Raw genomic sequence first — 288,358 nt, forward strand, 5'->3', positions numbered from 1 at the left:
AGAATTTTTTTAATTAAAGCATAGTTAGAAATTATCTGAATCTCTCATTAAACGTACACTGAATCGTTCCGTAGCTTATTTCTTCATTTTAGTGCATATTTTTAAGGTTTTTAGTGCATAGTTGCATAAATATTTTGGCAGCTTAAATTGCACTGAATCGTTCCATAGTCGGCCTATTTGTTAATTTTTAGTGCATATTTCAAAGGGTTTTCGTGCATAATGGCATATTTTGACAGCTTTTAGTGCATATGAATAATAGGTCTGCTCATGGAAAATTGTCGAGACTCATCTCGACAAAATTCCATCTCTCTCATCAATACAATCGACTCTAGGTAACCGTGCTGGTGGTACAGGGACATCATTTTGTTTTTACTTCAATTTTTATTGTACCTGAGTTTTTGAATGTACTTCACTCCCACCCCTTCTACTGATGAAGTTCAACCGTCCTCCACACAGATCCAAGACCGCATATACACTCATACTAGCCTTACGGTCACAGTAAACAGTACGTTCCAAAAAATATGTTCGCGTTTTCCAGTGACGAAAGAGCTTTCAATATTGAATCATTTTCGCACAGGTACTGTCGCCCATTTGCCTACGTCGTATCCCGGTTTCCCCCACCAGCTTTTATTCGCCAGCTAGTGGCTGGGCTGTCTTAGCTCTTTTCTGAGAACATTAATTTCTGTTAGAAATTGGACGTCTACGTAATATTATACAACTGTTCAAAATAACTCAAATAAAAGGGCCTCGTTAAGTAATTAACTGTCACGTGATTTCCCTCTTTTCTACGATCCTGCGGCATAACCACTTGGACGGACAGTAGATAGCATGTCTGAGTAAATTTATCTGTGCGGGCCGGGCAGAAGTGAAGATTGAATTTACAGTACGTAAGGTACTCTTTTATAGAGTAGGTGAAGAATTATTTCAACATGAGTTACTAGTTACGAAGGACGAAACTGGTAATGGGATTAGATACAATAGTCTATAGTGCGATAATATGCAAAAGAGAACTGAAGCCTGTATCGAAATGAACGGCCACCATTTTCTAAAATGTGTTTAAATATCCATATTATGACTATTTTTCAATTTAACTTCATTCTCTATATTGTACGCTAATGTGCTGTAGACAGTATAATACACACTACATAACGAATACGTCCGAATGGACAGCTCAGTTCGTGAGTAAAAACACTCATTGTTAATATTGTACTGTATTTTGATTAAACAAAAACCTAATGAAAATGATCAAACTCAAAAGCGCAATATTTCCTAGTTTACGTAAATGGATGAACTACATTTCTTACCACCTATACGTAGTAAAGTGATTTGTTTGTATATTACGCTAGTATCATCGAACTCCAGTCGTGGAAGGGGTAGCAAACGGCGTTGATCCAGAGGTATAGGCAAGTTAATATTAAAAATGTTAGTAAAATAAAATGATGTCCCTGTACAGCGTCGCCATGAAGAAAAAGAATTTATTGACATTCACAGCAGAGGAGAAATATGTCCACATGTTTCCTATTACAGCTGCAGCAAAAGACTAATAGGTAAGTCACACACAGAGTCCAGACAGATCTGGATAACTGCCAAGCAGACAACAAAATGGTTTGACAGAATGATTGATGAGATAGACGCGTTTATTAATTCTTAATACTTGACCGTGGAGTTTATCAAACGCAGCCAGACATATTAACCCCATGTCATTAGCTGCGATAGTACGGGGAAGTAAATGTCTTTCTTGTGCCATTTAAATCAAGGGTCATTGAATTTTTCGACGCATTTCACGGGACGATAGTCTGTCGCGTCACATTCAATGCAAATAAGAAGTACGCGAGGCTGGCATTCACAGCGGATGTTTGACCTTCTCTCTTCATACAGAAGCAGAAAAAAAATACGTCAAACCTATTACATCAACGCCTTTGCATTCCGCATAGGCAATGTGCCAAATCAATTCCTTCTGGAAGTAGCTCAGTGTTTGTGCTTTTTAATGGCGGGACCTTTGTGAACGAGCAGACACTGGGTCGGAGCTACACCACCAAATATCGGTATAAAAATATAAAATGAAAAATATCATCTCAAAGAATCTCGTATAGTTTGGAATAGAAAAAAGTCACAGGGGTTTTACAAGATTAAAATTACTTTTTGATCGTCAGCTGATGCTGTACATTTCACTCTTACGGTACTTGATCCACGCCCGTCATGTAGCGAAAACAAAATTACAAAATAAACTAATAGATAATGGGGTTTAAAAAGGACACGTCAGCACTATGACTATTTGCAACCTTCACAACTAATAAAATAATACAATAGTAACAACGAAACAAATTGATTTAACAATGAAGTCTTTGAGTTTTAAGATGTTTTTATTAAAAGTACCAGGTCTCTTGCACCCTTGCCTTTTACAAAAATATTTTAACAATGAATGCGATGGAGATTGTCATTTTTTTTATGAAAATGGAGTTTCGTTACCCGGTTGAAAGCACAAGTGAAAAGTGTGCAAAAAACAAACACAAATTCCACAATTTGGGACATCTGGCAGACATCTACGGCTGACCACTAGGATCCAGAATACAAAGCAGAGGTTAAATTAAAAATACAATATGATTGCGGAGAGAATACGGAACAATGACAAATTTTAAAATAAAGTACAATTTGATTTCGGAGAAACATGAGATGAAAATACATTGAAGAGTAATGAAATGAAGTAAAATATATATATATATATATATATATATATATATATATATATATATATATATATTACGTTTTCTATCAGATGCGTTTCCAATTCACTGCTGGCTAAAGCAGGGAGATGCATTGTCACCTCTACTTTTTAACTTTGCTCTAGAATATGCCATTAGGAAAGTGCAGGATAACAGGCAGGATTTGGAATTGAACGGGTTACATCAGCTTCTTGTCTATGCGGATGACGTGAATATGTTAGGAGAAAATCCACAAACGATTAGGGAAAACACGGAAATTCTACTTGAAGCAAGTAAAGCGATAGGGTTGGAAGTAAATCCCGAAAAGACTAAGTATATGATAATGTCTCGTGACCAGAATATTGTACGAAATGGAAATATAAAAATTGGAGATTTATCCTTCGAAGAGGTGGAAAAATTCAAATATCTTGGAGCAACAGTAACAAATATACTGTAAATGACACTCGGGAGGAAATTAAACGCAGAACAAATATGGGAAATGCGTGTTATTATTCGGTTGAGAAGCTTTTGCCATCTAGTCTGCTGTCAAAAAATTTGAAAGTTAGAATTTATAAAACAGTTATATTACCGGTTGTTCTGTATGGTTGTGAAGCTTGGACTCTCACTTTGAGAGAGGAACAGAGATTAAGGGTGTTTGAGAATAAGGTTCTTAAGAAAATATTTGGGGCTAAGAGGGATGAAGTATCAGGAGAATGGAGAAAGTTACACAACGCAGAGCTGCACGCATTGTATTCTTCACCTGACATAATTAGGAACATTAAATCCAGACGTTTGAGATGGGCAGGGCGTGTAGCACGTATGGGCGAATCCAGAAATGCATATGGAGTGTTAGTTGGGAGGCCGGAGGGAAAAAGACCTTTGGGGAGGCCGAGGCGTAGATAGTAGGATAATATTAAAATGGATTTGAGGGAGGTGGGATATGATGGTAGAGACTGGATTAATCTTGCTCAGGATAGGGAGACTGGATTAATCTTGCTCAGGATAGGGATCAATGGCGGGCTTATGTGAGGGCGGCAATGAACCTCCGGGTTCCTTAAAAACCAGTAAGTAGGTAAGTATATTACATAGTATTATACAAGTGATTGTGTAAAATGGATAATGAATCTCTCAATATCATTAGACAAATTTTGTTAATATCCTCATTAGAAAATTTAAGAGAAAGGAGAATGGTTTTGGTTAACTTAAATGAAGTTCCCCTAGCGCCTAAAAGAAGTCCTTTCACTTCCCAAGTATACTGGCATTTGATATGCTTTATTTGTGTAGAGCATTATTTGTAATAAAGGTCCGATGTTTGATTTTCATTTATCTCAATACTTTTATTTTATGTCATCTCCCTTTACGCAAACGCCACTGATTATTAAACTATAACAGCGCCAATAATAACAAAACAGAACAAGCTCGTTTATGTTAGCTGGAGACTGGTGCACACAAGCCAATCAGCAGACGAAATATAAAATGCAAACAAACGTCAAGGTAACCAGAGTATAACGTGGTTTTGTCCACAAAATGAACCGGCAACAACGGTACTACGTCACAATTCAGAAAACGTCGTCAGCAGTGAGGGAAGTCAGACGGTATGCGCCGGTATGGAATACCGCCACTGGTTTCTATGTCCAGAAAACATACCGTTAGTGAAAAGTGACATAAGTACCGTCACTGAAAAAATGTGATTCGTAAAAATTTGTTTATACATTTCTTCACAGCAAAGAGTACTATCTGTTTACTTCGTAAATCTAAACCACAGCCTTCTGGAACTGTATTCAACGTGTATTTAGACACGCTTATTTTATAAGTCAACCTCTGGAATACTTACAAGGGTAGTATTTCAGTATAGAAGGCTTTGGTGTGTAGCTTGTAGTAGCCATTGTTGCCAATTTAGTGACTATGTCATTTTTGTTGTTGTTGCACTTTTTATTAATAATTAAGTAAGTCACTTTGAAGCTTTAATATTATTTTAAATGATAGAACTCAATGGATATTGCACAATAATCTAGTAAATAGCTGAAATTATTTTATTAAGAATCGTGTTCTCGATTGGATGTTATTGTGATCCTACTTAGACTTTTAAGGAATTGGTTGTTTTATAAGTAGACTATTGTGAATATGATTGACAATGAAATGAATTTAATTATTACGTTGTTAATAATTATTTTTAATTTATTTCTTTAGTGAATATAGGCCTATACCATACAGGAGAAATAGTAGATATTTTACAGCGTGGTAGTATGGACTATTCTGAGTAAAAAAAAATTGAAGTAAGCTGAATTGGAGAGACACCTGCAAGTTTTATGAGTGAATACAGTACGTCTCTCGGAATATATGTTAAATGTAAGATTGTAAGGTACCCGTTGCTTATACTCCCGCTCCCATTTGCGCTGCATAGCCTCGACATTGCGAATTTTTTCTCTTCACTCGCGAATTTTTCATATTTAACTTAGGCCTACTTGTCAACTGCTGAGTGTTGCTCAATTGAGATTAAAGCCTAGTTCATTACGTATAGTTTGACATCACTGCGAATGTTCTATCGCTTCACATTCTCGAGTTACACTGCTTCGACTGCCGTGCGATCTTCAATTCGTGTCTCAACTTTCTCCCTCCCGCGTATCGATATATGTCACCCGCTCCAATTCAAGATCACGTTTACACTGACCTTTCGTCTGTCAATCACCGTTTACTTCAATGGAATATATCGTGTAGTTTAGAAATTATACGCGCGACAAAACTGGCCTGAAAATTTAGTAGTAATATTTATTAGTAGTAGTATTTATTTAACCTGGTAGAGATAAGGCCGTCAGGCCTTCTCTGCCCCTCTACCAGGAGATTCCAACTATAATATGAAGAATAAATTTAAAATTAGTATTAGATTTACAGTTACAGTTACAAATAAAATTACAATATTAAATTTACAATTATAATTACAATAAAAATCAAAGTACGAAAAGATTACCTGACTAATGAAAGCTAGATAATTTATCATAGAAAAACAAATAATATTTTATATTTACTGAATTACAAATTAAACCTGGAATTACAAAATTGTATAGTGATGAAATTACTGGATATTGAAATATTTTGTGATAGATTAAGGAAACTATTTACAAGAAATCAATTACTGACCATATGCCTAGTAAGTTTGCGTTTGAATTCAATTTTATTTCGACAGTCCCTGTTGATAGCAGGTAGCGAATTCCAGAGTCGGTCGACTCTGGAATGCATCCTAGTACTAGATCGATTTATTTATTTTATTGGGTTATTTTACGACGCTGTATCAATATCTAGGTTATTTAGCGTCTGAATGAAGTGAAGATGATAATGCCGGTGAAATGAGTCCGGGGTCCAACACCGAAAGTTACCCAGCATTTGCTCATATTGGGTTGAGGGAAAACCCCGGAAAAAACCTCAACCAGGTAACTTGCCCGACCGGGATTCGAACCCGGGCCACCTGGTTTCGCGACCAGACGCGCTGACCGTTACTCCACAGGTGTGGACTACTAGATCGAACTTATAGACGTATTCACGTAAAAATGTCATAGAAACATTATGTTTGTTCAATTGTAGTGTGGAAATACAGTACAGTCGTTTGAATGCTACGCATAGCAAGCCTATGTACAAGTGAATAAAAAAAAAGGTAAAGGTATCCCCGTAACATGCCATGAAGGCACTTGGGGGGCATGGAGGTAGAGCCCCATGCTTTCCATGACCTCGGCACTAGAATGAGGTGGTGTGGTCGGCACCACGCTCTGACCGCCTTTTACCCCCGGGAAAGACCCGGTACTCAATTTTATGTAGAAGTGAATAGTTGTAGTTATTCTGTGGAATGTATTTGGTGCCGGAAAGTAAAACCACGTGCTTACCTAGATACTCTACACCAGCGGTGGCGAAAATGTAATCGTGCGCCGAGCCACTGTATATACCTGTAACGTGCATAGCACCTATGGAGGGAAGCGGACACTCGAAGGGGAAGTGAAGCAACTGTCTGACTTATTAACAGATTTTCATTTTCCTTACGTCAAGCACTTAAATATAATTTTATACAGTACAAGGCTACAAACTAATGTTTAGTACGTGTAACGAAGAAAGAAATGAACAATAAATGAACAATATCACAACCTAAAATTAACTGTCTTCAGAATGTCTCTGCGACAAAGTTTCAAAATCAGGAATTATGTCACTTACTGCCAGTCGTAGTTGATCACGAAGGTATTTGTCTGTCAGTCGTGATCTAAATTTGGTTTTTACTATGTCAATTGTTGAAAATAATTTTTCACAAACGTAAGTTGTAGCGAACATGGCTTCAACAGAACGAAGCTTCGGATATTTATTTTTTGGCAAAGATTTGAAAGTTCAACATTTGTAAGTCCTTACATCTAGCTTTCATTTGACATCACATAGTAAATCAGTGAGTTCAAATTGAAGAGCTAACCGCATTATTCGTACATCCGCTGAAAAAGGGTCGACGTACAGAGATGATGATGATGATGATGATGATGATGATGATGATGATGATGATGATAACAACAATAGCACTTAACCTTTTAATGTTTCATCAGTAACATGTAGTATAATGCCGTTTTATGTTATACAACCGTTTTCCTCGTAATACTTGTGAACAAATCATACATTTAATATTCTCATCATATTGGCAGCAAAAAAATGCGTCCTCCCATCTTACTTGGAACTTTCGTACATGGTTTCGAGAGAGACATATGCCACTCGCAGGTCAGAGACAAATACAAATGGAACGGAGTTTGACTCCAGTGAGTGAGAGGGTTGGGGTTGGCGGAGGTTAGAAGCAAGCGAAATGCACTGCGAGCCACAATGTCTCGCGAGTCACGTTCTCGCCACGGCTGCTCTACACTATTTGCAGTATGCAACTGTTAAAGAAAAAAATGGTACCTCCTTTGGTCTAGTTCTTCTGTAAAATTACCTCTCTTTTTTATGGAGGAGGGACCCGAAAGCTCACATTGAATCCCGAGGATTGTGCTTACCACTCCTGTTCCGTGAATGATACTTTTAGTCGAACAGCCGCGCTCTTGTACAAGTACAGCACGCCGCACCGTGAATTTAACCCGGGCTATGATAGCCTATGGATGATTACGATATGTGAATTAATTAAGGCGAAATGAGTCCGAGGTGCAACGCCGAAAGTTACTCAACAATTCTCCTGAGGAAAAACACCGCAAAAAAATTCCAACCAAGTAGCTTGTCCCAACCAGGATTTGAGCCCTCGTTTCACGGTTAGATGTGCTAACCTTTACTCCACGGTGAACATACAGACGTACAATATCTATACTAATAATAAATCTGTAGTCGAAATTTTTTTGGTAATTTTCGATTTTCTAAAAATAATTGGTCTTAACATATATAATTAACCACCCTGAAACCGAAAATCGCATTTTTGAAATTTTTGTTTGTATGTCTGTATGTTTGTTACCTTTTCACGCGATAATGGCTGAACCGATTTATATGAAAATTGGAATATAAATTAAGTTCGTTGTAACTTAGATTTTAGGCTATATGGCATTCAAAATACTTTATTTAAAAGGGAGGGTTATAAGGGGGCCTGAATTAAATAAATCGAAATATCTCGCTTATTATTGATTTTTGTGAAAAAGTTACATAACAAAGGTTTCCTTAAAAATGATTTCCGATAAGTTTTATTCTTTACAAAATTTTGATAGGACTGATATTTAATGAGATGAATGAGTTTTAAAATTAAAACAACGCCATCTAAGACGGTGCAATGAAATAACAAATGACTTCGTCTATGAGGGGCCTTGGACAACAACAATCGAAAGCTATTAAACTTAGCCTACAGACAATGTTTCTGTGTTTGTATGAAGTAATATCGGAAGCTAAATTAACCGATTTGTATAATTAATTATTATTTCACCATTGGAAAGTGTAGTTCCTCTAGATGGACATATTGCTATAATGTTATTACAGTAACTTCTTAGTAAATCGAGGACAGGTAAGATTAAAACAGCTTCTTATGCACAGAAAACTTGATAGGCTATTTTGTACATTCGTTTCCTGTATTTCTTAAAATTATATTTATGTTCACTCATTTTATTCTCAGAGAATTAACGAACGAGAGTGTATTGATTTAGTATGCAGTAATAGTACGTTAGCTTAGCAATCCATTATTTTATAATTCAAATTTTAACTATGCTCAATCGAATCGTGTTAAAATACATAAAATAGACTATATGTGCAATAAATGCAATGTAAAAAAAATTGGGTAATGAGCCAAGCAGATTATGTTGCTCTGTTGTAAAGGTTGTTGCTTCTGAGATTCAAGAGCCCCCACAACAAATAAAAAACTTTCTTATCGGAGTACATCCGTTATCAACGCACTTTTTATATAATATAATATAATATAATATAATATAATATAATATAATATAATATAATATAATATATAAAAAGGTAAAGGTATCCCCGTAACATGCCATGAAGGCACTTGGGGGGCATGGAGGTAGAGCCCCATGCTTTCCACGACCTCGGCACTAGAATGAGGTGGTGTGGTCGGCACCACGCTCTGACCGCCTTTTACCCCCGGGAAAGACCCGATACTCAATTTTATAGGAGGCTGATTGAACCTCGGGGCCATTCTGAAAGTTTGGCAACGAGAAAAAAATCCTGTCACCACCTGGGATCGAACCCCGGACCTTTATTATATACTAATAATAAATATTTAACCGAAAATTTTCTGGTAATTTTCGCTTTTCCAAATATAATTGGTGTTAACATGAATAATCATTCATCCTGAGACCGAAAATCGCTTTTCTGAAATTTTTGTTTGTATGTCTGTCTGTCTGGATGTTTGTTACCTTTTCAGGCGATAATGGCTGAACGGATTTCGATGAAAATTGAAATATAAATTAAGTTCGTTGTAATTTAGATTTTAGGCTATATGGCATTCAAAATACATTTAACGGGGCTTGAATTAAATCGAAATATCTCGCTTATAATTGCTTTTTTGTGAAAAATGTTACATAACAAAAGTTTCTTTAAAAATGAATTCCGATAAGTTTTATTCTATGCAAAATTTGGTAGGTCTGATAGACTTTTAAAATAACAATACAATACGTTTTCACCGCCGCCTCAGATTGTAGCGTTGTTGTTCCTGCAGTAATTCCCATGTGCAAAATATAAAATTTTTGAGTAGTAAGAAAAAAACACATTTATTCATTCCATGGCAATGGTACATAGGAGATCGTGAATTCTTACATTTTCGAAAGAAAGAAATATAATTACATATCACTGTTTATGCTGTATCACTATTTAAGTTATTTGAAGGGTTCAGAACCATAGTGGGCGAAGCGCCATTTACTGAAGACGTAGAAAACAAGGGTTAAAAATTAAATTATTACCATAATTCAATGGGGCCATATAGCAAGTAATATCAAGTTTACACATTAAAACTAAATGATATGTCAATATTCATTAAACTATGGTTGCATGTAATAACAAATAAGAAACATGTTAAAGGAATTGTCATTGCACCAAATGAGTGCTCTCTGGACTAAAATGATCGCAATTTAATTATTTAAATGCAATTTAAATTAAGTAACATATTAAACTATTTATCCTTATAACAAACACGAATGTTCCCTGGATGAAACGTCCTATTTTAATTATGTAATTACTTTATATTTATTTCTAACAGGTGCAGCGGAGCGCACGGGTTCATTCATTCATTCATTCATTCATTCATTCATTCATTCATTCATTCATTCATTCATTCATTCATTTATTTTATTCCATAGATCTTACATGAGCAATGAAGCTTTAAGATGTGGAACATGTCAACATTTTACAATATTACAATTACAATTTTTACAAATTTTTATAGTTTTACAATTTAGTAATTTTCTACAATTTTTTACGGCTAGTTATAAAAGGTAAAAGTATCCCCGTAACATGCCATGAAGGCACTTGGGGGGCATGGAGGTAGAGCCCCATGCTTTCCATGACCTCGGCACTAGAATGAAGCGGTGTGGTCGGCACCACGCTCTGACCTCCTTTTACCCCCAGGAAAGACCCGGTACTCAATTTTATGGAAGGCTGAGTGGACCTTGGGGCCGTTCTGAAAGTTTGGCAACGAGAAAAAATCCTGTCACCACCTGCGATCGAACCCCGGACCTTCCAGTCCGTAGCCAGCTGCTCTACCAACTGAGCTACCCGGCAGCCACGGCTAATTATTAATATGTAAATTAAATCCATTTTTGGAACATAAGATAGCCATACAATTAAAACCGAATAACATATTTTCTTGCCTCAGAGAGGAACGAAAGTAATTAACAGTTACAAAAATCAAAGTGTTCTCATAAACGAAATGAGTCCCAGCTTTTTGTAGGCGTTTTAACTCCTACGGTATCCTATGTAACATTTTCACGAAGACATCAAAACACTTAGCATCACTGTTTGTTATCGTATTACTATGAAATAAAACAAATAGGCTATTATGCAACAGACAAGTAAAGAGTGCGTCAGAAAGAACGGATGGATTTCAAACTATCGATACGCAACGAGGAGACAGATATAGTGAGGGGGACCACGACTGTTGGGTCAGCCATAGAATGCAGTTTCAGTTGAGAACATGGTGTTGGTCTGGTGTACAACGTGCTTTCATCGTAGAGACATTTTTGAAAAATGAAGAGTCTGTGATCGCCACTCAGGACTCATTTCGACATCGGATGTCACGCTAGGATTCCAACTCGGAATACAATTTTGCGGGGGGTGGCTTCATTTCGTATCACAGGTTCAACATTAAAGAAGAAATCACCTGGACAAAATTCTATTGCACTGAGATTGTCCGAGGCTACGGTAAGATCTCGCGCCCTGCGACTTCTTTCTTTGGGACCATTTGAAGGCGTAAGTTTGTAAACATCGATCACATACACTGGACGAACTGAAGACAGCGATTCGTGAAGAAATCGTGGCAATTGCACCAGCTATGACTGTGAAAGTGATGGCGAATATCAGAAAACGCCTCGATGCCTGTATTGAAAGCCAAGGACATCATATGGATAATGTTGTTTTCCATAAATAAACTGCATGTATTGGTGAATATGTTGATAACAATAAATTTTTGATTTGATGAATCTTTACAATTTTCTTTCCCTGTTAAATCCATCCGTTCTTTGTGACGCACCCTGTATAATAATAATAATATTATTATTATTACCTTTACAATTCTTCAATTAGAACAAGCAGCCAGGGATTCCTCTCGCCACGAACACAACACGCGCCACCCACTGACTGGTTTGTACGTCCGCTCGACTTACCGGCGCTCCCTTCCGTCTTGGTGACGTTACGTACAGAGCATCGTGTGTAAGTAGAAATCAAATGGTTCCTCTGGACGTAAATACAGTCTAATGCTTCGTTATAATAATTTGCATGTTTCTATGTCACAGATATAGTCAACATAAAGCTATCCGTTGTGTACTGAATTAATCTTGCTTGTGTGAGGGCGGCAATGAACCTCTGGGTTCTCTAAACGCCATAAGTACCGGTAACATTCAAGTAACGATATGAAGCATTACTTTTCTGTACTGAAGGATCTTCTTGTATTTCTTACTAGCCGTACCCGTGCGCTCCGCTGCACCCGTTAGAAATAAATATAAAGTAATTACATAATTAAAATAGGACGTTTGATCAAGGTAACATTCGTGTTTGATAGAAGGATAAATCGTTTAATATGTTACTTAATTTAAATTGTATTTAAATAATTAAAATGCGATCATTTTGGTCCGGAGACACTCATTTGGTGCAATGACAATTCCTTTAACATGTTTCTTAATTTTTATTACATGCAACCATAGCTTAATGAAGATTGACATCATTTAGATTTAATGTGTATATTTTATTTTACTTGTTATAGGTTTCCATTGAATTATGGTAATTTTAACCCTTGTTTTCTACGTATTCACTATGATTGGCCCACTATGATTCTGAACCCTTCAAATAACTTAAATTATATTATATAATATTACATATTATATTATATTATATTATATTATATTATATTATATTATATTATATTATATTATATTATATTATATTATATTATATTATATTATATTATATTATATTATATTATATTATATTATATTATATCAGAAGTTACTGTAATAACATTACAGCATTATGTCCATCTAGAGAAACTACACTTTCCAATGGTGAAATAATAATTAATTATACAAATCGGTTAATTTAGCTTCCGATATTACTTCATACAAACACAGAAACATTCTCTGTAGGCTATCTTTCATAGCTTTCGATTGTTGCTGTCCAAGGCCCCTTATAGACGAAGTCATTTGTTTTTTAATTCATTACACGGCCTTAGATGGCAGTTATTTCAATTTTAAAACTCATTTATCTCATTAAATATCAGTCCTATCAAAATTTTTCAAGGAATAAAATTTATCTCAAATTATTTGTAAAGAAACTTTTGTTATGTAACATTTTTCACAAAAATCAATAACTGCGGTATTTCGATTTATTTAATTCAGGCTCCCTTATAACCCCCCTTTGAAATAATGTATTTTGAATGCCATATAGCCTAAAATCTAAGTTACAACGAACTTAATTTATATTCCAATTTTCATCGAAATCCGTTCAGCCATTATCGCGTGAAAAGGTAACAAACATACAGACAGACAGACAGTCAGACAGATAGACATACAAACAAAAATTTCAAAAATGCGATTTTCGGTTTCAGGGTGGTTAATTATATATGTTAGGACCAATTATTTTTGGAAAATCGAAAATTACCAGAAAAATTTCGGCTACAGATTTATTATTAGTAGGTATAGATAAGTAAAAGAACGCTACAGGCATAGTTCAAGCGGTAGCGTGTTTGCCTGCTGATCTGGAGATGCACTCGGCCGTGGGTTCGATTCAACCTCGGTTGGGTTTTGTCGTAAACTACATCTTGCTCCACACTAGATACGGGAGGTGGGGCCGTCTCGAGAAAATGCAACACTCATTGTCGTCGGGAACGGAAAGATAAGGTGGACATGGAGAACAAACGAAACACAAGAACAAACTGAATACAAGGAAAATGCAAGGAGAACAAGGGGAAAGCCACTGGTGTGGCTCAGTCGGTTAAGGCGCTTGCCTGCCGGTCTGAAGTTCCGTTCCGGCGCGGGTTCGATCCCAGCTTGGGCTGAATACCTGGTTGGGTTTTTTCCGAGGTTTTCCCAACCGTAATGTGCATGCAAGGTAATCTATGGCGAATCCTCGGCCTCATCTCGCCAAATATCATCTCATTATCATTAATTTCATCGACGCTAAATAACCTAGTAGTTGATACAGCGTCGTTAAATAACCAACTAAAATTAATACATATATATATATATATATATATATATATATATATATATATGGGGAATGCAAGCAGGAGAAAATAAGGGTACGTACACGTTGGAGCGACGATAAACGATCAAAGAAGCAGCGATGCTATATCAGGGAGAATTGAAGCATGCATTGGTATTGAGGTGTGCATATTGGAGTAACGATAAAAGCGAAGATACACGATAAAAGCGACGAAAAAGATAAGTTCCATTTTCTTCGCTCTTGTCGTTCATATGATCTCTGAATAAGATAATATTAATCCGTATAAATACCGGTGATTATCAATATATCCGAATATTAATCGATTTATTATTATTTCGGCTTATTAAATTAATTGCCGGTATTGTAGATATTGACAAATTGATCAGTTGTGTATTTATTCGACCTATGTTATGTGATCACAAGAACCAATCACAACACAACGAATTTGTACTATCTTTGTGATGAGAACTGGTTTAATTTTGTACGTATTTAAGTTATATTAACCTTGAACTTAGCAGCTGATACTTTCTATATATCTTCTCTCATTAAGTGGATGCATAGAATATCTTCTATTGATAAATCAAAATGTTCGCTTCCCGCGTCCTCGTCGCTCCGATATGAACACTTGATTCTTTGATAATACCAAAGCGTCGCTAGATCGTTTCTCTTATCGTTTATCGTTGCTCCAACGTGCACGTACCCTTATGAGAACATGAAGAGTGCAAGGAAAAGAGGAATACCGTACAAAGAGAACATGAGGATAACAAACGGGGACAGGAACAAGGGGAATACACGGAGAAGACATTGAAAACAAGAGGAGTACAAAGAGAATAACGGAAGAACCCCGAGAAATATATAATATATGTTCACTACTTTGGCTTTGTGCACTACAAATTTAACACTGACCCTTCCGATATTTGAACTCTGATCCACTTTCATTGTAAGCCAGGGTTATGTCAACTGACAACTCTGACACTTTATCTGTGCGTTCAGAAATCGTTTTTGTGCGAGAGAGGAGTATGAAAGACAGGGATGGAAGTTTCCGTGCGTGGAACCGCATTTCCAGAAACATCATTTGCTAAAATTTTAAAAGGACATAATTATGTATTTTAAATATTAATTATACAGGGTGGAAGTAATATAACTGTGTAGAATTTAACAACTTATTCCTTGGATGGAGTACAGAAAAAATTATAATAACATGTTAGTCCCAAATGAATACATTTCTCAGAAAAAAAGATTGAAAAGTGTGATCCCAAAACGCGTTAAGTCCATTTTTATGAGAGAACTGGCCTGGTTTCTATATCCACCGATCTTCTCAACTCAACGCAGAGTAACTTAAATAAAACCTAACCTAACTTAAACTAGATTAACCGAACACAACTTAAGCTAATCTAATCTAACTCATCTAACCTAACCCAACTTTATCTCAACTTAGACTAACCTAACCTAACTTCAACTAGATTAACCGAACACAACCTAAGCTAATCTAATATAACTCATCTAACCTAACCCAACTTAGACTAACCTAACCTAACTTCAACTAGATTAACCGAACACAACCTAAGCTAATCTAATCTAACCCATCTAACCTAACCCAACTTTATCTAACTCAACTTAGACTAACCTAACTTAACCTAACTTCAACTAGATTAACCGAACACAACCTAAGCTAATCTAATCTAACCCATCTAACCTAACCCAACTTAGACTAACCTAACCTAACTTCAACTAGATTAACCGAACACAACCTAAGCTAATCTAATCTAACCCATCTAACCTAACCCAACTTTATCTAACTCAACTTAGACTAACCTAACTTAACCTAACTTCAACTAGATTAACCGAACACAACCTAAGCTAATCTAATCTAACCCATCTAACCTAACCCAACTTTATCTAACTCAACTTAGACTAACCTAACCTAACCTAACTTCAACTAGATTAACCGAACACAACCTAAGCTAATCTAATCTAACCCATCTAACCTAACCCAACTTTATCTAACTCAACTTAGACTAACCTAACTTAACCTAACTTCAACTAGATTAACCGAACACAAGCTAAGCTAATCTAATCTAACCCATCTAACCTAACCCAACCTAACTTCAACTAGATTAACCGAACACAACCTTAGCTAAACTAATCTAACCCATCTAACCTAACCCAACTTTATCTAACTCAACTTAGACTAACCTAACTTAACCTAACTTCAACTAGATTAACCGAACACAACCTAAGCTAATCTAATCTAACTCATCTAACTCAACCCAACTTTATGTAACTCAACTTAGACTAACCTAACCTAACCTAACTTCAACTATATTAACCGAACACAACCTAAGCTAATCTAATCTAACCCATCTAACCTAACCCAACTTTATGTAACTCAACTTAGACTAACCTAACCTAACCTAACTTCAACTATATTAACCGAACACAACCTAAGCTAATCTAATCTAACCCATCTAACCTAACCCAACTTTATCTAACTCAACTTAGACTAACCTAACTTAACCTAACTTCAACTAGATTAACCGAACACAACCTAAGCTAATCTAATCTAACCCATCTAACCTAACCCAACTTTATCTAACTCAACTTAGACTAACCTAACATAACCTAACTTCAACTATATTAACCGAACACAACCTAAGCTAATCTAATCTAACTCATCTAACCTAACCCAACTTTATGTAACTCAACTTAGACTAACCTAACCTAACCTAACTTCAACTATATTAACCGAACACAACCTAAGCTAATCTAATCTAACCCATCTAACCTAACCCAACTTTATCTAACTCAACTTAGACTAACCTAACTTAACCTAACTTCAACTAGATTAACCGAACACAACCTAAGCTAATCTAATCTAACTCATCTAACTCAACCCAACTTTATGTAACTCAACTTAGACTAACCTAACCTAACCTAACTTCAACTATATTAACCGAACACAACCTAAGCTAATCTAATCTAACCCATCTAACCTAACCCACCTTTATCTAACTCAACTTAGACTAACCTAACCTAACCTAACTTCAACTATATTAACCGAACACAACCTAAGCTAATCTAATCTAACCCATCTAACCTAACCCACCTTTATCTAACTCAACTTAGACTAACCTAACCCAACCTAACTTCAACTAGATTAACCGAACACAACCTAAGCTAATCTAATCTAACCCATCTAACCTAACCCACCTTTATCTAACTCAACTTAGACTAACCTAACTTAACCTAACTTCAACTAGATTAACCGAACACAACCTAAGCTAATCTAATCTAACTCATCTAACTCAACCCAACTTTATGTAACTCAACTTAGACTAACCTAACCTAACCTAACTTCAACTATATTAACCGAACACAACCTAAGCTAATCTAATCTAACCCATCTAACCTAACCCAACTTTATCTAACTCAACTTAGACTAACCTAACCTAACCTAACTTCAACTAGATTAACCGAACACAACCTAAGCTAATCTAATCTAACCCATCTAACTTAACCTAACCTAACTTCAACTAGATTAACCGAACACAACCTAAGCTAATCTAATCTAACCCATCTAACCTAACCCAACTTTATCTAACTCAACTTAGACTAACCTAACTTAACCTAACTTCAACTAGATTAACCGAACACAACCTAAGCTAATCTAATCTAACCCATCTAACCTAACCCAACTTAGACTAACCTAACCTAACTCCAACTAGATTAACCGAACACAACCTAAGCTAAGCTAATCTAACCCATCTAACCTAACCCAACTTTATCTAACTCAACTTAGACTAACCTAACTTAACCTAACTTCAACTAGATTAACCGAACACAACCTAACCTAATCTAATCTAACTCATCTAACCTAACCCAACTTTATCTCAACTTAGACTAACCTAACCTAACTTCAACTAGATTAACCGAACACAACCTAAGCTAATCTAATCTAACCCATCTAACCTAACCCAACTTTATCTAACTCAACTTAGACTAACCTAACTTAACCTAACTTCAACTAGATTAACCGAACACAACCTAAGCTAATCTAATCTAACCCATCTAACCTAACCCAACCTAACTTCAACTAGATTAACCGAACACAACCTAAGCTAATCTAATCTAACCCATCTAACCTAACCCAACTTTATCTAACTCAACTTAGACTAACCTAACTTAACCTAACTTCAACTAGATTAACCGAACACAACCTAAGCTAATCTAATCTAACTCATCTAACTCAACCCAACTTTATGTAACTCAACTTAGACTAACCTAACCTAACCTAACTTCAACTATATTAACCGAACACAACCTAAGCTAATCTAATCTAACCCATCTAACCTAACCCAACTTTATGTAACTCAACTTAGACTAACCTAACCTAACCTAACTTCAACTATATTAACCGAACACAACCTAAGCTAATCTAATCTAACCCATCTAACCTAACCCAACTTTATCTAACTCAACTTAGACTAACCTAACTTAACCTAACTTCAACTAGATTAACCGAACACAACCTAAGCTAATCTAATCTAACCCATCTAACCTAACCCAACTTTATGTAACTCAACTTAGACTAACCTAACCTAACCTAACTTCAACTATATTAACCGAACACAACCTAAGCTAATCTAATCTAACCCATCTAACCTAACCCAACTTTATGTAACTCAACTTAGACTAACCTAACCTAACCTAACTTCAACTATATTAACCGAACACAACCTAAGCTAATCTAATCTAACCCATCTAACCTAACCCAACTTTATCTAACTCAACTTAGACTAACCTAACCTAACCTAACTTCAACTATATTAACCGAACACAACCTAAGCTAATCTAATCTAACCCATCTAACCTAACCCAACCTAACTTCAACTAGATTAACCGAACACAACTTAAGCTAATCTAATCTAACCCATCTAACCTAACCCAACTTTATCTAACTCAACTTAGACTAACCTAACTTAACCTAACTTCAACTAGATTAACCGAACACAACCTAAGCTAATCTAATCTAACTCATCTAACTCAACCCAACTTTATGTAACTCAACTTAGACTAACCTAACCTAACCTAACTTCAACTATATTAACCGAACACAACCTAAGCTAATCTAATCTAACCCATCTAACCTAACCCAACTTTATGTAACTCAACTTAGACTAACCTAACCTAACCTAACTTCAACTATATTAACCGAACACAACCTAAGCTAATCTAATCTAACCCATCTAACCTAACCCAACTTTATCTAACTCAACTTAGACTAACCTAACTTAACCTAACTTCAACTAGATTAACCGAACACAACCTAAGCTAATCTAATCTAACTCATCTAACTCAACCCAACTTTATGTAACTCAACTTAGACTAACCTAACCTAACCTAACTTCAACTATATTAACCGAACACAACCTAAGCTAATCTAATCTAACCCATCTAACCTAACCCAACTTTATCTAACTCAACTTAGACTAACCTAACCTAACCTAACTTCAACTATATTAACCGAACACAACCTAAGCTAATCTAATCTAACCCATCTAACCTAACCCAACCTAACTTCAACTAGATTAACCGAACACAACCTAAGCTAATCTAATCTAACCCATCTAACCTAACCCACCTTTATCTAACTCAACTTAGACTAACCTAACTTAACCTAACTTCAACTAGATTAACCGAACACAACCTAAGCTAATCTAATCTAACTCATCTAACTCAACCCAACTTTATGTAACTCAACTTAGACTAACCTAACCTAACCTAACTTCAACTATATTAACCGAACACAACCTAAGCTAATCTAATCTAACCCATCTAACCTAACCCAACTTTATCTAACTCAACTTAGACTAACCTAACCTAACCTAACTTCAACTAGATTAACCGAACACAACCTAAGCTAATCTAATCTAACCCATCTAACTTAACCTAACCTAACTTCAACTAGATTAACCGAACACAACCTAAGCTAATCTAATCTAACCCATCTAACCTAACCCAACTTTATCTAACTCAACTTAGACTAACCTAACTTAACCTAACTTCAACTAGATTAACCGAACACAACCTAAGCTAATCTAATCTAACCCATCTAACCTAACCCAACTTAGACTAACCTAACCTAACTTCAACTAGATTAACCGAACACAACCTAAGCTAATCTAATCTAACCCATCTAACCTAACCCAACTTTATCTAACTCAACTTAGACTAACCTAACTTAACCTAACTTCAACTAGATTAACCGAACACAACCTAACCTAATCTAATCTAACTCATCTAACCTAACCCAACTTTATCTCAACTTAGACTAACCTAACCTAACTTCAACTAGATTAACCGAACACAACCTAAGCTAATCTAATCTAACCCATCTAACCTAACCCAACTTTATCTAACTCAACTTAGACTAACCTAACTTAACCTAACTTCAACTAGATTAACCGAACACAACCTAAGCTAATCTAATCTAACCCATCTAACCTAACCCAACCTAACTTCAACTAGATTAACCGAACACAACCTAAGTTAATCTAATCTAACCCATCTAACCTAACCCAACTTTATCTAACTCAACTTAGACTAACCTAACTTAACCTAACTTCAACTATATTAACCGAACACAACCTAAGCTAATCTAATCTAACCCATCTAACCTAACCCAACTTTATCTAACTCAACTTAGACTAACCTAACCTAACCTAACTTCAACTAGATTAACCGAACACAACCTAAGCTAATCTAATCTAACCCATCTAACTTAACCCAACTTTATCTAACTCAACTTAGACTAACCTAACCTAACCTAACTTCAACTAGATTAACCGAACACAACCTAAGCTAATCTAATCTAACCCATCTAACCTAACCCAACTTTATCTAACTCAACTTAGACTAACCTAACCCAACCTAATCTAACTGAACCTATATTAACATAATTCAACTTAATCTAACTCAACTTAGACCCAACCTAACCAAACTTAACCTAACCTAGACTAACATTACCTACTTAACCTAGACTAACGTAACACAACCTAATCTAACTCAACGTAAACCAACCTAATCCAACCTAACCTACCTCAAAGCAGACTAACCTAATCCAACCTGACTCAAACTAGACTAACCTAACCCAACCTAATCTAACTTAACCTAACCCAACCTACCCAATCTAATCTAACTTAACCTAACCCAATCTAACCTAACTTAACCTAACCCAACCTACCTAATCTAACCTAAAATCCAGAGAGTGTGGGGTAGTCTAAAGCATAGCTGAATGGATGTCACACAGGGAGAAGTGGAGCACTTACCTGACGGTCTGAAGTTGCGCGCGGGTTCGATCCCCACTTGGGCTGATTACCACAACCATAAGGTGAATGGCAGGTAATCTATGGCGAATCCTCGGCCTCATCTCTCCAAATACTCTCTCGCTATCAGCAATATCATCGACGCTAAATAACCTCATAGTTGATACAGCGTCGTTAAATAACCAACTAAAAAAAAAGTGGAGAAATAGAGGGTAGGAAGAATATTGCTGAAGTAAATAAATACTAGTACGGTAATAAATAATGATAATATATTGGTATAGGACTATAAACACACAAAAAGCATTAACTTAAATTATATGTATACATAAATATAAATTTATACTGTTGTTATAAATATGATAATGATTGTTACACAGCCTAAATTCAGTAGAACCTTGTTAATGTTGTTCTAATCTGTCTATTGGAACAAGATTTCTCGAATGTCATGTGCAAAAACGTTTCACCTTCAAAGTGGCCTTATTTGCAATGAACATATAAAACAGACTTTCAGTTGAGAAGATCACTGGCGAACACTGATGAATTAAGTCACATAAATCGGAGGCAACAACACAACTTGAGTCTTCGCAAAGGACAGGAACACTTGTTCCAATGTAGTCTCGCTGATGGTGTAATCTTCCACAAACACAAAGTTCCGTTTTATGTGCTCCATCGTGTTAAACAGATGCTTCCATGGCGTGTTCGGGTTCGTCACGTGATAATGTAGCATTCCCTAAAAAAAACACATAATTATCTTTAGTAGTCTCTATTAGTAAGATGCCCATAAAAGTAAATAAACAGGTTAATGCACAGATGCTCTTAAAAATCTTTTTTATACAAAGTGAGCAAAACTTGGCTATACTGCTAAGGAGAATGTTCTCTATCAGTAGGCGTACCAACACAAGAAATGTACATGTACGTTTTCTTCATGCACATAACTGCAGTGTACTTTAGTTTTAATATACTAAGATTGGATAAAAAGTAAAGGCAACATTTCGATATTTCTGACATGGCTTTATTCACGGGGGTACAACATTTACGTACATCCTATATAGTCGCCCCCCTTATTTATTACCTTTTGCCAAATGTTTGGAAGGCGTCGTACACCATCAGTGCGTCCATCTTTGTTGATGTTCCGTATTGACCGCCCTAAAGCACGGATAAGTTCATCTCTGGTATTGTACCGGGTCCCTCGCAGTGGTTCTTTCACTTTGGTGAAAAGATCGTAATCGCATGGATCATATCGGGTGAGTACGGTGGATGTTCCAGTAGTCCGCGTTTGCCGTCTGCCTTGGAGGTACAGCGTGGTGCAGTATTACCCCATCAATGTCATACGCCACAATGAACATCACCTTCACAGCACTTTGTGTAGGGCGCACTTTCTTCGGACGAGAAGAACCTAGATGCTTCCATTCATTCGATTGACGTTTCAAGTTTGTTCGGTTCGTATGAGCGAGCCCAGGTTTCATCCATAGCGACGATTCGTCCAAGAAAGTCGTCATCTTTCCTTTGGTACCGGTCCAACAAGGCCTGTGCGACTGAATAGCGGTGCCATTGTTAAACCTCGGTAACCCAGAATGTCTTGCAGAATGTGGAGCACAATTTTGTGACATACTCCGACTTCAGCTGCTAACTCACGAGCAGTCCATCGGCGATCAGCATCCAACAGGGAAGCAAGGAGTTGAACTGTGTTGTCCTCCACGTGGGGTCGTCCTGTATGGAGGTTGTCCTGAACGGCATCCCTGCCTTCCCAGAACACTTTAACCCATCGTGCCACTGTGCGATATGGCAACGCTGCATCGGCATATGCTTCATGCAGTGCCTGAAAACATTCTTGTGCACTACGACCTCGTGCTACTTCAATTTTGACCCAGGAACGTTGCTCTAGTTTTGTAAACATGGTCTTAGGGCACTCCCACTATCCCTATGAAAGTGAACGTTCTACACACTGCAGTAGATTGACAGAGTACTGTCGCCACTGGCTGCACTAACTCATCTAACAGTCCTTGTTTATGTCCACACAGCTGGCAACTCTCGAATGCACCATCGTCACGTGACGGCAGTGTTGCCATTACTTTTTATCCAACGTATGTAATTGACAGCAATGATACTGTGTGGATGTATAGTGAAGTTCTGCTCATCCAGTGTAAGAATGAACGTTTCTTAAATGCTACAAAGATTCGTAACCTTCTGAGGAACAGAGAATTTGATATTTGGTGTCGTCATCCACAGAAAAGGAAAGGCGTAGTTTTATTTAAACAATATCCTGGTGCCAACAAATGGATTTGTAAACACGAAGGACTCTCCAACAGCGAATGGCGTAATGGCATTAAAATGGTTGGAAATGTTGCTGCAGTACGTGCTGTGCCGGGAAGATCTCAGGGCAACCGTTGTAGGCATTGCCACAACGAGGTTGAAACTCTTGCACACATCCTGGGATCCTGTCCGCACGGCGAAGGTCTGCGAAACGCTAGACACCACCAAGTACGATCAATTATAGCCACTGCCCTTAAAGATGCCGATTACAACATCTTTGAAGAAGTACATGGTCTCTCCATCACTGGCACTACACGGCGCATAGATATAATAGCTTTCAAGGAATCTACAAGATCTGGATTCATAATTGATACCACTTTGCGTTTCGAAACGGATGAGGAACAGCCAGCTGAAGTGGATAAGGAAAAAAAGAATATCTGCAATCCTATCATTCCATATTACCTCAAAAAATACCAGTTAAGAGAGCTTGAAGAAATCGGACTTCTGGTTGGAGCAAGAGTTACCGCTACTCTCTTCATGAAAGATGTGTTTAAGAGGCTTGGAATACCTACATCTATTATTCCGATTGTAACTTTAGCTGCATTGAAAGGATCAATTGCTCTCCTGAAGCATCACCTCTATTCGAAATCAAACTAAGTTCAGTAGCATTCTTTACTTTTTTTATAACACCTCTCTAAAAATAGCTATATTTCCACTAATCTCAAAAAATTATTTGCAGCTATGTACTTGCTGGAGTTTCATTGTTAAAACAAAATCAATGGTTCAATGAACTTGTAAAAATTTCTATGGTTAAGTACTCTTTGTCCCTTGTGGCAGCTCACGAATGGCGAGAAGATTTATAAATTTATTTTAGAAAAGTAAGTTATGTTCTGTCTTCTGATATTACAGGGCTCTTTACTTGCCACTGTTTGCCCTAACTCTAAGGTGTGGCTCATAGATGTCACTAGTGCCGAGAAACATAGACCATTTAACTGTCCAATTTTGTGAACATAGAAATAACACAGTGACCAGCCTCATGGGCTAGTGGTCAGAGCTTCTGACTATAGTTCATGAGGTCCCGGGCTCGATTCCCGGTTAGACCATAGGAATGTTTTCCTGTGTTCGTCCATGGTCTGGAAATTAGGTTAGGCTTAGGTTTAAGACATCTCCTGGCACTTCATAATCAGATAAGCCATTGCCAGGAGAGACCAGAAATGTCAAATAACAATCTGGTGACATTGGACAAAAAAAAAATTACGTAGTTATTCTAAATAATAGTTACTTACAAATGGCTTTTAAGGAACCCGAAGGTTCATTGCCACCCTCACATAAGCCTGCCATCGGTCCCTATCCTGTGCAAGATTAATCCAGTCTCTATTATCATATCCCATCTCCCTCAAATCCATTTTAATATTATCCATATTGAGAACACTGAGAGATAAGAAGTTTCAAGAAGGATACAGGTCAGCTCAATTTCTTGAAACGTGGAAGATTAGTCTTCAATATGTGATGGTAGAAATGTAAACATATTAGCACTGAAAGAGTGGACGGTTTCAAAGAACGTTGTGCTATGATCAATGAAATAATTAATTAAACAGAAATGAAAATCAAACTAGGAAGTATGATAAATTAATATTTGAGGAGAAAAATTCTCTCCAGCGCTGGGGATCGAACCCGGGTCCTTGGTTCTACGTACCAAGCGCTCTGACCACTGAGCTACGCCGAATTCAATCCACAACACCGGATCGAATCTTCCTCCTTCAGTGTTTCCCTTTGTGGCCTGACTCCAAGTTAGGCATATATGTTGACGTATATGTCCAATGTCAACTGCCATTATACTAGGAGCGCACTCAGTGGAGTGACTTATTTGGCCGGGATTCCGCAGTTATGATGCACTGCTGGCTATGAGAATATTATGGATTTATTAATTTGTCCTACAGAATAATCTCTGTAATGTTGACAATTAATATTTGAGGAGAAAAATTCGCTACGGCACTGGGGATCGAACCCGGGTCCTTGGTTCTACGTACCAAGTGCTCTGACCACTGAGCTACGCCGAATTCAATCCAAAACACCGGATCGAATCTTCTTCCTTCAGTGTTTCCCTTTGTGGCCTGACTCCAAGTTAGGCATATATGTTGACGTATATGTCCAATGTCAACTGCCATTATACTACGAGCGGACTCAGTGGAGTGACTTATTTGGCCGGGATTCCGCAGTTATGATGCGCTGCTGGCTATGAGAATATTAATTTGTCCTACAGAATAATCTCTGTAATGTTGACAATTAATATTTGAGGAAAAAAATTCGCTCCGGCACTGGGGATCGAACCCGGGTCCTTGGTTCTACGTAACAAGCGCTCTGACCACTGAGCTACGCCGAATTCAATCTACAGCACGTAGAACCAAGGACCCGGGTTCGATCCCCGGCGCCGGAGCGAATTTTTCTCCTCAAATATTAATTGTCAACATTACAGAGATTATTCTGTAGGACAAATTAATAAATTCATAATAGTATGATAAATACTAATGGAGTCAGAACTGGGAAATATTTTACTTACCTGGTGTTCATCTTTGAGGATACAGCCGGGGTTGAAGCTGTTTTCAATTTCATTCTTCAAACTGGACACAGCCTCCAAACTACTTCCGGCTTTCAATTTCACCACTACAGTAAAGCCTTGTCCATACTTCTGCTTGAGGTACTGGGTGCTCCCCATGCACATAAACTGTCCGCCCACCATGATGGCCAGCCTGTTACACAGTGCCTCACATTCCTCCATGCTGGAATTCAGAATATGTTATCAATACAGTAGAGCCTCTATTATCTGTGGTAATGAAGGGTGTGGGCTGAACGGTTAATCGAGAAAATCGGATAATCCGTACCATAGAAGACTTTCATAAGTTAAGTGTTGCATATTTGGCTGCAAAAGGGTATCTGTCGGATACAGGGGGGAGAGCCATTAATCCTTCCCATTGAAGGCTTTAAGGAACCAACCTGGACAAATACCCAATGTCCCATCCCTACCTTCCCGTGGTGCAGCTGTTAGTAAGCATAGTTTTACGAGCTGAACTAAAGGGTGGGGCTACTCATCCATTAGCACTGGTCAGCTTGATGAGTTAATGACTGAATTTTGTATAATTTTCCTCTATCCAATACCTAATTCCCTCTTTACCCTTTCCTATCCAGTCCTCTGACTGAACTCTTACTTTCTTCGACCCCAACGGCATTAGAGCATTCGAGGCCTAGGGATTCATTTCCCTTTCCTTCCTCTCCTTTCTACTTTTCTGTTCTTAGTGCTGACCTGCTATGGCACTAAAATCGTCCTCCAGTGCCTTAAGGAGGGAAAGCTGGTGATCAACAAGATCTCCCAGCTAGGTCCAATGGAACCATCCACCAACAGCAGGTGTGGTCCTCCAGACATTCTGGGGGTTGTGTGTGAATGAAGTAGCCACCAAAACGTTAAAATATGGTGTTCACTTAAATCGGCTACAACTTGCCATTTAACCAAGAAATGGATTCGGAACACCTCAAAATCTGTGCTTCAGTTGCTAGTCATGATAATATCTTTGAAAAATATTGGAGTGCAAGAGGTCAAATGACTTTATTGTCAAACGCCTGGCATTAGAAAACAACAACAACATATTTCAGTTTCATAATTTTCTCTGTGGTCATGTGTTTTAACACATTAGATACTGTATCAGAACTTTTAAGTATGATAACTCTGTTGGAAAGAGTGGGTGAAGAAAGAATGATGCTGAAACTGATCAGGAAGAGAAAAATGAATTGGCTGGATCACTGGCTGAGAAGAAACTGCCTATTGAAAGATTCACTGGAAGGAATGGTGCACAGGAGAAGATTTCGGGCCAGAAGAAGATATCGAATAATAAAAAGGCATTAAGTATAGATCATATGCGGAAACTAAGGGGAAGGCAGAAAATAAAAAAGACTGGAGAATGCTGGGTTTGCAGTGACAGAACACTATGAATGAATGAATGAATTAATGACGGGTTTCTAAGAGTCGAGGAAAAGTATAGGTCTCATGTTATAGATTGAAGTCATTTATACACTTTATCCTTAGGAATGCAGTTACGAGGGGGATCCAGGAAATAACGACCGTTTTGTTGTAATAATTAAAAAAATATATATTTATTTGAAAAAACAAAGTCCATTACATAACTGAAGCTTCCTTTACTTCTCTACATAATCACCACCTACATTTAAACATTTGTCGTATCTGTTCACTAGCTTTAGAATTCCCGTGTTATACTCCTCTGTCGCCAGTTCATTAAGCCAGGTGTTCACTGTCTTCTTCAACTCTTCATCACTTCCAAAACGCGTACCACCCAGAAAGTCTTTCAGCTTAGTGAAAAGGTGAAAATCGATAGGAGCAAGGTCTGGACTATAGGGCGGATGATCAAAGATTTCCCAACCGAATTGATCCAGTAATTCTCGAGTTGAAGCAGCAGTGTGCGGGCGGGCACAGATTTTGTGGTAGCCAAGATGTTGCGACACAATTTCACCAAGCAAAGAACGAGAAATGTCAGGAAAGCCAATATGCAATTCGTCGAGTGATGTGCGCCTGTCTTGCAAGATTCTGTCGTTCACTTTAGTCTTCTGTGATGAGTGATGGGCGTCCGGGTCGAGTTTCATCGTGGACATTTGTTCGCCCATTGTTGAACATTTCGCACCATTTTCTCACATTTCTTTCATTCATTACAGTATCACCATACACTTCTTTCAATTGCCGGTAAATTTCTGCAGGTTTCAAATGTCGGGCATTAAAAATTGAATCACACTCCTCACCTCACAGTCGACGGGATTATCAATCACGTCGTTCATTTTGAAGTAACACAAAATGCACAATGGCGACTTGTTGCAACCAGTACTCACAACATTATGAGAACACATGTTAAGGAAGCCAGTTGACCTTCAAACAAGGAAGGGGAGTCAGCTGCGGCGGGTATGCGTGAACGGTCGTTATTTCCTGGATCCCCCTCGTATATTGTCAGACTCCAAAGCAGCTATTCTATCAATCGTCTCTAAACACACACCTTCATCTCAAACAGCAGAAATAACTAAAATGCTCTCTCAATTAATATCACTCAATAAAAGAATTGTATTCCAATGGATACCATCCCACTGTGGAATCCTGGGAAACGAGAATGCAGATGCTTTAGCAAAGAAGGGCAGCACTGCTACTTACAGACCTGTTACTAAATCTACGTATTACTCTGTGAAGAGATTTATTAAATCTACATACTTAGACTTCAACAAACAAAATTTGATAACTCAATCCCAAGGGAAAAAATGGAACTCCCTGCATCATAATCCACAGTTAATTCCCGATTTACCACGAAAATCTTCTGTAGCTGCATTTAGATTGGCAACAGGCCATGATTGTTAGGCCAAACACCTGCATAGAATTGGAATATATCAGTCCCCTAACTGCCCATTGTGCAACTCAAACCAAGAAATGTATTCGGAACATCTCAAAATCTGTGCTTCATTGGCTGATCATGATAATATCTTTGAAAAAATATTGGAGTGCAAGAGGTCAAATGACTTTATTGTCAAACGCCTGGCATTAGAAAACAACACCAACACCAACAACAACAACAAAATAGAAGACATTAAGTATGGATCATATGCGGAGACTAAGAGGAAGGCAGAAAATAAAAAAGACTGGAGAATGCTGGGTTTGCAGTGACAGAACACTATGAATGAATGAATTAATGACGGGTTTCTAAGAATCGAGGAAAAGTATAGGTCTCATGTTATAGATTGAAGTCATTTATACACTTTATCCTTGTTTTTTATTAAATCTCGCACAGTTATAACTCCAATCTCGTATTCCGATGTGAGATGAACCACAGTTCTTCTTTTCCAAAACCACTCAATTATATGCACTTTCCTTCGATATTTAGCAGAAATGTATACTTTTGGCACTTTTGGAAGACGTTTTGCAGAGAAATTAAACTGGTCACTTAAACAGTAGATCATAATGTGTAAGGGAAATGGCTTGTAATATCACTTTCTATGAAAAAAAGTACGTACTAATGTATTGTGCAGTACTCAATATTTTTTCTGCAACAATAACAGGAGAGAATGACAGACGAATAATCCAACAATCGGTTAATAGGGTGACGGATAATCGGGGTTCTACTGTAATTATGGTCACAAAACTCAAGAGTCAAGAGTTGGGTGAAAGGAAGTTCCTAGTGTAATTAATGCATGATTATTCTATTAAACTAAGGAAGAGCCTTTTTTCTTATACACTTCACATAGTTACCGCAAAATTGGCTGCCGTTTCTACAGTAGTGATTTTAATTTCTAAAACCTGTTTAGCAGGGAAAATATTAAATAAACAACTTAAAAATAAATACAAGTGCATCCATCTGCGTTACAAAATATGTTCAAATCTGCTTCAATACATTTATGACATCTCCAAAGACTGTTTTGAAATACTTGAGTAATGTCGTCTTGCAAAATGTTCAAAATTACTTTGATATTTGCTTTCCCGTTTTGCACAATTTAAAGCTACAAAAATTTGCTGCAATATTCCATAATTCTAAACAATTAAGAAAATACACAATATCTTGCATTACACTATAGACAATTGAGTAATCACTTTAGCCTGTTTTCAAAGAATTAGAAAAAACACAATAGACTGCACTACACCACACACGAATGAATAATTCTTTCAATAGTTCACTAAAAACTGAGCTGAACAGCACATATGCAATGCCCAACAAAATGCCTTTGGATTTCAGCACATATAACAGGCGCACTGCGAGAGGCAACATTTCTGTATTTTTGTATTATACTGCATAGCAGATGCACATCTGATTGTATATCATTTTTCTGTCTTTGCTATGACAAATTGATCATTGACAAATAGGATGAGAGTATTTAATGTAAAGTCTCCTATTCTCTTACTAACAATATTTTGTGCGAGATCGTGCGTATTTGCTTGGTTTCCGCACAAAACCAATCCGCAGAAAATGTGAAATTACACATTCAGTATTCCCAACCTAACACACATAACAATTTCCCTCTTCTTACCGCATAAGTGACATATTGATTTTACTGCTTTAGGCTTTTAACATATTATTTTTAGAGACGTTCAGTATAGTAATAATTATAAATTGGAAACTTACCACTGCAATTTCACCTAAATTGCAATGTTAATTATTGTTTTTAAATATTTGCAAAAATTAAGTAAACTCTACAACTCCACTAAAGTTACTGCATTCGTGTTGCAAGTAACATTAAGGAAGCCGTGAAAAAATCAACAAGATTCCAGATGCCGATGTTATTACTGCAAAATGTTATATAAATAATATTGTTAAAATATTAAAATGAAAAATAAATCATTACATAACCTTACCGTTTGTTTTAAGTTCGCATTTATAGACTGGGGGAAAAAAAAGACAGACGTATATCATGGCCTGCTGGAGTATAGTAAACATAGAACAATTTAAAGCAACAATGTTGAAGATAGATATTTTTGTTTTGCAAATTTGCCGTCATTGAACAGAAACCAAGATGGAGATTTCATTGCAACTAATTAGAAATTCCTCTTTCAGGTATGTAATAAACGATCTTCGCACAAAATAATGTACGACACACGAGTGGTATGTTTTCTTTCAATTCTCGGAAATTAAAAAGCTGAACTACGTTTCGCTTTTTCAAACTTTTCCTCGAACATGAAAACTTCAACATACCGCTCTTGTAACGCATATTACTATTATTCAATTAAAATCTCTGTATCTAGTAGTTGAACAAGTAGGCAGACAGGCAGATCATTTCAAACACGTTACAAAGAACACATCACAGCCATAACAAAATTACAAAACACTTCCACATATGAGGAACACATCACAAATGCTAACCACACATACAGAGACATCAACACAGACATGGAAATTCTACACATCACCCAACCTAAAAGCCAGAAACTAAACACACTAGAACAATACGAAATATATAAAAACACAAAAAACACATCCAAATGAAATTCTCAACACACAACTCAATTTCAGAACACACACACTCTTTGACTCCACATTACACTACATAAACACACCCCCACAGGAAACAAAACAAAAGGCGCCAAGATCAGCAACAACCAGTTCTGATGATGGCCAATAGCAGGCCGAAACACGTTAACAAGGTAACATAAAATTTAACACGTGAAAGATATATAATACGTTTTCAAAAATGATGTAGTGTTAAAAGTTGTGTAATCAAGATGTATAATGAAGTAATTTATATCAATGGGAAACGTTTACTTGGTGAAAATAAAAGTAAAAGAAAATATCCATTGCTGAAACAAATTCTGCTGAAGTTTAGAGTCAATATGCAAGACATAACAATGGAAACTCTGTTTGTCGAACTGTTTAACATACCTGTGAGAGGTCAGAACAATAGATTGACCAGACTTCTGGACAGAAGACATCACGTTCCACAACTTCCGTCTGGACACGGGATCCACTCCGCTGGTTGGTTCATCCAAGAAGATGATTGGAGGGTTTCCTATCAGGGCCATGGCTGCGTTCAGTTTGCGTTTGTTTCCTCCACTGTACGTGCCACACTGTCTGTTCTCATACTCCGTAAGTCCTGTTCACATAGACATGAGTATGTTAGTATTCTGTTCTGTTCTTTAACTTTTTGTTAAATTTTAACTGCTTGTATACTTTGTGACCTGGTTGAGTGTAAGAGAAGGCCCTATGGCCTTAACTCTGCCAGTATAAATAAAGAATTATTATTATTATTATTATTATTATTATTATTATTATTATTATTATTATTATTACAAAATATTGTAGATAATCCAAAAATATAGTACTTATTTACTTACTGGCTTTTAAGGAACCCGTAGGTTGATTGCCGCCCTCACATAAACCCGCCAGCGGTCCCTATCCTCAGAAAGATTAATCCAGTCTCTACCATCATATCCTACCTCCCTCAAATCCATTTTAATATTATCTTCCCATCTACGTCTCGGCCTCCCCAAAGGTCTTTTTCCCTCCGGCCTCCCAACTAACACTCTATATGCATTTCTGGATTCGCCCATACGTGCTACATGTCCTGCCCATCTCAAACGTCTGGATTTTATGTTCCTAATTATGTCAGATGAAGAATACAATGCGTGCAGTTCTGCGTTGTGTAACTTTCTCCATTCTCCTGTAACTTCATCCCGCTTAGCCCCAAATATTTTCCTAAGAACCTTATTCTCAAACACCCTTAATCTCTGTTCCTCTCTCAAAGTGAGAGTCCAAATTTCACAACCATACAGAACAACCGGTAATATAACTGTTTTATAAATTCTAACTTTCAGACTTTTTGACAGAAGACTAGATGACAAAAGCTTCTCAACCGAATAATAACAGGCATTTCCCATATTTATTCTGCGTTTAATTTCCTCCCGAGTGTCATTTAGATTTGTTACTGTTGCTCAAAGATATTTGAATTTTTCCACCTCTTTGAAGGATAAATCTCCAATTTTTATAGTTCCATTTCGTACAAGACATAATCATATACTTAGTCTTTTTGGGATTTACTTCCAACCCTATCGCTCTACTTGCTTCAACAAGAATTTCCGCGTTTTCCCTAATTGTTTGTGGATTTTCTCCTAACATATTCATGTCATCCGCATAGACAAGAAGCTGATGTAACCTGTTCAATTCCAAACCCTCTGTGTTATCCTGATCTTTCCTAATGGCATATTCTAGAGCGAAGTTAAAAAGTAAAGGTGATAGTGCATCTCCCTGCTTTAGCCCGCAGTGAATTGGAAAAGCATCAGATAGAAAATGGCCTATACGGACTCTGCTGTAAGTTTCCCAAAAATATAGTATGTTATCAAAATAAAATTGAACAAATGAAAATTAATAATGAATCTTAAATTCAAACATTAGTAAAAGTTGATAAAAATAAGTGATAAAATACGGAAACTATACAATAGACACCTGGAGGGGATAAATAATCACAATTGGTGACATGTATTTATTTTTTAAGGTGACATGTATTTATTTAGCCTGACGAGTTACTCCGTTGGTTTGAATTGTAAATTATTTAAAAATAGCTTGTAAGAGGATCTTAGACTAGAAATGTTTAGTTTAAATGTAGTTCTGTTTATAAGTATGAAGAAGGGTGTAATTGTTTGTCTTATTTGAACTGTTGTATCAGTGAAGTTATGATTTTACAGTGCAGAATAGTTCCGATCAGTGATAATTTATAGTGTCAATTAAATGTGTTCTATAGTGTCAGTGAAATGTGTTCTAAAGTGTCAGTGAAATGTGTCATAGTGCCAGTACAGTGAGTGAGATGACTGTAAAGTGAAAGATTATTATCAGTATACCAATGTGAAACTTATGTAGGGCCTAAATATATGTGGGTTGAAATGTAAAATTAGGTTCATTTATTAATTAGGTTATTTTATATATTATTATTAATTGTAACTATTGTGTATAATTGTATTGTGTATTCTAATTGTATTGTGTATATAATTGTATTGTGTATCTAATTGTATTGTGTATCTAATTGTATTGTGTACTGTATAATTGTATTGTCTATTGTAGAATTGTATTGTATATTGTTTATACCAGTATTGTTTGTACCACTGCCACCGGGTGCTTGCCCACTTGCAGTGTAAATAAATAAATACATACATACATACATACATACATACAATTGTCGAGTATTCAGGGTGCGAATTCATGGGAGGGATGCCAGGGATCATTCCCGCTGGAGAATCTGGTATCTCCTGCTGAAAAGGTATTCATTTGTCCCCACTACCGTGAACATGAGAAAGAACCGAAGAAAGTACCTTTCACATGAAGGGAGGAGTAGAAGCATGACAGAACAGCAACAGGGCAAAATCGCTGAAGATGTTAAAAGCCTGGACATTGAGTGGGACTGCTGCAGTCCTCGCAAGAGAAGGGGTCCAAGCCCTTGCACTGTGCGAGTGACACTCTAGTAAACTGGCCCCAAATACAGAAGGCAATAGGTTAAATCCAAAGCTCTATTTCGAAGTTCTAATTTGGAAAAATACAGAAACTTTTGTGGGGAGGGAGATGTATGTCATGCCCCATTTATGTATATACCAGTACAGTAAAACCCCGATTATCCGACACCCTATTACCCGATTGAAGGATTATCCGACTATCTTTCTCTCACTTTTTTTTTTTTGCTACAGAAACACATTAAGTACTACTGTACGTTATATAAGTACGTATTTTTTCTAGAGAGTGTCAAGCCTTAACACTTATCCAGTTTGGTCTACTGTTACAGTTGCTGTACTGTACAACTTCTATATGAAATGTATTCCACGAGTGTCAAAAGAAAACATTTTGTGATAAATATCGAAACAAAAATGCAAATAATTGAGTGATTTGGGGAAAGAGAAACTGTGGCTCATCTCGCATCAGAATACGAGACTGATGTTACAACTGTGCGGGATTTAATACAAATTAAGGATGAAGTGTATAGAGTGTTGTATATTTTCAGTTTCCCAGTTTGTTGGTATGTACAAGAGGCCTACTTGACATTTTTTTTTACAAAGATTACAAAGATTTTTATTGCAGGCAAAAATTACATACAATAACAAAGATTATTAAATACTATTGCAATACTCGTATATGAATATTCTTTAAAATTCGAAATTGATTACCAATCTCGTAGTCAAATAACCTACAATTATTGTATAAATAAAAGGTAACTTGAATAATTTCGAGGGAAAAATTGTTCCGGACCCGGGACCTTTGGTTTAACGTACCAACGCTCTACCACTGAGCTACCCGGGAACTCTAACCGACACCGATCCAATTTTTCCCTCTATATCCACAGACCTCAAAGTGGGCTGACAACCGTCAAGCAACCAACTTCCAGTGCACACTAACTCCGTGTGACTTAAATTGTGGTTTTCTGTTAACGAACAGTGACGTGTATTATGCAAATCAAGATTTCAGGTATAACTCCCTGTAAAGTTGATTTGAATAATTTCGAGGGAAAAATTGTTAGTGTGCACTCGAAGTTGGTTGCTTGACGGTTGTCAGCCCACTTTGAGGTCTGTGGATATAGAGGGAAAAATTGGATCGGTGTCGGTTAGAGTTCCCGGGTAGCTCAGTGGTAGAGCGTTGGTACGTTAAACCAAAGGTCCCGGGTTCGATACCCGGCTCCGGAACAATTTTTCCCTCGAAATTATTCAAATCAACTTTACAGGGAGTTATACCTGAAATCTTGATTTGCAAAAGGTAACTTGATCACACCCGAAAAAGCAAGATGCTTGAAAATTAGATGCACTGAAGTTTATAGAGTATGTAAATCTACAACATGAGACATCTAGGCCTACTATTCCTATCTTTCCGCTGACAGCCATTACAAGGAGTTTCCTTGCCCCTTAAAAGCACATAGTTGACAACCGAACTTAAATAATAATCTTCTAATCCACTACCTAGCGTGTTAAACATAATACAACGGAGGAAATTACGAAACTTCAGCTCTTATTCACTTAATTTGCGAAAATACGCAAATATGCTACGGATTATCCGATTTTTTCGATTAACCGTTCAGTCCATTCCCTTCATTACCACGGATAATAGAGGTTCTGCTGTAATTCTAGAAAGTTCCTAAAGTGGAACAGCAAAGATCAGGCCCGATGCAGACTAGCGTTAAAAGGATGCTGTGACGCAGCGTCCCATTGATGCGCGGTTTAAAAGTACATTGTTCTAAGTGACCAATACACACTTGGTTCCCAGGACGCAACATCAGGTAAAGATAGACGGCGGTGATGCAGCGTTAATTATCTAGTTGCGGTTTCTGCTAGAACGTGGCATCACCACTGGCTGCTGCGTTCTGGCACTTCATTGTTGACTGTTTTTCAGTACACACGTGCGTCTATCAGCTATAGTATGGACAGCGAAATCGACGTAGAACAATGCATCATTATGACGCTACGTGTGGATGGGTGGACACAGGGACGCAGCATTAACCAAATAATTGGACGCGCGTCTTTATGACGCTAGTCTGCATCGGACCTCAGAGTGAGACAAGTGGCCAACAGGCTTGGAGCTCACATATTAAATTTTACTCGACCCAAATTTCCTTGCAAAGATGTGTTAACACGTACCTTTTAATTGTTTCTCCCTTGACATTAACATTTACAAGACATATTCAGATCTTGCAGAGTTTTAATTTTTTTTATCACTTACCCATTTGTGTTATCCACTTGTTGACTTCGTTGTTAACATCTACTGTAGAAACTCCACGAAGATTTGCAAAGAGTGCTAGCATTTCGCGACCTGTCAGAGCTTCATTTATGGCATCAAACTGTGGACAATAGCCAATCTGCGCAAGGAACTGAAAAAAGAAAAAAAAAATCACTAATAAACTGTAATGTTACAACTTTAAGATACTCATTTACTCTTGAATTTTAATTTTTCTTCAAAAAATTTTAATTTTTATTTTTATGTCATCTGAAAGCTTCAATTTTCTAGTTTAAAAAAATATATATATATATCAGTTTTATCTCTATGATGTTTGGTTAATTAATTAGCTGAGTTTATACTGATCGGAAACATCCATTCTTTAAACAGGATGTGCAGTTCTGCAAGTGTCAATCCATCACATTCCGTTATTTTATATATTTTTTGTGTAATAACCAGGGGCGGCTTTCGAAGAGGGGCTGCGGAGCTGCAGCACCCCCAGACATTTGTGGTTCTTGTCTCGTTTTATGTTGTGAAATACATTTATTATACAGTCTTTATTCAGCGGCTCGAATTTAAAAAAAAATTTCGCTCTCATGACATGCACGCAATCGTTAGTGAAGTCACTTCCTCCCCTGGTGCTGCCAGATCGAAACCAGAGACAAGGACTATAGGGTGAAGCCAGTTCCTCCCCTGGAGCTGCCAGTCTCGTCTCGGATGGTTTGCGCGTTAGTTTTACCCCTCCTCCCTGCTGCCCCTTGCCGTGAATCCAGAGTTTCCAGGCGCTGCAAAATTTGCAGCAGTTTGTCTGTAGCGCGCAGTTTTAAATACATTTTCTTTAATGTTGTGAGTATAACAAGTGCAACAATGTTTAATTCTGTACAATATTTACAGTCAATTCATTTCAGTACCTTAACAATTCAGGAGAAATGTGAAATTAAGTGCCCATCAGTTGAATCTCATAATGGAAAGAGCCTCTAAACAAAATACAAAGGCTCGCATATTTTTTTGATAATTTATCCAGTATCCCTGCTTTCTTCTCTCGATCTCCACACAGTCTGTATTAGATTAATGTGTTTCAAAGACAATTCCATCAACTGGGGCAACAAGATGGATTTAAAATAAGAACAGTAAATGTTGTTCATGAGAAGAAGGAGCCATTGCTAGAATGTTTTAAAACCATAATGGAATCTGAAACATCTGACATCACAATAAATGAGGCAAGCGCCCTGGTGCGTACTCTTGAATATCCTGAATTCAATTTCTGGCTCAGTTATTTTTTTCATTTATTGATGTATCATGTATTATATATTATACAACCAACTACAACATCGCCAGTTAGATATTTCTAAGGTTCAAATCTGCATATAAAAAATTAAATTATGGTTTATTTCACGACACTCGCAACTGCGGGGTTATATCAGGTCGCGGTCGCCGGTGTGCCGGAATTTTGTCCCGCAGGATTCTTTTAAATGCCAGTAAATCTACTAACATGAGCCTGTCTCATTTAAACACAACTTACAAGATAAGGCGCATGGAACTAATTTTTAAATAAAGTAAGTTGCTTGGTTTATTTTTGTATGCAGCCCCCCTTAATTCAATACCCACGAGCCGCCACTGGTAATAACATTTCGAACTTGGCCATAGAGTATGATGTATTATTTTTCATACAGTAAGGAGCTGTGTTCCAATTGTGTTTTATGGCAGTGAAACTTGGACTCTGTCGAAGAAAATGGAACAACAACTGATGACATGGGAAAGGAAAATTCTAAGGAAAATCTATGGTCCTAAATATGAGAATGCATGGGCACTGGAGAATTAGATATAATACAGAACTGAAAACTCAATATAAATCTCCAGATATTGTTGCTGAAATCAAAGCCCGTAGGTTGGAATGGTTAGGACATGTAATCAGGATGAATGATCAGAGAATACCAAAAAAGATTCTAAACACAAAACCAGAAGGCAGGCGCAATATTGGCAGACAGAAACTAAGATGGTTGGATGGAGTGGAGGACGATTTAAGGACTCTAGGCGTGAGAAGATGGAGGCAGAAGGCTCTGGTTGGACAGGAATGGACCAAGATCCTAAGGGAGGCCAAGGCTAGACTACAAGGACCGTAGTGCCAAAGAAGAAGAAGAAGAAGGAGCTGTGTTTTTGGTTTTACAATTTTTCATACCCTCAGGACGTATATTTTTCTCCATATTCAGTTTTACATAATTTTATAACATACTGTTAACATGAAGTGCACTTAGAATTGAGATATTTTCATCATTCTTACACCAAATTGAAGCTAATTAATGTAGCAAACTGCCGAACTATAAACAGCGTCCTACTGCTTAAGAAAGTTAATTTTAAAATTCCAAGACATTTAATTTTTATTTTTGTGTTTGAAATTTTCAAAAAAATAAAATGGCATTTTTCCTCAATGGGATAAGATAGAGATGAGCTTATTCTATGTTCTTTTAGGAGTACTAAGACAGTGAAAGACATTTTTTTGTAACATACAAACAGTGGACCAAGGACTAAAACAAAGAAATTTCAATTTTCTACTTGAAAAAATTGTCCCCCTTCCCCCTCAAATATCCTAAAAAATATTTGAGGGGTCTGTTTTATCTGAAAATTCTTAATTTTGTGTCAACTAATCAAGGAAAAAAGAGTTTTTAAAAATTAAATAAAAACTGCTAATTTTTCTTCCAAGAGTAAATAAGTATTAGGGAACTAAAATTTTTTAGTTTTTATCAGTGATTCATTCAGTTATTTTGATAACTGTATAAATTTCTCTTACCTTGCGTCTTTCATCCGTCAATCCATAAGGAGGAATCCATGCGTCTCCAGCAGAAGGTACTTCATCTCCAGTAAGCATCCTGAATGTGGTTGTTTTTCCTGCACCATTGACTCCAAGTAACCCAAAACATTCACCACGACCTACTCCAAAACTAACCCCCTTTACTGCAGCAAAGTTTCTCTTAAAAGTCTTGGCTAATTCATACACAAGCATGCTGTCGCCATCGTCTTGCTCAATGTATGCTGTAACAAGTAAATATTATCCCCGTAAAATCATTGACACAAAGTTTATAGTAGGTATATGAATTCAAATATCTAACAGCATTAAATCACATCACCATATTCTTAGTTAAAGAATAATCATTTCCACAATTTTCAGATATATTGAATAGTGAAAATCAGAGCACCAAATAAGTCAGAACAAGTTACTTGGTTGAGGTTTTCCCTCAACCCATTAAGAGCAAATGCTGGGTAACTAACCATGCTGGACTCTGGACTCATTTCACTGGCATTATCACCTTCATTTCATTCAAATGCTAAATAACCTGAGATGTTGATACAGCGTCGTAAAATAACCCACTAAAAAAGACCAGAGGACCTGAGATGTTGATACAGCGTTGTAAAATAACCCACTAAAAAGAAAGACCAGAGGAGTTGCTTATACTCTGTTGGACTTGTTATGTCGGGCTAATCCAGATGACTGATCAACAGAGTAGGTGACCCATCTTGTCTTATCTGTCAGTCCTGACGACGGAACCTGTATGTGATAGCTGTAGAAATGTTGGAAATGTCAAGTTCCAGGACACGGTGCAATTCTCAAAAGATTAACTCTGATGAAGAAATGAAATATTTAAAATACTGGTACCGAGAAAAATATCCTATTAAGATAAAAAAATGTTTAATTAAAGCAAATCATATGCTAAATTTATAATTTTTGCTAACTGCAATGTGATATTACATTTAAATAAAATAATTATCACCACCATATCATCATCACATAGGCCTTAATATATAACTTACACTCAGAAATCTGTATTCATTTCATAAAAGTTAAAAACAATTTTAAATATATCTCTCTTCAATGAGTCTTGGGCCAACATTTTTTTACCTGCAATATTTCTGTAATATAATAATTTGTATGAAAATCTGTCTGAATCCATTCCTAGCACGTGTTCTTTCAAATTAATTTTATATTGAGAGAAATTTCTCCGAATCAATAAGTACATAGGCATCCAAATTACCTTTTCACATTTTTTTTTTTTCTGTGACAAACCAATACTACTTACTTACTTACTGGCTTTTAAGGAACCCGGAGGTTCATTGCCACCCTTACATAAGCAAGCCATTGGTCCCTATCCTGAGAAAGATTAATCCAGTCTCTATCATCATATCCCACCTCCCTCAAATCCATTTTAATATTATCTTCCCATCTACGTCTCGGCCTCCCCAAAGGTATTTTCCCCTCTGGCCTCCCAACTAACACTTTATATTCATTTCTGCCCATACGTGCTACATGCCCTGCCCATCTCAAACGTCTGGATTTAATGTTCCTAATTATGTCAGGTAAAGTATACAATGCGTGCAGCTCTGCGTTGTGTAACTTTCTCCATTCTCCTGTAACTTCATCCCTTTTAGCCTCAAATATTTTCCTAAGAACCTTATTCTCAAAAACCCTCTCTCAAAGTAAGAGTCTAAGTTTCACAGCCATACAGAACAACCGGTAATATAACTGTTTTATAAATTCTAACTTTCAGATATTTTGACAGCAGACTAGATGATAAAAGCTTCTCAACCGAATAATAACACGCATTTCCCATATTTATTCTGCGTTTAATTTCCTCCCGAGTGTCATTTATATTTGTTACTGTTGCTCCAAGAGTGACAAACCAATAATATTTAAAAATTGTATAATGTCAACAGGGGCTGTTCTGGAAATTTGAAAAATTTTTTTCAAGATATTTGAGTGAAATATTGAAGGTGATCACAATGTATTTGGTTAAAAATTTCCTATTAAGATAAAAAATGTTTAATTAAAGCAAATCATAAGCTAAATTTATAATTTTTGCTAACTGCAATGTAATAGGCCTATCACATTTAAATAAAATAATTATCACCATCATCTCTGCTGTCGTCGTCGTCGTCACCATCATCATCATCATCATCATCATCATCATCATCATCATCACATAGGCCTTAATATATAACTTACACCCATAAATCTGTATTAGTTTCATAAAAGTTAAAAACAATTTTAAATATATCTCTTCAATGAATCTTGGGCCAACATTTTTTTACCTGCAATATTTCTGTAATATGATAATTTGTATGATAATCTGTCTGAATCCATTCCCAGTACGTGTTCTTTCAAATTAATTTTATATTGAGAGAAATCTCTCCGAATCTACAAGTACATCGGCATCCAAATTGCCTTTTCACATTTTTTTTTATTATTATTTCTTGCTGTGACAAACCAATAATATTTAAACATTGTATAATGTCAACAGGGGCCGTTCTGGAATTTGAAAATTTTTTTTCAAGATATTTCAGTGAAATATACTTTGAAGGTGATCACATTGTATTTGGTTAAAAATGTAGGTAAAAGTGTTTTTTTTAAACCAGTCTCATTCCTTATTGTCAGATCTCGTATAATATCTACAGCTGATGTCCACAACTGTGGAGTAACAGTTAGCGCGTCTGGCCGCAAAACTAGGTGGCCCGGGTTCAATTCCCGGTCAGGGCAAGTTATCTGTTTGAGGTTTTCTCCGGGGTTTTCCCTCAACCCTATATGCTGGGTAACATTCAGTGTTGGACCCTGGACTCATTTCATGGGCATTATCACTTTCATCTCATTCAAATGCTAAATAACCTAAGATGTTGATAAAGCGTCGTAAAATAACCTACTAAAAAAAAATCTACAGCTGATCAGTTGCAGGAAACAACTTACCTCTCAATTTATTACTCACACGGTCTTTTTCCATCCACACATCTTGCTCCAAAATTTCATTACTTGCTTGGGATCTGAAGATCGATTTCATAATTGCATTATTCACAAATGCGAACGCATTGTACTCAATCAGTAGTACCAGACCGAAATATAACACGGCATCTATTATCATATACAAAATTTCTTCACCAATTGCATTTTCATTAGCAGAGGTTGCAAAAGCCAAATAAGGTTTGTATTTTGCAGGACAAAAACCATCCCTGCAGCCAGGTTCTGAAATCAATAAGGTGACAATTTTGTACATAATGTAGCCTATACAAAGAGTCTCAAAATGGGAATTCTGTGCTTTAGAACAATAAAAGAATCATACAATTTATGTTGAAACTTTCGTACACTACTTTTAACACTTGAATATAAATAATTGATTAAATGGCGAAACCAAAAACTCAACACACTAGAACAATATGAAATATACAGACACACTAAACCACACCCCAATCAAATTCTCAACACACAGATCAATTTCACTATTTGACACAACTCTTCATCACACGAACGCACCCACACAACAGGCAGCGTAGTTGAGATAGCGCCGAGATCTAGTAGGCTCTGAGGATGGTGTCGAATAGCACCGAAACAGCTGTAAGCCGCACATGCTTACATAATTAACACGAGTAAGATCGCCATTTAATCAATTATTTACATACAATTTAGTTACTGACATGTTTCAGCACACTTCAATACAAGTATGACTTCCTTTCATTTCATGTATCGTATTCCACAAATCTTACATCCGTAGTTAATGTATTTTTTAGACGTGAAACAATTTTAAAGTCATACAAAAACACTTCGATGGGCCATTCTTAAAGATAGGTACAATTATGGACTCCTTCCATGGCTTTTACTACAGTAATAATAAAATTTAAATGAGAACTTACGACAGCATTCCTGCTCATCAGTTACACTGCAACTGTAAGTATTCTTCTTTAGTTTACATTCATAGTTGTTAAGAACCTGTTGCGAAAATCGTAGAAATCCGAATGACAGACTGAAATGTGGCAGCAATTGCAGAATGTATTTCAATCCATTACCGATGGCTTCATATTCTTTAGAGGATACCAATGCATATATAATGAAGGACAGGATTAAACCTAAAAAGAAAAACAAAATCAGTGAAAAGATGTGAAATAAAGCAAAAGCAAAATGTTATTATTACTCATTTATAAGTAAGGTAAATTATGAGTTCGGTAAGGAATTGTAAACTTTAACGCAAACTAAATGTAGTATGTATAAAATGTGATGGATGGATGGATGGATGGATGGATGGATGGATGGATGGATGGATGGATGGATGGATGGATGGATGGATGGATGGATGGATGGACGGACGGACGGATGGACGGATGGACAGATAGACAGATAGATAGACAGACAGACAGACAGACAGACAGACAGACAGACAGACAGACAGACAGACAGACAGACAGACAGACAGACAGATAGATAGATAGATAGATAGATAGATAGATAGATAGATAGATAGATAGATAGATAGATAGATAGATAGATAGATAGATAGATAGATAGACAGACAGATAGATAGATAGATAGATAGATAGATAGATAGATAGACAGATAGATAGACAGATAGAGACATAGACAGATAGAGACATAGACAGACAGACAGACAGACAGACAGATAGATAGATAGATAGCTAGATAGACAGATAGATAGATAGAATTTTATTGTCGAAGGCATAATATATGCATAGACATGGTCAAATATATACAATTACAATTTAATTTAAAATAAGTCAAATATAAAAAACATTATTCATTTCGAGGGCCCATGCGTGCATCCTCAAGATTGTAGGGACACAATTTTATTAATTTCGTTTTTATATAATTCCTAAATTCGAGAGAATTTTTTGTATATTTGATGTCATCAGGCAAACCATTGTAGATTTTGATACCAAAGACCATATAGGTTCTACTAGTGTTTGTAAGATGGTGTGCTGGAATAGTTAAACTCTTTTTGTTACGAGTATCCAGATGGTTCCAGATCCCCAAAAACAAATACCATGTGAAAGCCGTGACTCGACGTGTGCGAAATAATAAGACATTAATACATCGTGATTTATTATCGTCCTCAAAATTCTGACTTGATAACAAATGCTATTGAGTTTAGAAATTAAACTTGTGCAATGGGGTCTCCAAGACAAACAATCATCAAATGTAACGCCCAAGAATTTAGTAGTTTCCCATTTACATAAGTATTGATCTTGAATAGAAATATTGATGTCCTTCAAATTTCTCTTTTGAGAATTGTGAAAGTGAATATATCCGGTCTTATTAACATATAAGTGAAGCAGATTGCTATCAAACCATGTTTTGAGATCTTTTAACAGGTCGTAACAGGTATCACATAATACGTTTATGGAATACATAGTTTCGACAAATGTACAACATTACCAGTAAGTACCTACATAAAAAGTCAAACTTCTTAGACATCACCATAACCAAAACAAATAACAGACACGAATTCAAAATATATAGGAAACCCACTACAACCACAACACATATACACAATTCATCAAATCATCCCATATAACATAAACATGCAGCTTTCCGTACAATGACACACAGATTAATTAATATACCGATGAACAATGACAACTACACTGAAGAATTAAACACAATAAAATATATAGCACAAGACAATGGATACAACCCTAACATAATAGACACACTAATAAAAAAGGCAAAACAAAAACAGACCAAACCAACACAAACAGCACGCGAGAATAAATACATAACATTAACATATCACAATACCAATACCCACAAAATTGCAACTTCATTCAGAAAACTAAAGTACAAAATTGCATACAAAACAAATAATACAACACAGAAATACTTAAATAACCACGCTAAACATTCAAATATATATAATTCAACTGGAGTTTACAAATTAAAATGCAATAGTTGCCCACATTTTTACATAGGACAGACAGGAAGATCCTTTCATACAAGATACAACGAACATATTAAAGCTATAACCAAACCTTACATTACATCAAATTATGCAGATCACATTATCGACAATAATCATGACTACAATAATATAGAAACAGATATGGAAATTTTACACATCACACCAAAAAGTTCACAGTTAAATATCCTAGAACAATACGAAATATATAAGAATACAATAGCACACCCACAATACATACTTAATATGCAACTACAGTTCAATACGCACACATTGTTTGACGTCATAGTACGTCATAGCATACAGACAACCAACCCCCACCATAGGAGCAACACACCCCCACCCCTACCATCGACAACTGCACATCGCAGAGCCAAAATCAGCAGTGGTTCAAGAGACACTGAAGACGACGACAAATAGCGTCGAAACGGGCCGTCTGTCGAAGGTAAATATCTTTTTAACAATTTTAACACTTTTAACGTGTGACAGAGTAAATTTTATGTTTATAAAAAGTAAAATAATGGCGAAGACTTTTCTGTGAATTGTTTTTATAGCAGCTCCATGACACAAAATCAAACTGTTCCCGAATTGGCAAGATGATAGTTAAAAGGTACACACGTATGCGCACACACACAAATTTGCATTTCGTTTCTTTAATTCTTTGTTTATTTTAAGTTTAAGCAGTGCTTTTCTCGTACTGTTCTGTAACAATCAGAGCTTTTTAAAAATAAGTCATGAAAATGCTTATGTGAAAAGAAAACTGTTCCTAGTGTATGAATACATGGCACGAATAGGATATTTAATTCCCTCAATATTTGTTTTGCCTCTGAGTGGGGTTCTGACTGATATGTACAGTCTTAGACAAAAAAAAAAAATGACCGCTGCCATACGCTAAGTCCCCTTCGGAAGACTTTGTTTGATTCCGTGAGAGCTTAGATTTACACGTTAACAAATTTCTTATACAAGACTCCACTCTGTTTTTCTTCGTTTTGGTTGTTTGTTGCATTTTCTGTCTATTTATAGATCAAATGTTACAATTATTGTACCTACACAGATTTCACATTTCTGATAATCCTACTTGTCTGTGGTGTAATAATCATGATGAAGATCTGGAACACATTCTTCTATACTGTCCATCCATAAACCACAAAAGAAGTAAATTAAAATCATCAGTACCAGTTGCAGAAGACACAGCCCTGCAGTGTATATTGACTACACCCCAACTCTGGCTACTAGCAACAGGCATCTATAATGAACACCGATCGAAATACCCCTCATTTCTCGCGAAAAGCAACAACTGAATAGACTATAGTGGACTTTATGTTGTCAGCAAACAACTGGATACATTAAGAAGATTGATTGATTGATTGATTGATTGATTGATTGATTGATTGATTGATTGATTGATTGATCAAATTTTATAAGTAATCCATAACAAAGATATATTCAAGGGCTAAAATGGGTGCAAAATAAACATCCCTTCCTTAGTCGTGTGAACCAGGCGCTATCCAAAGTGGACTTAGACAAATTCACACTGCAGGATAGCTGTCACTTTTTGTATCTAAGGCTGTACATCTCACTTGACGATATGTATCAGAGAAAGAACAATTGTTTGCATACATCTGAAGTGTGATTAGTGTAATATATTACTAGTCAGCCATTTATGCAATGGAGGGGGAAAGGAACTGGCCACACTATCCCATTATCTTCTGGTTTATTTGCCTCATGAGTGATTCCTTATTGGTGTCATTTATGAGGTTCAAACCTATCTTCAGACAGTTCACTAAACAACAACAATATTATACAAATCTGGCTTTTCAAGTAGGTATAGCTCCCTGTAAAGCTGACTGGAATAATTTCAAGGGAAAAATTGTTCCGCAGCCAGACATCGAACTGGGACCACCAATGCTCTACCGACTAAGCTACCCAGGAACTCTACCAGATCCCGATTCAATTATTCTCTTTTTATCCACATACTTCATGCGGGTTGACAAGACGTCAGAGACCCAACACTGAGTGCACACTTTCTAATTTCTGTGTGACTTAAATTTGTGGTTTTATATTAACGAACAGTAATGTGTATTATACGTGAAAAGCCAGATTTGTATAACATACGTTATTGTTTGTTAGCAGAAAACTACAAATTTAAGTCACACAGGAAGTGTGCACTCAATGTTGGATCTCTGCCATCTTGTCAACCCACTTGAGGTATGTGAATAAATAGGGAATAATTGAGTCAAGGTCTGGTAGAGTTCCAGGGTAGTTCAATCGGTAGAATGTTGGCGCGCTCAGCGAAATGTCCCGGGTTCAATGCCTGGCTCCGGAACAATTTTTCTCTTGAAATTATTCAACAACAATATTTGTTTGCTAGGGGTCTGGATGGGGCTCCTTTGATTATTTTTAATACACATATTTTTTTGCAAGAAAACCGTCCATTTTATTGAAAACTGCGAAAGGATAAATCATTCCTTATTAGTTTCTCTAATGATAAGGATAAAAATCAAAATCATATGGACAGTACTTATCGAGTAAACAGTGTTAACATTTAAGGGAAAAATATTTTTTCTGAGAAAAGTATTCATTTAGGACTAAAATAGTATTATAATTTTTTTGTTGTTTTCTATTAAAAAAATAAGCTGTTAAAATTTGCACAATCATATTACTTCCAACCTGTATACTAGTAATGCCCTAACAGTAGGCTAACGTAAACCAAAGTCAATTAAAAATTAATTAAAAGGAACATTGATCTGTAAGCAGAATGATTTAAGAAGCAAAGTACATCTCAAATCGACCGAAATACAGAGAAAATTGACCTTGCAATTTTTAAATACAATGAAACTTTTTCTGTCCGTTGACAACTGTGATACAATGCTTTGTGTAAAGTTTGAGGCATCAGATCTTCATAGTGTTTAAATTGAAAATATTTAAATTTATCGTATTTTCATAAAATTAGCAACTTTAAACTGTTATGGCTCCGAAACCCTTTGACCCAATGATCAAAATCATGGTTTATTTTGATGCTGAAAAAGTAAAGTTTATATTGACATGTAAACAGTTTTTCTTACTTTTTATGGAAATGGAGAAATTTAGATTTTTCTTCATTAAGACGCCTTTGCCCACGAAAAAATATTTTTAAAATATATGGTTAGATTCTGCATTGAAAGTACAAATAAACACATATTTTTTACTGGTGCACCGTTGATAAGAAAATATTGAAAATATCAAATAAAGAAAATAAATAGTACGCGCGTGAACTAACCAGCTGACTGTGAGATGGGAGATAGCCGAGGGAAGCAAGGCCAGGAGACAAACACGTGATGTGTCGTCTAGCAGTCATGGCTGTGCTAGCTTTATCACAGGTTTTCATAAACACAGGAGTAAAATGACGCCCAACGCTCGCTTATCTTCAGCTCTCTGCCAGTGCGTGCGGTACTGCGCCGTTCAAGTCTAGGCGTGTGAAAATAATCTATTTAATACCCTCGAAACTTATTGCCGAGCCACTAAGCAAACAATGCCGAATCCCTCTTAACAATGCAAGGTTTTTTCTCAATATTTTTTTACATTTTTACAAATGTCCAAAAAGCCTAAAAGCAAGTAAAATCAGATTATCTGTCTCTCTGTGTACAATAAAAATAAGGATTACTTCTTAACATAACCTACCAAATGTCAGCTTCAAAATGAGGTCTCGTTCAATGTTCTGCAGTAAATGGTTCCAGAGTTCTGAGCGCTGAAAGAGGCTTGTTTTTATAAAATACGCTAAATTTGTCGCTCAATAATATGAAAACCGTTTCACTTTCGATAGTATATATTTGAAAATGCACTCCCCTCAGCACCTTGTATAAGTAAGGAAAAAATTAGAGTGTAAAAAATGCGAGGTTTTTTACTGATCGATTTCATATTCATTGGAATAGCCCGTATACAAGATGAAGTGATCTCATCAAGTACAAGCATTCGATTGGTGACGAAGAATTTAAGACATCTCCATTCATAAAGGCACTATCAATCAGATCGAAGAAAAGAGTCGATCAGAGCCCCAGGTTGTTAGTACTATAGTTCGTTCTATAATGTCTGACAGGGGAAGTAAACATTGCCGGCAGGAAGTGAGAGAAGGATAATCAATGGCAGAGATCTCATTCCACGCTTATCTTGAAGTTGGGCGGTCTGAAGCGTCCTACACCAGACACAGGCAAAATCTCTTTCAGGCTTGCCCATGACTGTTTACGTCCGTGAGCGGGCTTACGCTTCGTATCGTTCGCCCGCCTGCACAAAAAAATATTTTTAAAATATATGGTTAGATTCCGCATTGAAAGTACAAATAAACACATATTTTTTACTGGTGCACCATTGATAAGAAAATATTGAAAATATCAAATAAAGAAAATAAATAGTACGCGCGTGAAGTAACCAGCTGATTGTGAGGCGGGATTTAGCCAGACAAGCAAGGCCAGAAGACAAACACGTGATGTTTCGTCTAGTAGCGCATAGCTGGGCTAGCTTTATCACAAGTTTTCATAAATACAGGAGTAAAATGACGCCCAACGCTCGCTTATCTTCAGCTCTTGGCCAGTGCTTTCTGTACTGGGCCGTTCAAGTCCAGGCATGTGAAAATAATTTATTTAATACCCTCGAAACTTATTGCCGAGCCACTAAGCAAACAATGCCGAATCCTTCTTAATAATGCAAGTTTTTTTTCTCAACTTTTTTCACATTTTTACAAATGGGCAAAAAGCCTAAAAGTAAGTAAAATCAGATTATTTGTCTCTCTGTATATAATAAAAATAAGGATTACTTCTTAACATAACCTACCAAATGTCAGCTTCAAAATAAGCTCCCGTTCAATGTTCTGCAGTAAACGGTTCCAGAGTTGTGAGCACTGAAAGAGGCTTGTTTTTATAAAATCGCTAAATTTGTCGCTCAATAACAAGGAAACCGTTTGACTTCCAATAGTATATTTTTGAAAATGCACTGTCTTCAGCATCTTGTATAAATAGGGAAAAAATTAGAGTATTAAAAAAATGTGAGGTTTTTTACTGATCGATTTCATATGGAATAGCCTGTATGACTAACTCCGTAGTGAAGACAGTGAACTCCATATCTGTCAGCTCGAGCATGTCATGGAAAGAATACACATTTATGTTATTCTCTGTCCAGAAAAGCATTAATGAAATAATTTGTGATCTCTTCTGATAACTTTGTTTAATTTATTATCTATATAACATTTAATATCTAAAACTCACCGATCAACATGTTGAGTATAACAAGAAAGGCAAAGGCTCCTGAATATGTTTTTCTGAAATAACTGAAGAGGTATGCACATGGAATGCCTCCCAATCCATATGCAGCCAATATGAAATAATATACGACTGCAACAAACAAATACAAAACATAAACTGTAGTATTAACCCTTAAGTAGTTGCATGGGGTGTTGTATTGAATAACCCTGTACTTCTGAAATTTTCAGTACCTTTCTTGGAATTGGTAAGGCAACAATAACTGTAAACATGTTTGAAATCGGAATTTGCATATTCGAGATAGCAACGATTTAAGTGATGTGGGGTGACGAAGAGTTACAACAATGCTCCTACCGGTATTCTAAATATAGTCCTGTCGCTCTTATTTCTGGCGGCCAATCACATTTAAACGTGTGCGTCTTGTGATTTGTTGATGATGACGTTATGCATTTCGATAAATACTTACGAGGCGTGTTCTTAAAGTAAGTTCCATTTTCAATTATAGCTGTCGCATTGCTGCAATCGTTATTTTGCGCATGCGTGTTTTCTTCTTCAGTCCTCAGACAAGCTGTGCATGCAGTTTCAGAGGTTCAGTCCGTGTGTGTGGTTAGTTGTGATCAGTTGAAATGTTTAAAGTGATCGAGCACCCCGCCGACTGTGAGATGCGGTCTGTTATTCGTTTCTTGAATGCGAGAAACATCAAACCAGCTGACATTCATCATCAACTTTGTGAGATGTATGGTGATGATGTCATTAGTGATGGAATGGTCAGGAGATGGGTTAGAAAGTTCAACGAGGGCCGCATCTCTGTGCATGATGAGTAGCATACTGGTCGGCCATCTTTGATCAATGACGATTTGGTGCGTGCTGTCGATAAAAAAATTCATGAGGGCAGGAGGTTCACAATTTCTTCGCTTTCCTTGAATTTTCCACAAATGTTGCGGAGTGGTTCGCAGGCGGGTGAATTCTACAATGAGGGGATAGAAAGACTTGTGCCACGACTCGATAAATGCCTCAATAATGGTGGAGATTATGGTGAGAAGTAATTGAAGTGTGGGGAATACCCAATGCTACAAAAATGGTTTGTAAATATTTTCCCGTTTACTTTCTACACCCTTTTGGAACGTACTTTAAGAACACGCCTCGTAATATAATCTCCCGCCATTTTGGCTCTTTCATTGGCGTTCGCAGAAAGCAAACGAGGGCGTTATTTGCTGCTCAATTATTTAATAATAATAATAATAATAATAATAATAATAATAATAATAATAATAATAATAATATTTATTTATCAGAAACCAGTGTACAAGGCCTGGATATGACATCGTCAGGTTCGATAATATACACACACGCACACATACACTCACACATACACAAACAAACTTAGCACAAATAAATATAGACAAGTAATTATAAGCAAATAAACATACATAGTAAAATAAACAATCACTGAGAAATAAACAAAACAAACACTGAGAGATAAACAGAGTATGCTGTAGGTTAATACATTTATATAAGGACAAAAGGTATAATTAAAATACAAAGAGACAAATTAAAATATAAAGAAAGGATTACATTTCTAAAATACAATATTTACATCACACTCCATGAATTCATTCACTGAATAAAAAGGTCTGTTCAGCAACCATCTATGTATGTAGGACTTAAACCTATTTATTGGTAACTTTCTCGCCGCCAATGGTAACTTATTAAATATATTTATGCCATAAAAAAAGCAGGTATTTGAGCTCACACTCAATCTGCACATTGTGTAATCTAATTTATCTTTATTTCTAGTGTTGAAGGGATGCTGCTGAATTACAGTGCGTTTGATTTATTATCATAGGAGCTACGACATGATAATGTTTAACGGTGTGGCAAATAGATTCCTTGTCTGGTAGCTCTGCAACGAAAAAACAAAAATGGCGAACGATACTACCTACCTAGACTTTATAGAGCCTTCACTTCCTAAGGCGTAAGCAAAGAGGAGGAGTCATGCCAGGAATAACAGCGTCGCGACTATAGTGACAGTATCTAAACCGACAATACTTGTGTAACAAATAGGGGAGAGTTGGGTAGTATCGGACATCGGGTAATATTGACAGTGCGTTTCTTTCATCTACCACCGTATTGTAGTGCCTGAATTACATGGTTACGTTTCTGTATGCGACATCACAGAAACGTAACCATGTCATTCAGGTACTATCATGTGGTGGTAGATGAAAGAAACTCACTGTCCAATATTACCCGATGTCCGATACTACCCAACTCTCCCCTAATATCAATATATATTAAATAGTGACTGTGCGCACAGAAAATCAAGAAATTGGTCTAGAAAGGAAGACAAAAAATAAATTATGGTTAGGAGTATATAGATGCTCGAATATTATATGTGAACCAATATTGAAATATTACCGTTATTATACATTAACCCGGAAGAAGGCCCATAGCAGGGAAATGACTGCACTTTTTATTTTAAATCTGCACTACTTTAACGGCAGGAAACCTCTGACCTCCTCACTCTTTCATGTCCTTGATTAGTGCCTTGTTGACAATTTGAGCGCCTGAAATAATCAAAGTGGTGCTATATTTCGAACAGATGCTTGTTTTTTTACAGCGCGATGTTTTTGACCGCGTGTGCTGTCTCATGTTAGAACATGAAAATGCACTCTCTCATATCCCAGTAAGGCACATGTAGCACTGAACTGGCAACATTGTGATGGCATTACTTCCCCACTCCATCATAACCTTAATTAGAACATTGTTGACGTTTTGTGTACTTGCAACACTCACAACTATGCACTTATAATTACGTGCTCGTTCTTTCTGTGTTGTCTGACAATCTTCACATTATATAAATAACACCTTACTATTCTGAATAATTTCGAGGGAAAAATTGTTCCGGAGCAGGGTATCGAACCCGGGACCTTTGGTTTAACGTACCAACGCTCTACCACTGAGCTACTCGGGAACTCTAACCGACACCGATCCAATTTTTCCTTGGTACGTTAAACCAAAGGTCCCGGGTTCAATACCCGGCTCCGGAACAATTTTTCCCTCAAAATTATTCAAATCAACTTTACAGGGAGTTATACCTGAAATCTTGATTTGCATAATACACGTCACTGTTCGTTAACAGAAAACCACAATTTAAGTCACACGGAGTTAGTGTGCACTCGAAGTTGGTTGCTTGACGGTTGTCAGCCCACTTTGAGGTCTGTGGATATAGAGGGAAAAATTGGATCGGTGTCGGTTAGAGTTCCCGAGTAGCTCAGTGATAGAGCGTTGGTACGTTAAACCAAAGGTCCCGGGTTCGATACCCGGCTCCGGAACAATTTTTCCCTCGAAATTATTAAAATCAACTTTACAGGGAGTTATACCTGAAATCTTGATTTGCACCTTACTATTCTGTTTTGCATTTTATATGAAGAACGATTCTGAATTATTAATAAAATATTGATGTGTAACTTTATTAGTTCTGTTAACATTACTTCTGTAATATTTATTAGATTGGATTACCATATTAATTCATATTTTCTACATACTGGTAATATTGTAATATTCATTTCTGCAGAATTGTTCTTGTTGTGTTACTTTATTTTTATAAAACCACTATGATATTTCCCCCATTCGTATTAGAGATTTAATTCAACCATTGTATTGTTGCAATTTGGATTATAGAATTAAAGAAAAAATAAATACAGTAATTAACTCTTGAAACAGAAAAAATGTAATGCGAAACTATAATAAAATATTCCAATGTTGTATTATAAAAAAATCTTGTACTTACTTACTTACTGGCTTTTAAGAAACCCGGAGGTTCATTGCCGCCCTCACATAAGCCCGCCATTGGTCCCTATTCTGTGCAAGATTAATCCATTCTCTATCATCATATCCCACCTCCCTCAAATCCATTTTAATATTATCTTCCCATCTACATCTCGGCCTCCCTAAAGGTCTTTTTCCCTCCGGCCTCCCAACTAACACTCTCTATCTTGTAATGTTTAAAATAAAAGTAATATCACGAAACAAAATGCTCAAGCAAAAATCAGTAAGTTGAGCTTAATAACATATTTTCAGTAGCACGGTCTTTTTGACTACACGCACCTTCTCATGTTATAATGTATATGTGCCTTCTCTCGGGTTAATTGTAACATAATAATGGATATAATGTCGAAACTAGTCCATCAGGTAAAATAACGCCTTAATTTAAATATTAACACAGTGAAGTTGTTATTTAACGTAAATAACTTAATAGTTGAGCAGTGCTTATGTTAAGTGTTAAAAAAGTGTATATTCAAGAATGAAAAATTATGGGCTTATATATTATCAAGTTTGAAAAAAGCTAATAATAATAATTACCAAGTTCTTCAGGTCTGCTGAAGATATCCAGTGGGTCACCAAGAAACACTGCCAATAACATCAAAGCTGCTACGACTAAGTAACACAAGAAATCACATATGAAGCAAGTAGACCAATATGCTAGTGGTGACACCCCAGTCATCAGCTGCAACTGCTTGGCTTTGGTAACTCTTTCCAATAAAGGAAATCTCATGAAGTTGCCCGTCAAGAAGAGCAGACCAAAAGGCATTAGAGTCATCCACAACATCATGACTGCCAGGGTTAAAGAAACTGTTGCCCCAAAGTCCTGAAACACAGAAATGTTTTAATGTTACATTTACTACCAGTATTTAATTTTACCCATGTTGAATCTTTCGTACACTACTTTTAACACGTGAATATAAATAATTGATTAAATGACATTTTAATCTTGTCAATTGTGTAAGCATGTGCGGCTTACAGCTGTTTCGGTGCTTCTTCACACCATCCTCAGAGCCTACTAGATCTCGGCGTCATCTCGAACTTCTCTGCCTGTTATGTGGGTGTGTTTGCTTGTTGAAAGGTGTTGAAGAGTGGAGTCAAATAGTGTGTGTGTGTGTGTGTGTGTGTGTGTGTGTGTGTGTGTGTGTGTGTGTGTGTGTGTGTGTGTGTGTGTGTGTGTGTGTGTGTGTGTGTGTGTACTGAAATTGATCTGTGTGTTGAGAATTTGATTGGGGTGTGTTTTAGTGTGTTTGTATATTTCGTATTGTTCTAGTGTGTTGAGTTTTTGGTTCTTGGGTTGTATGTGTAGGATTTCCATGTCCGTATTTATGTTATTGTATGTATGGTTAGCATTGGTTATGTGATCAGCGTATGTAATAACATAAATACGGACATGGAAATCCTACACATACAATCCAAGAACCAAAAACTCAACATACTAGAACAATACGAAATATACAAACACACTAAAACACACCCCGATCAAATTCTCAACACATAGATCAATTTCAGTACACACACACTATTTGACTCCACTCTACAACACCTTTCAACAATCAAACACACCCACATAACAAGCAGAGAAGTTCGAGATGATGCCGTGATCTAGTAGGCTCTGAGGATGGTGCGTGAAGCACTGAAACAGCTGTAAGCCGGACAAATCTTACATAATTAACACTAGTAAGTCCACTAGTTAATCAATTAATTATATTCAAGTGTTAAAAGTAGTGTACGCAAGATTCAAAATGGGTTTAATGTTACATTTACTACCAGTATTTAATTTTATTTATTGTTGATATCTTCGTCCTCTGGTTTGATTATCAGTGGCGTAGCATCAATGCTAAAAAGCTCAGCTTCCCCAGTTAATAATAATTGCATAATAAACCTGCAGTCTATGGACATAATTATTTATTAATTTTAATAGAATTTATATTTACGCGTTAAATATTGTGATGCAGCAGGTCAGGATGATTTGTGATGCAGCAGTAAACAAGAAGCCTGCACACACCAGCTTCTAAGCAGACTGGTTTCTTACACTCATTCTTCTGTGTAACCCACCCCGCAGCTTTTTCATCCCTTTCTAACTAAACTACCCTGGTCGCAAGGCCCGCAGGAAGCTAGCTTTGACATTGATAATAAGTAGTTTCCGAGTTATCCCTTTTCGTCAGTTGTGTTCAGTTGAAGTGTTAGTGTGCATTGTGGCTGATATAATAAATAATGAGTGAAATAACAGTTTCTGACACCAATTTACTTGAATTTTTAGGACAATTCTATTATCAAGACTGACTTACGAACAAAAGTGTGATCTAAAATACAAATGACCGACTCCCTTGCTGTCAATGAAGGACACACTCAAAATACAGATGCTTATTTACGTAATAATACTAATACTGTATCATTCTATTGACCGTTAATATTGTGATTTATCTAAGTATGACAGGGAGTGAGCAAATGTTATACGTATACGTGTCTATTTGTTAAGAGATATGTGTAAACCGTGAAATCATATTTTACTACGTACCATTTGAGGTCATGCCTTATTGGTGTTACGAGGTTCCAACCAATCTTCAACTGCTGACTTGACATTGACTACTATTTATTTTAAGACTATATTTTTGTAATACGTTTTCTCATATTGCATGAAAGACAACTTGAGTTAGCTTCCCCTGCTCAAAATTTCATGCTACGCCACTGATTATGATGGTTTATGTAAGGTCCCGATAAGTAGGAATATAGAATATTAACGTGCACTTCCATAACATACACCACGAAAACGATATAGCCTACTGTAGATACCAATACTTCGCTACTTAACACAGCACGCACAACTTGAGGGAGTGTTTCGACATGACCTCATTAAAGTTCCTTGTCAGAAAGAATTTAGGCACAAGATGAAAAAAGATAAAACTTCGGTTTTTACATGTCACAATTGAAACATGATTCCGTGGAGCAGTAGTTCCGAAACTTCTGAAGACTTGACCCCACTTTTGAGCAAAACCTCTGTTTGAGACCTCTCATTACTCTCATTGGAAAAATACAAATCCCTGCAAAATTGCAAAGAACTATAATTTTTATTAAAAATCAGTGGATATCAAAGTACGATTTTAAACAGCAAAAATTCAAAATAATTAAGACAGTCAAAGATGGAGACTGAATCCATTTGAGACAGTTCTGTTCAACTGGTTGAAATTTTGAAATTAAAAAGAAAAGTATGAGGGAAAAACTCATTAAAATATGCAGCTACTGAGGGAATACTGAAGCTAGACCTTTTTTTCCGCAGGGCATAGACCAGTTTTGTGTCAAAAGAATACCTCGAATTTGCACAAGAAGCTCTAAGGTTTGTGATACTAACATTTTCAACCTCGTACTTATGCACATTAAATTTCTCGTCTATGATTGCCGTAGAAACAAAATCGCAAAATCGAGAAATCTCCTTGAACTTGAAGTGTATCAAATACGAGTCAGATTTGAGAAACTACTTTCTGAAAATCAACACACTTATCAGATTAATTACTTACATTTTACTTTATGACTACCGGTTCTGAATTTTTTTTTTTATTTTATGTTTAACATAACACACATGGCTTTTATAGATATCGTGAAAGCATTTGATAAAGTCAACAGGCCAAAACTATTTCAAATATTATAATCAAAGGTTACCCACAGCACATTATCAGAATAATCAAGAGTTTATATAATGCCTCAAGAATTACCGTAAATACTGGAAAACATTTAACTCGAGAAATTGAAACAAATATAGGCTTAAGACAAGGGTGTGGTTTATCACCGACACTGTTTAATATTTATGCTGACGAAATTGTTCGACAATGGAAAATTTTAGTAGATCCTGGAATTCTAATTGATAGAGGAATAAAAATTAATATTCTGGTATTTGCCGATGATATGATTGTAATACAAGATACTGAAACAAAACTACAAAAAGCAGTATATGAACTAAATAAAATATGCTAGAAGCATAACTTTAACACATCAAATACAAAAACAAAAGTAATTGCATTTCAAGGCAAAAATACTGTAAGATCTAAGATTGAAATAGATAATAAAGCAGTATAACAAGCAACAAATTTTAAGTAGGTACCTGGGATGTGATGTAAGTTACAAAAAGGGTAATGATATAAAAATAAAATTACAATCATTCCAGACAGTATGTGGCACAATTAATAGAACTTTGAAGAATAAAAGCAGAAAGGAAACAAAAATGAAATTCTACAATGTAATGGCAGTCTCTACTCTTTTATATGGAAGTGAAAGTTGGGTTACAACAAAACCTGAAGTTAGTAAAGTACAAGCGGCAGAGATGAGATTCTTGCAGAAAGTAAAAGGATGCATGAGATTAGATAGAATTAGAAATGAAGATATTAGGCAGGAACTAGGAATATACCCACTTATTGATAAAATAGACAATTACAGACAAGATTGGAAATTACATGTAGAGAGAATGGACGACTACAGACTTCCTAAGAAAGCAAAAAATTATAAACCAAAAGGATGAAGAAATCAGGGACGACTGATGAAAAGATAGAGCAACCTTTGAAGCCGGAACAGGCAATTGCCCAGACTATGAAGTGAAGAAGAAGAAGATGTTTAACATTGTTTATGTTTCTAAATAAATTATAAATGTAAGTTAATAAGCTGTTTTTTTTTGTTTGTTTTTTTTTTTTTGTAAATCATTTCGCGACAAGAACTTAGTATATAGCAGATTTAAGTGATTAATAACAGTGCAGTACTAGAGAACAGACTATAAAAATTGGTTAAATCATAACATCTTAAATTCAAGGTAAAGATCTAATAAATAGTTGTGGTACTGAATAGAGAAATGTGAAGGGCCACCACTACTTCTAAATGGGCTGTTGACAATAAATATAAACAAAAAAATAAATATCCCATCTAACTATCTATCGACCAAATGTAATGCTAAACCAATCATCGATATATTTTTAATTTTGTGTGCTAAGGGTACAGATTTAATGCACTGTTGGAAGTCATAGGGACAAGTTGCTATGATGGCACGTATAGTCGCGACGTTATTTCCGGCGTGACTCCTCCTCTTTGCTTACATCTTAGGAAGTGAAGGCTCTATAAAGTCTAGGTAGGTAGTATCGTTCGCCATTTTTGTTCTTTCGTTGCCGAGCTACCATACGAGGAATCTATTTGCCTCACCGTTAAACATTATCATGTCGTAGCTTCTATGATAATAAATCAAACGCACTGTAATTCAGCAAATAATTGAGCAGCAAATAACGTCTTTGTGTGCTTTCTGCGAACGCCAACGAAAGAGCCAAAATGGCGGGCGATATTAAGTATTTATCGAGCCTTAAGAAATGAATAACGTCTTCACCAGCAAATCACAAGACACACACGTTTAAATGTAGCCGACCTGCAACGCGATTGGCTGCCGGAAATAAGAGCAACGGGACTAACCGAAGCTTCATGCAAAATATTGCTACAATATGCTCAAGAAAAAAGATGTTCATCCCTTCTGGATGCATAAATAGTCATACTTTCTTACCACTTTTCGTTGCAAAGGATGATTTATGACTGTAACGCCCAATTCTGGACTTTTATCTTGCAGAACAGCATTAGACAGTAAGTTCAATGATATTGGAGCAGCGTGCAGAGCGACAGATGAATACATGGCATTTAAGACTTTGACTTTTTCCTGATATGGATAAGATATCGTTGTTAAGTTAAATTCAGCTCCAACGATGTATCTTGTAAGGTACGTGTTCAAGTCTTCTCCATAATGCACAAGGGCGTGAGTAAGTGATTGCTCTGTTATTTCTTCTGGATTGGAACCCAGTATTTTAATAACATTTGAATATACGATGCTCCATGTCTCTTGAATATTGTGTGGTGAGTACAGCACATTACTGCTGCCATACTCAGACAGGGACAGTACGCGTTCAGGTTCACTTGGGCTTCCACTGTCTGCACTAAGCACCACAGTCAGTACAGCCAACAGGATTGCAATCAAAGCCTGCAAGAAAACACAAACATAATGGTGAGAACTGGTAACGTAACAGATTTATAGATGATGCTAATAGAATAAACAGAGTTCTCAAAACCCTAGTAACAAACTTTATGAAAATGATTGATTAAATGGCAAACTTACTAGTGTTAATTATATAAGCATGTGTGGCTTACAGCTGTTTCGGTGTATACTGTACACCATCATCAGAGCCTACTAGATTCCGGTGTCATCTCGACATCGCTGCCTGTTGTAGGGGTGCGTTTGCGTGTTGAAAAGTGGAGTCAAATAGTGTGTGTTCTGAAATTGATCTGTGTGTTGAGAATTTGACTGGGGTGTGTTTTAGTGTGTCTGTATATTTCACATTGTTCTAGTGTGTTGAGTTTTTGGGTTGTATGTGTAGGATTTCCATATCTGTATTTATGTTATTGTATGTATGGTTAGCATTATAGTCGCGACGCTGTTATTTCCGGCGTGACTCTGCCTCTTTGCTTACGTCTTAGGAAGTCAAGGCTCTATAAAGTCTAGGTAGGTAGTATCGTTCGCCATTTTTGTTCTTTCGTTCCCGAGCTACCATACGAGGAATCTATTTGTCACACCGTTAAACATTATCATGTCGTAGCTCCTATGATAATAAATCAAACGCACTGTAATTCAGCAAATAATTGAGCAGCAAATAACGCCTTTGTGTGCTTTCTGCGAACGCCAACGAAAGAGCTAAAATGGCGGGCGATTATATTAAGTATTTATCGAGCCTTAACAAATGAATAACAGCTTCATAAGCGAATCACAAGACACACACGTTTAAATGTAGCCGACCTGCAACGCGATTGGCTGCCGGAAATTAGAGCGACGGGACTATAGTTATGTGTTCGACATATATATATATACATATATATATATATATATATATATATATATATATATATAGTGTAACTTTTACCTGAAGTGTGAAGGCTAGCCATTTCCTGTATATGAAAGTAATTCGCTTCATAAACAAGGCTTTTAACTGCTGTAGAATAAGAGCTGCACCAACAGATTTCTTGAATTGGAGGCCTAGAAGAATGAAATATGAATCAGTACACACATATTTCTTGGACAGTAGTTTCTAATTCATACCCTTCTTCTCAAACAATTGAAATAATTCAGATCTCTTCCAATCAATAATGCTCAACAAAACAATAATTTTCCAATGGATTCCGATGCTTTGGTCAAGGTAGTACAGCCATTTACATACCTGTTGCTAAATCTACATTTCATTCTGAGCTGCAAAAGGGTATCTGTCGGATACAGGGGGGAAAGCTATTAATCCTTCCCATTGAAGGCTTTAAGGAACCAACCTGGACAAATACCCAATGTCCCATCCCTACCTTCCCGTGGTGCAGCTGTTAGTAAGCATAATTTTACGAGCTGAACTAAAGGTAGGGGCTACTCATCCATTAGCACTGGTCAGCTTGATGAGTTAATGTCTGAATACCAATACCTAACATTTTCCAATACCTAATTCCCTCTTTACCCTTACCTATCCAGTCCTCTGACTGAACTCTTACTTTCTTCGACCCCAATGGCATTAGAGCATTCGAGGCCTAGGGGTTCATTTCCCTTTCCTTCCTCCTCTTTCTACTTTTCTGTTCCTAGTGCTGACCTGCTATGGCACTAAAATCGTCCTCCAGTGGCTTAAGGAGGGAAAGCTGGTGATCAACAAGATCTCCCAGCTAGGTCCAATGGACCCGTCGACCAACATCAGGTGTGGTCCTCCAGACATTCTGGGTTGTGTGTGAATGAAGTAACCACCAAAACGTTAAAATATGGTGTTCACTTAAATCGGCTACAACTTGCCATTTAACTGGGCCATGATTGTTTGGCCAAACACCTGCATAGAATTGGAATATATCAGTCCCCTAACTGCCCATTGTGCAACTCAAACCAAGAAATGGATTCGGAACACCTCAAAATCTGTGCTTCAGTGGCTGGTCATGATAATATCTTTGAAAAATATTAAAGTGCAAGAGGTCAAATGACTTTATTGTCAAACGCCTGGCATTAGAAAACAACAACAACATTTCATTCTGTAAAGCGACTCATTAAATGAACATACAAAAAAATTAATAATCAAAATTTTATATCCAAATCGCAAGGAAGGGAATTGAATATTTTGTATCAAAATCCACATGTGATTCCTGATTTACCAAGGAAATCTTCTGTAGCAGCATTGAGACTGGCCACAGGACATGATTGTGTGACCAAATATTTGCATGGAATTGGAATATATCAATCTTCTAATTACACGTTATGTGACTTACCGTACATGAAGAAATGGATTTAGATCATTTTAAAATCTGTACTTCAATAGCTCATCTTGAACTTATCTATGAGTCACCGGCATAGCTCAGTTGACTAAGTCACTTGCCTGCTGATCCGGAGTTGCGCTCAGGACTGGTTCAATCCCCGTTTGGGCTGATTACCTAGTTGGGTTTTTTCCGAGGTTTTCTCCAACCGTAAGACGAATATCAGGTAATCTATGGCGAATTCTCGGCCTCATCTCGCCAAATATCATCTCGTTATTACCAAACCCATTGACGCTAAATAAAGCCCGGTTCAGACGGTGCGTATTTCTGTGATGGATTCCAAGGTGGCTTCGCTGATGGGTCACCTGCGTGCTCACTAGCCGGAAGTAATGCGCTCTGGTGGCTCCGTGGATGGCTAGCTTGCTGGATTTCGAGGGTAGGTTCCTTGCTATTTTTCGTGATGGTTTGCTGGCTGGATCCAAAGATGATCATATAATATCACAACTGAAACCATGTCGCCATGTTCGTTGTTTTCCAACTAAACCTGTTTTTTTCTATATTCTTTAGTTTCTAAGAAACAACAATTAAATATCGGAATTTAGCTGTTTTACACTTATGGCATAATTACTTTATTGCGACATTTACTACTGTTAATGTAGGACTTTAGTTGTTTTCCACTAACAGTTTAGTTTCTTTCTGACCATGACTGTTGGCAACAGATGAAACAGCAGATGATTTTCCAATTTGAACTGTGAAAAGAGCCAGCTCCGTGTGAACAACTACCGTCACCGTAGCCAACATGGGAGCCAGCAAGTGAGCACGCAGGGTGGCCATCAGTGCAGCCACCTTGGAATCCATCACAGAAACTAGCACCGTCTGAACCAGGCTTTACCTAGTAGTTGATACAGCAAAAATACATATCTATAAAAATATTGGAGTGCGAGAGGACAAATGGCTTTGTTGCCAATCATCTGGCATTAAAGAACAACATATTTCTGGGCCATTGACATCTTCGTGCAAACTGTAGTTCTTATGTACCTCTCCTGCGAGGAAAGGAAAGTATCATCACAGCAGTTGACACTATATACAGGTCCATGTTGGTGTGACTGTGGCAAGAACTAGACTATATTGTGGATGTGTGCCGTCTCAGCCATGGTATACACATCGAACATTGTTGTTGTTGTTTTCTAATGCCAGGCATTTGACCTCTTGCACTCCAATATTTTTCAAAGATATTATCACGACCAGCCACCGAAGCACAGATTTTGAGGTGTTCCGAATCCATTTCTTGGTTTGAGTTGCACAATGGGCAGTTAGGGGACTGATATATTCCAATTCTATGCAGATGCTTGGCCAGTCATGGCCTGTTGCCAATCCAAATGCAGCTAAAGACGATTTTCGTGGTAAATCGGGAATTAACTGTGGATTATGATGCAGAGAGTTTCATTTTTTCCCGTGAGATTGTGTTATCAAATTTTGTTTGTTGAAGTCTAAGTATGTAGATTTAATAAATCTTTTCACAGAGTAATACGTAGATTTAGTAACAGGTCTGTAAGTAGCAGTGCTGCCCTTCTTTGCTAAAGCATCCGCATTCTCGTTTCCCAGGATTCCACAATGGGATGGTATCCATTGGAATACAATTCTTTTATTGAGTGATATTAATTGAGAGAGCATTTTAGTTATTTCTGCTGTTTGAGATGAAGGTGTGTGTTTAGAGATTATTGATAGAATAGCTGCTTTGGAGTCTGACAATATAACTGCATTCTTAAATTTATTGATGTGGCATAGAAGATTCCTGAGACTTTCACTTATTGCAACGATTTCTCCATCAATACTTGTTGTTCCATATCCAAGAGATCCATAAAGTGAGAAGAGACAGCACGTAACACCTGCAATGGCCCCTTGTTCTCTAGAGATCAAGGATCCGTTGGTGTATAAATGAAGCCAGTTTTGTGGAGGGTACCTAATATTAATTGTCTCTAAAGACAATTGTTTCATTATTTCAGTGCTTACTTCTGATTTCAGTATTTCTTCGTTAAATTTTGATTATATTATATATTTAATAGAGTTAAAGGGTTTGGTTTAATTTGTAAGTTTTCTTTTAAATTCGGGATATTGATTTTGTGTTTTAATTCTTGAACAATGGATATGAAACTTCTTTGAGTTTTCAATCTACAGATCTACTTCCTGGTAATCTGATAAGTTTTTCATATTGAATCAGTGCTTTTTCTTTTATTGTCATTTTGATGCTGTTAATATTAGTGAGGAATCTCATTGAACATTTTTTGGTGTCAAAAGAACTGTTTCAATTTCTTGTTCGTTCTGGACTGGTTTCATTAACGTAAGTTCAGTAGTTTACTTGCAATAAAGTTTTGTAACCCCTCAAATCTTTATGAAACATGGTGTATATTCTTGAATCCAAATGACCACAATTTATATTAATTAATTTTGAGTGAATGACTCGTAGTTATTGAATATGAATAAAAGAGTGCAATAGTTTAAAAGAAAAGACTGCACACGGACAAAATACATGCCTTAAGTGACTAAGAAAGTATACTGGGGTACTAATAAAATAAACAGCCTAAATATTAAGTGTAGCTCATACCTTCTTGGAAGCGAGTCTCTGTTCCATGCCCCACATTGTCCACGTTCCTCTGCCTGTTGAAATCCTCTTCAGCCTCTTTTCCCACTCTAAAACAAATTTACACGTATTTATTACAAGAGCAATAATAAATCACAATAATTCGCAGAATGACATGATTTTTATGCATAACAAGGAATAACTTATGGATGCTTTATATGTATGTTGAACAAATATTCACATAATAAATAAGTAGTATGAATATTGTTTTATTATATATTTCCAACTATCTTACTTACTTACTTACTTACTTACGGCTTTTAAGGAACCTGGAGGTTCATTGCCGCCCTCACATAAGCCCGCCATCAGTTCCTATCCTGTGCAAGATTAATCCAGTCGCTACCATCATATCGCACCTCCCTCAAATCCATTTTAATATTATCCTACCATCTACGTCTCGGCCTCCCCAAAGGTATTTTTCCTTCTGGCCTCCCAACTAACACTCTATATGCATTTCTGGATTCGCCCATACATGCTACATGTCCTGCCTATCTCAAACGTCTGGATTTATTATTCTTAATTATGTCAGGTGAAGAATACAATGCATGCAGTTCTGCGTTGTGTAACTTTCTTCATTCTTCTGTAAATTCATCCCTCTCAGCTCCAAATATTTTCCTAAGAATCTTATTCTCAAACACCTTTAACCCATGTTCCTCTCTCAAATTGAGAGTCCAAGTTTCACAACCATACAGAACAACTAATAATGTAAATGTTTTATAAATTCTAATTTTCAGGATTTTGAGAGCAGACTGGATGACAAAAGCTTCTCAACCGAATAATAAGAGGCATTTCCCATATTTATTCTGCATTTAATTTTATCCCGAGTATCATTTATATTTGTTACTGCTGCTCCAAGATATTTGAATTTTTCCACCTCTTTAAAAAACAAATTTCCAATTTTTATATTTTCATTTCTACTATGTTCTGGTCACGAGACATAATCATATACCGGTACTTTGTCTTTTCGGGATTTACTTCCAAATCTATCTCTTTACTTGCTTCAAGCAAAATTCCCGTGTTTTCCCTAATAGTTTGTGGATTTTCTCCTAACATATTCACGTCATCCACATAGACAAGAAGCTGATGTAACCTGTTCAATTCCAAACCCTCTCCGTTAACCTGCACTTTCCTAATGGCACATTCTAGAACAAAGTTAAAAAGTAAAGGTGATAGTGCATCTCCTTGCTTTAGCCCGCAGTGAATTGGAAAAGCATCAGATAGAAACTGGCCTATACAGACTCTACTGTACATTTCACTGAGACACATTTTAATTGATCGAAGTAGTTTCTTGGGAATACCAAATTCAATAAAGATACACAAACAAACAAATACAACCACACAGGCGTATACAAACTCAAATGTAACACCTGCAACAACTTGTACACAGGACAGACAGGCAGATCATTTCAAACACGTTACAAAGAACACATCACAGCCATAACAAAATGACAAAACACTTCCACATACGCAGAACACATTACAAATGCTAACCACACCCACAGAGACATCAACACAGACATGGAAATGCTACACATCCAACCAAAAAGCCAGAAACTAAACACACTAGAACAATATGAAATATACAGACACACGAAAACACACCCCAACGAAATTCTCAACACACGACTCAATTCCAGCACACACACACACTCCTTGACTCTACAATATATCACACGAACACACCCTCACAGGAAACAAAACAAGAGGAGCCAAGACCAACAACGACCAGTTCTGAAGATGACCCATAATAGGTCGAAACATGTAAACAAGGTACGTTAGAATTTAACACAAGAAAGTCTTATACATATTCCGAAGTGATACAGTGTTAAAAGTTGTGTAATCAAGATGTATAAATATATTTTATAAAACTTCTCTCTTAACCGAATCATATGCCTTTTTTTAAATCTATGAATAACTGATGTACTGTACCCTTATACTCCCATTTTTTCTCCAATATCTGTCGAATAAAAAATCTGATCAATAGTCGATCTATTACAGTATGTCTAAAACCACACTGATGATCCCCAATAATTTCATCTACAGACGTGGACAAATTATTAGACAAAATTAATTATATGTGTAACAAGGCTGTATTTATCAGCAGAAATAATGAACAAAAATTTATTTTGCACAGATATAATGAAGAGAAAATTGAGTCTAGAGGTTACTAATATTTTGTGAACATTCCCTTATTCTTTATTAACACGTTGATTTTGTCAGGGATGCTGGAAACCAAAGTTTGACACTTTCTTTGAATATCAGCATCATTTAGCCAGATATCAGACAGTGCTTAAATGAGTCCATGTTTTGTTGTAAGCCTCTTTTTGTTCACTTGCTTCTTCAGTATAAATCACAGATTTTCAATTTCGTTCATGTCCGGTCTTCTTGCAGGCCATGGGAGAACAGACTGTTGAATATCTTCTGCAGTATATAATTAAAACACCAGTAGTATCAACACAGCCAGACAAAACATACTTAACCATTGGAAAAATATACCAGAAGATGTAAAGAATCATATTTACAAGAATAGAGACTCTGTGAGTTACACTGATAGTTGATATGACGAATTATATTATTTTTCCAAGAAAAACGTTTCAGTCTAATAATTTATCCACGTCTGTAACTTACATATGGAGTTAATCTTCTCAAAATAATATTGGGCAAAATTTTGTACGATGTCAACAAAAGTGATATTCCTCGAAATTTTCCCCTTTTTAAAGATCTTATGTTTTATAAAACATTTATGGAAGTAGTACATTTTTTAATATTATAAATTTAGACAGGCCAATGGTGTACATGACCCCATAAGGTACATAAAATGTAGCTTTACGAGCCTCAGTTTATTTCTTGCTTATGTTCACGTGATAGTCTCACCTCAAGAACACTTCCTCGAGCGTAGTAATGCAAACTCCAATGCTGGAAATACCCAGCTTCTGTTTATCTCTCTCCAAGACATCAAACAAACTGGGGAAGTGATGAGTTTGCTCGGAGGGTAGCATGTAACTTAAGAGTGTGTTCATCTCTGTTTTAATCTTAGCATCAGGAATTGTCTGTTGGATTGCCTCAGTGATCCTGTTCACACTACAGCCTTCTTCTTTGAGTAGGTTCAATTGATAGCCAGTACCTGAAATTTTCAACACAGGTGCAACCACTGGATAGAATAATTAAAACCTAATATGATTAACTGGTTAGTCAATGAAACGTGACGTGCTTGCAATGCCAATATTGCTCTTCTTTGCTCACAAGTGCACAGAATGCTTAGTAAGAGCAGCTGAATTGTTCACCACCGGTTAATAATAATAATTTATTTATTTAATCTGACAGGATTAAGGCCATAAGGCCTTCTCTTCCATCATATCAGATAGCACCTATAAGTACAAAAAAGAAATACAAACACTGATGAAAATAATACAAATTAAGTTAAAGCCCTATAGAGGGTCAACAGGGTCAAAAGAACACTATAGAGCTCTCATCGAGCTAATACAAGAAAAAAGAAAGAAAACAGAGATAGCAATGATGATAGTGTTAACTGATAATAATAATAATAATAATGATAATAATAATAATAATAATAATAATAATAATAATAATAATAAATAAATTACATGGTTGTGAAACTTGGACTCTCACTTTGAGAGAGGAACATAGGTTAAGGGTGTTTGAGAATAAGGTTCTTAGGAAAATATTTGGGGCTAAGCGGGATGAAGTTACAGGAGAATGGAGAAAGTTACACAACGCAGAACTGCACGCATTGTATTCTTCACCTGACATAATTAGGAACATTAAATCCAGACGTTTGAGATGGGCAGGGCATGTAGCATGTATGGACGAATCCAGAAATGCATATAGAGTGTTAGTTGGGAGACCGGAGGGAAAAAGACCTTTAGGGAGGCCGAGACATAGATGGGAGGATAATATTAAAATGGATTTGAGGGAGGTGGGATATGATGATAGAGACTGGATTAATCTTGCACAGGATAGGGACCGATGGTGGGCTTATGTGAGGGTGGCAATGAACCTTCGGGTTCCTTAAAAGCCATTTGTAAGTAAGTAAATACATTGCATATTAATTGCCAATTTTACAACAGCATAGTTACAATATTTACTGTATGTCACGGGTTAAGCCGAAGTTGCGCAACCTGACAGGTGTTCAACAAGCAATTCCATGAACTAGAATGTGATTTTTTAATTTAAATTTGAATTTTGATATTGTCCGACAGTCTCTGACATGGTCAGGGAGAGAATTCCAGAGGCGTGGAATAGATATGCTGAAAGATGATGAGTAGAAGGATGTTCTGTGCAGAGGAATAGAGAGAAAGTACATGTTCCGGGTTCGAGGTAATAAAAGGTAAACAAAACGAGATGCTAGGTAAGAGGGTGTGGAGGTGTGGATGATTTTAAATAGTAATAAGAGAGAGTTGAAGAGTCTTCTTTCTTTAAGTGGACTCCAAGACAACAATTCTAGTGACGGTGTTACATGATCGAATTTTCTAATGTTACAAACGAAACGAACGCAGATATTGTGAACACGCTGTAGTCTGTGGGCAAGATCAGTATTTAGATTCGTGACTAGAGAATCGCAATAATCGAAGTGAGGCCTTAGCTTTAGCACTGACCGTGGCTGAGTATTTATATTAATTCAAATACTTGCAATTCTATAAATGTAATAGTATACTTACCATACAACTTTTTAAGGAACATAGATGTACCATAGCATTGCACTCGGCCGTGGTCCATAATAGCTATTCTATCTCCAAGAACATCAGCTTCTTCCATGTAATGTGTAGTGAGTAAAATAGTCCTCTCTCCTCTCATACTCTAAAGATGCAACAGAAATGAAGCAATATGCTAAACTAAACAAAAATAGTAACTTTTTCTCATAGTTCTGCTAATTTATGGACTACTGATAGGTACCAGTTGTAATTTCGGATTATTTTCCCGCCCCTCTGGGTTGTAAGGATTAGTAAAGTGCTCTTCATAACCTCTCCTACTGAAATCTCATCCTCATCTTCCCGGGTGCACAGCAGTATAGCTGTTCCATCAAAAATGCTGACCTGCCATGGCATGCATAAGCATCCCCTAAGTGGTGAAGAGGGGATATGGTCGGTGAAGATGTCTGACAATCCTTCCAGCTAGGTCAATGTTGCTGTACTACGTCCTGCTACATGCTATATTGACTTCAAGATCGCATTACTGTATGTATCGTCATTCACTATTTGGTACCATCAATCAGCTTTGACTCTAAGAGGCTAAGATTTTCCTATAAATAATCGTACATTCTTCAAGAATATCTGTTATAAATTTGAGTGCACTATTATAGTCTCAAAGATGGCTTAACTGTGAAATTTTCTCTTGTAAAAATTTCTCTCTCTCTCTCTCTCTCTCTCTCTCTCTCTCTCTATATATATATATATATATATATATATATATATATATATATATATAATGTTATGTTTTATTTAACGACGCTCGCAACTGCAGAGGTTATATCAGCGTCCCCGGATGTGCCGGAATTTTGTCCCGCAGGAGTTCTTTTACATGCCAGTAAATCTACTGACATGAGCCTGTCACATTTAAGCACACTTAAATGCCATTGACCTGGCCCGGGATCGAACCCGCAACCTTGGGCATAGAAGGCCAGCGCTATACCAACTTGCCAACCAGGTCGACTATATATATATATATATATATATATACAGAGTGTTTCAAAAATACGGGGCATAATTTCAGGTATGTATTTCCCACATGTAGACAATCAAAATAGTTCATTACAACATGTGTCCGGAAATGCTTCATTTCCCAGTTATGGCCTTCAGAACATTGAAATTCATCAGAACGTTTTTCTTTCCGCAGGTCATTGTCATTACAGAAGATGTTCAAAATGTCCATCTCCTGCTTGAATACAGACCTCACATCGATGTCTCATTGACCTGCAAACACGACCCCAAACTCCAGGAGTATTGCGTATGTCCTCAGAACATGCCACAATTCGATTCCGAAGGGATTCCAAATCAGGCACCAGAGATGAATAAACCAATGATTTTAAATGGCCCCACAAGTGGAAATCGAGAGGGTTCAGATCAGGTGAGCGTGGAGGCCAAGCAATTGGGCCACCTCTACCTATCCATCGATCAGGAAACCTTCGATCCAAGTACCGGCAAGCCGTACGACTGAAGTGTGCAGGAGCATCATCATGCAAGAAGTGAATGTGTTGGCGATTGATCAGTGGAGTGTCTTCTAAAACATGAGGTATGGTGTTTTCCAGGACGTTTCTGTACGCCTGCCCCGTAAGTCTGTTTACAAGTACATAGGGTGCAACTAATCGATCACCAATGATACTGGCCCACATGTTGAGGGAGAACCACTCCTGGTGATGAGATGGAACAGTTGCACGTGGGTTTTCATACGCCCATACATGCTGATTGTGGAAATTTGTTATGCCATCTCGTGTGAACTGTGCTTCATCTGTAAATAATACTAAGGCAGGAAAGTTCGGATTTACACCACACTGCTGCAAGAACCACTGACAGAACCTAACTCGTGCAGGGTAATCTGCTGGTGACAGGGCCTGTACACGTTTCAAATGATAAGGATACAATTGACACTCTTTCAACAGTCTCCAGACAGTCGTATGAGGAACATTGACTTGCAACGCTACCCTTCGTGTGCTGATAGAAGGAGTCATGTTCACAGCCTCCAGAATCTACTCCTGTACTTCTGGAGTTGTAGATCTTGGTTGTCCCCTTCCCAAACCAGGAGAGTTAAATTTTCCATACTTGCACAGACAGTAATGGAGGAAACTTGGTCTCTTCATATCCATGGGCCAGTTCGAAAGGAAAACAACTTAAAATTTAAAGTTTAGATAAACCGGCATTTTTTAAAGCTTCATGTTGGTATGGAAAATCCAAGGATCATTGAAATTACTCCAAATTCTGTTAATGATGTTTTATAAAGGCCTACTATAAGTTTCAAATTAGAGTGTTTTAATTGGATTTTTCATAGCAACATGGAGCTTTAAAATGCAGTTTCCTCTTCAGACCCCCAATACAAACATATAAATGAAGTTTTACTGTGTAATTTAATGTTATACAATGAGAAAGTAAATTTTTTAAAATATCTCTTCTACAATTATTGCAGATTGCCTTGCTCTCGTTGTTGTTGATAGCAACGACAGTGATTTGTTTTGTCATTGTTGCACTTTAAGAAAAATCACATCTATATTGTGTTCTGAGCTATTTAGTGATATTAATCACAAATTCTGTAGCCTTATTACTATACTTACCAATAAGAGGTCCCATATTTCTCTCCTTGCCTCTGGGTCCATTCCCGAAGTTGGTTCATCTAGCATTAAAACCTGAAATATCCATATAAGTTTTAACAGTATTCCAGCAGTAAATTCAAGAATCGACAAATGTATAGTTTCTATAACTGAAGGTGAGTATGTTGAAATAAATTTATATTACATCTTGATTATACACTTTTAACACTTAGTAGGCCTACTTGTTTACAACTGAGGGGCTTAGAACAAAAAGCAGGTAAGTGACATTATAAAAAAATGAGGTAAGTGCGTGTTGTGATAGCCCAAAAGGATGTTTCTTTGGGATAAAATCAGGTAAGAGATCACACTGTGCAGTGCTGCTATATGGGCATCATTTCACCAAACTAGTGTATAATATTCCATTGCATGTAGAACTTTAACTGCAATTTCCTCAAAACTAGGTTTCCGTCCTGCTCTTTCAATGAGAAAACGTACGAAAAGACAATTGGTGATTCGGACCACACGTAAGTCATTTATTTCGGAAACTAGTGCATTAACATTTTCGAGACAAAGGAATTAATAAAAACGTTCCCTATGAAAGATGTTTGTTTTGAAGAGCTCTATCAAATGGTACCATATTTTACCCCAACTCCCATTTGAAATTTTAAAGTAATACGCCACTGACCCTACTTCCTGATAAGCAGTGGCGTAGCGTCAATGTAAGCTAAAAAGCTTAGCTTCCCCAGTTAATAATGATTTCATAATAAACCTGCAGTTTATGGAGAAAATTATTTATCAATTTTAATAGAATTTATATTTACGCTTTAAATGTTGTGATGCGGCAGCTCAGGATGATTTGAGATGCAGCAGTAAACAAGAAGCCTGCACACACCAGCTTCCAAGCAGACTGGTTTCTTCTGTGTAATCCACCCCGCAGATTTTCCATCCCTTTCTAACTAAACTACCCTAGTTGCAAGGCTCGCAAGAAGCTAGCTTTAACATTTAAAATAAGTAGTTTCCGAGTTATCCCTTTTCGTCAGTTGTGTTCAGTTGAAGTGTTAGTGTGCATTGTGGCTGATATAATAAATAATGGCGAAATAACAGTTCCTGACACTAATTTACTTGAATTTTTTAGGACAATTGTATTATCAAGACTGACTTACGAATAAAAGTGTGATTTAAAAAACAAATGACCGACTCCTTTGCTGTCAATGAAGGACACAACCAAAAGACAGACGCATACTTACGTAATGATACTAATATTGTGATTTCTCTAAGTATGACAGGGAGTGAGCTAATGTTATACGTATAGGTGTCTATTTGTTAAGAGATATGTGTAAACCGTGAAATCATATGTTATTACGTCTCATTTCAGGTCATGCCTTATTGGTGTTACTTACGAGGTTCCAACCAATCTTCGACTGCTGACTTGAAATTGACTACTATTTAATTAAGACTGTATTTTTGTAATACGTTTTCTCATATTGCATGAGAGACAACTTTAGTTAGCTTCCCTTGCTCAAAATTTCATGCTATGCCACTGCTGATAAGGCTGAGTGATGAAATCACAAGTGAAAATTCACATGTGCTTTAGTAATAAATATTTTTGTCTCGAAAATTTTAATGCACTAGTTTCCGAAATAAATGACTGTTACGGGAGGTCTGAATCACCCTGTATACGGGTACTTTTGCTGAAAAAAAAAATCAGGAAGATAATATTTATAAATATCGGAAACAAGAATCAGTTTGCACATCTAAATTTTCCCTTCTCTCTCTCTCTCTCTTCCCAATTATTATTCATATAAATTTTATTTTGGAACTATAACAAGCTACTTAAGTCTGGGTATATTTTCAGAAAAGATAAAATGGAATTCTGAACAGTGACGAACACTTTTATAATTAATCCATGTTGAATCTTTCGTACACTCCTTTTAACACTTGAATATAAATAATTGATTAAATGGCGATCTTACTCGTGTTAATTATGTAAGCAAATTTCAGAACACACACATTATTTGACACAACTCTTCATCACACGAACGCACCCACACAAAGGTGAAGTTGAGATGGCACCGAGACACAAAAGGCTCTGAGTATGGTGTCAAGTAGCACCGAAACAGCTGTCATAATTAATACGCGTAAGATCGCCATTTAATCAATTATTTTATAATTAAATTAATATGACTTACTTTAGTGTGTCCAATTAATGCAATGCCCAATGAAAGTTTCCTTTTCATTCCTCCAGACAGAGTTGAGGACATACTATCTTGTTTATTAGCCAAATTCAATCTCTGAAGAAGTTCCAGTGCTTCTACTTCTGCTTCCTTTTTGGAACGACCTTTCAACTGTAAAAAAAAAAAAAAATCTTAATGAACTGATTATATTGCAAACTTCTTTACCGTGTTAATATTTAAGATTTACTTTGTTTGACTAGTTTCGAAGTCTTGTGTTTTATTGATTAGGTTTTCGACAATAATAATAATAATAATAATAATAATAATAATAATAATAATAATAGTAGTAGTAGTAGTAGTAGTAGTAGTAGTAGTAGTAGTAGTAATAATAATAATAATAATAATAATAATAATAGTAGTAGTAGTAGTAATAATAATAATAATAATAATAATAATAGTAGTAGTAGTAGTAGTAGTAGTAATAATAATAATAATAATAATAATAATAGTAGTAGTAGTAGTAGTAGTAGTAGTAGTAATAATAATAATAATAATAATAGTAGTAGTAGTAGTAGTAGTAGTAGTAGTAGTAATAATAATAATAATAATAATAATAATAATAATAATAATAGTAGTAGTAGTAGTAGTAGTAGTAGTAATAATAATAATAATAATAATAATAATAATAATAATAATAATAATAGTAGTAGTAGTAGTAGTAGTAGTAGTAGTAGTAGTAGTAGTAGTAATAGTTTTATTTTCCCTGGCAGAAAGGGCATCAGGCCTTCTCTTCCAATCAACCAGGATCAAAGGACATATAGGAAAATACATACCAGTATACAAGTATTAACTCAAAAAATAGTAATAAAAATGAAATAAAATAAAAAAAAGATTGAATACATATGAATATAATCACAGTGATGTATCTAAGGTCATTGTCATCAACATCGACATGCAAGTATTGGACCTCATTGGTCCGTTTACAGTCTCTAGCGATCTCTTTTCAGGAAGTCGACGACCTCTTTATGTATATGATTAGATTAAGTTAATTTGGGAAATCTAAGGTTGTTCAGTCTATCCACATGATATTTCCATTGAGTTCTATAACTATGAATGTATTGAAAAATTATTTCAACTTTCAGCTCCTGGTGAATATCTTTCTTTTCTTCGATGGTCTAAGAGTGTATATCCTGCCGTCCATCTCATGAAACGCATTTCAGCAGATGTCAATTGGCTCTCATCTATTTTACTAAGAGTTCATGCTTCACTACCATAAACTAAGACTAGAAAAACTAAAATTTTGTAGATATTAAGTCTGGTATGTCGTTCAACTTGTGATGGTTTGAATACTTGATTTATTACACCAGTCATTTTAATAATCTTTGAAATCTTTAGTGACATATCTTTCTCTTCTGGATATGATATTGTATAGTGTATCTAAGTTAACATATTAATTTAGTGAAAGAAATACTTACCATTGCGAAAAATAAGAGGTGCTCAAGGACAGTGAGATCTGTAAAAAGGAGATTGTGTTGTGGACAAAGTCTCAAACTTTCACGTACTTTGTCCAAGCTCTCATGTATGTCGTAGCCATCAATGTACACGGATCCACTGCTAGCAGAATACATACCTAAATAAAAATGGGCATAACAAGCATCAATTTCTACATGGTAAAAATGCACAACTATCCACAGCTGCCATTGACACCACTACTACTACCACCACTACTATTAAAAATACACTATAGTCGCGTCGCAGTTATTTCCGGCGTGACTCCTCCTCTTTGCTTACGCCTTAGGAATTTTTTTTTAGTCGGTTATTTAACGACGCTGTATCAACTACTAAGTTATTTAGCGTCGATGAGATTGGTGATAGCGAGATGATATTTGGCGAGATGAGGCCGAGGATTCGCCATAGATTACCTTGCATTCACATTACGGTTGGAGAAAACCTCGGAAAAAACCCAACCAGGTAATCAGCCCAAGCGGGGATCGAACCCGTGCCCGGACGCAACTTCAGATCGGCAGGCAAGCGCCTTAACCGACTGAGCCATGCCGGTGGCTCCTTAGGAAGTGAAGGCTCTATAAAGTCTAGGTAGGTAGTATCGTTCGCCATTCTTGTTCTTTCGTTGCCTAGCTACCAGACGAGGAATCTATTTGCTGCACCATTAAACATTATCATGTCGTAGCTCATATGATAATAAATCAAACGCACTGTAATTCAGCAAATAATTGAGTGGCAAATAACGTCCTTGTGTGCTTTCTGCAAACGCCAACGAAAGAGCCAAAATGGCGAGCGATTATATTAAGCATTTGTTGAACCTTAGGAAGTGCATTACGTCATCAACAGCGAATGAAAAGACGCACACTTTTAAATGTAGCCGACCTGCAACGTGATTGGCTGCCGGAAATAGGAGCGACAGTTTTTATCTCGAAAAGGAAGCAAAAACGAGCAAAATTTTATTAAACTTTTGTGTTTGAAATAGCTCAAAGAATAACCCCTTGAAATTAACGGCATTACTTACGGTTCACCCTGTATATATATAAAGTGTTATCACATATGTCGCTAGTGCTAAGAAGTGTATACCATTTAGTTCGTTAGAGAGTGCACAACAGGTGGTGGGCCTACATAGCACTCGTGATGATGATGATGATGATGATGATGATGATGATGATGGAGAATTGCTTGGATATCACAGAGTAACCGAGTACCTGGAAAACAGGAGCGTATTTTGCGGGCTACCAGGACTACCGGTGGTAGCCCAAGGAAATTACAAAAGAAAAAGTTTATAATATAACATAATGTAATAATTTTGTATTATTAGTTTTACCATAGTAATTAAAATTAAAGTAACTGTTAGATATATTTTGTGTAATAATAGGGTCAGCGGTAGCCCAAACCCTTTAACCAGTATACGCCACTGCTGGAAAAAAACCCCTGTGTTGCTTGGACCAAGGGCTTGCCCAATATATATAATTTGAACTGGTAATGGAAATTACGGGAAAACGGCTGAACGGATATTAATAAATGACCCCTCATTTTGAAGCCTGGGACCCAAAGTTTTTCAGAAAATAGTAGTTTTCAGTGAAATGTCAATTTTTCAACATAATTTTCCTATTTTCTAAAATTCATCTGTCGTCACTAACTAATTGCATTTCAGAATAAAACAAAACACATATACTACAGTAAACAATATTACACGAAGGCCATGATCTGCAAGAATGCTGACATATTTAGAGCTCAAATTAAATTCGTTATTAAAAACTTACTAAAGACTTACTAAAAATAATTTACAGATCTGATTCTGTGGTGTGTAATTTTCTAAGTACAGCTGTGTACAGGTATTGGATATTAAAAATTACAAAACTTGAGGTGATTTGATGACATTATTACCATTAGAAATAAAATATTATTATAGTTAATGCCATGATGTGACTATTTTTCATTAATTATACATATTAATGCTATATTGATGATATGAAAGTGAAACGTTTTGGGGTTACATAAATAGATGTAGAGAATATCTTAAATTAGATTTTGATTTCTATAATTTACTGAGTGGCGGCTATATAGTATATGTTACTGAAAACTATGAAACTTACATTATTAAAAATCTAATATTTTTATAGTTATTAATCGAGTGGGGTTGGGTCATTTTCATATATTTAATATCGGTGTGATATAGATATTTACATGCGTCATTCTCTTCAGTGTTGGCTCGTGAGAGCGCAAAAATTACAGTTCCTAAGGAAAGACCAAAAAGTATTACTTACTGATAAAATAAGAGGCCTACAAGATTTTGTATTCTCCCGATCATTTCAGCAAGATCTCTTAGCAGGATAAAATGATTTTACCCTCTACATTTCAAGGTAGTTTACGAAACATGCAGCAGCTATACCAAGATGCTATGTCTATTGTTCGAAAGCATAGCAAACCTGACTTTTTTTTTAACTCTCACCTACAATCCGCAATGACCTGAAATAGCTACAGTATTGCTTTACTCTCACATGAAAAACCGACTGATCGTCCTGACATCATTACTTGCGTTTTCACGTTCAAACTAAAAAAACTGAAGGTGTATAGGTTCAAGAAAAAGTATTTCGCATAAAAAAACATTAAGAGGGAATATGTTTCATTATTATGGAAGCAAATAACTTTCAGGATGTCTGGTATTCTTCATTGAAAATAAATCTGAAAAATGTTTATTTGAACGTCTAATGAACTTAGTTTGCAACATTTGCTGCACAAGCCACTAGTAAATTATAAATTCAGGGTAGAGTGAGATTTGAACCCTAGCTCCCTGGCTTACAAGCCCAATGCGCTAGCATTGAGTCACCGTGGTGATACTGGAAAGATACATGATGCACAGTATTTATAATCCATATAATAAAAATACAGTAACACACTGAAAAAGACATAAAATGATACCTATAGTTTCTTCTGTTAAATGAAACACTTAAAACTACAGGAAAAAACAGTACCAGTAATCTACTAGCCACTGAAAAACCATTTCTCCTTCCTTACCTGTCAGAATTGACATAGTTGTGGTCTTCCCAGCTCCATTGTGTCCAAGCAGTGCCGTTATTTCACCACGGTATATGTCTAATGTAACACCATCCACAGCCACCTTCTTATTCAACCCACCAAGAGATTGGAAAATTTTACGTAGGTTCTGTATTTTAATTCCAACATGTAAATTACTATGAGGTTGTTCAAATGTTTTCCTGACTTCTGTATGGTCATCTGTCGAAACTGTTGCTGCACTGACTTTTCTGCTGCACCAATAGGAAGGCTAGAAAGGAATAATTTGCTATTGTGAAAATGTAGCTTATTTCTTATTTGATCATTATATTTAATGTAAAAAAATATAAACATGCGTACAAATAATAATAATAATAATAATTTATTTATTTATTTATTTAGAATATTAACGTGCAAAAACAACACCACAAGGCCAATTACAGTTTTGCACGATACAAAACAGAACAAAACAACAAATGATGATGAGAATGAATGATAGAAAATGGCAATGAGATGAAATACAAACAATATAATGGTCTACATCAATCATTGAACAAATAATAATTATAAAATTATAAAATTAGTACAATGAGATAATTGAAATAATGGAATAGTCTACATTAATCAATTGATCAAATGCAAGAAATAAAATGGACAAATAATTATTAAAATAAGATCAGTGAGTTAAAAACTCAAAGATATACTACACATTAAATGGATCCAAGTTGAATCCATGCAAATTAGCATATTTAATGCATCTGCAGACCGGAGAGAGAGATTTAGAATTCTTATTATAAAACAATTTATGAAATAAATAATAATAATAATAATAATAATAATAATAATAATAATAATAATAATAATAATAATAATAATAATAGTAATAGTAATAGTAATAATAATAATAATAATAATAATAATAATAATAATAATAATAATAATAATAATAATAGTAGTAGTAATAATAATAATAATAGTAATATTTATTTATTTATTCTGGCGAAGTTAAGGCCATCAGGCCTTCTCTTCCACTTAGCCAGAAACAAAAGAAGCTGACAGAATTTTACAGACTAATATTTAAAGAACACTAATAAAAAATTTACATAGTCATACAAGCACAAGTCGAGTAAAATAATGCAAACATCTATACTAATAATAAATCTGTAGCCGAAATTTTTCTGGTAATTTTTTATTTTCCAAAAATAATTGGTCCTAACATATATAATTAACCGCCCTGAAATCGAAAATCGCTTTTTTGAAATTTTTGTTTGTAGGTCTGTCTGTCTGTCTGGATGTTTGTTACCTTTTCACGCGATAATGTCTGAACCGATTTATATGAAAATTGGAATATAAATAAAGTTCGTTGTAACTTAGAATTTAGGCCATATATGACATTCAAAATATTTTATTTAAAAGGGGAGTTATAAGGGGGTTTGAATTAAATAAATCGAAATATCTCCCTTATTATTAATTTTCATGAAAAATGTTACATAACAAAAGTGTCTTTAAAAATAATTTCCGATAAGTTTTATTCTATGCAAAATTTTGATAGGACTAATATTGAATGAGATAAATGAGTTCCAGAATTACAATAACAACGCCATCTAAGGCGGTGTAAAGAAATAAAAAACAAATGACTTCGTCTATAAGGGGCCTTGGACAACAACAATCGAAAGCTATGAAACATAGCCTACAGAGAATGTTTCTGTGTTTGTATGAAGTAATATTGGAAGCTAAATTAACCGATTTGTATAATTAATTATTATTTCACCATTGGAAAGTGTAGTTTCTCTAGATGGACATAATGCCATAATGTTATTACAGTAACTTCTGAGTGAATCGAGGTCAGGTAAGATTAAACTAGATTCTTATGCACAGAAAACTTAATAGGCTATTCTGTACATTCGTTTCCTGTATTTCCTAAAATAATTTTTATGACCAAATGAGTGGTCTCTGGATCAAAATGATCGCATTTTAATTTTTTTAATACAATTTAAATTAAGTAACATATCAAACGATTTATCCTTCTATCAAACACGAATGTTCCCTGGATCAAATGTCCTATTTTAATTATGTAATTACTTTATATTTATTTCTAACGGGTGCAGCGGAGTGCACGGGTACTAGTACTAAATAATAATTACAATATAATATAAGGCTAGGAGTTAGATTCAATGAGTATGCAAGCAGTGAACCATTATTATAAATTACAAGAATAACAATACGCATTAAAAAAAGCACACACACACACATACATTTAGAGTTTTGTGGAAATATGTTTTCACTATCCCCAATGAAAAACATAATTCTGATATCTCTCTACATACAGAGCGGAAGTGAAATAACCTTGCAGATTGAAAGAGACGATAGGGTACACGTAAATGAATAGAAAACCTGTATTACATTTGTGATTAAATGCACGGTTAATGAGAAAATTTAGTTTGAAGTTTCAGCAGTCTGGCAACATCGTCGCTAATACAGTCTACTCGTGATACAGATGTAAGAGGTCAACGAACTCAGTGTGTCTAGTTAGGTAAGCTGCTCTCTGCCGAGATGTTGCCACTTGCTCGCATCGTGCAATGGCTTGAATTTAGAGGTTTCTGAAATTAAATTTACACGAAAATCGTCCATACTATTGAAATATGTCAGGAGGATAAATTATTCTTTATTAGATTTCCTATCGATGTGGACAAAAATCACGATCCTACTCGCAATAGTTACCAAATAGAGATTGTTAAACATTTGGGAAAAAAAAATTTTTCTAAAAAAAATTATGAACTTTCCACCAATATGATATTATAGGTCTTTGTTAGCTATTCACTCTGAAAATATGCAAGGCTATTTCACTTTCACCCTGTATAACTAATGTCTATAGCATTTGATATTCTTTCAAAAATTAATTTTTACACATCTTTCTTATAAAGTTGTTGTTGTTGTTTTCTAATGCCAGGCATTTGACAATAAAGTCATTTGACCTCTTGCACTCCAATATTTTTCAAAGATATTATCATGACCAGCCACTGAAGCACAGATTTTGAGCTGTTCCGAATCCATTTCTTGGTTTGAGTTGCACAATGGACAGTTAGGGGACTGAAATATTCCAATTCTATGCAGGTGTTTGGCCAAACAATCATGGCCTGTTGCCAATCTAAATGCAGCTACAGACGATTTTCGTGGTAAATCGGGAAATTAACTGTGGATTTTGATGCAGAGAGTTCCATTTTTTCCCTTGGGATTGAGTTATCAAATTTTGTTTGTTGAAGTCTAAGTATGTAGATTTAATAAATCTTTTCACAGAGTAATACGTAGATTTAGTAACAGGTCTGTAAGTAGCAGTGCTGCCCTTCTTTGCTAAAGCATCCGCATTCTCGTTTCCCAGGATTCCACAATGGGATGGTATCCATTGGAATACAATTCTTTTATTGAGTGATGTTAATTGAGAGAGCATTTTAGTTATTTCTGCTGTTTGAGATGAAGGTGTGTGTTTAGAGACTATTGATAGAATAGCTGCTTTCTTATAAAGTAATTCGATTAAAAGAGGAATTAAGTGTAACCATGTCTGCATACATACACATAAAATAAGAAAATTAAATTTAAAACCTTATAAATTTACGATACAGATTCTATTAATAGGCAGTGAAATAACATGCATAAAATCACAGCCTCTTACATCACATATTCATTTATGAGGTCTTGCCACCCTCATTGAATATTATCACGACTACTATGAAGTAGTCAATGCGTATTATCACCTTTAATTCGAGAAAAATTCGTTCCGGCACTGGGAATCGAACCCGGGACTTCTCAGCTGTGCACGCTGCACATAGATAATACTGCCATCTAATGGTGATAGCTTCAGGTGCCTCATTGAAAAATGTAGGTCATTACTTCAATTTGTAACAAACTAAAGACTTTATAAACCTTGCCTGTATAGTGTGTAGTATAAGTTCTGTAAATAAGTCAAGCTATAATTCATTCTGAAACAAACATTCTTTTGAGACACGTTTCATTTTTTACTCAATTTCTTGTGCTATAAAAATTAAGTAGAAATTATTTTTGTAAACAACTATTCTGTGTGATCTCGTATTCTTATTCAGTTAATATTTCCTCCAAGGATAAAATGAATCAATGATACTGAGTGCGAACACACCTAGTATGTAAGGTGGACAATATGTCAAAATACTATTTTTTGGTGTCGAAGATACTGATAACATGTACATCTTGTAACAGACTTTTTGCGAGATCGTGCGTATTTGCTTGGTTTCCACACAAAAACAATCGGCAGAAAGTCTAAAATTCCACATTCAGTATTCCCAACCTAACACACATAACAATTTCCCTCTTCTTACCGCTTAAGTGACATATTGATTTTACTGCTTTAGGCTTTTAACATATTATTTTTAGAGACGTTCAATATAGTAATAATTATAAATTGGAAACTTACCACTGCAATTTCACCTAAATTGCACTGTTAATTATTGTTTTTAAATATTTGCAAAAATTAAGTAAACTCTACAACTCCACTAAAGTTACTGCATTTGTGATGCAAGTAACATTAAGGAAGCCGTGAAAAAATCAACAAGATTCCAGACTCATCATAGACTGGGGGAAAAAAAAGACAGACGTATATCACGGCCTACTGGAGTATAGTAAACACAGAAAACATTTTAAAGCAACAATGTTGAAGATAGATATTTTTGTTTTGCAAATTTGCCGTCATTGAACAGAAACCAAGATGGAGATTTCATTGCAACTAATTAGAAATTCCTCTTTCAGGTATGTAATAAACGATCTTCGCACAAAATAATGTACGATACACGAGCGGTATGTTTTCTTTCAATTCTCGGAAATTAAAAACGCTCAACTACGTTTCGCTTTTTCAAATATTTCCTCGAACATGAAAACTTCAACATACCGCTATTGTAACACATATTACTATTTAAGCATTACAATAACTTACTCCTACATTTCGCATGTAATAATATAGTATAGAGAGGAATAAATAAATAAACAAATAAATTAACAAGTAAACAAATAAGAAAATAAATAAGTAAATAAATAAATAAAAATAATAAATGAGTAAATAAATAAATAAATGAACAAACAAACAAATGAACAAACAAACAAGGAAGAAAAGAAACAAACACACAAATAAAGAAACAAACAAATAAAGAAACAAACAAACAAACAAAAATAAATACGTAAATTAGTAACTAAGTAAGTGAATGAACGAATAAATGAATAAATAAATAAATGAATGAATGAATGAATGAATGAATGAATGAATAAATAATTAAATTAATTAATTAATAAATGCATAAATAAATAAATAAATAAATGAATGAATGAATGAATAAATAAATAAATGAATCAATGAATAAATGAATCAATGAGTGAGTGAGTGAGTGCGTGAGTGAGTGAATGAATGAATGAATGAATGAATGAATGAATGAATGAATGAATGAATGAATGAATGAATGAATGAATGAATAAATAAATAAATAAAAGAAGATAAAAACAAGAAAGGGTGGGCAATAGGCTCCCAGAAGGCCAAAAGTTAAAATAGGTTGAATGACAAGGTAATGCAGATATTCTTACAGGTTCACATAACTTATTAGTTCCAATCACTTACATCTAATATTCTTTTCGTGGGGGAATACATGTACAAGAAACTGAATATTTGTAATTATCATGTTATTAACTTTCATCACTATAAAATATAACGGCATTAATAAAATAAGGTAAATAATTCGTACCATGACAAAGAAGTACCAAGGCTTGGCTAGCCCATATTTGCCAGGCATAACCGAATCAATATACCATGTCAAAATACTGTATACGACAATGTCCACAAAGAACATGATCCATATATATATCATGCCGATGTCATCTTCGGTACCAGTCGGTGATTTCAAAATATTACCCCAGCTGAGACCATAGCCTATAACAAACAAAACACCGTTGACAAAATAATGTAGTCTATTCTAATTATATCATTATTTGTTTATTTTTTACAAAAAGGCAATTATTAATGGAATCTAACGAGAAAGACAGATTTATGTAGTTTGGATATTTAAATGACCGCCAGAATCCCCTAAGTTAAGTGCTGTATGTATGACGCTTACCCAGGTATACAGATCACCAAACTTTTTTCTACATGATAAAGAATGTGGTAAGTTTAAATCGATTATTAATAGAAACAGAATTTCAGAAGAAACTAAATATGGAATATTAGTGACATCTAATCTACATTAATTAAGAAAAAAACTCCATTGTTTCTTCTACTGTAATCTAATCCTGCTTAAAGTAGATAACATACATCTTTCTGCATGAAGGTTCAGACTTACACTACAACACGGCATAAATGGGTGTATGAAATAAATGTAGTTTCATAGTTAATATTACTCCTTTATTACTATTCTATGAAAATGTCAGCTTTCAATGTACTTCAGAAAGATCATGATACATATGACAAAGGAGCGGATTCCTATGTAATTAAATATTATTTTTGCGTGTGATAAAACACAATTAACAAAGTTAAAAATTTCGAACATGAAGTTTCAAGTTTAAAAACCGAATTTTATTTCACATAAAAACACATATTTTCACAAAAAAATTATGTAAATACATATTTTCAGGATATCTGTTATAAACACATAAATCTTGGAGATTTTTACTTAGATCATTTTTTACAAGAACTTTTAAATATTTTAAAACTAAATCAATTATATCACTCAGAAGTACATTATTTTTTTAAGAATTCTTGGTTGCTTCGTGTTTCTAAGCGCTGTGTGGTGTATCCGTGATACATTTTTGTAATAGTATCGCCCCAAGTTCTGAGAACTGCTAGGCAGCATATCAATGCTATTATTAGAGAATAAATTAACATGGACAAGGAGGAGAGATCTTGCAACACATAATTAGGAATGTTTATTGTTGCTGAAGATGATTTCATTCCACGCTTTGTTTGTGAAACACAACAGATAAGAGCTCGGGTATGAACATTATTTAATTTAAACAAATCTCTCACCTCTCGCTCATGTCTATCAAGTAAGGCAATATATTTTGTCGTGATTCCCTGTTATCGGGCTTCGTCAATCAGTATCCTTCAAGATATACTGAAAGATGGTTGTTTAAAAAACGATTTGGCTTTCCTATTAGCAAATTGAAGCTTTTTGTGTGACACCATAAAAAAACTCGAAACATCCAAAAACCTGTTGTCTGAAACAGGGAGGTGCGTGCCGTGGAAATTACCAGGTTCAGAAGTACAAGTACTAAGGGACAAATTCCAGAATGTGTTTGGGAAAAACAGTGAATATAAAAAAAATGTGTAAAGTCGCTTAAGTATTGGAGGGTGTACCTTTAGGTGAAATTGACAGTGTTTGTTTTTGTAAATTTCCTCTCTTTAAATATGCACGTCTGACGTCCTGTGATGTGGAAAGATCGTTTTCACAGTATAAGTCGTTATTGAGAGATAATCGGCATGCATTTGTGATGGAGAATTTGGAGATGACCTTTGTTGTTCACTGCAATTCTCGGCCAACTACTAGCACTCAAGTGTGGTTGGTGAGTACCTAGTAACATTTTTTTTTTCAAGCTAAGTACGGTATTTTTGTCATATTTAAAAAAAAAAGTATTTTTTTATTTTTAGCAAATATTTTCGTACTTTTTAGCACATAAAAAATAAATATATTTAAATTTTTTAGCACATAAAAATCCGCTCCCTACATATGACAAACTTTTCAATCACATCAGAATCAAATTACTGATAGCTATCTGAAATGACTTGGTGCACTACAGCATGCTATTGAAAGTATTTGTCTCCAAATTCTAAGGACTCTACTATGCTCATATTAAATACTCATTTGTATTTTACATATTGATATTGTATTAGAATTTTATTACAACTTTCTTACAAATAGTTTTCAAGGAACCCCCAGGTTCATTGCCACCTTCACATAAGCCCACCATCGGTGCCTATCCTGTGCAAGAATAATCCACTCTCTATCATCATATCCCACCTCCCTCAAATCCATTTTAATATTACCCTCCCATCTACGTCTCGGCCTCCCCAAAGGTCTATTTCCCTCCGGTCTCCCAACTAACACTCTATATGCATTCCTGGATTCACCCATACGTGCTACATGCCCTGCCCATCTCTAACGTCTGGATTTAATGTTCCTAATTATGTCAGGTGAAGAATACTATGCATGCAGTTCTGCGTTGTGTAACTTTCTCCATTCTCCTGTAACTTCATCCCTTTTAGCCCCAAATATTTTCCTAAGAACCTTATTCTCAAACACCCTTAACCTCTGTTCCTCTCTCAAAGTGAGAGTCCAAGTTCCAATTTTATTACAGTTTTTATAGTTAGTATCAATAATGTTAATTTCCAAATTAGTACCAGTAGGAGTTTTCATGTTAATTAGTTAAATTCATCATCATCATCATCATCATCATCATCATCATCATCCTTGCATTATTGGGCCTAGTGGCCCATTATGGTCTCTTGCCAACGCTTGAACGGTCTGCCCAAGGATCTCTTGCCCACAGGACGGTAATTTAAAATTTGGCGTGGAATTCTAGAACGAGGCATTCTGATGACATGTTATCTCCAGTTTTGTCTGTATTTCTGTAGGTATTCCGTAATCGGTTCAATCTGCAGTTCTTTTTATAATGCCAAAATTTCTAATGTGATCCATTCTCGTGTATCCCGCTGTATGACGCATAAATCTCATTTCTGCCGCCGTTAATCTTTGTGAATCAATATTACGAATCGTCCAAGCTTCACTACCAAAACAGAGTATAGGTCTGGCCGATGTTTTATAAATTCTGGTGCGTGTGTGTTTTTGTACTAAGGTTGGTTTGAATATCTGATTAATTATCCCCATTGCTCTGTTGAATTTAATAATTTTCTCATTCAAATCCTTTTCTTCTTCATATGAAATTTGGTAACCGAGATAACTAAAATTTTTGACTTGTTCGATGATCTTATTATTGATGCATATTTTGCTACGGGCTGGTTCCTTTCCTAAAAAAGCCATCACTTTAGATTTGTCAGTTGAAATTTCCATAGTGAAACTTTCTGCCATTTGATTAAAGTTGTAAACCAAACGTTGTAAATTATCTTCTGAAGTTGCCATAAGCACAATATCATCAGCAAATAATAAAGTATCTATTTGGGACAAACGACTTATCGGTATACTTCCATGTGGTTTCAATCTCCATTCCTTAATAATGTGATTCATGTATATTATAAATAATAGAGGAGATAAACTACAACCCTGTCTCACTCCTTGATTTATTCGTTTCCATTCTGAATATTTGTTTTCAATCCTAACCTGTATATGATTATTATTATAAATATTGTAAATAGCTGTTATTAATTGATTTGGAATATCATCATGTGCTAAAATATTCAATAATTTGTTTCTATCTACTCTGTCGAAGGCTTTCTTCATATCAATAAATGCCAGGTGGGTTTCAATATTAAATTATCTATGATTTTCGATCAAAAGCTTCAATGTAAAATATCCATCTGTACATGATCTACCTTTTCGGAATCCATTTTGTCCTTCATCTAGTGTAGTGTCATAAAATTGGTTTAATTTAATTTTTAGTGATTTGGTATAAATTTTGTAGCCAGAATTGAGAAGGCTTATTCCTCTAAAGTTATCACTAGACTTCGTTGAATTGCCACACGCAGCATGCAATCAGGTTGCCGATGTACGGTAGTATAGAGGAGGTGAGCGACTGCCCAGTCTCGTAGTATAAGCAGTTCATGTTAAGAGTTGTGACCGGTCCAAATAGATAGAGCATCTACAGCTAATGTATACCTATGTAAGCACATGTTTTTGCATTACTGTGGTTGGAATAGTCAAAGCTTAACATCTGTTCAGTGCAGACAAGAATTCAATCAAACGTACTACAATGAGAGTGTTGCTGTTCAATATAATTGCCCCTGGAATACCCTTACCCCCACAGCCAGTCTCGACCTGTTGGGGAAAGTGGTTGGATGCTGTTCATTATTATTATTATTATTATTATTATTATTATTATTATTATTATTATTATCATGCAGAACATTACGGCAAAATAATGGAGGTAATTGAGGCATTGAATAACAAAGACAGTTCCTCTGTTGCCTTATGAACAGCTATTGGAAGATATTCTGTTCATTGATTCTAATTTTAAAATCGTGTCCAAAAGCATCATCCTATTAGAATCGTCTAAACTACAACTCTCAGAAGCCCTAAATATAGTGGATAAAGTATCACCAACTGTTATCCAAAATAACAATTCATTAATTTCAGAAAAAGTGAAATGTAAGTTGAGAAACATTATTGCTAAAAATTCTGTCTATTCACAACTTCGTATTATAAATGATGTACTATCAGATCACGACAAGACATCTGAAGTTGATGTACTAAAAAGTAGTGACTTTCCGTTCTTCAAATATGTATGTATTACATCGTGTGATGTTGAAATTACATTTTCCCAAAATAAAAACTGCAGATGCTCAAAATGTACGTAACTCTTCACTGCAATGCACATATTCAAGGATGATGTGAGTATATTACATTAAACTTTAAGAGTTAATATATCTCACTACAAAATAATTGTGTATTTTACATGTTTAGACATTTCCTACTTCAATGATCATTCATTATATTTCTTGAATGCAGGATACAGGTTTTATTGTAACCGCAGCATACTGCTCAGTGTTTACATTAGAGGCATAATCCATCCGTTGCACGTCTTCTTCTCATACAATCTATACCGCGTGCACAGTAAACCTTGCGATTCTCGTGGCAATTCCACGAAGTCTAGTTATCACAGTTGCTTATAACACCTTTTTTGTGTACCGGAATTACTATTGCTCTTTGCCAACTTTAAATTAAATTAAATTCTTATATTGTATTGTAATCTGGAGTAGAATTGAATTATTTATTATAATTATACTAAAATTCCGTATAGGTCAGTTTCTATCTGATCCTTTTCCAATTCACTGCGGGCTAAAGCAGGGAGATGCACTATCACCTTTACTTTTTAACTTCGCTTTAGAATATGCCATTAGGAAAGTTCAGGATAACAGGCAGGGTTTGGAATTGAACGGGCTACATCAGCTTCTTGTCTATGCAGATGACGTGAATATGTTAGGAGAAAATACACAAACGGTTAGGGAAAACACGGAAATTTTACTTGAAGCAAGTAAAGCGATCGGTTTGGAAGTAAATCCCGAAAAGACAAAGTATATGATTATGTCTCGTGACGGGAATATTGTACGAAATGGAAATATAAATATTGGAGATTTATCCTTCGAAGAGGTGGAAAAATTCAAATATCTTGGAGCAACAATAACAAATATAAATGACACTCGGGAGGAAATTAAACGCAGAATAAATATGGGAAATGCCTGTTATTATTCGGTTGAGAAGCTCTTATCATCCAGTCTGCTGTCCAAAAATCTGAAAGTTAGAATTTATAAAACAGTTATATTACCGGTTCTTCTATATGGCTGTGAAACTTGGACTCTCACTCTGAGAGAGGAACATAGGTTAAGGGTGTTTGAGAATAAGGTGCTTAGGAAAATATTTGGGTCTAAGCGGGATGAAGTTACAGGAGAATGGAGAAAGTTACACAACACAGAACTGCACGCATTGTATTCTTCACCTGACATAATTAGGAACATAAAATCGAGACGTTTGAGATGGGCAGGGCATGTAGCACGTATGGGCGAATCCAGAAATGCATATAGAGTGTTAGTTGGGAGACCGGAGGGAAAAAGACCTTTAGGGAGGCCGAGACGTAGATGGGAGGATAATATTAAAATGGATTTGAGGGAGGTGGGGTATGATGATAGAGACTGGCTTAATCTTGCACAGGATAGGGACCGATGGCGGGCTTATGTGAGGGCGGCAATGAACCTTCGGGTTCCTTAAAAGCCATTTGTAAGTAAGTAAGTAATTATACTAAAATAGACAATTAACTACTTACCTTGATTTTCCCATTTTAGAATAATCTGAAAAGCCCAACTGATTGCTGTGTTGGGCAAAATGGCTGTCAACATCTTAATACCAAAAGAAATGTCAGTTTCACTCACAACAAGGAATGATGTAGCGAAGTATGATACAAGCCACAACAATACACCCACAGACATGGCCAAGGTTGCTAGAATCACACAATATTCACAGAATTAAAGGAGCGAAAACGATACGCAAAATCTAATTAATTGTTATTATATCTTATAGCAACAAGTCTGCAAATAAATGTGTAACAATTCGCAACTCTTTTGTAGTGTAACTACAAATAATTTCAATCACATTTTTTTTTAACAAATTCAGTTCTATTAAGTGATGAACAATAACAGTGTCAGCAAGAAAGAAACTACCGGTATATGATCGTCTGAAAATCACTTGTTAAGGGCCACATTATAGGCATACAGTACTGCTTGTGAAATGAACGAACCAGAAGTGGCATATTCTTGCCATCAGTCAACACTCTGTTGCACCATAGTGGGTACTAGGGATTAAAGATTTTTACATTGTAAATAATTGATTAAATGGCGATCTCACTCGTGTTAATTGTGTAAGCATGTGTGGTTTACAGCTGTTTCGGTGCTTCTTCACACCATCCTCAGAGCCTACTAGATCTCGGCGTCATCTCGAACTTCGCTGCCTGTTTTGTGGATGCATTCGATTGTTGAAAAGTGTTGAAATGTGGTGTCAAATAGTGTGTGTGTAATATCTTTGAAAAATATTGGAGTGCAAGAGGTCAAATGACTTTATTGTCAAATGCCTGGCATTAGAAAACAACAACAACATAGTGTGTGTGTGTTCTGAAATTGATCTGTGTGTTGAGAATTTGATCAGAGTGTGTTTTAGTGTGTCTGTATATTTCATATTGTTCTAGTGTGTTGAGTTTCTGGTTGCACAATTAACACGAGTAAGATCGTCATTTAATCAATTATTTATATTCAAATGTTAAAAGTAGTGTACGAAAGATTCAACATGGATTTTACATTGTTTTAAAGGGCATAAAACTTGAAAAAATAAAAATGCTCATATCTTCCACAATTTTAATCATATCTGGCTAAAACTTGGAACTTTGAAATGACCTGAGTATTTAATGTGAATTGATTAAGATTTTTGGTTGATTATTTGCAAAGATATTAGAGTAGGTATTTATTTTTTAGTATGCTATGGTTTTCAGGTGTCGATATCTGGTCACAGAATTGTAATATTCATGCATAAAAACGGCCTGCTTTAGTACTTAAACTTTTATCTGCAGTAACTTATTGGTAAACATTTTTTATTGATTTTTTAAGTCTTTGGTTGATTCAGTTTTTGTTTTTAAATCATCCGAAGACTTAAAAAAAATACAAAAAATCAATCAAAATATTTAATAATAATAGTATGAGTGCGCACGAAAGTGCATTGGATTTAAATTATTACGGTTCTTTACTCTATTCTGTCACTGTTTTGGTTCTCTTTTTGCAATGCTGTAACCTAATCAAAATATTTACCAATAAGTTACTGGAGTTAAAAATCTAAGTACTAATGGAAAATGTATATAATTTAATAAGTAGTAACAGTGCTAAAGATTAAACAGGCGATGAACTGATAGCTGGTATACAAAGTGACATAAGACTTGCGTGGTCTGACAAGGTTTTGCTACACTGCCTCCATGGCTAAATTGTAAATTTATCACTAGTAAATGATACGTTTCATGAGAAATTCTAGCGAATTGTTATGATCCCTCCACTCGCTACAAAATGACATCCTGGTCTGTTAGACAGCTATTTAATGCAAAATATTTAATAACTGTTTTTGCCAGTTCCAGGCCCGGATGAGAAAGAGGATTAACAACCACCTAAAAAAAGTCCCAGGTACAGCTGACTCCAGCTCATTGTACCTTGTGACAGCAAAGATTTCATGGCGGGAACAGTGTGCTAGGAGATCTACAGAAGGGCGTGACTACTATCATAGAATAAAACTCACTATTAAACCTCTTTCATTTATTCCAATACTTTTGGCAATGTGCTCCATTTGATTGACAGATTCTTTCCGATATCTCCGAAAGTATGTATTGTGGAATTTTGCTTCCTATACTTAAATGAATCAATATAATATACTCCAGAGGTCTCCAAAAAGCATATCGTGCTCTTGATGCTGCCCGCAGAACACAGTGTGCTGTAGGACTAGAGAAGGGGAAGAGACACGTATCTCAACAGATGGGAGCGGTCAGTGTGGGATCGCTGCAACAGTCTGCTTAGGTTTACAAATAGTAACATCAAAAGAATAAGAAATATCATACGTTTGTATATTATTTTGACATACTATGAAGCTGGAGCCCCTTCTGCTGCTATTGACACAAGCCATTGCAAATTCAACCTCTTCTGTTCTATGGTGCCTTTCAGTGCCTGGAAAAGATCTTCTCCAGTTATATTTTGTAATTACATCTAGAAGACATTCAGACACAGTAAAACGTTCATTAACTCCTCGAATGAAAATGACTAGGTGAGCTTCGTCATTTCTATCTATGCTTTCGTCCAATGCAAGTGAGTAAGCTACAAACTGGTTAATTGTGGTTTCGACTTCAGATTCAATTACATTTACAATCTTGAAATTCCTTCTCTGAACTGTAATTGGAAACAATTTAATTTTCTTAAACTTTGACTTTGTTCTGGACACAGTATTTTAGTAGCGTTCTGTAAGCACGATTTTACAAATGATGCTTCTGTAAAGGGCTTCATTGATTTTCCAATATTCCAAGCTAGAGCATAGCTAGCAAGAAGCTTTTTTTTTTTTTGTTTAAGACTGAGAACACGTGTATGATTTGTGTTTGTATTTTCTTGTTTTATATTTATAAAAATATTTGTAGGCCTAAGCATTTCACCTAAAATTAAACAAAAAACTATAAGTATGTCATGCGGAACTGAGTGCAAACGTATTGTAATATACTGATTATTATGTATGACCAACAGTTATAGGCTACAGATAGCCCCAAAATAAATTATTTTCACATGTCCAACATGCTTGTAATTGTATGATATTCTTTGTGAAGAGTCGAGTATTGTCGTCGCATGTTGAATTTTAACACACCCTTAAGAATTTTCGAACAAATTAAGCATTTCACATTCTCCCCACTAACACAAAAAATTTCTCTTCCCTTTCATCCTTGAATGTACTACGTCCATGATTAAGAGACATTGTGAAACGGTGGAAAACTCCGACCAACAGAATGAAAATGGCAGTCCGCCACTGCTCTTCGTTAGCGCATAAACACTGAGTACAGTACAGGTGGGGATGGGTGGGGTGGAGCGCGCTCATTACGTACTGGCTTCGGTTCCAATCAGGGGCTTACTCGCGAGTACGGTTTTGGATACGTCTGATATACTCTATCCTACAGTGCTGTTATTGGACGGCATTTTTCGTACACCTTGTATATATAATAAGACACAGTTGAATTTACATTACATTTGTTAGTAATTAAATGTGAGATACAGGTATATATACTCACGCCTAGAGAAGAAGGAACTAATGGTGAATAAGAAAGTCACTCCTCCTGCTGTGTAGAAAATGAGGGTGAGCCACACAAGGAAAAAGTCAGAATTCGGAAATACTGCGATATTTCCAAATGCCACTTTAAGGAAAATTGTGATTAAAGTGACAGTTATTATGTTCACAATCATAGCATTCACCATCCATCCCAGCCACAGCATCCAATTCTTCAAACCCATCATCTTCATTAATTCCTGTTAAATAACAATTCCAGTCAATTGATAATGTTCAGACGTGGTGTAATGCAAGCAATATGTTTTAAATAAGATGCACATTAATTATTTTCTAAGTGTTACTCCACCAACTATGTATAAATAATCAATTCAAAAGGGAAATTCGATATATAAGCTTTCTAAACCAAAGATGAACCTAACCTTTATGTCATCTAATAAGTCACAAGTCACAAAAGAGACTTTAGTAATTGACTCACAATGGAAGAAACATTTTAGACATTGAAGATTCGACACCAAAGCTGTGACTGTATTGCATACAACTACCCTAACACACCTCGAAACTGAAAATATTTTGATGCAGTAACTGACCAAATTATAGAATAGTTATCACAATTTGAGGGCATGGTTTATTTCTTAGAAGTAAACAGTCCGAAATAATCAACTTTTTTTTAATAATTACAGGTTCTTAAATAATGAAGATCACACTAGAAGAAAAAAAGGAAGTCAATTTCGTAAAATTTTCTTGACTGCAGTTTGAAAAGTGACATATCAACCAGCTTTGGCCCTAAGCAGCTAAAATGTCCTACAAATAATCTTACATTCTTTAAGAATGAAAGCCTATGTTACAAATCTGAGTTGTACTATAGACTCAAAGATGGTTTAAATTTCTCTTGTGAAAAATTTACTACATTTGCTTAATTCTTTCTTCCCATGTAGTCTCCAAATGCTACCATATTTCTACTTCAGATGTTACTAAATATCATTTCAATTACATTTTCTCAGATCTCCATAAAAATGTATAAATAAAGTATTACTGTATTAATAAAATTATACCTCAAATAAAAAAAAACTTCATTAGACGAAATTTTGTGAGATTAAGGAAGGATCTACATAATAATTGACCGAGATAAAAAACTGGTCTCATTCTTGACCCCACTGTAAGGTTCGAAATTAATGAAGATCAACCAAAGCAGGTACATGAAGAGAAACACGCTATTTACCTTCCATGCTTTGTGGTGTTGAAGCTAAAATTATGAATTTTATTGTCTCGTAATTGATAAATTAAATTAAATTGTCACTGCTTTTGTTGGAATTAGTACTTAGTATTCAGTGAGCTTCAACCAGGACAAAATGGCATTATTTCGTAAATGGTTAATTTGCGGAATCATGTTTGCTTGAACTTTTTTGCTTCTTTTCGTTTTTACTTCTCATTCCTAAATTTATGACCACTTTGAAACACCCTGTATAGTTCGAATCTCATTTTAAATAACCAGTATATTTTCATATTTCTATCCAAGCTTCTTGAAATTTATTTACAAAATCAAAATTTTTACATACATAACTTATTACATGTAGTTCAAATATGGTGGTACTTTGACTGTAATGATTGACAGTACAGTAACAAAACTAACATCAACATACCTTTGCTCCAGTTTGCTTTTCTTCAACAATTCTCTTCAGAATAGATGGACAAAGCATTACAAAGCTGATGACCATGAATGATGGTAAGATTGCTGAGAAAACTTGAACGAGTAAGTCAATTTTATGTTCAGGATACGGAAACTTCTGGATTGCGAACTGCAAAGAAAACACATCACATGAAGTACATAAATAAAATTGATGTTAAGAAATATAGAGAAAACATACTGTAATGCTGTAAAAAATTCGATTTCGTAATTTTCACACAAATACACATTTTCAGCATCTTTAATAGTATAGTAGTATAGTATTTATTAGCTGTCGTTATAGCAAAAGCTAATGACATTGTCAAATTACACGTGTGAAATTATTGTGCAAAAATGAAAATTATTCTATTACAACACTAAACATAAAACAAAATGATCACAAATACTCCTTAGAGTTTACAATTGAGAGTCAAGATTATCAAAAATAGGCTAATATCTAGATGAAAATTGTAACACACTGATCACAAATATTATTTGATTTGCTCCGTTTATATACAATAAAACAAGAATTAACTTAACAATTTATGAGAATTTCCTAATATACTGTATTACAAAATAATAATAAAATTCAGAGAAAGAAACCTAAAAAATACCTACAGCTTGATTTTCTGATTCAAAATATTCTTGCACAGAATAGAATGGGTTTCTAAGAAGCCATGTTTTCACTTTGACTTTGAATATGTCAAGTGACACTTCCTATGCTTCCTGTGGTAACATGTTGAACATTCTACAGCCCAACATGTTAGGACTAATTTTAACTTTGGATAGTCTGCAAAATGGTATGTCCAGTTTTTCTTTATTCCGAGTATTATACTCATGTTTATCCATCCTACTGGTGAAGCCATAAAGATTTTTCTTGATGTAAAGAAGGAGTTGCAGAATATATTCATTAACAACTGGTAAGATGGACTTCTGTATGAACAGTGGTTTACAATGTGCTTTGCTTGGTACTTCTGTGATAATTCTTATTGCTTTCTTCTGAATCAGTAGGACTTCAATAAGTTTATTGTTGTTTCCCCACACCAGGATTCCATACTTCAATATGCTATGAAAAAAAGCAAAATAAACACTTCTTAGGTACTGCCCGGGTATTTTATCTCTAGTTACTCTTAAGAGGTACAGGACTCTGGACAGTCTCCGAGAGATGTATTCAATGTGGCAATCCCAGGTTAGTTTTGTATCAAGATGGATACCAAGTAATTTTACTGCCTTTTCTTCAGATCCTTCTTTTTTTTCAATGTCAAAATTAATTTTTGAGTCTTCTCCTCGTTTAAAATTAACTTATTTGCTCTGAACCATTCCGCTGCTTCCAAAACTGTATTTGAAGTTAGCTGACGCAGTTCTGCTGCACTAGTGGAACATGTTATGAAAGAAGTGTCATCTGCATATAATGTTGATTTGGTCATAATGTTGTAACTTAAATAATTTACAATATACTAAAAGTAGTGAACCCCTTTTCATTTTAGGCACGAACTGCCACTGCAAATATTAAAATTCTAGACTCACCTGAAAGCCTGATGAATTTATATGTTGTTCCTCCATGAATGCCTTATCCAACAACACCTGGAGTGTTAAAAAGTGAGAATAGTGATATTCATCTGTAAGATAAATGAATGAAATTATTTCTTTCACAAATATTGAGCAGCATATATTATGTAAATGAATAACGGAACAAGGAACACGGGCACCAGAAAAAAAGGCGAGGGGTGATAAAAAGAGAAACCAAGAGTCAGGAAGTGATAGGGAAGAAAGTAGTGAAAAGAATAAGGGTGCAAATGTAAGTGGAAATCTAGTATGTGAAAGTGAAAGCGTGGGGGGGGAAATAAAAGAGGAATAGAAGAAGAAATAAATAGAAAGAAAGACAGAGATAGAAATAAAGCAGAGACGAACAGTAAAGAAAGGTCAGAACCTGCGACAGCTGAGGATATAGCAGAGGTATTTGATATGTGTAAAAAAATGTGGGGATGTGATCAAAAAGTGCAAGTAAAGTGGATCTGTAAAAGATCGAGAAGTATAGGGGAGAGAGAAAGTGTATAAGCAGATGTGTAGAATAAAATATACAACGAACATATTAAAGCTATAACCAAACCTTACATTACATCAAATTATGCAGATCACATTATCGACAATAATCATGACTACAATAATATAGAAACAGATATGGAAATTTTACACGTCACACCAAAAAGTTTACAGTTAAATATCCTAGAACAATACGAAATATATAAGAACACAATAGCACACCCACATTACATACTTAATACGCAACTACAGTTCAATACGCACACATTGTTTAACATCATAATACGTCATAACATACAGACAGCCAACCCCCACCATAGGAACAACACACCCCCACCCCTACCATCGACAACTGCACATCGCAGAGCCAAAATCAGCAGTGGTTCAAGAGACACTGAAGACGACGACAAATAGCGTCGAAACGGGCCGTCTGTCGAAGGTAAATACCTTTTTAAACAATTTTAACACATTTAACGTGTGACAGAGTAAATTTTATGTTTTTTAACAAAGTGTTAACGTGAACTTTAATCAATAAAAAATATAAGTATTTATAGAAATTGAGAATAGTGACAATGGTTTAAGTGTAAACAGAATAGTGAGAAAGTGAAAGTGAGCGCAAATGAGAGAAAATAGTGAGAAAGGATTAAGAGAAGTGAACAAGTGACAGCATAAAATTAGTACTAACATTTGAACGTTGGAACAGTAAATGAATATAAGAGAAAGATAGGAGAAAAGGTCAAAGAACAAATAGGTCAAATAATTCAATATGATAATTTATAGAGAAAAATTGAAATTGAGATTTTAGTGAATAGTAGTTAGAGGAAAAAGGGGGTGTGAAAGTAGTATAGAATATTAGATATATTAGGATTAATGAATAAATAGAGAATAGCAAATGAAATGTAGGAGAAATACTGAAGGGGAGTTTGACCAAGTAACAAAAAAGGTACATAGTGTAATTGGGAGTATTTGTGTAGACGTGTACTGCAAATAATGTGTTATTGTAATAATATGTTAATGGTGGCACCGGATACAGAAATGTGAGGTACACCATTACATGTAAAGAAGTGCTGTGACGAAATATATCATATCATATCATATTATGTAAATGTTATGTACTGGTAAACAATAAAAATGACAATTATGTCACGATTATCAATAGGTTTCTGTAATTTCTGTATAACAATACTTTAGATTTTTTCAACGAATAACAGCTTAAATTAAAATAGTTATTTATGGTACTTGTGAGGTAAGTGTATCTTTATTGCATGAGTGCAAAGATTTAAGCACGAGGCGTCAGCCGAGTGCTTAAATTACACGAGCGCAATAAAGATCACGCTCACAAGCACCATACGTAATTTTATCCATGACCATAACGAAAAATTATGTTTTATAAAAGAAAATATGTTGAAAATAAGTCCTCATATAATCAGATATCATGGCATTGATTTTAAAATCGATACGTGTACTAGGTAGGTCATGATGTAGGAGGCCATGATTAGTGAAGAATGGTATCTAAGGCGTTGGATAAATAACAAATTATAATTAATTATATAATTGTAATATTTTTTTTTCATTTTAAACGTGTATTTTCATCTTTTTGAAGTTTAAGGGATTATTCAGAAGTGTTCACGGGACTAATGTGATTAAAATAATTTCACATTTTACTTCTGTAAACTTAAGAGGAATATTAAAACGTAATTAATCATCGTATCTGTTTAGTTCAGTAGACTAAGGCGTGTTGTTATTAAATCCTATTAAACCTATTAAACGCAACTTCGCAGATTCAAGTCTTCTCGCATCCCAAAAGGTAAAAGGCAAATTATTACAACATATAAAAAAATATATATATTTATTAGATATGGATGCAATGCACAAATTACGATGTAGAGATAGAGAAAGGAGGAGTAGATTGAATGTATGGAGATTTAAGAAATGGCAATAAAGAAGTAGAGGTAGTGACATCTAGTAACTTCTCGAGTAATAGTTGAATGGAAAAGTATAGGTGTGTGCCTGGGTACTAGGAAAATACTAATGAACTGTGAGATAAAGTCTTTATTTCACTAGTGAAATAAAGTAATGTTGAATAAAAGCCTACTTTACAAACGCAAAAGTATTTAATAAACGCATGTTTTTTGTTAAGGTCATGGATAAATATATTTAAAAAGCAACTTTCATATTTTTTTCACTGCATGAATTATTGATATCCTATGATTATATTGTAGCAACAAATTAACAAATTAAGGACTAGTAAAAAATTCAACAATGCTGGATGAATATTTCTGTCTGTATTACTTATCGATTTTAACACCTTGTGTTGTACTAGTATATTGTAAGACTCTTCTGTATATATTCCAACTAGACTGTGACTATAATTAAGATTTTTAGTACCGGTAGTATTACTATTAAGATTTTTTTACATGTTCCATATTCTAGCTGTGAAGTGATGTACGAATACTCAATAAAACTGTCACACAGACTACTTTGTAGCAGAGGAGAGAAGAACTGACTACTTACCAAATACCGGTAAGTTAATGCAAGCCTGTCTCATGTGAAGAGTTCATATTATTAAAGAGTAACCAGATAATGCCAGAACCTTCCCAGATTTTAATACCATGAGTCACGGATACATAGGGCTTAGGCCTACTTACCATAATACTGCACAGACATGAAGTCTGAAAACAACTTCGCAGTAGAAAATGTCCCTGGAATCCGTATTTTGTATTTCAAATGTATTGGTATTAAATCATCCTGTGGGGGCAGATCTTGAAATACAATTGCGTAAGTGCCACGGCTGGTAATATGATCTACTTCATTATTATAAAAGGACATCAATTCATCTTCAGTCTCAAACTCCTTCATTTCTAAAAAGAGGCAATGAAGAATTAATTAATGAAACAGATTTACAACACTTTTCTTTTATCAACTGCAGGAATGTTAAAACTTAAAAATCACTATGCTATGAGGATTAAGCAGAACCAATCCCTGACAGTAGAGATCAATGCTGCCAAATTTTACAGGCAAGCCTGTTCGTAAAGCATATTATGGTGCTCTAAATTTATGATGGCAATCGAAAGTGACTTCTTTAACAGTAGTTTGAAAGTTTGCTAGAAAACTTATAATACCAAATATACTAACATAATCCATTTTGAATCTTGCGTACACTATTTTTAACACTTGAATATAATTAATTGATTAACTAGCGGACTTACTCGTGTTAATTATGTAAGATTTGTGCGGCTTACAGCTGTTTCAGTGCTTCACGCACCATCCTCAGAGCCTACTAGATCTCGGCGTCATCTCGAACTTCTCTGCCTGTTGTGTGGGTGTGTTTGATTGTTGAAAGGTGTTGAAGAGTGGAGTCAAATAGTGTGTATGTACTGAAATTGATCTGTGTGTTGAGAATTTGATCGGGATGTGTTTTAGTGTGCCTGTATATTTCGTATTGTCAGCATCAAAATGAAAATAGAAGAAAAAGCACTGATTCAATATGAAAAACTTATTAGATTACCGGGAAACAATTGGCATTCATACAGTCCTCTCTGTAGATTGAAAACTCAAAAAAGTTTCATATCCATTGTTCAAGAATTAAAACAGAAAATCAATATCCCGAATTTAAAAGAAAACCTACAAATTAAACCAAACCCTTTAACTCTATTAAATATGGAATATAATCTAAATTTAACAGAAGAAATACTGAAATCAGAAGTAAACGCTGAAATACTAAAACAATTGTCTTTAGAGACAATTAATATTAGATACCTTCCACAAACCTGGCTTCATTTATACACTGACGGATCCTTGATCTCCAGAGAACAAGGTGCCGGTGCAGGTGTTACGTGCTGTCTCTTCTCACTTTATAGATCTCTTGGATATGGAACAACAAGTTTTGATGGAGAAATCATTGCAATAAGTGAAAGTCTCAGGAATCTTCTATGCCACATCAGTAAATTTAAAAATGCAGTTATATTGTCAGACTCCAAAGCAGCTATTCTATCAATCGTCTCTAAACACACACCTTCATCTCAAACAGCAGAAATAACTAAATACTCTCTCAATTAATATCACTCAATAAAAGAATTGTATTCCAATGGATACCATCCCATTGTGGAATCCTGGGAAACAAGAATGCGGATGCTTTAGCAAAGAAGGGCAGCACTGCTACTTACAGACCTGTTACTAAATCTACGTATTACTCTGTGAAAAGATTTATTAAATCTACATACTTAGACTTCAACAAACAAAATTTGATAAAACAATCCCAAGGGAAAAAATGGAACTCTCTGTATCAAAATCCACAGTTAATTCCCGATTTACCACGAAAATCGTCTGTAGCTGCATTTAGATTGGCAACAGGCCATGATTGTTTGGCCAAGCACCTGCATAGAATTGGAATATATCAGTCCCCTAACTGTCCATTGTGCAACTCAAAGCAAGAAAAGGATTCGGAACACCTCAAAATCTGTGCTTCAGTGGCTGGTCATGATAATATCTTTGAAAAATATTGGAGTGCAAGAGGTCAAATGACTTTATTGTCAAACGCCTGGCACTAGAAAACAACAACAACAACAACATGTTTCGTATTGTTCTAGTGTGTTGAGTTTTTGGTTCTTGGGTTGTATGTGTAGGATTTCCATGTCCGCATTTATGTTATTGTATGTATGGTGTTTCGTTGGTGTGTGTAATGATTTCTTCAAGTTCTGTATGGTGAGTGATGTGTGCTAGATGTAGATATGTTTTGTATGTGTTTGTGTTATGTTTTTTTTTCATGTAATGTAGGCGTTTGATGTTGTTCTGTATGTGTAGTTTCTGTGCTTGGGTTTTAGTTTTTTGAGCTATGTGTGATGTGTTTTTATGTCTATTTGTGCGTATTTGAAGAAATCATTACACACACCAACGAAACACAATACATACAATAACATAAATACGGACATGGAAATCCTACACATACAACCCAAGAACCAAAAACTCAACACACTAGAACAATACGAAATATACAAACACACTAAAACACACCCTGATCAAATTCTCAACACACAGATCAATTTCAGTACACACACACTATTTGACTCCACTCTTCAACATCTTTCAACAATCAAACACACCCACACAACAGGCAGAGAAGTTCGAGATGACGCCGAGATCTAGTAGGCTCTGAGGATGGTGCGTGAAGCACTGAAACAGCTGTAAGCCGCACAAATCTTACATAATTAACACTAGTAAGTCCACTAGTTAATCAATTAACTAACATAATAGTAAAAATAGTACATAACGATTAATTTTTGGTCCTACAGAATATATCTGTTATGGTAACAATGGTTATTAGAGGAGATTCTTCGCCCACAGTGCATAGTACTGTGGAAGCCCGGCTGCCAAGTCACTCAATTGAGTGCGCTCCTTGTATAATGGCAGTTGACTTAATTAAAATATGTCAACATATATGTCGAACTTAGAGTCAGGCCATAAAGGGAAAAACACTAGAGGAGAGGGATTCGATCCGGTGCTGTGGATTTAACTTCGGCGTAGCTCAGTGGTTAGAGCACTTGGTACGTAGAACCAAGGGCCCGGGTTCGATCCCTGGCACCAGAGTGAATTTTTCTCCTCTAATAACCATTGTAAAAATAGTAATAGTACCGTAATAATAATAATAATAATAATAATAATAATAATAATAATAAAAAATAATAATAATAATAATAATAATAATAATAATAATAATAATAATAATAATAATAATAAAGAATACAGAGCATTCAGAAGATTTGAAATAATTATTCTTTGGGAAATGCCTGCAATAATGAGGAAATGTCTGCTTATTCTTCCTATCAAGGATTGATGTAACGTGACATTTCCAAACCATGTTAGTCTTCTTTCAATTTCTAAAATCTGTTATGTTTTCCTCCCATATCAAAGCAAGATGTTTAAAATATTCATAATTTTTTAATGTTCTATATCACATATTAACTGTTCTTCCATATGCAGTGTCAAATATTACCAGCATTCGGTTTTGTTTAAACAAGTTTACTATGCACTATTTGAAAGTGTTATTAGATATGGATTACTTTTATATGGAAATAGTTCTGACCTTTCAGACATTACTGCAGAAAAAGGCAGTTCGTATTATAACAATGTCACCGCACAGACTATCATGTAGATCTCTTTTCAAAAATGAAAAGATTATGACAGCCTACAATCTATATATTTTTGAACTTTTAATGTATGTAAACAAGAATATTAATAATTATGCAAGTATAGTAGATCTGCATCACTATGAAACCAGAAATAATGATCAATTAAATGTACCACATGTCAAGTTGCAAAAAACACAATCAAGCTATGTAATTACTGCAATAAAAGTATATAACAAGATACCAACAAATATAAAGGCACTTAATGAAACACAATTTAAATTTCAGATTAAGAGATGGCTACAAAATAATCCCTTTTATAATATGAATGAATTTTTTGAAAATGATGTAGTATTTTAGTTAAATTTTATTATTTTTTACTCTTTCAATATTTTAAATATTGATACATTGTTTTTTATATTATTACATTGACGAGGCCTCTTGTATTCTTGTACCTTCAGGCAAATAAAGAATATGAATATGAATATGAGTATGTTGAAATTTATCCTGCAATTCCCACTTTCCACATTCTTCTACCAATTTCCTATCATGTGTAATATATCATGTTTATCCTGTACAATCACTACCTATACCTGATTGTGCGCAAATAATTAATCTTCCATTAAATTTGTCAATACATATTTTAAATAATGATGGGGATAAGCAACAACCTTGTAAAAGTCCTTTAGAAATGTAAAATTGTTCTGACAGAGTTCCATCTTATCTAAGTTGTGAGTATATTAATTTTAAAAAATGTATAAGTTTATCAATTACACCCACTTGTTACAATAAGTTTCATAATAACATTCTTGATATACTGTACCTCTGTGCAGCTTCATTCATTTTTGGTCTTTTAGTATTTATTATTATTATTAAGTAAAATTTAGAGGAAGGCAGAAAATAGCGAAGACTGGAGAATGCTAGGTTTGCAATGAAAGATCTGCCCTTGAACACTATGAATGAATTAAGTAAAATTTAAGTGTATTACCTTCATAAGAATAGTTTTATAATATTGCAGTATACTGAAGTCTGGAGGAATCCAATTCAAAGTACTTACCACATTTCATGACCTTGTTAACTTCTGTTACTAACTTAGTCGTGAAATCTGTAGGTGGTGCATAAAGCAGATAGTTTTTGGAGGTAAATATATTTAATAATGTCCATTCATCAGTAATTTCAAAATATTGTATGTCTACTACTCTATCGAAACCGACCATCTCTGACCTCACCACAGCCGCCAATATAAAAAGTATTATGGGAAGCACAACTTCTATAGTTGTCAAAATATAATGTCTTAAGCGAAGGATGACATTCTTCCACATAATCAGAAAAAACTTTGTTAACACCATCTTGATCTTCTTTCTGTCAATTATATGTTGTATATCCGAGAAATAAAAGAGGAACACAACTGAGAACTTCGGTATATATGGGCTAACAATATACGTAGGTGATTTTTATCTGTTTTTCTCAGATGTTCTCATGACGTAAGTTCCATGTTTAAGAATTCACTGTTCAGATTTAAAATACTATCGTCAATCGATACAACTGATATTTCCCAGTTACATGCACAGTTACTGATAAGCAACTAAGCTTAAGTACACTGATATAAATGTCTTGAATATTTTATCTATACTGATAAATTGTTGGCCATTCAAGATTGTAACTATGACAAAGATCATAACATATATATACCAGTAGACCTACTTCTACATAGTGAAATAAAACACCTAAAGTATTATATGAGGACTGATCAATCAATCTTCTTAATGTATCCAGCTGTTTGGTGACAACATAAAGTTCACTATAATCCACTGTAGTCTATTCAGTTGTTGTTTTTCACGAGAAATGAGGGGTATTTTGATCGGTGTTCATTATAGATGCCAGTTGCTAGTAGCCAGAGGTGGGATATAGTCAATATATACTGCAGGGCTGTGTCTTCTGCAACTGGTACTGATGATTTTAATTTACTTCTTTTGTAGTTTATGGATGGACAGTATAGAAGAATGTGTTCCAGATCTTCGTCATGATTATTACACCACAGACAAGTAGGATTATCAGAAATGTGAAATCGGTGTAGGTACAATTGAGTGACTGGCTCTTGTTACAAATGTTTGAACATGTCTGGGCAAGTTTTTGTACATTTCAAGGTCATTTGGTTTCTTTTGTACAGATTGTAAAATTTTTCCTTCGTCAGAAGAGAGCCAATTGTTGATCCATAGGTTTTTAAAATGAGACTTTACTGAAGCAAAAGCACTGGATAGAGATATCACTTGAAGAGGTATTGGTTGCAAATATGTTGCCTGTTTTGCAATATTATCCACTTTCTCGTTTCCAGGTATACCACAATGACTCGGTATCCATTGAAATGTTATTTCCTTTTGGAGTTCTTTTAGTTCACTTAGTTGTTTCTGAATTGGAATAATTCTATGTGCATATAGGTTTGGTACATATTTAATTATATTAAATATAGCCCCCTTGGAGTCGGTAAGTATGCAAATAGATTTTTCAGAAATTTGAGTAACACACTGAAGAGCAGCATCAATAGCTAGCAATTCAGTGTCAAGACTTGAGGAGGATGAACATGGTATGAAATAACTTTCTTGATATTTTGGAATATAATACCCTGCTCCTGATGTCCTATTATTAGGATTTAGAGATCCATCTGTATAAATTTGAAGGTGATCCTTATATGTACTGCAGAGTAGTTCCATGGAATCTAACTTAAGAATGTATGGAGGATCATTTTTGGAATGATTTCCTGGAATTAGTATGCTAAGTTCTGGAATCACCCATTTCCATGGAGGAATTTCGTTCACAACTGGAGTTTTAGCAATGAGTGTGTCTGTGATATAGATTGGTATTTCTTCTTTTTTTATTTTATAGAAATTACACAGGATATCATCTAACAGTTTGAAGAACATCTGAGATCTGGATGAGGCTTGCAATTTTAAATGTATTTTTAGATCCTTTTGTAATATATATGTCTGAGTGGTTGAATATTACATTCAATTTCTAGGGCAACAGTTGACGTGGTTTTTGGTACTCATAGGCATAATCTTAAGGCTGAGTTTTGAAGAACAGAAATTGAGGACTGATAAATATATAAGTTCTCTTAATTCAAAGAAGACCAACTAAACCTAAATCGTTATAACTATGTACTTGACAGTTTTATTTGTGTCAGCAACCTTTCTCATGAAAAAATTGGAGGAAACTGCGCTATAGCCTTCCAAATCAATCAGAATGTACAATTTTCTACTTGCTGCTACACGGAATTCTGCTGTGTTGTCGAGTTGCTACCTGCTGTATTACACTGTACTATTATTACGTGCGTAATTTATGTCTTAGTGTTACAAACAATTTGTAGCACTGCTGTAAAATGTAACGAAAAAAGTTGTTGTTGTTGTCTAGTGCCTTGCATTTGGCAATGAAGCCATAAGCAGTCGTGCTTTCCAATACTTTTGAACTGTAGTTTCTTCTGATCTTAATGCTTCACAGGTCTTCAAGTGGTCTTCATTCTTTTCTGCTGGATCGTTACACAGGACACATATGGGTGAAGCTGAGATACCTATTCTGTAGAGATGACTTGCTAGATAGTCATGATTTGTCAATAGTCTGAAGGCTGCAACTGCTGTTTTCCTTGGTCTCTGGGGGATTATATCTGGGTTGGAAAGTAGTGTAATCCATTTTTTGTCTTTAGCATTTGATTCTATTTCTTCTAGGTATGAATGAGAAAATTTTGTAGTGATCAAGCGTTTTATTGAGGAATATGAGAAATTAAATTTAGACTTTTATTTTATTGTTGTGCCTTTCTTTGCAAGTGTGTCTGCGGTTTCATTCTCCATGACTCCACAGTGTGCTGGAATCCATTGGAGATGGACAATCTTATTACCGTAACTTTTTGGAGTTGTGTTAACATTTTGTAGCATTCTCTTATTTTTGTTGACTTCTTTGTAGCATTTGAACATATTCCCTGAATTGCAGCTTTAGAATCTGAAAGAATTACTGTCTTGTTATATTTATTTAAGGGAAGATTTAATAATTGTCGGAGAGCAATGTGTATAGCCTCTATTTCACCATCATAATCTGTTGTGTCTCTGCCAACAGAATGATAAAAGGAAAAATGTGTACATGTAACTCCAGCTCCAGTAAGGTTTTCTGTGGTTGATCCATCAGTATATATGTGTAGCCATTCTTCTGTAGGGTATCTAGTATTGATCGTTTCCAGTGCTAGAAGTTTTTGTATTTCTTTTGGTGTGTCTGATTTACTTATTTCCTCTGTTAATTCCAAACTGAAGGTAGGTTGCAATAATTCCAATGGATTTTCTCTTATAAGTAAAAAAGTCATTTAAACACACTTAAACGCCATCGACCTCTGGGCCAAGATCGAACCCGCAACCTCGTGCACAGAAGGCCAGCACTCTACCGACAGCGCCATCCAGGCCGACTTCAGGGAATAATAACTCATACAGTGAGAATCCCACTACTTCAGAACCAGAGCAGGAAGTCAATGGCCGAGAGTGGCACGAGACAGAGAAGTATGGAGGCAGCTGGCACCAAACTTGAATCAACAAGCACCAGATAGGACAGAAAGTCAACGACAGTGAGTGTAACTCGTCTGAAGTGATATGAGGAAGTGTGGGAGATGAGTATGGTAGAAATGATCGAAGAGGGAAGTCAGGAACAGTGAAACGAAGAAATATCAGTAATATGACCAAGCTCCCAAGGACTCGCTCACCTTAGGAGTCTACTTATGAGCAATTCCCTGTGACAACAGGAGGCCCTTGCCCTTACGGGATGTGTACAGGCTAAATTTATTATTATATTATTATTATTATACTGCTCCTTCTGGCAATGTAGCGTCTCTCACTACCAACATTTTGCAAAACTGACAAGTGCATAGCCAGTGGCTTCGGTATAGAATAGTTGGTCTTGTTTCAAATAAATTAAATACTTCCCCCACCCCAATAACCCACGGTATTTTCTAAATCTATTTATTTGGATGATTTTAATTCTTCACAAAAAATTTATTTCTTCACCATTATTATTAACTTAGTGGGTATCTGGCAAAATCTCGTATCAGGTGCCAGTTAAGAGGGATTCTATTGTTAGTAACTTATTCTTTTCTTATATAAACTGGTACTATACTTACTTTTTTTTAACACTGTGATGCTTCCTTTTCATAATACAACAGCCTAAATTGTACTCCTAGTATTGTGCGTCAATTGTATTATAATTCTGTTGTTGCTACCATTCTTTTTTCCTAATATGTTGTCAGTATTTGTTTATGAAACTTCTTTTCGCTCATTACTTTAATGCCAGATTTGATTGTCTCTCATTTCTTACGTTCAATGTTACGTTTTTCTTTTATACAGGTTAAAAATTTCAGTTTGCTTTGTTGTATCCATTCTTAATTATAAGAACATACTTTGAGCACCTACAAGCATAGAACTTTTTCCTAGAGTTTTGCAATGTGGGATTCAATTGAGTATAAATATTTCTTCTTCTTGTATTAATACAAATTTCAGGTTCACACACAATTAAAGTTATCCATTTTTCCAATATATATATATATATATATATATATATATATATAGTTTCCTACTGTAACTCCGCTTCTCTTTGGGCATTATAGTTATAATATTTATATACACATAAATAATATTTTCCAAACTTAATACCAGTACCTGTTTTTATTATAAGTAAGTACGATAGGTGTTCATGTAAGGAAAAACACAAATTCATTTTACGAAAATAAACAGGTATCTGAGATTTTTTATTTTGCAAATTAAATAGCTTTGCTTTATCAATTTTTTTTTTGTATGGGTATACAGGGTGATTCACGAGGAAAGGTAAAAAATTTAGGATGTGAATTCTGAAGTCATTCTGAGTCAAAAAGTTCATATGAATATAGGTCCGTTTTCGAATGGTTGCGGAGATATGGCTCTTTGATTTCACAAAAACTTCTGAGATTGCATTACACTAACTCGCATTGAGACAGATAGCGGACAAATTTAAAGTTTATATTCACGTATGCATACATACCTAATATTCTAGATGTTTGGGTCGATGTTTTTGCACATTTTCAAAGGTACCTCCTTCTGCTTCATTGCACTGTTGTGCTCAGGCATGAATCGCGCTCATCGCTTGAGAGAGTTGCACATAACTGTTCTTTATGTTATATCCAAAATACGGTCGATTAGCACCTCTCTCATTTCCCCCTTCCTTTGCTATACGAAGTCTTTCACCCAACCCCATAGACAGTAAATACTCTTCGATATGGTACCCTTCTGTTCGTAAAGCGTCGTTCATATTCAGCGACGGCATGCAAGGAACTTCCATCGGACAAACCATAAACATACACAATATCGGCGTATTCAGTAGTCGAAAATTTATAAGGCATCTTGAAAAACACAACTTAACACTTCCGATAACTGTACCTGTATAACTACTGTACTGTAGGTAGCTGACTGAACTGCTGTGAATTGATGATAGTGTAGGTTATTCGTGTTATCTACGGGTTCTGTGTCATTACATCAGACAAGGGCAGACGATTGGACATTTGTAATGCCACCCAGTTTTTTTCTCTTATCTACATCGCTCACAATGCAGATTCCAATGTTACGTCATTCGTTGCGACCTTGACCTTGTCTCATGTCTCGTCTCACGTCAGCAGCATATGGTAACGTCTGATTCACATTGGGGTGAGACGTTTTACCAAAAAATTGCATCTAGCTCCGCCATCGTTCACATGAACTTTTTCACTCAAAATGGCCTAAGATATCTTATCCTAAATTTTTTACCTTTCCTCGTGAATCACCCTGTAGGTATGGTACCCCTCTCTACTATGAACGCACTCGTGAATTGGTGAAAGAATTTAATCAGTCGCAATACTGTAGTTTTTCATAGCAATCTGTTGAAAAACTGATCATAATGCTTTTATTTCTTGAATATCAAGATAAACATTTATACCTCGAAAGGCACCAATTAAAAAAATTAAAGAAAAAATTACAACTTACAAGAACACCACACATCTTAATGCAATTCATATGTTGTTCCTAAAATACTTAAAAAGCTGCACATGCATTGAATGTTTTAAACTACTAAAAAGAACCAATCACAATTCATTCTTGCATTTTAAAAAGAACCAATATTAACTCTTTGTTTTAAAATTTAAACATGAGAATGCATCCAACATTACGATTGTATATTACCAAAGTTGGCAATTGAAAACGTAATGCGTACATTATACAGCAATGTTTTTCCCTACATATTACTGTCAAAAATTTGGGTGCATACATTATGCGTTGACATCTATTACACGAGTAAATACGGTGAATTACTTGAAATTAAATCATACGGCAAAAATACACTTCTTTTGATTTACGAAATTGATCTTATGGTTGTGGAACACATTGTGTGCATAGCAATTTTGGAAAAAGATTCCAAAACGTCATCTGGTGTGTTTTGGATAAAAAAATAGCCCTGAAAACAATATTGTCTGCTTCCATTTGATTTTAGGATAAAGGGATAGAAAAATAAATAATTTTATAGACTTGTGGATGTTAAAAATAAATAAAATTAAATTTGAAACAATAAATAATAACTAATTTACTATTCTGAGGATTTTTTAAAATAAGGAAATGAAGAGAAAGGCATAAAATAGGAAAGATTGGAGAAAGCTGGGTTTGCAGTGAGAGACCTGCCCTTGGGCAGAACACTGAATGAATGAATGAATGAATGAATGTTTTCTGTGGAACCGAAGTTTCTTAATATGTTCATTCAATCAATTTTCAGTTAAACAAGCCAGAACAAAGATTCATAATGCTATAATTGAAAAGTAAATAAAATGCTGTGTTTATTTATTTTTATAAAAACATTCTGCGGAGAATTTAATAAAATAAATATAATAAGTTTTAAACTATTATTTGAAGAAACTACAAGTAATATACAATAAATAGACTAATTAATACTGATAAGTAAGGTATGTCTATTATATTAGGACATTATGTACTACATTTCCTACTGCAATTCTAAATGATGTTCTACTGTCATATAATCAGTTCTAAAACTTACACATAAAAATAAAAAAAAAACACAAATAATAAATCTTACTTTCTTTCAACTACTATATGGAGAAAATATAACAAGCATAATAAATATATTTTTATATTGTTATCACAGTTGCTTTAAATTCATACTGAATATTGTCACTACAACCATTTAAAACAGCATTAGCTGATTTAAACAAATATAAATAATTACCTTTCAGTTTATGGACATAAATGTACAAAGACAATGGAATATGAACAGTTTTGCTTATGTAAAATACTTTGTGATCGTTTTTATAACCAAACATGACAATGAAATGCATTTTTAAACTTCAAACATAACCATTCCAGCAACATAAATTGTATTAATATAAATTATTTCCAATAAATTTGTAAACTGTATGGGTAGGTACTTAAAAACTGATAATTTTGGGAAACATATACTGACGAAAATTTCTACTCAAGTATAATAAAATGTAGTAATTTCGTGCCTTAGAAATATTATTCCATTCTTGCTGCAAGAAATATAAATATTGGATAATAAAATGTGGTCTTCTTTTCTATATGCAATATTTCCAATACAAGATTACATTTTTACTTAAGTTTTTTATGATTTGTCCAGTAATATTTCATGTAAAGAAAGAATTCAGTGAGGAGCTATAAATATGCGGTATAGAACATTTAAACGAGAACAATTTTGGACACTAATATGGAATTTAAATTATGGAATCCTTATATTTTAAGTAAACCATAAATTCATCAATAGTCTACAAAAAATAGTTTTCATAAAACCTCATTTCTATAAGTACTTATTTAACAATGACCTGCATGATAATGTGCTGTTAAGGTGTTTTTTGATCAAATGCATTTCTTGATCATTTTACTGTACATGTTAGAAATATCTAATACTATATAATAGAGAGATTTCTATAATAATGACTCTTTTGTTGTTCTTAGAACATACATAAATACTTAACAGACAGTTTCACCTTCATAACACTGTCTGTTGTTGCATCTTTGCAAAAGACAAGAATACTTGTTCCAGCGTTGTCTCACTGATTGTGTAATCCTCTACTTCTTCGAAGTCATGTTTAATGCGCTCCATTGAGAGGAACAGATGCTTCCACGGTGTATTGGGATTAGTCACGTGGTAATGAAGAAGTCCCTGTGGAAATCATTAAAATATTTTTAAATTACATGTCCATATATACGAGGGGGGTCCAGGAAATAACGACCGTTCGCGCATACCTGCCGCGCAGCTGACTCCCCTTCCTTGTTTGAAGGTCAACTGGCTTCCTTAACTTGTGTTCTCATAATGTTGTGAGTACTGGTTGCAACAAGTCGCCATTGTGCATTTTGTGTTACTTCAAAATGAACGACGTGATTGATAATCCCGCCGACTGTGAGGTGAGGAGTGTGATTCGATTTTTGAATGCCCGACATTGAAACCTGCAGAAATTTACCGGCAATTGAAAGAAGTGTATGGTGATACTGTAATGAATAAAAGAAATGTGAGAAAATGGTGCGAATTGTTCAACAATGGGCGAACAAATGTCCACGATGAACCTCGACCCGGACGCCCATCACTCATCACAGAAGACCTGAAGACTAAAGTGAACAACAGAATCTTGCAAGACAGGCGCACATCACTCGACGAATTGCATATTGCCTTTCCTGACATCTCTCGTTCTTTGCTTGGTGAAATTGTGTCGCAACATCTTGGCTACCACAAAATCTGTGCACAATGGGTTCCACTGCAACTGAGTGACCAACACAAAACTCAGAGAATGGCCTCAGCATTGACATTCTTGATGCGATATCACACAGATGGAGACGCTTTTCTTGATCAAATTGTGACTGGTGATGAGACCTGGGTGTCTCACAACACCCCAGAGACCAAGCGCCAATCACATCAGTGGCATCATCTCTCATCACCCAAGAAACCGAGAAAATTCAAACAGACTCTCTCAACACAAAAAGTCATGGCTACTGTCTTTTGGGATCGCAAAGGTGTTCTTTTGCTGGATTTCATGCCAAAAGGCAAATCGTTATTGTGAGATTTTACGAAAACTACGGCGAGCCATCCAAAACAAGAGGAGAGAAATGCTTTCGAGAGGAGTTGTGCTTCTTCACGACAACGCCTGCCCGCACACTGCTGCTTCAACTCGAGAATTGCTGGATCAATTCGGTTAGGAAATCTTTGATCATCCGCCCTATAGTCCAGACCTTGCTCCTAGCGATTCTCACCTTTTCACTAAGCTGAAAGACTTTCTGGGTGGTACGCGTTTTGGAAGTGATGAAGAGTTGAAGAAGACAGTGAACACCTGGCTTAATGAACTGGCGGCAGAGGAGTATAATACGGGAATTCTAAAGCTAGTGAACAGATACGACAAATGTTTAAATGTAGGTGGTGATTATGTAGAGAAGTAAAGGAAGCTTCAGTTATGTAACAGACTTTGTTTTTTCAAATAAATATTTTTTTTTTAATTATTACAACAAAACGGTCGTTATTTCCTGGATCCCCTTCGTAGCTACTTAACTTATTCGTGTAATACAATGAATCCCAGCAAATTTTTCTGGTGTTTCTCCCTCTACCACCGCTGCTTCCATCTGCGAACTCAAGGCACTTACTGGATTACAACTCATGTACTATGGTATATTAACAGTATTCGGTACTCACCCTCCACACAGTAGCTGCTGGAAGTGGTGCTCATCTTCTGTGATGCATAATTTATAGAACTTTTTCATTAAAACTATTTGCTAAACCAGTATTGTTTTCCTACACAGAACTGGGCGGCTAGGGAATTTACGTCTGAAGTTGTCCATTTGTTCTGCCACGATTTCTTTTTCAGTATGTAATTTTCAAAATATGTACTTGTTCATGCACTGAACATGTATTTCAAAACACAACACAACTGCATTTATTCTTAGCTGAATCACTGCGTGCCTTTACTGCAAGCTCTCAAGGACAAACTGCAGACTGGCACAGCTAATTTTGGGGGACAAGAATTCACCAACCATGCAGCTTTCACGTGGTAATCTCTATCTGTCATTCCCTCATTTGCTGTCTCTTGAAATGTAAATAAAAACAACCAATGCCTGAAGTATAATATAAACCAGTCACGAGTGATTTTCTTTTAGTTGGTTATTTTACGACACTTTATCAACTGCTACGGCTACCTAGTGTCTATGTGATATGAAGGTGATAATGCTAGCAAGATGAGTCCAAGGTCCAAAGCTAAAAGTTACTCAGCAATTGCTCTCGGAGGGAAAATCCTGGAAAAACTTGTCCCAACCAGGATTTGAACCTGGGCCTGCTAGTTTCACGGTCAGACGTGCTAACCGTTACTCCATAGGAGCGATAAAATAAGCCAAATATTAGGGGATTCACCAGTGAAAATAGTCGAATCATTATCATTAGTGGTTGTTCATCATAAAACATGGATTTACAATTTTGAAAACGTATGTATGGAAAAAGAAATCATATAGCAGAATAAGAAACAACTTTAGACGTAATTTCATGACCACCTAGTTCCATGTCGGAAATCAATACTATATTTAGTGAAAAGATTTAATGAAACAGGTTCTGTGAATGATGTGATGTGAATTAAGCATCACAGAAGATGAGAAACACTTCCAGCAACTACTATGAGGAGGGTGATTACCAAAATGTTATTAATATAACATAGTACGTAAGTTTTAATTCGACAAAGTGCTATGGGTTCACAGATGCAAGTAGAGACCTGCTGATCAGACAGAAACATCAGGGACACTGTAGAATGTTTATTGCGTCAGAAACATAAATATTAACCTTAAATGTTCGATCTGCATGAATCAATGTTAATCTCTTTATGAATGTTTTTATGAAAGGTTCTTTCTTCGACAGTTGGTTTGTTATTAAGATTTATTTTCTGCTTGTTTTGTTTGTCAAAGACTTCTGCTGCCTCATTTTACAATGCTAACCCATAGAGACATCTGTTTGCAAAGCAGGGAATTAAGACCAGAAATGGCTGGTGATAAAGAACTATCCACAGCCATATTAATTAAAACAGAATTTTCTTACATAACTGTAAATCTATGGTATGGGAAACCAGACATATTAAAGCCCTCAATTAAGTTTAAAGCTATAAACTTCGAATTTAATGGCAAGCATGGTTACCACAGAACATGACATTGAAGAGGTTAATCTGCTTGTCTGCAAGTTTAATCTAAGGCACACAAGCAGATATAAAGAAATAGGTAACTGTACTAAATAATATTTCAGGAGATGCTTCTTCTTTTTTTTTTTTTCAAGCTCATAAAAATATTGAAAAAATCAACTCATACACGGGAGCAGAGATTGAACAATCAGAAAACAAGATAGGCAGACAATGATAGTTCGAAAAATAAATTTCATGCGTGAATCAAGTTTGTACCAAAAAAAAAAAGGAATGATGCATCAATAGAAAATATTTTGTGTGTTTTGTTTACCTGATGTTCATCCTTGAGAACACATCCAGGGTTGAAGCTACTTTCAATTTCATTTTTCAAAGTGTTCACGAAGTCACAGTTAGTTCCAACTGCTCTCAGCTTCACCATCACGGTGAATCCTTGTCCAAACTTCTGTTTGAGGTACTGGATGCCTCCCATGCACGTGAACTGACCACTGACCATGATGGCCAGTCTGTTACACAGTGCCTCACACTCTTCCATACTGCAAAATAAGGAGGAGAAATATATAAACCTACAAGAAATGGATGTCAAAAACAATATTAATTTCTAGAATAAGGTTACCAAACGTACCCATTTTCCAGGGACAGTCCCTGCAATTTGCTTTTTGTCCCTGGATCTAATAATTTATTCCCAGATATCCACAGATTTTAGTGTTATAGTCGTGTGGCTGTTATTTCCGGTGTGACTCCTCCCCTTTGCTTACGTCTTAGGAAGTGAAGGCTCTATAAAGTCTAGGTAGGTAGTATCGTTCGCCATTTTTGTTCTTCCATTGCCCAGCTACCAGATGAGGAATCTATTTGCTTCACCGTTAAACATTATCATGTCGTAGATCCTATGATAATAAATCAAATGCACTGTAATTGAGCAAATAATTGAGCGGCAAATAACGTCCTCGTGTGATTTCTGCAAACGCCAACGAAAGAGTCAAAATGGTGGGCGATTATATTAAGTATTTATCGAGCCTTAGGAAATCCATTACATCATCAATAGCGAATGACAAGACGCACACGTTTAAATGTAGTCGACCTGCAACGTGATTGGCTGCCGGAAATAAGAGCGATGGAACTATAATTATTAATATGGTTCAATGATCCTTGCACATTGCTGTGGATGGATTTTGTTAATGCAATGTTGCCACTTTTTATGATGCCATAATCAAAACTGAAGCTGAGGACGTAACTTCTGTCATATCTTCCATACTGTTATCAAGGTCAACAGAAAAATTGAACTCCAGGTATGACAGAAATTTATTCAGTCATCAATTAAGCAACTTTTGGCATCCATAGAAGACGATGGTTTTTATTGCACAACAGAATTTCTCAGTGTTTCTTGTGAGTTTTATGAAAATGTTGTTTAATATCCCAGTGCCTGGGTTATTCATCCACAAGATAAGATATCTATGGAATAGATAGTGTTGAGATATTCTCCAGAGAGAGAAAGATTTGAGGAGACAGTGTCACATTATTTTTTTTCATGTAGATGGACTTGACCTGGATGAAGATAATTTATTTGACGGCATTTCTTACTTGAAGAAATATGTGACTCTAGAAAATGGAGAAAATGCTACTATTTGTTCAAAATGGAGCTAAATGTTAAATTTTTATCTAAGAAAATGATTCTCTGTGCACAACTCCACAAGCTGATTGAACTATTTCTGTGTTTTCCTGGAAGGAATGCTTCAGTGAAAAGAATTTTTTTCAAGGAACATTATGTGGACATATAACAAATCCGGAATGAGTTTAGAAACTGTTTAAGCCATGCTTGCTATCTCAACCAATTTCAACATGATCTGACAGCAATTGGCTGCAAAATAGGTATATAGAGAAGACCTGCTTAAAAAAATTCACTCTTCTGAAAATACCAGCAGTTTAAGTATATATTAGGAAAGTAAAATTAGTACTGTTAGTGTGTAAATAGAGTGAGAATTTTAATATAAGTGGATGGCAAACAACAAACGTTAAAAGTAATTTTTTCATATGTTGATATCTGTCCCTGAAAACTGGGAAAAAATATCTGGTAACCTTTTCCAACAAACAAATTGCGTCACGTTTCATACAATTATAACAATTTACTTTCAATTATTATTTCTATCAACAAGGAAAAGTGGACTTCTTCTTCTTCTTCTTTAACAAGACAATCTACAAAAAGTTTGAATACAGTGAGGTATAAAATTTTGACCCATTGGATGTTCAATCTACAGGGATTCTAGAAGCAGCCCAGAACCAAGTATGAACTTGTATAAACTAAAGACTAAGGCCAGGTGCACACAGAATCAGATGCGGCATGATGGTCGCGAGCAGACACAAGGAGACACAGAGAGACAACATCGAATGACTGCTAGAATATTATGGTATTATGGTATGGTAGTTGACATTGGACATATACATCAACATATATGCCTAACTTGGAGTCAGGCCAAAAGGGAAACATTCAAGGAGGAGGGTTAGGTCCGGTGCTGTGGATTGAATTAGGCGTAGCTCAGTGGTCAGAGCACTTGGTATATAGAACCAAGGACCCGGGTTCGATCCCCGGCGCCGGAGCGAATTTTTCTCCTCGAATGTTAATTAAATATTAATTGACTGCTAGAATTTCGTCGCGAGGAGACTGTCTGATAGCTGCAGTGTACTGCGCATGCGTTAGTAGTGGCTATGATTGCGTGCTTTCACTGTCTACAAATACTATATTGTTGTGTAATGCACATTATTCATAATGGAGCTCGATGCGGATAAATTAGTTGTTCAGTACATTTACGTTCTGTAAAATCTTTGTAACAATATCGCGACAATAATGTGATTTCTAAAAATATGTGAGAAATTGCAAATGAGATGAAAGCACCAGGTGGATAATAATATTGATAATAATAATTTGTAGTAGGCCTACTTCTATGCTCTATACTTTCATTCATTATTGATTTAATACACTATTTTTCTTTATTGTGAGTCGTGGAAGTAGTCATAAACATATAAAATGACGTTTGTAGTATTTAATTTTAAGATTCTTTCAATTCTATTGATTTTTAGGTGTATTATGCGTCCTTAGGAAATAATAACCAAAAATATAATGGAATTTCTCATATAGACAGTCCTCTTTCATTGACGCCATTTTCTAGCCTAGGCCAGTTTTTTAAACCCACACAGCCAGCAAATCAGTTGTCGCGAGGCATTGTAAAGCAAAATGTCGCATCTCGCCTCGCCACGTCGCATCTGATTCTGTGTGCACCCGGCCTAAGACTGGTTTGTTCCTCAGGAACCAAGAAGTAGTTCCCAAAGTATTTCAGCCTCGTTTCGTCCAATTCAGGACACTAGGAGCAGAAGTTCCTTCTTTCTTGTAACATTGCCTACACAGGAACAACATTTGTAATTGTCTTCTTAACAAAAGTCGCCTGTCAGAATACCTGCCATCAAACTTATATTCCTTCTACTCGCTGATGAAAGGAATTTACTGAAATCAGGCAGCAGTTCCTCAATGAGGAATTTACCCTGTATCATAGTAGGTGCTTCAGTACAAATCTTTTTTGTGTGTGTTTTGAGGAGGGCCCCACAGGCAATCACTGCAGCCCCAAACGGGTTTATTGTGCTTAGCACTTCTTTATGTGGGAATAGTTGAGTTCGAAAGCCCTATTTCTTGTAAATATCATTCATGACTTAACTATACAGTACAATCCATCGATTCAGCCATCCAAAGAAGGGGATTCAATGACCTTTTATTAGGCTTAGTATGTTGTTGTTTTCTAATGCCAGGCGTTTGACAATAAAGTCATTTGACCTCTTGCACTCCAATATTTTTCAAAGATATTATCATGGTGAGCCAATGAAGCACAGATTTTGAGGTGTTTCGAATCCATTTCTTGGTTTGAGTTGCACAATGGGCAGTTAGGGGACTGATATATTCCAATTCTATGCAGGTGTTTGGCCAAACAATCATGGCCTGTTGCCAATCTAAATGCAGCTACAGACGATTTTCGTGGTAAATCGGAAATTAACTGTGGATTATGATGCAGAGAGTTCCATTTTTTCCCTTGGGATTGTGTTATCAAATTTTGTTTGTTGAAGTCTAAGTATGTAGATTTAATAAATCTTTTCACAGAGTAATATGTAGATTTAGTAACAGGTCTGTAAGTAGCAGTGCTGCCCTTCTTTGCTAAAGCATCCGCATTCTCGTTTCCCAGGATTCCACAATGGGATGGTATCCATTGGAATGCAATTCTTTTATTGAGTGATATTAATTGAGAGAGCATTTTAGTTATTTCTGCTGTTTAAGATGAAGGTGTGTGTTTAGAGACTATTGATACTAGCCTTAGTATAAATGGTGGAATCCGAGCAGTTAAAGAAAGATTTTCGTAAGAAATCCTAAAGGATCTGCATGTTGACTTGATAGCCAGAAGGCCTAATCCAAGACAGTCAATGATGATGATATGCCCCACTAAGATAACCCACTTTTGATGCGAAATAAAGCCCAAGCATGTTCCCCATTACATAATGAAACATATTAAACCGTGTCTTACCTGTGAGATGTGAGCACGATAGACTGGCCAGACTTCTGTATAGAAGTCAACACATTCCATAAATTCCGTCTGGCCACGGGGTCGACTCCGCTGGTTGGTTCATCCAAGAAAATGACTGAAGGGTCTCCTATCAGAGCCATGGCCGTGCTCAACTTTCGTTTGTTTCCTCCACTGTATGTACCACACCGTCTGTTCTCATATTCCGTAAGTCCTGTAAAGAGATGTCAAACAATTAATCAGTTTATGGAATATAAATGATTGAGTAGCCGAAAAGTCACACTCTTGTACAAGTACAGCACGAACTTAACCCGGGCTATGGTATGGATGATGATGATGATATGAGCCGTTCAGAGCAGAAGTGGTGTAAGTCAAAATTGGATAATGAGGTTTAAAGTAAATATTCTGTAAAATACAGCGCAAAGTAGCAATTAATATGTATTTCGTGCTATCCACTGACTACTAATACTTACTTACAAATGGCTTTTAAGGAACCCGAAGGTTCATTGCCGCCCTCACATAAGCCCGCCATCGGTCCCTATCCTGAGCAAGATTAATCCAGTCTCTATCATCATATCCCACCTCCCTCAAATCCATTTTAATATTATCCTCCCATCTACGTCTCGGCCTCCCCAAAGATCTTTTTCCCTCCGGTCTCCCAACTAACACTCTATATGCATTTCTGGATTCGCCCATACGTGCTACATGCCCTGCCCATCTCAAACGTCTGGATTTAATGTTCCTAATTATGTCAAGTGAAGAATACAATGCGTGCAGTTCTGCGTTGTGTAACTTTCTCCATTCTCCTGTAACTTCATCCCGCTTAGCCCCAAATATTTTCCTAAGCACCTTATTCTCAAACACCCTTAACCTATGTTCCTCTCTCAAAGTGAGAGTCCAAGTTTCACAACCATACAGAACAACCGGTAATATAACTGTTTTATAAATACTAACTTTCAGATTTTTTGACAGCAGACTGGATGATAAAAGCTTCTCAACCGAATAATAACACGCATTTCCCATATTTATTCTGCGTTTAATTTCCTCCCGAGTGTCATTTATATTTGTTACTGTTGCTCCAAGATATTTGAATTTTTCCATCCCTTCGAAGGATAAATCTCCAATTTTTATATTTCCATTTCGTACAACATTCTGGTCACGAGACATAATCATATACTTTGTCTTTTCGGGATTTACTGACTACTGACTACTAATAGCTTAAATAAATTGAATATTAATTGCTACTTTGTGCTATATTGTACAGAATGTTTACTTTAACCCTCATTCTGTAATTCAGTGGCTGACCACGATAACATCTTTGAAAAGTACTGGAGTGCAAGAGGTCAAATGACTTTATTGTCAAACGCCTGGCATTAGAAAACAACAAGAACAACTTTAACCCTCATTACTCATTTTTGACTTACACCACTTCTGCTCTCAATGGCTCATATGTGTATTAATGATATCGAAATGAGTCCGAAGTCCAACGCCGAAAGTTACCCAGCAATTGTGCTTCAATTGGTTGATGAAAAACCCTGGAAAAAACCACAATCAGATAATTTGTCCCAACCAGGATTTGAACCTGAGCTCGCTCATTTCACGGTCAGATGTGCTAACCATTACCCCACAGCAGTGGAATAGTCATTACTTAAAACAATCCTTACAAATATAAAATTCAAATAATGAATATGATTCGCCACTCACCCATCTTCCTAATCCACTTGTCAATTTCACTCTCAACTGCAACTGGAGAGACACCGCGGAGCTTGGCAAAGAGTCGCAGCATCTCACGGCCTGTCAGAGCCTCGTTGATAGCATCGAACTGCGGGCAGTATCCGATCTCGGACAGGAACTGAAAACCAAGACGTTCCTCGTTCTCATCGCATTCAGTTATAAGACAAACTAAAATTCTACGTCCATCTTTAAGTCTGAACTGAAAGATATGACGGGACTGCTGTTATAATGTATATTTCTTACCTTGTGCCTTTCACTTTTGAGTTTGTAATGGTTAATGCGTGCATCTCCCGAAGTGGGTATTTCATCTCCAGTCAGCATCCTGAATGTGGTTGTTTTTCCTGCTCCATTGACACCAAGCAAACCAAAGCATTCCCCGGAATACACACCAAAACTGACGCCCTTTACTGCTGTAAAATTTTTCTTAAATTTCTTCACCAAATTATGGACTAGCATGATATCATCACCATTCTCAAGTGTTCCAGCTGCAAATATAAGCACATACAAAGAATAATAATAATAATAATAATAATAATAATAATAATAATAATCAACCACCATAAAATTAGGTGGAGCAGAAGAAGATGTGAAAAGACATATTCGGCTAGCAAATGGAGCATTTGCACAGCTATATCCCATATGGCGGAATAACAACATCTCATTGAAGACAAAGCTCAGACTGTTTAACACAAATGTAAAATCAGTCCTCCTCTATGGTTGTGAAACATGGAAAATTACGGATGTAATAAATAAAAAGATACAGACGTTCGTCAACAGATGTCTGAGACGCATTCTAAATATAAGATGGCCGAAATAATAGCAAATAAAGAATTGTGGAGAAGAACTAACCAATCATAAATATGTTACCAAATAAAACAAAGAAAATGGAATTGGATAGGCCACACGCTGAGAAAGCCAGATGGAGCTATTGAGAAGACTGCAATTGATTGGAATCCACAAGGAGTAAGGAAGAGAGGACGGCCTAGTAAAACATGGAAATGATCAATAGAGGAGGAAGTAGAGAGATGTGGGAAAAGCTGGAAAGAGGTGAAACGGATGGCTGGCGACAGAGTACGCTGGAGGAACTTTACCACTGCCCTATGTTCCACCCAGGAAGAACAGGATATAAGAAGAAGAAGACCATAAAATTAAAATATCTAAAAGCAAAACAAAGATAATGGCATTTAAAGGGGAAGATCTAGTTAGAAGCAAAATAGTAATTGATAATGAAATTTTAGAGTAAGTAACTATTAGGGATGGTTATACAGGGCTTCCATTCCAAAATTTCCAAGTCTAAATTGCTAATTATTTCAATTGAATTTAATTTAAACAAAAAATACGCCAATTTAGTTATGGAGGGGTAAGTTCAAAACCAGTGTTAATTGCATTTTAGATTTCATCTCCTCAATAACCCCCATTCCTCTTTGAAATTTCAAACGGCATCTTTTATTTTGATAATTAATTTGAACGAGTATTCAATTGTCTATACATTCTCATTAGTTTTACAACTTTGTTTTCTATTGTCACTTGATTATTGTCAGTTGGTTGCAGTATAAAAACTCAATTTATTTTGGGTAATTTTCTAAATTTAATCAGTTACGTAAATGTATTAAATTGAATGTTCAAAATGTCCTCCATTGCTGGCTAGACAATAATACAGCCTATTTTGGAACTCCTCTACATAACACTGTCATAGTATCAAAACCATATATGAATAACGTAAATCAAAACTTCGGCTTTTATTATCCTTTATCTTATTTTAAATTTTTAAGGAATAGGTTTATAATACACACCCATAATACTCCTTAATATTCGTTTGTTTTACTACCTGAAATAACTTGTAATGAACAATAGTCTTTGTATAATTTCGAAGGAAAAATTGTTCCAGGGCCGGGTATCGAACCCAGGACCTTTGGTTAAATGTACCAACGCTCTACCAACTGAGCTACCCGGGAACACCGATCCAATTTTTTCCTCTATATCCACAAAGTGGGCTGACAACCGTCAAGCAACCAACATTGAGTGCACACTAACTCGGGTCGGGTAGTTCCCGGGTAGCTCAGTTGGTAGAGCGTTGGTACGTTTAACCAAAGGTCCCGGGCTCGATACCCGGCCACGGAACAATTTTTCCTTCGAAATTATTCAAATCAACTTTACAGGGAGTTATACTTGAAAGCTTGATTTGAATAATTTCAAGGAAAAATTGTTCCGGGGCCAGGTATCGAACCCAGGATCCTTCGCTTAGTGCGCGAACGCTCTTCCGACTGAGCTGCCCCAGGAACTATACACGACACCATCACAATTTTTCCTTGTATCCACACGACTCAAATGAGCTGACTAAACGCCAGAACTCAACTATGAGTGCACACAATACTGTGTGACTTAAATTGTGGCTTTCTGTTAACGTACCTCCAGTAACGAATGTATTATACAAATCTGGCTTTCAGGTAGTAGCTCCCTGTAAAGCAGGTTTGAATAATTTCTGTACTTGTACTAATTTTGTACTTGATTTGAATAGTCTTTGTAGTTTTATTCTCTTCAACTCTAATCAACAATATCCACCCTATTCAATATAACAAATAATCTTATATTTCAGGGGAAGGGCAGTCAGGCAGTCAGACATGTCAAAAACCACTTTTTGGTATGAAGGTGCTGAAAATGTGTATTTCTATGATAATTCGAAATAGATTTTTTGTAGCATTACAATAATTATTTTATGCTCGACCATGCCGAAATGTAGTAATTATACACCTGGTAGCAGACCTTTAATGCATGTCATTAAAGTACACCTACTCATTAAAGGTCAGGCCTTTCAGCCAATGACGACTCAGGTTACAACTGTTCAGCCAATGACAGGTCAGCTTTCTACCGTTATAAAACCGCAAGTATTGATTATTCTCGGATATGCAATCGAAAGAGAATTAGCGAAAAGTCACGGAGGCTGGAAATCCAATACTGTCACAGAAGGTTATGTTCTGTTACTATAATAATTAGCGTTAATTGTAAATAATATTCAAATAAATTCAATTTGTCATCTCGTTTTTCAATGTCTAATTTCATTTCAATGTTATTTCTGTAGGTTCTTATGGCCTAGCAAGGTCAATGTGAACATCTGTTCCTCGGAAAAAATCAATACTCGCGTCTGCGCACATCTCACAACATACGGAACATTGCTCCAGGTCAGATACAATAAAATTAATAATATCAAGTTAGAAATATGGTCGAGCATAAAAAGTCGTATGAAACTCGCCTATAATGGTAATTAAGAAGCTCGTATGAAAATTATGAAACTCACTTGTGCTCGTTTCATAAATATCCATACTCACTTCTTAATTACCTTCATTATAGGCTCGTTGCATAATGTACTACCGGTATTATTATACTGTTCAATAAGGAACTGTTCAATAAAGAAGTAAAAAGATAAATAACTGCTTACATTGTTACAAACCTTTAACATGCAATAGTATAAAAAAGAAGGTCATTCTATAACTTCATTTTCCTCTATTAGGCCATATGATATTAAAACTTAAAGTGTACAAACCTCTGAGTTTGTTATTGACTCGTTCAGTTTCCTTCAGCACATCTTCTTCTAGAAACTGCTCCTCAAATTCAGTTCCATAAGTTTTTTTCAGGAAAATATCATGAAGTTTCTCAAACACATTGTACTCTATCAGCATGACCACTCCAAAATAGAGCACGGCATTTATTCCCATATACAATAACTGCTCCCCAAGTCCATTTGGATTATCATCACTTGCAAATTCAAGGTAGGATCTATAAAATGCTGGGCAACGACCATCTTTGCAGTCAGGTTCTGAAAAGATTAAAGAAATTCTAGTCATGAGTTCTGCCATGCAGTTGAATTGCTTCGTTTAATAAAATTAGCTCCTATAAAAGTAACTGGTAATGCACCAGTAAAAGTAATATTATTTACATTATGTTGTTGTTTTCTAATGCCAGGCATTTGACAATAAAGTCATTTGACCTCTTGCACTCCAAAATTTTTCAAAGATATTGTCATGGTTAGCCACTGACGCACAGATTTTTAGATGTTCTGAATCCATTTCTTGATTTGCGTTGCACAATGGACAGTTAGGAGACTGATATATTCCAATTCTATGCAGATGCTTGGCCAAACAGTCATGGCCTGTTGTCAATCTAAATGCAGCTACAGACGATTTGCGTGGTAAATCGGGAATCAAGAGAGCGTATTGAAGGTTTAGAGTCCAATGCTAGTAGGTGCGGTATCATAATTTCTTCGGCGTATACTTACGTAATTTGTTGAGTAATTTTTATAATATTTTACTGGTAGCTTCCTCATTTTGTGTAAGAAATGAATACGCACAAAAACCATTTTTGTTAAAAGTGTGGCTTTGGACTATCTCATTCTCACCCTTTCAATTATATTGTGACAGTCGGGAGTCGATCGCGTCCCACAGAGGTCGGGGGCGCACGAGAAAACGAGCGATGCAGCAAAGAAGGTTGCGGCCGCTCGGGTCTGGAGGGAACAGACATAAGAGGGGGCACGAGGTGGTAGTGCGGACGTGACGAAGGGTGAGGGGGAAGTAAAGCAGCTGGTGACTGAGGGGAGAAATCCAGAGAAGTCTGGATAGGCGCCATCTTCTCGGCATCTGCAGATAGATCGCGAAATCGTAATTTCTCGAAACTATGGTTTAGTAATAAATACCGGACGCGAGGAGAAGAGAGTTGTCAGTTTTTGGAGCAAGCCAGTCAGTATAGCAATGAAGCCAGCTTCGAGACCGGAGTTCGACTTGTGTGTGTCCGTAACTGGGGGAGCGTCCTGGAGAGTGCGGCGAATCCAGAGTCTTTGGTTCGTTGTGAAGTGGACTGCAGTTGGGGGACCTGAGTTCGAAGTTCAGTGGACTGTCTCTGGAAGACTTGGGTTCGATATACTGTGAACTTGAGTGAATGAGCTAGAAGAACTAGCCAAGGCAAACGAACTGTGAACTGAGAACTGACAGTTCTGTTTTGTAAATAGTGAAGTTTCTTCTATTTCTTTTAATGCTGGATTTTTTTCCAATTCTTGTTTCACTCTTTGTTCAAAATCCAATTGCATTCTATTATCATACAAAATATGAATATAAGACCTTCAATAAGTTTATTCATGATAGTAGAAGAGAAACAATTCTGTATAGTGATGATTATATAGATGATGATATAAATATTAATCGATTTATTTTATTAGTTCTTTGTGAACAGTAGTTAATATTAACAGTTCATTGTTGTTCTCAATCATCATCATCATCCTTCACGAATTAGGCCTCTGTAGACCTGTTTCGGCCAAATCTAGCAGTCTTCTTAAAGATCTTCCTGGTCGACGATGTCCTCTAGGTTTATACTGCATCATAATTGTTCTCAATAATCCAAGTAAATTGTCATTGTCGTGTAGAGTGCAATAACGAATACTGTGTTACTGTGTGGAGTGGAAATCCCACTATTGACGGAAGTGTTTACATTCAAATGTAAACTTCATCTTACGATGTTGGATGACGTATATACGTCCGTTGATGTGACATATTAATGAATATTTAAATACTTATATAGTCACAATCATGCCTAGTATGAAAGAAAAATTTCACAAATTTCAAGCCTTTGGCGTGAAACGAACTCGATAGCTCAGTTGGTAGAGCGCCTGACCGGAGTACAGGAAGTCGCAGGTTCGAATCCCGCTGTGAAATTTTTCTTTCATACTAGGCATGATTGTGACTATATAAGTATTTAAATATTCATTGTTTATATTCAATTACAGAAAGTAATTATTGTTGTTTTAACTAGAAGTTACATTCTTGTTTGAAATTAAAGTTACAATATTATTATTTTCAGCTATCTTGTAAAATGCCAATATATGTATAGTTCATTTTGTAAGTCATTGTAATCTTTAATTTTTGTTATTATGCGCAGATTTAATATACTGTTACTGTCGTAATTTATAATTTTAAGATTTTATGTAGATTTAAGATTTTGACAATATTAGACACTTGTATGCAAGTCTACTGACAACTAATAAATGAATACTGAATACAACTCGCAGAAATAATGTACGGAAAATCACTATATATATATTTTTTTAATCCAATGCCACCAGGTTGTCTTTTCGACATTTCTTGTCTTCTCTCCTGGCCGTGGCTTAGCTGTAACTCACTTCTGAGGTTGGGGCGCCTGGAAGGCGGAGTTACACTACCCCGATGATGTGATAGGATGACTATATACAAACAGCAGACAATAGCCGAAAACTACTCTCTCAGTATAAATAATGCTCAAAACATGTACCTCCGTGAAATTCTCGAAATCGAATTATGCAGGAACACAGAAATTTCCGTTAAAACTTCCCTACTAAGAATAATTCAACATTAGACGCTTAAATCAACTAATCAGTCAAGTCTTCATGTTGATAAAGCTATTCGTTTTTATGATGAGAATTTTTTAAGTTTTCTGTAATATGTATTCTATGGCAGTATTACTATAGTCAGGCTGAAAGTGTTAATATTCCAATTTAAATGTACTTAAATATTTGCTCTTACAGGTAGAGATAAAAATGTTGGAACTCACTACAACAAGGATCATTTCCAAGTAGCTTGCAGTCCACTTTTGCAATTGTGCAAACGTTGTTTCTGAAGACCTGGTCGGAGAAACGCATGAAAGCAAATGTGACGCAGAAATGAGGAATAAACTCAAAGATGAACTTCAGTCCTTTTCCAACATTTTCATAGTCTTCAGCCATTAGCATGGCGTACACCACTATCGCAAAGATCATGCCTACAAAAGAAAAACAGTTGCATTGTAACATAAATGAAGATACACAGGAAAAACGAACAATGTCACAATTCCTTTAAGGGTGATGTCGTTACCTAATTCACTGTATTACTATAAACTTTAGTGTTATTTTTACCAAAAGTGGTAAAGGAGAATTAAAACCACTGATACAGTCATCATTTCCTTCATTTCAAGCAGAAACACCAATAAATTTTGCAGTAATATACTGAAACAGATCATTATGTCACCCTTAATGGAAATGTGACATTGTTCGTTTTTTCGGTGTACCCTTCAAATGGGAGTAACCATATAAATATGTTAATGAAGGGATCATGGAAAAATTACGGCCAATTTCAAGACATTATACTGTATCGTTGAAACGGAGCTTTTGGGCTAAGATGCCATGGTCTACTGGTGCAGATGTTACCAGACGTTTCGTCTACTACTGCGGCAGACATCTTCAGTGGTTAGGTATCCCCGGTCGAAGTCTTCTGCTCGGGATACCTGTAGCAACTGATAACCTGACTGGTTGCTTGTCCTTATTTATAGAGCCGGGGATTGGCCTTGGTGTCCCGTTGTCGCGGCGGTCCGCACCCATCGGATCTCTGAAGATGTCTGCCGCAGTAGTAGACGAAACGTCTGGTAACATCTGCACCAGTAGACCACGGCATCTTAGCCCGAAAGCTCCATTTCAACTAGACACCGGCCGTGAAAGCCTGCATGCTAAGATTATACTGTATCAGCATAAAGCTCAGTAAAAAATGAAATGGTTTAAATATTTCTATCTAAAAAGGAAATTGTTAACAAGCTTATGTCGAAACTTCCCCTCTAACTACGTACCGGTACATTGTTAGATCTCAATAGCAGACACACAGGATGAACCATAAGTGATGTCACTAATTTCAGAGGGTTATTCTTTGAGATATTTCAAACAAAAACGTTTAATACAATTTTTCTCGTTTCAGCTTCCTTTTTGAGATAAAAATTGTTTTATATGAAAAATTTCATAGCACATTTTGGGAAAGCCTTTGACTGAATTCCCAATATGCTTAGTCAATTTAAGAGAGTGGTGTATTATGATAATATATGATTGAAAGAATTTTAGTTTTGTCCTTTAAATGTGCAGAAATTTAATCCAAACAAACGTACCTAAAATTGTAAAATTCCTTTGTAGAATGAAAAGTTACATTTGTTGGATCATATTTCTACACATTTATTGGACAAAACTAAATTTCTTTCAGTCGTTTATTAGCTATCATAAAGGTACGGTCACGCGTCACTACTTTTGCAGCGATGCAGTACAAAAAACTGCGCAACTCTTGTACTGCGACGTGTGAACAACGGTGCAACCCCAAAAGTAGCGGCTGCCGAACCTGCTGCCCGCTACTTTTCCATGCTGCGCGCAGCTTAAAAGAAGCGACATGTGAACAGGGTTCTCAGGGTTGCAGCCGCAGCATTTTTGATATCGGTTTTGTTCAAACTTTTGATGCGGTTGCGACCAGTGTTGCCACCCAAATGTGCCAATGATACTTTTATTGTTTGGATGTATTTTAATGTTAGATGTGATGAAAATAAATTATTTGTAACAGTTATTAAATGCACAACACAGTCTGAGCATATTTGCTGATGATATAATTCACTTTTCTAATTTTCTGTAGCGTAGTTTCAAACAGGAGGGTTGCCAACATTGATTACGTGAATATGCTGTTGGTTATCATTTAAGTATATAGGCGTTTTTAAAAGCTTTATAGTAAAAATAATGCCAATTTCTGAATACTAGTTAGGACAGAAAAGCAAATAATAGATAAGGAAGCTTTCGCATGAGTTTCTTAATAATACGAACATAACCACAAAATGTATATTGAGAAATCAACACGGAGATGGAAACCTGCAGCATGACTGCGGCTGCAAAAGTAGCGCCTTGTGTGCGAACAGACTCACAACCTCCAGTTGCAACTTTTGCTGCACTCGGGTTGCGCAGCACGAAAAGTAGCGTGTAGCGTGCTACTTTTGGCTTACGTGTGAACACGACACGCAACTTTTGCAGCTGCAGTACAAAAGTTGCACAGCAAAAGTAGCGACGTGTGACCGTACCTTAATACACTTCTCTCTTAAATTGACTGAGCATATTGGGAATTCAATCAATGGCTTTCCTGATACATGCTATGAAATGTTTCATACAAAACAATTTTTATCTCAAAAAGGAAGCAAAAAGGAGCAAAATTGTATGAAAATTCTTTGTTTGAAATAACTCAAACAATCATATACCTACTTGGAGGATTTAATGAAAAATTGTTTTCAGGACATGGGAAAAGTGATTGAAGGAAAAAGAATAAAGTCCATAAGATTTGCTGATGATATGGCGTTGTTAGAAGAAGAGGAGATGTTACTAAGGGACATGCTACTGGAGCTAAATGACAGCTGTGAGCAGTATGGGATGAAGATAAATGCAAAGAAGAAGTAGACTATGATTATTGGAGATCGAGACGTAGATGGAAGGATAACATTAAAATGGATTTGAGGGAGGTGGGATATGACGCTAGGGACTGGATTAATCTTGCTCAGGATAGGGACCGACGAAGGGCTTATGTGAGGGCGGCAATGAACTTGTGAATTTTCTAAAAGCCATTTTTTTGTTTTGTATTATCACATAACACGTAAGTCACTTACCAAGCAACATATCCACCATACTGAGAATAGAATTTGCCCCTGCATTTGATTTTCTGAAATAGCTGAACAAATAGGAAAAGGGAATTCCAGATAATCCATACATCAGCACTATTAAGAAAAACACACCTGAAAAACAGAAGTGCATATTTAAAGGATTAATTCTAGAACACAAAATTATTAAAAAAAAAAAAAAAAAAGACAATTTTTATATGTAGTACCGGTACTATGAAAAGACAAAATATTGAAGTGTACAGACATAATGAATCATAATCAATTAAACTATTTAATCATTTAAGGGAAGCTGTACACCGAATTTTGACAAAAAAATAAATTTTTGTTTTTTTTTATTGTTTTTCTGTGGTTCAATATGTGTAAAATGATAATACGATTTTATTTGTTCTAATTGTCGCTCTTAACCCTACCTTCCGCAAAAATATTGTAGTAATTCTTAATGCAAAAAATATTACCAATGAAAATTTTTTTTGCCAACCACTCAATGGAATTTTAAATTTATTTAGCCGATTTTATACATAAAAATATGTTACATATGCCTCATTTTTCCTACATTTGTAGTTTTTATCACTTGTGAGAAAAGTGCTCCCAAAATTGAGAAATTTAACATTGCATGATTTGGAAACTTTGACATCATTTTTCGGCACTCTCTTATTTTTGTGACATTGGTGCACTTTTCTCAGAAAGTATTGTACCCAGAAGGCTGAAATTAATACACAATATCAATGTGATGGCATGTTGCACAGTAGATTAAAAAATTAAGATTATTTCTACCTTCAGCAAAAATAAAAAATAATTTGTAATAGTTCTTAATGCAAAATATGTTATCAATGAATTTTTTTTTGTCAACTACTCAGTGAAATTTTAAATTTATTTAGCCGGTTGTACACATAAAAGTATGTTACATATGCCCAATTTTTTTCTACATTTGTATCTTATATAACTTCTGAGAAAAGTGCACCTAAAATTGAGGAATTTAACATTGTAAGATATGGAAGTAGTCCCGCACCGTGGTCTAAGGCATCCTGCCTGGGACTTGCATTATGAAATGCGCGCTGGTTCGAGTTCTCATGGGAGAAGAAATTTTCCCATGAAATTTCGGCCAGTGTATGGGACTGGTGCCCACCCAGCATCGTGATGCACTTGGGGAGCTACGATAGGTAGTGAAATCCGGTTACGCAAACCAGCTATAATGGCTGGGGGGCTCATTGTGCTAACCACACGATACCTCCATTCTGCTTGGGTGATCGTCCACCTCTGCTTGGCATGTGGCCGTGAGGCCAGCAGCCGACTGGTCGGTCTTGGCCCTTCGTGGGCTGTAGCACCACGGATTATTATTATTATTATTATTATTATTATTATTATTATTATTATTATTATTATTATTATTATTATTATTATTATTATTATGCATCTGTAGTTTGGAACTCTATTACTAGTTCTGATACGGCAAAACTGGAAAATATTTGAAGGAAATTTATTTCATTATGTTCGTACAGATTCCTGCCTAATAACTCTGAGTATAATTATGATCAAAAATGGGAGCGCTTTAAATGTCGAAGCCTGTATGCCAGACGTCATGATCTCGATTACTTATTCTTATGCAAGGTTCTTAAAGGTGACATTAATTGTCAATCTTTCTTAAACAGTGTCAGCCTTCGTATTCCTATGAAGGACATGAGACATCACAAACTCTTCTATATTAGAAATTCTAAATCTTCCTCGCCGGTCTCCAGATGTATTAAACATGCTAACTTACATGTAGGCGATTTCGATCCATTCAATGTATAGAAGTATTAGAATATGGCAATGTCTTTGCTAATATTATTGCCATAATCCTTATACACAAATTGGTAGTACGAATCAACTCCTTTCCCTAATATTTTATAGTTTTAATTATTGTAATCTATGTTCTTTATTTTATTGTTAACACAAGTATTTAATTGTACCATAGTTGTTCATTTTAATGTATTAATTGTATCACTGTGCTGGACTTTTATTGGCCAATGGCTGTTGTCCAGCACATAAATATCAATAAATAAATTATTATTATTATTATTATTATTATTATTATTATTATTATTATTATTATTATTATTATTATTATTATCATCATCATATCCCTCACGTATTAGACCCTACAGGATCTGTTACGGTCTCATGCCAGCGCTTTCGTGGTCTCCCCAATTTCCTCTTTCCTCTTGGTACATAAGTAAGAATCTGTTTAGGCCATCTAGTGCGATCCATCCTTTCGACATGTTTTTTCCACTGAAGTCGATATTGTTGAACAAAATTAACTATAGGATCCATTTTGAGTTCCTGCAATATGTCCACATTTTTACAGTGTTCCAGCAAAGAGCATCCCGCTGTTCGTCTCATGAACCTCATTTCCGCTGTCGTCAGCCTTTGCTCATCAGCTTTTCTGATTGTCCATGCCTCGCTACCGTAAGTGAGGACCGGTCGAGCTAGTGTTTTATATTATTATTATTATTATTATTATTATTAGTATTATTATTAAGATATGGAAGTACAGTCTCCTCTTAATTTTAACTACTTCTAAATACAAGATTTTACGTGTCTGAGCTTTTTGTTCCAAATCCCCCCCCCACCTCATTCAATTTTAATTGTAATTATACCTCACTTTCGAAAAGCCCTGTATAATTGTGAATAGGTACTGTACAAATTGATCTTAAAACATACCCAATTCTTCATTCCTGGAGAAGGCATCATATGGATCAGCAAGGAAGACTGCTAACACCATGATGGATATTGCAACTAAGTAGTAGAAGCAGTCCCATATGAAACAAGTGAACCAGTATAAAAATGGAGAGACGCCGGTCATCAGCTGCACCTGCTTGGCTTTGGAGACTCTCTCTGTTATGGGAAATCTAATGAAGCCCCCTATTATGAAGAGCAGGCCATAAGGCAACAGAGTTCCCCATAAGGCCATAACAGTAATATTTGGTCCTCTCAGCAATGCATTTGATCCAGCTGTCTGCAACACAATATAACATATTTATCATATTATACGTCATTCTGCTTCATACAATAAGTAAGCCTACATTATAGTTAGATTTATTCATCGTTGGCTTATTCGGAAATAATAACAAAACTTTTTTTTGGTGATTATCATGAATCCTGTTCCAAGGTTGGGACATCCATAAAAGAGAAAAATAATAAATAGAGGTATGTATATAAAAAAAGTCGTATTTTGTCACTTGCTGTTTGCACAGCATGACAGTTTACACTACTGACGAACTCAGGTAGACCTACAAATAACAAATATCGAAAGGAAACAATAGAATAATTTGTGTAATTGATTAACTAGCGGACTTACTCGTGTTAATTCTGTAAGTCTGTGCGGCTTACAGCTGTTTCGGTGCTTCATCACACCATCCTCAGAGCCTACTAGATCTCGGTGTCATCTCGAACTTCTCTTCCTGTTGTGTGGGTGCGTTTGATTGTTGAAAAGTGGAGTCAAATAGTGTGTGTGTACTGATATTGATCTGTGTTGAGAATTTGATCGAGGTGTGTTTATATATTTCGTATTGTTCTAGTGTGTTAAGTTTTTGGTTCTTGGGTTGTATATGTAGGATTTCCATGTCCGCATTTATGTTATTGTATGTATGGTTAGCATTGGTTATGTGATCAGCATATGTAGATGTATTGTGTCCTCTGGTTATTGCTTTAATGTGTTCTTTGTAGCGTGTTTGGAATGATCTGCCTGTCTGTCCAATGTAGAACTGAGGATGGTGTGATGAAGCACCGAAAAAGGTATAAGCCGCACAGACTTACATAATTAACACGAGTAAGTCCGCTAGTTAATCAATTACTTATATTCAAGTGTTAAAAGTAGTGTACGCAAGATTCAAAATGGAGAATAATTTGATTACATGAAACTATCGAGTTGTCCACAAAGACAATTGAATCCTCCTTTCAAGGCATTGATTGACTGAATTCATTCATCTCAGTTTAAAAATATGGAAACCTAATGAAAACTGTAGACTACATTATTCAATACTTCCATTTTAATCCAAAGATAGTGTGCAAATGAATAAACATACGCTATTTGGAAATCCAATAGTGTGCAGTCAATTAATGCTCGTAGACTGCCTGTTATATATAATAGTTCATGCTGTACATGTATACAAAAATTGATATATACAGTGAACAATAAGTATGGAATATTGCTAATAACTTCTTAAATTTTAGTTTTACAAAATAAGTTTTATACAAAAGCTATTGGAGATAAACCATACAATGTGTTACCAGTGTACGAAGAAAGTTAGTTATTCAAACATAGAGAGTATGACAGAAAACTTTATACGGCACCCTATATTAAAATGTACATATTCCGAATCTCCATTAAATTTTACGTATGAATTGTAGAAATTTTACCCATTCACCCGTTTCATGTCTTTTAACTATATTAAACTTGTTTCGTGGACTTCAAACTTGAGGCAAATAAATATATAAAATCATGTTGAGTAGGCCATAAAAGTAAACAAAACACTATCACTAACCATACTTTATGACAGATGCTCAAAATGAAAATCATTCACAACCACCAAACAAAATCCCTGTCTATCACGGAAACAGTCCATTGTCTTTCTCACAGTTACATGACTGATTTTTTCCATTTCATATCTACAATGGACTGTTTTCGTAGTAGACTGGAACATTGTTTGGGTGTGAATGGTTCTCATTTTGAGCATCTGTTGTTAAGTTTGATTAGTGATAGTGTTTTGTTTAGTTTTATGGCCTACAGTTATTAGCAACATTACATACTTATTGTTCATCTTGTATATTATGTCAGTTTTAAGCTACTGTATTTATTATGAGGTTAATAACAAAACTGAATAAAAAATTAAATTAGGTATCCCTTCATTTCAGTTATATTACATCAGTTGAAACGATGTTGGGTATCTCGTACAGATGAGCATCTTTCAGCTCTATACACTGTGTACTTACTTACTGGCGTTAAAGGAACCCGCAGGTTCATTGCCGCCCTCACATAAGCCCGCCATTGGTCCCTATCCTGAACAAGATTAATTCATTCTCTATCACCATATCCCACCTCCCTCAAATCCATTTTAATATTATCTTCCCATCTACGTCTCGGCCTCCCCAAAGGTCTTTTTCCCTCCGGCCTCCCAACTAACACTCTATATGCATTTCTGGATTCGCCCGTACGTGCTACATGCCCTGCCCATCTCAAACGTCTGGATTTAATGCTCCTAATTATGTCAGGTGAAGAATACAATGCGTGCAGTTCTGCGTTGTGTAACTTTCTCCATTCTCCTGTAACTTCATCCCTCTTAGCCCCAAATATTTTCCTGAGAACCTTATTCTCAAACACCCTTAACCTATGTTCTTCTCTCAAAGTGAGAGTCCAAGTTTCACAACCATAAAGAACAACCGGTAATATAACTGTTTTATAAATTCTAACTTTCAGATTTTTTGACAGCAGACTGGATGATAAAAGCTTCTCAACGGAATAATAACAGGCATTTCCCATATTTATTCTGTGTTTAATTTCCTCCCGAGTATCATTTATATTTGTTATTGTTGCTCCAAGATATTTGAACTTATCCACCTCTTCAAAAGATAAATTTCCAATTTTTATATTTCCATTTCGTACAATATTCTCGTCATGAGACATAATCATATACTTTGTCTTTTCAGGATTTACTTCCAAACCTATCTCTTTACTTGCTTCAAGTAAAATCCCCATGTTTTCCCTGATCGTTTGTGGATTTTCTCCTAACATATTCACGTCATCCGCATAGACAAGCAGCTGATGTAACCCGTTCAATTCCAAACCCTGCCTGTTATCCTGGACTTTCCTAATGGCATAGTCTAGAGCAAAGTTAAAAAGTAAAGGTGATAGTGCATCTCCTTGCTTTAGCCCACAGTGAATTGTAAACGCATCTGACAGAAACTGACCTATACGAACTCTGTTGTACATTTCACTGAGACACATTTTAATTAATCGAACTAGTTTCTTGGGAATACCAAATTCAATAAGAATATCATATAAAACTTCTCTCTTAACCGAGTCATATGCCGTTTTGAAATCTATGAATAACTGATGTACTGTACCCTTATATTCTCATTTTTTCTCCATTATCTGTCGAAGACAAAATATCTGATCAATAGTTGACCTATTACGCCTAAAACCATACTGATGATCCCCAATAATTTCATCTACATATGGAGTTAATCTTCTTAAAATTTTTCAAATTTTCTATCGCAATTTCGACTTCAGAAAGCGTGGTTTCAAGTATAAATGGTTCAGCAGTTTGTACTTCATTTTCGTCCCGATCATTTCTATTTGGCCTATGTATACTTAGTAGTTGCCCAAAATAGTTTTTCCATCTGTTCAGGATTGAATGAGTTATACACTGTGTACTGGAATTAATAATTATAAGGCACTGTAATGTCCTCATAGTATTGTCTTTTTTGCCACTCTCAGAGGAGGGAAAGAAAATATAGTCTGAAATCATCACCCAATGCTACAGCTCTACTACTGCTACACTTCAAACTTTACAGATATCTCAATTCTGTCAGTTGTAAGAAATCTTACCTCTTTATTCTCGAAAGGATGATTGGTAACTGTAATGGATTTTCCCGGAGCAAGAGCGCTAAGTACAGCATTGGACAGCATATTGATAGAAGTTGGAGCACCATGATAAGCAGCGGAGGAATGTAATGCATTCAGCACAGGTGCTATTGCGTTTGAAGTGAATTCTGCTGCGATTATGTATTTGGAACGGTAGCTGGCAAGGTCAGCATTTCCACGCTGCATGAGAGCTTCTGTGATATTGTTCCCAGTTCCGGTAACGTCATTCGCATTGGAACCAGCTTCTTTAACGAGCTCCACATATTTGTCACTCCAATCTTTGTGATCACCATTTGACGTGTATAACACTTCACTGGCACCATAATCTTTCAACGAGAAAGTGAGGGCAGGTTCTGATTCGTCTACACTGTCATCACTGAGAACTAATGTAAGGACAACCAACACAATGGCGACCAAAGTCTGTAAAAAAAAAAAAACACAAACACATACTTTATAATGTAATCATGTTTCTGGATATGCTGGTTCTGAAAGTAAATGAGAAGGCATGACAAACCAATACGCTCTCATTGTGTAGTATTGCTTCAACTTTATGAATATCAATGGCTAAGGAGTGATATCTCGTATCTATAAAAATGTTCATTTAGTTTAACTACATTATTATGTTAACAAAATTGGACAGTTAACTGATATTTTGTTCTCGAGTAGAAGATCATGCAAAGCAGAAACATATTTCAAAATAATTTGAAGGGAAAAATTGTTCCGGGGCCGGGTATCGATCCCAGGACCTCTGGTTGAACGTACCAGCGCTCTACCAACTGAGCTACCCGAGAACTCCACCTGACACCGTCTCAACTTTTCCCTTTATATCCACACAACTCGCGTGGGCTGACGAAATGCGAGAGACCCACATCGAGTGCACACACTCTCTGTGTGACTTGGAATTGTGGTTTTCTGTTAACGTACACAGTGACGTATATATTATGCAAATCTAGTCTTTCAGGTAAAGCTCCCTGTAAAGCAGATTTGAATAACTTCAAGGGAAAAATTGTTCCGGGGCCGGGTATCGATCAAATGAAATTATTCAAATCTGCTTTACAGGGAGCTTTACCTGAAAGACTAGATTTGCATAATATTTAAAAATGTTCTCTATTTTCAGAAAAATTATTTTTTTTTTAACTTTTCTTTTATTTACCTGTAAATTTACAGATACGAGGTATCACTTCCTAGTAATCCATATCAGATTTATATTACTTGGATGAATGAATAATACTCAACACATATTTGCCTATCTTGTTCCACAAGTAACTCCATCAATATTAATATCATTTATAATATGTTTTGAAATAATTAGGAACATAATTTGACACACACAGTTATTTCGCGTTCAGAAATATATTTTTTACTGATGTTACAAACAAAATAATTGACTTTGTCAGACAAATTTCTATGATGCAGATGCACATAATACCATACCACATAACTAACTTTTCTTATTTAATTAATGTGTTAGCGCAATTGAAAAATGTTTAAATAAATAGCCAAACATTGGCTGCGTTCAGCCAGGACAGCGCTAATTCAGCTATTCATTTTTGCTGAGTTCCAGCAGCTGTGAGGTCCTGAACGACCATTGCAAAATATCCGCTGTGTTTACAAAGAAACACGCTGCTATTGTTCCTTCTACTCCGGAATATATGATACCATTGGCTGCGTTCAGCCGGGACGCGCTAATTCAGCTATTCATTTTTGCTGAGTTCCAGCAGCTGTGAGGTCCTGAACGACCATTGCAAAATATCCGCTGTGTTTACAAAGAAACACGCTGCTATTGTTCCCTCTACTCTGGAATATATGATACCATTGGCTGCGTTCAGCCGGGACGCGCTAATTCAGCTATTCATTTTTGCTGAGTTCCAGCAGCTGTGAGGTCCTGAACGACCATTGCAAAATATCCGCTGTGTTTACAAAGAAACACGCTGCTATTGTTCCCTCTACTCCGGAATATATGATACCATTGGCTGCGTTCAGCCGGGACAGTGCTAATTCAGCTATTCATTTTTGCTGAGTTCCAGCAGCTGTGAGGTCCTGAACGACCATTGCAAAATATCCGCTGTGTTTACAAAGAAACACGCTGCTATTGTTCCCTCTACTCCGGAATATATGATACCATTGGCTGCGTTCAGCCGGGACAGCGCTAATTCAGCTATTCAATTTTGCTGAGTTCCAGCAGCTGTGAGGTCCTGAACGACCATTGCAAAATATCCACTGTGTTTACAAAGAAACACGCTGCTATTGTTCCCTCTACTCCGGAATATATGATACCATTGGTTGTTGCCTACCCCCTCCACTTTCGCTGGCTAGCAGCAGCCTTGCAGGGAAAAAAATTTTGCTACAAAAATGGCGCCTGCTATTTCAGCGCTGTCGGCCAGCAAGCCGTTCAGTGCTGTCGCTACTTCAGCGCTACCTCAGCGCTGTCCCGGCTGAACGCAGCTATTGATAGTAAAACATATTGATAGTATCATTGAATCGAAGATAATTTATAATATAGAAATATGGGAAAATGGTTTATTCCGATTATATATTAATAGAATAAAAGTCAAATTTTGTAAAATAAAAAAAATATTTAGGAGTTACTTGGAATTTATCAAACATAGGGCTATTTATGAAATGGGTATGGATAGTAACATGGGGACTATTTTAGTGAAAATGGTAGTTGACATTATATTACAGAGAAATGGGACAATAATGTTGAAAAAAAATGCATACAAATGTACTTCATCTTACAATGTTTGGTGACTTATACGCGTCCGTTGATGTCACATATTAACGAATTTAAATGTTATTATAGTCACAATCATGCCATGGTATGAAAGAAAAATTTCACAACCTCGAGCGGGAATCGAACCTGCGACTTCCTGTTCTCCGGTCAGGTGCTCTACCATTGAGCTATCGAGTTCGTCTCACGCCATGCCAAACATCGTAAGATGAAGATTACATTTGTAAAGTTTCTTTCAACCCATAAGCAGTGCTGACTAGATCAGACGCTATGGACAGTACTCTATAACAGAGTCGCCAGTATGAAAGGATGATTCCGAGCGTTTGGCGTGAGACGAACTCGATAGCTCAGTGGTAGAGCGCCTGACCGGAGAACAGGAAGTCGCAGGTTCGATTCCCGCTCGAGGTTGTGAAATTTTTCTTTCATACCATGGCATGATTGTGACTATAATAACATTTAAATTCAAAAATGCATACAATTTTTGTGCTCGACAAAATGAATTCCAATTGGCTAAAAGATTTAGAATATAATGTTAATAGATTAGGTCTAAATTGGGTATAGCAAAAAATTAAGGAAATGAAAATAACTTTAGCATGCATGCAATATGATATATAAGGGGAGCAATGAGATAGCTACACAAGAACATTACAGAGACATAAATTCTTACCAGCAGTGTGGAAGCCACCCAATTCCTGTAGTTATGAATAATTCGCTTTGTGAACAAAGCTGATATTTGTTGCCTCAATAGAACTGATCCTGTACTCTTCTTGAATACCAGAGCTGAAACATAATGCACATTTCTCTAAGATTATTAGACAGCTGGTGGTGAATTATGATCAATTATTTTAATTCATTTAAAATATTATTAGTTTAATAGCCTACATTAATTGATATTCTACTTTACATTCACTACTATATCTCTAATAAAAAAAGGTAAAGGTATCCCCGTAACATGCCATGAAGGCACTTGGGAGGCATGGAGGTAGAGCCCCATGATTTCCATGACCTCGGCATTAGAATGAGATGGTGTGGTCGGCACCACGCTCTGGCCGCCTTTTACCTCCGGGAAAGACCAGGTACTCTCTAATATTACAGGTAGCTGATCTGTCTATGTTAACACATCAAATGAATAAATGATTTCTTTCAACTGCTAGCAAACGAAGAATTAGCCTTCAAGGAATTGTGTACCGGTATTTTTAAGATGAATAAAGTAAATATTTCTCCGTTTCATATAGACATATATATAGTCCCTATATTGAGCAAGATTAATCCATACTCTACCATCATATTCCACCTGCCTCAAATCCATTTTTATGTTATGGGAATATAATGCATTTCACATTCCATTTAATAAAGAGTTGAGTGTAAATCACTAAATGTTATTGAGTTGATATTATATAATAAATTGCCTGAAGATATTAAGAATATAAATAAGGTTTCTCATTTTAAAACTAAACTAAAAAAGTTTTTAACTGAAAAAGGTTTCTATTCCGTTGATGAATATTTCAACTAAATTAATAACTATTGACTTTTCCTATGCAATGTATTTTGTCAATTGGAATAATGAAAAGTAAGTACATGTAAGTAAGTAAGTAGCAGTAAATATCAAAACGAAAAAATGTAATTTAAATACAAATATTACAGACAAGATTTTAGTGGGTAAGCATTAATGTTTGGCAAATAAAGAAAGTGATATGCCTTTCAGAGAATTTTTATTGTGAAACATTTAGTGAAAAAGAAAGATTACAAGAAAGTGAAGCAACGTTTTAGATAAAACTATCTGGAGTTTCTTCATAATCGTACGTCTATAAACTTATTCATAAGTGGAGATCTATAGGATTTGTACGTAATAAAAAAAGATAAGATAAGATAGGATATTTATTAGCCTAAAGAATTACAATGAATTCATGGCATCATCAGAAAGAATATTGTAAACAAAAACTTACGGATGAAAGGGTTAATGACATCTGAACAGTTCTTTATCCGAAGGTGAGAGAAATGTTTGGAAGAGGAGGGTAGGCCTAATATCATGCTTCAATTTTTTATTATTTATTTATTTCCTATATCCCTTTTTATTTTGAATTTTATTTTTTTTTTATTCAGCTTCCTCCAAGTGAAGGCTGCCTAGAAGACAAAGCTTACCAAAAAATTGTTGTTTTTTGAGTAAATGGTAGGTACACAATTATAATGAAATTATTGATTTAATAAAAATTTCGATTCATTCATTTAATAAAATATTCTATATATTATATGGAATAAGCACCTGTAAAATAGAACAGCTTACGGCAAACTCCACTTTTCGTTGGATCTCCCTGTGAAATAGGCTGCTCCAAAGAAATTATGTGAACCTATTATTCTATCTACGAGCAATAAATTTATGCGATTATAGCCAATGTAAGTGATAACTAACAACCCTTGTGGTTCAGTGCTGTTAGTTTATTACATATACCCGCATCAATTAGGAATATAATTTATTTATTTATTTATTTATTTATTTATTTATTTATTTATTTAATAGATTTATTTCTCCTTGCAGAGTTAAGGCCATAAAGCCATCTCTTCCACTCAACCAGTATAAGAAAAATAGCAAATATGAAAATGACAGAAATACAGGAATATACAATTAATAATAATAATAATAATAATAATAATAATAATAATAATAATAATAATAATAATAATAAGAAGAAGAAGAAGAAGAAGAAGAAGAAGAAGAAGAGCAAAATGAAGGCAAGTTTAGTTACATGTAATTCTAAGAATCAAACAATTACAGCAATGTGAATCGAAGTAATTGTTAAAATAATAGAAAAAAATATATACATTAAAAATAAATATCATATATTAGAAAAATTATATTTTAGGAAAGATCACAATCTAAGCAGTCTATCTGACAACCAGCTTTAAAAAGTAGTCAATGTCTGACAGCCCCTTAAGATATGAGGTAACAAGTTCCAGTGACAAGCTATTGAAACGGTGAATGATGAAGAGTATCATGAAGTGTTATGATGAGGTATACTCAATATGCCAGTGAGTATTAGAGTGAAGAGTATTAGAATAATTCTGTGGTGTATTTGAAGTACCTTCAGTATTATAAATGAATTTTGAGACTTCTTCATTAATTATTTCTCCGTTAATATGGTTGCCATTCGCTTCTTCAGCTTCTTTTCCTACTCTGAAATACAGAAAATGAGATTTTTAATTTAACAATTAAAATATACGTACAAAATTTTAATATTGCTTTTTTAAACAAAAATAGACTTGAAGTAAATCAGGATTTGTTTGTTTTTAATTGTGTTTTTGCTGAAATAATTTGTTTAAGAATCAAAGTCCAGATTCGTTACTTTACCAGTTCTTTTTTAATAGATGTTTGTAGATGGCGGGGACATGTATGTACCAACAGCTTCAACATATTATATTATGATTCATTTTACTAGAAAGTTTGAAAATGACACATCCATATTTACATCAAGTTTTCAAATAGCAATATTCTACAAAATTATTTGATTCTAGTTTTCTGTCATTTCTGGCACAAACTTTTAAAGAAAACAGGTAAAGTTGGTCACTGATGAACTCAAAGTTATTTAAATTAAATAAATAATGACATCATTGTGTTAATATTTTAAATTATTGTGTTATTTTACCTAGATTAGGATTCAGAAGAATTAAGAAGATGATGGAAATAACATCGAAACTAGTCAATCATGTAACATAACACAATAACATAAAATGTTAACAAAGTGAAGTTGTTATTCACTTTATTTTAATATAATTTAATAGTTGATCAGTGATTATATAAATGTTAAAAGTGTGTATTCAAGAATGAAGAATAAAGTTGGTCTTGAAATAAAACAATGTAAAATCCAAAATACTAACACATTCACGCACCCAAGGGCCCCCACAGGGGGTAGCCAGTGGTAGCAATGTGTTCGATACATGTTTTCTCAAATCCTTGGCAAACAATTGAACAAAAGTGAGTGCTTTAAACTATGAATTCGTGCGCAAGGTAATTTAGATTTCAGAACTGGCTATTTTTCATGTTCATTTTTCTCTCTCCTCGTCCATCCATTTACTCTCATTTTAATTGAAGAAATAAGAAATTGAGTAATGCAAAGCAAGTAAAATATTTCTTCTCTGTTCCAAATCCGTTCACAGACACACTAAATTAAGTTGTGTAAAACTATTAGTATTATGCGACCAATATTACTCTAGGGCAGTAAAATTTGGGTTGTGACTATAGAATCAAAAAATAAAGTCAACTGTTTTGAAAGGAAAATTTTAAGAAGAATGCTTGGGTCCATTAATGATAATGGAACTTGGAGATGACATACAAGAGAGAAATATTTGCCATATATAAAAAACCTGAGCTGGCCATAGTAATTAAATTAAGAAGATTACAATGAGTTGGGCATGTGTACATAAAGGATCATGAAGAAATGCCCAAGAAAATAATGCTATTTGGCAAAAACCAGTAGGTACCATTTTTGTTAGTATTTAGTAGGTTGTACATCTTACTGACTTCAAACTGTTCATGTCTTACCTCAGAAACACTTCCTCCAGGGTAGTGATGGAGACTCCAATGCTTGAAATACCCAGTCTTTGTTTGTCCCTTTCCAAGACATCGAACAAGTCTGGATAGTTATGAGTCTGTTCAGCCGGCAGCATGTAGCTTAGAACTGTTCCCATGTCTGTTTTAACTTTAGCATCGGAAATTATTTGCTGCACAGTCTCTGTTACTCTAGGAACATGACATCCTTCGTCTTTCAGCAGATTCAACTGATAGCCCGTACCTAAATAATTTAACGAGACCAGTTTTAAAACAACGAAAAAATATTTTTTAATACAAGCTATGACCTATGTAACATAAATATGTTATTTTTGAACTATTATTGAATGAAATTTCAAATACATACACCAAAAGTAGTAAAAGGTTATGTATGTAGGTTCTGTCATATGAGTTAAAAGGGATTTTTTACACTTTTGTTAGATTTGATAATTACAAGTTCACACAAAAATTATGTAAACTATATTTCAGATAGCACCATCCGATATTGAAAGGCTAAGATATTATTACTTTTAAATATGCACAGTGTACTTATTAACTGCAGACGGAAATAACATAAAATCTAAACCGTACATAAGACAAGATTCATCCCGTATTTCGTCAAAGCTGCTACCAACTAAGCAGCAATCTGTTTTACTTATTGGTAAAAAGACAAGTGAACATATTATGAAAAAAACTGATGTTATATAGGATGTCTCTAAATTAGATCGATAAACTTTCGGATCTGATAGATAACATTTTAAAAATAATCTTTTATTAAAGAGCAAATGGGTAGCAGTGTATTAGGTTGAGACTGCTAATTTAGCATTACAGTAAGAGTTTTTCCTTTACTTTTTTTGTTTTTGTCTTTCTGTATTTTTGTGTCAAAGGAATACCTGTAGCATAAATGATTTGTTTAGTACATTAATTGAGGGGCTTAGAACAAAAAGCAGGTAAGTGACGGAAACCTAGTTTTGAGGAAATTACAGTTAAAGTTCTACATGCAATGGAATATTATACACTAGTCTGGTGAAATGATGCCCATATAGCAGCACTGCACAGTGTGATCACGTACCTGATTTTATCCCAAAGAAACATCCTTTTGGGCTATCACAACACGCACTTATCTAATTTTTTTTTAATAATGTCACTTACCTGCTTTTTGTTCTAAGCCCCTCAATTAATAACTGATTACCTCAGTTTCGTCCAGTAAAATATCCCAATTAATGACATTTAAAATCTTGCTGCAATTGTTTCAGATCGCAGCCCACTTGTTTCTCAACAAAAAATATTTTAAAAAGGTTTATTGGTATAATTTAGAAACACCCTGTATACGATACTTTCATCAATTATGGAGAATTTAAGAAATTTCTAGAAATAAATTTATGATTTACCTATTAGTGACAAGAGGTTTCCTAACATGACGTAAAGATAGAAGTTTGGAGTGTGATTACTAGAAAGATTCAATTATACTCACCATACAACTTCTTCAGGAACAATGAAGTACCATAGCATTGCACTCGTCCGTGGTCCATAATAGCTATCCTGTCTCCAAGAACATCAGCTTCTTCCATAAAATGTGTAGTGATTAAGATGGTCCTTTCTCCTCTCATACTCTGTTATATGATTTAGGAACAAGAGTAAAAGAAAAGTTACGAGAAAAATCACACTGACAAACTGAAAGATACTATAGAATAACACTTGAATGTTCATGTTAGTGAAATATTGTGTTAATTCACATGCATTTGCGACATATGAACAATAAGATAATTTTTAACCTTAGGAACTACACTCACTAACAGAAAAAGCGAAACACTTCAATTTTCTTACTTTTCATTGTAAGTTATAATTAATTATTAAAATGTACTATTTCACTAATATGAACGATACAAATTAAATAAAACAATAATCATTTAATTACCAACAAGAGATCCCACATTTCTCTCCTGGCTTCTGGATCCAATCCTGAGGTAGGTTCATCTAACATCAAGACCTAGAACATCCAACAGATAATTATATTATCATTATTATCATCATCATCATTATCATTAACATATTTCTTTAACTATCTGCACTAGGATCATGCAAAAAATTCATTGTAATTCTAACCCCATCTTCTTTTATTTCCGCAATGTCAATGGGCATCGTTCCATTTAAAAAACATAAACATGTTGGTAGAAAAATATTTTGTGAACATTGTTGGAATATCTGTATGGCCTACATTTGTGAGCCCCTTTCTGTATTTTCATTCTGTAAAAACAACACATCAATTGCACATCTCGTTGTGGAAATATTCGCGGTGGTAGTTTTAAATGATTCACCCGGAATGTAAATTTAATACTTGTCAGTAAAAAATATAAATTATGTCCAAATAATGTATATGAAATACATTTGTTATGTAAAGCTTTCATTGTACAGTACAATGCAATTGTCTTGAAAGTGTTTCCTTCATCCTCCATGGAAATTAAGTTCTGCCAAATGTCAAAATATAATTTTAATTAATAATTCAAGACTGACAAAATCGAGTTCCAGAGTTAAACTCCGATACTTTCTCGGACTAGCTTTAGCCTCTATCAAATGTTGCAAATGGAAATAAGCATGTATTTTCAGATACCAGTACTTTAAATTTAAATATATTACATTCGAAATATATTACTATTAGGCTACTAAAGTCGAGTAATGTTTCATTATCAAATGATTATTATATTAATAATATCTATATAACAATAATATAAGGCCGTGTCTCAAAGCTACATTTTCAGCTGAAGTGAACTAGAATGTTGACTAAATAGCCGGATGTGACGTCACAAGTCATGAGCCAAAGCTACATAGTGCATAGCAATCAAGTCCGTAGTAGCTAGTCAACGAAAATGCTTGCTTGATTGTTGACTTGTTCACTAAACAAACATGGATACCTTATCAGCAATTGGGGTTATGAAATCTGAAAATGCTTTGGAAGTGAAATAATGTAAATATAATGTAGAATAAAACGTTAACTTTGAACATTAACATTGTTAGTACCTTCTGTACAATGTTTTAAACAGTACTGTAATATATTAGGCCCTTATCATTTCCACATAACTCGTAATGAAACTGCATTAGGACACTGCCTTCTTAATTTAGTGCTGCACTGTTATGTCATGGTTTTTAGAAAAATAATCTATGAAGAAGGCCATGTTTCAAGCATACATGTCCAAAGCTCCCTAGTGTGTAGTTTACAAGTCACCTAGTAGTTAGTCACTAGTGTGTAGTATGGACTTGAGCTTTGAGACACAGCCTAAGTAATTGATTAACTAGCGGACTTACTCGTGTTAATTATGTAAGTTTATAATAATAATAATAATAATAATAATAATAATAATAATAATAATAATAATAATAATAATAATAATATTTATTTGTCAGAAACCAGTGTACAAGGCCTGGATATGACATCGTCAGGTTCGGTTGTGAGGCTTACAGCTGTTTCGGTGCTTCATCACCATCCTCAGAGCCTACTAGATCTCGGCGTCATCTCAAACTTCTCTGCCTGTTATGTGGGTGCGTTTGATTGTTGAAAGGTGTTGAAAGGTGGAATCAAATAGTGTGTGTGCTGAAATTGATCTGTGTGTTGAGAATTTGATCGAGGTGTGTTTTAGTGTGTTTGTATATTTCGTATTGCTCTAGTGTGTTGAGTTTTTGGTTCTTGGGTTGTATGTGTAGGATTTCCATGTCCGCATTTATGTTACTGTATGTATGGTTAGCATTGGTTATGTGATCGGCGTATGTAGATGTATTGTGTCCTCTGGTAATTAACACGAGTAAGTCCGCTTGTTGATCAATTACTTATATTCAAGTGTTAAAAGTAGTGTACGCAAGATTCAAAATGGAACACACACAAACGTACGCGTGTATACGTGTATATATGAAAGCCGTCCAAAAAGTAAGTTTTCTTTGGACAATGTACAGAAAGAAAACACAATTTCATGAAAAGATTTATTGGAACAGAGACAGAAATTATTGAGCTATTTTTCAAGATATTCCCCACCAGAACTGAAAAATTTGTTATGTTGTGGGATCAACTTTTGTATCCCTGTTTCGTAGAAGTCTCTCGCTTGGGATCAGTACCAATGTGTGACAGCTGTCTGCACCTCTCTGTTGATCCCCAGTATAACAAATGTTTCAATTCCGGTGGGGAATATGTTGAAAATAGCTCAACAATTACTGTACTTGTTCCAACAAATCTTTCCAGGAATTATGTACCGGTATTCTTTTTGTAAATGGCCCAAGGGAAACTTGCTTTCTGGACGCACCTCGTGTAATGCAACAAACGAAGTAGTAAGCACTTACTTTGGTGTGTCCAATCAAAGCTATGCCCAAAGACAGTTTTCTTTTCATTCCACCAGACAAAGTTGAACACATTTGATTGGCTTTTGTACTCAGGTTAAGCCTGTCAATCAGAGCTTCAGCCTCTAGTGTTGCTGTAGACTTAGAACAACCTTTCAACTGCAACCAAAGAATTAAAACATGTTTGTTGATGGTTTATTGTCTCCAGTGTCTCCAGACATGATTACATAAGAACCAGTTAATGTTACTCTGGCAATGTCAAAATACATTTCATAAATTGGTCGCATGGGTGTTATAGAAAAAGACATAAGACAGAAATGTGTGGTCCCACAAGGATCTATATTAGGGCCTCTTCTTTTTCTAATTTTTATAAATGACCTTGGCCCCATAATAAAAGGAATAGGTTATCCTATACTATTTGCAGATGACACAAGTATCATAATTACAGACAAGAACTTTGCCACATTCAAATATAAAACACAAATAATTCTCTTTAAAATTTATGACTGGTTTACAACCAATAAACATTAATAAAACTAACATAATTCAATTTTAAACCACTTCAAATTTAATCTCTGAAACATTGGACACAACTATCAACAATATACCTCTACTAGAAACATCAACAACCAAATTTCTTGGTTTGCATATTAATAATACAATAAATTGGAAAAATCATATCAAAGAAATACCCCCCAAACTTAGCTCAGCATGCTTCGTGATTAGGTCGTTACAACAATTTATAAACAGCAGTATCTTAAAGACTATATATTTTGCCTATTTTCATTCCATTATGTCCTACGGAATAATATTTTGGCGAGATTCTGCAGATAGTAAAAATATATTCTTAATACAAAAAAGAGCCATTAGAATAATAGTTGGAGCAAAGGCTAGAGAATCATGTAGATTATTTAAAAAAAAAATGAGAGATTCTAACCTTAACAAATCAATACATATACTCTATAATAAATTTCCTCTTATGTAATAAAGAAAATTTTCCAACTAACTCAGCCATACATAGTATAAATACCCGCAGAAAGAATGATTTTCATACGCCATCATCAAATTTATCATGCTATCAAAGGGGAATACGTTACATGGCGATAAAAATGTTCAATAGTCTTCCTGAAGACATTAAGAATCATAGCCAAAACCCTGCATTATTTAAGGTAAAACTAAAAAATTACTTAATATCTCACACTTTCTATTCTGTACATGAATTCTTGACATTTCACAGTACTGTGTAAATATTTTAATACTATTAAATGGTAAACATATTACATTGTATAAAATATTATTGTTATTAAGGTATTAATTCTATACAAATTTCATATTTGCATTTTATATGTATTGCATTTATATTTAAACGTAAGAATTGTACATGTTTCTATTCTATGCTATAAAGCAAATGTAAGAATATTATGGAACGAATAAATCTATCTATCTTAAGATGTGGCAACTATATAATGTCACAGAGCATTGGAATGATGTAATATCACAAAAGAGACCACTTACCATTGCAAAGAAAATGAGATGTTCTATGACAGTGAGGTTTGTAAATAGTAAGTTATGTTGTGGACATAAGCCCAGATTCTCTCGCACTTTTTCCAAGTTGTGATGGATGTCATAACCATTGATGGTCACAGAGCCACTTGTAGGTGAAAACATTCCTGTCGGAGATACAAAAAAATCGCGGTGAACAGGTTCAATAAAAGGAAAGGCATTACAACCAGAGCCATATTTAGGAGGTGGCAAACTGGGCACTTGATCAAGGCGGCAAAGAAAACTCGTACAAAAACTTGCGTTAAATGGAACATAACTCTGGTACAGAGTAATTTATGTAACCTCATCATTTATATTTATAATTTCAGTTACGCAAAAAAAAAACTGTATTATTTTTAGACAAGCACAAGAAGTCAAAATTGAAATAAATTCTGTATACCATTTATTTGGAAAGAGGTGACTTTTTTGTCCAGAGGCGTAAGAAGCCCTAAATACAAAACATAATGATCTTCAATTTATTAAAAAGCTAAGCCACTGAAAAACAAAACCTGTAACAGTTTAGTACAATGTTCAAACTGATGATAGTTACAATACTTTAAGTTAAAATGTATTATTAAGGGAGACGTCTACAAATTCTTAATATTTGAAGCATTGAAATTATATTTTTTATCGTAACTAGGGAATCTATTTCTAGTTCCGTACCTATTTTGTTTGCTACATCCTAGACGTATGTTATTCAGATATCTCTAAGTTTCATGTACACAGTACCTCCCTATTAAAATTCTATAGAACTTAAAATGCCTAAATTAACTATAAAGTCCTATAAATGCCTAAAATCTATGTTTATGCCTGAAAAGCGCCTTTTTAGTATTTTGCGCATATTTAAAATAAAAATGCCGGTACTAAAAGCGAAAAAATTACTAAGATAACTACAAAAATTCTAATAAAAATATTTAAAAAATATCTTACAAACAAACACTGATCTGAAAGTTCGTCCTGTATTGATCTTAGAAGAGGAGAGAAGATTTTACCTAATTCCCTGGAACTGAAATTAGTTTGGAAAAGTCCATCTACCATAAAAGGGGTGGTAGAATGTTCATGTTAGGCGAGAGCTTACAATTTAGTTTTCACGTCAATGCACCTCTGTTATGCGAAATGAAACTGACACATTAACAATCAGTCTCTTTCATTGATAGAATTTGAGTGTTCAGTTCAGTAGCACTCATTGTCAGCACCAGTTCTTTGTACTTAAATTTAATCTAAAATGGAATATTTACTAAAATTAAAATTATTAATTGCTAATTTTATATACACTCTTAATAAAAATCCTAAACTGAATTTTATGAAGTTCTAAATCTCTCTTTTTTAGCACCTAGAAATATGTTCCCTAATCATAACAATACATTGCAAGATTAAATTATTATTGACCTGAAGTGTTTCCTATCAGAAAGAACGCGCTGAAACTCTGCCATAAATGTTGCTCATGAAAGACGAATGTATGATATTACACCAGCAGGAAGATGATGATGACGATGATGATGATGATGATGATGATGATTAACGGTAAAATGGTGAAATGTCAGTAAAGAAAGGCGTTACTCAGTGAAAACCTAGAGATGAATCTCTAGCATATCTGTTAATGATACACCTGCATAGAAAATTTAAATGATGATGATGATGATGATGATGATTAACGGTAAAATGGTGAAATGTCAGTAAAGAAAGGCGTTACTCAGTGAAAACCTAGAGATGAATCTCTAGCATATCTGTTAATGATACACCTGCATAGAAAATTTAAAACAACTATAAATTATCACTAAAATAAAGAAATAAATACAATTTTGAATAAATGTAAATTGCAAACATTAAATTTTAACAGCTCTATTTTTGGTATGATTTGAACGCACACGCATGTGTGTCTTTCTCTCTAACACCAAACTGTCTCTATGAATTTCTCTTTCAAATAGTTAAACAACCCAAAACGTTTTTTGCAGCTGTTCTGTTACTCACTGATTCACTTATTTCTAAATTCTCACCTGTAACAATAGACATAGTCGTGGTTTTCCCAGCACCGTTATGTCCAAGGAGAGCTGTAATTTCCCCATTATAAATATCTAGCGTAACCCCGTCCACTGCCACCTTCTTGTTAGTTCCACCGAGTGACTGATATACTTTTCGAAGATTTTCTATCTTGATTCCGACAGTCAGATTACTTGGAGCAGCTTCAAACTTACTGTCATGTCCAGTGTTGTCATCTGAAGATGCGGTAGTGTCAGTAACTTTTTTATTTAGCCAATATTGTACCTGGAATAGATTTGACACAATAAATCTTTAAGAAAATATATCAAATAATGCATTAAATAAATAACAGGCAACTATTCGGAACAAATCTATACTTTTAAAAACAGCAGTAATATATAAATGTGGACAGGAACACTTCTTGAGCAAGGAGGATGTTTCATCAAGGTGCAAATATAAAAATAATTTTTGTTTTTTTCGTAATGTAGTCTACTGAGCTTGCCTCTGAACGCAAGTATCTGTAATTCAGTTTCAGCTTGCTCTGACAGGGAAAGTAAAACTGAGTGTCATATTTCACAATAAATGTGTAGCATATGACAGAACGGTACAAAAATTGAAGTTATTAAAGCAAAATTCTCAACACCTTCATATCGCCTACCTACTTTTCCTACTTTCAGGTGCAGATGGCTCTGCTGGTAAAGTCTCAATGGCACTCTCTAGTATCTTAAACTGATTGTTGTTGTTGGTCTAATGCCTAGGCACTTGGCAATGAAGACATTCGCCGTCTTGCACTCCAGTATTTTTGTACCATGTCATCTTCCTGTAGCAATGCTGTGCATCTTTTGATGTGTTTCATATTCATGTCTTCATTTGCATCACACAATACACAGGCGGATGTACGAGAAATTCCTATCCTGTGCAGGTGGCATGCCAAACAATCATGACCTGTTATCAACCTGAACATCATAACTCCATATTTACGTGGTCCTTGGAGCATTATCTGGGAGTTAGTCAATTATATTTCCCAGGTTTTATTTTTCAGTCCATCCGAATTTTGTTGTTTTTGGCGGATTTGAATTTACTTTTGATTAGCTGTTTTACAGAAGGAAATGAAAATGCATTATTAATTACATGGTTGTAAAAGTTCAGTGCCCTTTTCAGCCAAAAAGTCTGTTGTTTCATTTCCCTTTACATCGCAAAGGGATCCACTGTAAACTATTTTTTTTCTGTAGTTTAGCTAGGTAACAGATCGACCTTACAATCCTGAATTTTAGCCCCTTTTGTAGACTGTTGTAAATTATAGCCTGTATGCTGCCCTTGAATCTGATAATATGACAGCATTTTGGAATTTATTTAATCTATATAAGAGGTTTTGCAAAGACATATAAATAGCAGTAACTTCTCCTTCAAAATTTGTTGTATATTCTCCTACAGAATGACAAAATGAAAAGAGAGGATACATGTTGTTGTTGTTTTCTAATGCCAGGCATTTGACAATAAAGTCCTTTGACCTCTTGCACTCCAATATTTTTCAAAGATATTATCATGACTAGCCACTGAAGCACAGATTTTGAGGTGTTCCGAATCCATTTCTTGGTTTGAGTTGCAGTTAGGGGACTGATATATTCCAATCCTATGTAGGTGTTTGCCCAAACAATCATGGCCTGTTGCTAATCTAAATGCAGCTACAGACGATTTTCGTGGTAAATCGGGATACATTCCTTCAGCTTTTGCTCCTCTTCAATGTGATATAAAGTATCTTAAAATAGGAACACTGTAAAAATGATACACCACTCATAATTCTTGCCAATCATCGTATCATTGCGAATAATTAAATCCAGCTTACATGAGTTCCCACATCAAAAAATGGAATTTATGTCTTATCATATTAGCACAATTCCAAAATGGTACTAATTGGCGGTGATTCAACTTTGTGGGGACTAGAAGGGTCCAGGGGAAAAACCTGTTAAGTCCAAAATTGTCAATTTTTTGTTTTGAATGCCATGTAATACCTCAAGCTGTAGAGATTTCTGTGGTCTAATTGTACAGAGTAAAAACTTGATTAAGCCAGAAATATTTGAAGAATGATACCTCAGAGACAATAGAATGTAATGGACCTTGAAACTTTTAACTTGCTCTCCTGTAAAAACAGTAAAATGTGACTTAGCAGGTTTTCCCCCTGGACCCTTCTTTGCGACGCCACTATCATAAGTCTACAAGTATTGTCTGACATACATTTCACCATCTTCAAATACCTTTCATTTAAGTTTAATAATTTTTTCAGTCAATATGTTTCATCATATTTTTCTCTTCACTTAGGCCTACATAATAAATGTGCAATTTTTTGTTGTTAATATTTATGACAAATTAAAAATGAATTTATATTTGTTGTTGCTGTTATCTAATGCCGGGCTTTGGCAACGAAGCCATTAGCGTTCTTGCTCTCCAATATTTCTCTGTGGTGGATCCATCAGGTAGAACTTCACAGGTTTGTAGATGATATTCAGTCATTTCTTCTTCTTTGTTGCATAGAGGGCAGTTTGGATTTGTGGATTTAACCTAATGAATTTATAATTAAAATCCATGTTTTAGACTAATTGAGGACCGTTTTTGCAAAACTTGCTAACTGCAAAATTTGCAAAATTGAGATTTTGGTGGATTCGTTAACATAAAGCAGGCCTCTACATGATGTTAAAGTTATCTTAGCAAAATTGAATTATTTCTCTTCATTGTAGTGTGTCAAAGTTTGATGGTTGCACCTATAACCTACTTGTCTCCATTCAGTTTTTTGTGTCTCCTGTAAAATTTAGTTTTTTCAGTTAGCAAGTTTTGCAAAAATGGTCCTCAATTTAATATGCTAATGAAATATATTGTTTTTCGTACCATGAAAATGAAGTACCAAGGTTTCGCAACTCCATATTTTCCTGGCATAATAGAATCAAAATACCATGTGATGATGCCGTATATGATCATATCCACAATTAACATCACCCACAAAAGACCAATGGTGAGGTCATTTTCCATGCCATTTGGGGAACTGAAAACATTATCCCAGCTAAGGCCCGGACCTGAAACAAATGACAGTGAACACTGAAGAAAACAGTACAGTTGGATATATATATATATTAAATGCTGGTTCTTTTATTTATGTTCTAGATATTCTTGTAGGTAATATTTGATGAGCAATAAAATAGAGAATGCCAAACATCACATGTCCCGAATATTACGAACATGCATGAAACGAAACTCACATAAATACTTTGTTTACATAAATAAAAGACAAAATAAAATAATTGTACATAGCTGCAGATTTACACATTTTAATTATTTACATTTGTTTAGAGCTGTATGTTTCATATGAAAATATTATAAAATTGCAGTACCAGTATCTGATATTTTCTTATGCAAATGCAAAGTTTTCAGAATAGCTAACTTCTTTATTTCTATTTATAGTGATTTACTATTCACTACACTCTTTTATCTGAAAAAGTCTAACTTCTCAATATTCTACCGCTTGTCATCGAAATTTGTGTTGCAAAATTGTGTACTGTATTAAATATACTAACCTTTGGTTTCCCATGACACAAGCACACGGAAAATCCAACTAATTGCCGTATTTGGTAGAAGGGCAGTTAACATCTTGACACCCAAAGGCAGAGAGCTCCCAGTAGCAACAACATATGTCATGGCCGAGTGTGACAGTGTCCACAGGAATACACCCATGCTCATGGCCAAAGTTGCTGAAAGGATTAAAATGATTTAATTTTTCAGATGCATTAAAAACTGTAATTCAATAATTAAAGCATGACTTTCATATCATCAGAATCTAACTTGGTAGTAGCAATGGTAGTACCTGGCTAATAATAATAATAATAATAATAATAATAATAATAATAATAATAATGATGATGATGATAATGATGACAGTGACAATGATAATGATAATAATAATGATGATAATGATAATAATAATAATAATAATGATAATGATGATAATAATAATAATAATAATAATAATAATAATAATAATAATAATAATGATGTTAATGATAATAATAATAATACAATGGAACTTTATCATCATTACCGGTGCTTCATTCTACAAAACTGTGATGGTTATTGAAATGACGATAATAGAATCATTTAAATTTATGTTGTAATGACAATTCAACATAAAAATAAAACCTAATCACATATAAATTTCTTCCTTTTAGGTTATAACACTGAACAAAATTATGTAGCTATTACAAGCAATATTAACTCTTAACACCATCACTTTCATTTAATTTAATAAAAATTATTAAATTTGTTACATTTCCCATAGGATTTTAAGGGAAAAGCTTAATAGATGCTGTAAAATTTAATAAACGGCAAAATGTGTGTTTCAAACAGAAGCATACCAGTATTTGTTTACTGATTATTACAATACTGTACTGAAATTAGCTGCTGTCATGCTTTAAGATACCTATATACAAGAACAATGAACCTACGAACTAGAACACTCGGAAATGTGACTAGAGGCTCGAGATTGTGCTAATGTTAGTTAACCAGGAGAAATGTACGGGTACATAATCTGGCAAAAACGACAATTAGTACAAATGACGGTAGTCAAAGGTGGTGAAAATAAATCTCCATTGTATAAGAGTAACAATGCAGTATAGTTCAAGAACTAATTTGATTTTTTATTGCTAGTGTTCTTATTATAAATTCAAAGCTTGCATTTTAGCTTGTTAGTAAAATAGGCAAGTAATACTTAGGCCTATAGTGTCTGTAGATATGATTAAATAAGGTTTTTTTGTGAAATTTTACCAGTCTGGCTGAGTTAAAATCTATTTCCGAGGGGAAGAAATTTATTATTCACAATGATAAAATGGTATTATCCGAAAATCGCTTGTAGAGAAAATTCATATTGTTTCCACTTTCTAGATACTAGGGTTAGCCAAGAGAGCTATGTACATATGAAAATGAGCACCTACATTATACATTAATAAATCGAATATAATATTAAGGTTTTCTGTGTGACATATGACTTCTAGATTTACTTGCCTCCTGGAAAATGTCGAACTTCGTATATTATAATTAAAAAAATACATTGCCCTCGGCTGGACTATGAACCTGCGATATTTAGTGAAAGAATATTGAACACTGCATTTGTATACTGTATAAGGTCAATGACAGAACTAAATTACTAGCCACTTTTTTTTTTTGTTTGCCAATATGTCTTACATTAGTTACACCAGAAAAATAATCAATAATATTATCTCTTCATAAATTAAAAATATGCGGATAAGTTACTGCCTGTAAATCATTGGAAACATATGTTTTAGAGTATCGGTACATCACATAGCTTCAATCAATAAAACACAGCATTAAAAGTTAAGTAAGTATATCTTATCTTATCTTATCTACTAGTAATATGTCACACGTAAATGAAATATTGATTTGGATGAAAATTAATTTCCAACACAGTTCAGGAAGAATTATTATTATTAATGAAGAAAAATTCGCTCTGGCATCGAGGATCGAACCCGGATCCTAGTTCTACACACTGGGTGCCCTAACCACTGACATATGCCGAAGTTCAACCTACTGCACTGGAACGAATCTTTCTCTTTTGTTCTTTTTCCTTAGTGGCCTTACTTCATGTTCGATTTATATATTGGCGTATATTGTCCTGGGTTCGATCCTCGGCGCCAGAGCGAATTTTTCTCCATTAGTAACAAATGGTAACTGTTACGCAAAATAAGTTACATAACAAAAGCTTAAATTGTAAATACTTACGTTTCGAGAAGACTGAACTTATGGCAAAGCAGAAGATTAATCCAGATGCAGAGTAGAGTAAAAATGTAAACCACACTAGAAAGAAGTCTCCATGATCAAGTATTGCATAATCACCAAACGGTACTGTAAGCAGAATGGTGATGATGGTGATTGTGATTATGTTCACAATTATAGCGTTCACAAACCATCCGAGATACAACATCCACGTTTTAAGTCCCATCATTTTCATTAGTTCCTGTTGACAAAAGTAAGACAAGAATTAATAGGCCTATAAGAGAGTCAAGATGCCTGACTTTTTATTGTTACGATTCCAAACAACACAGAAACACTATGGAAAATATATTGAAGTATCAAGATGCTGCAGAAGTAACTTTGAGATTTTTAGGTGTACATGCATTGTCAGTATCTCCGCAAAAGGAGAAGTAATTTTGGGCATAACGTCTGTATGTCTGTGTATAACAGTTTCTACTAACCTACTAAATACAGTAAAACCTAGATAAGACACGCCCGCTTATTACGCTATCCCATGTACTACGCTTTTTTTTGTCCGGTCCCTGCACATTTCATATATAACACCTTTATGAAATACCCCGTTTGTTGCGCTCAAGTCCCGCATAATACACTGTTTTTCTGGAATATTTTCGATGTAATTTTCAGCAATGTACTGTAACAGCAATGAAACATCTTGGTCATTGAACTCACTGGTGCCATTAACCTGAAAAGTATTGGTATTCGACCCTTTACCTGCACATTTAAACCTTCATACTTCATACCTTAGTATACCCCACCCTCTTGTTATGCTCTCTTATTCGACTCCTTAACTGCGCGCTTAAAGCCTACATACAGTTACAATACCTCACCCTCTTGCTAACCCTCTCTCTCAAACAACATTCCGCACTCGGCCGTAATAAAATTCTGGAAATTTTTGCTGGGCAGTTTGTTGTCCTTTTGTGTATTGAACTGTCTGTGAATGTCATTACAATGAGTGTTAAACAAAAAGCCCTTTCTATGTCGGAAAAATTGGAAATCTTACAAAAGCACGATGAGAACAGTACTCTTACTCAGAAACAACTCTCTGATGCATTAGGAATCCCATCATCGACATTAAGAACGATAATAAAAAATCGTGACTCAATCACTACAGCTGCGATGTCGGGAGGATGTAATCGCAGAAACTGAAGTGTGGTAAACATGAGGACTTGGAGAACACACACATGGCAAACAACTATAAATGGCTTTTTTTTTTTCGAAAGAATTAAGTACAGTATATATTGTAAATGTCTTTGACGTACAGTACGGTAATTACATAATGCAGTAATACTGCATTACCTTTCATGAATCATGTATTTCAATAAAGAAAAATGCTAATAAATACTGTATATAAGTCAAAATTAGTATACCCGCCTAATTCGCGGTCCCAGTTAATATGCGTTTTACACTCGGTCCCTTGAACAGTGTTTTATCGGGTTTTACTGTAGATTTTGTTCGTATTTAATATCCACAAATCATATCTGGAAATATAAAATGTAAGTTTTCAGGAAATGTTAATGCGTATTTATTTTAAAATTTAAATCAACAACACACGATGCTGGATGGGCAACAGTCCCATACACTGGACGAATTTTCATGAGAAAATTTATTTCCCCGTTAAGACCCGAATCAGTTATCATTTTGCATGCTGCCTTAGAATGTGCAGCTACAGAGCGAATTCCTTTGCTTTATAGTTCAGAAAAATAAACTATAAACGGGAATTGTGTAACACACTTAATGAAAAGGTACTGATATACGTTATCTTGAAGCTACAAGTACCTATTTTAAAATTACATTTCAAAGATGGTGGTGATATGTTGTCAGAGGCAACATAAAACAATTTACTGTGATTATTTTGCTGTTAACGAAGATGACGGTAATGCTAATGGTAATTATGATAACAATAATAACTACAGTAATTCAAAATACAAGATTGGATAAAAAGTAATGGCAACAGTTCGATATTTCTGACATGGCTTTATTCACAGGGTACAACATTTACATACCTTCTATATAGTCGCCCCCTTATTTATTACCTTTTACCAAATGTTTGGAAGGCATTCATCTTTGTTGATGTTCCGTATTGACCGCCCTAAAGAATGGATAAGTTCATCTCTGGTATTGTACCGTGTCCCTCTCATTGGTTCTTTCACTTTGGTGAAAAGATCGTAATCGCATGGATCATATTGGGTGAGTAGGTTGAATGTTCCAGTAGTCCGCGTTTTCCGTCTGCCTTGGAGGTACAGTGTGGTGCAGTATTACCCCATCAATGTCATATGCCACAATGAACATCACCTTCACAGCACTTTGTGTAGGGCGCACTTTCTTCGGACGGGAAGAACCTGGATGCTTCCATCCATTTGATTGACGTTTCAAGTTCGGTTGGTTCGTATGAGCGAGCCCAAGTTTCGTCCATAGCGACGATTCGTCCAAGAAAGTCTTCATCTTTCCTTTGTTATCGGTCCAACAAGGCCTGTGCGGCTGCATAGCAGTGCCATTGTTAAACCTCGGAAATTTCATGGGGTATCCAACGCCCTGTAATTTTGCGGTAACCCAGAATGTCTTGCAGAATGTGGAGCACAGTTTTGTGACATACTCCAACTTCCGCTGCTAACTCACGGGCAGTCCATCGGCGATCAGCATCCAACAGGGAAGCAAGGAGTTGAACTGTGTTGTCCTCCACGTGGGGTCGTCCTGTACGGAGGTTGTCCTGAACGGCATCCCAGCCTTCCTGGAACGCTTTAACCCATCGTGCCACTGTGCAATATGGCAACCTGCACCGGCATATGCTTCATGCAGTCCCTGAAAATATTCTTGTGCACTACGACCTCGTGTCACTTCAATTTTGATCCAGGAACGTTGCTCTAGTTTTGTAAACGTGGTCTTAGAGCGCTCGCATTATCCCTATGAAAGTGAACGTTCTACACACTGCAGTAGATTGACAGAGTACTGTCGCCGCTGGCTGCACTAACTCATCTAACAGTCCTTGTTCATGTCCACACAGCTGGCAACTCTCGAACGCACCATCGTCACATGACAGCAGTGTTGCCATTACTTTTTATCCAGCCTATGCATAATATTTAATGAACTCAGATATTTCACTCATTTAATTATAAAACACATACCTTCACTCCAGTTTCTTTTTCTTCCACGATTCTCTTTAGAATAGAAGGACACAACATTGCATAACTGAGAACCATGAACAATGGTAAAATTATGGAAAACACGGTCGTGGAGTCATCACTGAAATATTTAGGAAAAGGAAACTTCTGAGCTGCATACTGTAACAAACAATCTATATTAGTAAAGACTTCATAAACATTATAGTCCCTAAATTACTTCTGTGTAAAGCAATCTCATGCTTTTTGAATTTCTGTACAGTATCAGACCTTAGTGTATGGCAGAGTACGAATTAGTAAGGGAATGAAAAGATGAAAAAAATGTCATGCTTGATGTGTTAACTGGTTCGTTGGTTGCTAATGCTCGGCATATTGGAGTTCTTCCATTTACCTTCTTGCTTCCCAGTATCATAATGACGGAACTTTAGCTGTTAAATTTTTACCGGTAGAGTTCTAGAGGTGTCATATCCATTATAGTATTATCTTCTTTAGAAAGTAAAGAATTAGGAGTAGGAATAATATTTATTTTGTACAGATGTGCAGCCAAACAATCATGTCCCGTATATGACCGAAAAAGACGTGTTAACTTGTGTGAATATAGAATTACATTCATGTTGACACGAAGGGAAATGTGTAAGCAATCACAAAATATTTTCTCCTAACTTCTTCTTATGAAAAATAGTTATGAACAACGAAAAGTTGCACATGAGTTAGCATACACAAAATGGTGGCAATCTACATTGAATAAAACATAATTGCAGATATTTTATGCTCATGGATCTGGATTTAATTAATAAATAATATAGTCCCATCTGTAAAGACAATTACCTATATAATTATTCATTCTATAATTAATGATGTCCCAAATTATGAAAAAGTAGGCCAATGTAGTAGGCTATATATCTACATATTTAAGCTCTTTTAAAACAAAGAATGTTAAAAGAATTATGTACGTATATCATGTTCATGCAGACACATTCAATTTTTAATGAAGTAGGAGTGAATTGATTTAAGTGTATTAATTTTAATACAATTAATAGAAGATTTGAACTTCTTTCTTATGCTTTCAAAATTATTCTAAATTAAGATGTTAGTATGTCATGATTTATACGCGAATAAAAGCTTTATACAATTTTATTAAAATTTCAAGACAATATTCTACAAGAATTTAAATAATATTGTTGTTAATTAAGATGTATAATATAGTGAGATATGAAAATGACGCATATTACGCAGTAATTTATAAAGATTATTCTTGAAATGTAGAAGACTTAAAAAAAAAGTAACATGTCAGATGGAAGAAGGTTTCAGTCAAATAGTAAAAGAAATCAATATCTTATTTTGTTAATGTGTCAGTTGAAAATGTGGTGGGGGAGAATAATAATAATAATAATAATAATAATAATAATAATAATAATAATAATAATAATAATAATAATAATAAAGTGGAGAATTTTTACTCTATATCAAAACATCGTAATATATTTAATTTGAAATCAGTAAAATAGAGGCAGGAAACAGTTCATTCATATTTCTTAAAATTCTGATAGTTAACAAAATACAAATTAGTACATTTATTACTGATTTACTAACCTCAAATTCACTTGTATTGATATTATGTAATTCCATGAATGCTGTGTCTACTAGGAGCTGCATACTTAAGAAAGGTGAGTATGAATATGGATCTAAAAAGAAAAAAATATATATACATGTATAATCACACATATGGTACATTATATACATTCGTAAATTTTATTTTTAAACTTAGTTTATTACAAAACAACTTCCTGAACATACAGAGTGCCAAAAGGCCAAAGTAAAGTTGTTGTTGTTGTTATTGTTTTCTAATGCCAGGCGTTTGACAATACAGTCATTTGACCTCTTGCACTCCAATATTTTTCAAAGATATTATCATGGCCAGCCACTGAAGCACAGATTTTGAGGTGTTCCGAATTCATTTCTTGGTTTGAGTTGCACAATGGGCAGTTAGGGGACTGATATATTCCAATTCTATGCAGGTGTTTAGCCAAACAATCATGGCCTGTTGCCAATCTAAATGCAGCTACAGACGATTTTCGTGGTAAATCGGGAATTAACTGTGGATTTTGATGCCCAATATTAATGGTAATAAAAACTAACAAATGTAATCTACATCTTACGATGTTTGGTGACGTATATACGTATTTAAAAATTAATATAAAAAGATATTTTAGAAAATAAGTTACAAAAAAAGTAATAATAAAAATTGTAATTCAAATAAAATTCAGTCTTTCCCTGTAAACTGTTGTATAAGAAATAATTATTTTTCAAGGAAATGTCATTTTATTTCTTGTGTTTATTTTATGTTTCAATGAAGATAGATAAGTTTAACTGGCATTTTTTAATCTGTTAGATAAATATTTCTACAATTTCACTCAATATAAAAAAGGAAAACATTATCTAGTATCCTGGATGATAAGTTTACTATAGCAATCTTGATAGTGAATTATATCTAATGTTTGTTTCCAAAGTTGATCTGGTTATATCTTAACCACTCTCGAAAGTGTATAATTTCTATTGAACAGCTATCTTAGAAAACCTCGACATTATATTAATATAGCCTAGGCTATTCTATACGGATAAAAAGGACTGTAAGGATCATGTGTCAACAGTATCTCAATAACTATATAAGTTTCTTTATACAGAGTCTTTATCTCATTTAACAATATTTTATCTACTTTATGAGATAAGATTGCAAATAATTTTCTGTCTACTCTATCAAAAGTCTTTTCATAATCTATTAATAATATTAAGGTTTCTTGATTATGCTTTTCTTTTTTCCTAATTTCTGTTAGTTGTTTCAATATAAAAATGTATCTACTGATGACTGATTACGTCTGAAACAACATCATTTTTTTTTTTGTTTATATAATTTTGGGGCTTCTTTACCGTCTCAAGAGCCTCAATGTCCAATCAAAACACAGTCCTACACAGATTACAAATAACATATGTACCAACTTTATCACATTCATGTATTTGAAACAGATGTCAATTGCTAAAGTACAGTATAATTTTTGTAACATAATTGATTATTTAACCGAAATTGAATTTTGTCAATAAACTACATTAGGAGTTTTCGTAAGTATTCTGTATCCGGGAATGCATTGCAATGGGGAATCAAGCATGAATGGATAAGGTGATTGCTGTTAAATTTGGGAAGAAAACTCTCTGAAGCACTGAGTGTCGAAAAATTCTCTATTTTGTGATGAATTTACTGAAGGAGGAAGATTCGATTCGGTGCTGTGGATTGAATTCGGTGTAGCTCTGTGGTCAGAGCGCTTGGTACATAGAACCAAGAACCCGGGTTCGATCCCCGGCACCGGAGCGAATTTTTCTCCTCAAATATTAATTGTCAACATTACCGAGATTATTCTGTAGGGCAAATTAATAAAGCCATAATATTCAAAATAAAAAAGAGAAAGCTATTTCATTTGATTTCTAATATATAATATGTCTTTGTTTGGAAATTTATAACAGTACTAAGTCTTAAATCTAAAATCAATATTGATGGTTTGCTGAACTTAGCACAGTTTTGTAACTTATGTGCTTAGGTTCAGCACTTTTCATTTAAATTTCATTTTCTTACCAAAAGTAGATCCTGATCCAAATTCAGGAAATAATTCTGACGTATAGAATTTGCTTCCTGAGATACGAATTTTGTATCTCAACTCTGCTGGTAGACCTCCTGATAGATTTTCAAATAAAACAGCAGCAACCCTAGTGTTGGCATTAAGAGTGTTGTAATAACGATGCAGTGAGTCTTCATTCTCAAATGCTCTGCTGGATTCTGAAATTACAAAAATAAATAAATAGATAAATAATAATTGCTTAATTTTACAAAAAAAACTTAATAGTCTATTACAGTATAATATAGAGTACCTCTATTATGGTGTAATATAGTGTACCTAACAGAGAATTCCTACAATAAGTACAATCACAACAGTCTAACCTAGAAAGACTTGCATCGTTTCATCTAGTCCTCCTTTCAGTGGCTTCATATGCTTTGAAATCCTGAAATAGGTTATTTATGTGAAACATGTAAAATATCGTCCCATAAAAAAGTAGCTATTTAAAATTTAAAATTACATGTGCTTGGGAGTTGCCCACAGGGAGAAGTACTCAGAATAAAACGTCACGACATCATATGTTCTAATATCGCAGATGCACTTCGATCCAAAAATCTAGACGTTCACGAGGAAGTTCATTGTATTGCTGATGGCGGAAGCAATCGTAGGATCGATATCATAGCTATAAATAGCAATAAACTGACAGCCGAAATAATTGATCCTACGATCAGATTTGAAATCTCAGCCACTCAACGATCTGAAGTGAACGAAGAGAAAAATAAAATCTACGAGCCCACGATTGAATCAGCGAAATACAACATTGAAAAAATCACAGTTACCGGTCTCTTCTTCGTAGCGAGAGGCACCATTACGAAAGCCTTTGTAAAGTGGAGGGGAAAATACAAGCTGACGAGAGATCTTCAAGATGCCATCGTCACCACCATTATAAAATTTTCTGTAGCGATATTTCGTCAGCATCTTTATGGTGTACATTCAATTTAAATTATATTTGGTTCTATTTTTTTTTCTTATGTCTTAATCAATTTTGTCTGACACCTGTTTATATAACTTTTCATTTTAAATTTTATTGTGAGCTATTTTGTGTCGCAGGGTCAGACCAATAAATTAAATACAAAAATTAATAGAAATTTAGCTTTGCAATATTTCGTTGTAAGTCGTTAACTTCAATCCAAAACAGAATTGTTAAAATATATTCTCATTATAAGTTAGGGTTTCATACATCCTGGAAAGTGAGATTTTCCTGAATTTTAGCTCAAGGAAGATGTCCCGCCTGAATTTTTAATTTCTTGAAAATTCCTGAATTTTTTAACGTTGCTCAGAATTTTTGTAAGTTTAAAAAAATTTAACTCCCTTATTGGAGACTACTTAAAGAAGAGCTGAAGTTGTCTTTTGGTCCAACTCTTGGATACCGGCAACAAATTAGCTTAACAACAGCGATTGTGTGAATGCCAAAGTCATCCACTTTAAACCGCTTTCCAGCAAATATGTCACTCCTAATTCTATGTTAATCCAAACTGGAACCTTTTCTGGCTAGTTTTGTTACAGTCTCTTTAATAGTCCTTAGATTTGACCTATACAGTACCTAGAAAGTCATGGTTATTCATTTTTTAACAATATTCAGCCAATACTTATCAGCAGGGAAAGGATTTATATGTAAATACATATTTACTTATAAAGCTAATATAATTTATATTTTGCATTATCTTTATGTTTCACAATGTGTAGGGTTGAAAAATCCTACTTTTATTTTCCATATTTTTCCATATTTTAGAGTTTAGTACATATTTTCGTTAATTTCCATATATTTTCCATATTTCATATAAAACAGTCCATATTATATTAGGTTTAACAATAAAACAAAACAAAATTCCATTAACTTTTAAAAATACATTTCAACAATAGAGATTTAAACACATGTTCAGTAATCCCTTTAACATCAGAGTTATTTGAAAATTAGCAGTCCTATCAACAATGGGAAAGTAAGTTACAAAACTGTATTAATTTAATTTAAAATTTTTAACAGACTTCAGTTGTGCAGCTCAACAGTTAAATGCCAGTCAGAGTACACATAGGTTCAGTTTTGTAAATCATACTATAAAGACGGTAAATATGCCAAAAGTACGTCATTCAGTCAATTTAAAATCAAAACTAACAAGTTACATTTCAGAATTTAAAGAAGATGGTTTATCAACTGACAATAAAATATTATTTTGTAATTTGTGTCAGTGTGCAGTATCATCTACACAAAAGTTCCTGGTGCAACAACACATTACAACTAGTAAACATCAGGCCAACAAACAACTAAATTCCAAGCAGAGACAATTGTTTTTAACACAACCAACAACATCGAATGTAAGATCTGAGTTTAACATCGACCTGTGCCGTTCTCTCATCTCTGCTGATATTCCTCTCTACAAACTAAAGAATAAGGTCTTCAGGGAATTCCTTGAAAAATATTCTCAACATACAATCCCGGATGAGTCAACACTTAGGAAGACGTATGCTCCATCCATCTACGATGAGACAATACAGAAGATAAGAGATGAAATTAAAGATAGTTCAATTTGGGTTTCCATTGATGAGACTCCCGACAAAGAAGGTAGACTTGTTGGTAATGTAGTTATCGGTTTGTTAAGTGAACAATATTCTGAACGAATTCTTTTACATTGTGATGTTCTAGAAAAGTGCAATAACAAAACTATAGTTAAACTGTTCAACGAAGCTATGGGTATCCTGTGGCCAAAGGGTATTATGTACGATAATGTGTTATTCTTTATTAGCGATGCTGCCCCTTATATGGTCAAAGCTGGACAAGCATTATCTGTTGTATATCCTAAATTGACTCATTTTACTTGTGTGGCGCATGCATTTCATCGTGTGGCAGAAGTGGTCAGAGACAATTTCCCTAAAGTAGATTTGTTGATTTCATCAGTGAAAAAAGTATTTCTCAAAGCTCCCAGTAGAGTTAACGTGTTGAAAGAAATGTACCCTGAAATTCCATTGCCACCAAAGCCAATTTTAACTAGATGGGGTACATGGCTAGAAGCAGTTGAATATTATGCCGAACATATAGACTCTATTAACAATGTTCTCCTTGCATTGGACTCTGAAGATGCAGTCTCAATTGATACTGCGAAAACAGTTACCTGTGACATAAGTGTGAAGAATGACTTAGCTCACATTCAGCATACATTTTCATGCATCATAAAAACGCTCAAAAGTCTCCAAAATAGGCACCTTTCACTATCTGAAAGTTTTGAAATTATAAATAGTACTGTGGAACAACTGAATCGTGGTAGAGGTAAAGTTGCAGATGCAGTAAGAGCTAAGGTGGACACTGTACTTTCAAAAAACCCTGGATATGAAGAACTACAAAAGGTTGTTGCTGTGATGAGTGGTGAATCAACAGTGAAGATTAACTTGGACTTATCCCCAGCAGACATTGTGAAATTGAATTATGTACCAGTTACTTCTTGTGACGTCGAACGCTCTTTTAGTCAGTATAAATCTATCCTCAGAGACAATAGAAGAAGATTCACTTTTCAGCACTTGAAAGAAATGTTTGTAACCTATTGTTATGGTAACAGACAATAAAAATTGTGTTTTGTTGAAACTACATTGGAAGATAAGGTACGTCCATTATATTTTTTGTTTAGTTTGATTAAAATGTACCAATATTTAACGTACATAGTCATTTTTTTATAATTTTAAGTCCATATTTAATTCCATATTTTGGTAAAAATCCATATTTAATTCCATATTTTGGTAAAAATAACTACATATATATTTACATATTTCATATATTTTTAGTCCATATAAATCCGTTCCCTGCTTATCAGATTAGGATTTTTTTTTAATAGAACATCTTTATTCAGGAGACAATCATGAAATGCAACACATTTCATGTTACCAATTAAATTTCCAACTTCTTTACTGTGTTAATCTTTAGGATTTACCTTGCTTGACTAGTTTGGAAGTCTTGTGCTTCACTGTCCAGAGCCTAGTGGACAATGAAGCACAAGACTTCGAAATTAGTCAAGCAAGGTAAATCCTAAAGATTAACACAGTAAAGAAGTTGGAAATTTAATCAGTGATATGTAAGTGTTAAAAGTGTATATAGAAAAATGAAAAAAAGACACTTCATGTTTTTTAAATTATATTGTAACATTAAAACTGCATTTACAGAGATCTCTTTAAGCCTATTCTTTTGAACAGTCTCTTAGCTATTCATTAAGGAAAACATTCCGGTATTATGCCTGGTAAATAAAGATAAAACTGAGCCAGTTTCAGTAATAAAAAATGAAACATTAATGTACATGTAAACAATCTGTTTAAAACTTTCTTAGTTGAAACGTTTCAACTAAAAAGTTTTAAGTTTTAAACAAGTGTTAACGTGAACAAGAAACAATGAAACAATTTGTAACTATACAAAAACAATCCAAATTAATGTTATTTTGTTGTGCTACAGTGAAACTTCCCAATAGAGGACACCACTGGGGAAAAATTTAATGTCCGTTATTGAGAAGTGTCCGCTATTTAGAAAATCGTTACTATGTATAGAGTACATTTAAATTTCTCTTACATATTCAACACTATAATTTACAGTATAGTACAGTAGACAGTGAGATTGTTTACAGTATTCATCCCGAGAGAAATCGTACCAGTAAATGTTTTGTAAATGAAATAAACATCAGTCACTGTACCACTTCACCTCACACAAAGAAATCTAGAATTGCATTCTCAGTGTATGATTTTAAAATAACATCCTTGTTTTTCAAAATTTCACTAACCTGAGTTTTTCCCACATTAAACTTTGTGGCCAGCTCACGAACACTTAATTTCTCTTTCTCAATGTGCTTTACAATATCCACTTTCTCTTTTAGTGACAAACATTTACGTTTTTGTGACATTCTTAATGTGACTACTTCCGAACACTCAACTTGACAAACTAAGAAAGTACGGACTGCTCATGTACAGTATCACAACTAACAACTGTGCAGCTTACCTTCAATAAAGTACAAGAACGTTCAAATGCACGATAATGATTGTTGCAAAGAATTCCGTTTAATTTACAACTGTCTTTTTCTTTTTTTCTTTCACGCTGTCCGTTATTTGGAAGTTTTAATTGCTGTTGGGAGATACATTTCAGCGTCCGCGTCCGTTATTGAGAATGTCCGCTATTTGGAAGAGTTTTATCATAAGGGCCAATGTTATTTTGCAGGGGAATTTTAAAATGTCCGCTATTGAGAGGAGTCCGCTATTGGGAAGTGTCCGTTAAGGGAAGTTTCACTGTATTAATACGATATCCCCAAAAACTGCAATTAATTATTAGTAAATACGGGACATCTGGTAACCCTAACCACCACTAAGCTGAACAATGTCATTAAATTATCCTCTTTTCATGTGCTTTAGTTCATGGAAGTCGCGGATTTTTAGCCGCCCAAATCAACACGAGTCATACATGCTTAAGAAATGTTGCCAAGTTGTAATGTTAAGACTCAGTCGGTGCTAGTTATGGAAACTTAAATATTACATACGTGCAGACGAAATATTTAGATGGTGAGAGGATGAACTAAGTGGCGTGAAACGCATTATAGTAGTAGTTTAATGCAAAGATAGTAGTTTATGTAAAAGTATTCCAATGTAATGGATTTATTACTGTAAAGCGGCGTTTTTCAGCCTTTCTCAACATGTGGCACAATAAAGTAATTTAAAATTCCGCAACACAGTCATATAATCTAAATCATTGATTCCCAATCGGGGGGGGGGGGGGAAATTTTGAGGATTTTAAGAGGGAATGAGAACTATACAATACAAATTGAGATAAATGTATAAGGTATGTAAAAAGGTAAAAAAAGGTAAAGGCATCCCCGTAACATGCCATGAAGGCACTTGGGGGGCATGGAGGTAGAGCCCCACGCTTTCCATAACCTCGGCACCACGCTCTGACCCGGTACTCAATTTTATAGAAGGCTGAGTGAACCTTGGGGCCATTCTGAAAGTTTGGCAACGAGAAAAAATCCTGTCACCACTTGGGATCGAACCCCGGACCTTCCAGTCCGTAGCCAGCTGCTCTACCAACTGAGCTACCCGGCCACCCCCGTATAAGGTATGTATTAATTTATAAAATAAAATATTTTCAATTTTATATGCATTATTTTTGAGTCTGCACAGAGGGGAATGAGAATGTGATCAATGGTGAAAGGGCGCATGGGGCAATAAGAGTTGAGCAGCACCAAAACAAAATACATGCTATTCACAAATATAACTAATACTGTTTTTATTTGAAGTGTATGATAGAAATGTGAAATTTAATGCTACAAAATTTTTACAATACAATATTAACGTAATAATTATGATATTATGGATGTTTTTCTTTTAATTAATTGTTATTCACGAAATATTAAAAAAATATATATATATATTTATTACATGTTTTGCCGAGGTGTTTGATGTACGGTATATTTTTTATAAGGGCAAGTAAAATTTAATATTTTTAAGTTTGGTACAATATTCTAACTTTACTGATCTAGCAACCTTACCTGTATGTCAGTCATTCTCCTCTCTGCCGCTCGCGAACCTACACTGTGCTTATTGAATGTTGACTTGGGCACTTGGGTGAAACGAGCGTTGAGGGACTTCCGCCGATTTTTTTTTTCTTTTAATTTATTTATTTAATTAATTAATAATAATAATTAATTAATAATTTATTTATTTAATCTGGCAGAGCTAAGGCCAGTAGGCCTTCTCTTCCGCCCAGCCAGACTCTAATTCTAATTAAATACATTTGCTTACATAGTTATTACATTAATATCTAGATCATAAAACAACATGAAAGTAAATGATGAAAATTGGATAACTAATGTTAGTGTGACAATAATAAACACTGGTAAGAAATAGTTATAATAATAATGATAATAATAATAATAATGGTAATTATAATAGTAATAATAATAATAATAATAATAATAATAATAATAATAATAATAATAATGAGATAATTTATATATTTATCTGTGATATATATAACCATTAAACACTGAGAAACCTGAAACAGCTATTATTGTTGACAATAATTGTTAGAAAAATATCTCGTTAACCTATTCTTAAATTGATTTGATGTCTGACAGTCCCTGACATTACTCGGTAGGGAATTCCAAAGTCGAGGAACAGCCACAGTGAAAGAGGATGAATATGAGGATGTTCGGTGGGAGGGAATGGATAATATTGAGGAGTGTTGTGATCGTGTGTCTAGGTTATGATGGGTGGATAAATTTTGAAAACGAGACGCAAGATAGACAGGAGTGGAGAAATGTAATATGTGAAAGAGAAGGGAAAGAGTGGATTTTCCTACGATCTTGTAGACGGAACCAGGACAACATTTCGAGGGATGGTGTTACGTGATCAGCCCGGCGAATATTGCAGACGAAACGGACGCACATATTATGAACACGTTGTAGTCTCTGCGCCGAAGTAACGCTTAGGTCAGTAAGCAGAATATCACAGTAATCGAAGTGGGGCATCACGAGTGTTTGCACTAACATTTTTTTCATGGAGAGGGGTAGAAAATTCTTCAATCGTCTAAACGAGTGGATTAATGAAAATACCTTTTTGCAGGTTTCTGCAACTTGAATGTTCCAATTTAAACTTTTATCCATATAAATACCTAGATTCTTTACTGATTCACTGAACGGAATTTCGGTGCCGTGTATTTTAATCGGGGACAAATTTGGTATGGTAATAGTGCTTAACAAACGTGAATGGCCCACAATGATTGACTGTGATTTTTCTGGATTTAGTTTAAGTCGGAATTTCCGTTTTTAGCAAGACTTCTGACTTCTGTTGCATTCAAATAATTATAAAATACGATAATTTGGTCCAGGGAGCATCCGTTTTTGGTGCAAAGATAATTCATTTGGCGTGTTTCTTAAATGAAATTAACCTAAGTGGGTCGGTGTCTATTGGAAGTCCCTCAACGCTCGTTTAACCTTGAATTGTGTTCGCTGGAAGTTGACTCACTGTCTTTACTACTCTTTTCACTTTTATTTTTATATTTTCTTCTACAACACCTTTACTATTTTCATTTTCTCGTGGCACACAGGTTGGAAAAAAAATTATGGTTTATTTAATGACGCTCGCGACTTAAGAGGTTATATCAGCGTCACCGGTGTGCCGGAATTTTGTCCCGCAGTTCTTTTACATGTCAGTAAATCTACTGATATGAGCCTGTCGCATTTAAACACACTTAAATGTCATCGACCTCAGCCGGGATCGAACCCGCAACCTCGAGCATAGAAGGCCGGCGCCATGCTAGAAAAGGCTGCGGTAAAGTAATAAATAATTACATATTCTAACACATTTTAATTTTATGAGCACAACTGTACTTACTATTTGCTGCTTCTGATATGGAGTTCATTAATGCACTAGCAATTGTATTATTTGGTGCATACAGAATTTCCATGTCTGAATAATAACTGATGTAATTAATCAATTCACTTTGATCTACGCGTGGATAGTAACGTTCTGGAACCTCCTCACTCAGAGCAGAGGACGACAATGAGCGAATCACGGCAGCCAGAATGAACAGAGCAAGAGGTATCAAAATTTCAAATGTTGTTACAATCCAGTGCCTTTTTCGAAGTAAAAAGTTCTTCCACATCACAAGAACAAACTTTCTTAACAACATGATTTCTGTACCGGTATTTTTCACTAACGCGACAACCTCCTGTATTCCTGTTCACTACCAGTACGTAACTGACAGGAATTTCTGCCATTGTGACATTTTATAGCAAATTTTTATCTATCATTCGTAACTGACGGCACATGACGCCAAATGAATCATCTATCCAAATTACGTAGGTACAGGCGAAGCAAACAGCTTCACCTGATAGTACAGTCTATTGACGCTTTTACTGATTAGCTACGTTAAGACTCCACCTTATCGTGGTCACGCGACTTACAGTGTTTATCCGAAGTGGCTAGAGACGCGCATTGTGAGCATGACTCATATACGGTACTAGAGTTCTTGGTTTTTCGCATTGGCGAAACCGTTACATCCGTTTGGTATTATAATTTTCCAGAGTTATAGATTAATAATTTAGTACGTTTCAATTTGCGACGAAATACGTAAAGTGTTTGAAAATGCGATATGATTTTGTTTTTGCGAAATAAATGAGAGATTATATAAAAAAAAGGTTAATAAAAAATCATTAAAAAATGTTCATTTTAATAAATTTGTGTTTTTCTACCGAAAAATTGCGTTTGATTTTTTCATTGACGAGAATTCTGTGAACACAAGGTTGTCAAACAGTGCTGAGTATCGATATGTGTACAGGTAGGAACATGTGTGCTTTGCTGAAACTTCAAGTTTTTGTCAAATATTGCAATCAAAATTTATAATTTAATTACTATGCTAGAGGGATCGTTTTAGCCATATGTACAAGGTCCACTGCTGTGGACTAACACACACACACACACACACACACACATACACACACACGGCTTTCATTCATATCGATATACATAAAATTATTTAGGGCCAAATTAAAGAAGTATCTAATTTCTCACGCCTTCTATTCTGTAGGTGAATTCATGACATTCAATAACACTTCATGAAATTGATACTAAAACTCTGTGTTGTACTAGTAGACTATATTGTAAATCTCGTCTGTATATACTTCATCTAGGCTGTGACTATGAATTAAGATTTTATAATAGTATTAAGTTTTTTGACTTGTTCCATATTCTAGCTGTAAGCATGTATGAATACCATGGAATGTTAATAAATACAATACAATATAAAACTTCCCAGTCCAAATAACTAATTATTAAAATTGAATTCAATTTAAACAAAAACACGGGGCAAGTCTGAAACTAGGCTTAACAATGCATTTTAGATTTCACCCCCCCCCCACCCCCAGTGGGGTGCTATGCATAAACATTTCGCTAGCCCACTCTACGAGTGTGCTAAACTAGCCCCGGCTATCGACTGATTACTTGTACAGGATTCATATCATATCATATCACTAACACTGGTTTATGAATGCGAAAAACGTTAGTTCGCTGATCATCCATCAGAAGCTGGCGCTAAGAATGTCTATGAATATGTCCCTAAATTTTTGTACTTCAGTGGCTGACCATGACAATATCTTTGAAAAGTATTGGAGTGCAAGAGGTCAAATGACTTTATTGTCAAACGCCTGGCATTAGAAAACAACAACATATTTTTATACTTAAATATGAAAGAGCATTCAGTTGTTTATACACCTCATTCATTTGTTTTCGCATCTTTTGTTTTACACTGTCGCCTGGCAATCTGTATTTTTGTTATTATCAATTGATTGTAGGATGAAGACAGCTTATTTTCTGTAATTTCCTAAATTTAATCAAGAAGGATGATTTATGTTCTCTCTTGAAGGATATACAACATTTTAAAATAATTTAATATACAAACACAACTATTACATGAAATGCTCAGTAAGTTTTTGTAGCTTTATTCTCTTTATTCTCCTAAGAAACCATGTCTACACGTAAATAGATTGATCTCTTTCCTATGGCGATCTGCTCACTTAAGTTGGGTCTTGCAGCTAGTGCTAAATAGACGACTGTGATCACCTAATAGCAAATAGATACCGTACTAGGAAATTTTATGTATTTTTCTGGAATTAATGATCTTTTGTTTAGTCATCTTCAATTATTTATAATTGTGTTATTTCTTTTATGCTCGACCATGCCGAAATGTAGTAATTATACACTTGGTAGCAATCCTTCAATGCATGTCATTAAAGTACACCTACTCATTAAAGTACAGTTGTTTTCAGCCAATGACAACTCAGCTTACAGGTGTTCAGCCAATGACAAGTCAGCTTTGTACCGTCATAAAACCGCAAGTATCGATTATTCTCGGATATGCAATCGAAAGAGAATTAGCGAAAAGTCACGGAGGCTGGAAATCCAATACTGTCGCAGAAGGTTATGTTCTGTTACTATAATAATTAGCGTTAATTGTAAATAATATTCAAATAAATTCAATTTGTCATCTCGTTTTTCAATGTCGAATTCAATAATCAAGGTTTTACCAAGTTTAACGGGATTACATCAAGGTCAATGACATTATTGCTCCTCGGAAAAAATCAATACTTTCGCATCTGCGCACATCTCACAATTCACGACCTAGAACAAGGTCACTTCCGATCTTGTCAGTTACAAATAAAATGTATACATCTCAATAATTTCAAGTTAGAAATATGGTCGAGCATAAAAAGTCGTATGAAACTCGCCTATAATGATAATTAAGAAGCTCATATGAAAATTATGAAACGAGCGCTCGTTGCATAATGTACTATTTCTTTTCCTTCTCTATTGTTTTTTTTTTTTCATTATAATTGTGTACCTACCATTTACTCAAAAAAAAAAAAACAACAATTTTATGGTAAGCTTTGTCTTCTAGGCAGCCTTCACTTGGAGGAAGCTGGATAAAATTCAAAATAAAAAACAACAATAACAAAAATATAGACGATAGGAAACAATAATTAACAGGAGACACACAGAAATATAACAACTGTATGTAACCAATTAAAAATATGACGAACAGTCTACAGACACCACATGAAAGGACAGATTACAGAAGTACAATAGCTGTTCCCCTCACCCCCAGAGAAAGAATTACCAAATTTATCATAACATGCATGTTCAAGATACAGTACTTCCGAATCTTGCACAAGCCATCTGCCTGTTTATCTTTTGAAACTTCTAAAACCTGAAAAGGAATAAAGAAAAAGTATGAAGTCAGAAGCTTAAACTTACATAGGTACCTACATAATTTTAGTAGTTTTTAGCGAGGTAACAGTCGATTCAGTCATTCTAAAAGCCTGCTTCACCTTGCCTATGAATGTGTTACTATGTACATAATGGATATTTGAGCAGCATTTAGCGTGTTTACAATATTTTAAATCCTTTAGTCAACAAATGTACCCACTTCCTTGTACTTGATAGAATGAATTTTGCAAACAACCTTGTCTCACGGTGTGTGAAAATATAGATTCTTATTTTGATATATTTTTAATTCAATAAAATGCCTACTTCATAGTTTATTTCCACATATAATTCCATTTTATCGTCATAATATAAATTCTACTACTACAGAAAAGGGATACATCAGTAAATGGAAATCATGTCTTAAAAATGTGTTACTGGTAGGCATTACTTCACATAGTAGTCAGTTGCACAATACAAGGAAAGTCTATTCGGACGAATATAAGCTCAGAAGCTATCTGTGACCTCCAAAACTTTTCCTTATGGCAATGCAGTAAGACAAGTACGAAATAAAGCTGTTTAGTTTGCAACTCAAAGTATGATCCAGTCAGGAATAAATGAGGACACTTTTCAGCAGCAGTAACAGCAGTAATAGTACCAGTAGTAGTAGTAGTAGCAGTACCAGTAGTATCAGTAGCAATAATAGTGCATCAGTATCAGTAGTAATAACAGTAGTAGTAGTAGTAGTAGTAGTAGCCAGTAGTATTAATAGTAGTAGCAGTAGCAACAGTACCACTACTAGTTGTAGTAATAGCAGTAGCATCAGAGTCAGTAGTAATAATAGCAGTAGTAGCAGCCAGTAGTAGTAGTAGTAGTAGTAGTAGTAGTAGTAGTAGTAGCCAGTAGTATTAATAGTAGTAGCAGTAGCAACAGTACCACTACTAGTTGTAGTAATAGCAGTAGTATCAGTCAGTAGTAATAATAGCAGTAGTAGCAGCCAGTAGTAGTAGTAGTAGTAGTAGTAGTAGTAGTAGTAGCAGTCACATCAGTAGTTGTGGTAATAAGAGTAGTAGTATCAGTAGTAATAACAGTAGTAGTAGTAGTAGTAGTAGTAGTAGTAGTAGTAGTAGTAGTAGCCCAGTAGTATTAATAGTAGTAGCAGTAGCAACAGTACCACTACTAGTTGTAGTAATAGCAGTAGTATCAGAGTCAGTAGTAATAATAGCAGTAGTAGCAGCCAGTAGTAGTAGTAGTAGCAGTAGTAGTAAGTCACATCAGTAGTTGTGGTAATAGAAGTAGTAGTATCAGTATCAGTAGTAATAATAGCAGTAGTAGTAGCCAGTAATATCAGTAGTAGCAACAGTAGCACCAGTAGTTATAGTAACAGCAGTAGTAGTATCAGAGTAAGTAGTAATAATAGCAGTAGTAGCAGCCAGTAGTAGTAATAATAGCAGTAGCAGTAACAGCAGTAATAGTAGTAGTAGTAGTAGTAGTAGTAGTAGCAGCAGTACCAGTAGTAGCCAGTAGTATTAATAGTAGTAGCAGTAGCAACAGTACCACTAGTTGTAGTAATAGCAGGAGTATCAGAGTCAGTAGTAATAATAGCAGTAGTAGCAGCCAGTAGTAGTAGTAGTAGTAGTAGCAGTAGTAGTAAGTCACATCAGCAGTTGTGGTAATAGAAGTAGTAGTATTAGTATCAGTAGTAATAATAGCAGTAGTAGTGGCCAGTAATATCAGTAGTAGCAACAGTAGCACCAGTAGTTGTAGTAATAGCAGTAGTATCAGAGTAAGTAGTAATAATAGCAGTAGTAGCAGCCAGCAGTAGTAGTAATAGTAGTAGTAGTAGTAGTAGTAGTAGTAGTAGTAGTAGTAGTAGTAGTAGTAGCAGCAGCAGTAGCAGTAAGTCACATCAGTAGTTGTGGCAATAGAAGTAGTAGTATCAGTATCGGTAGTAATAATAGTAGTAGTAGCCAGTAATATCAGTAGTAGCAACAGTAGCACCAGTAGTTGCAGTAATAGTAGTATCAGTATCAGTAGTAATAACAGCAGCAGTAGTATCAGTAGTAACAGCAACAGTACCACCAGTAGTTGTAGTAATAATAGCAGTAGTAGTAGTAACAGTAATAACAGAGTAGCAGCAGCAACAATAGCACCAGTAGTTGTAGCAGTAGCAGCACCAGTAGTGACTTTTCAAAGTGAAATTTGTTATTTCATTATGAAAAATACAATAAAAAGATGAATCTATAGAATCGACAAAACTCCATCTACATTTAAAAATTAAACACAAAGAGTATTTGAACCAAATGATTTTTTTAAAAACAAGTTAAAAAATGAGAAAAAAAGTCAAATACTACTTGAAAAAGCTGTGCGTTCAAATCACATCAGGGTCACAACATGTAATGAAATAAACCACTACTTGACGTGAATAATAATTATTAAAAATTACTTTTTTGATCAAACAAAATACAACACTTAAAAATCGTTCTTAGGAGTAACACATATAAAACAAAAGATGTAAGGATGTCCCCACAACGGTTATAATAATGAAAAATCTGATCTTGCTTGATGTCAGGAGTCTACTAGAGTGAAGTTTACAAGACCTCATACTATTGCAGAAAATATAATTTCACCTGCTGCAAAAGCAATGGTCACTACAATGTTAAATTGAGGCTAAATCATTAATATAAACTAGAAACATTAATTTCACCATATCTAGAGGATTTTTTTTTTATTATTTATCACATGTATGATTTCTGCTACAGTAGTGGGAATAAATTTGAGACCTGGAAATTTCTGTTAATGCATCAGTTAAATAACCAATTGCAAGTCTTCTGCACAATCTGCACTGAAGTTAAATTCAAAATCTTGAAAAATTAAATAACTAAGCCAAGCTGAAAGTTAGAATTTACAAAACAGTTATATTACCGGTTGTTCTGTATGGTTGTGAAACTTGCACTCTCACTTTGAGAAAGGAACAGAGATTAAGGGTGTTTGAGAATAAGGTGCTTAGGAAAATATTTGGGGCTAAGAGGAATGAAGTTACAGGAGAATGGAGAAAGTCACACAATGCAGAATTGCACGCACTGTTTTCTTCACCTGACATAATTAGGAACATTAAATCCAGACATCTGAGATGGGCAGAGCATGTAGCACGTATGGGTGAATCCATAAATGCATTTAGGGCTGGTTTCACCAACACATGTTAAAAATTACTTAACTATAAGTTAAGTAACGAATGATTAGAACTTTAACAATTTGTTACAAATTTCCTTTTCACGAAAGGCTGTTAAAGATTTGTTAGTTATCGCGTAGTTAAGTAAGAATTTGTGTGAATCTAGAAGGCAGTGATCATCTTTCCAGTTTCTGAACGTTGCCTATTTCACGCTTGGCGACTGGCGTTGGTGTTTTGTTTTCCTCTTCCGATTTCATCGAAGGAAATTCAAAATACGTTTGCTTTCTTTGTGTAGAAGTTCAGTTTTAAAAGTTTGCAGTATGATGGAGAATGAAAAGTGTAATAAACGTGTTCGTGGCAGCAATTTCACGGAAAACGAAAAGCAAATTCTTGTAGATATAATACACAAACATAGAAATGTAGTAGAAAAAAAAAACCGATGGCGTTACCGTTAAGGAGAAGGAGAAAGTTTGGCTGCAGATATCGTGGTCTCAATGATGCTATAGTAGAAGAGATCCTATGAACTATTCTGCACACTGTTGCTTTTGATACTTCGGCAGTGTCTCCCACAATTAATTGAAAGGATCCTGTCGCATAAAATCGCAAAGCAATCAGAAATTGTTGCATAGGAGAGAGTGGAAAGTTCCTCTTTGTTAAATGATCTAAGCTATCAATTTCATGGAGCACTTTTTCTACAACAGTTTTTGATAATCTGTATCTTTCCAGAAACTTTTCATTTGACATACTTTCAAAATCATTCTTTCTAGTAATCACTCTCTCACCTTCAGCTTCTACAGCATTAAGATAATCCAGATATAGCAGATGTGCATTCAGACGATTGGCCGCCATTTTCAACTTAAACAAACATTAAGCAGTTTAACAGCTCATGAATGGACTGTTAAGTTTTGAAGGAAATTTAACATATGTTACGCCTAACGAAGCTTGATGAAAAGCTTTAAATGTTAAATTGTCTGTTAAACCACTTTAACATATGTTAAACAGTTAACATTTGTTGGTGAAACTAGCCCATAGTGTGTTAGTTGGAAGACCTGAGCGAAAAAGACCTTTGGGGAGGCTGAGACGTAGATGGGAGGATATTAAAATGGATATGATGGTAGAGACTGGATTACTCTTGCTCAGGATAGGGACTGATGGCGGGCTTATGTGAGGGTGGCAATGAACCTGCGGGTTCTTTAAAAGCGATAAGTAAGCAATAGTAATAATATTTTCAGACTGATATAAGCTGTGGAATTATAACATTCATCAAGGACAAAGGACATGGCAGGAAGCAACACTTTTAATGATGAATTAGAGATAATCCATGAAGAATACACTTCCACAAAGCAAAGCGAGGAAGATTTTATCTGGTATTGGATTTGTTGATGGAAACTGACGACGAAATAAACGCAATTGTAAACTAGGTATTGTACATCTTACTTTATTACACATTCACCTTTAACATAGTACATATTATTACATGGCTTAGTTCACAAACATTGTATACATGTTATTAAAAATAGCTTCAGTATATATAAATAATAATCCTTCCTGTAATGATGTTCCCTACTGCTAACTAGAGCAAATATCACAGAACATTTTATTTTCAGTCATCAATCTACAGGAAAGGTGCAAAACTAGCCACTACTTTAAGAGTTTAAAAAAGAGAATGAGGAAGAAATTAGAGTGTATAACTACCAGTCACAAAGCAGAACGAAAATTGCTCATGTCCTGCATGAGAATGGTGCGAAATAAAATGTAAAAACTTACAAAACAATCAGTGTACTTCAGAGTATTTTTAAATACAATATAATTGAATTCAGTATATTTCTATATCTACTTTTTACTTATCCACTTTCTCTGAAAGACATTTCTTCAATGTGAAACTATCAAAGCACATGGCAATATCTATCAACTTGTTGACAAGGCCTGTACATCTCTAACACATTAAGGATTACACAATTGAGTTTAACTGTACACGTTATGTATATCACTGTAATAAAGACAATTCGTAAAATGGTGTATTCTGTAAGTTCAGTAGCATAGTACTGTTTCATACTGGTTAGAAAAAATGGTTGTACACTTATACATGATTCTTTCAATTGATTTTAAGCAGGTAACATATACCGATGTGCAGTTCTCTTTTACGTATTTCCACCCAGATTAGTGTGTTCTGAAATCCTATACTTAACACATTTCCATTTTATCAATTGATTTTATATTATATTTATAGTGTAATGAAAGTTGAATTTTTAATGCCATGACAGGCTGAAACAAACAGAGATTAAAATATTCGTATTTTAGAGCTCATGAAAGATAAAACTGAAAAAGGAGTGAAATCCTTGAGTTATCTCTCTAAAGATGCACGCTAAATTGTAAGAGAAACAATTCAAATTCAATTACTTATTGTAATAAAGTATTTAAATATGGACGCCAAAGTGTATTTTTTAATTTCTGTGTGATAAGTGACATAAGTGAAATAAAATATTGTGGCAACCATGATGGAAAGTTCTCGCTGCCTCGGGAGTCGAGCACGCATCCGGCAGAAGGGAGGGCGCGCTGGGGTGCGGCAAAGGAAGTTGCACACGCATCTAGTGCATGGAAAAGCTACGGGACGCGGACTTCGGCAGGCGCTGGGCTGTGCGAGGTGAAGGGGGGAACAAAACATCCCGAACAGATGGTTCTGGAAAGTGATGAGAGCCGATTGGGTGGAAGATACTCGATGCAGTACATTCTAAAACTATGATTTAGTAATAAATAGAAGACGCGAAGAAGAGCCAAGGCCAGTTCAGTTTAGTTTGGACAGCGAGTTCAGTTTGTGAATCAGCAGCACCCAGGAGTCTAGGGTTCGACACGCGAGTGAACTTGAGCAGCGTCCAGGCGGAAGCAACGCATCCGGGAACCTTGGGTTCGTCAAGCAGTGAACTTTATCTGAAAGTCTTGAGTTCGAAATTCAGTGGACTGTCTCTGGAAGTCTGGGGTTCGATATACTGTGAACTTGAGTGAATGAGCTAGAAGAACTAGCCAAGGCAAACGAACTGTGAACTGAGAACTGACAGTTTTGTTTTGTAAATAGTGCTTTGTGAACATTAGTTGAGATTAGGGGTACATTGTTATTCTTAATAATCCACGTGAATTGTCATTGTTGTCTGTGGAGTGCTATAATGAATACTGTGTTGCTGTGTGGAGTGAAATACCCATTTTTGAAGGGAGTGCTTAAATTCAGAAATAGAAAGCCATTATTGTTGTGAATAAAAGTAACATTATTGTGTTGAAATAAAAGTCACAATATTCAAGCTTCTGAGGAATTGATATATTTGAGACTTGTGAAATGAGAGAGAAAAATACCACTGAAGTTAATAGGATTTTCTTTTAAATTGTACTTCAAAACTCAATTAATTTATGCAATATTAAAATTCACTTTCAGTGTCTTTTAAAAGTGAATAAATGCTTAAATGTTTCGTACTCTGTTTTGGTTATTTTCTTACCTGTCTTCAGCAACTAGAGAGATTTCAGTAATTTAAATTAAATTTCACAGCTCTGTTCAACAAATATCTTCAACTTGAAGGCATCCTGCTCATGTGAAGATGAGATAAACTACAACACTCTGGAGTCATTTAGTGTGATCGTTTAAAAATATGACCTTTTCAGGTCTTCACTCAGATCAATTTCATATTGTAAGTTATTGAATGTTGTAGTGTGCAAACTGAAGAAAGAAGTGCAGTAGTGCAGAAATCTGAGTGCTCTTTACTGGGAGGCAAGAAGCAAAATGGGTTAAATGATATCAAAAGCGCCACTGGAAAACAACAGTTACTGAATGTAATGAGCATTAAGAGATGAACTGTGCGAAATTTCTATTCCATATATTTTTTAAGCTAGAAACTTAATTTACTGTATACAGCAACCTCTTCTTAATAGTATTAATGCGCCAAAGTTTGAATAATATCTATCAGTTTAATAGTTTTTGAGTTGTTAAAATAATAGTAATAAAAAGTTGTTAAAATAATAGTAATAAAAAAATCGACTTTATCAAATACATGTACTGTCACAAAATATGGTAGGCCTGAAAAAAATTGTACAGCATTTTTGAAATGCATATAATTTCACAGCAGTCATAATTTGAATTCTGATTAAAAAAAAAATTTAATTCAGTCAGTTTTTTTTTTTTTTTTTGTGTCTAGATAGCACTGTATATTAGTAAAAAAAATAGTATATTACATTTTTTTAAATTTTGAAATATTTATCTGAAGAAAGGCTCTCTACTTTTGTTAACCAAACTATTAAGAATACCGTAAAGTGGGGTGACTTTGAACAGTAATTTAGCGCCCTTCTAAATTAAATGCTGTACCCTATTTCGAAAAAACTGAACTAATTTATTGACAACTTAAACAGTTTTTTCGCAATTGGGTACAGAATTTCATTTAGAAAGGAGCTAAATTACTGTTCAAAGTCACCTCAGCGTTCAAAGTCACCCAACTTTACGGTATGCATTAAAATTTTCAACTTCCTAATATGAAATTTGTTGGAGCCTACAGTATCTGAATGTGGGTAAATGCAGTAAAAATGAAAGTGCGGAAAATGACTTTAAAAATGTTGATTTTTCCATGAGGAAAATCTTTTGTGAAATATAACTGAAGCATGAATTTGGAGGACAATTATGTTGATCAAATTTGGCCAACATACAAATGAAAGGTCACTGATTAGATAGATATATTTTTTGGGGGATTGGAGGGGGAACGAAAATGTATTTTTTTTTTTCTAGAAAAATGACCAAAATTTTATCCATCTCCTCCTCAAGTCAAAGAAGCAGAATAGTACCTTGCAGGGAAGATTCACAATACAAGCCATAGAAAAAGTTCTTTATTTAATTTCTTCCGCAATGAATAACAAGAAGGGACATGCCTTCGTTGATTATGTGACCATGCTGAAGTATTTGATTATAGTAAGAAAATTAGAAGATGAAAACCAACACAGGAATTTAACATAAAACAGGAAACAGGACTGCACACAAAGAATTAAATTTAACAAAGATGGTATGACCATGAATTTTTTTTAAATTTAAACTGGTTATTTAAGGACACTGTAGCAAGTGCCAGGTTTTATAGTGCCAATGGAATTGCTAACTGCGAGATAAGACCGAAGATTCGCCATCAGATTATCTGACAATCGTCTTACAATTGGGGAAAACCTATAATCTTTTCGCTGTTAGAATAATCCTAATGTACATACAAGCACGTGGCTGTCATACCCATAATTGGCTCCTAGTCAAAACACTCACACAACACAGGAAAATATAGTTCCGTATTTGATGACCATAATCTTATGTTTATTTTAAAAGAAAATTTGAATTTTAGTTGATAAATATAATAAAAAATAATGCTTGACTCGTACGAACAACCTCATGTAAAAGAAAAGGTACTTTCAGATTTGTCATTTTCTATGAAGGCGAATGAATACAAAGAGTAATATCAATGTAGTCTGTTCCTGTAACATATTGGTCTCACTTGAGCTTGATCTTGTTGTCCATGTAGGCAAGTGGTAGTATGGATTCGGGATCCTCAGTGTGTGATTAAATTTACGAGAGGTGTAATACCTTTGTCTGAAAGTGATTGATCTTACACGAAAGTTTATAATAATTTAATTAATTGGAAAGTAACTGTTTCATATGCAAACGAATGCATAGTAGCGACGAGTAACAGAAAATGTTTCACATGAATCAGAATGTACAACAGTGGGTGGGATCACATACTGAGAAACAGTGGCGTGACTTTGCGACCAATCAGGCTTTAATTGAGTCACGTGCTATTGTTTACAGTAGGATTGTTCTAACAGTGAAAAGATTATAGGAAAAACCCCAACTAGCTAATCAAACGAAATTCAACCAGTGGCGTAGCGTCAATGTAAGCTAAGAAGCTTAGCTTCCCCAGTTAATAATAATTTCATAATAAACCTGCAGTTTATGGAGAAAATTATTTATTAATTTTAATAGAATTTATATTTATGCGTTAAAAATTGTGATGCGGCAGCTCAGGATGATTTGTGATGCAGCAATAAACAAGAAGCCTGCACACACCAGCTTCAAAGCAGACCGGTTTCTTCTATGTAATCCACCCCGCAGATTTTCCATCCCTTTCTAACTAAGCTACCCTAGTCGCAAGGCTCGCAAGAAGCTAGCTTTAACATTTAAAATAAGTAGTTTCCGAGTTATCCCTTTTTGTCAGTTGTTTTTAGTTGAAGTGTTAGTGTGCATTGTGGCTGATATAATAAATAATGAGCGAAATAACAGTTCCTGACACTAATTTACTTGAATTTTTTTTAGGACAATTGTATTATCAAAACTGACTTACAAACAAAAGTGTGATTTAAAAAACAAATGACCGACTCCCTTGCTGTGAATGAAGGACACAACCAAAAGACAGACGCATACTTACGTAATAATACTAATATTGTGATTTCTCTAAGTATGACAGGGAGTGAGCTAATGTTACACGTATACGTGTCTATTTGTTAAGAGATATGTGTAAACCGTGAAATCATATTTTACTACGTATCATTTGAGGTCATGCCTTATTGGTGTTACTTACGATGTTCTAACCAATCTTCGACTGCTGACTTGAAATTGACTACTATTTATTTTAAGACTGTATTTTTGTAATACGTTTTCTCATATTGCATGAAAGACAACTTGAGTTAGCTTCCCCTACTCAAAATTTCATGCTACGCCACTGAATTCAACCTCAGCTAACAATTTCCACTTGCTACTCCAGAGGTCTGATGATGGATGTGGTGGTTATGGTGACAGTAGTAACAATAACAACAATACTAACAAACATAAATGGCTATATTAACAAAAAAATAATTTCAAGTTACATCACTTACAGTGCACACAAATTTTTGACACTGAAGAAAAAAGAAAAAAGCAGTACATGAAAGTTTTGCACACAGAGACTAATAAATACTATATGGAACATTGTTCAGTATGAGAAAACCTCAGCAATAAAGATAAATAAAAAAAATAAAACAAGCAATGTATCACATAAATAAATACAGAGTTGAATGGCAAGAATAAATCATTTGTATGCATAGAGCATATCTACCTCATCAACCCCTGAATAACCAACCAAGAGTAAGTTAGATGACCTTTGGTGAGTGCATCAAAATGCTGCTGATAACAAACTGTACCAGATCGCAGGTCTAATTCACGCAAGGATGATGATGATGATGATGATGATGATAACGACAAAATAATCATAGGTTCGTTCCAACAAGCGGTTCATGGATCAGTTCATGTACGGTTCCTGTACCATCTTATGCGCAGGCGCTAGTTGAGCGTCTGCTGTGGGATTGAAACTGGACTGGACGCTGCTGGAACAATTTATGTACTAAATCCAGAGATGCTATAACTGTGATCATCTTTGCTAAGAACGGGATGCTTATTATTATTATCATTTCGCAGCTAATTCTAATGGCAGAAAATAGAATTTCGGTCATTTTCTATTAAAAGATGACAAAAAGTATGGAAGGCAAGAATTCCGCTAATTCAATGTCGTGTACTGGGGGACTCTCATCTAAAAATAGTTCTTTTTTTAATTATTAATTTATGTACGTTATTTATTATACTTCAAAGCTGCATGTTGAAATTGTAATTAACTATTTCAATACCCAAATAATTTCCATTCCCTGTCTTTTTGGCGAAAATTTAAATTAAATCTCTAGTTTTATTATTCGTCTGTACTGTCACTTTTCATCTTAACCTCATTGATGTGAACAGTCGATCATGTCTTTCTTCAGTATCTAGGAGACGTTGGTGAGCTTATGCGCATGTGCGTCTCGCGTACTCTTCCGTACATGCCTCAATCCGCAGACTATTCCTGACCGTTCCGAACCCGTGTCAAAAGCTTGTTGGAACGCCCAACTGCAGTACATGTTTCCGGTTCAGGACTGGTTTGGACTGTGTTGGAACGCTTTTTCTGTACTGCGCATGCTCATGATGGTTATGGACGGTTCCTGACTGTTGTTGGAATGAACCTCATATGTGGCTTCTTTGATTAGTAGAACTAAAATTGTATAATTAATACTATATCCAGGGATCCCATTCATCTCAGTTTTCCTGGAACAGTTCCGGTTTTTAACGAAGAGTCTCGGGGTGTCCTGATAAATTGTACCCAAGATGCAAAATGTCCCAGTTTTTTCGTTATTTCATAATTACTCAATTTAAACGACACACAGCGTAAACATGGAAAAAATTTACATATCAATCTTCATTCAAGATAGTATAAATCGATTCTGAGGGCAATGGCTTAACAGTATAACAGTTAACTAGAGACTCTTGCATGTGCTTGCTCTCTATTCTATATTTCTGGCTAGCTAGAAATTGTGAAGTTCTTGTCAAAGTGTAACATGGGAGAATCAGACTATTTTGATGAGTTCACCTTTGTAGAGTCGTTTGCAGGAGATACAACAAACATTGGAACAATGATTTACGTTCAGTGGAGGAAAGTTGGTTATAGATATCCAAACTAATGAATGATGAACAAATCAGGTGTGAAGATATAAAAACTATTTTTAGTTTTTGCTTGACAATATTAAGCTCACATACTTCAGTGGAAAGGATTTTCTCAATGTTGTCTCGTATGAGGACTGATATTAGGAACAGGTTATTTAAAACTGGTAACTGTTAAATCTCTGCTATTAGTTGAAACTCATTTAAAGGAAATAACATGTCCAGACTTTTTTGTTGTAGTGTGTTAAGACATTAAACTCCTGGAGCACATCAATTCCTCAGAAAAATATCAGAAACCTGATGAAGAAGCAAGAAGACCTACTAGAATTTCACACAGTAAAATGTCATTATAACGAACGCCAGTATAACGAAATATTCAATATTACGAAATGATTTTCTTTTCCTTGCCTTCTTCTGATATAATTTTTTCAATTTAACGGATTTCGTTTTCACGAAAAAATCAGTGTAATGAAATAAAAATGTCACTCCTTTGCCAAAAAAATCTACCTTTTTAACGAAAAATATTTTAAATATAGAGTACAAATTGTTAGGAAGTAGGAACATATTTTACATCATAATAATATTGCAAATGCATAGTGGCCACGTGGTCATAAAATATCTAGCTAATGTAATGTTTACTATGATGCAGATGTCTCAGAATTTTGTGTTAATTTCTTCATCAAGTAGTTACTTTGTTCTCCGCATTTAGTTTCCTCCTACCAATCACAGCTCAATAATCTTGCAAAATGGCACCTCTTGTCCAACAGAGTGCTTCATAAAACTTGAATTTTGTACTTTTCCTATGCCTTTCTCTAAACTTTTTCTTTTCAAATGCAATGCAAGTTTGGCATTTTATTTTATTTAAGAATATTTTCCAGGTCTACATGTAAAATATGCGGAATTTATGGCGTAAATAGAGGTATATGAATAAGCTTTTTTTTTTAAGGAAAAAACGAAGTAATTTCAAAGGTCCCTATGATTTCGTTATACTGGCATTTTACTGTAATAAGATAAGCTTAAAATGAGCAGTTGTAATAAATTCTCTTCTGTAAAATAAAACTTAAATTCAACTCTGAGATTGTAACAGGCCATAGGGTCTAATATTATTCAAGGGAAGAGGAAGAAAAAAGAAGAAAATAAAACAAGTTACCCTACAATATTTGTATATCACGTGATTTGTACATTCTAAGACTATATATTAAATAAAAACTTACTGTAGAAGAGGTGTCTCGGTTTTTTGATTTCATAAAATGGGATCCCTAAATATATCTGCAGAACTCATGAGATTCATCAAATGATTTTTCATTGTTTAATAAATTGGCAATATCAATTTAGTAGTGTTGCAAAATTACTTATTGTTCAGCAGTTCTCCTACCTCATGCTTCATGTCGTGTTCATCATTTATCAGCAGGGTGACCAGATATTCCAGTTTTACCAGGACAATCCCAGTTTTAGATCTTTGTCCCAGTGTCCCGAGAAACTTTCTTGAGATGCAAAAATGTCTTGGTTTTTTAAATCTATCACTCGCTTATTATAAGAGTAGCTGTGTTTGCGCCAAACTGACACTAAAAAGCCACCTTCTTGATTAGTAAGACCAAGACTGACTTAAAATATTCACATTTCAGCCAAAATGTTGGCTATCCTATTTCTCACAATCGTACTGATGAGAATGTAATCAACGAAATTTGTGACATAGTTACCAGTCTGGTTATTTGGTGCTTTGTCTTGGTAGCATGTGCTTTTTATTTACAGTGTATTTGTGAGTATAATAACTTACTGTGAGTTTTCATTAATATGCCAAATAAAGTATTCATTGACTGAAGATTTTCCGTACATTCAGAAATTAAAATGGGAAGACAAGAGTAGTGTGTACACTGCATAACTCAAAATTTTCAATATAACATAGTGGGAGGACAGACATTAATGGCTACATCAACAAAAAGAAGCATAAAAACACAACTTTATCACCATCGTCTAATAAACTATCATCTTTTTCATGCCAAAGGTCGCAGGTAAAGAAGAATTAAAATTTGCAGCAGAAGAAGGCACTTTTACTTAACTGCAGTTTTCGTTCGATGGACTGCTCTTCTTCCAATTTTAGGAAATTTTTTATGCAAAGCTGTTACACATTAAATGTGAGAAAATTTTAGTGACTGTGCTGGCTCATTTTGCAATGAAAGCTATTATGAAGGAACTAGAAGTATCTAGGTTCATCTCCAATCAAAAACATTTGAAAACTGATCTTGTCTTTACGAGATATATATTTTTTTCCTAATACAGGAATTAAAGTAAAAATAATTGAATTTAGTTTGTATGGCTAATTTCATTGGCAATTTAATCACATAAGGAAGTCCCGGTTTTTTTTATTTTCAAAATCTGGTCACCCTGAATATTAGTTGAAAGAAATGTGAAAAATTCAGAGGAAAATCAATCAGATCAATTTAAATTTGGTGGTACAGTAGAACCCCGATTATCCGTCATCCTATTAACCGATTGGCGGATTATCCGACTGTCTATTTCTCGCTCTTTTTTTCTTCAGAAATAAATAACTTATATGAAATACTGTTTTGTACACCATATTAGTAAGTTATACGTATGTTTTTGCTAGAGAATGTTCTTACAAGCCTTTATCGTTACACAGCATTGTCTACTGTTCCAAATGTAGTTTTATAATACAACTTGTATATAAAATGTCTTCCATGGGTGTTAACAGAAAACATGTTGTGCTAAGTATCGAAAAAAAAAATGGAAATAATTGAATGTTTTGAGAAAGAGAAATTGACTCATCTCACATCATAATACGAGACTGGAGTTATAACTGCGCGATTTAATAAAAAAAAAAACAAGGATAAAGTGTAAAAAAATCTACAACATGACACCTCCTTTATTCCTATCTTCCTGAGACAGTCATTACAAAGGCTTCCTTGTCCCTTAAAAACCCATCATTTACAACCAGACTTAAATTGATGAACTTCTGATCCACTACCTAGCGAGTTAAATACAAGACCATGGAGGAAATTACAAAATCTTTTATGGTACGGATTATCCGATTTTTTCGATTAACTGTTCAGTCCACCCCCTTCATTACCACGGATAATAGAGGTTCTACTGTACTGTGAAGTCATTATCATCTTATTTCTTAAATAGAGATAAAAAAGAATTAAGTAAAAAATAAGGTGTCTGAAAAGTCTGGCAGATATATCTATGATGACATCAGCAGAGTACAAAAAGATTTCTAAAGAAATTCTACAACTTTACTTCTGACCTTAATGCAAGGCATGCCAAGACGTTCATCTCTGCCTGCATCTAAGCAGTCTAAAAACATTTTGTTCATACTTTCAATAACACAACACTAAATGAAGGTATAAACTCAAACAATACGTTGTGATGTAAGAATAATATTCTGCAACCACCACCATTAATGGCAATTACTAATTACTTCCCTCATATCTTGAAACATGTGCAAAACATTATAGACAATTAAGCATTTTTTAAATATGCTTTCTTAGCAAATGAAACTATATATCAAATATAATGTCTCAAAATATAAAATGTATCACAATCAGGACAGTGGTCGAGACAGAGGCATAGCTGTACTTATTCTGGGTGGTATGAAAAAGAGGTATTGTTAAAAATACAAGTGACACTGAAATAGGCACTCTCAACACTATGCTAATACACCTGCACACCCAAGATTATATAATAAGAGAAAGCTTGTTTTATAATTAGACATACAACTAACACTTTATCTTTGGTCACATTAGGCTGCATTAAGTAGAATATAAAATTTGTAATTTAGACCAATGCGTTAAGCATCAGGGTTGCCATTTAAAAGAGAAAACAAGAGGTACAAGTAAAATATTGTGACAACAGTATATTTTATACATATATAAACTCTATTCAACAAGCACATTTAATATTATACTCTACATGCTTCACGATCTTCATAGTCAAGCTTATATCAACAGCTGCTCGTTTATCAACTCATTAACATCAACTGTTAGACAATCATTAAATTCAGAAAGTCGTTACATTATAATTCGGTTTACAATTGCAACACTGGCATGTTTGGTGATCATATAAGAGTATTTGCTTCTTGTTGTAGAATAATTCACAATTTTAATTAAATCAATAAAAGTAAAATGATAACATTAATATGGCCTAATGGCATACGACAGTTTATGATTTGCAGCCAAGTACATTGTTAGTACTTAATGGCATATTTTTGTTACAATTAATATGAATCGTCAAGTAAAAATATAATGCCACCAGTAATTTATGTTAACGCTGAGATTATATTATTACCACACTTTCATCCACTAAAACAGATTTCCTTCTGTAATATACGTCCTTCATCATCTCTGTAATACTACATTCCATCACAAGACAAACTGAAATAAGGTGCTATATGAAAATACTACATACCACCTTCATTCACTAAGAAAACTCAAATGTTACAAAACCCCTTCATCCACTAATGCCTTCAATTCAAAAGCATGAAAAAGAATCATAGTTTTACTAGCAATTGACAGTAAAGCAAAAGTTACATTTTAAAACCATGTTCAGCATCACTTTGTAAAATAATTCACAGCTGTCTAATATTAATAGATCTTAATAATTATGAAGGTATTATCTATATTATATAATATGTCTTTTTATTGGAATGTATATTAAATATGCGATGGGATTATTCAATATCTTAAGTATATAATAGACTGCTCATACATAACATCATTAAAACCATAAAAAGTAACCAAGAAACAATTGGGACAAAAGTAAAATAAATAATGTTAGTATTACACTAATAAAAGTATACCACACTAAAAAAACGACACACACAAACAACAACATTTAATAACATTAATAATAATTCTTTGTTCGTTATAATTCACCTGTATTTTTATGTGAAGATATATTGTTTTACACCTAATTTGAAAGGGGTAATTCAAGATCAAGTTATGAAAACTGTGTTGTCTCATTCTATACTACTCTCATGTTCACACACAAATCAGGCTACCCTTTTAGCATTGTTTTTAGATTTGTCCTTTGTAGAGAAAGCATCGTAAATTCTATTTCCCTCTGTCGAGACTTTTGCGTGACAAGTAGTACATATTTCATCGCTATTTTGAACACTTCTACTTTAATTATCACGACAAATTTCTTATATATAGTATTGTTCACAAGTTTCTGGAGAAGGAGGGAAGTTTTCGAAACGAAAAAATTATAAATGACAAAAAATCTGTCATCATTTGAAAATATTCTAACTTAATAAAATTGTTGTTATTACTAAACCATAAAATTTATCATTCTCTAGAAGCTGATGCCAAATAAAACATACAAATTAGAACCATAACGAATTTGTTTCATACACACACTGGGCACACACGAATGACCCATGCCTTATGAATTAATGCTTTTCTATGCCTACTGAAACCACTGTTAACACAATAACACGTTTCTTAAGAAAATCTTAGTCAGTGATAGTAGTTCACTACAATTATGTGAACATGAATATGTACCAAACAATTTGCTATGCGAAAAGTAATTCTAGATGCCAGTTTTCCAACTAATAAATATACGAAAACTAAAGCAGAAATTTCTGTAATCGTATCATTTGTCTTGATGTTCACTTTAATACTTGTTATAAAATCTGAAACTTTAAAAAATTTAAAACTTTAGAAGTGTTAAAATTGTTAAAAAAGTAAAATACCTTGTATGATGGACAGTACAGTTTCGATACTGGTATCATGTCTTATCAGTGGTGAAGAAATGGTGCCATCCATCAATATTCAAAGTATATCACCTTTTCAACAATTTTAACACTTGAATGAAGGTGGTATGTAGTGTTCTTTCACATAGCACCATATTTCAGTTTGTCTTGTCATAGAATACAGAAATACAAAGAGAATGAAAGACATATATTACAGATGCAAGTCTTTTTATTGTATAAAAGTATGGTAATGATTCATGATTCATCGAATGTGTGAGAAGATGGTGACAAAGGGGAAAGAAATGTACCTTGTCTTTATAGACCTGGAAAAAGCATATGATTCTGTACGTCTCTCTCAGCCCTGGAATGCATTATTGGATATGGCAGTTGAAAAACCATTAATACTGCTCATTCAAAAGATATAGTGAATGTTAAGTTGCAGTGAAGGTGGAAGAATTTAGAATGACAAAGAAATTGAGACAGGGCTGTGGGACATCTCCAAATTTATTTAAAATATATGTACAGAATGGGCTAAATCTTGCCATGCTGTGGGTGTTCTAATGAAGGACAAAAATGTGTACTCTGTTATTTGCTGAGAAACAGGTGTTAATAGAGCAGGATAGAGAATAAACGTGACGACAGAATATCTAGTGGTTGATGAAGATGGACAGGATGGACATAGCTGGAGTGGGGAAAATAAGATCTGTGGATGACTTCAAATGTCTTGGTTCTATTATTGATAAATCTGGTATTTGTAAAACAAAGATGTAGAGGAATGTATCCGTCAAACAAGAACTGCAATTCGAGCTCTTAATGGTGTCCTTTAGAGTTGGAAAATCCACCAGACAAGAAAGATGATTTTGAAGACCACTGTTGAAAGTATTTTAACATACAGAGAAGGATGGTAAGAGTGAAAGACAAAAGACAAAAACTATGTTCAGTGGAAATGGATGGATTGTGAAGAAGTTACCGAGTTTTTAGGTTACAAGGAATTAGAAATAATGTAATAAGAGAAAAAGTGAATTTAAAAAAGGAATCGGTAACTGAAAGACTAGAAGGCAGATCATTGCAATGATAGTCACATTCAAAGGGGACCAGAAGAAAGATGGCCAAAGCAGATCTTGTCATGGTCACCACAAGGACACAAGAAAAGACAAAGACCATGCATTACCTGGAGAGGAGGAATTGCCAGGGCATTGCAACAGTGGAACCTTCATGAGGGCTAATGAAGTGACAGAAAACTCTGATGTCAAACAATAAAAGGTGAACCCTGACAAGGAGAGAAACATTTAAAATGAAAAAAATATTTAAAAAATGTAAAGTTTTAAGTTTTTTAAAACGTTTTATATAATCCATTGTTGTATAATGAAAATATATTTGTAAATTGCAACATACACTGCTTTTATAAAAGAAATTAATTTATAAACGGGATATTTCAATACATATGAATGCTTAAATGGTGCTGCTTCGAGTATTCTGATTTTACCTCTTATGTGAATTTCAAAATAAATGTTCATATTACTGTCATTATTTTACTGTTGTTGTTGATGATGATAAAATATTTATAGTAAATTCAAGTTTCATACTTCTTGACTTTTTACAAATCTAATTTAACTGAATATTTTTGACATACCCTTATTTTTCGAGTAATTATTATTTGAACAGAAATATGTTTCTTCTTTCCTGCCAAGATTAAACTCATAGTCTTCTACATTATTTCAATGAATTGTACAGTCTTACTGATGACTCAGTTTCTACTCTATTATCTCAAGGACTCGAGTCTAAATACTGGAAATAAATGCTGATCATTAAAAACTATGTGCTATATAAAACTTCAGCAGGTTAATATTTAATATTAAGTTACATGTGATTAAGACAATATAAGTTATTTCTCAGAAAATGTCAACAGGATGTTACAAATATATCAATTTATGAAATAATGGCAGCCCTGATGATATAAGAGGCACTCACATGTAACATAGACGCCTTAAGCAGCAGCATCTCCAGACACGGGAGACTGTACCTTGGCAAAAGACAGAAATACCTGTTCCAGTGTCGTCTCACTTATTGTATAATCTTCCACCACATTAAAGTCAGCTTTAATCTTCTCCATAGTTGTGAATAAGTGCTTCCAAGGGGTTCTTGGATCTGTGACGTGGTAATGTAGTAATCCCTGTGTATAAAAAGAAGGTAAGTTAGTGTTATCTCTTCCAACAGAAGTGACGATGGAATTCAAAGAATGATAAAAGACTCTTTAAGACCTGTAGAATAAACACTTTCATGAACAGCAATTATATTGTACAGTCAATTCACAAGCCTGCTGCCATGAGCCTATCATAACAGGCTTTCTGGTGTATTGGCTCTGAAGTTATCTTGGAAGCTGTAAGAGACGCACTCCTCATATGAGTCTAATAAAATACATTTGCTTTGTGCAGTTGAAGAGTTAGTTATGCCTACTATCAAGATTATTCATATTTAAGGAGAGGGAAGTTATAAGATCTGTGGTTGGTTACCTGTTGTAATGAAGAAGTGAAAGACAAATGCCCAACTGTAAATAATATTAAGGCGAAATTGACAGTTTAAATTTTTTAGCCATAAATGTGTAACAGTTTTGGTTAATTTAATCTATATAAGGCAAATTGAAGGATCCGTGAAGCAATTAAGGCAACATCTTCGGTACCGTGAATTTAAAACCTGGTGTGCATACCCCCAGAAGGGAAAAGGAGTTGTATTGTTTGAAGAAGTACCTGCAGCCAACTCGTGGATCATCAAGCATGAAGGATTATCAAGTTCTGAGAGGAGAGAAATGCTAAAAATGACTGCGATGGTGGCACCAGTACATTCTCTCCCTGGTCGCTCTACAGGCACAACCCACTGTAGGCAATGCAGTGAATATGAAACTTTACCACATGTGCTTGGGAGTTGCCCACAGGGAGAAGTACTCAGAATAAAACGTCACAACATCATACATTCTATGATCGCAGATGCACTTCGATCCAAAAATCAAGACATTCACGAGGAAGTTCATTGTATTGCTGATGGTGGAAGCAATCGTAGGATCGATATCATAGCTATAAATAGAAATAAACAGACAGTCGAAATAATTGATCCTACAATCAGATTTGAAATCTCAGCCACTCAACCATCTGAAGTGAACGAAGAGAAAAAGAAAATCTACGAGCCCAAGATTCAGTACCTATCGGCGAAATACAACATAGAAAAATCAGTTACCGGTCTCTTCTTCGGAGCGAGAGGCACCATTCCGAAAGCCTTTGTAAAGTGGAGGGAAAAATACAAGCTGACGAGAGATCTTCAAGATGCCATCGTCACCACCATAATAAAATTTTCTGTAGTGATATTTCGTCAGAATCTTTATGGTGTACATTCAATTTAAATTATATTAGGTTCTATTTTTTTTTCTTATGTCTAATCAATTTTGTCTGAAACCTGTTTATATAATTTTTCATTTTACATTTTTATTGTGAGCTATTCTGTGTCACAGGGCAAACCCAAAATATTGGGTCAGACCAATAAATTAAATTTCGCAATCTTCAGTGTACTTCCGTGAAAATCTCGAAATATCAAGATAATTCCTCTTTACTCGTATTAAGTTTTTAAAGAGAGAGATAGAGAGAGAGCGAAAAAAAATACATTTTGAAGTTACTTACTTGATGTTCATCTTTAAGAACGCATCCCAATCTAAAGTGTCCTTCAATTTCATCTTTCAATTTATGTACAATCTCCTCATCAGTTCCTACTGCTTTCAATTTCACCATCACGGTGAATCCTTGGCCGAACTTCTGTTTCAAGTACTGGATGCCTCCCATGCACATAAACTGTCCACTGACCATGATGGCCAGCCTGTTGCACAGTGCCTCACACTCTTCCATGCTGCAAGGATACAAGAAACACGTTAGAAATTCTGAAGAACATGTTTAACACAAAAGAGAAAAAACACTGAAGAAGATTATGTACAGGTAGAAGCCACTAAAAGAGAAGGGAGGACGAAGGTGAACCTGACGTCTAACAGCTCAATGAGACTGAAGAAGCAGAAGTACAGAGTGGATTAAAAGTCGCTTTTCCCAAACACTTCCTTACATTTAAGTACATTCAATTTACAGTTGACTACACATTCCTTTACAGATTTTGTTCAAAATGGAGGCCCTGTTTCTCGATACAAAATTCACAACATTTAGACACTGATTTACAGATGGCAGAACATAACTCACGATTTTCATCAATTTTCAAGACTGACTGTTTGATCATCTGTCGCAACTGATGCAGATTCTGCAGTTTTTGAGCAAAAACGTCATTTTTCAGATTACTCCTCAGCAAGAAATCACATTTTGTCAGGTCTTTCACGAAAGACCTCTGGAAGGGAAAAATGTAACCATTTTTTTAATGTAAGAGGGGAAAATTACGCGAGGAAGAAAATTACGAAAATAAAATACGGCATTCTTGTCCACTGCTGTGGAGTAACGGTTAGCGTATCTGAATGTGAAACGAGTGGGCCCAGGTTCAAATTCTAGTTGGGTTTTTTCCGAGGTTTTCTCTTAACCAACTGAAGTAGAATTGCTATAGTCGCGACGCTGTTATTTCCGGTGTGACTCCTCCTCTTTGCTTACGTCTTAGGAAGTGAAGGCTCTATAAAGTCTAGGTAGGTAGTATCGTTTGCCATTTTTGTTCTTTCATTGCCGAGCTACCAGATGAGGGATCTATTTGCCACACCGTTAAACATTATCATGTTGTAGCTCCTATGATAATAAATCAAATGCACTGTAATTCAGCAAATTGAGCGGAAAATAACGTCCTCGTGTGCTTTCTGTAAATGCCAACGAAAGAGCCAAAATGGCGAGCGATTATATTAAGTATTTATCGAGCCTTAGGAAATGCATAACATCATCATCAGAGAATCACAAGATACACACGTTTAAATGTAGCCAACCTGCAACGTGATTGGCTGCCGGAAATTAGAGCAACGTTTAAATGTAGCCAACCTGCAACATGATTGGCTGCCGGAAATTAGAGCAACGGGACTATAGATAACTTTCGGCATTGGACCTCAGGCTCATTTCGCCATCATTTCTTCAAAAACCATTGTCATAATTACCACAGCCCAGAGTAAGTCCATGGTGAAGCGTGCTGTATTCATACTGTTCAGCAACAATTATCATTCACAAAGTAGGAGTAGTAAGCATAAAAAGCCTCAGGTTAAGGTGCAAGCCTTTTGGTCTCTCTTTCGTAGAAAAAAGGAAGGTATTCTTTGTGAATGCTACTTCACTACTGCTGCCTTGTTCTTTGTGAACATTGCTTTCAAGTGTTTGTAATTATATTTGTCAATTTCCTAACTGCCTCCTTTAACAGGGACGTCGAGTCAGAAAAGAACACATATCTGTATTAAGGTAAGGTCACACGTCGCTACTTTTGCAGCGCTGCAGTACAAAAAACTGCGCAACTTTCGTACTGCGACGTGTGAACAACGGTGCATCCCAAAAAGTAGCGGCTGCCGAACCTGCTGCCCGCTACTTTTCCATGCTGCGCGCAGCTTAAAAGTAGCGACGTGTGAACAGGGTTCTCAGGGTTGCAGCTGCAGCATTTTTGATATCGGTTTTGTTGAAACGTTTGCTGCGGTTGCGATCAGTGTTGCCACCCAAATGTGCCAATGATACTTTTATTGTTTGGATATATTTTAATGTTAAATTATTTGTAACAGTTATTAAATGCACAACACAGTCTGAGCATATTTGCTGACGATATAATTCATTTTTCTAATTTTCTGTAGTGTAGTTTCAAACAGGAGGGTTGCCAACATTGATTACGTGAATATGCTGTTGGTTATCATTTAAGTATATAGGCGTTTTTAAAAGCTTTACAGTAAAAATAATGCCAATTTCTGAATACTAGTTAGGACAGAAAAGCAAATAATAGATAAATAAGCTTTCGCATAAGTTTATTAATAATGCTAACATAACCACAAAATGTATATTGAGAAATCAACACGGAGATAGAAACCTGCAGCATGACTGCGGCTGCAAAAGTAGCGTCTTGTGTGTGAACAGACTCGCAACCTCCAGATGCAACTTTTGCTGTACTCGAGTTGCGCAGCACGAAAAGTAGCGTGCAGCGCGATACTTTTGGCTTAGGTGTGAACATGACACGCAACTTTTGGAGCTGCAGTACAAAAGTTGCGCTGCAAAAGTAGCGAAATGTGACCGTACCTTTACTCATATAGGTACACATTTTAAAGGTATACATACCTGTGTGATGTTAGCACAACTGACTGGCCAGATTTTTGAATAGATGTTAGAACACTCCACAAATTCCGTCTGGCCACGGGGTCAACTCCACTGGTTGGTTCATCCAAGAAGACGATTGGTGGATCACCTATCAGAGCCATGGCTGTACTCAACTTGCGTTTGTTCCCTCCACTGTATGTTCCACACTTCCTGTTTTCATACTCTCGAAGTCCTATATAAATAGATTATAAATTGATGATAACCTTATGCATTACAATATGATAAGAAAAGTCGTAGTATAAACTACAACAATCACTACAATAATACCATTAAAACTTTTTTCACGCTACTGTTAAAATTAATTACTATTCTTCTCAATAATGTTCCCTCTCTCTTTCAAACTAATTTGTCCTATATTCTGCAACTAATAATGTCTTGTCTTCGCCTTTCTACGACACAAAACGTAGATAAATACAAATTTCCTACAAGATAAAAACCTGCTGTTAGAAGATACGATTCATACTAGCACTATCATTACTATTACCAATGCACTCTATTACAGAACTAACAGATTAACAGACATTAACGATGTGTCCAGAAATTCGTTAGCAACTCACCCATCAGAGAGATCCATTTGTTGACTTCGTAATCAACATTAATTTGTGAAACTCCACGAAGAAGAGCGAAGAGCTTTAGCATTTCTCGACCAGTCAGAGCTTCATTGATTGCATCAAATTGTGGACAATACCCAATTTGTGCCAGAAACTGTAAAACATAAGATGAAACATGAAAATACACAGCGCAACGGGTGAACCTTAGGAGTGATGCTAATTATGTATGTATATTTGTGCGAGATCGTGCGTATTTGCTTGCTTTCCGCACAAAACCAATCCGCAGTAAGTGTGAAATACCACATTCAGTATTCCCAACGTAACACACATAACAATTTCCCTCTTCTTACTGCATAAGCGTCATATTCATTTTACTGCTTTAGGCTCTTAACATATTATTTTTAGAGACTTTTAATATAGTAATAATTATAAATTGGAAACTTACCACTGCAATTTCACCTAAATTGCACTGTTAATTATTGTTTTTAAATATTTGCAAAAATTAAGTAAACTCTACAACTCCACTAAAGTTACTGCATTTGTGATGCAAGTAACATTAAGGAAGCCGTGAAAAAATCAACAATATTCCAGACTCATCATAGACTGGGGGAAAAAAAAGACAGACGTATATCACGGCCTGCTGCAGTATAGTAAACACAGAAAACATTTTATAGGAACAATGTTGAAGATAGATATATTTGTTTTCCAAAGTTGCCGTCAGTGAACAGAAACCAAGATGGAGTTTCATTGCAACTAATTAGAAATTCCTCTTTCAGGTATGTAATAAACGATCTTCGCACAAAATAATGTACGATACACGAGCGGTATGGTTGTTTTCATGTTCTCGGAAATTAAAAAAGCTCAACTACGTTTCGCTTTTTCAATCTTTTCCTCGAACATGAAAACGTCAACATACCGCTCTTGTAATGCATATTACTATTACGCGTCTAAATATACAGTGTATATATACAAGATGTCAACTAATTTATGGAATAACTTTGAAATATTGATAGAGAACCTAAAAACAAGCAAAAATGTTCACATATACCAGGTAGTGACTTGTAACACACACCATAGGGATTTTAATGCTAAAATTTATATTTCGTTATATTAGCTTCCCTAATTATTTTAGAAGAAAATGTCATTAAAGTTTTTTGTAGAGAAAAAAATTCTGCATCCATTTGTTTTATTAAATTAATATTTTGGTTATGAGTATGTTTGGGATTATTTAAAATTAAAAAGTAATTCTAACCACTTTAATGAAAACTTAAATACAGTAGTCATGGATAACTGATATTTGTGTTTAAAACAAAATAGTTTAGAATCCAATCAGTTATGATAAAATTTAAAGGGGAAACGAATCTAACATCAATGTAAATTCATTTTTTATAGATTATCAATGAAAATATCAATGTTTACATTAATGGTAAATTAGTAAATCACAATAAATTTCAAATAGACCTCCATTTGCTGCTAATCAATAACCAAGTTTATTATAAAACTCTCATCTGATATTTGCTAGCTGCATGTTTGATGTGTTACATTTCAGTACGTTGATAATATCTTTGAAAAATATTGGAGTGCAAGAGGTCAAATAACTTTATTGTCAAACGCCTGGCATTAGAAAACAACAACAACATTTCAGTACATATATAGGGTGAACTGCAAGTAATGTCATTAATTTCAGGTGGTTATTCTTTGAGATATTTCAAACAAAAAAGTTTAATATAATTTTGTTTTTGTTTCCTTTTTGAGATAAATATTGTTTTATATTAAACATTTCATAGCATATTTCGGGAAAGCCATTATTTGAATTCCTAATATGTTCAGTCAATTTAAAAGAGCATTGTATTATGATAATAAATTACTGAAAGAATTTTAGTTTTGTCCTTTAAATCTACAACAATCTGATCCTAATAAATGTCACTTTTCGTTCTGCAAATGAATTTTTCGATGTTTCATCTGTCCGGATCATATTTATGCACATTTCAAGAACAAAACTGAAATTATTTCAATAATTTATTATCATAATACACTTACTTACAACTTACTTACAAATGGCTTTTAAGGAACCCAAAGGTTCATTGCCACCCTCACATAAGCCCGCCATCGGTTCCTATCCTGTGCAAGATTAATCCAGTCTCTATCATCACACCCCACCTCCCTCAAATCCATTTCAATATTATCCTCCCATCTACGTCTCGGCCTCCCTAAAGGTCTTTTTCCCTCCAGTCTCCCAACTAACACTCTATATGCATTTCTGGATTCGCCCATACGTGCTACATGCCCTGCCCATCTCAAACGTCTGGATTTTAAGTTCCTAATCATGTTAGGTGAAGAATACAATGCGTGCAGTTCTGTGTTGTGTAACTTTCTCCATTCTCCTGTAGCTTCATCCCGCTTAGCCCCAAATATTTTCCTAAGCACCTTATTCGCAAACATCCTTAACCTATGTTCCTCTCTCAGAGTGAGAGTCCAAGTTTCACAACCATACAGAAGAACCGGTAATATAACTGTTTTATAAATTCTAACTTTCAGATTTTTGGACAGCAGACTGGATGATAAGAGCTTCTCAACCGAATAATAACACGCATTTCCCATATTTATTCTGCGTTTAATTTCCTCCCGAGTATCATTTATATTTGTTACTGTTGCTCCAAGGTATTTGAATTTTTCCACCTCTTCGAAGGATAAATCTCCAATTTTTATATTTCCATTTCGTACAATATTCTGGTCACGAGACATAATCATATGCTTCGTCTTTTCGGGATTTACTTCCAAACCGATCGCTTTACTTGTTTCAAGTAAAATTTCCGTGTTTTCCCTAATCGTTTGTATCATAATACACTGTTCTCTTAAATTGACTGAACAAATATGGGGAATTCAAACGATGGCTTTCCCAAAACACACTACAAAATATTTCATATAAAACCATTTTTATTTCGGAAAGAATGCAAAAAGGAGCAAAATTGTATTAAATTTTATTTCCAATATATCAAAGAATAACCCCCTGAAATTAATTACATTACTTACAGTTCACCCTGTACATTTGTATTTCGCGATTGAGTTTTTTTATCAAACAAGATGTCAACACAGCTCAGAAAAACTGATTTTTATTACTACGTCAGCGTTACTGAATGAATGACTACCTAATACAAAAGTATATGCCAATGGTGATACTATACACATAATTTATCCAAAGAATACCTTCGAATGGATGATGCTTACCTTGTTTCTATTCGTGCTAAGATAATACTGATTGATCACTGCATCCCCAGCAGTGGGAATTTCATCCCCTGTTAACATCATGAATGTAGTCGTCTTGCCAGCGCCATTCACACCAAGTAGGCCAAAACATTCTCCAGATGCTACGCCGAAACTAACACCTTTCACTGCCACGAAGTTCCTCGTGTATCTTTTTACCAAGTTATGAACCAACATGATGTCATCGTCATTCTGTTGAATTGATGCTGTTGGGATATAAAGATATCAATCTGTTATACATATATACAGTGAAACTTCATTTCGTCAGTTTATAAGCAAAACACATTAAGTCAAAAATATTGCTTCTGAGAAGAAGGCGTATATAATGTATAATATAGATGATAAAATAATATAATAAATTCCTGAATTTACATATTTAGGAAATTTATTTGCAGAACACAAAACTGATCTCGATGTTAAATTACAAAAACACAACAAAATGGAGTCATTAGAAGACATTTTGGTAAAAAGATGACAGGAGCTATAAAATTAAGATTACATAACGTTGCGTCAAAAGCAGCACTCAGTTATGGCAGCGAAATTTGGATTTTAAACAAACGAAATTCACAGAAACAGCTCAAATACGTTTTTCAAGATCCCTGTTGGGTATAATGAAATTGGACCATCAAAGAAGTATAGATATCCGAAAAAAATTGCGAGTTCCTTGTATAATCACAGAAATTCAACACTATCAACAGCAGTAGAAGAATCATATACAAAGAATGTGGAAGGAGAGACTTCCAAAATTAACTTTCGCATATAGACCAATAGGACAGAGATCAAAGAAGACCGAGATATCAGTGGAGGGATCAAGGCCATCTTTCTTAGAATACCGTCATCTAAGTGACGGAGTTCATGATGATGATGTCTATAATTCTGGACTGCTTGCTTGTAAGGAATAAACCATGCCTTCAAATTGTGATAACTGTCCTATAATTTGTTCAGTTATATCAAAATAATTTCTTCCCTCTTCCTTCTGCATGACAAGTCATGAGGTGTGAGTTTGCTGAGAGAGAGGGAGAGGGAGAGGGGGAAGGGGGCGGGGAGGGGGAAAAAGAGAGGGAGGGATGGAGCGTGCGTGCATGTGTGTGCGTGCGCTCACGCAAATTTTTCTGCGAAATTTATTAATTAATCACAGCTTTATGAAAATACATAGAAAAGAAACTTCATTATCCAACAAAAAATTAATTCTTATCTAGAAAAATGTATCTTGAATTTAAACGTTTTTACAGAATTTCTTATGTTGGGTAAGTCCATGGTCCAGGCAAGACAGTGATTTCCTCCAGGTACTCCGGTTCCCCTGTGACATCTCAAAAATTCTCCATCAACACCTTTCATTACTACTGTAATGTGGAGCCATAGCCTGTAGACCACTCGACAGTCTCTGACAACCAAGTGGACTATGCTTCTCGGCACTAGTGAAATCTATGTGCTCCCATACAGCAAGTTAAGGCCCTGATAGAGATGCTTGCAAACACATTTCCCTTACATAAGCGTCACTATACTAAACATGATGTTCATTGATGCTACGAAATGCTATAAATTATCGGATAAATCGTGAAACCGCGAACGCCAGTAGGGGAAGTTATCCCCACCCTCGCCGCTCGGCACCTCGCTCACCTGCTCTCGCTCTCTCTCTGTCTCTCTCTACTATCTGTCCCGCTTCGGTGGATCACTGCCTACTGCCTCGCACGTATTTCATATTTTACAACACAATACGTTTTTTCCTCGAACTAACACGTACTAATACACAATACAATCAAATTACACATTAGACAACAACACATCACAACCAAATGGGCACAAATTAGGGCGCATTAGACAACAGCCACATGTAATGTGGGTTTTTCATAAAACAACAATCACCTGTTAACTTTGCACTGTCCTCGAAGTAACACAATAGTCACGAGAGCCTCGTCTGCTGTAATCCATGCTTCTCACAGTACCTTATAGTATGCACCTTCAAATTCTCCCTGCACAATTTGAGGAAGAAGTACACGTCTTCAGTACGGCTCATCACGACACGTGGTTCTGTCTGTACACGAAGCTGGACACGGACACAATGAAGTTTTACCAGCGCGCGTTAACACTTATGCCACCCCCACAGTCAACCCCTACCAAGCTAAATTCACAAGCCCGCCACTTTCTACCCACGCTATTCGGTCACTGTCCCCCGTGCCATTCCATCATTGTCTCCCACTATGAATCCTTGCAACAATCATATTTCTGCAATACGTTACGGCAGTTCCCTTGAACATAAATAGATTCATTTTCCCTTCTACCATCAACTAGCCTCGGTAGCCGAGAGGTCTAAAGCGTGACCAAAAAGCATGCGAGCGTTTCGTTAGGAACATACCCGGATCGAATCCTACCCACTGCGAAGTCATAAGAAAAAAAAAGAGAGAGACATGAAGCAAGGAACAGAGAAGGAGAGGCTGGAGAGAGAGGAGCACAGGGTGGCAGGACGAAGTTCATGTTTTGCTTCGTAGATGCCACAATCACTCTTTTTGTTCCACTTTCCTCCGCTAGATGTCACCCCCACCCTAAACCCCATTTCCACTCTTTCCCACTAGAGTGTGTTGGGAGCTAGTAGGGGAAAAGTGGAAAGGGGTCGTGGGCGGAGCTTAGCGTTCGCTGTTTTACGATTTTACCAAACTATCACCTCTATTTAACAGGTTAAAACATCATCAAAGCAAATTGTTTATCTGCACCTTCTACAGACAGCACTGCACAAATATTTACACATGGAAGCTAAATTATATAGATAATAACATGCAATTACCTTTCATTTGGCCATCAACTCTATCTTCCTCTTTCATTACGTCATCATCAAGCGTATGTCTCTGTACTTGATTACTGATTATCTTCCACAAAACTTCTCTTATAATGTAGTCATACAGTTTAGCAATGACACCATATTCCACCAACATAATGAGAATGAAGTATAATACAGAATCTGCTGCCATATACAAAAGTTCCTCACCAACAGCATTTGTATTTATATTATCTGCAATTGCTATGTATGGTTGATATATGGGAGGACAATCACCATCTTTACAGACCGGTGCTGGAAATCAAAATCATAAATGTCATATATCAGTCGAATCTAAATACTATAATGTAAGGCAAATATATACAGTATATAAAAAAAAAAAAAAACTAAAGAAAAGAATAATCATACAGAGAAATGCTTAATGCTACCATTTCACTTTTACTAGAATTTAACTTCAAATACGAAAGTTGTTTCATATTATAAAAATATAACCTTGCCAATACGAACCCCATTAGTCTGAAATTTCAGTTACTCTGAACTAGAAAAACTTAACGGAAATATTAGCAAACCTTACAACATTGCGATCAAGTTTTGAAAAGTTACTCGTGATTTTAAATGTCCCATGGCATTCAAGTCAAAACTTTTTCAAGAAATAAATAATCAGCCACAACACTGTTTAAGTATTACAGAGATGTTAAATTACAATAAAAAGAAATACACAGCATAGTGAGGGAATATAAACACGAAGCAGTACACTGGACAAAAGAAGTTTGGATAATCTAAGCATTTACTAATCTGAACAGGTTTGGGCCCCCCAATTAGTTCGTATTAGCGAGATTTTAAAGTAACAGTAATTTTGCAAATCAAGCTTCCAGGTATAACTCCCTGTAAAGTTAATTTGAATAATTTCGAGGGAAAAATTGTTCCGGGACCAGGTATCGAACCCGGGACCTTTGGTTAAACGTACCAATGCTCTCCCACTGAGCTACCCGGGAACTCTACCCGACACCGATCCAATTTTTCCCTCTATATCCACAGACCTCAAAGTGGGCTGACAACTGTCAAGCAACCAACATTGAGTGCACACTAACTCTGTGTGACTTAAATTGTGGTTTTCTGTTACGTACAATGACGTGTATTATGCAAATCAAGCTTCCAGGTATAACTCCCTGTAAAGTTAATTTGAATAATTTCGAGGGAAAAATTGGTCGGGTAGAGATCGGTGTCGGGTAGAGTTCCCGGGTAGCTCAGTGGGAGAGAGTTGGTACGTTTAACCAAAGGTCCCGGGTTCGATACCCGGCCCCGGAACAATTTTTCCCTCGAAATTAGCAGTAATTTTATTTCTCCAATACTTTGCAAACAAATAACATGAATTCCTGTCATCATTACATTCAGAAAGTTAATGAATTTCAATTATTTTTTACTCAGGAGCTGTTAACTATATGCACATAAATTAAAATGGTTCATGATTAGTTTTTAATTAAAAAAAACACTGTTGTAAAGTAGGCCTACTATTAAACTACAGTACTAAGCAAATCGGATTATCTGTCATTTTCAGTTAACCATCAAGCCCTTCCCATCCATTGTAACAGATACAGTGGAGTCCCTCCGTTGAAATCTTCTGTTATGGAAACTTCTAATTTGGAAAGCTAGCTGACTCCGCCCACTACAGGAACACCACTCAATTTGCTTTACTCATGCTCGACGTTGACATCAAAAGATATAGTAAAGAAGAAAGAAAATTTTCATTATACATTAAAATACAAACTTAAACAAGAATTATTTTAGCATCTAAATATATACACATACAAATATAAAGAGAAGATTTTTTTAGTAACACATGCAAATGTAAGGAGTCAATAATTTACAGTGGTAACTCCTCTAAATAAAATAATTGTTTTAATATTAACGACAAAAATATTTTTTAAGTCATTTAAGCTGATACCCTTTCATAATACATTTACTCAGACAAAAAATTAAGTTAAAACTTGTAGGAAATCTGCTGCGTGGTCCCTCTAATGCTTAAAGACACCTACATCATCCTCAGTAATACGTAGTATTAAAACAGTAAATAGTGTTTGTACTCACCCAGTTGCTTACACCATGTCCTCTGTCCATAAGTCACTGAGTTCAGCAGTGGTTGCATCGGCCAGATAAAGGCAAGCACTTGAGACCAATAAAGATACAGTCACACGTCACTACTTTTGCAGCGCTGCAGTACAAAAAACTGCACAACTCTCGTACTGCGACGTGTGAACAACGGAGCAACCCGAAAAGTAGCGGCTGCCTAACCTGCTGCCCGCTATTTTTTCAAGCTGCGCGCAGCTGAAAAGTAGTGACGTGTGAACAGGGTTCTCAGGGTTGCAGCCGCAGCATTTTTGATATCGGTTACGTTGAAACTTTTGCTGCGGTTGCAACCAGTGTTGCCACCCAAATGTGCCAATCATACTTTTATTGTTTGGATATATTTTAATGTTAGATGTGATGAAAATAAATTATTTGTAACAGTTTTTAAATACACAACACAGTCTAAGCATATCTGCTGACGATATAATTCATGTTTTTTAATTTTCCGTATCGTGGTTTCAAACAGGAGGGTTGCCAACATTGATTACGTGAATATGCTGTTGGTTATCATTTAAGTATATAGGCGTTTTTAAAAGCTTTATAGTAAAAATAATGCCAATTTCTGAATATTAGTTAGTACAGAAAAGCAAATAATAGATAAGTGAGCTTTCGCATGAGTTTCTTAATAATGTGAACATAACCACAAAATGTATATTGAAAAGTAAACACGGAGATGGAATGGAAACCTGCAGCATGACTGTGGCTGCAAAAGTAGCGCCTTGTGTGTGAACAGACTTGCAGCCTCCAGTTGCAACTTTTGCAACACTCGGGTTGCGCAGCATGAAAAGTAGCGTGCAGCGCGCTACTTTTGGCTTATGTGTGAACATGACACGCAATTTTTGCAGCTGCAGTACAAAAGTTGAGCAGAAAAAGTAGCGATGTGTGACCGTACCTTAATGTCGTACATAGTACGTAAAAACGTATTAAATGACCTTTGATTGGCAAATAATTTTCATCCCCATTTATGAACAACGAAGGGACTCCACTGTAATTCAAGTCCTTCTACTAATAACCGTTTTCTCCTTCCTTAATTATATTATTATACTATTTATATATGACTTACAGCAACAAATATCTGTCTGGCCAAGCACGCTGTCACAGTACGTCTTCTTAATTCTGCATTTATTGTTCGTAAGAACCTGTTGTGAGAATCGTGTGAATGCATATGTGATGGTAAAGTGAGGTATGAACTCCAAAGTGTATTTCAGAGCTTTTCCTGTGGACTTGTAAGTACTTGACAGCATCATAGCATACACCACAATGGACATTATTAAACCTGTAAAAATAAAAGGCAATCAGAAAGAAAGCATATTATCAGTTCACAATACTATACAGAGTACTGGGTGTTCAGTTCAAAATGTGTCATGGCTCGCTGTGTGCCGTCATGTGGCTAGCTGATGAGCCTAGAGAATTCAATCTTCCTACACTTCCGCAGCTCAGGTGTATAATCTAAGAGGCAGAGAAGTTGGCTAGCAAGTACAGCGTTCATTCTGAAGAGTACGTGCCGATACGTACGGTAACGCCGGTAGTGGCAGGAATGTAAACTGTTTGGAAATACGTATTGTCGGGATATGGGGAGAGGGTTAAGACGATTACTTACGTATTTGTTGACATTAACTTCGACGGTCAACATGGACACAGAGCATTTTATTTGTGTTGTGGAATGTTACTGTACGCAACCGATGATAACAAATACCCTGCGTACGACTTGCCAGCGCAAAACACAGTTCGAAAGAGGTTATGGTAGCACACAGACCGTACAGACCGCCATCTGTTGCTACGACGTTCAAGTTATACTGTACACGTTCTCAAGTTCAGACTGAAAAACTCCTTAAATAATAGGCAACTTCTCTAACATATAAGCTGAAACTCGCTTCAAATCGGTGACCCAACAACAGTGACGTCATGACACACTTTGAAATGAACACCCAGTATTCACATGGCCATAGTACTCAAAGTCTGAAAAGCAAAAGCTAGTGCAACTGCTCTTCCCCATGTTGGGCCTAGTGACCTTCATAAAATCTCAATAACCATTGAAAATGAATTATAGCCAGGCAACAAACGTTTCAAAGTGCACAGAAACTAAGTGCTCCTATTGGTCACACTGGAGTGGGAGTTACGTCATTTGCCTTGAGTCTATGGAAGAATAGAGATCTGCTCCTGTTTACTCTAAACAGGAGCAGATCTCTACTCTTGTACTCTTATACTATAGCATTGTTCTATTTCTACTATGTTAGTGAATTTCAAGGCAATCTTAAAATGTAAAATGATCTACAGTAGAACTTGGTTATAACGACATCTGAGGGACCTTAAAAATTACGTTGTTACAAACGAGTGTCGTAGTAACCAAGATTCATATTGTGACGATCATGCGAGGTTCGATCTCACGACCGACGAAGGAAGGGCTAAGGTCGGCCGGCGCAGACGTTGCACGCGCATCTGCTTCCTGTGGCATGTGCTGTGGCTTAGGGAGTAGAGTGGAGTGGGGAGAGAGCAAACTGCTACGTGCGGAGTGAAGGGGGGGACGGGCCCTCCCGAATCGTCCAGAAGTCCGTCGAAGTGGAAAAATCCCGAGCTCGAACTTTCCAGGCTATGTCACTGTGGTTATATATGAAACAGAAGACGCAAGTGAACGCGAGAGAGTCATTCAGTCAGTCAGTTAGAGAGTAAGTCAGTGGACAGCAAGCCAGTCTTGTGTAGCAGTGAAGCCAGCTTCGAGACCAGAGTGCGACTTGAGTTGTGTCCATAACTGTGGAGCCTGAAGCCCGGAGTTCGAGTGCAGTGGACCGCAGTTGGGGGACCTGAGTTCGAAGTTCAGCGGATCGTCTCTGAAGGTCTGGGGTTCGAGATTCTGTGAACGCGAGTGACTGAGCTAGAAGAACTAGCCAAGACAAACGAGCTGTGAACTGAGAACTGACAGTTCTGTGTTGTAAATAGTGCTTTGTGAATATTAGTTAAGATTAACAGTTCACTGTTGCTCGTAATAGTCCAAGTAAATTGTTATTGACGTCTGTGGAGTGCAATAACGAATACTGTGTTACTGTGTGGAGAGCAAATCCCATTGTTGACGGGAGCAGAATTAAATTGTAAAAAGTGAAGAGTAATTGTTGTGTTGAGATAATAAAATTACATTGTTGAGTTGAAATAAACTTACACTGGTGTCAGAATCGGGACATTATCGACATAATGGAGAACCTACAGCTGATCCTGCAAGCCATCGCGGAACTGAAAAACGACTTAAGTGCAGTAAAAGCAGAAATGAAGAACGACATAAGTGAATTAAAAGCAGATATGAACAAGCACATTAGTGAGGTTAAGAACGACATAAGTGAAGTGAAAACGGAGATGAAAGGCGACATAAGAGGAGTGAAAGATGATGTCACTACGCAAATTGAAAGCGTTTCGGCCCACGTAGATGGAATTGTCGCCATCGTGAAAGACGAACTTAAGGCCGATTTGGATAAACTAAACCAGAATTTTACAACTATAAACGAGACAGTAGCCGAGTTGAGACAGGATGTAGACCATTTCGACGGCAAAATCCGCGATCTCGAGCGTCCTCAAGAGCAGACGAGCGAGTTGCTGGACAAGACGAGTGAGGTGATGGACCAACAAGCTGAAGAAAACAAGCACATCCTCGCGTTGGTGGATCGCCAGGCTAGAGAACAGAAACAGATAGTTGCCGAGGAGGTTCGACGGGCCATGCAAGAAGCGGCAACGGATTTGAGGACTCCATGTAGTGGTCCTGCGGAGCCATCACCTTCAGCCAGACATTCGAACGTCAAGACGCCGAAGTTCGACGGTACGACGTCTTGGGCAATATTCCGTCGCCAGTTCGAGGCCATCGCAGAGCACAATGGGTGGACGCCAGCAGAGAAAACCACTCAGCTGCTGGCCGCGCTTCAGGGACAGGCATCGGAGATTCTTCATAGTGTTCCAGAAGATGGGACAGCCGCTGAGATAATGGCGGCCTTGGAGGGACGTTATGGTGACCATCAACTTGCGGCAGCATTCAGGACCCAACTGAAAACGAGGGTCCAACAGTCAGGCGAGTCCCTACAAGAATTTGCGATGGCGGTGGAACAACTTGCCCATAAGGCCCTCAGGGGCCTACCACCTAACTTCATCGCTGGAGAGGCGGCCTACACCTTCGGCAGCGGAGTTCGAGACCCCGAAATCAGACAACAGCTACTCCTGGCAGAGCATCGTACCATCAACGCAGCTTTGGCGGCGGCGGCCAAGTCGGCAGCGGGAGTCTCAACACCGCACTGGAGCGTCACGGCGGCCAATGCTGGGGGGCGCCAACCGAAGCCACCCGAGCGGCAGAGACGAGGAGCGCCCACCTGCTGGTCCTGTGGCAGACCGAGACACTTGAGAAGAGACTGCGACCGATCCGGCCACAGGCAGGAGAGAGAGGTAGCCGACGTCTTGGAGCGCCAACAGTCAACGGAGCGGCGGAGACGATGGGTGCCCACTTGCTGGTCCTGCGGTGAACCTGGACACTTGTGGAGGAGTTGCTACCGACCTGGCTACAGTCAGGAGAGAGAGGGGGCCGATGCTAGGAGGAGCATGTCGGCGCCATCATCACCGTCCCCTTGGCTCGTCCTGAAACCGGTCGACAGAAGATGCGACGATGGGCTGATTGCTGAAGGACGGATAAAAGGCCGTCCATGCAGAGTACTGGTGGACACCGGGGCGATGCTCACAATCGCCAGACCAGACGTCGTGCGTGCCCTACCTGGGAGGACGCCATTGCGCCAATACGAGCTACGGACTGCTTCAGGCGAGAGCTTGCCCATCCAGAGAGAGGTCTTCTTGGACCTGACCTTGGGGAAGAGGGAACTGGAGATGTGGGTGTTCGTCGCCAACATCACCGAGGACGTCGTCCTGGGACTCGACGCCATGTGGTTACTCGATGCGACGGTGGACGTCCGGCGCCGTATACTCCGTCTTGGTCGGGATGAAGTGTTCCTGATGGACGCCGAAGACCAACCCGTGGCCGGCGACCTCTCCTTGGAGGGCCAAGTGGAAAAGCAAGACGGCGCCCACGGAGTACGAGTATCGCTGCCCAGCCAAGCCAAGGATAGGGTGGCACCACCATAAGGAGGGAGCAGCCGGAGGACCCCAAACGTTGGACTGACTAGCGGCCTACCAAGGGACTGTCCGGGGCGGCCAGTCCTAAGGAGGGAGCAATGTGACAGCCACGTGAGGTTCGATCTCACGACCGACGAAGGAAGAGGTAAGGTCGGCCGGCACGGAGGTTGCGCGCGCATCTGCTTCCTGTGGCATGTGCTGTGGCTTAGAGAGTAGAGTAGAGTGGGGAGAGAGCAAACTGCTACGTGCGGAGTGAAGGGGGGGACGGACCCTCCCGAATCGTCCAGAAGTCCGTCGAAGTGGAAAAATCCCGAGCTCGAGTCTAGTAAGGTGGAAAATGGAAAATAACAAACTTAATTAGCCTTATTTTAGATTTATGTAAAGTATTCACTTTTAAGCCTATCATGAACATAATAAAATACATGTACAATTATAAATTCAGTATTTTGTGTTAAAACAGTTTGTTCAGAACTCACCAAACTTCTTTAGTCTACTTTGGAGTGAAGTAATCAGTCATTTTACTCTGTTGTCTCATACTTGCCCAATACACACTTTCTAAATTACGTTCTATATTCATTATTTCAGTTGCAATTTTATTGTTCCCTCCCCTAGCTTGATCAATTTTGTTCAAATGCAACAATTTCATCCTTGCTCTCCTAAATCGTTTGAACTGTGGAATTAACTAGGCCGAACTCACGACACACATCAGCTTTTTTAATTCCATTCTCAATTCGATGAATCACTTTAACTTTTTCTTCCAACGTTAAAACTTTTCTTTTAGTGGCCATACTGCGTTAAAATGCGTGCACTTATGATGGGATATGATGATAGAGACTGGATTAATCTTGAACAGGATCGGGACCGATGGCGGGATTATGTGAGGGCGGCAATGAACCTGTTCCTTAAAAGCCATTTGTAAGTAAGTAGGTAAGTATTTCTTAAAATACTTTGGCTCTTAGAAAATCTTATTCCACACTGAGGTTGAAAATGACGTTATATGCGAGGTAGACGCATATGTGTTTGTCGTATTAAGCAAGGTAGGAAAGCATTTATCTTATGGGGAATTATTTGGGACCACAGAATATTTGACGTTATAGGCGAGATGTCGCACAAAACGAGGTCGTTATAACCAAGTTCTACTGTACATATCTGTCACGCCTCTCGTTATCAGTTAGAGGGGAGTATGGAAGAAGGACATCATGCGCAATGCAAGAATAAAACTGCTATATCTTGTCTGTTGTCACACTATACTAATTTACTGCATCTGTTATGTATCTGTACTTAACACTGAAACATGCAGCACCTATGTAGAAAATCAAGTATCAATGCATAAGTAGTGTGAAGCAAAAGTAACCTTTAGGGTGTGATTCAAATAACTGTTCATCTTATAGTCTCCTGTGATCAGAGAATCTCTCTGCTAAAAACATACTCCAGCTATAAATTTTATCAGGAATATGTGGAGTAGATCCTTTACTGCAAACTCAACATTCTCCAATCAGTCCTATCAAAATTTTGTCTGGAATAAAACTTGTCAATAATCATTTTTAAAGAAACTTTTGTTATGTAACATTTTTGACAAAAATCAATAATAAGCGAGATATTTCGATGTATTTAATTCAGGCCCCCTTATAACCCCACTTTTAAATAAAGTACTCTGAATGCCATATAGCCTAAAATCTAAGTTACAAGGAACTTAATTTATATTCCAATTTTCATCGAAATCCGTTCAGCCATTATCACGTGAAAAGGTAACAAACATCCAGACAGACAGACAGACAAAAATTTCAAAAAAGCGATTTTCGATCTCAGGACGATTAATTATACATGTTAATACCAATTATTTTTGGAAAAGCGAAAATTACCAGAAAAATTTCGGTTACAGATTTATTATTAGTATAGATAATTTGTGTTAATTTTCTACATGTCATAACGCTCGTTACTCACCAACCAACATATTCAGCATAACAAGAAGGGCGAAACCTCCTGCAGTTGTATTTCTGAAGTAACTGAATAAGTACGCAAAAGGAATGGCGCTTACACCATACATGATCAACAAGAGGAAGTATGTACCTGAAACACAAGATGCAGTACATCAGATTATACAGAGAAGACAATTTACATAACTGAGAATAATTTCAACAATATGGATGTTTGGTTTTTAATACGGAGTATGAGGTGCTATCAGAAATTTTCCAGACTGCACCAATTGCTCAGCGACTTTGAAATATGCACTTCCTAAACTAGATGTCACTAGCTCCATCCTTTGTACAGTTAATTAAACAACAGACGAAATGTATACAACTTAGGAAAGGGCGAAACTATATGCATAAAATTACCTACATTTCAATCTAAATTTCATTAAAAAGAGCTTCACTTTTTCAATGTCCCTCAATTTTTTACGTACTGTCGAAATTTTCTCACATATTTCATAAAGTTGTTTGTTTCTGCTCCATATGTTGTGTTGGTAAATGTTTGAGAATTATACAGTGTGTTCGTAGATAGGCCGGATCACTAAAACATTCAAATTTGAAAATTGTACTTTCAATAATTGTTCCTTTTAAAATTATTCATGTTTATTTTTTATTTCATCATCCTTAATTAAAAATTTTCTTGTTTATTTCATCATCCCTAATTAAAACTTTTCTAACGCTTGTTTTTATTATTTAGGTTATGTTATAATGGTCCGGCCGAGCTACGAACACACTGTATAATGCACACAGTAACTTTACTTACACGTTTTAATGAGGCCTGAAGAAAGAAACGCATAAGTGAGAAAAATGTAAAACGAAAATGACATTTACTAACATTTGAAGACTATATGGGGAGAAGGACATGAACCAATTTAGTAAAATTTTTAGAAATTTATAACCTCACAGTTAAGCCATGTTTGAATCTATAATACATTACTCAAATTTATAACATATATTCTTGAAGAATGTTTTTTTTTTTTTTTTATCCAATGCCACCAGGTTGTCTTTCGACATTTCTGGTCTTCTCTCCTGGCCATGGCTTAGTTGTAACCCACTTCTGAGGTTGGGGTGCCTGGAAGGCGGAGTTACATTACCCCGATGATGTGATAGGATGATTATGATAATGTGGTGCCAGGAGAGGTCTTAAATCTAAACTTAACCTAAATTCCAGACCATGGACGAACACAGGAATAATCCCCTTTCAGGAAAAATTCCTGTGCTCTAATCGGGAATCGAACCCGGGACCTCATGAACTATAGCCAGAAGCTCTAACCACTAGACCATGAGGCTGGTCTCTTGAAGAATGTAAGACTATTTGTAGGAAATCTTGGCTGCATAAAGCCGAAGCTAGCTGATATATTACATTTCAAACTCCAATCCATAACATTTTACGAAATTGATTTACCATCCTCTTCCTGTATGATCTTCCTTTAATAATATGTGATTATTTTACACACAAAAAAAATTCAATTTCAGTAAAACCCCGATAACCCCGATAAGACACTGTTCAAGGGACCAGGTGTAAAACACGTATTAATCGGGACAGTGTATTAGGCGGGTATACTAATTTTGACTTATATACAGTATTTATTAGCATTTTTCTTTATTGAAATACATGATTCATGAAAGGTAATATAGTATTACTCCATTATGTAATTACTGTACTGTACGTTAAACACATTTACAATATGTACTGTACTTCATTCTTTCAAAAAAAAAAAAAAAAGCCATTTATAGTTGTTTGCCGTGTGCGTGTTCTCCAAGTCCTCATGTTTACCACACTTCAGTTTCTGCGATTACATCCTCCCGACGTCGCAGCTGTAGTGATTGAGTCACGATTTTTTATTATCGTTCTTAATGTCGATGATGGGATTCCTAATGAATCAGATAGTTGTTTCTGATTAAGAGTACTGTTCTCATCGTACTTTCGTAAGATTTACAATTTTTCCTACACAGAAAGGGCTTTTCATTTAACATTCATTGTAATCACGTTCACAGACACTTCAATGCACTAAAGGACAACAAACTGCCCAGCAAAAATTTCCAGAATTTTATTATGGCCGAGTGAGGAATGTTGTTTGAGAGAGGGTTAGCAAGAGGGTGAGGTATTGTAACTATATGTGGGCTTTAACCACGCAGATAAGGAGTCGAATAAGAGAGCATAACAAGAGGGTGGGGTATATTAAGGTATGAAGTATGAAGGTTTAAATGCGCAGGTAAAGGGTCGAATACCAATACTTTTCAGGTTAATGGCACCAGTGAGTTCAATGACCAAAATGTTTCATTGCTGTTACAGTACATTGCTGAATATTACATGGAAAATATTCCACAAAACCGGCGTATTATGCGAGACTTGAGTGCAACAAACGGGGTATTTTATAAAGGCGTTATATATGAAATGTGCAGGGACCGGACAAAAAAAGCGTATTACACGGGATAGCATAATAAGCGCGTCTTATCGAGGTTTTACTGTATTTTGGACTGCTTGCTCCTAAGGAATAAACCGTCCCACCAAACTGCGGTAATTATTTAATAATTTATATTTTCAGTAAAATTGATTAAATTGTATAAATGACTTTTCGTATCTCTTGGGGGTTTAAAACACGACATGTAAGTATAAAAAAAAACGCATAAATGAAAAACATATAACCAAAATAAATTAACATAAAAAGTATACGAATTATCCTCGGATTTCAGGGGGAAAAAAAAAAAAAAAGAGTGAAAAATGCATAAGAGCAAAATGTATGCGTGTTGTTGTTGTTGTTGTTGTTGTTTTGTTTTTGTTGTTGTTATTATAAATAAAGTAAATTATATGATTATAAGCAAATTCCAAAAAGACAAAGTATATGATTATATCTTGTGACCAGAATATTGCACAAAATGGAAATATATCCTTCGAAGAGGTGGAAAAATTCAAATATCTTGGAGCAACAGTAACAAATATAAATTATACTCGGAAGGAAATTAAATGCAGAATAAATATGGGAAATGCCTATTATTACTGAGTTGAGAAGCTTTTGTCATCCAGTCTGCTCTCAAAAAAACTGAAAGTTACAATTTATAAAACAGTTACAGTAAACTGGGGATACTTTGAACACAGAGGGAACTTTGACCACAGAGGAAACTTTGACCATTTTTTCAGAAAATCATATTTAGGTTTCTACATGCTGCATTTGTTATAGATGGAGGTAAATTACCATAAAATCATTCTCATACCAAATTTACCTCCATCTATAACAAGTGCAGCATGTAGAAACCTAAATATGATTTTCTGAAAAAATGGTCAAAGTTTCCTCTGTGTTCAAAGTAACCCCAGTTTACGGTATATTATTATATTACTGGTTGTTCTGTATAGTTCTGAAACTTGGATTCTTACTTCGAGAGAGGAACAGAGGTTAAATGTGTTTGAGAATAAGGTGCTTAGGAAAATATTTGGGGCTAAAGAGGGATGAAGTCACAGGAGAATGGAGAAAGTTACACAATGCAGAACTGCAAGCATTGTATTCTTCACCTGACATAATTAGGAACATTAAATCCAGACATTTGAGATGGGCAGAGCATGTAGCACATATGGGTGAATACAGAAATGCGTATAGAGTGTTAGTTGGGAGGCCAGAGGGAAAAAGATCTTTGGGGAGGCTGTTGGGAGGATAATATTAAAATGGATTTGAGGAAGGTGGGATATGATGGTAGAGACTGGATTAATCTTGCTCAGAATAGGGACCAATGGCGGGCTTATGTGAGGGAGGCAATGAGCTTCCGAGTTCCTTAAAATCATAAGTAAGGAAGTATTATTATTATTATTATTATTATACATGCAAGCAGTTTATAATGTGAAATAAAGTTAATCAAACAAACATTATACATGTGCAAGTGTTCTTTTGAAGTTTATATATATATATATATATATATATATATATATATATATAAAAGTGCGAGGAAAAAACCAAAACCTGGTTGCAAATTTTCCCCTTTTCAGTAATACAGATACACTACTTCTATGCATTACCTTTGTAATAAGAACAGATGCATGAGTGACAAAATTACTCACCAAGTTCATGACCACGGTTGAAAACATCGAGTGGATCTGCAATGAGTACAATCAACATCATGATGAACGCTATAACGAGATAAGCAAAGAGATCCCACAAGAAGCACGTGAACCAGTAAGACAGTGGAGATGCTCCAGTCATCAGCTGCAATTGTTTGGCTTTGGACACTCTTTCCATCAATGGGAAAGACAAGAAGCTTCCAGTCAAGAAGAGCAAGCCAAAAGGCATCAGTGTCATCCACAGGATCATGATTCCCACTTGGTTCACAAATCCGTCACCTATTGAAGTCTGGAATAAACACACATTATTATAAGCTAAAAATAATAAATAATAAATAAATCTAGGTGTACATGCATGCATTCATTCGTGTATCATTTTAAATGATCATGGAACTCCTAACTAATTTCATCATAAATTATTTAATTTAAAATATTAAAGACAGAAAATTGCCTTTGATGATTTGTGTAATAATGTGTTTAACTTGTGTATTAAATTCACAAGAAGAATGATTACATTCGTACGTCATAATGTACAAAATAAAAAATATTGTGACAGTTGCCTCGGGAATCGATCACTCGTCCCACAGGAGACGAGTCGAGCTCCGCGAGGCGGCGGAAAAGAGAAACACGCAAGTCGGCCAGCACTGTGGCACAGCGTGGCCACGCAAACTGGAGGGGACGGACATAAGGGGAACGACGGCAAGCTGGGCCGCGGCAGAGAGGGGGAAGTAAAGCGACTGCGACTGAGGGGAGAAATCCAGAGAAGTTTCAGGAAGCGCCATCCTCTCGGCATCTGTAGATTGTTCGCGAAATCGTAGTTTCTGGAAACTATGGTTTAGTGATAAACAGGAGACGCGAAGGAGTGAGTCAGTTATTGTTAGTATTGGACAGCGAGCACAACTTGTGAGTCAGCAGCGCCCAGGAGTCTAGGGTTCGACACGCAAGTGAACGTCAGCAGCGTCCAGGCGGAAGCTACGCAGTTGGAAGACTTAGTTCGAGTGCAGTGGACTGTCCCCGTAAGTCCTGAGTTCGAGTGCAGTGGACTGTCTCTAGAAGTCTTGGGTTCGATATACTGTGAACTGGAGTGAATGAGCTAGAAGAAGAACGAGCAAAGGCAACGAACTGTGAACTGAGAACTAACAAGTTTTGTTTTGTAAATAGTGCTTTGTGAACATTAGTTGGCATTAGCAGTACATTGTTGTTCTCAATAATCCAAGTGAATTGTCATTGTCGTCTGTGGAGTGCAATAACGAATACTGTATTACTGTGTGGAGTGGAAATCCCATTGTTGACGGGAGTGTTTAAATTCAATTATAGAAAGTGATCAGTGTTGTGACAATAAAAGTTACATTATTGTTTTGAAATAAAAGTCACAATATTAAAAGATTCTGATGTAGAACAATCCATGAAGGGCCTACACTGAGTTCAATGATCACAATAATTTCGAAAATGGAACAGTTACTTAAGAATTTAGTTATGATAACCACTTTCATGTGTCAAAATGAAAACTTGTGGTGAATTATCTAGTTGACTAGTTTCGACTTCGTATCAGCCATCTTCAGAACTAGCGAGATCCTTGCATCTTCGGTTGTTTTGCTGGGGGTGTGTTTGTAATGTGGAGTGTAATGGTGTGTGTTCTGAAATTTAGTTGTGTATTGAGGATGTGTTTGTATATTTCGTACTGTTCTAGTGTATTTAATTTCTGGTAATATTTGGTAGGTAGGCCTACATAAGTTACAATGAATGCATACGCATTTTAAACTCTTGTCTTATCAAATCTTCAGCAATATGAAATAGTCTTTGACATCTTTTTTACAATACTGATACAAGTTTTCTTGCAAAGTACTGACTTAGAGGAAAAATGTGATTCTGTACAAGCAGTTTTGATTATGTCGGAATTGAACACTTCTAGTCATAATCAGCACACACCATCCTGTAATGAGGATAATTAATTCCACCTTAAGGTAAGCATTCACTACATCGTATCTCACTCCTCGTACGAATCGCACGCAACGGATATTTTAAGTGCAGTGCGTTCACTGTAACGGCTCCACCTCATCGCCTCATCGGATTCCCCTACCAGCTGTTTAAAACATGACGTCGTATGATATTGACATTGCTGAAAACAGAGGAGTTGAGGTTAGGGCTATTAATTACGTCTGTTAGCGAATAAGAATTTGTAATTGCTTCATGCATCTTAATTGAAGAGGAAGAAACGAAAGAAATATTGGTTACATAATATATTTGCAAGAAATGACTTGATTACTGTAATGGGAACGCCTCAAATTACATAATTCTTCGCAATTTTCTACACGCGAAATAAGTTTTCCGTCTGCCATTTTGGCGCGACACTGAACATGGCACAACATAATAGTAACAGTTGACCAATTAAAATTGATTTATTAAAGAAGGCCATGATCGCACGCATCGGAAAAGTTGCTCATCTGAGAAACGTGGACGGATTTGCCGAGAGGCGATGTAGTGAACGCGGTTACATAACAATTACAGCAAAGATTGTCTTTTTCCGATCCATGCGATTCGTCTGATGAGTGTGATACGATGTAGTGAACGCTTATCTTTACAGTTCTTCAAAATGGCACATTCTAGCTAAATCTTACAATTAAATAAAAATGATTATAACTGAAAAGGATTCTTTAAAAATGGAACTTACCTCTCTTAGGTGAAGAGGATGGTTAATTGTAACAATGGATTTTTCTGAACTTTTAGTTTTTAGAATTGCATTAGTCAGCACGTTGAGGGAGATTGGTGCACTATGTACTCCAATCGATGAAAACATTCCATTAAATATTTTTCCTCCCGATGAATTGAACTCTGCTGCTATTATATAATTATTGCGGTAATTCTTAATGGCAGTCTCTCCAGCTTGAAGCAATGCTGCTGAAACATCTGCAACGTCCTGTATGTTGGAACCCGTGGATTTCACAATCTCAGAGTATTTGTTGCTCCAGGATAGTAAATCAGGGTTTGTTGAATATAATACTTCTGTGGTTCCATAGTCACTCAGATTCATCGTTCTTGGGGGTTCTGATGAACTCCCTGTACTTGCACTTAGAAGTATTGTGAGAAGAGCCATGCCGATCGGGATGAGAGCCTGCAACAATTAAATGAAATTATAGCCTGATATTTCTATTGCACAATTAAAAATGTGTATAATTAATGTTGTTGTTGTTGTTTTCTAATGCCAGGTGTTTGAGAATAAAGTCATTTGACCTCTTGCACTCCAATATTTTTCAAAGATATTATCATGGCCAGCCAATGAAGCACAGATTTTGAAGTGTTCCGAATCCATTTCTTGGTTTGAGTTGCACAATGGGCAGTTAGGGGACTGATATATTCTAATTCTATGCAGGTGTTTTGCCAAACAATCATGGCCTGTTGCCAATCTAAATGCAGCTACAGACGATTTTCGTGGTAAATAGGGAATTAACTGTGGATTATGATGCAGAGAGTTCCATTTTTTCCCTTGAGATTGTGTTATCAAATTTTGTTTGTTGAAGTCTAAGTATGCAGGTTTAATAAATCTTTTCACAGAGTAATATGTAGATTTAGTAACAGGTCTGTAAGTAGCAGTGCTGCCCGTCTTTGCTAGTGCATCCACATTCTCGTTTTCAAGGATTCCACAATGGGATGGTATCCATTGGAATACAATTCTTTTATTGAGTGATATTAATTGAGAGAGAATTTTAGTTATTTCTGCTGTTTGAGATGAAGGTGTGTGTTTAGAGACGATTGATAGAATAGCTGCTTTGGAGTCTGACAATATAACTGCATTCCTAAATTTATTGATGTGGCATGGAAGATTCCTGAGACTTTCACTTATTGCAACGATTTCTCCATCAAAGCTTGTTGTTCCATATCCAAGAGATCTATAAAGGGAGAAGAGACAGCACGTAACACCTGCACCGGCACCTTGTTCTCTGGAGATCAAGGATCCGTCGGTGTATAAATGAAGCCAGTTTTGTGGAGGGCACCTAATATTAATTGTCTCTAAAGACAATTGTTTCATTATTTCAGTGCTTACTTCTGATTTCAGTATTTCTTCTGTTAAATTTAGATTATATTATATATTTAATAGAGTTAAAGGGTTTGGTTTAATTTGTAAGTTTTCTTTTAAATTCGGGATATGTATAATTAATGTGACTCACACTTCTTCATATTGTGAATAATATTACCATTTGTGGTTTCTTCTCTAGCACTATTATTTGTAAGTCATACATCTCTGGATTATACTCAAAAGCATTCTCTGTTACCTGCCTATTGTGCGACCTACAGACTGCGTATCCATTTCAGAATTTCCTACTTTGAATAATTTTTACACAGTTACAGAGCTCATCTTACCTGCAAGGCGAAAGCTAGCCATTTTCTATAGGTGAACAGAATTCGTTTCATAAGCAGGGCCGAGAACTGCTGCACCATAAGAGTCACTCCAACCTTTTTCTTAAACGTCAGAGCTAAAATGAAGAATATTACGAATTAAAATAGCTGATTACAAACTAATGCTTGCTCTTTGTAACAGTTCAGAGAGTGCCATTACTGCACATCATCCACAGACTATCAAACTGTCCTGCATTAGATAAAAACAAAGGTCTATGACCTGTGGAATATAGCTTCCATTGTATCTAATTAAGAACATAAAATCTGTAAAGCTCTTAAAAATCACGTAGTTAAATGTAAATGGTACATTATGCAACGAGCCTATAATGGTAGTAATTAAGACGCGAGTATGTTTGTTTATGAAACGAGCACGAGTTTCATAATTTTCATACGAGTGTCTTAATTACCATTATAGGCAAGTTTCATACAACTTTTTATGCTCGACCATATTTCTAACTTGAAATTATTCATAAGTATTCATGTTATGGTTATGTAAGTGAGGAGCAGAACTGACCTGAATTGTGAGATGTGCGCAGACGCGAAAGTATTGATTTTTTTCACTGACCTTGATATAATCTAGAGAATAACATGAACATTAATTTTTATATAACCTGGAAATTGATTTAGAATTGAAAAACGAGATGACAAATTGAATTTATTTGAATATTATTTACAATTAACGCTAATTATTATAGTAACAGAACATAACCTTCTGCGACAGTATTGGATTTCCAGCCTCCGTGATGTTTCCCTAGTTGTCTTTCGATTGCATATCCGAGAATAATCGAAAACCTGAACTTTAATGAATAGGTGTACTTTAATGACATGCATTAAAGGACTGCTACCAGGTGTATAATTACTACATTTCGGCATGGTCGACCATAAACGAAATTATGAAACTCATATAAGTGTTACTGCCCTATGTAATAATAATCCGTGGTGCTACAGCCCGTGAAGGGCTTAGACCGACCAGCCGGCTGCTGGCCTCATGCCCACATGTCGAAGCAGAGGTGGACGATCATCCAACCAGAATGGAGGTATCATGTGGTTAGCACGATGATCCCCCCAGCCGTTATAGCTGGCATTCGCAACCGGATTTCGCTACCTATTGTAGCTCCCCAAGTGCATCACGATGCTGGGTGGGCACCGGTTCCCCATGAGGACTCGAACCAGCGTGCATTCCGTAACGCGAGTCCTAGGCAGGATGCTTTAGACCACGATGCCACGGCACAGGACTAATGCCCTATGTAGACTAAGGATTAAGTCAAAATCAAGTAGTAACCAAGATGTTAAAATCCAGATCAGCATGGTTGTATAAGACGTCTATAATTAAATCATAATAATAATCATCATCATCATCATTGAATTAGGCCATTTGTTGATCTGTTCCGGTCTCACTGTCCAAAAAATGACATTGTAAATTACTTGATAGTGATGTGTCTAGGCATTGGACCAACAACAACATGCAGTTTGGGGGAAGGAGGTTCGACATAAGCTCATAAACAGTTCCCTTATTAGAATCCTTTCCCACTGTATCATTTTGACATAACTGAGCTAAGAGATTCTCTATTTACCGTATTGACCCGAATCTAGTACGATCTCCAATATAATACTACCCTAAGTTCTCAGATGTTCTTTTTAGGAAAATAAAAATACAGTAGAACTTGGTTATAACGACATCCAAGGGACCTTAAAAATTATGTTGTTCTAAACGAGTGTCGTAGTAACCGAGATTCGCATTATCAATCTAGTGAGGTGGAAAATGAAAAATAACTTAATTAGACTTATTTTACATTTATGTATTAACTTTTAAGCCTACAATGAACATAATAAAATACACGCAGGCCTACAATTATAAATACAGTATTCTGTATAAAAACAGTTTGTTCAGTACTCACCAAACTACTTTACTTAGAAGTGAAGTAATCAGTCATTTTACTCTGTTATCTTCTACTTGCCCAATACACACTTTCTAGGGCTAAATTACGTTCTATGTTCATTATTTCAGTTGCAATTTCACTGCTCCCTTCTTAGCTTCATAGAAATGTTCACAATTCTAATGACTTCTAAAGCATCACTCACTTCTTTTAGTGGCCATACTGCGTTAAAATGCGTGCACTTAGTGAAAACTTCCTGTCGAAACTGATCTAATATCGCATGAATTCGGGCAGGTTACAATGGTTGGGGAATCCGCCTGCATTCCAGAGGTCTATGACAGAAGGAGACTGTAAAGAATTTGTCAGGGTCAGATTTCAACAAAATATTTCTTAAAATACTTTGGTTCTTAGAAAATCTTATTCCAAACTGAGGTTGAAAATGATGTTATATGCGAGGTAGACGCATATGGTTTGTCGTATTAAGCAAGGTAGGAAAGCAGATGTATTATGAGGAATTAGTTGGGACCACAGAATATTTGACACTATAGGTGAGGTGTCGCACAAAACGAGGATGTTATAACCAAGTTCTACTGTATTACACTATATAAAATGTACACATTAAAAATGTTGTAGAATGAAAGAAAACTAATAAACTGTACCTTTATCACTGGTAGTACCGTAATTTCTTTCAAATCCTTCATTACTACCCAATGCAGTATCTCATTGGTGGCTAGATTGTGATTGTTGAATAAATAAATAGCGCACACTGCCTCTTTGTGCAGTCACCTATAATTATTTTTAGACTTTTGTTTTCGTATTTTATGACTTTACTAAACCACCAAACAAACTTTAAACATGTTAAAATAAATTTAACCAATTTATGAGAGAGAGTACGGTAATATTATGGTACAGTAACAAAAATCGGGAATAGGGTAAATCAGATTGAATGTGTGACCTTGACAAGAGCGGCAGGCCCAGTATGTACGCGTCATGAAAGAAGACCCTGCAAGATACGTTGATAGTACAGTCTGCATAATGTATAAGTAGACTTCTTTCACACTTGAAATAGATTAGGCCTCGAGTATAATATAAGTCCGGTTTTCGCAGCAGTGTTTTTATGCAAAAAAACACTGTATTAGATTCGGGCCAATATGTTACTAAATTGCGTTCATTCTACTAGCCGTTACAATGAAATTTCATTATATTCAACACTACATCCACCGCTCCAGAATCTGAAGTGATCCAAACATTTATAATTTACCTGAGGAAAGGATGTCCATATCCTGTTTATATTCCATGTCTGAAGAGGAATCACACCAACCACGATCGTCACAATATTCACCACCAAGCAAGGGCAAGTCTGTTTGCAGAGTCGAGCGTTTTGTTACAACATGCATATTACGCTCTTTAACATTTAAAATTATTTACAGCATAAAAAGTCACAAAAATTAAGAATAAAACAGGTATGGATAATTAACATTATGTTAATATTATAGTGGAACTTAAATTATTGTCTTCTTTAACTATCATTGTTTCTACTAACAATATTTTTAATACTATTAAATTCGATTATTCGAAATTCTAATCATCATTTTTTCCTATCATTTGCTGATACATTTCTCCTGGATGACTAAAATTCGCATGAACTCGAGTATCCAATCACGCATCTGACTGTTCTTTAATTATGTGAGTCATGTGATGAGGCCTGAACTTCGGGAGTTCATAGTCTTCACAACTGATTATTGAGGAGTTTGAATCACAGTTAAGTTATCATGAAGTTTATTCACTGTTTTCAGCGAAAGTTGGTTTAATTCATGTAAAATGGCTGAAGAAAGGTGCTACAAGTATGATAATAGTAAAAAGGTCTACTGGTGGAAGATAAAATCAGAACAAAACACTGACAATTCAGTTCCTTCTGCAACAGTGATGGACATACATATCCAGCTATAATCCGTTCTCTGACATGAGCTTGAGTTGTTCAGGCTACTGAAGATGAGTCAGCAATCCTCGCTACATATATATATATAGCTATGTAAATAATTGAGCAAAATAAGAATAATATGTAACAATTTTTAACTTCAGAAAATTGTTTTATGATTTAAATGTAAACATACATATCATTAATATACGGACTATTCCATATGAAATCGATCAGTAAAAAACCTCGCATTTTTTTTATACTCTAATTTTTTCCCTACTTATACAAGGGGCTGAAGGGAGTGCATTTTCAAAAATATACTATCGAAAGTCAAACGGTTTTCGTATTATTGAGCGACAAATTTAGCGTATTTTATAAAAACAAGCCTCTTTCAGTGCTCAGAACTCAGGAATCATTTACTGCAGAACATCGAACAAGAGCTTATTTTGAAGCTGACAATTGGTAGATTATGTTAAGAAGTAATCCTTATTTTTATTGTATACAGAGAGAGAGAGATAATCTGATTTTACTTGCTTTTAGGCTTTTTGGCCATTTGTAAAAATGTAAAAAAATATTGAGAAAAAACCTTGCATTATTAAGAGGGATTTGGCATTGTTTGCTTAGTGGTATGGCAATAAGTTTCGAGGGTATTAAATAGATTATTTTCACACGCCTAGACTTGAATGGCGCTGTACCACATGCACTGACCGAGAGCTGAAGACTGTAGGACTTTCATTTGAAAACCTACTATACTCGCTTGACTGGGTCTGACTTGGGTTGAGTCCAAAGCTAAGCAGTATAAATAGCAGACCACTGAGGGCGATTATATAGTTTAGAATATCTGTGCATTTAGTTGTGTTAATGCACGAACTAGTACGAGGTATTCAAGGAATGCTAAATCCGAGAAAATTGCAGATTGGCTTTTTTTTTTTTTTTTTTGTAGAGGTTATATCATTTGTTACTTGGTTGTTGTAATAAAAGTATTTAAACTTTTACGATGACACAAAGAAATTTAATTAAAAATAATATTTAAATAAATAATTTAAAAGTCAAGAAACTTCACATCCGTAAACATGCATTATTCCGCAATTTAAACTACAGAAAACTGCCTACTCCATTTATCAAGTTATACTTTAACTTACAGAAGAACTCCACTAGTCCGGACTCATTGAGACCGAAGCTTGTTTGGATTATCGAAATTTCGGATTAAGAGGGGGACAGGACTGCAAGCCTTACCCCTCCCCACCCTTCAATATCCACTGCTTTGGTTCAGTTTCGAAGTCACCATTAGTTATTATCTGTTCTTCTTAAGAAGAAGCTGACAGATTATCATAATAGTGTAGAAAACAAGGATTAATTCATTCACTAGTGATAAAGTAAGTTGTACTATATACTGTATTTCATTGCACAACCATCCCATTTTCAATGTCTTTTTTTTCGTGTGAAAATATACGGTGCAACCATTTTGTGAAGGATAAATTAAAATCGTAATGATTGATCGTGTCAATTCTCAGTGATCAGCTTCCATATATTGGAGGCGTGTGTGTGCAAGCAGAGCGAAGTTGCGTGATTCATAGCAGAAGAGGAAATAGAGGCGTAGGAACTGGTAATAGTGTGGGACGCTGGAGCTTTAAAGTGAGTAATACCTTAATAGTACATTATGCAACGAGCCTATAATGGTAGTAATTAAGACGCGAGTATGTTTATGAAACGAGCGCAAGCGAGTTTCATAATTTTCATACAAGCGTCTTAATTACTATTATAGTCAAGTTTCATACGACTTTTTATGCTCGACCATATTTCTAACTTGAAATTATTCATAAGTATTCATGTTATTCTTATCTGACTGAGGAGCGGAACTGACCTTGTGCAATACCTCGTAAATTGTGAGATGTGCGCAGACGCGAAAGTATTGATTTTTTCCGAGAAACAAATGTCGACATTGACCTTGATATAATATAGAGAGTAAAATAAACATTAATCTTGATATAACCTTGAAATTGAATTAGACATTGAAAAACGAAATGACAAATTGAATTCATTTGAATATTATTTACAATTAATGCTAATTATTATAGTAACAGAACTAGCTGTCTTTCGATTGCACATCCGAGAATAATCGATACTTGCGCTTTCATATTGCTACGATGGTATTTTCTGATCGGTGGAACACTGAATTTTAATGAGGTCCATTAAAGGGCTGCTACCAGGTGTATAATTACTACATTTCGGCATGGTCGAGCATAAAATATATAAATAAATACCTAAAAATCAGTGTTTTTTTTGTAAGGTGTTATTTTACAAACAATGAACATGAATTCATATCCTTGCAGTGTTGTAAATGAAGAAAAGTGTAACTGAATTAAATATGTAAAAATATTAACTTCCTTTCCTACCTTCTGAGCTACCGGTCAGCTTCATGTACTCCACACTTGACTCAGAGAAAGCTTGACCATCAGTTTCATCTTCAGCTTCTTTGCCAACTCTGAAAAGCAGATAACAATCAGAACTGTTGCAAATTCTCTGTTTCGAATTGTTAGTAATAAAAAGATTTCGTGTTAACTTAATTTTACTGCTAGATACAGAAAAGAAGCATTTTCATAATTTTATCAATTGACACTCTCTTCAGAAACAAGCAAATAAACGATTGCAAGTCATAATCACTCAAGAAAAAGCACGCATATGCTCGTACATATACAAATGATTCAAAATGAGAGGTCAACTGTTGAGGAAGTGTATCAGAGCGATGTTCAGAGCAGAGAAGTCCTCTGTCGTTTTTATTTGCAACCATTCCACAGTTATAACATATTGTGAATTTTATTAGTAACAACAATGTAATTTATTCGTCACAACAATAATTCCTTTCTACAATTCACCTTAAACACTCTCGTCAACAATTGGATCTTCACTCAACACAGTATTCGTTATAGCACTCCACCGACGACAATGACAATTTACTTGGACTATTACGCACAACAATGAACTGTTAATCTTAACTAATATTTACAAAGCACTATTTACAAATCAGAACTACCAGTTCTCAGTTCACAGTTCTTCTATCTCAGTCACTCGAGTTCACAGTATCTCGAACCACAGACCTTCAGAGACAGTTCACTGTACTCGAACTCGGGTCCCTCCAACTGCGGTCCACTGCACTCGAACTCAGGTCCCTCCAACTGCGGTCCACTGCACTCGAACTCAGGTCTTCGGCTGCTGACGCAGTTGCGGACGCACACTCGAGTCGAACTCCGGTACACAAGACTGGCTTCCTTGCTCTGGCTTTCTCACTGACTGAATAACTGAAAACTCTCGAGTTTGCTGGCGCTTCTTCTTTTATAGCAAAATCATAGTTGCGAGAAATTTCTACAGGTGTGTAGAGAATTATCTGGATATCTCCACTTCGACGGACTTCTCGAAGAGTCGGGAAGATCCGTTCCCCATTCACTGCGTACGCAGCAGTTGCGCGCGCACTCTCGCTCCACTCTCTCGCCGCGTTGGCCCTTTCCCCTCTCCACCGCGCGCCATTCCACCGTGCTCCGCGCGATCTGCTTTCTTGCGGGACCCTGGTCGTGAGTTCGAATCTCACGTCGCTGTCACAATATCAAATATTTAATTTAAAATTAAGGTAATTTACTTGCTTACAATCACAATCATATTAGTAACAATAATAGTAATCATCATCATCATCCTTGCACGTATTGGGCCTAGTGGCCCGTTACGGTCTCTTGCCAACGCTTGAATGGTCTGCCCAAGATCTCTTGCCCACAGGATGGTAATTAAAAATTTGGCGTGGAATTCTAGAACGAGGCATTCTAATGACATGTGATCTCCAGTTTTGTCTGTATTTCTGTAGGTATTCCATAATCGGTTCAATCTGCAGTTCTTTTATAATACCAAAATTTCTAATGTGATCCATTCTCGTGTATCCCGCTGTACGACGCATAAATCTCATTTCTGCCGCCGTTAATCTTTGTGAATCAATATTACGAATCGTCCAAGCTTCACTACCAAAACAGAGTATAGGTCTGGCCAATATTTTATAAATTCTGGTGCGCATGTGTTTTTGTACTAAGGTTGGTTTGAATATCTGATTAATTATCCCCATTGCTCTGTTGAATTTAATAATTTTCTCATTCAAATCCTTTTCTTCTTCATATGAAATTTGGTAACCGAGATAACTAAAATTTTTGACTTGTTCGATGATCTTATTATTGATGCAAATTTTGCTACGGACTGGTTCCTTTCCTAAACCAAATGTTGTAAATTATCTTCTGAAGTTGCCATAAACACAATATCATCAGCAAATAATAAGGTCAATAATAATAATAATAATAATAATAATAATAATAATAATAATAATAATAATAATAATAATAACAACAAAAATAAATTTACCTTTTATTGGAGTAAATACACAAAATGTCCTCCTCTTGCATGCAAGCATGCCTGGTGCATTCTCTAATAATGATGTGTACACTATCCAATAGCCCATTTTGTCGTCCGATATCTGCTGCAGCTGCATCAATTCGACGTAATAGAACATCTCTGTATGTAGTATCTGTACAGTACACCTTTCCTTTCACACAACCCCATAAAATGAAGTCCAGAGGCATTAAGTCAGGTGACAGTGTAGGCCAAGTCACAGGACCTCCCTACCCATCAACCTGGATAGGGTTCATCCAACTATCGATGAACAGGTATTGTGAAAGGTGTCAGTGTGTCATCCAGCTGATACCACATGTGCTAACACTGAGAGATACATCATCCAGCAATGTGTGCACTGTCTCCTGCCTGAAGCAAATGAAGATAATGTCCACCTCCAATTCTGTCTGCCATCACATATGGACCAATTATTCCATCTCAGACATTGATAATAATAATAATGTTGTTGTTTAGTCAACTATCCTAAGACAAGTCTCAAGCTCACAAGTGATACCAATATGGCACCACTTATGAGGAAACTAGGCCAGGAGATAATGGGGTAGGATACCCAGTTCCTTTCTCCCTATCACCTTAATTGTGAATTAAATGTTTAACGTTTGACCTGTTATAACTGTGAAAAGGTTGCAAATAAATAAAAATGACAAAGGACTCTTCTGCTCTAAAAATCGTTCTAATCCATCTCCTTACCAATTGACTTTTTCTTTTAAATCACCCTGTATAGCCTACATACTAGAACCCAAATTATCCATTGTAATAGAGGGACCAGATAAAAGGGTTAATGGGGAAAAAATCAGATAATGCTATTATACCTGACTGTCATAAATAAAATGCACAACAGTTGTTTGAAGTTACTCCATAATGAGACTACTGCTGTCTTTAGGTTATTTTTATGATGCTTTATCAACAGCTTAGGTTATTTAGCGTCTGAATGAAATGAAGGTGATAATGCCGGTGAAATGAGTCTGAGGTCCAACACCGAAAGTTACCTAGCATTTGCTCATACTGGGTTGAGGGAAAACCCCGGAAAAAACCTCAACCAGGTAACTTGCCCCAACCAGGAATCGAACCCGGGCCACCTGGTTTCGCAGCCAGACTCGCTAACCGTTACTCCACAGGTGTGGACTGCTGTCTGTATGCTGCACAATATTATATTGCATATTTATTAGATGTCATGGTTACCTATCGTCAGTGGAATTGGCAATGGTGAGATGAGACCAAGGACATGCCATAGATTACTTATCATTCGCCTTACAATGTTATCGAGTATTTATTAATTTTGGTATTTAGCTTTCATGTAAGCAAGACGCTTTGTGTTGTGAGTGACAAAGGACATTGGTAGAACTTGAACTGTGGTTCATAGTATCTGTAAAAAGATTAAAAAAAAAATATATATATTATTTCTAAAGAATAGGTTGAACACACTAACCTCAAAAATACTTCTTCAAGTGTTGTAATTGACACCCCAATGCTAGATATGCCGAGATTCTGTTTTTCTCTTTCCAAGACATCAAAGAGATCAGGGAAAATTCCGGTTTGTTCTGCAGGCAGCATGTAACACAACAATGAGCCCATTTCACTCTTTACTTTGGCTTCAGGAATTGTACGTTGTATGGTCTCGGTTAATTTTGTCACATTGCAACCTTCTTCCTTCAAAAGGTTTAATTGATAGCCAGTTCCTGAAACAATAATTGCAACAAGTAAACAAACCGAATTCATACAGGTTTCTTAAAATATATTGTAAATGAACAGGAATAATCACGTACCATAGAGTTTCTTGAGAAATAATGAGGTACCATAACATTGCACTCGACCGTGATCCATAATAGCAATTCTGTCACCCAGAACGTCTGCTTCTTCCATAAAATGTGTTGTAATCAGAATGGTACGTTCACCACGCATATTCTGGTGGACAAAATCAATATTAATTTTATTTATTTATTTATTTATTTTTATTGCTAGTAAGTTTGAAATGAATACAAGTTAATAAATGCAATGAAAGATAATCTAGCCCACTCCTTAATGAGTAAGACTCGTGCTCAGGAGGGGATTCCAACACAGACAAAAATAAAATTAAAATTGAGAGTGAATACAGATTAAATAGTGATTAATATGTTTAAACCCAAACATAAATCCAAACAAATTTTTTTATACTTTATTAATTTGGAGAGGATTCGTGGTTGAAATATTATTGGAATAAAATTTGTTTAATAATCTGGGACCTTGACTCATGCTATGATAAAAAGCTGCATTGGTTTTACATTTTGGTTCAGACAAATGCAGAGAATTCATATTTTTAGTTCTATATTTATGTATATACCTTTCAAAGTTATCAAAATTTCTATGAAAATATTTTAATAAAATAAAATAATACATTTGTTTAATGTTGAAAACTTTGAAATGTTTAAACAACAATTCAGTTGGGTAATCTGTTTTTTAAACAAATTTTTAATACTTTCTTCTGTAGTAAAATTAACGGATAAAGGTTGGATTTATAAATTCCACCCCAACCTATAATACCATACATAAATATAGACTGAAATAATGCTAAATAAATTACACGTAAACAGTTAATTGACAAAATATTTCTTAGAATAAGAAAGTAACAATGTTTTACGTAATTTATTACAAATAAAATGAATATGATCATTCCATTTTAAATGATTATCAATAATTATACCTAAGTATTTAACCTCATTAACTCCATTAATAACTGAACAATTGCAATTTATATTGGAACAATCAGAATTATGCATTTTAATTTGTAGTATGAAATTGGTTTATTACCTTTATTATTTAAAGAAAATGGGATAGTTATTTTTTTTTTATTTTTATTAATTACAAGTGAATTTAAATCGAACAATTTTTTTATTAATTTTAAGCCGCAATTTGCATTATAATAAGCGTCAGTCCAAGTTTTTCCACTAAAAAGTAAAACAGTATCATCAGCATACGAATATAAATCACCTTCATATTCTTTAAGGTCTGTCATTAAAAGGTCATTAATATATATTAAAAATAAAATCGGTCCAAGGACTGTTCCTTGCGGAATTTTAATAAATTCACTTAATACATTATCAATTTTAGTAGCTTGAACTCTATTATTTAAATAAGATTTTAATAAATTAAAAGCATTAGTTTTAATTCCAACACAATTTAATTTCTCTAATAATAAATGATGACTTACAGTATCAAAAGCTTTTCTTATATCCAAAAATATACCACCACACTTAAAACCTTGATCATTAATCATTGTTAAAGTAACAAAAGCACTACATGGTTTTAAATATCACACTTAAGTAAGACGTCTGTGTTATAGCTTCAGAAATAATTCCATTTAAGAGGAGTGTCTGTGGCCTTACACTTTTACACAACTTATATTAAGATACTTCAAACAGACTGAAAGTTTAACTAACAAAATTAACATACAATTTATTTTTATGCCAACTGGAAATAAAATGTTAAACGAATGTTAGATGATAAACAAGCATAAAAATAAAAAAATAAGTAGTAAATAAAGAAATAAAATAAATAAAAGATAAATAAAAACATTGGAAGGAGAAGCCAAGTGACACAATAACAGAATTTGGCCTAACACAAGGCTGCTACTGATGCTCATGGCAACTACACAAGTTGCAACATTAGAACAAAAAGTTCGAGCAAAACTTTGTTAATACAGTGTGTGTAAAAAGTTATGTCCGATTTTGAATGCAAAAAGTATTATCTTATGGTTACCTGAACGAAGTTTTAGAAGCAATAATATGCTAGATGACTTGTACACTAAATGCATCCATTTTTTAATCTTGCGTACACCACTTTTAACACTTGAATATAGTTAATTGATGAACTAGTGGACTTACTCGTGTTAAATATGTAAATATGTAGCCGGACGAATATTACATATTTAACACGAGTAAGTCCACTAGTTCATCAATTAACTAAATGCATGTTATCAGCTGAGGGAGCACTATCTATTCATGGCCAGGGACTAGAATTTTTAGATGATCTTTCATTCAAGCTTCAACTTCACAATCTTACAATTGACTCGCCTGGAATAAAACTGTACTTCATCTAAAAATCTGATTTGTCAGAAAAAACGAAAAACTAGTGCAGTTAAACTTCAAACAATGATTTTACTACTAAAGTTAATGCAGATAAATTCCAGCTCATATCAGATTCCCTGCAAAATTTTACACTAAAACATACTTAATCTCATATTTAATAATTTGCAGGAAGTGCAGTTTGATTTTAGGCGACTCAATTAGTATTGTCTTTTGTTCCTGTCTATTTGCTGACAATCTCACGATGTGCACAGTTTGAGGGGATATTTCGACATAAACTCATTTAACAGTTCCTTATGAGAAGTTACGCAGATGGTCAGAGTCTATAACATCAATATTTCTTAGAAATCAGTCTGGGCTTGTAAAAACTCAATTTCATGAAGATGGGAAACAAGACAATCATAGCTTGTGTAGAGCCAAAACTGAAACATTTCCATTTAGTGACTATATTCCCAGACAAATTGTTGTATATAAAATTAATTGAAAGCTGGCGAAATACTCTACAACATTACAAATAAATACAAAATAAACATTTTTTACTTACTAACAAAAGATCCCATATTTCTCTCCTGGCTTCTGGATCCATCCCTGATGTCGGTTCATCCAACATTAAAACCTAAGAATAAAAAAATAATAAAATTGAATAATTATGTACTTAATGGTAAGACTAAAACAGAGATGAAAGGTAAAGATCATATACCTTAGTATGTCCAATTAATGCTATGCCAAGTGACAATTTTCTTTTCATTCCTCCAGACAAAGTTGAACACAACTGATTCTTCTTTTCTTCAAGATTCAATTTATGGAGAAGATCTCTCGCCTCCTCATTTGCTTCACGGTTGGAACAACCTTTCAACTGCAGAATATTAAAACAAACGAGTTTCAACTTACATACTTTCTAATACGTTCTACGTGTTTCAGTTCTTTGTCACGTTGAGAATGATACTGATGTCTATACAGTTCTTTGAACTACGTATTATTCTAAAGACATATACCATACAAGTGAAGACAAGTTAATATGAAAACTAGAAAGATGAACTTTTGTTTTCTGGACTGTACACAAAAGACATTATGGGACTGAACATGAGGGAAATGGTTAACACGAATTCAATACTACTACTCCTTGCTCTCTGTCCACCTCTGTGTAAGACTAAGTAAGACATTAAGATAAAAAAGAGAGTAAGACTAAATAAGAGATTAAGAGAGTAAGAAAGAAAGAGAGAGAGGGGGAAAAGAAGGGTTTATATAAAACCATTTACATCTGATCAAAATCCATTTTAAAAAATTGAAGGAACTTACCATAGCGAAGAACAGAAGATGTTCCAAGACAGTCAGATCAGTGAAGAGCAAATTATGTTGTGGACACAATCCCAAGCTTTCCCGAACTTTATCCAAGTTGTCACGAATATCATAACCACCAATATACACAGAGCCACTTGTAGGAGAAAACATTCCTATTTGACACAATACATAACTGATTAAGTATCATTGCAAAGTAAAATTTATATGGACATTTCACAAGTCTTAGCAATAATTTTTTTCTCCCAAAAATGCATCAACAACACAACTCGTTCATACGTTTTTTATTTTTTGTCCACCAATAATTCCATCATGACCTAGCTAGGGATCGAACCCCAGCTGCCTGGATGGAAGACCAATGTGCTAATACTTGAACCACAGATATGATGGCAGCACTACACGTTGCATCTGATCCTGGGTGAAAGTTGCAGTCATCCCAACATTGCTGCGAGACTCTATGCAGAAAGATATTCTGAACATTCCAATAGTGCGTGCTATTAACACTCTTTAATGTGTTTCGGCAATTTGCCCCATTTGACCGAGAGGCACTAACCATGTTATCTCAACAACGAGTGATTGTGGAGTTTTGGTTTTTTTTTTTTACGTAGGTTATTTGTCGACACTTTATCAACATCTTAGGTTATTCAGAGTCTGAATGAGATGGTGATAATGCCGGTGAAATGAGTCCGGGGTCCACCACCGAAAATTACCCACTATTTGCTCATATTGGGTTGAGAGAAAACCCCGGAAAAAACTTCAACCAGGTAACTTGTCCCAACCAGGAATCGAACCTGGGCCACCTGGTTTCGCGGCCAGACGTGCTGACCATTACTCCAAAGGTGTGGACTGTAGTTTTAGTTCCTATACTTAAATTAACTGATTATGTTCCTTATCCCACAGTACTGTTTCTTTGGATGGCATATTCCACATACCTTTTATAATAGGTTAAGTGTAAATGAGTTACAACACATGGAAAGTTACTCTTTTTCCTTTTTCTATAAATATAAGTGTTGGAATGTACATTTTGTTTATCTGAGTACTATGTGAAGACTTCTTTGCTGTTGGGATAGAACATTTTTCACATACCTAGATAACATTTCACGAACACAAGAATGTTAATAATTGCAATTATGAATATCTACTTGAATTCTTACCTGTGAGAATTGACATTGTTGTAGTTTTTCCGGCACCGTTATGTCCGAGAAGTGCTGTAATTTCACCACTATATATGTCTAGAGTCACACCATCGACAGCTACCTTTTTATTCATACCACCAATTGACTTAAATACTTTATATAGATTTTCAATCTTGATTCCGACAGACAGATTATCGTGAGGTTTCTCAAACTTTCCATTAGAATTTGTTTCATCATGTGAAGAGAACTTCAAGCTATCCACTTTTCTGCTACGCCAATAGGATGGCTAGAATAGAAACAACACAAATCATATAATTGTAAATGTGCAGATATGGAAATGTAAGTCAAACTGAAAATAGTACATCATGCAATAAGCCTATAATGGAGTAATTAAGAAGTGAATATGTTTATGAAACGAGCGCGAGTTTCATAATTTTCATACGAGCGTCTTAATTACCATTATAGGCATGTTTCATACGACTTTTTATTCTCGACCATATTTCTAACTTGAAATTATTCATAAGTATTCATGTTATTCTTATCTGACTGGGGAGCGGAACCAGCCTTGTGCAATATCTCGTAAATTGTGAGGTGTGTGCAGACGCGAAAGTATTGATCAGAAAAAAAAAAAGTTTCACTGGTACATAATTTAGTCAATTTCCTCAGTCAAGGAATTCCTGTATATTTGTACTGTACAAACGAGGTTTATGGTTCAAATGGTATGAATATAACCAATGTTTTAAATTTAAGTATTTATAAGTTTTTAACATAACTTCGAATTGAGTGAGTGAATGAGTACATGTGTCAGTGAATTTAACCATATTAACTTACCATGAAAATGAAGTACCACGGTTTTGCTAGGCCATATTTTCCTGGCATGATGGAATTAACATACCATGTCACAACACAATATAAGATAATATCCACTACCAACATCAGCCACATTATTCCCACGCTGAGGTCACCTCTTATACCACTGGGAGGTTCAAAAATATTTGTCCAAGTTAGGCCAACACCTGCAAAATAAAAACATAACGTCTATTAATCACCATACTTATTTTTGTGGTAAGGATAATGAACTCTGGTTACAGATAAAAAGTAAAAAGATATATGTTGTTTGTTGTTTTCTAATGCCAGGCTTTGACAATAAAGTCATTTGACCTCTTGCACCCCAATATTTTTCAAAGATATTATCATGGCCAGCCACTGAAGCACAGATTTTGAGATGTTCCGTATCCATTTCTTGGTTTGAGTTGCACAATGGGCAGTTAGGGGACTGATATATTCCAATTCTATGCAGGTGTTTGGCCAAACAATCATGGCCTGTTGCCAATCTAAATGCAGCTACAGACGATTTTCGTGGTAAATCGGGAATTAACTGTGGATTTTGATGCAGAGGTAAAAAGATATATTTAAAATATGATAAAAGTTTGAAACTTTAAAACACTTAATAGCAGAACTATATTTGCCAAGATGAGTCTAAGGATTCGCTTTATACCTCTGAAAAACTTGGGAAGAACCCCCCATCAGTAATCAACTCAAACAGGAATCCAACCAACACCCACGCACAGTCTCAGAGCACAAGATAACCATATTAATTCCTACACTATGCTCGTGGCAACTGGTACTATTAGAGTACATTTGCTAATCTATATGCAAGCTCATTCAGTTAGATGTTAAATGTTATGTTTTATTTAACGACGCTCGCAACTGCAGAGGTTATATCAGCGTCGCCGGATGTGCCGGAATTTTGTCCCGGAGGAGTTCTTTTACATGCCAGTAAATCTACTAACATGAGCCTGTCGCATTTAAGCACACTTAAATGCCACCGACCTGGCCAGGGATCGAACCCGCAACCTTGGGCATAGAAGGCCAGCGCTATACCAACTCGCCAACCAGATCGACGATGATGATGATGATGATATTATTATTATTATTATTAGATTACATTTTTAAAAATGACGATCATGATTAATGAAGAAAAATACGAGAGAATTAGGACATCATTATGGAAGCAGGGGAGGATCCAAAAAAAATCAGCTCTGGGATTTCCCGGAAAATAAGAGAGAGTTGGTCGCCCTAGGTGACTGTCACATAGTGTGATTGTTGAACAGTGAGTTCAGAAAATTAGACTGCTGATGAAAATACAGAAATCCGAGGTACATTACCTTTTTTTATATACAATTCCAAACAATTAAAGTTTGAGTGAAAGTTTTTTATGTTTTAGCAAGGAACGTTACAGAGTTAACTACAAGAAGAAAGAAAATTTTTACAAGTGTAAAAGAAAAAAATCTTGCTAGTGAATAAAAACGTTGACAAAGTGCTGGGTTTACAATGAAAAGGAGAAATAAATAAAAATTAGAAAAATTGATAAAAATGTGCAAAATAGACTAAACAGCCACTGCCATCAAGATCAGCATATAACTCGTATTTGGGTTCAATATCTATGAGAAGGCTGTGTATGACTTCCTATGCAAATATCTAGTGAGGAGGAAAAAGGAAGTTTTGACCAAAAGTCCATTGTCAGGATATTGAGCCGTTCAGAGCAAAAGTGGTGTACGTCAAAATTGGGTATCGAGGTTTAAAGTAAAAATTCTGTAAAATACAGGGCAAAGTAGCAGTTAATATCTCCTTCGTGCTAGCCACTGACTACTAATAGTTTAAATAAATTGAATAATTGCTACTTTGCGCTGTATTTTACAGAATATTTACTTTAACCCTAGATCATATATGAGGAGCATCATTTCAAAAAGTATTAAGTCCCCCAGTGGACGAAATTAAATTTGTTACTTTCTATTTATTTATCTTTTATGCTGTGAAGTCTGATGGTTCCAAGTCGTCATATTTGTAAACTGTGAAACAAGTATTTAAAAATAGTTTTGTGTAGTGTTTTGAGAACATCTCCGGTTTACGAATAATCCAGTTTTTCGTCGTTCGTGTAAAAAAATTGTAAGTTGCACATAATACGTTTTGAAACGATGCTCCTCATATGTAACAGATATGTCAGGGTTATAGGCTTTGAGGTTAACAACTTTTGTCAGGTTTACAACGCTGCCATCTAGTTGTTACATAAGGAGTCACGTCATAATACCCATTTGAATTGCATTAGTGACTGTGCTGCCATCTCGTGTTCGTTTATGGCGGACGGGTGGCGATCCTGGCGGTTGTTCTCTTCAAAGTGCTGCCGATTTTAACGTAGCGAGGAGTTATCTGTTACATATATGATCTAGGCTTTAACCTTCATTACCCATTTTTGACTTACACCACTTCTGCTCTGAACGACTCATATGATGTTACTTACCCTTTGACTCATGGGCCACAATCAAGCGGTAAGTCCAACTAATAGCAGTGTTGGGCAGGAGAGAGGTCAACAGCTTTATTCCAGGAGAAACATACGTATTGCTCACAACCAGAGAAAAGGGTGCTGCATATGATATGATCCACAGCAGCACACCGATACTCATGGCCAAAGTTGCTGAAATTATAAAATTATGTTTCAATAAATACACGGGCATTCCAGGGTGATTAATGTAACAAGCTGAAGTAACCATTCAAGAGATAAGAGGTTATATTTTAACTATTTAATAATAATCAACGAATACAGTTCATGCTATGAACACAGTCAACAATGCGGAAAAAAATATATTATCTAAAATAACTACTGAAGCTTTCCTGGCGATGTGATAACTCAAAATTTTCTCGGGCTTCCGGCCAGGTCATAAGTTGGTGATCCACTGAGTAAGGTCAGATCAGTAAAAGATGATCTAGGCCTCAGAGTACCAGGGATCTACCGCATTCCGTATGAATGTGAGGCTGCTTACATTGGACAGACGGGACACACAATAACTACGCGTCTTTCAGAACATCAAAGAAGCATCAGATTAATGCAGCCCGAAAAATCCGGATTGGCTGAACACTATATTGAAAAAAGCCATAGGGTTAATTTTAATAACATCGAGGTCCTGGCGAAGTGTTCGGGCTACTGGGATAGAAGAGTAAAGGAAACCCTGGCCATAGCGGTGGAATGCGGTAACCTGAATCGGGACTCGGGTCTCCAACTAAGCGCGGCGTGGGCACCGGCTATTACATTTCTCAATGCCCAGACGACAGGCCATCAACAGCGGAGGACACATAAAAACTCGTCTGCCGAGCCCATCGTGAGACCCGCGGTCAATCAGCCGAACAGCACAAAGCAAGACAACAAGTCGGCAGCGTTCGCGCGGCGGTCCGCACTAATAAGAGCCAATCAGCACAAAGCTCCTCGGCTGACTCCTCCCTCTGGCACTATAAATTAAGGAGCTGGGTACCCCTAGATATCATTTAACCCTGAAGATAAGGCAGATGAACATCCTCGAAACGTCGGTGGATCAGCAACTTATGACCTGGCTGGAAGCCCGAGAAAATTTTGAATTATATTAATCTAATGTAACTCATTATTTTGTTAATGTGACAAATGTAACTTTTTTTTACAGCGTCTATTGCAAAGAAAAAGTTAAGTAATGAAAAAATAACAGTGCCTATTGTTCAGATTAGTACAGACTTTTTCAGTATATTTTAAAAACAATGTTTTAAGACATGAAACAAGTCACAAGACCTATCACTCATCATTGTTCCACCATCTAAAGGTACAGTCACATGTCGCTACTTTTGCAGCGATGCAGTACAAAAAACTGCGCAACTCTCGTACTACGACATGTAAACAACGGTGCAACCCGAAAAGTAGCGGCTGCCGAACCTGCTGCCCATTACTTTTTCATGCTGCGCGCAGCTTAGAAGTAGCGACGTGTGAACAGGGTTCTCAGGGTTGCAGCCGCAGCATTTTTGATATCGGTTTTGTTGAAACTTTTGCTGCGGTTGCAACCAGTGTTGCCACCCCATATGTGCCAATGATACTTTTATTGTTTGGATGTATTTTAATGTTAGATGTGATGAAAATAAATTATTTGTAACAGTTATTAAATGCGCAACACAGCCTGAGCATATTTGCTGACGATATAATTCAATTTTTTAATTTTCTGTAGCGTAGTTTCAAACAGGAGGGTTGCCAACATTGATTACGTGAATATGCTGTTGGTTATCATTTAAGTATATAGGCGTTTTTAAAAGCTTTATAGTAAAAATAATGTCAATTTCTGAATACTAGTTAGGGCAGAAAAGCAAATAATAGATAAGTAAGCTTTCGCATGAGTTTATTAATAATGCGAACATAACCACAAAATGTATAATGAGAAGTCAACACGGAGATGGAAACCTGCAGCATGAGTGCGGCTGCAAAAGTAGCGCCTTGTGTGTGAACAGACTCGCAGCCTCCAGTTTCAACTTTTGCTACACTCGGGTTGTGCAGCACAAAAAGTAGCGTGCAGCGCGCTACTTTTGGCTTACGTGTGAACATAACACGCAACTTTTGCAGCTGCAGTACAAAAGTTGCGCAGCAAAAGTAGCGACGTGTGACCGTACCTTAACAAACAGGTACAGGTATGTTATTATAACTGAGATACACATCGGTGAGTAATTCATTTTTACTTACGTCGTGAGAAGAAGGAACTTATGCCAAAGCAAAAAGCGACACCTGCTGCACAGTAGAACATGAGAATAAGCCAGACCAAGAGGCCATTTGAGTGCTGGAGGATTGCAACTTCTTTGAAAGGGGGTTTAACTAGTAATACTATTATAGTGACAGACACTATATTCACAAGCAATGCATTTATCATCCATCCAAGCCAAAGCATCCATGACTTTAAGCCCATCATTTTCATCAGCTCCTGAAATAACAATGAAATTAATGCACAGAGACCACAAAAAATCATATTTAAATTAACTCAAACCTGCAACAATAAAAAAGTTTATCTTATAACAGGAGTCCCGTGCCATGGCATCGTGGTCTAAGGCATCCTGGCTAGGACTCGCGTTACGGAATGCGCGCTAGTTTGAGTCCTCGTGGGAGAAGAAAATTTCTCATGAAATTTCGGCCAGTGTATGGGACTGGTGCCCACCCAGCATCGTGATGCACTTGGGGAGCTACGATAGGAGCGAAATCCGGTTGCGAATGCCAGCTATAACAGCTGGGGGGAACATCGTGCTAACCACACGATACCTCCATTCTGGTTGGATGATCATCCACCTCTGCTTCGGCATGTGGGCGTGAGGCCAGCAGCCGGCTGATCGGTCTAGGCCCTTCACGGGCTGTAGCACCACGGATTATATTATTTTATTATAACAGGAAGAAAAATCACGATTATAGGTAAACACAAACTTCACAATTTTTTAAGCCAACACATTTTTTAAGAGTCTGCCTAGTTAGCTCTGTGGTAGCATGTCTGTCTCCAGACTAGCCGGCCTGGGTTCGATTCCTGCCAGGGTCAGAAATTTTCTTGCTTCAAGTCTAAAATTTCTACCTTGGGACTAGGAGAGATGGCGGTGCACAACTTCTAATCGCTAAATTGTGCACCAAATAAGCCTGGGTTAAATCCCAAATCTCTCCACAGTGCATATGAAGGGAAGGTATATGTCACTGTTGATAGTGATTCGTCTGTCGGATGGGGATGTTAAGCGTGGCGGCCCCCTTGGTGTTATTCGACAGGAGTAGGCTATGTGCTGGCACCGAGTTTCCCCTTCTCCTTTCCTCACCTTCATCATCATCATCTTCATCCATTCCCTAGTACACGAAATAACTCTTCACACAGATACACATCATGTACAATGTGGCCCGCAAGTGGTGTGCAATTTGAAAATGGGTCATAGTTCTGACATCTATCCGCAGTATGCAGAACCGAATCACGCAAGTGAAGTGGGTGGGCATTAGAAAAAAAAAACACACAAAAACACAAACACACACACATTTTTTAAGAAGAGTACATGACAGACGAAACTTACACGCAACTAATTTTTGCGTAGTAAATACAAAAATAATAATAAATAATACTCCGAGGCACAACAGTCTATGAAAAATCATGACTGACCAGCTGGCTGCTGGCCTCACGTCCACATCCCGAAGCAGAGTTGGACAATCATCCAACCAGAATGTGGTTAGCATGATGACTCCCCCCCCCCCCCAGCCATTATAGCTGACTTTCGTAACCAGATTTTGCTACCTATCGTAGCTCCCCAAGTGCATCATGATGTTGGGTGGGCACTGGTCCCACATACTGGCCGAAATTTTATGAGAAAATGTCTTCCCCCGTGAGAACTCAAACCAATGCGCATTCCACAACTCGAGTCCTAGGCAGGATGCCTTAGACCACGATGCCACAGCACGGGACGTAGTAAGTACATATTATATGCAATTCTGTATTTAACACACAATTCAGAGTTCGTCATTCTCGTATTAGAATCACTGCGTGTCCAACTTGTAGCATATTATATTACATTGTGCAAATATGTCTAATGATTTCATATCATATTTCAATGATTAATGGTTATTAACTACCTAATTAATACTAAATTAAAAGCAACGAAAATGGCCAATAGCTAACATGGAAAGGAAAGGTTCCTGAAATTCACGAACTGGAATTCATTCCATTCCGATCCATTTCAAGCCTAGATGATAAACAACACCATTGTTTACCAACAGATCAACCTATTTACTGAAATGTAGTTTGAAAATTAGGATATGTACTATTGAAGCTGTGTATTTCGAAAATGTCGAAAAATTCAATTAAATAGATACCAATTTTCCCGTTTGAAAATTCCACTTTCTGTATTTGGAACACCACTAAAAATTCCAATCTCTAATCATCATGAATATTGTCCACTAGACCAGACAATTAACAAGGAGGAAAACTGTGGCATTTGGGATGCGGGTCATTGCATAAATGAGAACAGTGAGAGACATCTCAGTCATGACTAGAGATGAGCTTAAACGATATTTTCAAGTATCTGTGACAGCTGTGACTGTGACAATTAAATATCTGTGACTTTTATCGGTGATTTTGTTACACCGATATTTTATATCGATAAGGAAGCACAATATGCATGAATTACAACGATATTTTGTCACACCAATAAAAATTAACAGGAAATATTGAAGAGCAGTGAAATGTGAATACCATTTCTCTATACACGTCACACATCAGTGATTTATGTGGGAAAATTCAACAACTAAATTATGTACATGTACCATTAACAAATAAATACCTAACTGAACAGTAACATGTCAAAAGTTAACCTCATGTACCAAGAGGTTATATTGTAGATATTGCATCAGTTGGTAATTTTAAAATGTAGTTGGGTATGGAGAAATTGAGGTTATGTGATTAAAAATTGATCCTTTTTATTGTATATAATATAATGGATAAATTATTTTAAGCTGTGCATTAACGTTATAATATTGAGTCATAGAATAAAAATACATAAAATATTTATAAAACATATGTAGCCTACAGACTAACTATGAAAACAAAATGTCAGACTCATGATTATATTATTATCCCGCTATCACTCAAGAAAATACTAGTGGAAACAATAGTAATGCCCCACTTCGATTATTGTGATTCTCTACTGACCGACCTCAATGTCAACCAGTTGCAAAGATTACGTGTTCATAATTCTTGTGTTCGCTTCGTCTGCGATGTCCGTCATGCTGACCACATTACCCCATCCTTCCAAACTCTAAACTGGCTACGGCTTAACGAACGTAGAAATTTTCATTCTCTTGTTTTCCTTTTCCAAGTCCTTCACACCTCTACACCTACCTACCTTGACTCCCGTTTCAGTTACCTGTCATCATATCATAATCTCTTCACACGCACGCAAAATAGCCGCATACTAGCCATACCAACACATAAGACATCATCGCATTCATAATCATACACAATCTCGCTTTCGCGCTTGTGGAATACCCTACCCAGTGACATCAGAGACTGTCTGAATTTAGTAGCGTTCAAAAGCAAACTTATTAAGCATTTTCTTACTGCGTAGAGTAGGTTTAATTTTTACTTAGTTAATAAAAAAAAATTCTCTCTTCTTAATTTTTGCAATGAACTGTCTAGCTTTTATTAGTCTGTTAATCTTTTAGTAATTTGATTTTTATTATATTTGTAAATTCAATATTAATTGTAATTGTATTCTTAATATTGTAGTTGTAATCCCCTGGTAGAGGGGAAGAGAAGGCCTGATGGCCTTATCTCTACCAGGTTAAATAAATAAATAAATAAATAAATAAATAATGCCGTTAATAACTTTGCAACAAATCATCACCTTGCAAAAAATAATATTGAACAAAATATCATGAAAAAATAATCAAATATCACCGCTCGATTGCTGTTATTGTATCATGCGCATTCGAAAACCCATGACGGAGAGGAGAAAATATCAGTCACAGGGTACTGAATACAGAGCAGATTTCAATAGCGATATTTTGTCACAGATATTTCGCGTCATCAGTCACAGGTTTATCTGTGACAAAACCTGTGACAAAATATCGGTGTGTGAAATATCGGCCATCTCTAGTCATGACAACACATCTGCCCACATATCAATTTGTACAGCGGTTTCTTGCTAAGTACCACATTTCCCAGACCCACCATCACTTTATTTGACAGATATCACTGCCTGTGACGTTTTCTCTTACCAAAGACCAAATTCGTCTTGGGAAGGAAAAGATAGAACAGAGTGCAATAAAGAAGCTGTTAGCTATTTCAAAAGATGATTTCAAAAAATGTTTTGGGCAGTGGAAACATTACTGGGGCAAGTGTGGTAAGTCCACGATACATGTTGTAGGTTTTGACAAGTCCAGCCTGGATACTTTATGTTCACGTCTCATACAGTGTAGCTGAAGAAACATGATTTAAATTACAAGAAAATATTAATATAGGTAGTTGTAAGAAGGGGATTACAGTATATTACAAATAATATTCTGTAGACATATGAAATGATAATACCTTCACTCCAGTTTGCTTCTCTTCCACCACTCTCTTCAGTATTGCAGGACATAACATTACAAAACTCAATACCGTACAAAACGGCAGGAGTACAGAAAAAATATCGACAAAATCATCTGAACGATAAGTTGGATATGGAAATTCTTGAAGAGTCAACTGCAAAAAAGAGTAACATTTATTACATCAGTGAAGATTTTGGGTAATTTTTAAACTCAGCATTCAATTTTGAATAATAATTTAACACTTCACATTTCTGGTAACAGTAATAAAATCCTATTATGATTACTGTTCAATTTTGTAACAATTTGTCAACATATTTTCAATCACTTTATTATTATTATTTCTGTCCAATGACGCTAAATGAATTAAAAAAGGAGGAAGACAGGAGGAATTATCAATGAAAAAGGTACACGATAACTGCATCCTTACAAGAGCTCTTGGGACTCGTCTTAATTTTTATGTAAGCTCCTAGCCTAAGGCTATTTGCCCCATTTCGTTCACACAGTCTCACTCAAGAGATTTGAGTAAATTTTGCAGAAGGAAAACTCAGTGACTCCAGATACAGCTCTGAGAAAAACTGTGATTACTTTAGTTATTAAGGGGAGGCAGACTGTGAATATATCAAAATCCACAAAATTTATCCGATTTGTTTGAAATTGATCATGGATACTAAGTATGTTATTAGTAATGGATATACCAAGTTTCAACTTTCTAAGTACAATAGTTCTGTAAATATTAATAATTTTATAAAACTTTATATCGTTTGATATAAAATGCTCCATGCACCATATTGTAAGAAATTTTCAATATTTCTTTTTATTTATATGTTCAGAGAAGGTATATAAATAATGATAAGTATTAGTTTATTATGGAAATAATATAGTAATACAGTTATCTTGGTTTTAATTTCATACTTTTAAGGGCACAAAATCAAAAACTAACATCGGAATATCAAAATAAAGATAATCAAAATGGAAAAAACCAAATTTTCATTTTTTCTTCAGTTTTGTTCGAAAATTTCACCTCTGCCTCCCCTTAAAGCTTACTCGTATATTCCAGATGCCATGAACATGATTATTCTTATTCAAGGTCCTTAAAGGTGATAAAACCTGCGAGTCTTTCATAAAAAACATTAGGTTTTGTGTTCCTTTAAACGATACGAGAGCTCTCAAACTTTTATACAATAGACATTCTGAATCTCTTTTCCCCAGTCTCCAACATGTCAACATGCACATCAGTGAATTCGATCTATTCATTGTACAGGGCAGGGTCATAAGTCACCGTACCCTTAGATATATACAATGTAATGTACTGTAAAGTTACTAATTACTAAACCTGGTGACAAAAGTGTGTGGTAACACTGAAAGACAGTTGATAACAATGACCAAAACAGTGACAATAATGAATGATAGTGAAATTGTGAGCAATATGGCAGATACGAATAATTATTCGCTTGAAGAGCAGTTGATTGCGAGTGTTTGGGTCCATGAAAGGCAGCACACAGGGCAGACAATGCAAATTATGACACAGTTTGAAAAGAGATCTGGAAGGCCCCCCTCACCCCCCAAGGAAAGCAACATTGTTAGCTTGAGAAAAGTGAGCATTAATTACTGACAGCATCAAAAACAATCCTTGAAGTAGTTGACCAGTCATAGAGACAAGACATGTGCTGCAGTTGCTGGATCCATTGAATAGATTATCAGCACCATTATCATGGCTTCCCCGAAGTCTTGATTTGTCAACATCGGACAACAGCCTGGTCCACACCTGTGGAGTAACGGTCAGCACGTCTGGCCGCGAAACTAGGTGGCCTGGGTTCGAATCCCAGTTGGGGCAAGTTACCTGGTTGAGGTTTTTTCCGGGGTTTTCCCTCAACCCAATACGAGCAAATGCTGGGTAACTTTTGGTGCTGGACCCCGGACTCATTTCACCATCATTATCATCTTCATTTCATTCAGACGCTAAATAACCTGAGATGTTGATACAGCATCATAAAATAACCCTATTGAAAAAAAAAACAATAGCCTGTTGGGGGTACATAAAAGAAAAGGTGGCTGCTAGACGGTATCAAACAAACAACGAACTGAAAGACGCTGCGACAACTGCCTTTGCAGACATAACACCAGAGCAGTTACGTAAAATGTCACAAAGGACCTGGAAACATATCCAACTCTGCATAGAAAATGATGGAACTTACACAGATCCCTGAGATTAGCTAAGTAAGAAATATCTTTGGGCGTGGTGACTTATGTTTTGCCCTATACAGGCTTGGTCTTTGATTATAAAAACTTACTTCTTCAAACATGTAAATATGTATCATTAATATCATTGTTAGTCTTCAATTTTTCATTATAATTGTTTTGTTTTTTTCTTTTTTACTTCTATTAACACTATAATTGAAGCGCTGACATGGGAAAGGTAGTAACTGCCAAAAACAGAATTTTTCAGGGGAAGCAAAAAACAAATTTATGAACACTTTCTCACTTACATTATTACAGAAACTGCTTTAAATGAAGGGCATACACTCATGTTTGTGTTACATATGAAATTTGAAAAGTCTGGCACAGATTTATCTGTGAAATCCTATTTTATGAAAATACAACATTGAAATCACTTCTTAGCCAAACTGAGAATTAACGTTTTTTATACATTATGCACAAATTTTTCGGTAAAATGCACGATACTTTTCATCGAGGAAGTCTAACATAGATAACAAGTCTCTCTTTTTGGCATCAGGGACGACTGGTCTTCTTTCAAGGCGTTAGAAGCACTGCAAGTTAGTGATTGACGTTAATGACTGTCTTTTCTTAAAAATCCTGTGCTCTGTCCACATTTCAAGGTCATTAAATGACTGTCTTGTTTTTATTAGAGGAAAATCAGCTCTTGAGAGTCTAATCCAGTTGAGGGTCCTGATTTTGATAGGAGTTGTATTCAAAACTTGTCACATTCTGCAGAAAAGTCGAAGAAATCCTCATCCTTCACCATTATTACATTATTAGGCCTTACCTCTTCTGGAACCATGGTCTTGCATATTTTTTTTTCTTTTCTCTATGATGCCAAATTCCCTATCACATGGCATGTAGGAATGTTCTGAAGCCAGGAATTTCAAGTCCACTGAATCAAAATGTTTCTTGGCAATAATGTAAATCAGGACCATTAGAATCATCCGATTCTTATTCTGCCCTGCACAGTTATCAGCCACTCTGATGTTGTAAAAGGAGTTACTACATTCTCCGCGCCAACATACAACTTACAACATCTAGTGACTACGTTTCCAACTTCGTTTCATTACATACAGACATATTACCTTCTCTGTGCCATTGGCATGGCCATTTACTACCTTCTCAATGAAAAACCTGAAAATTCGAATTTTTGGCAGTTACGGCCTTTCCCACGACAATGCCTTAATTGTTTTTAATTTAATCAATTCAATATACAGATTTGCCTATTTTGCATATGGCTACCAGTATAAAATTTATCATTTAGAGATGGGAGATTTTTGCAATTACGATAAATGTGAATAGTGCATAAACATGTCAAAAATAAGTAATTTTTTATTTAAAAGCATGCTAAATATATTATTGTAGTTTTTCAAGACTTCAAAGTAAAGCACACAAACATCCAATAAGCACAGTCTTTTCTTTTACTTCACAGATTAGATCTTCTGGTCTATTCATCAGACTTCAAGAGATGTCTAAGAATGAACCTGACATTGAGAGATAAGTAGAAAACTAAATATTGTGGCTTGCAGCTATGAAACTACGAAACTAAATCAAACATACGTTATATGAAGTCCATGGTATTCCAGACAGACTGAGGAAGGCTTTATCCAAGAGGTATTGCAAACTCAGGAAATGCGAATTTAAATAACCATCACCTGTGAAACATAAAACAACAGACTATTTACTATTAAGTTGTTTCAAATAAACAACAACTTCAATGTGTTAATATTAAATTGTGGTCGTATTTTATGTTAATGGACTAGTTTAATATTAATTAACACAGTGAAATTGTTGTTCATTTTAAATCACTTAAGGTATATGTACACCCACAATGTGCAAAAAATGATGAAAAATTAGAATTTTCAAAATATAACTATTTTAATAGAAAATGTTCTCCCCTTTAATTTGATATAAGAATTTTCGATTTATGCCTTATGGTTTTACAGATAAGTCCCATTTTCCAAAATTCTGCGTCATCAGCCATGGTCACTTCTATGAAGATCACTCCAAAAGTAATGCACAACACTTTTAAAAATTTATTTTTTATTCTAAACCTTTGCAATTTATGGAGGTCATAGATACATCCTTTCCCCTTGTATTCAAATTTAATTAAGTCATTCTCGTGAGTGGCACCAGAGAGTAGCTCAGACGTGTTGGTTCAGACTTTTATCGTGCAGGTATACAGGCCCTCATTCCAAGGTGGCATAAGGAGTTGAAAGGTGCGGGGATTATGTGGAAAAGTGACGTATTGTTCCTGAAGGATGTATCTACATTCTATGAAAATAGCAAAGCTGTAGGATAAAAATGTAATTTTTAAATAAATATTGTGGATTGCTTTTTGAATGATCCTCGTAGCAGTCAATCCCCTCGTCCAGCATTGCTTGTAACATAAACTTCCTTCTAGTCCCAAAATAAATGCATAGATATCAGGGCATGATCATTAGATTGAAAACACGTTTTTACACATGTTTTTACATAATGAAGTAATTTATAATCTTTTAAATTTGTGTGTCAGTGATGTTGTACGTCATTTTAATAAGAGTCCAAAAGGAGAAATTAAAATTCTGTGGATGAGCATAAACCCTGGGACAAACACCATCGCAGGATTTGTTGCATCAATGGAAAATAAGGACAAAAATGCCAAAAAACATTCAACACCTGAAGTTAAAACGAGGAGGAGGTATTTGAGGGGCAGAAAGCTGAAACAGGACCGACATGAAGCTGCTTAAGGGGTGACATATGATGATGAAGTCTTGTAGGTTCTGAAAGTTTGTGATTCATTTCCTGTAAATAGTAATTTTAGAATATTTAATTCTTTTAAACATGACATCTCAGTCAAATATGGTGATACCAAGAAGATATTGGTGTCATTTTGAAGCTTGAAATGTCCCCTAGTGCCTGACAATGAGTAAAATAACATTAATGTAGTTAATAATTATCTATGGATTTTGTACATGATATATGCAACATAAAATATTAGTATAAGTTACATATATGGTAATATTTAATTAATGTAAATGAAAATAAAAAATAGCTCTATGTCAGGCACTAAAGAATAGTTTTAGCTATAAAACAGTGAAAAAAATGTGGCTCTATCTTAAAAATGCATGAGCTATCATGTTTCAAGTTGTATGTCAAAATTATAAACAAAATAATGTTTATAAACAATTTAGACATAATTTCAAGGGATTTGTTCACTTCATTCTCTTTCTGGTACCATTCTCAATTGTATAAAAATTTTACAGAGCAAAATTAACCAAAACAAAATTTTTTGTATGTAAAGGTGTACATATACCTTAATAGTTCTTCAGTGATGTGTAAGTGTTAAAAGAATGTAATCAACAATGAAGAATATTTGTATTTAATCTAACATTGATAGAAATGCATGTAGCAAAAACTTTTTTTAATAATGTTCATAAATTCAGAAAAACATTTACAGAGCGTTTGCTTACATAATGTAGGTCGACTGAGTGGTATGCAAACAGGTATGAAGATCATGCAACATGTGACAAATCATTTCCTGCATGCTCGACAGTTTTACTATTATTGAAATTACCTTGATTATGAGAGTGTTGGAAATGATGTCATGCAGCTGCAACACATCTCTGATATCTCTTAATTAAGGATTTAAGAATTTTAGTGGCTTCATATCCCGTGGTTTAAGAGACACCAGTTTCTTGTGCGAGATGACAGAGATTTCTGTGAGGTGTGTTTCAATCTTTCTCTTATTTTATTCAGTTTTTCCTCAGTAAATACATGCTATGGTACTTTGCTGTTTTTAATCAATACTGACCTCGTCTGTCTAAACTTTTTTATTGAGGTTGTGTATCAGGGACGAATGCTAGTCACGAAAGTTAGGCTTGCTCTTTTATTCATAGGGGAAGATGGGAGGATATAATAATTCATAATTAATAAAAATAATCAGACCCACATAAATAATTTATTTTATAATTTGAAATCATTATGAGTCATGGATCATATATTCACTTATCAGATGTAGAAGTTCGATATAAAATAACAAACACGGCCAACAAAACAATTTATTTAGTTTTTTCGACCCTGCCAACCAATGCATATTGTTGTATTGAGCTGCACTGAACGAGCGCACATATTCTCTATAATGTCTGTCTTCCCTTGAATAGGCCTTCGGAAAAATGGATTTAATAATAATGTTTCAATGACACACAATTCCGAACTCATTGCAATACTTCAAATTAATGTTTAAGAATTAATAATACATGCAGCAGCTAACACATGCATTCCGCTCATACAATTACATTGCACTCGCAAATCACAGCACATTCCCGCTGTCAATACTGCTCTGTGTAACGTTAAATAGTCGTTGGTGTAGCTCTCGGACCAGAGCTTCAAACAACACATAACAGAAGCATGTGCGCCTAGGACGGACCAAGGAGGAAGGCACTTGCGTGCGCATCATATTCTACGTCTTTCCTGTAGCTCCAAGAAACGAGCAAGCGTTGCGATACTTGCAGGTGTGCAACCTGCGGATGGTATTACGCCTATACAGTATTCCAAAAATCAAAATAAATTTTAATGTACGTAACGCCATTTTGAGAAATACACATTCTACGAAAATATTGGGCTTGCGCAGCAAGCATAGCATACCCTGAGAAATCGCCCCTGTTGTGTATGGTATTGTTATGTGGAAAGTTAACACTAGGAATTTTCTTGCAAATCGACAGTCATTCTTTTTTAGTTAAGTTTCTACCATGAAAATCCTTTGCTCTAATGTAAATTTCTGTAGTGCCACGTGAACAAGTTAACCTAAATATTTCACTAAAACATTCAAAAGAATAACACGCAATCTAATGTCAACACAACCACTCTCATAGGGAGACTGAACTGGACTGCCGAATGTGCAGGAGACGGTTTGCCACATGTTGCACGGCCTTCATGCAGGTCGTGTGCTACCCAGTCAAACTACATTATGTAAGTGAACACTCTGTACAACAGATTTTAGTAACATAAATTTTCCTTTTTTTTTTTTTTAATTATGGTTTTTTAACGACACTCGAACTGCCGAAGTTATATCAGCATCACCGGTGTGCCGGAATTTTGTCCCACAGGAGTTCTTTTACATGCCAATAAGTCTACTGACATGAGCCTGTCGCATTTAAACACACTTAAATGCCATCGACCTGGCTGGGATCGAACCCGCAACCTCGAGCATAGAAGGCCAGCGCTATACCGACTATGCTACTCATGCCGACTCGTAGCATAAAAGACTTAAATATTAATATTATTAAATCTCACAACAAAATATTCTGATAACATATTAGTACCATATGAATAGATTTCTCAGAAAAAAAAAAAATTCCCTTAAATGTTAACACTCTTATTCATTAAGTACTAGCCACATAATTCTGAGTTTACTCTTATTATTAGAGAAACTGAGAAGGAATTTTTATCCTTTTTGCAGTTTTTCAATAAAAATGGACGGTTTTCTTGCAAATTAAATGAAAAGATTTACATGAATCATTATTTCTTGCCTTTAGGAAATCTGGCAACCCTACTGCAGGAATGGAACGCTGTTATTCCAACTGAATGAGTATATGCTTTGTACATGAGCTGGCAATGAGCGACTGCCAAACAACGCAGACTTTCAGTCTAATTTTATAATTAATTATGCACTTAATTACAAAATGCATACTAGATTTTTCATTTATGTTGCTGTTATTTCACTTAGCATAGTTACATCACTTCCACTCTGTATATATACACATACAAACATATAATATATAAAACACTACAAAGCTACAGACACAATGACATTTACAGAATATTGTGACAGCCAGGAAATGATCTCACGACCGGCAGAAGGAGGGCAAAGTCGGCTGTGGTTCGGCGCGGAAGTTGCGCGCGCATCTGCTTCCTGGGGCATGTGCTGTGGCGTAGAGAGGAGAGAAGAGAGAGCGACCGTGGCAGAGAGGGAAGAAATCCAGAGAATTCGAGAGGTGCCATCTTCTGGACATCCGTGGAAATTTCTAGCATCGTACTTTCTCGTAACTATGGTTTGGTTATAAGATACGACAAGCGAGTGAACTTGAGCAGTGTTGTTGTAGTCGTTGGACAGCAAGCCAGCCAGTCTTGTGTAGCAGTGAAGCCAGCTTCGAGACCGGAGTTCGACTTGAGTGTGTCCGCAGCTGTGTGAGCATCCGAAACCCTGAGTTCGAGTACAGTGGACCGCAGTTGGGGGATCTGAGTTCGAAGTTCAGTGGACTGTCTCTGAAGGTCTGGGGTTCGAGATACTGTGAACTCTAGTGACGGAGCTAGAAGAACTAGCCAAGGCAAACGAACTGAGAACTGACAGTTCTGTTTTGTAAATAGTGCTTTGTGAACATTAGTTAAAATTAGCAGTTCATTGTTGTTCGTAATAGTCCAAGTAAATTGTCATTGTCGTCTGTGGAGTGCAATAACGAATGCTGTGTTACTGTGTGGAGTGGAAATCCCATTGTTGACGGGAGTGTTTACATTCAATTATAGAAAGTGTTTATTGTTGAAACGATAAAATTACATTATTGATTTGTAATAAAAGTTACAATATCTTGAAACTAATACACTGTCCCTTAAGCAACTGCAGAAAATTCCTTTTAAAAAACCATAGGCCTACATAAAAATAATTATAATTTTAGTAACATTTGTTTACCTATAATTATTTGATCACATTTTCTGTTGTAGCTTCATTCTCAATGAAGTGCAATATGTGCGTACTACATGTATAAAAATTACCTGAATATCCTGGACCATTGCTCTGAAATTCAGGAAACAACAATGAAGTTTGTACAAAAGGTCTTGATAACCGAATCTTATATGTGAAATTATCCGGGCTTCCAGTTGCTGGTACGTTTTCAAACACAAGTGCATATACATCCTGCAGGGTATCATTTAGAGCTTCATAATAGCCTATCAGTTCATCTTCACTATCAAACCCCGCCACCTTTTCTGCAAAGAAATGAGAATATGTAATGAATAATACTAGTAATACCTATAATTTCTAAAAAATAAAGTAAAAAAAAATCATATAATTACAGGATTACAAAGACTGAAAATCAGTACTACACTATTAATTATGTATAGGCACTAAATAAATTCTCACTTTGAGAGAGGAACAGAAGTTAAGGTGTTCGAGAATAAGGTGCTTAGGAAAATATGTGGGGCTAAGAGGGATGAAATTACATGAGAATGGAGAAAATTACACAATGCAGAATTGCATGCATTGTATTCTTCACTGACATAATCAGGAAGGATTAAATCCACACATCTGAGATGGGCAGGGCATGTAGCACACATGAGTGAATCCAGAAATGCATACAGTGTGTTAATTGGAAGACCTGAGGGGAAAAACACCCATGAGGAGGTCGAGACGTAGCTGGGAGGATAATATTAAAATAGATTTGAAGGAGGTGGAATATGATGCTAGGGACTGAATTAATCTTATTCAGGATAGGGACCAATGGCGGACTTATGTGAGGGCGGCAATGAACCTCCGGGTTCCTTAAAAGCCATTTGTAAGTTGTAAGACATTTTGTTCAATAGACCAGTAGGTCCTGTTATATAATTTTGACAGTTTATATTGTTCACACCCTGTATACTGAAACAATAATAAGCTTATTATTATTATTATTATTATTATTATTATTATTATTATTATTTATGATTGATTGATTGATTGATCCAGTATTAAAACATATTTTATTTGGCAACATGAAATTTATTGGTTTGGCCATATGAAATGATTAGTTCGAATTCTGGAAATCGAATACAACTTTAAAATGCATTACGGCTTATTTATTGTTATTGTATTATTTAACAATACTAATACTATTGATAATTATTAATTACGTTCAAATTTCAAACAACTAGTAAGTTTCATTTCATGAATTTTCGTGACTTCTTCATAGGCAAATGATGCTGTGAACATAACATTACAATGTAATAATATTGCCAATAGTATTTGTCACTACCGAAATTCTAAACAAAGTTAGAAAATGAAAATTCAACCTGACAACTAGAAAGACCACTATAATCCACTAGCATAATGTAGTAATAGAGGGTAATGGTTAGGTTTAACCTTTAAAGTATAAAGTAAGAAGACACAGCCTCTACTAACAATAGGGGTAATAAACCTTGGATTTTCAGGTTTGAAATTCTGTACTTCAATCTCAAAATTTAAATTTCATTTCATTTTTCACATTCAGGTGAACAAGATGTGAGAACAATACTTAAAGGCTGAAATGATCAGATTTGAGGACTAGAGTCTAAAATATTCTCAGTGACAGCTTACAATTTCTAACTGTCCGTCCGTCCATCCATCTATCCATTCAACCATCATCCCACCCACCCATTTATGTATTAAAACAATCAGTTATGTATTGCAACAACAAATTAACCAAATTTAATTTTCTAGTCTCCAAAAGCTTTTTAACTAAAGAAAGAGGAATTATCTCTTTCTTTCTTTTTTTATTCATTCATTCACTCATTTACTTGTTTATTAATTTATTCAGTCATTCACTTATTTAAAAATGAACAATTGTTAATTGCAACAATGAAGTAATCAAATTTTATTATCTAGTCTTCACGCACATTTTAACTAAAGACAGGCCTCATCCCTTAAAAATCTCTGCAACTATTTCGTTATGCATTGTTTTTTCAAATTCTTATGGGTATGTTGTACAGTATAAAATCAATTTTTCAATGCTTTATAAAAATGCGGCATAATTGGTTTGAAGGCTACAACATGAATATTAATATTAATATTATTATTATTATTATTATTATTAATAATAATAATAATAATAATAATAGTAATAATAATAATAATATTTTTAAACATTACATTGCAGCTTTTTTTTCTTTGTGAAAATAATTTATAAAATTTCAAATGACTTTGTAAAAATCTACAAAACAGTTCAATATAACCTAGTTAGAGTTATTTTAAATCCTATACATCTGGGACTTATAGATGAAGAATACCATTAAGAGACTTACATTATATAAATTTCAACGAAAGAAAAAAAAAATAAATAAAATAATGTGGTTTCTAAACAAGATAATGCTCATTTCACTGCCCAAGTCAAAAAAATGTCACCAGAATCCCAATTAATAGTCTGTTATAGTTCACTTACCATGTTTCTTCAGTCTTGATGTAACCTCATGTACCATTTTTTTTGTGAAATCGTTGTCTGGAGCATACAAAAACAAGGAGTCTCCTGAATACATCATACTATTATAACCGGTCAATTTTTCTTCAGTCCAAATATCACCATATGATGTTGGATATTCCCTGGCGGAACTGAGATTTCCAATGTCATTTCGCACAATATATGCCACAATAAAAAGCAAAATTGGAATTACTATTTCTAATATAGTCAGTATCCAGTGTCTCTTACGAATCACTAAATTCTTCCATATCACAAGACAAAGCTTCCTTAGGAACATCATTTTGGTCTCAATGAAGGTCAACTTGTATCAGCTTCTGAAAACAACAATAATGAAATAAAAAGTTATCTACAGTCAACTGTAATACTAGGCAAATGTAAGTATTAGGCAGTGCATCTCACTTGATGATATGTGTCAGAGGAAGAACAATTGTTTTCATGTTGAAACTTTCGTACACTACTTTTAACACTTGAATATAAATAGACATCACCATAACAAAAGTTGACAACAAACAATAATAATAATAATAATAATAATAATAATAATAATAATAATAATAATAATAATAATAATAATAATCCGTGGCGCTACAGCCCATGAAGGGCCTAGACCGACCAGCTGGCTGCTGGCATCACGCCCACATGCCGAAGCAGAGGTGGACGATCATCCAACCAGAATGGAGGTATCGTGTGGTTAGCATGATGATCCCCCCAGCCGTTATAGCTGGTATTCGCAACCGGATTTCGCTACCTATCGTAGCTCCCCAAGTGCATCACAATGCTGGGTGGGCACCGGTCCCATACACTGGCCGAAATTTCATGAGAAAATTTCTTCCCCTATGAGGACTCGAACCAGCGCGCATTCCGTAATGCGAGTCCTAAGCAGGATGCCTTAGACCACGACGCCACAGTGCAGGACGTCAACAAACACACCTTCAAAATATACAGAAAACCAACCACCACCACCACACACATACACAACACATGTAATCACTCCAAACAACACAAACATGCTGCATTCAGGACAATGGTACACAGACTACTCAAAATACTCATGAGCCAACAACACTACAATGAAGAAGTGAACACGATCAAATACATAGCACAAGAAAATGGTTACAACCCAAACATAATAGACAACATCATAAGGAAGACAAAACAAAAACTCAACAAACACAAAAACACACAAAACACAACACAAGAAATACAACACACTAAGATACGAAAACAAAAGCACAAACCAAGATCGCATCCTCATTCAGAAAACAGAAATACAACATAACATACAGAACAGAAAACACGCTACAAAGACATCTCAACACACAAACAAATAAATACAACCACACAGGCGTATACAAAATCACATGCAATAGTTGCAACAATTTCTACGTTGGACAGACAGGCAGATTATTCCAAACTCGATACAAAGAACACATTAAAGCAATAACCAGAGGACACAATACATCTATATATGCCGAACACATAACTAATGCTAATAACACATACAATAACATAAATACAGACATGGAAATCCTACACATACAAGCCAAAAACTCAACACACTAGAACCATATGAAATATAGAGATACACTAAAACACACCCTAATCAAATTCTCAACACACAGATCAATTTCAGAACACACACACTATTTGACACAACTCTTCATCACACGAATGCACTCACACAACAGGCAGCGAAGTTGAGATAGCGCCGAGATCTAGTAGGCTCTGAGGATGGTGTTAAGTAGCACCGAAACAGCTGTAAGCCACACATGCTTACGTAATTAACACGAATAAGATCGCCATTTAATCAATTATTTAACAATTGTTTGTATACATCTGAAGACTGACTAGTGCAATATGTATCTAGTCTGTGATGGACACATTTAGGAAAGGATGCTGAAAGAACTGAAAGACAATATAAGAAGGGAAATTGAAGCAATTTCAGAAGAACTAATGCGTGTTAATGCAAATTTTCTTAAGAGGTGTGAAAGATGTGTAGGGGAATAAGGACATCACTTCCAATATCTTCTATGACAAAGGTAGGTAGTTATTGTAATTTCCATGAGTAATCTTGACTCAAGGGGCTATGAATGTCTGGCTCTGCCGGCAAACAGCGTGCTTCTAGCTGCCACAAACGGCTGCATACTCATGGATGAATATCTATTTGAAGGCTCTGTATTTAAAACAAATGGAAACCAATGTAAAAAGCCACTTTTAATTATCCATTTTATGTTGTTGTTGTTTTCTAATGCCAGGCGTTTGACAATAAAGTCATTTGACCTCTTGCACTCCAATATTTTTCAAAGATATTATCATGGTCAGCCACTGAAGCACAGATTTTGAGATGTTTCGAATCCATTTCTTGGTTTGAGTTGCACAATGGGCAGTTAGGGGGCTGATATATTCCAATTCTATACAGGTGTTTGGCCAAACAATCATGGCCTGTTGCCAATCTAAATGCAGCTACAGACGATTTTCGTGGTAAATCGGAAATTAACTGAAAAATGGCAAGTTGTAGCCGATATAAGTGAACACCATATTTTAACGTTTTGGTGGCTACTTCACTCACACACAACCCCCAGAATGTCTGGAGGACCACACCTGCTGTTGGTCGACGGGTCCATTGGACCTAGTTGGGAGATCTTGTTGATCACCAGCTTTCCCTCCTTAAGCCACTGGAGGACGATTTTAGTGCCATAGCAGGTCAGCACTAGGAACAGAAAAGTAGAAAGAGGAGAAAGGAAAGGGAAATGAACCCCTAGGCCTCAAATGTTCTAATACCGTCGGGGTCGAAGAAAGTAAGAGTTGAGTCAGAGGGCTGGATAGGAAAGGGTGAAGAGGAAATTAGGTATTGAATAGAGAAAAATTATACCAAATTCAGTTATTAACTCATCAAGCTGACCAGTGCTAATTGATGAGTAGCCCCTCCCTTTAGTTCACAACAACCACATTATCCATTTTATATCAAAATAAAAACAGGAAGAGTTACATAATGGCTAGTGATGTAAGGCCGCTTTAGCAAATTGTTGTTTTCTTATTCACTCCCTTGCTTCCAGCCTTGTATCGCTCACTCATTGTTCTCTATAGTCACCAGCTTATCAAAACGAATACGTAAGTCATCTAATCTTAATGGCTGTGCCAATACAGACTTCAAAACAACGCCATTGTGACGTTTGTTTTGCTATAACAATACGATTAAGAAACACGCGCTGACGAGTGAGAACGAGTATTATATTGTGAGAACGTTACTGATCTAATCTAAATGGCCCAATAAGAACTTTAATTAAAATTATGCTAGAACATCTTATTATAAGCATTACCCACTTCTTAAAATCTATTAACAAACTTAACAATATTGACATCTTTCAGGAAGAAATTGTACCTATATTCCTGAGAGTAATAAGTAGGGCTAGGATTTTGATGAAATTGCATCTTTTTTCTAGTAAGCTAGAAACATAGCTGCTTTAGTATTTATATGTTATGTGATAAACTGAGTGTTTTAAGACATATTTGTTAGGGCATTTTTTTTGCCTGTTTTAATTCATAAGAGCATCTTTTGTTTTATTCGGACATTTTTGAGGCATTTTCATTTAATTTTGGCCATAAATCTCCATTATTAATATAAAATAACGTTTTTTTTCCTTTGATATTTGTCTACATATTTTGTCCATTAATACCCATTATTTTTTACTTGGTTATTTAACGACGCTGTTTCAACTACGAGGTTATTTAGTGTCGATGGAATTGGTGATAGCGATATGATATTTGGCGAGATGAGACCGAGGATTCGCCATAGATTACCTGACATTTGTCTTACAGTTGGGAAAATCTCGGAAAAAAACCCAACCAGGTAATCAGCCCAAGCAGGAGTCGAACCTGTGACTGAGTGCAACTCCGGATCGGCAGGCAAACGCCTTAACCGACCGAGCTACGTCTATGGTTAATACCCATTATTTTGTATAGCGATATGATATTTGGCGAGATGAGACCGAGGATTCGCCATAGATTACCTGACATTTGTCTTACAGTTGGGAAAAATCTTGGAAAAAAACCCAACCAGGTAATCAGCCCAAGCGGGAGTCGAACCCGTGACCGAGTGCAACTCCGGATCGGCAGGGAAACGCCTTAACCGACCGAGCTACGTCTATGGTTAATACCCATTATTTTGTATAATATTTTAATAGTTTTTCTACACAAATATTGCCATTTTAACGTAGTACAATCCAACTACCTCTTCAATATAGACTCCTCTATACCTGCTAATTCTGAGTAAAAGTGACCTTGTGGTGAGCTATATGGAAATTACATCAGGTAAAATAATTAATTACAGTGTACCACTTAGAAAATTTTATGTAAAATTAAATAAACTTAAATGTTGGCACTACTCGTAGAATTTAATTTAATTTAATTACCAGTCTAAATATTAAGTAGTACAAAACCTCTTTTCCTACTAAGCCAATTATGTAAAATCAATTTTTAGGGCATTTTTAAGGGCATTTCTGAAAGATTTTTAGGTCATAAATGCATTGTTTATAGGACATTTTTTCATGATTTATAGGTCATCAAAATCCTAGCTCTAGTAATAAGTAACATATTGTAGCTTTTGACATAAAGCACTTCAAGCACATACACATCTTAACTTAAAAACACAATTTTTGCAGATACAACCTTTCGCTTTAGCAGAGCAGAATATTGGATGCTTAGTTGAATTTTGCTGATTAAATTCATAGAAAACTCTACAAAATGTAAAAATTGATTAAAATAACATAAATTTTTGTTAATTTATGCGTTTTTACAATTATAGCTAACATCTATTTCAATCAAAAATGGCCAATAATTAAATCGATATACTCTTATCAATTTGGCTGAAATAGTTCAAATTTTAGTTTTTGTGAGTTGTTTCATTTTGAATAGACCCTACAGTCCTCTCTTAAAGATTACTTCATAATAAATAACCGTAAAGATTGAACATATTGGTTGTCTAATAATTAGGTTTTTCACAAACCTTGCACTGAACTGACAATTTTCCAAGTACCTATTAAAATCTGGATGTAGGAAATACAATAAGTTAGACATTTTAAATTTGAATATTTCCACATGCTACTAGTAGTAGTAATAATAATAATAAAAAAAAAAGGTAAAGGTATCCCCGTACCATGCCATGAAGGCACTTGGGGGGCATGGAGGTAGAGCCCCATGCTTTCCATGACCTCGGCACTAGAATGAGGTGGTGTGGTCGGCACCATGCTCTGACCGCCTTTTACCCCCGGGAAGGACCCTGTACTCAATTTTATAGGAGGCTGAGTGAACCTCGGGGCCGTTCTGAAAGTTTGGCAACGAGAAAATATCCTGTCACCACCTGGGATCGAACCCCGGACCTTCCAGTCCGTAGCCAGCTGCTCTACCAACTGAGCTACCCGGCCGCCAGTAATAATAATAATAATAATAATAATAATAATAATAATAATAATAATAATAATAATTCGAGGCACGATAGCCCATGAAGAACCATGACCGACCAGCTGGCTGCTGGCCTCACGTCCACATGCCGAAGCAGAGATGGACGATCATCCAACCAGAATGGAGGTATCGTGTGGTTAGCATGTTCTGGCTTTCGTAACTGGATTTTGCTACCTATCGTAGCTCTCCAAGTGCATCACGATGCTGGGTGAGCACAAGTATCATACACTGGCCGAAATTTAATGAGAAAAATTCTTTCCCCCATAAGGACTTGAACCAGTGCGCATTCCATAATGTGAGTCCTAGGCAGGATGCCTTAGACCACGACGCAACGACGAAGGACGTAATAATAATACTTACTTACTGGCTTTTAAGGAACCCGGAGGTTCATTGCCGCCCTCACATAAGCCCGCCATTGGTCCCTATCCTGAGCAAGATTAATCCAGTCTCCACCATCATATCCCACCTCCCTCAAATCCATTTTAATATTATCTTCCCACCTACGTCTCGGCCTCCCCAAAGGTCTTTTTCCCTCCGGCCTCCCAACTAACACTCTATATGCATTTCTGGATTCGCCCATACGTGCTACATGCCCTGCCCATCTCAAACGTCTGGATTTAATGTTCCTAATTATGTCAGGTGAAGAATACAATGTGTGCAGCTCTGCGTTGTGTAACTTTCTCCATTCTCCTGTAACTTCATCCCTTTTAGCCCCAAATATTTTCCTAAGAACCTTATTCTCAAACACCCTTAATCTCTGTTCCTTTCTCAAAGTGAGAGTTCAAGTTTCACAGCCATACAGAACAACCGGTAATATAACCGTTTTATAAATTCTAACTTTCAGATTTTTTGACATAAGACTAGATGACAAAAGCTTTTCAACCGAATAATAACACGCATTTCCCATATTTATTCTGCGTTTAATTTCCTCCTGAGTGTCATTTATATTTGTCACTGTTGCGCCAAGATATTTGAATGTTTCCACCTCTTCGAAAGATAAATCTCCAATTTTTATATTTCCATTTCGTACAATATTCTGGTCATGAGACATATGCATATACTTTGTCTTTTCGGGATTTACTTCCAACCCTATCGCTTTACTTGCTTCAACTAGAATTTCCGTGTTTTCCCTAATCGTTTGTGGATTTTCTCCTAGCATATTCACGTCATCCGCACAGACAAGAAGCTGATGTAACCCATTCAACTCCAAACCCTGTCTATTATCCTGAACTTTCCTAATGGCATATTCTAGAGCAAAGTTAAAAAGTAAAGGTGATAGTGCATCTCCCTGCTTTAGCCCGCAGTAAATTGGAAAAGCATCAGATAGAAACTGGCCTATACGGACTCTGCTGTAAGTTTCACTAAGACACATTTTACTTAATCGAACTAGTTTCTTGGGAATACCAAATTCAATAAGAATATTATATAAAACTTCTCTTTTAACCGAGTCATACACCTTTTTGAAATCTATGAATAACTGATGTACTGTGCCCTTATACTGCCACTTTTTCTCCAATATCTGTCGAATACAAAAAATCTGATCAATAGTCGATCTATTAAGCCTAAAACCACACTGATGATCCCCAATAATTTCATCTGCATATGGAGTTAATGTTCTCAAAAGGATATTCGACAAAATTTTGTATGATGTCAACAAAAGTGATATTCCTCGAAAGTTACTACAGTTAGCCTTGTCCCCCTTCTTAAAAATAGGTACGATTATGGACTCCTTCCATTGTTCTGGTACAATTTCCTATTCCCAAATTGCAAGTACAAGTTTATAAATTTCGCTAGATAATGCCCTTCCACCCTCTTGTATTAATTCTGCTGGAATTTGATCAATACCTGGAGACTTGTACTTTTTCAGATTTTCTATAGCAATTTCGACTTCAGAAAGTGTGGGTTCCGGTATAAATGGCTCAGCAGTTTGTATTTGAATTTCGTCCTGATCATTTCTATTTGGCCTATGTATATTTAGTAGTTGCCCAAAATAGTTTTTCCATCTGCGTAATAATAATAATAATAATAATAATAATAATAATAATAATAATAATAATAATAATAAAATTATGTAGCCTGTTCTTTTGAAATAGATTTTCATTTTACTGATGATTCGATAAAATCACGTAAAGGAATCAAAAGTAGAGATTTCAGATTTATTCCATTTATTTTCGTATTCAATTAATTTATTACGCTCACAATCTGCGTCCAAAGTGTTCCACATACCAATTTTGCTTAACGTTCATGAGGTCAATCTGTGTAGATTGAAGAACAACAATAGGGTCTATTCATATGAAAATTCTGACAAATGGCCTTTAATATTCGAGATACAGTAAACTCTCGATTATTCGTGCGTGGATTACCAGGTTTGCGGGTTATCCGTGCATCATCAAAGTTTATTTTACTCAATTTTTGTTATGACATTTTGAATAAATGTGAACCGAGCTTGGAATTCGAGTGCGCGAGTTTCAAAGGGCCTTGGTATAAAACATAGTCTGTCCGTAACAATATACCTCATCCCGCTTTATTTCCTGACGCAAATTGGCTGCAACATGCTTATAAATCTTAAAGAGTACCAGTACCAATGTTACGAAGTACAACAATATCAGTGTAATTAAAATGTCATTGTCCCACTTAATCTACAACAGTATCAACATACTCCAAAGCTTACTGTTAAAAGTGGCAACTGAATATGTTAAATGTTTGATACACATTTTCAAACACAGTAATACTGCATGCCTAGTATTTAAAAAGAAGGTTCGTTCTGTAGTAAAAAGCAAAAATTGTATTATTCGTGTGCATCTGTTCGGTGATTAGTCCGAATAATCGAGAGATTGCTAAATTAAGTTTTGTATTTCAGATAATTTTAAAGATACGATGGAAAGGTAAGATGTCATAGATGACGTCACAAGGTAGTAGGTAATATACAGCTATGTTATTTTTTAAACGTGAGATTGATGGTTCGGGCACAATATACTTATTATTTTTTTCCACTCTCACTGCCGTAGTATGCTGTTATTAGCTTGTTTTAGGGAAGTAAATAATTTTACCGTGATATTGTTTGTTGCTATTGACGACGGGACGTAAGTCACAGTATTGGGTTTAGAATTTCCTTACAGCTCTTATAAGACATAATAAAAGCGAATTGTGTCTGGCCAGTAGCGTAATAGCTACGGTGACAGACTACTAATCGTGAGGTTGATGGTTCGAGCACAGCTGTCAGCAAGTCTTCTTTATTTTTAATTATTTTTCCCCACTCCACTGCTGTAAGTATGCTGTTATTAGCTTGTTTTTAGGGAAATAAATTCATTTTATCGTGATATTGTTTGTTGCTATTGACGACGAGGCGTAAGTCACAGTATTGGGTTTTGAATTTCCTTACAGCTCTTATAAGACATAAAGTAAGGTGGAGTTCCTAGGTAGCTCGGTTGGTAGAGCGCTGGTACATTCAACCAGAGGCCCCGGGATCGACACCCGGCCCCGGAACAATTTTTTCCCTTGAAATTATGCTATTAAATGCTTCACATAAAACACTTTTTTTCTCAAAAAGGAAGAAAAAACGAGCAAAATTATATTAAACTTTTTTTGTTTGAAATATTTCATAGAATAACCCCCTGAAATTAACGACATTACTTACGGTCCACCCTGTATATTTTACTTCACATAGAAAAATATAAAACCAATGAAAGTTACACCAACTCCACTGGACACACTGCGAAAACTAAGAACTCCGTCTTGAATTGCACAAAACTAGACTTTCTCCTTTAAATATTCTCTTGCCATGGTTTAATTAAATTGAAATTTAATCTCCATATTATGCAATTAACTTTTTATAGCAATAATTTTCCGATGTAAGTACATAAATGACGCTGATTACTTTGTTTCCCTACTCTGTAACACTAACTTTGGACAATAAATTAACATTGAGATATTGATACGTGGCAATTCACGAAATTTGGATATGCGGAAATTCACTAAATTATAAGTTATTTTAAAATTCTTAAAGAATCCCAAAAATTCGTAACAAACCTGGAGTTTACGAAAGTTCACGTTATTTCCATGGTTGTCCAGGGATGAAGACCTGCATAACGGGAATTCCAAGTGAACTTGAGCAGAAAATTTACGTCAGGTGAGAAGGCAAGCACTGACAAATAGCAGGTTGTTTCGAAATCAGCAATGTCACCTTATCGACCTCATAGCTTTCAAAATAACTGTATAACAGATAACTTATAACGAAAATACAAACGAGTCAAGCTCAGCAGTTCCGGTTCTGGTTTTCTACAGTTATCAAGTAGGCCTACAATTTCTCAAAATAGTGCAACATTCTAAATCTTTTAGTTAGGGTAGAATGTGTAACAGGCTTCTGTACATTTGTTATACTCTCCGTCCTTAGAACATTTTATAAACTTAAGGCCGTGTCCCAAAGCCGAAGTCCATATTACACACTAGTGACTAGAAAAAAAAGGTGACTTGTAAACTACACACTAGAGAGCTTTGGAAATGTATGCTTGGAACACGGCCTTCTTCATAGATTATTTTTCTAAAAACCATGGCATCACGGTGCAGCACTAAATTAAGAAAGCAGTGTCCTAATGCAGTTTCATTACGAATTATGTGGAAAAGATAAGGACTTAATATATTACAACAATATTTAAAACATTGTACAGAAGGTACTAACAATGCCAGTGTTGTATTGTATTGTATTGTATTGTATTTATTAACATTCCATGGTATTCATATATGCTTACAGCTAGAATATGCAACAAGTCAAAAAACTTAATATTATTATAAAATCTTAATTTATAGTCACAGTCTAGATGAAATATATACAGACGAGATTTACAATATAGTCTACTAGTACAACACAAAGTTTTAGTATCAATTTCATGAAGTGTTATTGAATGTCATGAATTCACCTACAGAATAGAAGGTGTGAGAAATTAGGTACTTCTTTAATTTGGCCCTAAATAATTTTATGTTTTGAGTTTCATTTTTTATATCGATAGGGAGGCTATTAAAAATTTTTACTGCCATATAACGCACTCCTTTTTGATAGCACAATAGACTTGCCGATGGAGTATGAAAGTAATTTTTTTGACGTGTATTTATGCTATGAACTGTTGAATTAGTTACAAAGTTTTCACGATTACATACGAGGAAGATTATTAATGAAAAGATATACTGACAAGCCATGGGCATTATTTGTAGTTTTTTTAAAATAGTCCTACACGATTCCCTAGATTTGGCACCTACTATTATTCTAATTACTCTTTTCTGTAATAGAAATATATTGTTACTATCTGTGGAATTTCCCCAGAATATTATTCCAAAACTCATTACCGAGTGGAAGTATGCAAAGTATATTGTTTTTAAGGTATTGATATTTACTATCTTTTGCATAGATCTAATAGCAAAACAAGCTGAATTTAGTTTGGGGGTAATTTCTTTAATATGGTTTTTCCAATTTAACACATTATCGATTTTTAAGCCAAGAAATTTGGTTGTTGTTGTTTCTACTAGGGAGCTATTATTAATTATTGCGCTAGAAATTTGCGACGTTGAATTTGGACAGGATTTAAATTGAATTATGTTAGTTTTGTTACAATTTAATACTAATTTATTGACTGAGAACCAGTCACATATTTTGAAGAGAATTTCCTCTGTTGAAGATTGGAATGTGTTGGAGTTATTGGCTGTAATTACTATACTTGTGTTCGAAGTTAACGTGTTATTCTACATTATATTTATATTATTTCACTTCCAAAGCATTTTCAGATTTCATAACCCCAACTGCTGATGAGGTATCCATGTTTGTTTAGTGAACAAGTCAACAATCGAGCAAGCATTTTTGTTTACTAGCTACTAAGGACTTGATTGCTACGGATTATGTAGCTTTGGATCATAATTTCTGACATCACATCCGGCTATTTAGTCAACAATCTAGTTCACTTCAGCTGAAAATGTAGCTTTGAGACACGGCCTTACATCTCCTAAGATCCAAAAACGAGCGTAAAATTTGTTGATGCTATTTTATGCTGAATAAAATATTAAATTTCGGTATAAAATTTGCTTAATTTCGGGTTATTTTACATTTAAAAAAACTTTTTGATTCTCGCCGTACAAAATACATTACTGTATATTCCTATAAAGACTAGAGGTCTGTATTATCAAGGGAATCTTAAGAATCGTTAGACGTTTTAACAATACGTATAGTTTTCTATCGACACTTACATGTTGTGTAGAGAAATTTGTGTAACAGTTTGCCATCCTGTGTGTGGATAATACAAACTAATTTCCGGCACCCAATCGCGTTGCAGGTCGGCTACATTTAAACGTGTGCGTCTTGTGATTCGCTGATGAAGACGTTATTCATTTTTTAAGGCTCGATAAATACTTAATATAATCGCCAGCCATTTTGGCTCTTTCGTTGGCGTTCGCAGAAAGCACACGAAGACGTTATTTGCCGCTCAATTATTTCCTAAATTACAGTGCGTTTGATTTATTATCATAGGAGCTACGACAGGATAATGTTTAATGGTGTGGCAAACAGATTTCTCGTATGGTAGCTCGGCAACGAAAGAACAAAAATGGCGAACGATACTACATACCTAGACTTTATAGAGCCGTCACTTCCTTAGGGTAGGTACACGTTGGAGCAACGATAAACGATAAAAGAAATGACCTAGCGACGCTTTGGTATTATCAAAGAATCAAGTGTTCATATCGGAGCAACGAGGACGCGGGAAGCGAACATTTTGATTTATCAGTAGAAGATATTCTATGCATCCACTTAATGAAAGAAGATATATAGGAAATATCAGCTGCTAGGTTCAAGTTTAATATAACTTAAATACGTACAAAACTGAACCCGTTTCTCATCCCAAAGGTAGTATAAATTCGTTGTGCTGTGATTGGTTATTGTGATCACATAATGTATCACGAATAAATACACAACTGATCAATTTGCCAGTATCTACAACAATTAATTTAATATGCTGAAATAATAATAAATCTATTAATATTCGGATATATTGATAACAACCGGTCATTATACAGATCAATATTATTTTAATCAGAGATTATATGAACGACAAGAGCGGAGAAAATGGAACTTATCTTTTTCGTCGCTTTTATCGTGTATCTTCGCTTTTATCGTTACTCCAATATGAACACCTCAATGACAATGCATGCTTCAATTCTCTCTGATAGAGCATCACTGCTTCTTTTATCGTTTATCGTCGCTCCAACTTGTATGTACCCTAAGACGTAAGCAAAGAGGAATCACGCCGGGAATAACAGCGTCGCGACTATAACAGGCACCACAAAACATTCAGGCTATTTCTACTTCACATTATAAAAATTAAGACACTCGAAATACGGTGTGAATAGGCCTATTAAATTCAAAATTTTGTACATAAATAATCTCAATCTTTGGGCATTTCAAATTATATCATAACGAGAAGCAAAATGTATCTTTAAAAACACTAATTTAGGATAAATTCGTGCTAATAACAAAAATATCGCGCAAACACAAAACTTAGAGTTATTTAGATAGTTTAAACTCACGATATTTTGACCTGTAAAAGATTGAAACATAAAATGTTTGCTTTTATCAGCTGAAAAACTGTTATTTCGCGAATCCGTGGTTTAAGAAAAATTGGTATCCGGTATCCCTAATCAATATATCTACATAACTCTCATAATATATCAGTACAAATAAATGTTTATACTTTTGATGTACGTAAGTTACAAATTATTATTATTCAAGATGTTTAACTTTTATTTATTATCAGATATTCGTCCTTGTGTCCATGATTCTCCTCAGCTTAAATATATTACAGTACACTACTTGCTTTTTACAATGATTTTGTCCGGTAGGTTTTCATTCTTTGCATGTTTGACTTCTGCGTTTTCACTGATACCATCTCTCCATTTATTTACAGACTACGCCCTTCATTTTTTCCTGTGAATTGACCTTGTGACCTATTTATTCATCGATCTCATTGTCTTCATTCAAATGACGGGACAATCACAACTAAATTGTTATATTCGGCCTTCTTTTATCCTCATTTGTCCTATCGTGAAATCCTTGCATAGAATCCTCAATAATTTATTTCACCAGCTAATAACTTACTTTTATGTTTATTTTTAGAGATCTTACCTAGTTCCTATACATTCGTATCCTCTTAAACTGCCTTAAATGAAATACATTGTTCCATTGAGCTGTTACTCACTGAAATGAAAGAAACAGGCTTATATCTGCAGTGCTTGGGAAAAGTGACACAAGTCAGTTTCCACAAACCTTTTTTGATAATTTATTGACAACTTACGGAACATCTGCTCGCTTGGAAAAAAATACATAAGTATTCCTCCCATTACAATAATTCATACAGAAAAAAATCAAATCAACATAAACCAGTGTAAGTTGTCAATAAATTATCAAAAAAGGTTTGTGGAAACTGACTTATGTCACTTTTCCCGAGCACTGCAGATATATAAATTCAGAAAAAAAAAAAATATATATACAGTGCCTTTCGCTGTCGAGTCGCCCGTTGCAGTCGGCCGCAGTGCCGGGAGCTCGGTTACCAACGGTTGCTCCTGACGTTGGTAACATAGGAATTGTAATATACCTTCTCAAATATTTATTTCTGAGGTGAAGAGCTTTCCTCTAATGACAAAGGAAACTAAGCTCTTAGCGAAGTTCTACAAATAACGTGAATATATTTCCTCTTTGTGTATGCTTTCTTTTATGTGCAGAGATAAGATAAGAAAAGTAATTTCGTGGTTAATCAGCATGCACTGTATCTATGATTCATGAATATCATTTTTATTACTTCCTGAAAATATTTAAATTTAGACTGCAGATTAAGCAAGAGGCCTTAGATATAATACCGTACTAATTGTACATTAAAACCCTACCAGCATGTTTCACCATTGCTCTGCTCCACAAAATTAATCGAACTGAAAACTTGATATTAAATGTACAACCTAAAATTACCAGTATTACTTTCCCCAGCTGGACACAAACCATGACAACTACACGCTTCTCTAATGAAACAACACAGTGAAAAGAGAGTGTGCCATCTGGAATGATTTTACTCATAATAACATGCTATTTAAAGTAATTGACAATGAGGCAAATACATTTTTAACGAATAGTAGTTATATCCAATCTGTCACTTCTTAATACGTAGATTATACAGTGCATCTTCGCAATCATGATAGTTTCGTCATGGTAAACAAATACTCATTGAGGGAAAGTACTTACATATACAACACGTATATAAAGAATAGAAAATCGTGTTCTTCAACGAGGCGAAAATTCAGACGCAAATTTCCTGACAAGCCAGTACCCTCTAGTAAAAAAAAAATTCTTCTTCTTCTTCTTCGTCTTCTTCATGCATTAAGCCCTACTAAGGCTTGTTGCGCGCTTCAAATTATTAGTTCATTGGTCTTTCCATCGTTTTTTTGGTCTTCCTATGTCTCGTTTTCCTTCTGGTACATAATTTAATATTTTCTTTGGGTATCTTCTCTCATCCATTCTGTCTACGTGATCTAGCCATTTTTTTCTGTGATGGTCTATTTCTTCTTCTTCTTATTTGGTATTACAGCCCAGGTGAGCCTTAACCTCCTCTATGGCTCTCTTCCATCCTTCTCTATCCATCGCCAACTCCCTCCAATTCCTTATTCCTAATCTATTCACATCCACTCGTACACAGTTCCACCATCTTGTTCTCGGTCTTCCTCTTAATCTGGTTCCATCTGGGTTGTTATTGAAGACAATCTTCACTTTCCTTGTTGTTTCCATCCTTGTGACGTGTCCCAACCATCTCAGTCTTTGACATCTTATGTGCGCCTCCAAATCCGATTCCTTGTACAGTTCGTATATCTCATTATTATATCTGGCTCTCCATCCATCCACTGTTTCAATTGCTCCGAATATCCTTCTTAAGATTTTCCTCTCAAATACTGCTAGTTGTTTGCATGTATTTTTATTCAGAACCCATGTTTCTGTACCATATGTTATAATGGGTCTTATTAGGGTTTTGTAAATCTTGATTTTGATTTCTCTAGATATTATTTTATTTTTAACAATTGGTAAAAGTGAATAATATGCCCTGTTAGCCAGATTTATTCTTCTTTGTACCTCATTCCTTAGGTCATTATTTGCTGTCAATATTGATCCGAGATATGTAAATTCTTTTACTTTTTCAAACTTATATGTTCCCAGTTTAACTTCCTTCACTTGATCATTTTGTCTTTTGGTGACTGACATAAATTTAGATTTCTTTGTATTTATTTTAAATCCCAGCTTCTGAGTTTCCTTATCCAATGCTATCAAGGCTTCTTCAACATCTTGTATCCTTCTTCCGGTGATGATGACATCATCCGCATAGCCTAAAATCTGTTGTGTCTTATTAAAAATAGTTCCATTAATTTGGACTACTGATTTTATTATTGCAATGTGTAGGGCTATATTAAACAAGAGAGGTGCCAGCCCATCTCCTTGCCTGGTTCCTTTCTCCAATTTAAAATTTTCAGTTGTGATCTTTCCTAATTTCACTGTGGTCTATTTCTTCATTTAGGTTAAAAATCTGTAATTGATTTCTTACGTCTTCATTTCTGATTCTGTCCCTTTTAGTGACTCCCAGAACTGATCTTAAAAACCTCATTCCTGCTGCCTGTAGTCTACTCTTATCTCTACTTGTCATTGTCTTAAAAACCTCATTCCTGCTGCCTGTAGTCTACTCTTATCTCTACTTGTCATTGTCTTAAAAACCTCATTCCTGCTGCCTGTAGTCTACTCTTATCTCTACTTGTCATTGCCTGTAATCTACTCTTATCTCTACTTGTCATTGTCCAAGTTTCACTACTATATAGAGCTGCAGGAACTGCCACAGTTTTATAAAATTTTATCATCGTATCTTTTCTTACTTTCTTTTTTAAAGTTATTTTAATTGTTCCGCATATTTTTTTTTTTTTTAAATTTCAACTTTATTTCCAATATCTACCTCTTTAATATATGATATTGAAGATCCTAAAAATTTAAATGTATTTACTTGTTCAATTATATTATTGTCTAATACAAGTTTACATCTTAGCGGATAAGTTCCTTGAAATGCCATAGATTTGGTTTTGTTTTTTGATATATCAAAATTGTAATTAAGAGTTATTTTATGGAGTTCAAATAATGCTCTTTGTAGCATGTCTTCATTGTCAGAAATTATTACTTGGTCATCTGCATATAGGAGTGTCATTATAAAAATCTTCCTATTATAATCAGAGGAAGAATTTTATAAAAAAATATTAAGGTTATTTAATAGATTCAATGAAACAGGTTCTATAAATGACAGAAAAAGCCGACAAAAGCGCCGTGTTCTTATGGAGGAAAAACTGGATGAAATTGGTGTGGCATTAGAGCGTAGCCCACACAAGTCTCTGAGATGTTTAGCACAGCAGACAGGGATTTCTAAAGCATCTGCAGGAGTAGCAACAAAATTATTGAAACTAAAACCATACAGAATTTCAGCACGTCATGAATTACAGCCCCAAGATTGCAATCACAGGCTTAATTTTTGTAATTAGGTGTTAGAAAAAGTAAATAAAGAAGATCTTGATCCCTGATCGATTTTTTTATGATGAGGCTTGATTTCATTTGCATGGCCACGCGACATTACAGAATGACAAATATTGATCATCAGAAAGCCAGATATTGTGCATGAAGCTCCAATGTAAGTTCTAATGAGTTAAGTTGTGCGAGCGCGCTTGCCATCTCAGCAGCAGAAGCACGACCTCCCACTGGGCTTGCGGCTGGTCAACCATCACGGGCATGATGCCGAAGATGCAATGTATCTCAAATATCAGAATTTGTCTCATTTATTTAAAAAAAAAAAATCCTAGTAAATTCCGTATGAATGTCAAATGCAATTTATATAAAAAAAACCGATGTGATAGGTTAAATTAATGATGTTCCTTGGTGCTTCGAAGATGATAGCATATGTAAAGAGAGCAAAACCAGCATCAACCAAACAACCAGTACTTATTGACAGTGTTGTTTATATATGATGTAACAAAAATACTGGGACAAACTCTGGGACTGAGTTCTCCACACTAAAACAAGAAAGAAATGTCATATAAACGTATGTCCGCAAATTACTGATTTGTGAGTTATTCAACGACAAAGACAAATAGTGATATTTTAATTCGAACTTATGGAATACATTAGATTGTGGACTGTCACACCCTTTCAAAGACAGTGTCGAATAGTTTCACAGGCTCTTACAATACACAAAAGTGTCTCTTCATTTGAAATGTTCGTTGCATAAACTAGGGATATATAATAATAATAATAATAATAATAATAATAATAATAATAATAATAATGATTTATTTAACCTGGCAGAGTTAAGGCCATACGGCCTTCTCTTACATTCAACCAGGAGTAAAAACTGCATTACAAAAACACTACAAATTTACAAAGTACACTACAATTTTACACACAAAACTGAACACGATAATAATAATAATAATAATAATAATAATAATAATAATAATAATAATAATAAAATGTAAACAACAAGTAAGAAGAAATCAGACATAATATATAACATAGAGAAAGAAAGAAAAAAGCATAATGAAATGTGAACAGCAGGTCAAAAATACATGAGGCATACAAAGTATAAAAAAATAAGACAATTATTGATAATAATAATAATAATAATAAATAAGAATAGTAATAATAATAATAATAATAATAACAATAATAATAATAATAATAATAATAATAATAATAATAATAATAATAATAACAATAATAATAATAAAATAGTGCAGTACAAAGCATACAATGAATACAATATTTTTAAGTACACACAGTAAGGAAAATTATGATTATATACAGCTCAACTTATCACATTAGAGATATACCGTTATTGGAAAATATGAAAACAAAAATATAAAATAAGTTAAATATCACTAGAACATTAAAAAAATGTGAATACGTGGTAACATGCAATACAACACTTGTCATAATAGTAAGTTAGTTTGGCAACTCGTCATAAGATAATTTTCTAACTTGGATTTGAAAGATTTCAATGTTCGGCAGCCCTTGACTTCAGGCGGCAGAGAGTTCCAGTGACGAGAGGTAGCAACAGTGAAAGATGAGGAATACAGAGATGATATGTGAAGTGGAATTTCTAGCGTGTTATTGCGTTGTGATCGAGTATTAATATTATGATAGCGAGAAAGAGTATGAAAACGAGCGAATAAATAATAGGGGGATGAAGTGTGCATAATTCGATATAGGAGAGAAAGTGAGTGCAGATTTCTCCTCTCATGTAACCTAAGCCATGATAACTTCTCAAAAGAAGGTGAGATATGATCATAGTATCGAACATTACAAATGAAGCGGACGCACGCGTTATGAACACGCTGTAGTTTCTGAGCGGAATCAATCCTGAGATCACTGAACAAAATGTCGCAATAATCGAAGTGAGGTAGAATGAGTGTCTGTACCAGCGTCTGTTTTAACTTAGATGGATAATGATACAATCTTTTTAGTGAATGGAGAATAGAGAATGTCTTCTTATATGTATATTTAATATGCGTATCCCAACTGAGATTAGATTCGAAATGCACTCCGAGATTTTTTACGGTAGAGCTAAATGGGATGATTGTTTTATTCAGTTTCACAGGTGGAATATTCAGGTCGTTGACTTCAGGAATTAATCTGCGGTTCGCGAACAGAATAGCCTGTGATTTACATGCGTTTAGGTTAAGCCCAAATTGTTGAGACCAGGAAGAGATGGAATCAAGATCTTCATTAAGACTATTAATGCTATCATTTAGTACATCAGGACGGGCTGAAATATACAAATGAACGTCGTCTGCATATATTTGATATCTGAAGTGCTTAAATGATTTATAAATTCCATTTATATAAATAGAGAAGAGCAAGGGGCCTAATACTGATCCCTGAGGAACTCCTGTATCTACAGGACGCCAGGATGAGAAACGATTATTAGATATGACACGCTGCTGGCGGCCAGTAAGGTAGGAGTACATCCAGGTGATAGCACTATCAGAAAGGTGTAGCGTTTGTAGTTCAGTCAATAGTAGATCGAAGTCAACAGAATCAAAGGCTTTGCTATAGTCCAATAAAACTAGTACAGTAGCCTGTCGTTTATCCATGGCTGCGCGTATGTCCTCAGTAACATTCAACAAAGCAGTAGAAGTGCTATGGCCATTTCTGAATCCTGATTGTAAAGGGTCTAAAAGATCAAATTCTATTAGGTAGTCTGACAACTGCTTATGAATGATGCGTTCCAGGGCTTTGGATAAAACGGGAAGAATGGAGATTGGCCTATAGTCTTTTGCAGAAGTAGGTGAATTTACTTTAGGAAGTGGGCGTACCAAAGCTGTTTTCCAGAGTTGCGGATAAACAGACGTGATAACTGAAGAATTGAAAATATGGGTTATTACAGGAAGCACGACATCAACTAACTTATTGATAAATACTATGCTTATGTTATCAGAGCCTTGTGCTTTACATTTAATGCTTTTAAGAGTCCTTCTTACTTCAGAATCAGTAATGTGCGAGAAGAAAAATTTTTCGCGAGAAGAAGGAGGATTAGCTAGGAGAGTATTAATTGTATTTAGTTTTGACTGTTTTTCAGGTCGTATAATGGGAGGTGAGGTGAAGTATTCATTGAGCTTATCAAGTGGTATGTTTATAACTTCAGCTTCTGATGCTTTCTTCCCTACTCCCATATCACGTAAGTTATTCCAAAGACACCGAGGGGGAATGGACGGGTCGACGAGACTCAGTGCGTGACGGCGTTTGGCATTCCTAATGCTTTGTGTGGTTTTATTTCTAAGTTTTTTGTAGTTGTTAAAGTTTTCGGCAGATTTGTTATGTCTGTACTTCCGGAAAGCAGCGTCACGTGACGTCATAAGATTACGAATACTGTCATTCAGCCATGGGGCGGGTCGGTGGGTGACACGTCTCTTCTTTAAAGGTGCATGTTTGTCGAATAATTGTATTACCATGTCATTAAAGGTGGCAACTTTTTCGTCAACTGTGATTATAAAAATAGTATGCCATGGCATTTGTAAGGCGTCAGAAGTTAGTTGGTCGTTGTTAATGCCTTTTAGATCTCTGTAAGTAATTACCTTAGCTGCATTTTTTGGGCACTGAAGAGAGTATTCGGCAAAAATAAGATCATGACCAGATATTCCCGGAACTGGTAACTGTCCTGAAGTTAGAATTCTATCAGAATTATTCGTAATGATTAGGTCAATTAAAGTATCGGATGTAGGTGTGAGTATCGGACGTAGGTGTATATGTGTATATGTTGATCTAGAAAAGGCATTTGACAGATCAGACTGAAATAAACTTATGGGGTTCCTAAAGAAAATTGGTGTGGATTGGAAAAAGAGTAGGCTATTCAGTAATCTTTATATGAAACGAGTCAAAAAAAGAGAAATATAAAAGGGAAGTGAAATAGAGAGAGGAGTACGACAAGGATACCCTTTATCATCTACCCTGTTCAACATCTAGTTGGAGAATTTAGTGAAAAGCTGCTTTTCAGAAAATTGGAGGGAGTGATAGTAGGAGAAAGAAGAAATGAAGTGCATAAGATTTGCTGATGATATGGCATTTTTAACAGAAGAGGAAATTATACTAAATGATAGTTGTGAGCAGTATGGGATGAAGATAAATGCAAACAAGACGAACACCATAGTTATTGGAAGAAAACTAAAGAAGATAAACTTGCGAATTCGAAATGAGGCAGAAGAACAAGTGGACAGCTTCATATACCAACTTGAAATGTATTGTAAGCAGTAATATGAGCTGCTGGCAGGAAGTCAAAGGGACGATAGCAATTTGGCAAAGAAAGCTTTTAATATAAAAAGAAGGATCTTCTGCGGACTTCTATAAAGAAAACTACAGAAGTGCTTTGTGTGGAGTGTATGGGGGCAGAAACATGGGCATTACATAGAAGTGAAAAGAAGCAACTACTGTGCGATCGATAAGTCTCTCCGCAGTGCTTGCGTAGCCGGGAATCCACTAGGCAGAGAATTCAATTGGCAGCACTGGCCGCTAAGCATATGATGGATTGAGGGTGTGAGGTTGTCAAACCAGAATGAATGGGGGAGTGTCAACTTTCTACAGAATTGTATTCTAGGGTTACTAGAACTAATAGAGCTGTGGAGGGACTTTTCGATCGCACTGTAGAAGCATTTGAAATGTGGATACTGAGAAAAATGGAGCATGTGTAATGGACAGACAGAATAATAAATGAATCTGTGCTAGGAAGGTTGGGTAAAAAAAAATAACATTTATGGTTGAACTGATCAGGAAGAGAAAAAGGAATTGGCTGGGTCACTGGCCAAGAAGAAACTGCCTACTGAAGGATGCTCTAGAAGAAATGGTGAACAGGAGAAAAGTTTGGGGCAGAAAAAAAATATCAGATGATAGACGACATTAAGATATATGCATATGGATCACATGTGTAGACTAAGAGCAAGCTAGAAAATAGGAGATTGGAGAAAGTTCGATTTGCAATGAAAGACCTGCCCATAGCAGAAAATTACGAATAAATGAAAATACATTAAATTCTGCATCATAAGATACATACACTCTAATATATTTTAATATTATAAAGCATGTAGATAAATTTTATTCATATAAACCTGTAGTCCTACCAACATTAGATTTAAATGTTACATTTTTATGATCACTTGGCGGCTAATGCTATACTTCAAAATTTCTATTTGCTATTAACATTTCTTTGGCGCTTTCTACTTCTCATGTAAAGCAATTGATTCATTATATGATATGAAACGTATTCGGTTAATAATTGTGTATTTAATTTTGGATAGGCCAAATGAAAAAGCATAAAACGTAGGCCTATTCAACTTTGGGGTATTATCCATCCATATGATCTCATTTCACGAATTTTGTTCATATTCGACCTTCATGGATCAATTTATATCCGGGACTGGAAACTCGTATTGTAAACAGACGCCATCAGGCTAATTATCTATAAGTAGCCTACTGATTTTGGTTTTTTATAAAATTAATATTTTAAAACTTTGTGATTATTATTCCTAATGTGGAAAAACTTAGAAAAAGTGAGTGGAAAACAATCATAGTTTACATTTATTATATTTATATACTTAGGCTACGGATATGGGCCAATTGAATGTGGTGGTCAGCCATTTTCTGTTTGATGTTTATAACAGGACAGGAAGTATTTCGCTGAGGCGCAGGCGCTGACTTGTCGTGGAGTGCAGGCATGGCATGTTTACGTGAATTTATTTTCGCGTGTAGGCTATATTCCAGATCAAATCAAGCAGTTTCCTTCGTGCTCTTGTTACACATCTTGCATATACGAAGGTTAGTTTTGGTTAGTTTAGGCTTTTATCAACAAGTCCGCACAAGATCCTGTCGCGAGTCGGACGTGTACAAGTCGTTATCTGATGAGGCATATTAATTCGATATTCGATTGTTTTCATTTTGTCTCTGTCACTTTGACATTATTTCTGGTGCTGGAAGGACCGTGTTATTCTAGTCTCGTGATGGTGGTTTGTGTCGAGGTTGTATTTACGGATGTCTGATATTTAGCGGAGTTCATGTTAAAGAGGGCATATCCAGATCATCGTGAATGCATGCATTATTTTTTCATGGAAGAGGGAAAATTGTATCCACGTCTCCATTCATGTGAGGTAGCCTAATTAAGTGATCGTAGGTTGCTATTTACTGAACTGTTTCGTCGTTGACACAGGTTAGGTTAGACTATGTTAACTTAAAAATGTTAAGTTGATCGTTATTATAAATTGAAATGTAGCTTTGAAGTTGTCTTTATTTAAAGCTTTTTTTCTCTAGATGAATCGCAATGGTACAGCATGAGTATCTACATACAACAGCAACTAAGGCAGCAGTTCTCTGAGAGACTGTCTCTTTTTTTAGTTGGTTATTTAATGACGCTGTATCAACTATGTTATTTAGCGTCAATGGGCTTGGTGATATCGAGATGGTATTTAACGAGATGAGACCGACGATTCGCCATAGATCACCTGACATTCGCCTTACAGTTGGGGAAAACCTCGGAAAAACCAAACCAGGTAATCAACCCAAGCGGGAATCGAACCTACGCCCGAGCGCAACTCTGGATCGGCAGGCAAGCGCCTCAGCCGACTGAGCTACGCAGGTGACTGAGGTACTGTTCACCGTCGCTGATTTATTAGGCCTACGATGTCAGCTAATTTATAACTTTCGGAGAGTGAGTATTAGTCCAGAGACTGTTCCCCTTATAGGCCTAAGATGTCAGCTTACCTAACCTAACTTCCGGAGAATGAGTAGTAGTCCAGATGAAGCTACACAGGAAATTGTGGAGTAATGGCATTTACGAACGTTATCGCTAAAGTAAATAAAAACGTACTTCACTTTATGATCTTGATCTTAGTCATATCTTACTAATGCGCTATCATCATAATTTGACTCTATCCTGAAAATATAAGTTTCGTCGCTTTGAGATATAAGCCATATTACATAACCTCAAAAAAGATATAAATACTGTAAGTCAAACTGCATGTAAAACTAAAATTATCTCGTACTTTCTGACCTACTGTTATTGAAATTTACCCATGACATACATATTTTTCACAAAGTGGGCGTGTCCTCATTACCAAATCCAATTAATTTTCACATTGTAAATACAATGAAACTGGGTAACTAGATTAATCATACAGATACACAAAATATACATGGACTGTACACAATGGAAATTGTAGCTGTCAAATACAAACCTTTAAACAAATATGTTACAGAACTGTAATGTAATATTATATGAAATCCATTATTAACAAATTCTGTAACACTTTCGTACTGATAAAACTTCAATGAATTATGCACATTGTCTCAAAGAAATACAATTACATCACTCCTAACTTCCAGGAAATATTTTCCCTATACGCTGTCATACGGGGAAACACCGTGGCGCAATCAAGTACTGCAGCGTAACCTCAATTCCGTTATGTTCTGCGTTCATACATTTAACTGAATCTTCTTTTCGCTATTTATTTCTTATTCTCTTAGGCCAGCAAATGTGAGCATTTTTGTTTATGGGCATGCCATACAATCTGTGAACATGATGTTGAAGACCATCGGACTGCCATCTTTCATGAAAACTTCGTATTACAATGAAGTTTGCTACTCAAAGCCTTACCATGGATAAATATATAATAATAATATTTTTGTAAAAGGCAAGGGTCCAAGAGTCCTAGTACTTTTAATAAAAACATCTTAAAACTAATATATATATATATATATATATATATATATATATATATATATATATATATAAATAGGATGCGAAACTTAATGAGTTTCCCGTAACACATACTAGAGGCGCTGTTGTAGAAATTGATCTTGCTGCCATCTATTTGTGGGAGAGGCGTTATTAGATCTAGCAGCGCACCAAGTAGGGAAAAGAGTAATTACTCCATGCATTTAGCCAACGCGTTAGAAATTAGCATTTTTTTTTTGCTCCCTGACTGCACGATTGTGTTCTTGTTCCTTGTGTTATTACTAGACATAGGATTTTTAGGCACTAAAAATTGCAGTTTTAGGCGTCTAAAATAAGCTCAAAATTTGTAAAATTAGGCTCTATTTTAATGAAAATAGGCATTTTAGGCACATCAAGGTATCATACTTATTTCTTTCACTGAAATTTTTAGTTATACACTAAAATACGCACAAAAAAGTATGTTTAAACATTAAAAAAGAATACTATATTATATTTATAAACAGAGCTGCACAAATTTAATATATTGAAACTAATGAAATAATGATTATTGATATCAAGATTACTCATTTTAAGTTATTGAAATTCAGTTCCATGCTCAGACTTTATTATAATTATCTTTACTGGAACATTTACACTTTCCCCGATATCATTCTTGATACTTTTTCCAACAATGAAAATCCTACATTCTTATTTAATACGTTGTCCCACTTATTTTTAACTTTTTTCCCAGTTTCGCCCAAAGCAGAATGTATGTTCACTTGAGCTAGCTTTACTATTGCTATTTGGCTACAAAGAGATTGTTTTTCACGTTCTAATTGTTCA

General features: G+C 35.4%; 3 protein-coding genes and 1 non-coding gene across 8 annotated transcripts; all 4 read right to left on the reverse strand.

Moving 5' to 3' along the window:
- Positions 1-21,641: 21,641 nt before the first annotated feature.
- LOC138699463 (phospholipid-transporting ATPase ABCA3-like) lies at positions 21,642-114,022 on the reverse strand. 3 transcript variants are annotated; one of them, XM_069825358.1, is made up of 25 exons: positions 113,883-114,022; positions 101,369-101,581; positions 98,205-98,296; positions 96,655-96,810; positions 95,019-95,253; positions 91,494-91,667; positions 85,256-85,440; positions 79,503-79,770; positions 76,454-76,608; positions 74,994-75,149; positions 72,829-72,900; positions 70,226-70,364; positions 68,421-68,670; positions 65,511-65,596; positions 61,561-61,673; positions 60,159-60,626; positions 55,169-55,454; positions 50,813-50,938; positions 43,522-43,734; positions 42,584-42,856; positions 39,641-39,882; positions 36,859-37,006; positions 32,056-32,266; positions 26,208-26,427; positions 21,642-22,124 (listed from the first exon to the last, which is right to left on the reverse strand). In XM_069825358.1, the coding sequence occupies exons 2-25, from the start codon at positions 101,577-101,579 to the stop codon at positions 21,936-21,938; spliced, it is 4,668 nt and encodes a 1,555-aa protein (XP_069681459.1). In that variant the 5' UTR covers positions 101,580-101,581; positions 113,883-114,022; the 3' UTR covers positions 21,642-21,935. The 3 variants fall into 3 exon arrangements, with proteins under 3 accessions (XP_069681459.1, XP_069681457.1, XP_069681458.1); XM_069825356.1 differs by lacking the exon at positions 113,883-114,022 and adding an exon at positions 105,903-106,384; XM_069825357.1 differs by lacking the exons at positions 50,813-50,938; positions 113,883-114,022 and adding an exon at positions 105,903-106,385.
- On the reverse strand, positions 113,885-175,949 carry LOC138699464 (phospholipid-transporting ATPase ABCA3-like). Its single transcript, XM_069825359.1, has 25 exons — positions 175,482-175,949; positions 167,093-167,293; positions 165,061-165,152; positions 163,474-163,629; positions 160,319-160,553; positions 158,104-158,277; positions 157,421-157,605; positions 154,555-154,822; positions 152,531-152,685; positions 151,019-151,174; positions 148,611-148,682; positions 148,167-148,305; positions 146,687-146,936; positions 145,230-145,321; positions 142,817-142,929; positions 139,383-139,838; positions 135,497-135,791; positions 132,785-132,910; positions 129,911-130,117; positions 126,882-127,154; positions 123,584-123,825; positions 123,311-123,458; positions 121,610-121,820; positions 117,364-117,586; positions 113,885-114,058 (listed from the first exon to the last, which is right to left on the reverse strand). Exons 1-25 carry the CDS (start codon positions 175,777-175,779, stop codon positions 113,885-113,887), a joined length of 4,941 nt encoding a protein of 1,646 aa, XP_069681460.1. The 5' UTR covers positions 175,780-175,949.
- TRNAN-AUU (transfer RNA asparagine (anticodon AUU)) lies at positions 125,223-125,295 on the reverse strand. The gene has a single exon. It is a non-coding gene; the product is annotated as a tRNA-Asn (tRNA).
- A 21,819-nt stretch (positions 175,950-197,768) lies between the features above and the next one.
- On the reverse strand, positions 197,769-287,242 carry LOC138699465 (phospholipid-transporting ATPase ABCA3-like). 3 transcript variants are annotated; one of them, XM_069825362.1, is made up of 27 exons: positions 287,037-287,242; positions 262,728-263,077; positions 260,332-260,544; positions 255,142-255,236; positions 251,360-251,515; positions 247,009-247,243; positions 244,783-244,956; positions 242,313-242,497; positions 241,500-241,767; positions 240,346-240,500; positions 239,747-239,902; positions 239,591-239,662; positions 236,752-236,890; positions 236,415-236,664; positions 232,942-233,030; positions 229,889-229,987; positions 226,715-226,827; positions 225,027-225,467; positions 222,356-222,644; positions 218,279-218,404; positions 212,304-212,516; positions 209,123-209,407; positions 206,305-206,546; positions 203,083-203,230; positions 202,487-202,697; positions 199,898-200,120; positions 197,769-198,402 (listed from the first exon to the last, which is right to left on the reverse strand). In XM_069825362.1, the coding sequence occupies exons 2-27, from the start codon at positions 263,041-263,043 to the stop codon at positions 198,217-198,219; spliced, it is 5,079 nt and encodes a 1,692-aa protein (XP_069681463.1). In that variant the 5' UTR covers positions 263,044-263,077; positions 287,037-287,242; the 3' UTR covers positions 197,769-198,216. The 3 variants fall into 3 exon arrangements, with proteins under 3 accessions (XP_069681463.1, XP_069681461.1, XP_069681462.1); XM_069825360.1 differs by having other exon boundaries at positions 262,728-263,074; positions 287,037-287,168; XM_069825361.1 differs by lacking the exon at positions 229,889-229,987 and having other exon boundaries at positions 287,037-287,176.
- Between the last annotated feature and the right edge of the window lie 1,116 nt (positions 287,243-288,358).

The sequence above is a fragment of the Periplaneta americana genome, chromosome 5, assembly GCF_040183065.1.
Source record: "Periplaneta americana isolate PAMFEO1 chromosome 5, P.americana_PAMFEO1_priV1, whole genome shotgun sequence".
Taxonomy (NCBI): domain Eukaryota; kingdom Metazoa; phylum Arthropoda; class Insecta; order Blattodea; family Blattidae; genus Periplaneta; species Periplaneta americana.

Excerpts from the sequence above, each read along its gene's own strand:
- LOC138699463 (XM_069825356.1), bottom strand. The coding sequence starts at position 106,194 with ATGGTGTTAACAAAGTTTTTTCTGATTATGTGGAAGAATGTCATCCTT. Across the intron at positions 75,150-76,453 it reads ACCTCTTATTTTTCGCAATG|TTGAAAGGTCGTTCCAAAAA; the intron begins GTAAGTATTTCT and ends TTTTTTTTACAG. Across the intron at positions 65,597-68,420 it reads CTCGAGGAAGTGTTCTTGAG|AGTGGGAAAAGAGGCTGAAG; the intron begins GTGAGACTATCA and ends AATTTGTTTTAG.
- LOC138699464 (XM_069825359.1), bottom strand. The coding sequence starts at position 175,779 with ATGTTGTTAAGAAAGTTTGTTCTTGTGATGTGGAAGAACTTTTTACTT. Across the intron at positions 163,630-165,060 it reads TCAATACAAGTGAATTTGAG|TATGCAGCTCAGAAGTTTCC; the intron begins GTTAGTAAATCA and ends TGTTTGTTACAG. Across the intron at positions 123,826-126,881 it reads AGTCAATAACAAACTCAGAG|CTGGAACACTTGAGAATGGT; the intron begins GTTTGTACACTT and ends TTATATTTGCAG.
- LOC138699465 (XM_069825362.1), bottom strand. The coding sequence starts at position 263,043 with ATGATGTTCCTAAGGAAGCTTTGTCTTGTGATATGGAAGAATTTAGTG. Across the intron at positions 247,244-251,359 it reads AGAAGCAAACTGGAGTGAAG|GAGCTGATGAAAATGATGGG; the intron begins GTATTATCATTT and ends TTGTTATTTCAG. Across the intron at positions 212,517-218,278 it reads TATGCTGAATATGTTGGTTG|GTTTAATAATGTCCATTGTG; the intron begins GTGAGTAACGAG and ends TTATTTTTACAG.